Raw genomic sequence first — 243366 nt, 5'->3', positions numbered from 1 at the left:
ACTGCTGCCGCCTGAGAGAACCTGCAGAGCAAACAAAAGGCCAGACATGTTGCATGATGGGAAAGTACTAAAGCTCCCGAGGAGCTGCAACAAAGTCCCTCAAACCACGGATTGTGTTAGCAGGTCTTAAGACGTGAGAATCTTCTGTGGCCTCACCACTCCATCCAGTCAGGAGTCACCTGTCGGCGGGGGCGGGGAGGGGGGAGGGAGGCGCATCCTCAATCGCTTCCTATATGACCGTGCTACATTATCAGGTGCCTTCAGACTGCAGCAGTCAACACAAAAAAAGCTGCTCTACGTGACCCAAATCAGCACATCAACAAAAGGCGAAGGCGGATACTTGTTCAGCGTTGTGTTGACATCCAGAGGAATAAGGTGTTCACAAAGCGGCTCCACCGCGGCGCCCTCCCTGAATGCCTGTGGCATTTTACACCGCATGAATTATCCGAGCAGCCGGAGGCCTTTTCCTCGCTCATGACTCTCATAAGTCACCGCGCCTCCCGACGGAGCCGACGCGCCGTCGTCTGCATTCTTTTCTTTTCTTTTGTGGGCCGACGTCGTCTAAACGGAGCGGAGGAGGAGGAAGGAGCCCTTATGGCAATCTGGAAATAGTCACACCTTCAACCCATACCGGTGTATATACAGAGGCTTGACCTGACTGTCCCCCCCGGTTACCGTTGCTAGGCCTGTACAGCTTGTAAAAAGAGGAAATAATAGTGGTGAACCATCAGAGACATGTAGAAAGAAAGGACATTTGAGGTCTGCATTCACGATATCATTTTGTGACTGAATGACAACAAGGAAAAGACGAACACACACACACACACACACACACACACAGGGACAACGGCGTTGACCAAGTCAATGCACGGTTGCCTTTTTGTCCCTCCTTTTAGCTTTCATTATTCAATATTAAAGTAATTCCATCTTGGTTTATAAAGCAATTAAAAGAGCGTTTAACTTCCCCTCGCACCTGTACACGACAGCTGCTCTGGTTGAAAAAATGATGAAGGCAGTTCCCGTTTAGTCCATGAATTCATACATCAAAAGGAGACGCTCGTCTTTCACGAAATTCAAAACACTGTTCGTAGAAAGTGGTGAACTTATTTAAACACACATTCTATCAGTGGTACAGAGGTGTTTCTTTTTCCAAGTTGATGCCACCCTGAGGCAACGTTCAGGGTAGACGTGTGTGTCTGCATCCATTACACTGCCAGTTGGTGTGATTAGGCCGCTTGGTTTGCTTGCGTGCCCAGTCCGGGCTGCCGACAACACGAGTAGATCTTTTAGTAGATTCCTCGGCTCCGGTTTGTAAAAATCTCCCTGCTCTTAAAACCGTTTGTTTCGTTCCGTCTGTTTGTAAGTCGGAGCCTCATCGCTGCTTCAGGGTGGCTTTTTGTTCCACGGTGGGACACTGGTCGATGTCAAACACATCCTTAATGTGCAGATGAAAATATAAGACATGTTGAATACGTGTTGATTGGCCATACACGGAGCTTAATTAAAAACCACGAGGTTTGATACGATATGTGTCGGGCAGCAGCTGTCGATCGGCGTGTCACCGCCATCTCCCGAACGTGCTCCCCCGGAGCGCTTCTTGTGATCCGAGTTAATCGCGGGCTAGCCGGCGTGTTGGCAGAGCCTGGCGTGCTGCGTCCCACGATCATCATCATCATCATCATCAACTTCCAGCCTCTGTGCAGGCGCAGCGGAAGCATCCTCCTCCTCCTCCTGCTGCTCTGCGGCAGGCGCGCAGGAAATATGCGCCGCCAGCGTGTCGACAGAACGCCAGAACGCCGCCCGGGCCGCCTGATGTGCGCACTGCGGGATGGTTTTTGGAGTCCTAACCACAAACTCGATGAAGCAGCCGTTTTATGAGCCATTGCCGCTGTTCACCTATTATTTGTCATTGTGAGAAAACACAAACATCCATCTATTTGCTCAGAGACAAAGAGAAGAATGCAAATGAAGTTATTTTTTCCAAGCTGTGACATTCGATGAGTCTTCAAAACAACCTAGCGGATGTTCTGTGCACACCGTCGTCAGCGGCGAGCGGTGAAAGAAGCTGCGTCACACGCAGCATCGTGAGAAATCCGGTTTAAACGTTTGCTATTTTTAAAGAATTTGAGATCAGACACATCCGGAGGAGGCAGTCGGAGCGAGGGAAGGAATAGAGGAAGTAATCCTGTCCCTCCCTCAGATATGGTAATTCATGCTAATCTCCATTCACATACTTAATCTCTTAATTGCTTTAATTGACATGAAAGAAGGTTGAAGCTCAGCTGATACGGCGAGTGTCAAGTGCCTGTTGTACTACACATGCATTTGTGCTTGTGTACTTTCACGTACAATGCACAGGACACGTGTACTTTAACATGTGCAACATGTGAAGGTGATTATGTCCTGTCGATATCCAACAAAACGACACAAACACACATTGTGACACGCAAATCCCTTTATATTTCTAAATAAAGACCAGGGAAGAACAAACCACCAAACTGATGCACATCCGCACTTTTGACAGCAAAGCTTTTTCCATTTCGCCTCCTTTTAAATCCGTAACTTCTTATCTTTCCCTTTTTGGGTCAGGTTGTGTTGGTGGTGAAAGAGAGCAAGAGTGAGGTGGTGGATACAGTAGATATAGAATAGATGCAAATTGAGGGTTTTTACATATAATTTGGTGAGACAAAGACTGTTATTGTCCTCCACTATCATTTTGACTTGAGGCTTAGATCTCTTAGTTAAAACTCTTTTAAACGGGCACACACACACACACACACACACGCACCCACGAACACATGCTACAAAAAGCCAGAAATACATCTCGAGGTTTCAGCTCTGAAAAATGGGATTGGATGCAGTGAGATAAAGACATGCACATATACACAAAAGGGAAGATACGCTGCAGCGCTTTACGCTCTGCTCGTCCAGCCGAGTGCCCACGACCGCGAGTCATCTCCTGCTCCATAGATCCCCATCGCAGCCTGCTGCCTGAACACAAGCAGGTCCTCACGCGTCCAGGCTGCGATGAAGCTGCAGCTCAAGCGGTGCAGGCGTGAGTCCGAGTGGACCGGCTTTCTGGGCCGGACTGATGTGGAGCGACATGAGGGCTCTCAGAGTCACAGGGGGGCAGGAGGCAGGAGGACCCACAGCGGCCCCGAGGTCAACGCCACAGCTCTGTCATTTGACCGACCATTTAACCCTATATAAATGACCTGTGTGTGTGTGTGTGTGTGTGTGTGTGAGTGTGTGTGTGTGTGACAGTGATCTATCTGTACGGTGATGAATCCATCCTGCGCGCGTGACCTACAAATTAAATCACCTCTACAAGGAAACTGATTACCCTTTCCAAGCCAAGATGGCTGCAAATATACAGAAAAAACACACACTCACACGTTGAAGCACACGCACTCACAAGCGAGGTTGGGTATTGGTCATTGACCTCTAAACTCCACCATCAGTTACACAGACATGGTAATGATTTACCCCTCGTGTGGATTTGTGTGCGCCTGTGTGTGTTTGTCAGCTGACGGCAGGTCTGTGTCAGAGTCGCCCCCTCCTTTCTCTCTCTCATAAATTACCTGTCAACTGCAGCGCAGATCGAACCAGCGAGAGGGGGGCGGGGGCCGGGAGGGGGGGGGGGGACGCTGCTGTGCCTATTTTCGAACCGTCAGAAAGGATCAGCTCCTGAGAGCGGCCTTTATCAAAAAACGCCGGTCGCTTTGTCAATGATTAACGAACACAACAGGTAAACATCGGAGCTCGGCGAGCGTTGTCGGAGAAATGAGAGTAGAAAGATGTTCGTTCCACAGAAATAACCTGTGAGCGCGGCGGAATGGGATGACCAGCGGGGGCCCGTGGACGCGGCTCACTCCGCAGCAGAACACCACGGACACAGGTGACGGGGGGGGGGGGGGGGGGGGGGGATTAGTGCTTCTGACAGATTAGCAGCAGGCACACACACAGACTCATAAGCGTACCTAAAGCGCACTCACTCACAGGGGAAATATGTAATTGCTCATAGGAAATGGGTAAAAGATAATTAGACGGGACACTGTTGTCATGTCAGTAACACAATAATGGCCAGGGTACCACGCTGAACTGGCAGGGCGCAAGGCACTGTGGGTAAATGTACGGCGAGTTGAATCCACAGAGGGGTAGTACACATGGGGGGGGAGGAAATCCATCACCGAACATATATGCACGATCACCCATCAGCTGTTGACCTGCAGCGCCACTGGTAGAAAATTAATGATAACTTGTAAGAGGCATGTGCCGGAACGATGTGATTTATGGAGCTGTTATTACTGCCCAGTTGAGCTGCTAATGTTTCCTAATGAGCCATGGCCTCCGACTCGGCACAAAGGACTCGTTGGTGTAGCGGATTGGAAGCACCGGACGCCGCGCGGAGACGCGAACAATTAATCGAGCCTAATCCAGAAAAAGAGAAGGAGAGAGACGTAAATAAAAAGACAAATAGAAGGGAAGAATGTACAGAGATAAGCGGACACAGCGGTGCGTTGGCGTCGCTTCGGGGGGAAAATTCCCCCGTGATCTGAATTCAAAGCTCCTCCCATGAGCTAGATAGTTTTTCATGTCCAGCGGTGAAGGGCTCAAATAAATAGGGATTTTCAGGAAATATGTAAATGCCGGTGAAATTAGCTGCCCACCCTGAAAACGTCTGTTTTGTTTTTTCTTATAAGCCAGAGAATTTGAACCTCAACGACAGACTGTGAAGACAGATCCATCAGGCTGATAATAATGAAGCAATAGTCGGGGATGGCTAATTGCTGGGTGGAATAAAGGTGGAGACAGGTGAAGAGAGAGGAGGAGGATTAGAAAGACTGACGCATTAGTAGGAGAAACAGGGAGACTAGAATCACTCAGGCATCAAATGGTCTGTCTGAATTAATCCCGACCATCACGCTTTCCGTGTCACACACACACACACACACGCACACACACATCCTTGTTTCCGCCCTGCGGCAACAGATGCTGGCAGACACAGAGGCTTCCTCCACCTCTTGGTCTTTGAATCGCTCTGGTTCTATTTTTCTGTCTCCTCAAGCTTTGTTGCTCCTCTCGTCTGCAAGATAAAATGCCAGTCATCCTTCGCTCTACTTGTAAACAACAAATGAGGGGGCGCAACAGCGTAAGAGGAGACCAATGGGCAACAGGCTCATACGAGGGGGGGAGAGAGGGAGTGAAAGAGGGAGAAAGGCAGCAGCTATTTGATAGTGTCAGCTGTATAGAGGTAATACAGGCAGGCCATTCATCTCAATGGGTCTGATAGCAGCTCCACTAAGTGTGCGTGCGTACACACACACACACACACACACACACACACACACACACACACACAAAGTCTCTTCCATACACACAAACCAGTCAAGTTTAAAGCTATAAAAAGCCCCCTGGGGCTGAAGTCCTGCACGCAAACTCTACTAAAGAGTTGCGGGAGAGAGATTGAAAAAAGGCAGAAGAGAAGTTTTTTGTCTTTGTGTGCATCAGTGTATAAGTCTGTGTGTGTGTGTGTTGTGTGTGTGGTTATCCCTTTCCATCCTCTCAGCAAGCCTTTGCCAGGGTGTGCCAGAGAGAGAGAGAGCGTCTGGAAGCATTTGCATGAATGCCAGTTTTATATTCCACATCACAGAGGAGAGCCTTCCTGGTCGAGCTCTTTAAAACTCTCCAACATTTAGAGGCGATCTCTGAACCTCCACACACGCGCACACACACACACACGCACACACACAACGAGTCCATTGAAGAACTGTCAGCCGTAACAGCTGCTCTCTCTTGGTGAGTTCATAATGACTATGAAGGACGTCTGGGCGGACTCAAACCGCAGCCGCGTTCAGCCAGCGTCTAATTAGGCTTCGCCTCCCGCAGCATCACTGCTCGGATATTTGTCCCACTTCCTGTAGTACTCAATCCAACGCGGTACAACGCAATTATAAGGCAACAATTAACAGTTATTTATTTCAAATTTCCCAAATTATTTGTCATTCATTTTCGCAGAATTGAAAAAGGGAAAAATGCTGTTGGGTGAAAATTGAGATAACTACACCGTCGCCATAGTTACAGAGGTTGTTAAACGCCACTTTAAAGGTAACTCTGCCCGTTTTACCTCGTGATCAGTGGTAGTGGTACTACTAAATCTGATTTAAATTACTCGTGTGGCTGTGCTAAGAAAGCTTTGTGTAATACTTTCCGATAGGAGGAATACACTCACACGGAACATTTTCGGGCTAGACACACCAGACCAGAGATGGCGTGATGCTGTTCTCTCATTGTCCGTCGTACACGAGCGTGCACGGCTTGCTTTGTGGTGGTGCGCCACAGTGAAGCTGTCGCACGCTCAGACGCACGGCGATCAGGGAGAAGACAGAAAGTACCGTTGGATACAGAACGCCCGCATTGATATTCTGCACGCGTCAAAAACAGCAACCTGGATGTTGGAGGTTTTCAGGAAAAGGGTGAAGGCCGAGAGCAGGTGTTCCCATACTGCGTCCGTGGTGCTTTGTGCTACGGCAGATACTCTGACCCACAATCATCACGCTCACTTTACCTCGTCCGCTTTCTGACCGACAGACGGTGGAAAACACATCACATATAAAGCCAGATGGCGTGTGAGGTCAACACGGAAGTATTTACGCCTTTTCACCAATTACTGTATGTCTAAAGTGCATGTTTTGGACTGTGTGTGTACGTGTGTGTGTGTGTGTTTGTGTTTAGAGCTAGCTAGAAGAGCAACCAGGCTTAGTTGCCCTCATTCCTTCATCCGCACAAATCTCTTCCTACTTCTCTCTGCATCTCGACTCATCTTTTGGTCCCATCTCCCAACCTGACTTATTACCCTAAATCCTTCCCTTAGCTGCTTAAATAAAAGCCTTGGCTCCTACAGCACGACTGCTGCTGCTTTCCACACAGCAGTTTGGGGATTGAGAATGAAATCAGGCGTTTGAAAAGGAAACATTTGCACTAAATAAAGGTTTTCTGAAAGATATAGCACACTCATCCTTATTGATATTCTTTTCATTTTGTGCGTGTTTCAGTAACAATCTTCAGCAGCTTGTGGGCCCATAATGTACGAGAGGAAATTTGTGGAGTGTGTTTAATATAATACTGTTAATACTGCGCAATAGGAAGGGAACATCACACAGCTAGCGTATGCTAATGTCTCACACCAGTTGTTTACGTTTGGCTTTATTTGAAGTCTACAGAAACAGCTTTTAGTGCGTTAGGGTACGCTCTGTGTGGGGGCGGTCCGGGGGTCCAGAGGGGGCCAGGTTCTCTTCTCGGTATGCAGATCATATGTCAATCTCGCTGCGCCCCCTCCCCTTAAATCCCTCCTCTGCATGCCCAAAAGGTGACTGAAGGTTGTCACTGAAGAAACTCATCAAATGCGTAAAATATCAATAGAAACTGTTTTCATGCCGGCGGTATATTTCTATATTTCTCACGGAATGTTTCCTTTTTCAACGGCAAACATGACAGCACGTCTTTACATTTCACACCCCTACACCTGTCCCCGCCGCTATACACATTGGTTAGCAAAAAACCAAAACAAAAACATTCCAAATAAACGCGCTACATAAAGGAAACAGGGGAGGACGGCGTATAGTGTCGACCTCGAGGGTAACGAGATGTGACACTGGGGTACGCACGCCGTGCACACAAACACTGTACGTAGAAAAGTACAACAAATCATCGGAAAAATTCCAACCCACACCGCTACAGCTTTCTGTTTTTATCAGCCCACGGTGTTTGGGGTTGTGTGTGTGACTGTGTGTGTGTGTGTGTGTGTGTGTGTGTGTGAGACGGAGGGAGAGAGAGAGAGAGAGAGAGAGCGAGCCTGTGTTTGAGTGTGGGTGCAGAGCCTCAGTGATCAGGTCTAAAGCTGTGTGTAGGAGATAAAGGAAGTCATTAGTGAATTCTGCCTCTTAAGACCCCATAATACCTTGGATGGGACCCTGGCCAGGGGTTAGGCTGCATGTGTCAGTGTGTGTGTGTGTGTGTGTGTGTCGTAATCCAATTCCTTCGCCGGGTAGAACACAAACAACTGTACACATCAGTAGTTACTGCTGCTCAAACTAACTTCAGCAACTTTTGTGGTCAATCCAGCCTTGTCTGGAATAAATTGAAATGAATGTCCTCTCCGGATGATTGGAAAGCATATTGTGCTGATACCACATTTCAACTGGCGCGCTGCAGTGGTACCAAACACGCTGTGTTAGACGCTCCAGATTCACACTTCAGCCGAGTTCAGAGCAACAGTAACAAGAATGATGGAGACCGTAAAAGGATCGAGGCGGAGGTGTGTGTGTGTGTGTGTGTGTGGGGAGGGAGCGGGGGGTGTATAATGTATCAGAGGACTTTTTGATCAGCATTTAGGAGGCTTAACAGAGCTCTAGATCAATGTAACTGCTAATAGATGCATTGATCCGACCTGCCCAGCACCAACGCATCCCCCCGCTCGCACAAATCCACGTGCTTACCGACACACTGCCGCGAGCCCCCCGCTCATCACACACCCCAACATTCACCGACAACAAGGGGCCGCGTGGACATGGCAGTCAATCGGCTACGTTGGGGGGGCGGTACCCTGAAAATCCCTCCATTTGAAAACACGGCCGTCCACCCGGCAATTAGTGGTGCAATAACAGCGCCCGCCAGCCGGGAGGCACACCGCAAAGCACGCTATCGCTAATGAACTCCACGGCTCGGGTATGCAGATGAAACACACACTGGAGGACACGCACGGTAGGAAGGGGCCTTCCAGCTTTAGATGTAAACAAATCAACTGAGTACACAGTGCGCGAGTGATGTGGAGGAGTCGTCACTACAGTTCAAACAGCCGCTACCCGGTAGGAATAAACAAATTAAAATGGCTGCAGGTTGAACTAAACACAACACTTAGCTCATTAGTCACTCGTTCTTTAGATACAGAAAACCCTGCCTGAGACTTTTTTTTAAACATGTGTGCAAACAGACAAAGGCTCGACAAATAGGCACAAGTCTGCAAACATTACTCTTCATCACAAAGAGAGAAAGGCCGAGCGGGAGCAGCTTAACCCTGGCGCTCGCTTTATAGGAAAAGCTTCATACACACCTGGATTCCTTCTGCTGATGTTTTTTCTTCTTCTAGGTCTAGGGAATTTAAAACAGGCTGAATATAATTCACTTCGGCACCTGACACAAACAACACACGCACGCATGCACACCTCACACACGGCCACAAAATAGTACCCTATCGCACATCTCTCCACTGATTTGATGTGGAGAAAAAGCAATTTATTAAGTTGCCTCTTAGGAGCTGGACTCAAACTAAACTGCTACACTGGCCTACTTACACACACACACACACACACACACACACGAGGAGAGAGAGAGTTCTCTACTTCTTACTAATACACTCATTCACACTTTTCATATTCAGTCTCTAATAACGCTTAAAGACTTCCCAAAAGGAGTATCATCAGTAATCTGCAGAATATTAACTATTGGAATTTGCAGTTCATTATAATTTGATGTGACCGAAACTGACCCAAACCACCAATCCCTGTTCCACACACACACACACACACACACACACACACACACACAGCAGCTGGTCCACGGGTGGCTCTGTTGCTACACCTTTGAGGAGACCAACTGTTCATGACGGGCTGAGAACTTTCCTCTGCGTCGCCGCCGTGCAGCGATATGTTAACCGAGGGATTTGCATCGAGACCCGGAGGAGAGAGAGGGGGGAGGGGGGAGAGAGGGTGTGAGAGGTCCTGATTGGGTCGGGAGCAGTCAAGCAAAGAGGCAGAAAACCCAAATCTGGTCTGATCCCCCTATAGTATACAAGGCTGAAACACAGCACGGCGCACACACACACACACACACACACACACACACACACACGTAAAGAACACAGACGCGTTTTATTAACACTCTTGTACACATGCTGCACTAATATGACGTTGGATTCATTAGCTCGGTCATGCAACCAGCAGCAAACACTGTAGCAATTAACATCTGACACACACAACTTAACCCAAAAATAAGTACATGCACAAGTGCAGGCGTGCATACATGCTGTATTTTCTTTTTTTTTAACTAAACACCAATACGAGCGGAGACACACACACACACACTCTCACAGAGCAGCTCCTAATTTCATTCCACTAATACAGTCTCAGTATTTACAACCTGCTTGAAAAAACATGTTCCTGCTTAATTAGATTAAACAGGAATGCGCGTGGGCTTGTGTGTCTGTGAGTCTGTGTGCGTGCGTGTGTTTGTGTGTCGGTGTGCTCTGTGCGTGAACCAACAGGTGAGGCAGGGAGAGACAGCCAGACAGCATTAAGACAGAGTCGGACAGACGGAGAGAGGGAGGGAGGGACCAGACCTTCATTCTCTATTCAGGGAGGTGGTGTAGATCGTTAGCTAAATAAATTAGAGCCTTGCGGCTGTGGATATCACACTGCCATATGGCAGGGGGAGGGAGGGAGGAAGGGAGGGAGAGAGAGAAGAGAGGGAAAAAAAATCTGTTTGCTACAGTAAGGGTGAATAAATACACACGAAGGGCACCAGAAGCAGATGTGTCGTCAGCTTTGTGGAAGTTTGGTACGGCGGAGAGGAAGGGGAGAGGGTGACGGGAGGAAGGGACAGGAGCTAATCCAGGGGAGACGAACTGAGACCAGAGTTAAGCACATATGAGCTCGTACTCTGCCCAGAACGTGCGCGCACACACACACTCACACAGATAGTGGGTGAGAGAGATTAATAAATCAGCATAAAGCCTGTGGATTAGAATAAGGGTGAGAAAGTGACGGGTGAGGCGTTGTGGACGACCTTGTCATTGACTTGGCTAAGTAGACTACAAACTCTGCTGTTAGGGCTGCAGGACCCTGGACAGCCAACCAGCCTTTAGCAAATTACTGTCACAGAAAAAAACACCGCCTTATCTTTAATGGGGGACACTTTTCTCCTTGAGGTCAATATTGAGTTTTGGGCCGTGCCCCCTCCCCCACTAAGAATAAGTACGGTACCTTTGCACAGTCGGTGGGACGTTGCTGTGTCAATCTTCACATCCACTGCAGCACACAAAAAAAACAAATCCATTGCCTCAAGTAAGAAATAAACACGGCTTAGCAGCTAAAGTCTTTCAGATTACTGAGAGCCACAAACAGGACCACAGCGGGGCTCATGTCAGACGTCAGAGGCTGCTACCATATTGATTTAAATCAGCGCGTACGGATTTAATGGCATGTGGGGGGGGGGGGTTTCAAATGTAAATATACCAATATTTGTGATATGGTTGTTGAAAAACCAACTTGCTCTCTAGTTGCTAACACAATCTCTGAATGCATCTTTAGCATTTCTGTACTGAAAGTCATTGTAACTTATGAGCCAACACCATTACCAATGAACAACATCTATCTAACAGGCGATTTATCAGCGTGGCAATAAGTTACCTACTTGCAGACTATCAATTCCCGCAAAAACATCAGTGCAAACTAAAGATAGACACGTCTGACCCAACGGGATAAGAAGCCTGCGAAAGCTGCTATGGTATCGTAAAATGTGCAGGTGGCATCAAGTAACCTCAACACTTATTGTTGTAGTGAGGTGAGTGTGACTAATGTTAGCGGCCAATGCTATTTCCAGACATATTGCTTTTGAACTCCTTTCGGTTAACGGCAATATTTGAGGCCATAAACTGCTTTAGTAACCATGAAATGTGCTTATGTGTTGGAAATCCCAGACTTGGACAGCACGGATCCAGGAACCCAGGAAAACAGCACACGGGTAGAGTTCCCATGGGAACCATTGACTCCATGCTTGAGACAAAACTTGTGGTGGAAGATGTGATTGGGGTCCCATTATGAACCACTCAAACCTAAAACAGCATATTCCAAAAGGAGGAAAACTAGCATTAAATCCCATTAAATGATACCAAAACGACTTTGAATTGTGGCTCAAACAATCAGATCGGACATATGTGTGGACAAAAACATCGAGGAGGGATAACAACGAACCCCTACCGGAAAAACCTGATGTGTTTTCACAGGACACTTGGTGGCAAATTAATTACTGCTCACCCAAATCCATCCGGCGCGGTTCTCAGTTGATATCACGGCAGTTCCACCCTCTGGCTTTCTCACCTTGATTTCCCTCATTGTCATTCTGCGCCTGCATTAACTACAAGGACGCCACAATCAGGCGGACACGCAGACACAGGCGCTAGCAGACACAAACACAGCGCTGCATCCAGCCGGGATTAAAGAGCTTAGACATTGATTAGACACACCTGAACCCGGGGGGGGGGGGGTCCTCTGGAGAGGAGGGGTGGTGGTGAAGCAGAGAACAGGCGTCGACGGTGAGGGTAGAGTGAATGTGTGTGTGTGGTGAAGGGGGGGGGCGATCACACGAATAGAACTAGGGTGTAAATGTTTCCAAACTTGTGTGAGTGGCAGAGGGGAGAGGAGTGAAAAGGCTCGGCGCAGGTTTTAACGCTCCTGTTTGGGGCCGGAGTGCGAAGAAGCGCACTCACATATATCTATTCCCTTCTCTGTGTATACACACACAGACACACACACACACACAGGCTCTGTACACTCACAAGCAGAGCCTCAGAATAGACCTTTTTACAACAATCAAGCATACGTGCATGGAGAAGAGCAGGATAGCGCCTGGAGCCAATGATGCACATCCGTGACTATTTATAAAGTCCTTCAGCTCACAGTGGATTGCAACACGAAGCTGCATTTCCCCCCTCTGCTTTTAGCGCTCTTGACTTCTCCATCCAAACACTACAGAAAAGTTGGATTTTTTTTTTCCTCTGAATGGTTGTACTCCTCCCTCTTTCCCTTGAAACCCGCTGCGGACGCGGCGGGATGTTCAGGGAGTCACGCGCGGCAACAGAAACCGCAGTTTGAATGTCTGCGCACGGATATCGAGCGGCTCTTTCATATGCAGGTTCATTTCATTCTTCTTTCCGGCAAATGTGGAGTAAAAATACCAAGAAATGATTGCCTCTCCTATTAGGGAATCATTGCCCCCGGAGAGGAGAGGAGAGGGCTCTATCTATTATTCCTTTTCTATCCACACAAACAGCAGAAACTTTTATTTGAGGTTCCTTCCTCGTCTTCTACTTCTCCTTTCTCTTCGCTATTTCCTTCGAGATCTGTTTGAAAAGTGGAGAGAAGACATGATCCATTCTTTGTGTAGACACCCGATGTAACACAACTCGTGCAAACGCCACACGGACGCACACATGCTGGGTGCACATGTCGACACAAACGGCAGCACGATATTGGGGTTAGGTCGCCCGACGTGCATGGGCCTAAATGAATGAATTCATGAGTTATTTGTTTAGTTATGGATTCTCCGACTGGGAGCAGCTGGTAAACACTGTGAAGTCTCTGAGAGCAGATGCACTTAAGAGACAATTGTAAACATTTATTCACTTGAAGCATAATCACACACCACAACACACATGCATGCACACACACACACACACGCCAGCGTGACCCAATTTATATATGCATAAATCTGCGGCTGGTCGGCTGCGAGGCCCCCATTTACTTCTGCGTGCTCCTACCTCTTTATCACACAGAGGACAATGATGGCTAATGTACTTCTAATCAGATTATATGATTATAAAACTACTGCTTCTAATCTAACGGCCTCTCGCTCTCCCTCTCCCCCGTTGCTTTTCTCGAGGATGATCAGTGATTTATGTCTTTAAAGGAAGTATAAACCCAAAATCAACGGGTGAAACGAACTGTGAGATTAAACTAACCCTCCTCCACGACGCTCCCTTTCCCCCTCTCTCTCCTCCTCTCTAAATTATCTGGGCGCTGTAATTAAAAAGTGCACTTTGGTTCTTGCATGGTGCTAATAGGCAGGCCAAAACACACAAACTGATGCACAAAACGCAACCAATAAATTGGACATAGCGGAAGCTCAACTAATCATCCTTCTATCCCTCAGCCAAGTGCTATGGAAAACATTCAAGTGCTTCAATTAATTCAAAGTGTATATATATATTTTACTGTAATGTCTCACAACAGTCTGAGTATGCTGATCCTAAACCGATGAATACAAACATATACAATAATATGAGGAGAGGTTTATAATGTAAACTGGTACCTTTTAGGAAACAGCTTAGAGGTGATTTTGTGTTGTACAATTCAAACGGAAATCCTTTTTAAGTAATCTGTTCAGGTCCAGACAATACTGCTCTTGATAATGTCTGATTAAGCTAGTAGCGTAATCACAATGTGTCCCACATCAAGGAAAACGTTCAGCCCTTTGAGATAACGGCCTCAGTTACTTATCAGCCGATCCAGTCAAAGAAACCCCCTCGACCGCACCAGGGAGGCTCATGTCCTCATGTGCCGTGTCTTCCGTCTCTTAACTAGACGATCATACCTGAAACAACGAGTTCCGCCTCAGTCTCGGTCCTGAAGCATTGGAATCAGACAGGATCCTGTCTCTTCCACTGCGCCTCTGGAGACACATAAGAAACCTCTAATTTGCCAGGCCCATCATTCAAAAATGTATTTGTTGTGGAGTGCTTCAGGAACACACTTTAGGGTTTTCTTAGAAAGTTTTTGCAAAAGCTTCGCTGCACTGGCTTCACGGATGCGAGACGATTGAACCGCAGATCCAATCATAAGCATGAAGAACAAGCGGTGTGATCCTGTGCCCGTCATCCCGTTTGGGACTTTTTTTAATGAAAGGAGCTCTAAAAGTTTGTTCAAGCATTTCATTTAGCTGTGATCACTGAGCTGATGTGCCTCTGTAGATACCAGTGGTCTGTTATGAAATGTAAAGCGGGCTGTTGCACAACAGTAGAACTAAGAAATCCAGGATAAGTGAAAAGGCGCACCGCGGCTTAATCGGTTGCACGTTTGCAGAGCCGGGATGAGAAGGGGGAGCTAAGTCAATCCAGGTGTACCTATCTGGGATAAGTGCGCGTCCACGGCTTTCTTAAATAGACCACGGTATTGATCACAGATTTACTGATGCAGAAATGGAGAAGACGGGTGCGGCATATTTTTCACCCGCTGAGCAGCAACTAATTATAGAAACTTATGAGGAGGTGAAGCATATAATATGCATGCAAAAGGAAAAACGGCAGCTGTAATTAAACAGAGAGAAAACGCCTGGCAGACAATCACGGAACGACTGAATGCGGAAGGATTTAAAAACATCTACTTTTTAGTTTTAATTGCTTTTAATGATTGTTTTATGTGTTGTTTTATTGCTGTATCTGTGTTATGTGCTAAATGTGCTGGTTTTACTGTAAAGTGTCTTTGAGTAGCCTACCATGTAAAGCACTAAAATATAAAGTATTATTATATAGCCTACTTTGCCTTAAAAGTGAGCAGAGGGAATTAATGTTCTGGAAATTTACGCTTAAAGACCCGTATTCACAATGCGAGAATATGTTTTAAAACCATATGCACAAATCTCTATAAGCTGTGTCTGATTCTAAATATCTTTCTACAATTAATGGACAAAAAATATCCTGTCAAGATAAAATATGAAAACATTTTGCAGGCTGGTGCCTTAACAGTTTGCAAATGGTGTATAAATTACTTAAAATATGTGAACAGGCATCTTGTATCTAAACTGATTTTATCAGTTAAGAAGAAAGCTCATTTGTCTGGCACTGGTGGGGGGGGGACTGGGGGGGGGGGGCGCATGCCATGGGTGCAGGAAGAAACACAGCGGGATGGGACTTTACACTCCTCACTGCGCACGGCACTTTCGCCCACCAGCGGACGGAGAGCACGCGACTATGACCCCCCGCCGCGCCTACGATGACCCGTCTGATCAGCCCATGATGTGGACGCACGGAGCACTGCGTCCTGAGGCGCACGCGCGCAAAAGCTAATGAACAAACTCCCACATGGGATTATTAATAAGCGTGTGGACTGATGAAATAGCACACAAGCATTGGAACACTGTGCTCGTGAAGGGGCCGCCCGGTGGGACCAGCCAGGCTTATTCCTGTCGGTGGAACCTGTGATTGCAAACCGGTGTGCCAGGCTCCCCGGCAGCCGGTGATTGGGTGATTCGAGGAGACAAATGAATGACTGCATGAAGAAGCCTGAGACTTATTCTAGTCTGATTAATGTGTTTTCCTCGATGCCAATTAAACACTGATTACACAAATTAACAACTCCGGGCCACTGTAATTACTAAGTGCTCACACAGGGGACGTGGCGTTGATGGAAAGCGCCACGCGCGCACACTAACACACGCGCGCACACAGCTGGAAGGCACCACACCCCATTTATCCTCCTAACCTTGCCTGAAGCCCCGTCCATGGCTGCCAGGCCACACGGTTGTTAGAAGCTAATGCTTTTAGCTTCATGACGTCCAAGATCGAGTTACCGACCACATTCGCCCGGCAGCCTCTGCTCCGACTCGCACTCACCCAGAGCCACGCAAGAGTGCACATGCATCAGGCCTCAGAGAAGACAGCTGGTGCCGAAGGGTGCAGTTAGCGGATCCCCCCTCCGGGACGGGTTAGCTGCCCATTCCCCTTGTATGGCGCCGTGGGGAGAGGGGCACAAGGAGCAGGGAGATTAAAGGGAAGTAGGCACAGGAGGGGGGGGGGGGGGGTGACACAGCAAGACGTGGGAGAAATGAAAAGGGAAAGTTTCTGCAGACTGAATGTAATGTGACACCACGGGCAAGGGGGGTGGAGGAGGGAGGGGGGCTGGTGGGGTGACTGCATGGAAAGACACAGTCAGTCCACGAGACGAGGGAGAGGGCCCGAGAGCGGAGGGAAATCAAAGTCGCAAAACTCCTTGAAATTCTACATTTTCCGAAGCTACTTCCTCCAGTAACGCTCGTCGCCGCGGCTTCCAGCGCGCAGCTTCTCTCCGTGTGTTCTGACAGAAAGATGAAAGATGAATACTGCTACGTTTATGCTAACGAGAAAAATACACCGACCACCTAAACCTGTGTGTTGCTACTCGGCCAGCACATAGATCTGCCTCTGCGTGTTGGGTGTCCGGTAAACCTGTATGTATGTGTATGTGTGTGTGTGGGTGTGTGTGTGTGTGTGTGTGTGCGTGTGTGCGTGCGTCTCTGCCTTCATAAGCGTGTGTTTCATTGTTTCAGCAGAATTGTGCTGCAGAAAATTGAAAAACTGGAGAATGAAAGTTTTTTTCTCCATCCATATAAGTGGATCCATATACAGTCCACATGAAGCCGCATGTGTGTGCACCGTGTTGTGTGCGTGTGTGTTACCGTCTCTGCTCACAGTTCATAAATGGTCCTCATTCTGCGATGCATTGGCTTAATATGTTTCTCATTGGGTTTTGGGGGAAATAAAAGGACGTGTACAAATAAATAGAGCGTGTATTAAAGACGGTATCGTTCCTTCGGCAACACACAAACTAAAAGCACCGCCTGTATCTCCCTCGCTCCATTCAGTGATGACAATATATATATGTGTGTTACGTGTGTGACACATCCATAATGCAAGTTAATTAGATTTAGACCGTGAGGAGGACCGTGAGGTGTCATTTGTGTTGAGCATGTTGACCGTAGGTGGTTTAAAAGCCAATTCACACCCACCCACACCAACGCTTAGATACACACACACACACACACACACATCTTGATGAGCAAGTGACATCCTAATAAGGCACTACGTTCGATAAAGTAACTCTGAAAGAACATAATAAGGTAGATTTTGCCTGAGTACTAGTATACTGAACAGTAAATCCAATTTAATGTCCAAACACACACACACACACAGTCATGGAGGCCATTCTCGTCTAGGCACGAGGAGCGGTTTGGAAATGAAGGGAGCAGTAATCAGGGGAATGTTTGCCTGGAGCCGAGTACTGACATTCAGTCACAGTTAGTTTGTTTAGTTAACAGTGGATGATTGGAGCTGCCTCTCGCTGAGCGCTATTATAATATCACACTGAACGATTAGAGACCTCTGTTAAAACACCCGCGTTATGCAGGCGGCAGGAGGATCGCCGTGCGAGTCAGACTTCGTTTTGTTTACCATGAAGAGATAGCTAGGTGCAAATTGGGTGTCAAAAATCAAAACGGAGCAGGTGGGTGGATGTCCATGCACAGAGAGCAGAAGGAAGGAAAACATTCATCACGACTTCACTAAAAGAAGAAAGTGTTGGCGGACACACTACGTTGTCCTACTGAGAGACGCAGAGCAGCTTTATTGGCTATCCGGGTGCTTAGGGCAAAATGTAGTCTGACATTAAACATATCAATCACAGGCTTTCCTCAGGAGAAATATCAATTACTGGAGCCAATAATCTATCTTGTGCGTCCCCGTGTGCAGTGAATGAATGTTTTAGAGCGTGACTGATTACGTGCGTGGAGGCGCTTCGCTTCTCTCCCGTATCGCCTCGTCTCGAGTGCTGTCCGAAGGAAAAAAAGGAAAACAATGCAGCCTCATCGTGGGTTCCGACGTGATTCGATACTAACCTTTAAGAACAGCTAAGCCCGACTAATTGTGCACCGTCATCTGTTGTAGGCCCGGGGGGAAGGTGAAGCCGCTGCACCCCCTTCAGCGGTTTCTGTGTGAAAACACCTCGCAGTGAATCCATTCCGGCCTATGATACGGTACAAACTAACTCCATCTACGTTCAAACCCTCAGCTTCTTCAATTTCTAGACGGTTTTCAGTTCAAGTCAATATAATATTAAAGTTCCCTTCAAAGCAAACTTTTCAATGTACTGATATAATGTCAAGCTCTTTTATAAATGTAGAACTGCCTCTTTTTGTGAGGCTGTAAACGCAGAACACAGAGGATTTGGGCTAATAATTGTCCTTGTGATGAAATATACTTCTCTATAAAGCTTTGATAGACTACAAGGGGCAGCCGAGTCGATAACATCAACCTGGATCGGCCTACTGGGCAACAGTCCTTCTCACGGGGACACCCGGGATCCTCGTTTAATCAGCTTGGTCCTTTACAGTATTGTTGTCCATTTGATAAATTTCCTGTCCTTTTCCATCAGAAAGGGTAATTAAATGTAAAATTCATTAACGATGTTATTTGCTGTCGAGTGAAAGCAGTACAAGATGCATGGTTTAATCTAATGCGAGTCTGCATGAAAAATTAAATTCTACTCCCCAATTACTACACTGGAAGTCAAGCTGACTTCTGCATTATCACACTAGGACACCGATAAATGGAAGTAGAAGGAAGTAAACAAAGTTTTATAAGGAAGCGCTGATAATTCAAAGTCCATGATATTCGCCAGTTTGTGTTGCGCACACAAACACACAGGCAGAGCCCTCCCGTAGATGGATGGGTGGGTGGGTGGGTGGGTGGGTGGGTGGGTAGGTAGGTAGGTAGGTAGGTAGGTAGGTAGGTAGGTAGGTAGGTAGGTAGGTAGGTAGGTAGGTAGGTGGGTGGGTGGATGGATGGATGGATGGATGGATGGATGGATGGATGGATGGATGGATGGATGGATGGATGGATGGATGGATGGATGGATGGATGGATGGATGGATGGATGGATGGATAGATAGATAGATAGATAGATAGATAGATAGATAGATAGATAGATAGATAGATAGATAGATAGATAGATAGATAGATAGATAGATAGATAGATAGGTAGGTCCAGCGGGGAGATGTGGTGACACCGAGCGGCACTGTTGCCTCTGATGAGCGCTCTGCTGAGTCAAACGCAACCACGGCACTCAAAAAACACAGCTGAGCCACCGGCTTGAAATATAACTCAAGATGACTTGGTATGGGATTGTTTGTATGGTTGAGTGTGTGCACGTGTGTCGGTGCCTGGACTCACAAACTCTACAGCGCCACAGCAGAGGGGGCTACTGAAGGGTTTGCATCAGGATAATTCATTTTTCATCCTTCGCCTGGATGCTTTCATTTTATTTTCATTTGTTTGCCTTTCTCTCTTTCTACTCCCACATTCACGAGATAACGTGCATTCCTGTGAGGCGTGATTCAATCCACACGGACACTCAGGCACACAGTCATTTTACAGCAAGTAGAACAAAATGTCTGTGAGAACCGTGTGTGTGTGTGTGTGTGTGCATCTTAATGAGATGAATGTACGTGCACTGCCCCTTCCCAATTACAGAGAGTGCAGGGGGGGAGGTAAGTGGTAGAAAGGGGAGAAAGATGAAACGTGGGGAGCGGCGTGATTCGAGAGAAAGATCAAGCGAGCAGGAGGGGAATTAGAAGAATGGTAAAGAAGAAAATAGATAAAGTGAGTCCATTAGCCGACAAATTATTTTCTCTTTAAGGAACTCCCTTCATCCGTCCTGAAAAAGATTCTGAGACTGTGTTTGGATTACGTGGTTTCATTTCTGTGCCGTCTCCCGTCATCCATCAGTCTACCCAAGTGACGAGCCGTCCTCTTTAACCCCTTCTTTCTCCTCATACTACGTCTTCTGATCCATATGTGCCCATAACTGTCCCTCATCCATCAGTCGGAAGCACCTTTCTTCTCTCATCCTGATTATTATCTACTCGACCCCACGTCAGTCATCTCAGCACACAGGAGGAATGATTCTCTCCTCACGTCAGACTATTCATTTAAAACTATGCTTGCGAGTCATTATCAAAAACACGGATGAATTACGTTTAACTTTAATTGGTGGCTGATGTACACTAATGTGCTTTGACGATGAACTCATAATTAGTAAAATGCATTTGAGTTGTGAAAATGTAAAATGTAAACCCACTATCCAGTTCCATGAAGCTCCTCCTACTTTCTAAAGGCTGATGGACTGATGCACATATACAAGCCGTGAGGCCGTGTACTTCAATACCGAGTGCATAGATATGTACAACCTTTAGTCTTAAACGTGAAAAGCAGATCGTCCCTTTTGAAGCAAAACAACGGAGACCAAAGGGGGCAGGCGTCGATGCCGATGTCCCGTATAATCCCAGATGCTTTCTCAAAGCTTTGTTCAGTGTAACACAACATATGTCAGATATCAAACATGCAGCTTCAGTTATAGCCTCCATGCACACAGATAAAAGGCAGTGGGCCGCACTTGCACCGTGATCTGTGACTGGCAGACCACTTTAATATATAAATTTAAAAAAACCTTTGCCAGTGTTCAGACAGCGAATCGAGCATCCATCTATTACGACGCTTAATGTGCACTTGTGCTCCATCATGCAAACCGACAGCGTAACCTTTTCGTGTTTCATGCGGTGATATTTACTGGTAACGACATCGGATGTAGTCAGCAGCAAGTAGGTTGTTGCAACAGCAAGTTGGGATATTCAGCTCCCTGCGACCGCCCACCAGCAGGCTGTGTAACCTCACTCACACACACACACACACACAACGTGTACAATGTGGCAGCTGCAACAGTGAAGGTGTGATTTATATAAATATGTTGCACCTGTTTTATGCAGGGAAAGTAAAACCTGTTAGATAAGTTAGGATATATATATATATATATATTTATTTTGTTGTTCAGTAACCTTAAGCACTTTCCTTTGGGGATTTGTTTGAATGACAGGAGGTGCGGTGAAGTTAAATAATGATGCATTTGGTTTCATTATGAACAAAGAATTATATTTTTTTCCAGGAAAGAAAAGTAACCAAGAACTAAGAAATGTACTCAGTCGGCAAAAAAAAAAAGTTAATTAGCCGATCCACAGACGTGATTAGTGCCGGATGGAACGGCATAATCACATTTTGTTTTCTAAAACATCTTCACAACCAAATACCCCGAGAAGATGTTGTTTAACTATTTACTATTACATTGTCTCTTGGCTCTTTGTCTCATATCTGAACAAAGCTGATGGATGTTCCGTTATTTGTTATTTGTGAACTATTACCATTAAGTGGAACAGTGGGTTTTTACAGCGGTAACTTAACACAAGTGCTATACAGCAGAAAGCAAACATGTCAGTAAAATGAAGCAGATATGCAGGGACTTTAACTTTAAGTACTGAGAGCTGACCTCACACACTTTAAAAACCGTCTTCTCTGGTCTCCACAGAAACAGGTCGTGAAACTCTATCCTGGGCACCAGTCTGCACAACTGGACTTCTATCAAACTGGTAATGGAAACAAAAAAGTTTTTGACTGGTTTGACTTGGCGCAGCAAAAACCACCGAAAACATTTCACAGTCTGTATGTGAACAGCCTGTTGCACAAAGCAGAAGACTCCAGCACAGCAGCATAATCCAAGTCCATGTGGCTGGTGTGATGAAGGGAGGAAACCAGCAGCCATAGAGTCCGCGTATCCACCCAGCAGTGACCCAGCACTACACGAGAGCCACTACACCCCCCCCCCCTCCATCATATCTCGACAAGCGGGATTAGGGTTTGTTGAATTGTAATTCCTGATTACACAGACAAAGTCAGGTGGCCGTGCAGCTGACGGCGCTCTGCCAGCACTGTGTAATACTTTGGCAGGAAGCCTCTTATTCCTGCATGAAACTCCAAAGAAGGAATTAACTCACCGGCGTGTACACACAACCGTGCAAAGAAAACCTAAACCACTGATCTGATTTGGATCCTGTGAAGATGGTGATAAAAGAAGGTGTTCAGTTTCTTGAAAATATGCTATTGTGAATTAGAGAACGAGCTATCAGAGAGGCACGTCCAGTTCCTGACAGGATGTCCAGCTGTGTCATGATAGACAAGGAGACATCACATAAGTGTTTTTACAGGAAATGGGAGAAAATTGTATTTTCGCCCGCTTCTATAAGAGCCAAAGAGTGTTTTATCTGTTCCCAGATTGCCTTGTGTCACTATTACATGTATAGAAATACTTTTTAAATAATGTTTTTCTCGAGCCATTTTAAAGGCCGAACAGAAAACAGGGCAGTACGTGTCACACGCACTTCCCATACTGTTACACACATACAGTACAAACACGCGGCCGGTAGGATACAGCGGCCTTCCTCACGCACGGTCGCACACTTCTGTAACGACAAGTTTCCCCGTCGCCGGCTGGCTCCTCACAGAGGAATGCCACCTCGAGCTCGGATCAAAGGGCTGAGCTGAAGACCTGTGACTGCACGCACACGCACACACATACACACATGCACACGCACGCAATACAGAAGTTCATGTCTATCCCTGGATGAGATCAAAAGGGTTCTTTTCTGTTCTGAGCCCATACCATAAATCCCCACACACAAACGTGTGCTAAAACACACACATTTACACACGCACACACACCTGTTGCAGATCAAACGCAGCAAGCTGAGAGCGCACACCTGCAGCAGTATAAAGCCTTTGGACTGAACAAGTAAATCATGCAGCTCTATTACACGCATGCACGCGCACACACACACACACACACAGACACACACACACACAATGATATACACACAACACTTCCATCAAGCCTGGCCTGACCTCCGTAATACTCGGTGACTGGCGATTCACTATGCAAAGATCTTATTCAAATGGCTTGATGGCTCCGGCACAATGAAAACACACACAAACAAATAAAGAACCTCAGCCAGGTGCATTTGGCACGGGGAGCGGGGAGGGGAGGAGGGCCGGGCCGGGCCGGGCATGGAGAGAGGGGGGTGACACACATTTGATGTTTCCTCCGCTGAGCAATCTTCACCCTGTATCGCTTCACGCCCTGCGAATGTCGCACTAAATGACTGAAGCCACGCTGAGAGCGAAGAGGAGGGCCGAGGGAAGAGGAAGGACAGGGAGACAGACACGGAGAAAGTGCAGTGACACAAAGAGAGACAGCCCGGGGTATGATCCACTGGGCGGTTGCCAGTTCGAATCCAAAATCCAAACACCGAATGAAAGAATCCCGACAAGGGGGGGGGGGGGGACTTTCCTCTCCCCGACTGTGAGACGGCTCTGGAGTCTTCAACTCGTCTAGTGCTGCCATTGAATGACTGGCAGTACTCGGCCCGGCTCCATTTCCCAGGTGTTTTGGTGTGGATGTGTGTGTGTGCGTGTGTATTACCGCCAGTTGTAAGTGTAAATAGAAATCTGTTCCCAGATCGCCTTGTTTACGTCACAGGAACCCGACATCTGTGATTTTCCAGCTTTGAGAAAGTGAGCACCTTTTGGGATTCCATCGATCCAAACTTGAAACTGAGTGGGTACGACATATGGATGAACTGCAGCGTGTGGGTAAAACAGAGAGCCTGCCAATGTATCATATTAATTAACTGCTGATAATAGCTACTGTATATCTTTATTGCCATATATACAAATGTCTTTATATAGTACTAAAAACAATTAAGTGGAACACATGGCTCATATGATAAATCAGGGTCAATCAGTGTGCCATATTACATTCTAGATACGCACATGTGCGAAACATAACAATAATAAGTAATAAATAGATTTCCGATTCAGTTTTATTTCAGCACGCGGCTCATGGTATCAGCCCCGCCCCCACGAGCACATTTGTTATGGCGCTCGTTTCTGACTTGATTTGCCTGTTTCGTGCGGAAGATCAACGGTCGTTGCAGGCCAGTTTATGCAAAGAGGAAAAGATGCAGTGATGCCTCCTTAATGAGGTCTGATGAAAAGGATTTATGTTCAGAAGCGCCAAAGTTCAATTATGCTATTGATTAAGAAAATGAAAGCCCAAACTGCTTATTTAAATACAGCTGAATTAGTGTTCCTTCATAAACATCATTTTAAGCAATTGAATAAATACAATTTAATATTGAATTAGCTCTACACCTGCGTGTGTTAAGTAGCGGGCAAAAGGAAGCAAACTGCCTCAGTACTTGGGGGGGGGGGGGGGGGGGGGGGGGGAGTAAGTTTCCATGTTTCCACATGTGGGCCCCATATAAATACGCGTTAATTATTATTATTAATCCTCATGCAGATGGCCGGGGTCCTTATGGATGAACACAACTTTGCACTGCTTATTGCCTTCACGGGGCACAAAGTTCTTAATACCATTAAATCCCATAAAATGTTCCATATGCGATGAAACTGTCACGGCGGCTTTTGGTTTCATTTATTAGTTCTTGTCTCATCTTTCCCTGGCTGCAGCCATTTCCAAACGTCGAAAACACTCGGAAAAAGACATTACTATTCATCGCGTGTGGCTTATCTCAAAAACAAAGAACAAAGCGGCGATGCAAGATAAAAAAACATTCACACCAACAAGAATCTGTTGTGTCAATGTGCAAGTTTTGTGTGACATTTTGAAATATATTAACGCTTATAGCCCTTTCACAGCTGACACGGTATTTTGTGACTGCACTTTATTTTTTTACTTTTGGTTTCCTCGCCTTTCTTATCTTTTTTTGATCAGATAGTATAAGAAGCAAATGCCTAAAGGTCTCGAGGAGGAGCAGTCAGCCCTAAATAGAAATTCACAAAACAAAATGACATGTAATCATATGAGGAAATGATTGAAGGATGGTGGTCATGGCTGTCTCTCTTCTCACAGCATTTACACTTTTGACTAAACGGATCGGCAGTAAGTCAGGCACGTTCCCGGTGGGTGTTGGCCTCCACCTCCCAGCCCTCTATCACCGGTCCAGCTCGTGGCTTTGATGGACAGGAGATCTAGACGCCTCGGGATCCCCCAGAATGAGCCGGGAAATGTTGCGGTTGAGAGGAGTTCGGGTCGACCTGATGGGCCTGCTGCCACGGCGCCCTGACCCCGGATGAGCGGAAGAGAATGGAAGGATGGACTAAATGGATCCATGCACAGTCTATGTTGAGCTTATAATGATCAATCGGTTAATGAGCTGTTGATTGAGATCTATAGTAATATCATGGGTCATAGTTAGCAGGGGTTTATCGTAGGATAGTCTTACATGTGTAAATGGAAAGTTAAAAAGAGGCTGCATCTCTATTCGATCCGCTATATTTGCTCAATTCAACGTTACTCAGCCGCCAATACAACCTTTCAGTAGGACCTGCATCACATTTCATATTGTAGGTGCACCTTAATATGCATAGTGTAGATTCCAACTACACAGACAAGTATCGTCCGTCGAATGAATGCAAAAACCGGGCAGTGGCACCATGAAGCAGGAATTACTCAAAAGGAAAACCCAGGACAAATCATTTACAAGGAAGATGTTCATGCTCAGTTATTGTTTAACACCTCGTGCTGATCTAATTGATGTAAAACAGCTGTCATCTTCACTTTGGTATTTGGAGTGAGTGTGCTCCATGGCTCTGTGCGAGAGCAGCAGATCCTTCTTTAATCCGCCAGACAAGAACACCGTCACTCCTCAACAGCGAAAATAACTCTCCTTCAGACTGCGACTCCCTGCAGACATTCTGCTTTCACAATAGCCAGAGGTTTTATTAAATTAGAGTCTACAGCTAGAAAGTCTCGTTTTGACTCCTCCTGACTCAATACAATCCCTATTTAGCGGATTCATACAACATTACTTTAATACTTTTGGGCACAGCGATGGCCCTCAAGCAAGCTGCACAAAATCTGCATTTGTAGGTCACCATTTTGTTTAATTCCACATTAGTCAGTAAAGTCAGATGAGGGGAGGCAGGTTCCTCTATCACAATGAGATATTTGGTCCGTCTTTGTACTTCAGCTGTTAAAAGAAGCCAAGTAGCACGATGCATTTATATTGTATAAAATACAGAGGAAGGGAGCACATATTCACATTTGTTTGAAAAATGCCTCAACCTATTATTAGAAATAGCTTGTGTTTACCTTTTGATGAACTGCCAAGCGTTTTAGCTCTAAATACAAATCCCAGCATGAACATCATCCATCTAAGGAGGACATCTACAAGACTAAACCCAAAGACCAGCAGCCCCTAACTTCTGTCACGTATCAAAGTGTTCCTTTAATGACCTCCTACGGGGGACCACTGCAAGCCCACATCATGGGTCTCAACTTCCCCTACACTCGAGCTAACGCACAAAAGACACAGCGCACACACACATGCACTCATCCCTCTGTTCGTCTGCCAATCTCGCTGTGTGTCCGTCAGTCTTTGTGTTCTGCAGTTTTGTTAATCAATAGAGTTCATGTTTTTGCAAGCGCTCTGCTTTTATTTGGATGTGTCACTGTGGAACCATCTTAAAAGTACAAGATAAGCTTTTGTGCCATTCCCTCCCCCCCAGCCCCCCCCCCCCCCCCCCTCAGTCGCTCCTCACACACGCATAGACAGCAGATCAATAGCAACCATCTCCCCCGTCTTACATAATAAACACCAAGGCCTGCACAGCAAAACAGCCTCGACTCCACCTGTGTGGCCTGCAGCACTAGATGCTTCAGTCCCTTATGGGGAGACAGGGAGGGTAGAAAGAATGAGAAACCAAAAACAAGAGGAGCAATAGCGAAAGAACAGACGCAACAAAAAGAGCACAACAATTTTAAAAAGGCATGATGGAGTGGGAGGCCGAGGGAGACCAGAGTGCGTCCCACTTGGCTCATATTTCAAAGCTCTGAAGGATGTTTTGGTGAAAAACTCCCATAAAATGTAGCTTATCACAAAGACAGGGAAGCTAGAAACAAAGCCAGGTAGACACACACACACACACACACACACACACACACAAAGCTTTCCAGAATTATACCGTAACCGCATATTTATATTGAATATTCGCCTTGACTGTCAATAGTGACACTGATGGAAGTGGAAAAAAAAGTTTCCCTCTGACTTAACGACCTGATCTAAGAAATATAAACTACTTTGTAGATTGCAGATTGGATGAATGCTCCTTCTGACACGCCAACAGCTGCCAGCAACACATACTGTATGTACTCTGCACACAGACAAGTAGACACATACACCCCCTCCCACAAAAAACCCACGTAGAAAAGTACACTCGCAGCATAAAGTGTCAGGTGGCTGTGGAAGTGTGATTTGTTCTCCCTGACAGACAGGAAATAAGGGAGTCAACCTGGGGACCTCACTTCCTCTTAGACCTGTCACCTGACGAGCCTGACGTCTATCACACGCTCCCACACACACTCACGCCGTCTTATCCTCACTCTCTCTCTGGGTCCTTCTCGCATGCACACACACACAATCCATCAGCAGGAACAGTCTCTCTCGAAGCCTCCAAAATTTAAACTACTTTATGTGAGATTAAATCTGTGTCTGTGGGCCTTAAGTGTAAAGATATATAACTGTGTACACACATACACAATACAAAAGACACACAAATATCCACAGTTTCTCTCCAAAAAGCCAATCATTTCCACAGACAGCTGCTGATGTTGTATTCAACATTCAACGACTCCACACAGCAGCAAAGCGTCTGCAACCCCGAGCCACACGCTGATCTGGACACCTGCCAGCACAACGGGGCAATTTAATTGAATACACAATGTTGTGTCGTGCCACAGACACCACATACGTGTAACTGTTGTGTAAAAAGCTACAAATGCAGAGTTTATAATATATCAACATCCTCAGGTTGCACATGTCAAAGTTCTGCTCTGAGAATATATTATTTTAAAGAGGCACAAGTGTTGACGAATGAGACTTTGGACATTGGAGTAGAAGAGTCTCCAGTGTGAGGGAGGTGTAAAAGTCACTGTAAGGTTGAGCAGCGCGGACGATGCTAATCAGTTCGACAGGGCTCCTCATTGACCCTCTCCTCATTAGAACACGGTTAAGCAAATTACCACGTCTGCTTTAGCTGTTTGACACTGATGTGAGAGAAGGACTTTGCGTGTGCGCGCGTGATTGTGCCACACGCGTGTAAAAGCTCCACGCCAGTCTATTTGATTTGGGTTTTGACATCACGCTGAGAACTCTCCAAGCCCACCGTCCAAATGTCCTATCCGTGACCTCAATTCACTTAAGCGTGGCCAGTGGTCCAATCAGTCTCACGCTCTGGCTTAGTTGAGCCAATGATGTGTGTCATATCAAAGCTAATCACACTGATAGATCCCGCTATCTGGGTCAGAAACTCTTTGATTGGGCTGGTTGGAAAAAAAAACATTTAAATTGGTCGTCAGAACATAACTTTGTAAAAAAAAAAGCACTAAAAAAAATATATTTTTTTAGACACTAAAGAAGTGCAATGGTCTTCCAGCTGGGACGCTCCAGCCACATTTTAATGCAATTACCTTGGGCAAGGTTAGCAATAATGACGACCAGCAGTATTTTTTCATTACATGTTGGCTACTTATCGACCATTATCATTATCCACATTAGCATCTGGGACAAAATAATTTAGCACGTATTATAAACCTAATGGGCCATATCGCTGTTGTGATGTGAACCCCCTCTGACTTTGAACATTTCAATGTTTTTATCTCATTTGAAGTATGACGGGTTCCTCTGTGATTTGGGCTTCTAAAAATGTTTGTAAATTATGTAGATAATATCAAAATCCATGGCTGTAGAAATGACACACTGTTATTTTCAGGGAATTGGCAGTTGACACAGTGTTCTGGACTCTGCCGGTTGGTGATTTCATTTAGAAAACAAACCAGGTTTGATCCATCCTCGACAGAACATAAAGTCTAAAGTGGAGCTCCGTCTGGATCCAAGCTGGAAATGTGAATCAGTCAAACAGCTGGGCAGCCGAGCCCACTCAGTGAGGGGGGGTGGGGGGGAGATAAGTTATGAATAAAGAAGCAAGGGTGGAGAGTTGAGCAGATGAGAGGTGGAGGAGACAGGGGGACGGCGGCGGGGGGGGGGGGGGGGCAGAGACAGTAAAATGCTGCCGTCACTTAAACTCTAAAATGAAAGATCGATGAGCTTATTTAAATGTGCTCCCAGAGACGAGAGTTGGCTCATATAAAGCCTCACATTTATGAGGAAGGGTGTGGGCATCGATTGACTGGGAGAAAGAGAGGAGAGAGAGGGAAAGAGGGACGGAGTGGGTCGAGGGTGGAGGAGGGGGGGGGGGGGGGGCTGAAGGGCAGGGGGAGATCAGGAGGATCAACCTTGGCTCATGAATTTCATCCGTTTCCTTCTGAAATAAAACATTCTAATAAATGCTGGAGACAGAGGGGCCGGAACTTGGAAGATCTACCACCTTCGATCGGCCGCCTGGCACAGCTTATCAAATCAATAAGCCCCCCCCCACCCACCTCCTGTCCCCTCCAGCTTCGCCTGCCCTGTCCCACATCTGTTTTGCTAATTTCAATTAATTTCCCCCTTACCCCAGAACACGTGCACATACAAACACCTCCTGCCAGCCATCCGCCGGTATAGATATGTCACAGTAGCAGCAGCCCCACCCCCCCGGGCCAAGACAGCTGGACGGGGATGGTGGGGGGGATATTGCGGTGGGGTTGTAGTATCTTGGGTGCTGGTTCTGAGACCTTGACATTAGAAGGAGGGCGAGAGGTGCTGACTCTGCAGCCACGCCGTCCGTCCGTCCATCCGTCCGTCCATCCATCCGTCCGTCAACCCACCTCCTTGTTACCCCCCGAGGGAGGGAGGTGGAGGAGGGTGGAGGGTGGAGAGGTTGACTTCACACAGAAGTGTTGTCGCACCGTCATCATCGATAGAACTGCAGACACAGCTTTATGATTGACAAGCACAGTGCACCACATTCAGTCTGTATCAAGCCCCCCATCACCACTTTATTTCATATTCTCACCTGCTTGTCCTTGCCACTCCCCTCTCCCTTCCTCTGCCCTCACAACGCCTCCCTCCTTCTGACTTTCTTTCCCCCTTCATTCCTCCTATATCTTCCTACACATTCCCCATGCGTTCACAAATAGCTATCCACCCCCCCTCCCTCTAACACACACACACACACACAGACATTCCCAAGACCCCTCCTCCACATAAACCCCAAGCCTCAGCCTCACATTCATCCTACCACGCCATCTGTGACCCAGAGAAAACGGTGTCATGACACCAGCGTGACCTTTTCTGTGCTCTGGGTTTGGCACCCCAACATGATCGCACAAGGAGCATTCGCACAAGAAACACACAACATATCCAGTTTCTCACCATCACTGTCGCTACAGCAGGAAAAGGGAGGGAAAAAAAACATGGCAACGCACAATTTCCCCTCACAGGTCCTGATGCTGGATTTCGACAAACGGTCCAAACGCTAAACCTTGTGCATCAACAAATCGCACACTAATCTGGACACCTGCCAGCACAACAGGGCAACTTAGTGTGCGCCTACAGTTGTGTGCCAGATCGGGCGCCGCAGTTAAGCAGGTCATTGACTAAGAGGAGGATTATCAATGCTTGGAAACTGTGACACCCCTCCCATACACATCCTCAATACCTTAATCCTGCAACGATGACCCTCCAATCTATGTATCATAACAATAACAATGATTTACTCATCCAGTCTAGTGCCCCCCCCTCCCACCCCTAACAATAAACCTGCTTTCATTAGCAGTGAGACGTTGTTGTTGCTGGCCCTGTAACCCGTGTCATCCTCCTGCAGGGACACATCCCAAGTCAAGAGGCCAATCCGGTCTAATACATTTACGTTTTTCATTCAGCTGACGCTTTTATCCAAAGCGACTTACAATAAGTGATAAATCAGACCCTTGTTTCCAGGTCAGGAGGCGTCGTGTCACTTTCCCCCCTGATCACCATGCTGTTGCTCTCGGTGAAGTGGCATCCAGGGTAAATCGATCTAAAATATACACATCAACGAACGTATCACCGGTGCACCGTGTGGCGTTTGGAAGCCAGGACTCTCACCTTGTCCGTGCAACATGTGGCAGCAGCTCCCGAGAAGGAGCAGCAGGAGCAGAGGCGGACACTGGCTCCCGCCGCGGGCCGTCCCCGCCGCCGTCCTCCTCGCTCGGCCCATCGCCGCCGACCGCTCCTGGCTCAAAATCCCCGCTTTCATCACGCAGGGGGGAAAGGGGACCGAGAGCGTCCGTGTCCCGCTTGGTGCTTCAAGTATGCTGCTGCAACTCTCTCTCTCTCTCTCTCTCTCTCTCTCCCTCTTTCTCCCCCCTCGCTGTCGCTCTGCTCCTCGCACACGACTGAGAAGAAGTCCGAGGAAACGGGCTCCGGCTCCGCGCCTCCCCGGGGGAGTGAAGCTCAAGAGCTCCGGGAGTTCACCGCTGTCGCTTGCCGCTTCCAAGGGTCCTCGGCTCCGGTGTTTAAAAAATAAAGATTGTAAAAAACATCTGAAGGAAATAGAAAGAAAAAGCAGACGGGGAAAGGGGGGTCTTCGTGGCTTCACGGTGTAACGGAACGGTAATCTCTGAGTCCGGGTGTCTCCTCCGTCCCGCAATACCTCATTTTAATTAGGATTGATCCAAAAGCGCCGGATTAATACACTTGAGTGTATTTTAGATTTATCGGCTTATTCTCCGCTATCGACCCTCAAACGCGCGCTTGTTGTGAGGTCTTCTCTGGGGGATTTGGTCCCGCGGGTCATTTGTAACTATTGGGAGAGTGCTCGTATTAACAGCGCGCGGATTCCGGTAAACCGACTATGTGCACTCCGACTCTATTGTTTAATTAAACGAACCGGAAAGTCCTTTTTTTCCACCCTCCCGCGAAAGCGTAGTGATGGAGAAGCGTGAAGAAATCCAAAATGAAGGTGAACTGTTATCCCAAGTGGTCGCGGGTCGAAACGACCCACCGCCCCTCCCCGGCTGCTGGCTCTCTTTCCCTCCCGGCAGGGGCTCTCCTCTCCTCGGATACCAGAGAGGCTAAGTTGCCGGTCTTATGTTACACGGAACGATGACACAACAGGTTAGCATGAAAAGAAAAACGCATTATAAGTTTTCTCCGTAACTACTCCCGTCGCATTTGCTCTGTTAAAAGGCGAAAGGGAGCCGGTAAAAGTCGAGAGGGGGGGTAACAGTCGGTTTGAACCGCGGGGGGGAAACGTCCGTTAAACCGACGATGACGAGACTCCCGCTGCGACACTGGAGCATTTCGCTCCCTGTTATCCAGCAGTCTCTAACGGTCCTCCACAACAGTCCAGTCGGGGGAAAAGAAAAAGGTTACTTCCCAAAAAAAAAAAAAAAACGTTTTCAGTGTTCTCCCCGCGTACTCACGGTGTTTTTATAGCGTTTCTTCGTCCGGCACCCAGTGGAGGCTCGGGGAGCCGACTGAAGCGACGCGTCTCCCCTTTGGCTGAACACCTGCCACCCTCCTCGACCGCTTAGGAGGGAGGGAGGGAGGGAGGGAGAGGGGGGGAGAGAGAGAGAGAGAGGGCGCTTGTTTAGACGTATTTAACGGTCTTCGGCGAACAGCTCCTATTTACGGGTGTTGTTTTAACTTTTCCCGCTGATGTCCTCGGTTCCCTCGCTCAGCCTCCCCGTTGGTTTCTCCCTCGAGCTTGCTATCCCAAACTCTGAAACTAAACTTCTATTCACTATCATCCCTTCTTGTGCTGATTGGTCGACCCGAGTGCTCCCGCTGTTCCTATTGGTCAGCCCGAACTAAGGGGCGGGAGGTGATGCCAGCACATGAGAGAGCGTGGTGGAAGGCGCCCCCAAATCCCCAAAGCCCCCAAACCCCCACATTAGTAAGAAGGGTAATAACTATTTATCTCCTGTCTAAAATTGCTACGTAGTCGATTGAATTTTAAGTTTTAGGTTTTAATGGACTTCAAATTGTTACAGTATACTATTTAATAGATCATGTGTGTAACTAAGGAGGTAGTAAGACAACAATGAGAAGAACACGTTTTTTTTAAAGGTACTAACTTCAAAGATCTTAAAATTTTACAGAAGTGGGACTCAGGAACACACATGCTCCATAAAAACAAAAACTGCCTGCAGCCTAGCAGCTTATACCGATAACCTAGTTTCTTCCATGGTGAGGGTCATTGAATCACACATTAATATTAAAAACACAGTGACCTTATCCTTTATTGTCTCAATAAATCCTCAGAGGCAGACTTTCCATCCCCTAAGTGGTCAAACAGTCGGCCCAAACGGTCCAGTTGTGCCCAACACATTCTCCTCAAGCACCTTCGCCCCGGTTCTTCCACTTATCTTTCCATCCCGGCTCATTTGGCAACTGGCTCCTTGCTTTCTGTTTCCAGTAATTAAAGAGGCTATGATGCAACTACTTTCCATGTAAGGTTTTTGCCACTCAGTCTGAAGGGGAAAACTCCAGGGATTCGTCTGGATGCCACATAAAAAAAAATCCCCATCTTGTAGATCCGAATAGCAATCAGAACCATGTTATAATGTGTGGAATTAAAAAGGGAAAGAAATCAATAGGAGTAGATGAACTTGAAGCCTCGTGAGAGTCATTTGCTCTGGCTTTCTCAAATCCCCAAAACACATATTTAGTCAACTGCTAAAAGTTTATTGTCAGAGTAAGTAGGAAACATAAGGATAATTAACAGAAACTACTTTCTATTGTACTGCACAGAAATCAGCCATTTGATTGGAACATTTCAGGATACTGTATTTCTTATTTGTAAACATATTATTTACATTTTTTAAATTCATATGGTAGTTGTTGTTGAAAATATTAGGGATCAAAACATTATTTTCAGTGAGGAATTTCGGTTGTGCAGTAGATGCCAGATAAATCCTCACTGATTGGCTATTCCTGCCCTGAGCATCGTGTGATCTTTTGAAAACTGTTCTTCTGAAAGGATGCTGCTCATCCCTAAAGTCCCTTGTGTAAACTATGCCACGGTGCATCAAAGCCGCTCTGACACCTCAATGTAAACACCTTTACATCCCGCTGGTTTGCCACTCATCTCTATTTCACAGATAGAACTCGCTGCAACTCTGTGACTCTCTAAGCAGGCCGTCTTTCTGCCCGGGTCTTCACTGTCCTTAGCCTGATTGCACAATACCCCAAAACGCCGCCGCCAAACCCTGCATTTCCTCTCAGATCATTTTCCTCAAGGTGCACTGCAAACTGTTCAGCAGCAGCACACCTGGCTGACCGATTTTTCATCTCTGTACCCCCCCCTCACCCCCCACTTCCCGTCCCAACGGTGTTGATACCTTTTTGTGTTGGCCTCCCTGTGGGACCTTCAGTTGCCTCCACCTACCTCCACACCAGGCAAGAAGCAACGCGCTCGGAGACGAGCGAACGACCTCTTAAATATTGGACGTGTGCCAGTTGCTATGATACCATCCCCCTTTTTTTCTCCTGCTCACACACAACTGTGGTTTTTCGCTCTTTTCACAGAGCTACTTTGGTTTGTTTGCAATCATTATTCTTTTCTAAAAGCCTTCCGTTGCACTTTTTTTTTTTAAATGAATATATTACCAGGCTTTAAATAGTATAATGATGCCTGGTCACCTCTGACCTTCTTCAAACTTTCTGACTTGTTTCGAATTCTTCTGAGCTCAATATTCTAATAAAGCTATCTCATTTACTTTCCTCCGGTCTCCGTCCTGTTCCCGGCGAGGCAGGTCATGGATATTGCAGCCATGTGCATGAATGTAAGCAGCATTTTAACACATTTAGCTGCGGGGGAAAATATCCTTCAGAACTGACCTGAATCCTAAATTGAAACAAGGCTGGAAATTCATAAAGGAATGTACAGTAATCCCTCGTTTATCGCGGGGGTTACGTTCCGAAAATGACCCGCGATAAGTGAAATCCGCGAAATAGAAAACTTTTTTTTTTTTTACAATCAGCAACTATTACATGTATACAAATACAGTGGCTCGCGTGTAGGCCGTTTCACTGCTCTTCAGACTGGGCCGCTGCATCCTGACTGCGCTCTGCAGTGTTCTCTTCTTCTGAAGCCCGCGGTGCAGGTGTGTTTGTTCGGGAGAAGAACATAGTGATAGGCAGCTGTTGTCGCTCTTTTTTCTTCTTTGCAAAAAGATCCTTGTACACCGACATGCCACCATCGATTACGTTGGAGAACTGTAATGAACGGCTCGGGAGTGAGTTTTTAGCGAATCAGAATGCAGAGCACAATGCACCAAAAAAAAAAAAAATGCAATATGAAAATCCGCGAAATAGCGAATCCGCGATAAGTGAACCGCGAAGTGGCGAGGGATCACTGTATTGCAGGAAATACATTGACTATAATTTACCCCGGGGGCATTGGACAAGATTTAATTTGATAAAAATGTATCAACTTTTGAAGGAAAGCATAATACTCCACATATAAAATAACATTTATCCACAAAAAAGTTAGAGATTATATGCCAGGGATAACCAGAGTGACAATGAATGGGGGTCATAGAGATATACACCGTACAATGTTTTTAACGTGAAGGACGTTTCCTTCTTCAAAATCATCAAAAGCTCTAAAAAACATAGGAAGTGAAGCATTAGTTTAGAATATTCTGTGCATGTTGAGCGGGTCAAAATTAAATCCTTATTATCCATACCCATCATCCTTAACACGAGCAAACACAAACAGTTTACGGTAGATGAGTGCAAATAAATGTCAGATTTAATGAAACAAAATGTCTAAAAATAAATTCTATTTAGCATTACATCGTTAGGTGTGTTTTGTAACGTGTCTAGTTGTTATAAGTCATTCATGGTCGCGCACACATGCACAAACACACAGCTGGATATCTGGTTTCAATACGTGGACTGACTGAGTGCTCACAGGTTTTAACTCTGAAGGCAATTTACCTTCCAATTACCTTTGTATCCAGCACAATTACCACTGCATTTTCTCCCCTCCATCCATCTATTGCCCGCTATCACCAAGGCATCCTGTTATGGCTTCTCACCCAGAGAGACACATATAATTATAAACACAAACACACACACACAATAATGACTTTGCAAGTGCACTTCAGACGGATATCTAACCTGACATGTGCATGGACACCCATCTGAAGGCATGCAGGGACCCGCTTGACCAATCTCTCTCACCTTTCTCTCTCTTTCTCACACACACACACATTCGCACTCTCTCATCAACACTCGCAGTGCAGCAGCGAGATGACCTCAGCAGAGGTCTCTGATCGGGCTGAACGGGGACGCCTCGCTCTGCTATCCTTGCAGGGGCAAACATCGGGGCCGTCCCCTGTCTCTTTGACACCTGTTTGGCTAGGCTAACGACTTCTGTCCCGGGCAATCAACAGGAGGCCGCGTGCACACACACACGCACGCGTAGGCTCATGCAGAGCTAATGAGCGGCTTCCTGCAGCTCGAGCTGTCATCGAGTTGGAGGGAGATAATGTCAATATTAACTGACCTGTCATGGCAGTGCAGTGCGGGGAAGATACGCACAATAGGGAAAGCAAGAGACAGAAGGAGATTTTTGAGCACAGCCGTGGGACATCGACCAACAGCATGAATTGCTTATTCTCGTTGCGTTCCCATCAACACGAGGGCTGTTTTTTGTGTGTAAACTGCTCTTTCACCGTCATGTTTTGCCCGCAGGCTGCTGGATATCAATCAGGCTTCAGCGCAGCGTGTGAGCCCCACCTAGCCGGAGTGCACGGTCGCCATCAACGCAACACACATCCTCTGTTGTGCGCACATATAATGTGATGTCTGTGTGCCGAGGCTCTGGGCTGTTGTGGGGATGCGATGTCAAGGCCATGTGGATACTAGATGTGCTAATTCTTTGAGGAAAGAGCTGTGTGTGAGTGTGGCGCCTGTATGTAGTTATGCACAGGAATTATTCATCATCTCGTTCCCGACCTCAGTAGCTCCCTCCATTTGTTTGTGAGGAAGAATAATTACAGAGAAAGATAAAACACTAAGAGCTACAAAACTGAATACATAGAATTCCCCTTTTCTAATGGATTACCGCTCACTGTTTATGAGTCTCTCTTTGTGTGTGTGTGTGTGTGTGACTCAGTGGTTTATGGTTCGGTTTCATTGTAGCCAAGGGTGGAAACTTGATCCTCCCCAAAAAACCAGAGACTCCACCTGTTATCCAAGCTATCTCCTGGGGCTAGAGGAGAGGGCGAGGGTGCACAAGAAGAAAGAGCCGGAATGAGGGTGAGCCGAGGGCAGCGGGAGGCCTTTCATGTGATAAAAAGGGAAAAAAAATAGGTGAGCGAGGGAGGAAATGAAGTAGGAATTGTAAGGAGTTAGGTCACACCTGTAGCCGGCTCAAAGAGACGGGGAGGGCTGTAAGGATAAGCGTAACGCCAGTGGGAGAAAGGGAGGATCGGCGCGGAGAGGCATCACTTTTTAGTGAGTCAAGCAGAGAGAAAGGGGTGTGAAAATCCCAGCCCCGGCCTTTCAGGACTCTTTTGAGCCGCGGGAATGTAGAAGAGTAAGTGAGAAAGCAAGAAAAAGCGGGGCTACTGAAGTATGAAAAGGGGAAATATAGCCAACGATTTCACGGCCATTGTGTGGAAGGAACCGAGTGGGTGCAGAGAGAAACACCGAACGAAAGGCTCAAGCTGCGCGCTACAGAGGACAAGTCTCTGCCTCCGTGATGGGGTTTTATACCTCGTGTTCATTGTGTGTGTGTGTGTGTGTGTGTGTGTTGGCTCCGGCCCGTCTCACGCTGGTCAGCTCCTCGTGGGCGCACCTGTAATCACACTCGATCATGCAGCACCACGCAGTGGGAAGGGCACCCAGCGCACACCCAGGAACCAGCACTTAAAAGGAAAGCAAACACAGAGGGACTCGAACCGCTGAGATGGAAAAGGAGACGATGCGATAACATAAACAACCCGCATCCCGTGCTCGTTTAGACAGGCCGGTGAGAGCGCGCTCACCCCGACGCACAGTTAAGGGTGGCGGGGTCAGCAGGATATCTTCTCCATCTCTCTCTCTCACCCCCGCTGCCCTTAACTCATCCTCGTCCTTTTTTTCTTACAAACGATTCCCCCTGTCTGAACATGCATTTCATTCCCCCGTTATAGGCCTGTGCCTTCTTTCTTGCTCCTCCCCTATTATCTCTTATCTACTTGTGAGTCATTAGAAAGTATTGACATATGCCACACGTGTGTGTGTGTGTGTGTCTGTGTGTGCGTGTAGAGACAGGCACACACTCAAGTGTGGGAGGTGCGAAAACGAAAGCGTGAAAGACTTCCTTTAGTGGTTTAAAAATACCTTCACCGACTTCATCCTCTCTGTAGGGTGCACGCAGAGGGACATGCATCAAAACCACAAGAGGAAATGTTCTCTGTAGTAATAAATCCTTGCTTCCTGTGGCTCACTATTGCTGAGGAGGAATGGGGAGCACTTTTTCTGAAGTCATCGCAACGCAGTTTGGTTCTTTCCGGTCGTAAAAACAGTGACTTTCAGTTCAGCGCAGAGATAGCAGGGATCAGACGGAGAGTTCCTCAGCGTCCTGACCTTTAATAGCTGATCCAGGCCTCTCCGTTTCCCGGCTATTCATTTGTTCAGTGTTAATTACTGTGTAGGGCACGGTTTCATAAGACTGGATCATTATATTGCTTCAGTTTTGTTTGGCTCGGGTCAATGCTTTGCTGCACAAACTAGAGCTCTGAGACCCTCAAGTATCAAGTTTTACAACTGATCAATATGCATATTTGAATGCCAGCAGAAGCTGATGGAGTCCAGCGAGATTATTATAGTGAGGCAGCAAAAAATAAAAGTTTCACCCTGAACACATCATTATTATCCGATGATCTGATTTGTTTGCTCATAAACTCAAAAGGGGAAGGGGGACAACACAAGCAGCCTGTTAGCTTAGCATCACGCAATACAACAAGCGCGGTTAAAAATCCCCCCACTGCTTCCTCTTAGTTCCTTGTTATTAATACATTATGTGCTATTATGTGTTATGCTCATTATATAAAAACCAAAGCAGGCAAACAGACATTTGCAATTGAAATGAGAAACAGGTGGGGGGGGGGGGGGGTTATGTCCCAGACTACTTCTATGTTTAGAACCGTTGGAGACGAGAAGTTACTGCTAGCATTCAAGAAATAATAAACTCATCGTGAAATATAGCAATTATACTTTGTAGTGTTTATCTAAGAAAGCAAACGAGATGCAGATGTTTAGAGGTGCGTTTAGAGGTGCGTATTCTAGTACAACCGGACAAGGGCTGTGTACAGTGCTTGTGCTAAGCTAAGCTAACCGTAATATTTACAGCACAGACGTGAGAGTGCTATTGATCTTCTTATCGAAATCTCACATTTCCTCAAATATTTAACTATTCTTTGATGTATGTGTATTTGTCTGTGCGGGAATGTCAAAGATAAATGTACGGCCTTTTTCTTCTACCGTCATGCATGACTTCAGTGTTACACACACACACACACACACACACACACACCAACTGGCACACACGTGTACACTGAACATGCGTGCACCTGGCTGAGCTGGTCATTGGTGCATGTGCACCTCTGACGTGCTTTCTACATGCACATCTGTCACAAATGCGCATCACAGCACCTTGTCACCCCGACATCTCCTGTTTCTGCCCTCTACGTGTCTCCACACATGCTGCATTCACTGCAGTTGTCAGAAATAAATCAGCCGGGAGTCGAGCACCCGTCAAAGACCCAATAAAGACCCAACAGTACAGACCACCTAGGAAAGAAGCAGTTTTACATCGCAGCTGCTGATACATGACATGTGCAAGAGGGCACATGGAAAACATCTCAAAAAGCCGGGCTTACGAGGACGTATTTCCCTTCCTTATTACTTATGATATTGTTTAACATTGAATTAGATTCCCTTAAATGTCCTTCTGTCGTTGCTCACTTTTTCAACATTCTAAAATATTCTCAACAAATTTCCTTGAATGCCAAACAAGTTACATTTACCATCTGTCTTATGAGATCTTCCAGGCAGCGACAAACAAAAGAGAAGAAAAAGACGGCAAAGTGACATATAGGTTCTAGTCTGAAGACGCGTAGAGATGTGTGACAATGGGCGGCAAAAGTTGTAAGGTGGGGACATCTTCATCTCTCATCTACCTCGCTGACCACAGAGCCACACTGCCCCCCTCAGGCCAGCCGACCCTCCATCCTTCTGTCTCGAAGAGTGGGGCTGTTTATCTTCTTAAAAAGTTCATCAATTTGAGCTGCATAGGTGAAGAGAAACCAAGTGTGTGTGTATGTTTTGAGGGTACTTTATTTAATCATACCCGTGACGTAAAAAAAAAACCTTTGACATTGTAGGGACTGCCAGGATCCATTAAATGTCAACGCGTGTCTATGTGTGTGTGTGTGTGTGTTGGGTTACCGCCGCACAGGCAGGACACAGGAACCAATCACAGCGCGTGCTCGGAGGACGACGTGACCCCGCAAGATCATCAGGCGTAGGGAGGGACGGAGATTTCCCACGCCACCTGACACGTTATTACTCACTCACAATGGTGAACGCTCGTATGCACACGTGCACAAATGAATCAGCTGCTCACCGCAGCTGAACACCTGCACTCTCACCCAGGAGGACGTTTGATTGGCTTTGGTTTTTTACCAACATTTAGGTTTAACGTGCAGCTGGAAAGTGTGCAGGTCTGTGTGTGTGTGTGTGGTCTCAGCTGCACTTGTGGAGAAGTAATTCAATTGGAAACTCCTCATCTCACTATACCTCATTCGCTCCCTTTTAGCTCCCTTATACTGTTACATTCAGCGTCTCCTCTTACTCATTCTCCTCCTAACAGTTTACAGGCTGACCTCCAAACGTCGGGGATCAAAGGCCCAGCTGGTGTTAACCATAGTCGTCCAACGCGGGGATACATTCACACCACGGATGCAGATCAATTGTTGGGAGAAGAAGAAAAAAAGCGGCGAGGCACTAATGTGTTATACCACGTACGACCCCACAAGTCCCCTCAACGTAAAGCCGATGTGAGTTTGTCCAGATCTAAGCTAAGTTCCAGTGAGCTGCTCGTCAGCCAGGTGAACAGGAAGGCTGTTCTCCCTTCAAGTTAGTCCATATTTTTCATACTTAGGGTCCCCTCGTGTGCCGCAAACGAGCGATTTGTCATCGAGGAGGATGATTGAAATGTTTAATCACAGAATAAAGCGCACTCACTCAGAGTAATTTGGTATTGATTTGCAGCGACCCTTCCACCTGAGACTACAAGTAAAGTCAAACCGCGGTAGTGAAAAATACAAGCGCACCCATTTATCAAAACTTTTCTCTTAATTAGCTGCCAGTCCATAGATCACAGCCCATTAAGAAAATGATCACTTTCTGTGGGCCGCTGTGACGAGAGAATGGAACAGACAATATTTAAAGAAATGAAGTCTTTGATTTAGCCTCCGCATTATTTCATAACTCAGTGACCGTGTCTTTTTTAATTTAACAGAATTGATCATGAGGCCAGTTCCATGGTAGGTGTGTTGTGTTTCTAGCTTTCTCCTCCTTGGGACCATACTTCTCTTCCCTGCACGTGCAATGCAACTGTAATTATTGGAAAGGGCCGAGGCGAAGTGATGAAGGAACATGTGTAGATGAGTAATGAAAAGGGGGCCAGGATTAAGAGCCGCTGACAAAAGGCAAGAAGTGTGAGTTTATGTAACAATGTGAGGCTGCACGGTGGAAGCTGCACTGTTTACTCATGATGAGATGTAGTTGCAGATGTTACATGGAAACAAAAGAGTTACAATGTCAGTGAACATTTTGCAACTTGTTGCCCTCATGGATTATTATCTGGAAAAAACAAACCTTTCATGATGCTTCACCTTTAAATCACATGATGCAGCTGGTGTCTTTTAAAGACCTTACAAATAAATATGCCCGTGCATATAAAGTTAGGCAAAGATCTTTTCTTCAGATATACACAGATATGTGACTGTGTGAACAAATAGAGAATAGTAAACCAAACCCGGTCAATGTATACATTGAAGATAAGACACATCCACAGTAAACTTCATGAAAGTCAGAATGAATGAGGCCCGAGGGTTTCTGAGGACGACTGGAATGGTAAATGGGACGCCGAGGGCCGAATAATGTGACTTCGAAATGGAAATTTACCCACAGAGGTAATAAGGGACGGGATGAATGCTGGAGGCAGTGGGGTATCAAAAAAGAAAAAGAAAACAGCTGGCCATTTTCATGTTTTCTTGGCTTGTCTTTTCATTTTTCCATGCTGGCAAAAGACTGAAAAGAAATAATGCAATTTTCTGGAATACAAATTGATTGCTCTACAGTCACATTATATTTGGACAAAATCCCAGAGCGACTCATGACTCAGGATGAATACCCTAAAATATTCTTGGCCGCTACCAAGAGAGCCATTACACGGGAATGGCTGCAGCCAAATTCTCCATCAACCGACAAATGGACTGCAATTGTCAACAAAATATGATAAATAAGAGAGGAAGTAAAATACTGAGAGTGTACAGTGTGTTGTAATGGCACCACTTTAAAGAGGCTATTTTCCACATTTCTGTTTTTTGCACATTAGTAGACAGCCGTTTAGTATACGTGTACATTGTGTAGCATAAAATGTCTTTGTCTGGATGGGTTGAGATAATGTTATCCTAGTCTTTTGTTCTTTTATGCATATTTAATAAAAGCAATGCAAAAAGAATATTATAGTTGCAATAAAAAATAAAACATAAAAAAATGGAAAATTTTCTAGCAGGCTATTTATTTTTAAGAAGAAAAAGAGAAAGAATGATATGGTTCTTCAACACAACATAATTTTGACCTTTCTTAAGTCTTCAAAATAAACAAGAGATGCTTTCAGCATTTTTAAACAAGTAAATGTGACAATTTGTCTTTGTAGTAGAAATGCAAATCAATGTGAATATCTGAACTGAAACATTTGAGGCTCTTTGTCTCTTGTGTGTGTTATCTACACACGCACGCACAAACACACACACGCACACACACTATTGAGGATCTCTTCTGTTTCAAGGATTGAAAGCTTTTTGTGTGAGGGTGTGTGTGTGCGTGTGCGTGTGTGCGTGTGCATGTTCGTGTTTTCACTTTTTTTCCCCAGTGAGTGTGAAATGATCTCGCCTCGAGGGAGTGATGTCCCTCGAACACAGATTAGTTTTTCATCATTCAATCTTCTGTTTTTGTAGCATTGTCCTCCCAGCTCCAACAAACACACACACACACTCACACACAAGCACACAAACACTGATGAATAGACACACTCTCTAATAGAAAGAGAGAGAGAGTCAGATTAAGTTCACATGTTTGCATTTATATTTTTGTGTCTACTGGAGCAGAGGATGAAGTGTGCAGAGCGGATCACAAGACAACACACCACGCAGCCTTAACCTCGCAGTCTAAAGTGTGTGTGCTCCTTATCTGCGTCTATCTTGTCTGTCTTACCTTTGCTGCGGGCGTCCCGTCATACCCGGTGTGTGTTAATACCTTTTGAAACTTCAACATGTTCTCCTCAAAGAGAAACAGATGGAGTACGTTGAGCTTCCTCTTTGATTTGTGGAGTAGCTGTCAAGAGCTAACGACCTCTGATTGGCTGATTCATCACGCCACTGAGCCACTGAGCCACTGAGCCGAGCCGCCAGCGGCCAAGTGCAGCATCTTCACACACGAAGATACAACGTGGATACACGTTTTATAAAAAATGGGGCATCTAGACAATAGCTGCGCGCTGACAGAGCAGCGCTTTCCCAGCGTGCACACACTCGCATGACGTGAAGACTCTAATGGGGAACAAGAATACGACATTTGAGGGGATACATTATTTATATATTACATAAAGAAGGGTTAGTAATTCATGAGAACAAATGATTAAACAGCTAAGTGAGGAGGCATCGCTGAGGGAAAAGACAAAATAACATTGGAAACATTTCAATTCTGACCTGCTGACCAAAATTCCACAAAATAATGAATGTCTGCATATGCACAGTAGTGCGAACGGCAAACCTTTATAGAGAAGTACAAACTCTGCCTTTAGAGTTTAAACAATACCACATTGGATCAGTGCCGGTACTTTAAGAAGACCACCAAGAGACGAATTGATGGAATAACTTCAGTGTGTGCCAGCAGGACTGTATGTGTGTGTGTGTGTGTGTGTGTGTGTGTGTGTGCACTCTGCTTCCATAGAACAATGGATCTATAGTTGCGTCCGTACAAAGTAGGCCTACTTTTAAAAGTAATAAACAACAAAAAACATGCTGCGTCATCTGAACTAAGGCTGCAAACTATTTAACGCTCCACCTTCAAAAGAAGTTGCAGCTTCTTACCTTCCACAATAAAACAATAGACGGACTCACAGCATCTCTGAGGGCACTTTCATTCACCTCAGAGTAGTTTAGCAAGAGGCAACTCAACATCATCGCTTGAGTACCACTCGTACTCACCTCTGCCAGGGTTGATGAGGTTATAAGTAATATGCAGCAGCGTGAGCTGAGAAGGTGGAGAGATTTGGGATTGTGTGATTTTTAAAAGTTTCACATCAATTACACACTGCTATTGTTTCATGGCTTCATGGCATTGACCAGGTCAAATTGTGTCAGTTTTTGTTTTTTGTAAATGAAAAAAGAAGAATTTTTAAGTTCGTAATTCACTTAGTTGGTTAAATCCGGCCCGCTGGTTAACTTTTCTACCTTTTTTTTTTATTCTTCTTCTTCTTTCTTTTTTTTGTGATATGGACGGTGATGATGTCGTTGGTTTCTGTTGTACAACCTTGACCCGCATCATTTCCGCAATCTTGTTTCAGTTTGTCATCAGAGGAGGTCAAAGTGACACCCTTCATGGAGTAAATTCCTATTTCCCTGCACGTGCGAGTGTTCTGCTCTTTAAAGATCACAAAGAGGAGATGATCAATCCGCCACCAACTCTCTGTCACCTTCATCATCCGCGCTCACCACCACGATCCCCCAAGCTGGCTCCACTACAAAGCCCGGACTCACCTTTGTTCCACGAGGTAGTCTGGACCAGCGCGTCTTTGAACCAAAGTGGATCGTACCGCTGCGCCTCTCAGCTGGCGCCCAAAGCGCCGCGGAGACACAAACGGGCACTTTCACGCGGCAACAGCGTGGCAATGGAACACAGGAGACTCCGTCCCATCTCACAGCGGATCAAAGGCCCTTTCCCCTCTCTTCCCATTTCAAACGCGGCTCCTCCCGCCTGCCTGTTGTTGTTGTGCTTGAAAGGCTTCCTTCCCGTTTCACTCAAAGCCGCCGAATGCATGTTGGTCATCACGCTACGGAAACCACCCGAGGGGTGCGGCGGGCGTCCGAGTGAGTGCCCCCCGTGACCGTGGAAACACCTCTGTGAGCGTGACATTTACTGGTAATCGTACCTTGGATCTGAAGCTACGGAACTGCCTTTGCACCGGAGGTGAATTGTGAAAGAAACGGTAATTTTGTTAAACGGGTTAACCCTAACACCAACGAGTAAAATGTATTTTCATTTAAATAGTTGCTTTGATTAACTGAAAAGGTCAGCATTAGTAGTGCGAGAGATGCGGCACACCCTGGATTGGCAAAATAAAATGAATCGAAAAACATTTCATTGGAAAAAATGAGATCAGGGCAGTAGCAGGAGTTTTGTTTTTGAAGGAGGGGAGCAGGAAGTGGCCGTGATTAACGGGCCGGCGGCCACGGACGTGTGCGCGTGCAGGACGGACTCCATCCCTCCAACGAGTTCTAGCGAGCGTGCACGCTCACCAGCAACGATCCCCACTGTTGCTGTCTGGCTGAATAATTTGGCTTCGTGTGACACAGTGTATTCGTTCATAATTGCCTCCAGCAGACTTCCAACAGGCCACCAGCTGTCCTCCCATCAAAAGGACCGGAGGAGCCGGCGGGGGCCAGGTAGGATTTTGTAAAGTACGAGTCGGCTTTCTTTGGAAGAGCCGAAGGACGGGTTACAAAGTGGAGGACTGTGGTGCCTTTCACGAGCCTGGCAATAACTCAAACCCCCCACCCCCCCACCCCCTTCCTACACACACAGTGGAAATTTGAATGAATATATATATATATATTATATTAGGTATTGGATCTTAGGTATTGGTATTTCTTTGGCTGGATTTTTGTCTTATATCCAATTATGTAAGCTAGCTAATGAATTTACAGAAGCAGCTTGTGTGTGTCTGCGGGGGGGTTCGAGTGTGCGTGAGGACGTTGAATTCCATTTCGTAGCTGAAGGACAACGATCGCACCAGAGAGTAATAATTACATTTTTTAAACAGTCACCCTCACATCACACACACATATATTTTAAACACACATGTCTGCGCTCACCATTTATATTCCAGTTCTCTTTTAAACAAAACTGCTCTTCATTAAATAACTCCTAACCTCTCTACGAGGAGATAAAGGGTAATTACGTAGCTATCGTCAATTCAAACGGGTCTCTTTTTCCGGTGCGGGGACCACAGATAAGGCTTCTTAATTAACTTAAGTGCTTCTGTTCCATCACCTCTCATGCAGGGGCCCTCTAACCACTGGTGGAGATACAGAAAAAGGCTCCATTATACAAGCACATTAAATCATGTGTGCTGTCACATCTGGTCAATTTCACAGTTGAAGTTTAGAGTTCAACTTTGAGACTTTTTTTTCCCTCCGCTGCACGGGAAAAAGAGCGGGGGCCGAAGTTTATAATGTTTAGAACTCAAGTGAAGCTGGTTGTTGAGTTCGGGAGAAATAGAAGCCCTTGAAAGTCAACGAGAGGAGTCTGATTTCCATGTGGACGGAGTGTTCAAGCTGCCCGTTTAACACAGCATGCAAAGGGGAATCACACAAGAGGAAAGTCTATAAAGGTAGCAAGGACCCCTGGTAGCACGTTTCCAGGTTTCTAGACTGTCGCCACCGTGGCTTTTGGCAACCAGAAGTGATACGAGAGGCAGGAGTGAATTAAAAAGCCATTTTCAGGTCAAAGAAGATCTTACGAGCTGAAAACATATTAGAAAGGATTCAATTTGTAGGACGACTTCCAGACCTGTAAATCACAAGGTAGAAACACCCCCGGTGCGTCTCCTGCTTCATCGTGTATTCAACTCTAAACGGGACCATCATTCCCTTATTACTTATTAAGCAGAGTCATTTTTTAGAAAACAGAAATAAAAACAAACTGACGGCTGCATTTGATGATACTCCTACTAGAATTAAATCCCCCACTCTTGAAGCTTCTCAGATTTTTTGTGTTGAGTCTAATTTAAATATTTTCACCCCTCTCCCCCTTTGTGTTATCCTCCCTTTGTATTCCCATAATTTCACATCTCCTTAATATATAATGCATCTTATTTATGGTGTAATCACCGGTCCCACTCACCCCCCCCCCCCCCCCCACCCCCTCCATCCTTCACTTGTTACTTTCAAATTCCGACAAACAAACAGTGGAAGCTCTCGACCCTCCTCTGTCGTCGATCCAGCCATTTCGTTCCTCCTGCCCTCCTAACTCGACTCTCTCGTATTTTTCTCAACGCACTCCGCGGCGCCTCTCCACCCCTGCCCCCCCCCCCCCTCCCCCCAACTTCCCTTTCATGCGTAATGTCTCTACATCCGACCCTGCATCTCTTCCCCTTTCACCAGTGCTCTTCCCATCCACCCACACTCAACCCTTCATTAGACAGTGTGTGTGTGTGTGTGTGTGTGTGTGTGTGTGTGTGTGTGTTTGTATCTGTGCGTTTTCTCTCCAGGGCACGATGTTCATTACTGAGGAGGTTAGAATGATGACGACTGTAGTAAAAGATAAAAAGTCGTCGGAAAGACACAAAAACAAACGTCTCCCACTGCGTGCCTTTCGGGAAAATGTTCCTCCCTAAAGGACAAAATGTAGAAATCGTCCCCTTTTTCAAAATTCCACCACACGTACAGAACAGGGAGGATTGTGGTTTTGTGCTTAGTGACGCCGTCGCTCCAGGCCGTCCTCGGGCTGTTGGCAAAGTGTGTCCTCGAACGTGTAGCCACGTGTTCACCTCTGCTTCGGCAGGGAGGCAAAATTACCCATCGCACAACGCGGCGGCGAAGCTGGGAAGCTTTCCGCAGTGGAAATTAAATTAGGTTGCAGGAATCAAACACATAAAAATTATATTGATAAACAACATTGGCTGCACTGAGAATCAGCAGCATACAGAGTGAGGGGGAGCGGGGGGGGTGGGGGAGGGGTATTAATTAATGTGCGGTTGTACGAGCGTTTCCATGCGCACATGGACTTGCATCAGTAGCTGTGCTGTAAAGACCCCGTGCGCCGGGCCTTTTATTAGCAGCAGGTCAGATCACATCCACTGTCGCTGGAATGGAAACAAAATGTGTGGCTGATGAGAAAAGAAGGTCCACTGAGTGTCCACTGAGTGTCCACCGACAGTCCACTGAGTGTCCACTTTTGTGTTTGTGAAGTTTCATCACCATACTAAGCAACCTCTGTATTGCCTCTTTATCTTCACACACACACACACACACACACACACACGCTGCCTCGACTCACTCACTAGCTTTCCCCCTTTTGCTGCGTTGTTTATCTTGAAGCCCTTTTTTACTCCACTATTATTTATCCTCCCCTGGCTTAATACCCAGTGAATATTACTGTACAGGCCTGCAGAACTTCATTATCTGTCTACAAGGTCTGAAATGAATTAGGATCAAAAAAATAAAAATCCATACACTGCTCCCTTTTCAGTTCCAATTTGCTGCGAGCTGAATCCACCGCTGAGAATTTGGTTATCTTTTTTTGATGAATGAAAATTCAAGCTTCATCAACTCGATTGGATTTAGCTTGTGTTGTGACATTTGGACTTTTGGATACTCATCATCGTGGAGAGAATAAATGCTGTAGTTAGTTCCCACTTAGCATTTATGAACTGCTTGTCTGCGTCGGTCCTCTGTCTTCACTATCTGGGGAAACCGTCGGCCTCAGACAGCTAAAGAGGCAGAACGCAGCACTCACTGTGTTCCCTGCTAGTAATCAGAATAAAATGATTCAAATATCATCCTGCAGCGCGGCAGGCCAGCAAGCTAACGAAGCTCCCGCATGGTTTAGCTGTTAGAAATGTATTCTAACAGCACCTGGTGGAATAAGGAGTCCACGAAGGGACACTGTAGCTTCAAATATCGCTTCATGTCTTTAAAGGTGGATGTTAACGTGTTCCTGGAGGGCGTTTGTATTTCTTAATGTCAGTTTTAGGGGGGGTGGGTCTGCAAAGTACATTGTTTTGGAACAACAACGTGCAGCCACTGCTTATTTTCTGTGGACTTTAGTTCCAACGTGACCCACCAGCAAATAAAACAGCCTTTCTTACAAGTCACCGACGGGCAGTTTGGTTGCAAGTACAAGGATTTCTTCCCAAACCCACGGGGGAAAACACGACTCATAATAGCATAATAGCTGCTCTGATTGTATGATTACCAATCACATTAGCGAGCCCGGCTCCCACCCTGCATGTACACTGTGGGTTGACTAATCAGAAGCGGTGTAATCAACAATAGAGTGCGGCTTAAAGGGTAACTACAACTGCTGACGTTGGTCGTGATTGGACGGGATTACTGATTGCACGCGTAAACGCAGAGGACAGTAGCGGAGACTCATTTGTCTGCCTCTTCTGTTGCATCACGCCGGCATCCCGCTCCGACGCGGATGTCTCCCGGGACGATTATGGTGATTGTAATTTGTGGGAAACGCTGACCCTTGATATAAGCTCTCGCTTTTCTGAAGGACTCAAAGGATCAAAGCCGGATGTTAATGCCCAGGCTTTTAGATTATTGCAGTACGTATACGTGCTATTACTCGCCATTGAGCTGCAGCTGCATCAGGGATATCTTCATATCATGAGACATAGAGTAATTCTACATTTGGCTATTATTTCAATTATTATGATGATAAATCATACGGCCCTGTCCTTGACCCAATTGAGCTCATCCGCGTCACATTAGTTACAATTTGGAAACAACTTGGTTTAGAAAGTAAAACCGACAGCTCGTCACCTCTGGTTTTACCTTCTGAGATCAATGCACTCGGTCATTGCCTCAATCAGTGATACTGGGTCATTATTTGGACTTTAACAAAGTAGGAAAAGCCCATTTGAAGTCTTCTCATATCACAACCAACAAAGCTTTCCAAAGAAAAGAATAAAACTAAACTGACCAACGTTCTCTTTCCATGTTTATTCAGGCCGACTAACTGCACGGATGAATAAAGCAGAATATCCGACTAAAAGGTTAATGCGGCTCATGAGCACAATGGGGCAAGAAACCAAACTTTTAAAGGAATCATTTGCATCCCTCGCCGCAACTTTGGTGGATTCTTTAATTCTGAATTCTTTAAGTCTTATCTTGGGGCGACCTCGAGATTAACATGCGTCCCGTGTGAGCTGCCGTGCACACATCTCCTTGTAATTATCTGGCTCCATTCAGTGCGAAGCGATGATTCACGTCTTTGAAATGTTTGTGCTGCTCTTACTTACTTCTGTTTGGCTCCTGTTTTAAAGTCAAAGGCTCCTCTGAGGAAGCATCAATGTCCGTGCGGAATCCTAAGGATTATTATCTGACCCCATAGAAAAACATAAAAAGTAAAGTTTCACGCATTTGTGGCTGAAGCCGAGCTCACTCCTCCTGGTTGTCAATTACTGCTCAAGGGATTATCTTGATATTTCCTTCCTCCTTCTCTCACACACACACACACACACACAGCTATCCATTATTGGGAGATTTATATGTTGTGTGTCCAAACAACGTTAGTCTTCAGATTAATGATATGAATTAATGATGTAAAAACAATATGCTGTTAAATCAATAACATAAATATTTCCAGACGGAGTGTGTGTTGCACTATTGGCAAACGGATAAATCCCACCAGCGACAGATAATATGGAACGAACTTTGGTTATGTTGCATAACTGTGTGTGTGAGACTGAGATGTGTTGATGAAGCTTTCGGAGGTCCGTCTGCATTGGAGATGCCCCGTATTGATCAGGCTTATGGACGGACGTCTAAGCATCCACCACACCTTTTGATGGTCGCGGGCAGTGGCTGTTGTAAAAGAACAACATGCTAAAAGTTCCCTCCGCCTCAGGCGGTGCATTATAAATCTTTACTGGGCCCTGCAGGACCAGTTGCTCTGCCAGGCAAAGAGCGTATTTCTCCCTTCTACAGGTTGAAGAATGTCACGTAGCGGTTTGCTGGAAAGCAATTTAGAGCTGTAGAGGCAAACCCGACCTGAAACCTTCCACTTCCTTGGAAAGAAAAGTGTGCGAGGGCGGATCGGGCATTGTTCCTGTTTTATTGCTGCACTCGGGGATCTGCTGATTTGGGGGTGATATATCTACGAGGAGAGTCTTTAAAATCTCCACCGCTGTTTTCTGACCACTGTTTCAATCCCAGAGCGATACTGACACACACACACACACACACACACACACAGAAAGGCATACAAGCACACACATTGAACCCAATCCAGAGAAGATTACTTTTCTTTCACTGTGGAAATCAATGAGTGCACTCCATCGCTCAATTTAATGCCCACTTACAAACACACACACACACACACACCTGTGGGTGACAGTACAGGTTAGCTAGGGTTGCTTTTGGTCGCATGTTGGAACTATTCTATTGCGCCCCTCTGGTAAACGCAGACATTGAGAGCATTAATGAATGAATGAACTCGTCTTATTCAAAAGGAATCCCACAGATCTCCTCCAGCACTTCTCCCAACTCCCCAGCTCAACTTTTCTTGATTCCGCTCCGCCGCTTCTCTCGTTCCTTGCACTTTCCATTTGGTCATGTAGTCTGAAGTCACTGCGGGTCACTGTTGAGTCTTGAGTGTGTGTGTGTGTGTGTGTGTGTCAGAAGCACTGAGCCAGAGTAATGGGTTTGTTCAGCCGTCCGTTGCAGTTGTTTTGGTGCTGAATGATCCAGCAAGTGGTCGAAATCACCAATTACACACACATACACGCACGCACACACACACACACACACACACACAGTCAACTTCCCCATCCAACATACAAGAACATAGGTATTTATATTTATAAGTAAAGCGCAAATACCCAGTTAAGGTTTCATACGTCCTGTGCAGATCAGACCGCTTTTCAATATGAAAAACGACAGCAGGAGCCTTAAAAACAGACCGCGGCTCATTCACATTCTCTCCAGCTGTTGAAAAAGATTTAATGCTTCCATCTTCGAGCTGCATACAGAGTCCTCCCTCCACCAATGTGTGACTGCTTTAGGAAGCCGGGTGTGGAAGCAGCCACTTAAGGTCCAATCCCTGCGATAATGACAAGCGGAAATAAAGCCGAGAGGGCGGCCGGCGCCATTTCAAGGGCCAGAGCAGCTGTTGCAGTGTTTACTTCAACCATTAAATAATCTCCCGCAGATATAGGATGTGGCAATATGGGGTGAAAACGTGTCCGTCACTCATCGGCACTCATCACGTGCCCTCCTTCACGTTCAACGCGGTGAGGTGAAGACAACGAAGGCAACGTCGAACCTGGAAACATTTCCTCTCTTTTTTCATATCTCAGCGGATTATCTGTCGTTGTCATAACATTGGGGTGGGTGGGGGGCAATGATAGTGAGGTAGACCGGACGATAAAAGGTGGGATGTACAGCAGGCTTTCTGTTGTCCCGACAACCCGTTTGTTTTATGCCGGTTCGTGGATTTATGTGTTGTTTCTAAATATCCGTGTTTTGTATTCATGGTGTTTGACTCGTATTTGCTGTTTTGTGTTTTTCTCGGCTGCAAGAAAAATCTCCCCTCAAGACATAAAGTTTAGTACCTATACTTTAAACCTTTGTCCCCAGAGTGTCTTCATGCTCGAGTACTTTGACTTATTTCCCCTCCAGATGCTACCCCACTATCCCTGAGACGCAGGAGGCGGCTCAGCTTCGATAAAGTGAAAGAAGAGGTGAGGGGGGGGGAGGGGGGGGGGAGGATGGGGAGGGGGGGCTTTGCTACCTGTTCTTATCGCGGTCACCGTCTCCGCGGCCTTCTCATGGACTCTCCACTGATACTCCGAATGCAGAGTGGCCCTCGGCGGTCCACCACTCAGGAACAAGTACAACGCTGCAGAAATCTAGAAGATCTCCTGATGAGTCCGAGGTGCCAAACGGCATCTGAGAAAATAGGTTTTCCTCTCAAATATTTTCATCGTTGCGGTGCACAGCGACAGTACAAAGCGAATGTTGGGCGGAAGTTAACTGTGCGACGCATTTCTATCTTCTGCGGGTCACGTTGCATGTTCTATGCACATATGCGTCTGAACTGGCTTCACGTCTCTATCTCGGTGAAGATTTGGGACCAGCACGTGCAAACTTTGGGACACTTTATGTTCTCTATGTGTGTGTGTGTGTGTGTGTGTGTGTGTGACACTATGTGAGTCCGTGTCTAAGCCTCTCTGAAGTGGTCCTCAACTTGTTTGTTTCACATGTAGATTTAAAGACGTTCCCCGCTTCACTCACTCTGTCTCTGAGCTCCACTCAAACATGTCACTACAAATTACATCCCTGCATCTGCGTGTGTGTGTGTGTGTGTGTGTGTGTGTGTGTGTGTGTGTGTGTGTGTGTGCATGTGTATGCACGCGCATAAGTGAGACCCCTTTTTTTTGCAGCCGAGCTGTTGTCCATCAGACGCCTGTGAGGAAGCAAGACACGCGCGTTTCAAAAGGAAAAGACAATCCACATTCTACAAACGTCTGCCTGATCACGTTCACGTCAATCACAGCGAAGGGAGAAAAAAAGTGATTATTCCCCCTCAAAACGACAGGCACAAAGTCAGAAACATAAAATCCCCGACGGAGAGGTATTTCACATTTACAGTAGTGCCTTTATGACTTCTCCCTCTTGGAGACACCGGCGGCTTTGTTCCCGGTGATTTATAGAAGCGCTGAGAAAAAAAATATATTTGGTCACCTTAAACCGCGTGCGCTTGGGGAACGATCGATCACACATTTCGAGGCCTGGCTTTTGCAGATTACTGTCGCAGACGAGGAGGCCGCGCTCAGATCACAGTTGTCCGCCGCATCAAACCACCGGGATTACCTCCTCAACTGGCACCGATCTCCCTCCTCAAAACGAGACGTGTTTCAGATCATCTCGACGGCACTGGATCCAAAGGCTGAGATTTGAGCCCTTTCACTGTTGCGCTGAACCCCGAGGTGACCCGTCCTCTTTCCCGCAGGCCGCTGCAGACTCTCCGCAGCGTGGAAAAAGCCCCGTTGTCGCGGTCAGAACCGGGTTATAATTGGGCTCCAAATCGTGTGACGTGCACCGAGCTTCAAACAGGAAATGTGCGCTTGAACAAATCTCTGTGACACATTGGGCTTCATCTGGAGGTACTCGAAGGGAGCAGCTAAGTAGCAGTGACAGACAAACATTGAGAGAGACTGCATCCCGCAGACACATACAGGAGTACCAAATGGATGCATGAGGTGAGGAAAATGTTTACCTTGTGTTTGTTTGATTCATTCGCGGACAGATTTCAGTAACATTTGGTGGAAAGTTGGGGCCAGGGAACAGCTGATTAGTTTCTGGTGAAATCTCTGGATTTCATTACCGCCACAAAGTCCAATTACAAATCACTTTAAGTTGCCACATGAATCCTAAACTCTGACTGGCTGAACAAATGTTGTATTTTTCCCTTTTTTATTCCCCTGGATCGGATTGAAGACACGTCCAGTGTCAGACATTGTTAAATACATTTTTCTTTGCCATTACATTTTTTGGGGGGAATGCAGCATTCTCGCCAAATGCTTTTATGAGTTTTGTCCTCCTTAACATTCAGCACATCCGAGCATTCAACCGAGTAATTCATTAGGGATTTAAAATTAAAAACTACATTACAGTTTTCTCTGTGAATGTAAATTATTCTTGTTTACACAAACTGCCACGACACATCATTAATTTATTCTCCGATTCTCACAAAGCATCCCTGTTAAGAGCATTAATATTCCTGGAATGGATTTGGCCAATCTCCAATAAATCCACGTGTATGTGTTTGTTGTTGAAGCTTGCTGGGGACCGACGCTCAGGACATTAACATCCTGACTGTGAGATTAAATTAAGGAAAACATCAGCCAAGCACACACAGTTACTGAAAGATGGAGGTTGTTACATCCAGTCTGGTCCCGTTAAAAATCGAACCGACATCTTGATCCGTGTCTGAATTATGTTGATCTAAAACCTTATTTTAAGAGCATATTTTCTCTCGCTAACATATTCGCTTTTGCAAATCAGTACAACATGGACACGACTCTCACTGGGCCTGGTTTGATCCGCCTTTTTGATAATATGATGTTTGTTTACATTCGACATATATCAAACTGTTTAATCATCCTCGCTGCAGAATGCGCTACTCCACCCTCAGAAGATAAGAAACCCCTTCCTGGAAATAATCCCAGATGTGAGACCCTGACACCACTCGTCGACCTGCTGTTGGCTGTGGCGGCCCGAGGGCCCTCGCACTGTTTGGTGATGGATGGAAGCGGCTCCGGAAACATTTACATGCAAATAACGCCTTCTGTCTCCTGGTCACTCGCGCATGGGCTGCACGAAAGGCAAATTCTCGCCCGTGTGTGTGTGTCAACATCAGACAGAATGCAGAAACAAATGCGTACGCATGCACACGGCCGAGGTAATGAGATGATGTACGAGAGCTCTTAAGTCCCGATCCCCAGCCTCCTTCACTTCCAACTCCGCTGGTCTTTCTGCACGAGTGTGTGTCTGTGTGCTCGTCAGGTCCCGTCTCTCTCTCTCTCTCTCTGGTTCTCTCAATGTGGGTAAGATGTGATTGGATTACTCAAAGCGGATGCTTTTAGTAATTCCAAATCAGATGAGGCAGGAAGGACAGGTGGAAGCTGCTTGGTCACATTGCCGACAAGAAAAAGGGAATTGAGTTCTATTTTCGGTTGCTTTTCTTCTTGTATCGTTCACCTCACTGAAAACACTGAAAACGTTGCGCCAGTTGTTCCCAATCCTGGGGTCAGGTCACGAGGTGTAGGGAAAAATTAAAGCAAACAAGCCCCCCCCCACCCAGCTCCCCCCAACTATCCAACTACTGTTTACCCTGCTGGCGTCAGGGAAGAGATGCAGAAGAATCAGAAGCACCACCCGACTTCAAAACAGCTTCTCTCCTCCGGCTGTGAGACTCCTAACCCTCCGTACATCATTAAGATATTTTTTGTTTTTCTCGCTTTCTTCATACGTCTACATTTTGTTGTGTCTTGCGACAAGTGAAAAGACCATTTGATGGGTTACGAGGTTTGCAACCCGAGGTCTGATGAAGCGTTGAAGTGCTCTCACGTCCGTGCCATGAGTTGTTGCAAGCATGACACACTTCATGTTTAAAGGGGCCACTTGGCCTGAAAGCTGTGAATCATCGTGTTACATCATCACAGCACGGAGGAGGAGGTCATCGTATAATCTTTGGTTGGATTTTGCAGTTAAAAAGGTTTGAGGTCAGATGAGGCTTGAAGCTGGTCACCAACTTCCCAACACGATGGAATTACATTACTCACATAAGCACTTTTTGATGCCACAGCCGATTTCATGATTCCTGATGACATCAAAAGAGTTTTTGCACATCGCTCTTTTACTCGTGCCCGTCCACAGCAACTAGAAACCACTAGATGGTAGAAGTTATTTCGATAAGCCAGGGTCTTGTTGCATGACCGCTGTACAAGGTCAACCGTTAACACTGCGGCGTGCGCGTATGCAAATACTCCACAGGTGCAAGCATCGCCGTTCCAATAACTCCCGCACGAAAAATCGTAGCGACAGAAAATCACACACTCTTCAGTACCTGCATTCAACCTCATCGCACAAATCCTCCGCCTCCTCCGCCTGCAGGGGAGACGTTGACTACGGAACCCCCTCTCGGGTCTGATGAACAGACGTCTCTGAGCATCGTCTTTACCTCCGGCCTCCGCTAAAGAGCTCCCCCGAGGTCTCGGCCCACTGCTCGGCTCCCTCCCTGTTTACTGTTTTCTTACCGCTCTCTGCTCCACATATAAATCGCTAAGCGCGGTTTCATGACGTCTGTCAAAAAGTGAAGTACTCAGACGCTGGAGACAGAGACGACAGAGCAACGGAGCCTAGAGAGACTAAGGAGAAACACACACACACATGCTTCTGCTGGATGTGTGTGATGCTGCAGCAGAGAATCCTCACTAGGTGCACGGGAAGGAGATCTCCGGGTGGCAGAGATAATTTGTGAGTCAGAGCATGGCAGCAAACAACTGCTTGCTGTGCAGAGATAAAGTGACGTCTACCTGAGCAGAGAGCGAAGGAGATGTTTATTCAGCCAAGTAGAAAAGATAAAGGAGAAGAGATGATGACCTGGTTCACTCCCTCGCTCCGTAGCCTTAAGCAGCTTGTTAAACATGATTCATGCAGAGATTTTCATTTTAATCCAAGCATGTATTTAAATAAAAACAAAATGACCTTTTCAGAGCAAATAGGCACAACAGTTGGCAAAAACAAAGTAAAGGGATAACATTTAGAAATGCTGACTGTGTAGACTGCAGGACCGCTGCAACCATTTTACTGTCCTTTGTAAGAATAATTTTATTCAACTGGCCAACTTTTCTTAGATTTTTCTCAACTCCAAACCTCCATCAGGGTTAGAATCTGAGATTTGTGCTTTAAACGATTAACAAAAAGATTACAGAAATTCAGGATACTTGAGTTGTTATAAGTTATGAAATCCTTTTATTAACAGAGATACCGTAGTCAGGAAGGCAAACGGATCAAAACATCAAAACTCCTTCATGGAGGTTGTATTTCTTGTTGCCGGGGGCCAGATACATAAATAAAAAAATGAAAAATGTTGTAATTTTTGCAGACCACACAGCGATTTGTAAAATGTCACTCAAAGTCCTATTTCTAAACATTACTTGACAGGCCATTTCAATAAATGACTCACTAATTACTTTAATTTATATCATTTCACTCACATTCTCGCCGAGTTAATCAACGGCGAGCAGACTGGTGAATGTTTCATTTTGTCCTGAATGGTGAAGCACTTTGTGAAGTCTCTTTTAATACGAGCCCCATGAAGCACTGACCACCTCTGTGACGAGTAGGAACGAGGGTGTCGACGCCATGGCGGTGCACGGGGACACGTGTTAGCGCCATGGAGGCTACAAATAGCCTCGGGGCGGCGTAACCGTAGCGACGTGTCTCTAATGAGTGCCGCAGCCATGCGAGTGTGATGATGTATGTGGCGATGTATGCCAACGGGTGCTCAAGAGCATTTCTGCCTCTATTTACGTCCATTGGTGGGGGGTGGAAACCAGGGGGCGTGCACGTGAACCGGGTGACTCAGACACAGGTATGCACGTGGGCCTTAGTAAGTATGAAGAAAAGAACGCAAATGCACATTTCTGTCTTTGTGCACACACGGCAGTTGTGAATCCACACTTTTGTGCATCCCCAAAGTGCTTACATTTTTAATTCCCATTGCTGAATTTGGCTTTAATAATTCCATAATTCATTTTTCTCCGGTTTGACTTTGAGATTCTTGTTTGCACTGCGCTCTGTTTCATTGTCAACAGCAGCTTTCACATTCTTGACAGCCGACGACAGTTCATTTTTCACCGTTTAATGCCTCTTTCACAAGTCAAATTACTAGCCAGGAGAAATCAAGTATCGAAAAAAAAAAAAAAAAACACACACACACACACACACACACACAGGCACACAAACATAATTGAGCGTTCACTCCAAAAGGAACCAAATCTTAAGTGCTTCTTCAGCCTGGCTTCACACAGACAGACGCACAGCTTCAATCATGAAGCCGCTGATCACAGAAAGTTAAAAGAACAATTTCTATGCTATTTGCTGTTGACATCATTGTGAACAAAAAAGCCACCCACACACACACGCAGACACACACGCAGACAGACAGAGGGGGGGGGGGAGAGAATATTGTTTTCTTGTTTTGCCTCATTTTCTTGCTGTTTTATTCTGACTCATAAAGAATTCTGTCAGAAGTTGTCTTTGATGAGTTTGGTTTAGTAGCATGCTCTCTTGTCCTCTTTTTGTTGGTATTTTTCCTTCTAAATGTTAATTTGATGCGTATGTGTGTGAGAGTACATCACATAATGGGTGTGTGTGTGTGTGTGTGTGTGTGTGTGTGTGCGTGTGGTTTGCCGAGTCCTCCGGCTGCTGTTTACCAATAAAGCCCAAAGCTGCCTGACGACGGGCGTTGCAACGTTCCAGCACTAATTAACTTATTAAAGACATAAAGAGACACACTAACTGAAGTGTGGGGGGGTGGAGGAGCAGACAGGTGTGTACAGAGCCACACACACACACACACACACACACACACACACACACACACACAGGCGTCTGTAAAAGTAGGAGGTGTGTGTGTTTGTATTTAAGCAGCAATTTAAAATCCAGAGATTGTGGTTGATTGTATTTAAATCACTCTTATGACTAAACTGCAAACACACATTATTTAGTGGGTGGGAGAAGTATTCAGATCATTTACTTTAAGAGCCCACCCGCGTGAAGGATTAAGTGGGGGTTCCATCGGTGTAAGACTGTAATAGAATATTCATTGGGATGTTTTGATTGGTGCATAATGACTTGGAACTAGGAATTGGGTTAACGGTTCTCTGGGAATCCTCAGCATCCAGCCGCCGGGCGCGTTTCCAGTCATCTGCTAAAAACAGGTCGGATGGGTCCAGAGGCCTGAGGGTTCATCGCAAAACGATCAGATGAAAAATCGGAAGGTTAAACGAGCATTTCAGGCAAAGTAAATCGGTGAGATAATCACCGCGAACTATTCCATCATTTCCATCATTGGTACATTCTTCAAACTACATTTCTGTCTCATCTCGTCGGCCATATTTAACGTTTGACATAATGCCGCGTTGCCGTGAGCTTACTGCCATTGTGACTTTCTCGTTTTTCTTACGTCAAAATAATCACAGTTTTTGTCGGTCCAATCAGAACCACAGCAGGGGTCCCCTTCTTCAAATACCACAGTGCTTTTCTTTCATTCTTTGTTTGAACTGGAAGAATAATCTGATTTCTACGTGCAAGTCTGTCATTAAAATGCACCCTGGGAGTTTTAAATTATAATTGCAGTGCTTACATAGAAATAAATGTGAAGGTGCGTCTGATATACACACAGTAATGTCCCAATTTGCAACTTGAGCATGTGGAGGTGGTTAAGAACAACAACGTGTGAATGCAATGTTTACCGTGGATTTACATAAAGTACAAAGGAATGCAAAGCAACGGAACATGGGAAACATTTGTGTGGGCAATCGTCATAATAATATAAATAGCAGTAGAAAGATTTTTTCTTCAGAAAGAACAATATGGAACAATGAGTACAAAGTGAGTAGTTGGGTGAGTTCCGAATGACTAGAAGTGTTTTTAGGCAGAAAATAAAATCATTACATTCACCATCGTAAATGGCAACGTGAAAAAAGTAAAATATAACCAGCTTAGTAAATATTTTATGGAGGAAACAAGTTAAGACAAGGAAACACACTGAGTGTCCTACGAACCCCCCACTGGGAAACACTCAGCCTACTAGCTGTTCAACAGATTGCATTGGACTTGAATTTGGCTTAATCTTAATCCGTAAAATGATCGACGAGCAACTTTTCGCTGACGAGCTCGACGCGCCGGCTGAAAAAGCCGCTGACTTGTTTCAATTGGCTTTAATCTGTTGCTGCAGGTTTAAGTAAACTTGATGGATGTCGACGTGGGTGAAACTTACCACCAAGCGATGGAGCCTCGCTAAACGTTCCTCGTACCGTGTGAACAACAAACCAAATGCTACGTGTTCTCACTACCTAAACATACGTTTCTCCTCCTAATGTGAACTAAAGTCCGGATAACAAGCCAGTGGCTCACAGCACCGGCTGTAAATATTCTACTAATCGTTGGAAATTGAAGTTTTGGATGGTCGTGACAAATCCATGTGTCTCCCAGAGCTGATTATTGGAGAAGACAATCGGCTAAGACCCCCCCCCCCCCGTGCCGGAATTGGGTCGTGTTGAGTTATTATGGCGATGCAAGCGGGGGGCTCCAGACGGGCCCGATGGTCCTGAAGCGCGTGACAGCCGATAAAAGAAGATGCAACGAGTCGCTTTCACCAACACGGCTGCCGCGCCGTTATTCTCATCATCTCTCTCAGCCGTCCGTGGATGGATGAGTGTGTGTAACAGACATGGGGGGGAGGGGGGAGGCGGGGGAGGAGGATGGGGGGTGGGTCAGGGGGGCGGGTGTGTTTTGGTTGTGGCGGTGACTCGGGCGACCCCACCGCGTGCGCTCAGTCATGCAGGAAAGCTTTGGGGTGCAGACAGACGGGGAAAGAGGTCACGCACGTGGCACGCTGTTCCAGCATGGGCGCGCACACACACACACGCACACACACACACACACACACGCACGCACACGCACGCACACACACACTGAGGACGTCAGCTATGGGCACAACGAGCGCTCTTAGAAGTGCTCTTGCAGTGCGATATTAGGCTGTCACAGAGGAAAAGTGAAAACTGATTTGTTCAGCTCTCAAAAAATGAAAATGTCAGAGCTTTTAATGAAAACAAATACTGTCCCGTTGAATCCATAAGAATAGAGCGTGTGTGTGAATAAAACACACACACACACGCATGCAAACTATCAGTCATCTGCGTTAGTTTTTCATTATTCTTTCTCTGTCTAAATTAAAATTTGCATAAAAGTCATCTGGAATAACGCGGCGAGTGTTGTGCCATCGGTGGAGCGTATTTCAGGTGCTGTGGTTGAGAGCTGGTCTGTGTGGAGCTTCTTCGGCCCGGAAAGCGCAACGCAAGATCCAAAGACGTTCTGTCGAAAAGCAACGGGAATAAAAACGCATTCATCAACATCTTGCTATCATTAATTCATAAAAACATCCCAAAAACGATAAACAACCTCAGATGTTAAGATTCAACGTTTGTCTTATTTTGGGGATGTTTTGATCAATAATTGATGGCGTAATCATCTCAGGTGATTTGACTGACTCGTACGATTTAATTGGTTGCTGCAGCCCGGAGCTTTCATGTCTGAGGCCTCTCGCGTGTCTTTTACAGAAACTATTTCAAGGTGCCAAACTTTCTTCCACGTGATTTAACCTTCCAACACACCTGTCTGCCTCTGCAGCAGACAGCACTTAAAAAGAAGCCCCGTGGTTTCACGCCACCGCCTCCGCCTTTTCTTTGCATCACGCGCGTGCAGAGAGGTTTGATTGTGCAGAGAAGGACGCGCCGACAAAAGAGGACGCCGACTGCCGGCGAGTAAAGGAGGCGGAATTAAAGCATTCAATCAACAAGTAGAAACTGTTTTCATACGAGAACCCTCACGACGCTTGTTTGCATTAGTTTCATGAATAGTTTCATGAATAGTTCATGAGTTGGTCATTCAACTACTAATTTCTCCTACTCACAATATCTTTGTGGAAGCTGATGGGGGATCCAATTTATAAAGGTATAAAAACAAGACGCAAACACAAACATATCAGTCACATTTAAATATCAAACACACGATGGCCGAGTTGTAATCCCGGATTAGTCAGATTAAGATCTGTACCTCTCTGCACCAGACGGGCCTGTTTGCTGAGGAGAGAAGATGATCAAACCGAGTGTGGAGGGGAGCCGGTGACGCGTGTTCCCTGATGCAAAACCGGTGTTTGCTCTGGTGAGAGGGGGAGGAGGAGGATGGGGGGAGGATGGGGGAGGGGGGGGCGGCAGTAACCAAAGGGAAATAAAGAAAAGCATGGCAGCGAGGAGGGAGGCGTGTTCTGTGTGCAGACTGATAGAACGTGGATGAATGACAAAGAGTTGTAATTATGAAACTCAAAGGACAATCAGGAGCCGCCGTGCACACACACCCTTGGACACGAAGGCTTTCGCTCGCTCTGTCTCCCACCGTCACGCACACGCACACGCACGCACAATGAGGCGGAGTATATCGCTCCACACATTGTGGCGTGATGGAGGGGCTGAGGAAGCGAGGGAGCGCCTAATGAAGATTTTAAATGAGGAAATTCCTGTGGAAATATGATAACCCTAACCCTCGTCACCCCGCTCGGATGCCAATGCTTCTCCCTCCGCGGGTCCACGCCGCGCCACTTTAATTAGGATTAGAACACTCCAACAACTTTCATTTTTGTCTTCCTTATTTCCCCCAGAAATCTCGTTTTCTTTTTTTTTTTCATTAGTTATCACACCATTCCAGGCCAAACTCATAATTACACCCAGTCCCGGGGGGGAGGGGGGGGGGGGGACGTGTGCAGATGTGCCTGCGTATCTAAACTTATGAGGACTGATGAGGAAACGAAACAGCAGACAAATATATATTTAGTGGTCCTCAAAGAGAAAAGGGCAGATTTTACAGATAAAGACGTGTGGCTTGAGGGCGAAATGTAAGAAGGTTAATGAACAAATGTCAGCTGTGTGTGTGTGTGTGTGTGTGTGTGTGTGTGTGTGTGTGTGTGTGTGTGTGTGTGTGTGTGTGTGTGTGTGTGTGTGTGTGTGATGAGGTTTTTCCTCTTTATAAATTCATTGTTTGGCTAAATCTTAAAGCGAAGGGTTATATTATTTACCTGCGGTAATTGGTTTTCCCAAATGGCAGCCTTCCTCATTATACACACACACACACACACAAAGCGCACACACACAACACGTGGATGCACATGCACACACGCACGCACACACCACCCAGTAATGAAGGGTATGAAAACAAAGATTCCATTTCAGATAGCGGCGGAGGAAAGTCGACACACATACAGAAACACACACCCAGTTAGACAGACCGTGTGTATCTGTGTGTGTGTGTGTGTGTGTGTGTGTGTGTGTGTGTGTGTGTGTGTGCCAGCCCTGTTTAAGCATCGGGGATGATTTCTGCACATAGTGAGAAATAATCAAACCCACAGTGTCACAAACACAAGCATTAAGCCACATCTTTGCCCGACGTGATCTCGCCTGAATGCACCTGATGGAAAAATGTGTATTTTTTGTGCGTCTGAGGAACCAGCTGTTCCGTCTCTCACTCTTTCCGAGGTGAAAATGACGTCCTTCTCACCTCCCTTCTCTGCCTGATGGGCCTCTCCACCGATTTACCTCCTTTTTATTCACCTCTCCTCCTGCCGCTACTTGTGTCTCCCCCGAGTTGCGTCGGCCTGCAGAAATAATATGCTCCATTCCCGCTACGGCCGAGTGCTTCTGAGAGAAACCGGGTGACATGTTGAGTCCGTCCATGACACGTCAAACAGTCCTGAGTGAAACCAATTGTGTTATTTGTCCAATTAGACCGTAGCTGTATGGGATTGTTTCAGACTTGTGCGACGTACGTACATTTCCAATAAACGCAGAGCCTTTACACGGCCTTTATACGTGATGATGATTTTCAAAAGTACTCAACGTGACTTTGTCGAGCAAACCTTATATTATATTATATTCAGGGACACGTTAAATGTAACCACGGTTGGCTGTCAACGCTCAACTCACAAAAGGAAACAGCACACAGCCAAATTACCTCCCGTCCAAGCTGCTGCTTGAGAGCGCCATCATGCATGAGGTCCACCATTAGGGCGCCTTTTAAAACCCTCTCAGAACCGAGCCGTTTCCATTCTAATTAGACCCAGTTGGAAGTTTGATGAATTTAAATAGATCTTTCCGGGGTGACGGACGCGCTCTGCAGAAGCCTTTTGTGATACCAGCGGCACGTACTGAACTTTCTGCCTGTAATCCCACGTTATAAAGCAGAGCGTTTGATCGCCATGGCGACCGCTGCACCGGCGTCCTCGGGGCAGCGTCCTGTCGGGTTCGCCGTAATTAACTCTGAGGACTGATTTAGATTTGAACTGGAAGTCAAAGACGATCCAGTTCATGTTACTGAACGAATCCGTTGACCGATCAGTCGAGCAACGCACACAACGCACACATCTTTGTTGGCGGATGGCGTGGGTCAGAAACCCGAGTCATGTGACACCTCTCCTATGGGTTCCAGCAAATAAAGAGGAGCAGTCTCATTTTAGAGCAAAACATTGCACCAACCATCCATGGAAAGATCAGGAGGGCCAATGAACACTGGTCGGCCTCCTGCTCCGACCTCCGAAAACTCTGCCCTCTGGTGGCGGGATAAGAGAGGCACCCTTCCAAAGTAAAAGTGACCCACACAAAACAGGTGCATATTACGTTCATCCTGGGAATAAATATTTCATTCCCTTATTCATTCATATTTAACGTACGTACTTAAAGTGACGCAATTACTGCAACCAGCTGAAGTTGAATAAGTCAAACTTTGGTAAATATGCTGTAGCCTTGCATTAAATGATCAACGCAGTCCATTCTGCTAGCAACAAAAGATTTGGCAGATATTTTGAGGGCACTCAAAGGTGTGAGTGAGTGTGATTACTGACCGCGACGGGAGAGTGCTTCAAAATCTGCAGGCCGACATTTTAAGCAGCAAAAACGAAGCCATCTACTCGAATAATACGAGCAGGCAGAAAATGAAGGCCACTAACCACGCAGCGAAACCGGGCAACTCACCTCCCAAAACGTCCTCAAAGGAGTGCGGTCAGGCCTCCACTGGAAAACAGTCAAAGTAAGACATAGCAAATTATGCACATTGGGCGCAATGCGTGATGCTGATTTCAAAATAAGAGCCACGATTCAGTATATGTGACATCAGGCATGTCACATTAATTTGATAATTCAGTCAATCATTGTATATAATAGATGATGTATCTATTAATCAAACTAAATTAATTAATTATATATAAATAAGAAAAAAAAGATTAATATAACAAAAATTATAAATAACTCAATAATTGCTCCATGCAAACTGATTTTCATGCAAATTGATTAGTGTAACTCTCATTGTGGGAATACTTGTACAAATATATTAGTAAAGAATACATGTACAAAGACCAGTATGATTTCCAAATGACAATAAAATACATTAAATTCAAAGAAGGTGGCGGCACTGAAGTCCAACCTGCGGCCGCCAAGGAGAGGAGATGAAACAGCTTCCCCCCTCGACGGGAGAGGCAGGTGATCCTCTCTCTGAGAAAGACACACAGTCCAAAGCTGAAATGACCCAGGAGGTCGTGGATTAGATTAGTCCGCAGGGCCACATTACCCCGAAAGACGACGCTTCAGAGGGAGAGAAGAGGCATTTCTAAGACCTGGAGGAAGAAAAATTGGCCGAGACCAATCGAAACCCCCTTTTATGTTTGCAAAAATCAGGTGGCTGCATCTAACAATTTCCCCACATTTTTCCGAAAAACAAAGATGTTCCTCAAAGTCGAGAAGGATTCTTCACCGGCTGAGCTTCAAGAATGCCGTGTCATTGGAATCTTACCAAAGGACTGTTGAAATGTCGTGGATCTTTCGAATTATCTGAAGGACTAAGTGCTACTTTCAGAGGATTTTCAAGAATCCTTCTTTTTATGGTCAAGACTCCTAAACAAATAGCAACACACACAACAAGGAACCAACTCTAGACGTTGCTCAACCTCAGCGATCTGCGATCCGCAACTATTAGTCAAGAAATTGGAAACTCAGTCGTAGAATCTTGACTTATATCAGATTGCGGCAGTTACTCTTCACATTTAACTACAATTAAATGTAATATTCAGACCACACTAACTCTGGTTTAGGAAATGTAATTGTTTTTCTTTTGCATTATGTCTGATCATTTTTAGAAAATTGCTTATCTTACGATTGTACATGAATAATTCATAATCATTACTTTATCAATTATTGTCAAAGGCCTACAAGATTTTAGTTCATTTATATTGTTTTGAGATTTGAATAAATACATATTCCGCTGTCGGAGCGGAAATGGAAGGAACCATCATAACAAGGATTCTGCTCAAAGTACTAGTGTGCTCACCACAGATGCTTTGAATCTGGCTTCACTGGAGTCTTTTTCTCCCACTGCTGTGCCGTCTTAAGCAGCGCGGTCAATTAGACCTTTCTGCTTTCCTGAGGTCCTCTTTGGAGCTCCAGACTGCTTATCAATCCACTCTATCTAGCCCTTTCTTTCCCTAATTGTGGAAGAGCTACATTCTGTCGCCATTCAGATCTGCAAAGTGTCTCTCCGTGTAAAAGGTAGTTCTGAAGAAACACTTGACAGCACCGTCTCTCCGCCAAATCACGTTTTATTTTACAAATCCCCTCCACTGCTTCTCTGAGCACTTTACCCTTTGAACGACTGCTGTGGAGTCCTACAGAAAACGTCATGGCAACAGTGCCCTGCATTTCTGATTTTTAACTTAGCTTATTATTACGGCCCTTGAGGAATTGAAGCCTGGTGGAGCGTTCCGTCCGGGCCGAGTCGCTCTCATGGGAGTGCCGGCTAAAAGGATCGAGTGTCAAATGGAAAGTGCAGCCAGGGGAAAGCTGGTGGGTGTCGAGGTGTTTCTGAAGCAGCTTTCACGTGTGTTAATGAGGGTCCTCGGCACTGTGAGCGATCAATGGACCCGCACCTGGACGAGGTTTGGTCGTTTGGATCACCAGTCATGATTTCAACAAACACACATCAGCGGTGCGGTGATGAAAAGAAAGTTGGAGATTTCGTATTGAATTCCTAAAATGAAACCATACATCCAATAAGCCTCATCGTCAATTGATCCGAAAATGCCAAAACTTCCAATTGCTTCATCTGTCCAACCGGCAGTCTGATAACATAGTGAGAGTAAGCAGAGGAATACAGGAAGTCCTCCAGTCTGAGAACGTGGTATTTGTGCTTGATAATTAACTTTAATAACGTCACATTGAAAAGGTCATGAATGATTCATATAATTAACCGAATCAAACCTCCAATCTCAGCCAAACATTTAACTTAAACGTTTTTCCCACAGGAAATGTTGGACACTTTTGATAAACTTTAACTTCCCTTTTTTTCTTCTCTCACTGTTTATGAACAAATGTAGTGACTAATTCCAGCAGGGAGCCTCTCGGCTGCCTGTTTCTTCCTCGCTTCGGTAAAAAGGTTCCAGGCTCTTTTAACGTTGGCCGGGTTTCCCAACGAAGTCATGCTTTCGTTTTCCATGTGATGATCTTGTACGAGGACTGACTTATCGTCCTCGTTGTGCCTTGTGAGCGTCTCATAATCAGGAGGATCTTGTTCTCGGTGCCACAACAACAATCTTCAGATGATGAAAGCCTTCGCACAATCACGTGTGACGCAGAGACCATCAACGACCCAATTACCCGGCTTTCTGATGGCGCCGACGACTTAATAAATAAAACACATCCTTTTGCTCAAAGGGGAAGCCTCTCTTAAGAAAAGGACCTTCGATGGAGACGGGCCCGGTACCCGTGGGGCCCGTTGCTCCCAAAAGTGGGGATTATCCTGAGAGACGTTTGGTAACTGGGGACGTCGTCGTAGTCGTGGATCAAACGAGACAAGAAAGGACGTGCAGTACAATTAAAGGCCAAAAGAGGGCAGCTGGATCCGCTCATGTCTGAGGGTTGTTTTCTTCAAGAAGCAGTGTGAAGGTCGTGACCTTGCACCTTTGTCACAGGGGGCTGGTGTGTAAGAGTCCGCACTGGAAGCCTATCTCAAGTTGAACACTCGCGGCAGTGAGGATTAGTTTGTTATAACACTTTCTCTTCTGTCTGATGAAGATAAAAATGCTGGGGGGGAAAAAAGAGTGAGAATGATAAGATCCTGACAGTTAAGTCCAGAGAAGAACAGAGAAAAATACCCTACAATATAAATGCATGTTCTTTAACTCGGCGCGTGCACGATCGTGAGACCCAGTTTGCAATGAACCAGACTCGTCCTTTAGCTTTTCCAAGACAAACGCAAACAAAGCCTCCTCGTGCCGCAGACCGAGCGCCGGAGACGCAACGCCTGTCAGTCATCGCTAACAGCCGCATTTTGGCATTTCAGTCAGGTACAAAAGGTGTGTTTGGTGCCAAAGTACCTCAAGTCAGACAGGCATCCAGACGCTGTGTGCCTGAATAACAATATTTCATCAGAGCAAAGCAGGAATACCAGCGGAGTGGATGAGGGGGAGGTTGAACACGGTTCAGTGTGGAGCTCAATCCGCGCGGTTAGGACTTTTAACACAAAGGCGACATGCATGCAACTTCAAGGTTCTCCAGCGCCATCTGTTCTCCATCTGAAGAGACTCCTGCCACCAAAAAGACACCACACCACACAGCCTGAGCGCTCGCTCCCGGCCTCATTAGCATAGAAATGACTCACACAAACACGCAAACACACACGGTGGCATCACACACACACACAAGCCTCTTCCAGTAGTGTGAAGAGGTGAATGTAGAGTATTAGTGGCTGGAAGCACACTCTGCTGGTGTCCATTAGTGTGTGTGTGTGTGTGTGTGTCCGTTGTTACAGGCCTGATGAAAAGGCTTTTAGGCTAATTACATGAGAGGAGTGTGTTTCCATCCAGATGACTTCTAATCTCGCGCTGCATCTCTCTCCCTCGCGTAAATATCATGCATTCAGACCCCACACCGGTTGAATGGACCGCCGCTGCTGTTGGACTTTTTAATTAGGGGTTCATTTCAACAGAACAACTTGTTTGTGTGTGTTTACGAGTGTGTGTGTGTGTGTGTGCGCGCTGTGGGATCAATAAGGAACACGATGTCCTGAGAGGGACTTGCTCGGCCTCCTCGTGGCTAGTTTCTGAGGTCTGTCTTACTGACGTTCATTTTATTCCCCGTCTGTCACCAACTGTTTATGTTTTTAAAAGATGAATTTGTTTTAGCCGAGGCAGCACCAAATGTGATGCAACAGCGCCCTCTGCCCGGGAACCTCAGAACTGCACGGTGGTTTACTGAACTTTTTACATTACAACATTTTTTGACTTCTGAATTTGGTTTTCGGTCTGAATTTTTTATTTTTTAATAGGGAGAAAAGGAAATAAGTTTGATATCATTTATTCAGCCCTGGATAATAACTTATTCTCAGAGGGCTGCACAGTTTTTACAACACTTGGTTTGGACGGGGAGGAACTCATAGAACACACACAAAAAAAATCGCTGAAGGGTAAAGAAGGAGAAGATAATCAGTGAGAAGAAGAGTCTTCGCCCGGACAAATGACGCGCTGCGGAACACTGCAACACTGAGGACTTCAGTGAGATTGTGTTTGAGGTGATGAACGTGAATCAGAGAAGACTTTCAGCCACAAAACCTCATCTCTACCACAAAGGCCGTGAAAGACGACTGTAAAAAACACAAAGAAGAAGAAAAGAAATGCCTTTTAATTATGACATTTAGCTGTTCTGTGTTGATTTATTTTAAAAGAAAAGGTCTGGAAATTAATTCCTCATTAAATTTGATGATTTTGTGCTTCAAGTTTGATGATTCTCCTCAAACTTTCCCTATTTGTTTTCTAAAGAAGATATAAGTTCGTACTTTCCTCAACGTAAAACCAGATATCAGTAATAGCTTTTGCAAAAATGTCATATTTAATTACAGCTTGCTATTAATACAGTTTTCATTTGGGGAATGTCATTTTTTTATACTTTGTCATCAATTTGCTACTTTAATCATTTGCTGGTTTAATAACTTTCAATTCATCCTATTTTTTTAATGCTGCGGACGCATTAGTACAATATCAATTTATGGAAAGAAAACTGTTTAAAAAAGTTAAGGGATAAGAACAAACAATCTTAATAATATTAACTTTTGCTGGTTTTAATAATTGATATTCAGAGATTGGGTTCTTTGAAGACATCTTCGGAGCACATTTGGGGATTTGATTTATTCCTTCTCATCTCAGCAAAAGGATATAGGATTGGAAATTAAATGAGTTGATATTTTGTGGAATCCTTTTTTTATACAGACATATATGCCAATTGAAATTAAAGTTCCTCTGATGTTAGAGGACCTGAAATGCTGATTAGTTAACATAGTTCACCCTCGGCTCGTACAAGCGGATTCTCTTCGGGTCTGCTGCTCCATCCAGCTGGCCGCCTTGCGCTGGGTCCACTTTCCTTTGGCCCACAGTCACCATCTCAGCAGCGGGGACCCAAATGGCAATTTTGCGGGCACATTGTTCTTGCAGGGAAACTGGCCCGGATCCCGCGGCTGATTAGTTGGTGTGGCGGGGAGGAGGGTGTCGGGGGGGGGGGGCGTCTAGAAGAGGGTGTCCTGTGGCACTGGCTGAGTGAGACGCTTATGTTTCCAGGGACACAAATCTCTTGGCTTGTCTGGCTGTTTGACAAAGACAAAGTGTGATCATTCAAAGACATGTTGGTTGCGGAACCAGATTAGAGAACCAAAAAAAAAAGACTTGTGACATCTTTAGTCTGTTTCCAGGTTAAATATGGCTCCTATTCAGGGCATCTATATGCATACTTTTATCAGACAATGTTTTCATTGGTTGGTGGTCATCAGTGCTGTAGTGGTAAAATTAGAGGTGGGTAAACTGTGAATTTGGTGATCATACAGACCTCGGCGCAATGTGAAGCAACGCAACACAAAGCGTTGCGACTCTGTAAGGCTGTCCTGACTATATTGCATTATGTTATCAGTAAAAGTCATATACAATCAATGACAATGAATACATGTGTTGGTAGTTTGTAGTTCATTAAATCTATGAAAACAGTGAAGAAAAGTATGTCAACACAACACAACAACACAATTGCAGATTAAGAACTATCTACCTACAGAGTCTCCTTTTCACAGTAGTGCCCAGAGGGCCTCCTTGTCCTCCACGTCAGGTGCTGCCTTCTCTCTCTCCTCTCTCTATTGGACCTGGTGTTTCTCCTCTCCCTGTGCTCTCTGCATCATTGGCTGTCCTCTCACTGCCTGAACAAATATGTTGAATTTAAGAGTTAACCAGTTAAGCAGCCTGTCAATTACACTGACAACATAAGTTAAAGGAACACTCATCTATGTCATCATAAATAGCCTATACAGCATGTTTTTTTTCACATTGAGAACTGACTTGTTTTCTAATCTACGCGTCACCAGGCGTTTTTCTTTTGCCGTGCACGACCAGCGAACACAGAGCGCGCGACTACTACCCCCCCGTCGGTCGTTCCGCCCGCAACGACTACACGCCCCCCCCGTCGGACCTTCTCGACCGGTCCGCGAAATATTGTCTGACATGAAACCGGTCCGTGAGGTAAGAAAGGTTGGGGACCACTGGGCTGATCCACAGCGTGTGTTTACACACCTCCTGGATCCTGATTGGTGTCGCTGCTGCAGCCGCAAGGCGCTGATTGGATGCTCACAGACCGTAATACAGCGCAGATGAACATGATTCAGACTACGGCGTTTATATGTTCAACAATAGGAAACGTAGTCTTAGCTGTTTTAAAATTACACCAAGTTTATTTCGGATTATTCCAACGGAAGAATACAAGGCGCAGGTAACTTTGAGGTGCGTAAACGCTATTTATAGGTGCGTAAACGCTATTTCCAAAATTCCAGAGGTGCGTAAACGGCGTTTACGTGCGTTTACCCTCCACTACAGCCCTGGTGGTCATCTGAAAATAAGAAGGGTTGAGTTTCCTTGAGCTTAGAATGAGCCGTTTGAATTCAAACAAGGCCGGGAGAAGGTCCTGTTAGTCGCAATCTGCAGCCTCGCCGCTAGATGTCGCCAAATCGTGCATCCTGGACCTTAGCCAGCCTTATTTAAAAATGGATTTGGTCATCTAGATTTGTCAAATTTTCAATCTGGGAAAGGGTTAATAAAAAGGCTGTATAGTTTACTTTGCTGCTAGGAGTTACTAAGTCAAAATATTGAGACATTTTTTGTATTATTTTTGAGGTATTGGATAATTATTCTTGGATGCCACGTCAATATTTCAAGACCCTCAGTCAAAACGTAGAAAACAAGTCATTGTTTTGAGACGCCATGTCACTTTAATGAGATTTTGAGATCAGTGTCAAAAATAATAACTATCACAACATTTTGAACTTATTGTTTTGAGGTAAAAAGTCAAAATGTTGTAAACGCTTGTCATTATTTCAATATTTTTTGTGATGATTGTTTTTAGTTTTTAGTGTTGGTTTTTGCGGGGTGCCCCCCCCCCCCTCCCTCCTCCTCCTCCTCCTCTCCCGGGCGTGTCCCCTGTCGGTGGTCCCCGGGACCGCACCGCCTCCTCCGCCGGCCGGTGGAGCTGCCCTCGCTGCGCCGCCCAAGTTCACAGAGCTGCGGCGGTGCGCACGGAGCGGATGGTCGCTCCCCGCTGTTGTTTGGCCGAGGGTCGTCGGACGGACGAGCGATCCACTTCGTTTCACTCGAAACCCGGACGGACTTAAACATCTGAAACTTTTCTTCAAATTTACTTTTCATCATTTGCCGGTTTTGTTTCCTGTCGCTCCGGATTTTTTTTTTTTCCGGCTTGTTCGATGGCGCGTTCCAACCAACATGGACCCGGATAGTCTGCTGGCCGCAGACTAGATATCAGACCACCCCTTTAATTCTAAATGTAGACTTTATTCTAATAACCCGCTGCAGACGCTTTATTTACCAAGTGGATGTAACCAGACTGGGTCCCCCCCCCCCTCTCCGCCCCCCCCCAGAGGTCACACACTATAATGAACATTTCCCCGCTGGTGTTGCGGTGAACTTTTCCCACGACTCGCCATGTCGGGAGTGGTCCGCACGCTGAGCCGCTGCCTGCTCCCGTCCGACGCCAGCCGGGACCCGGGCAGCAGCAAGGAGGGCGGCCGGGAGAGCAAGGCGGCGAAGGAGCGGGAGGCGCGGCGCAGGAGCCGGGAGATAGACGCGATGCTCGCCCGGGAGAGGAGAGCCGTGCGCCGGCTGGTGAAGATCCTGCTGCTCGGGGCCGGAGAGAGCGGAAAGTCCACATTCCTCAAGCAGATGCGCATCATTAACGGGCAGGAGTTTGATAAAAAGGCGCTTCTGGATTTCCGGGACACTATCTATGAGAATATACTGAAGGTAAGAACAAGGGAACAGCTGGATTCAAATGGGTTTATAAACCACTGCTTTTATCTACTTTACAACGTTTTATAGTCTCTTGAATGTCTAAAAAAACTCACAGAAGAAAGATTAGTGGATTCATTTATAATGTCTTAGATAATGACACACTCCTCGCAAATGTGGAGAATTGATGCGTTTCTTTATCCCCAATGATGAAATACTGAACATATTTGAACTTTGCACCCAGTCAGACGTCAACTGGGAAATTATAATGGCCATTGTTCACGTTGACATTTTATAGACTCAACAAAAGTCTGTCAGTCAAGAAAACAATCCTCAGATGAATCTGTTGTAGAAAATGTTTCTTATCATTCGCTGCCCTAATTGTGACATTTCCACGCCACAGCTGAGCCTCACACACACACACACACACACACAGACAGAGGTTTGTTGACATAGTACATATTTTTATCCCAAAGTGCTGTCCCTTTGTTTGCTATCATGGCTGGGCCTCCTCCACCGGCTAACAATACCACACTATCCCTGAGGGATGAGCACATCCGCCCGAGTGCCACACAGCCCAGACGAGGATGATAAGAGCCGCACTACACAGCCGAGGCTGTACACAACACCCCCCCCCCCCCCCCCCCCCCCCCCCCCTGAAATACCAGCCTACAGCAGCGCCGCTGTCTCGGGCCCAGCCACCGACGGGACGCCCCCCCCCCCAATCATCCCCGTGCACCCGTTTCACCACAACGTAACCTCCTGAAAACCCAACAAAGGCCGACGTGTAGGACAGGCCAACATTCAAACGTGATCACATGATGGGAATGTATGTTTTGAACAATAAGGGGCGTCTTCTCCGACACGCCGGGAACGACGTGTTCACCGGCCCACAGGACTCAGCACTCCTTTATGGTTTGAGTTAAAGATTTTGTTTTCACACGGTGAAAACGGTGTTAATTGCTTGATTTGGAGTATGAAAAAATGAAAATAGTGACACGCAATTCCCTTAGAGGACACTTCATGCACCATCGGCTGAAGTGTTAAACAGCAGTTCCTGGTAAGTAAGTTCAGGTTTGGTCTCGCTGCTTCAACCTCACGCATGAATCTCTGCTCTGATTCTTGTCCAATCGGAATTCTTCATATTTACGCGAATGAAAGTGAACTAAACCAAAGACCCGCTGGTCCCGATCCAACTGCGTCAAACCTCGAACACCAAGCAGACTTTGTCTGATGGTCATTGTTTGTCCATCATTACTGCTTAACCAGGTCTTTTGTCGGACTCTAATCAATCAAGGGAGAACCCGAGCAATTGGTTAATTTTTAACAAGGGGGGGCCGGATGGATTGTTTAGTTCGCCACCTCTGGAGAGGCTCGTGACACTATCACAGACTTCAGGCCGCACATTCTACCTTTTAACAACCAGGATTTAGCATTTTGGTGACTTTAGCTAACAAGGGAGATTCGCTCCTTTCTTCCCCAAAAAACTGACGTGTTAGATGTTTGTGACGGCGTGGGCTCCTGACCGCCACGTCTGGTAGCATCAGGGGGCGGGGCTTAGTTTAGGGTTGGGTGACCGAGATAAGAGATAAAATGCCGCTTGATGGTTGTCGGCCCGCAGCCGTGTTTTGACAGTCCTTGACGTCTACCGTGTCCCAGGAACCGGACTGCGGGGGCGAGAAACGTCAGCGCCGCTGGGGCGGACGTCCTGAAAGCAGGAAGGGAGCTACTTTGCAATGACACAATAGCGATAAATGAAACAAGAGATTTGTTTCAGTCAGCCAGCTGCCTCCTTATCCGCTACTAACACCACCGAGGATGCAGAGATGTGGCAGTCGCTAATATCCATGAGTCACTTTTGATTTAAAACACTTGGTGCTTGGTCAACGCGGCGTGCAAGCCGACTCTTTTTGCGCCCCAGTGTCCCCGGAGAGAAATCAGCATTTGTCTGTTTCTTATCAGCTCATAAGGTCGTCTGCCTCATAAAGTCCTCCTCAACGCAGATGGCAACGTTGAAATAACAGCGGTAAACTTTAATGGCGGTAACAGGATGAAGGTAGAGACGTCTATTGTAGGCCAAGTTGAGGATGCTCCACAGTGAGGGCATCTTAATTGCTCAAAATATTAAAGAGTATTAAGTATTAAGAGTCTAGTATTTCGAGTGACATATTTATTAGTGTCCGATTAACAACCTGTGGCAGGGAGGATCGGTTATTATGCATCAAAACGCTGTATTTTAACCTTCCCATCAATTGTTGCGCTGTTTGATGCGTTTGGTGTCGAAACGCAGACACACACGCGGTCATACAGGAAGCGCGACAGACAGGATTATGCGACGAACACACAAGAGAAGTGAATTGATACGATTAACCACACAACAACCAAGAGGGGTCGTGACTCGAAGCTCACACAATGTGAGCCGCGCGCGCGCGCGCGCGTGTGTGTGTGTGTGTGTGTGTCAGATTTCGGTCGCCTTTGTGTCGACGAACGCCGGGTTCGTCGGTCTCACTCCAACGGGTTCTGAAAAAGGGATCAGATCTAAAAAAAAACAGCGCTTAGTCACACAGTGATCACAGTCTGAGTTCACAGTCAGACAGAACGCAGACGCACACACTGAAAAGCTGCATGGATTTGACGAATGTCTTCCTTACGCCCACGCCTCCTGCTGCACAGCCGACTACCTGAAGAGCTGTTCATTTTTTGGGACTATAAAGCGTCTCTGAATGCAAGATTAAGCTGCACAAATAAACTCAACCACACTGTTGCACAAGATGGACATGATTCATTGACACACACACACACGTGACCTGCTGTGACCTTTGAGACGCTTCGTGGTTCAATAATACGGTTTGCTGCTCCGTCCTCTGCTGATTAAAACAATAAATCAAGGCTTTAATAACACAGCGGGTTCTTTAAGATGCTGTGAAATATGCTGCACATCGGAGTCAATTATCACGCCAAATGTAAGCAAGGAGAAAGATTAAAAAGCTGCGAAATTGACTCCAGAAGAAACGTTATGTTCCAGAAGTAATGAGATATAAATATATAGAGAGCGAGGACGAGAAGCAGACACATTGGGTGTCAGCGTGTGTGTTTGTGTCGGTGGCTTTGATCACTCCGCAGGAGACCTCCCACGCGGAGCGCGAAAACCAACACGCGCACACGTCTGAGCGCGCGCGTCGCACACATGTGCGGATAAAGTGACTCCGTGTTTGCCAGGAACACGAGACCGTGCCGACGTCTCTCCCCCGGGGGGAGCGGCACGTGCAGCAACGAGCTTCTTCTACATTTCAGCCCTTCTTCTGTGGTCGACTGCATATTGCTGACGTTATAAGAAAAGAAGGGGGGGGGGGCAGCCGTTTTGCACCACCTGACCACATGTTTGCGCCCACTGTGTGTCCCTGCAGGGCATGCGCGTGCTGGTGGACGCCCGGGACAAGCTGGGCATCGGCTGGCAGAGCTGCGGGAACGAGAAGCAGGGCATGCTGGTGATGTCGTGGGAGGGACGCGCCGGCGGCTCGGGGGTCGAGCCCAGCGAGTTCCAGCTGTACGTGATGGCGCTGAGCGCGCTGTGGGCCGACGCCGGCGTGCAGGAGGCCTACGCTCGGCGCTCCGAGTTCCAGCTGGTGAGTTTATTATGGGAATCACGCAGCTTTTGAAAGAGATTAAAGGTCCCGCGGCGCGGCTGGCTGAGGCTGCAAACGAACGTCTTCAACTAATGATGGTCAAATATTTCAAAGATAATCTCTCATGACTCGTCTGTACAACAAATCGGCCTCGGGTTCGTTGGTCGCAGAGGAGTCACGATCAGTCATAGATTACTCACTGGCTGAAGCTTCCCATTAAACGTGTCTGAGCGGCCAAAGAAAACTACACGACCGATCAGGACGCCCCCTGTTTCCCAGGCTTTGGTGCCAAAGTAGGGAATAAAAGTGTCTACCTTTTATCTTTAAAGCACATCACATCACACGGGGGAACTGAACGAAGCTCGGGACGTTTGTCATTCGTCTCCATCACCATGAGCTGTAAAATAACCTGTGGGTTCAGCTGTTTAGACCGGCGGATATCTGCACAGCAACCAGCCAAGTTTAAAAAACTGGTGCTCAAAACATCAGAGGAAGTCACTGGATACTTTCAGTAATGTTTTGTTTCACCTGTCAGTGAAGTGGAGCCCGTGAAACAGAACAACAGGTTTGGTTTTACAAGCTCGCACGTTTAAAGTGCCTCCGCGCCGCCGGCGGGCCTCGCCGTGCGTGCAGTTCGTTCGCAGTTATTCCGTGCGTCATTGGAAGTGACCACGGCGGCGGCTCGGCTTTCTGTCCGGAGCTGCTCGTGTGACCTTTCACCCTGTTACATTATCAGGGGCCAAACTATCTGGAGTCAGACGGAAGCCACTTCCGTCTTCCTCTCACTTAAAATACTGTAAGCGCGCGTGTGTGTGTGTGTGTGTGTGTGTGTGTGTGTGTGTGTGTGTGTGCGGTCAGACCTCGGCTTATCAGGTGTGGCTGGATGATAAAGCCGGCGTGTTGCAGCGGTGTAGACTGGCAGACTTCATCCCAGCTTATAGAATGAAGCTGGTCGATTCACTAAAGCAACCATAACCTGAACACGTATTCAGTCTCCGCGTGCACGGAGAGCGAGCGGCGGGCCGTGGCTCAGTAGGAAACCACAGGGGTTGTGTGTCGGTGTCTAAACCCGAAAGTTGCTTTATAATGAGCAAATGTATATGTATGTATATAAAGTTTGAAATGCAGTTTAAGATTTAGGCCTGAAATATCTGACTCCCGTGTGCCAGAGATCTCCATTGTTACTCTATTAAGTATTTGTCCTGTTTGTGAATCCATAACCGGCCCTGGAGCCTCCACTTCCATTAGCTACTAATAACGTGTGATTAGAACGGCTCCTCTTCCGGGTCCAAGCTGCACCCTTTCATCAAGCTCCATGAAAGTGAACGGACAGAAGGGAAATCAAAACCTCTTTGGCGCGACACGCCGCTGCCGACGGGCAGATGACACCTGCCGCTGCGCAACACGCCACAGATCAGATAAGCGCTGGCACGTCGCGCCGCGCTGGTCTTTGTCGCGGACAATGGGCGGAATCTAAAGTATTGAGACTTTGGCTCACGCACCGTTTGGTTTTCGGGGCTTTGATGTGTGAGAGAAACATAGAAGGGACCAAAGAAAGGGGAATAGGAAATGTCTACTGTGGAGTAAAATGTGCTGAGTTGGTGGCTCGGCCCGCGTTCCTCTCCACACTCTGAGAGGTTTTTCCGGGGGGATACCACGGTCAGCTTTTCCCTGACAGGGCTGGAGCTCAGCCACCGGCTGACAGGGAGGAGAGAGGGAGAGAGAGGGAGAGAGGGGGAGAGAGAGGGAGAGAGGAGAGGTACAGATAGTGGGAGGAAAAAAAACAACAATCCCAAAGCAAGGATTTTGTTTACTCATTCCGTGATCGCACCACACCCAGATAACACACGTATGACACGACATGAACGCCCACTGCTGCTGCTCGACGAAAAGAAAGCAGTATATTTACATATATATATATATATATAATCACGCTGCTGTGGTCTTCAGCATCTGCGCCCTGAACAAAGGAGGCCTTAATAGACGCCCTATGGGGGACTTTGAAGCCCCTCAAAGATGTAAAGAGGCTATAAATGCTGACACACACACACACGAGCCCACATGGTGGACTTTATGATCTTTATTCATCCTTGAAGTCTCTGCTGCTCTGCTGCTCTTAACCGTATTTACGGTATGTAACAGTATCAGCGGGCGTTCACAGAGGGGAAAGTCTCCGGGCTGATTCCCTTCTGTGGTTCTTCCTCCTGGGACACATTTTCTGATTTATTTCTATTTGTGTCAGCAAAGTGCTGGTCTGGTCATGAGACTCACGCAGTTTTGCCGTATGATTCCGAAAGAAAACAAACTGGTCTGGTGGGTCAAAGTTGAACCAGGAAGTGGAACGGCAAGCCGATGGATGTCTGTAGTCGCTGTAGTCTGGAGGTTTGTTGGATTGTGCGAGCGGTCCTGCTGCTGCAGCATTCGTAAAACGAACGTAACCCGATGCCTCCACTTTATCAAGGCTGAGGTTTCATTACTGTTGCTGATATTTAGGGCATCAGTGGAAACGATCTTTGTGCGATGGTGTGTGTGTGTCTGTCTGTCTGTCTATGTCGCTTGTCTCTGGGAATTCCCCTCTCCCTGCCCCCCCCCCCCCCCCCCGTTCCAACCAGCCCCTCCTCCGGTCCTCGTCCAGCCGAACCAATCAGGGTCCCTCTGCTTTGTGTTTCCTTCTGCTGTGACACTCGAGGTCAGCGGCGATGGGTCACAGGGTCACGTGACCCATCGCCGCGTTTCCTGGTGGTTTACGCGGCGTGTCAGGGGCCCGACTGAGATCGATCACCGGTTCTGTTCAATCAGCCGGACAAGGACGGAAAAATCTGCCAGGTTTTAAGGTTAAAAGGGGATAACTGATCGACTGTAGTGACGCTCGTGTGTGTGTGTGTGTGTGTGTGTGTGTGTGTGTGTGTGTGTGTGAGAGAGAGATATGCTAAAAAGACTTTGTAACTGGGTTGTGTCTGACTCGCTAATCCCTCCGTCCCCCCGTCTCTCCCCACTGTTTCCACACACGCAGCTGTTTCCTGTTGAATGTGTGTGTGTGTGTGTGTGTGTGTGTTTAACAGAGATGCAGGTTTTTAACTCTTTTCAGAAACCACAAGTATAAATAATAATATATATATATATTTTTTTGTTTCAGCACTATAACTAGAAATGTACAAAACGTTGTGTTCGAGTCGAGTTTCCAGAATCTGCTGATTTGTTCTCAGCACAAATGTTGCCCGAAAAATCGGATTTATTTATAAGTCATTAGGTGATCTGTTGTGTGTTGTTGTGTCCGGACGCGCAGGGTACGGCAGGTTTTGTGAGAGCTTTAAAAAGAGCTTTGCTGATGGAAAAAATAAATAAAAGCGAGATGAGAAGGTCCACAAAAACAAAGTAATGATGTCAAAGCCGGTAAACAAGCCCGATGGATCTGAGGGGAAATACAGAGTCGGGTGCAGGTTCGTGACGACAAGAGACTCCAATCACATCACTCACAGCCTTTTGATCAATAGTTAATGGAGGACTATTGATCAGTGCGGCTCTCATGTCAGATTACAACACACTAACAAAGACTATTGGCACAACCATGAAAGTGGCCTTACGAATAGCAGAATGAGAATTTAAAGCATGATGAGACTGATGTGAATGTGGTGAGTAGGGTTAGTTACATGCACGCCGTCCTTTTTATCTAATTTGACAGGAGCCTCCGATTGATGTATTATTAAAAAGCTAACCAAATTACGACTGTTCCACGAAATGTTAATCAAATAAATAAGAAATACCAGAAATCAATGTTCTAATATTCGGTTTAAGTGCTTTGATTTGACCATTTGGGTCCTTTTAATCTCATTTAAGTCCGATCAAAGGCTCTTATTTTGTTACATTATAGACTACACATGATCTGGTTAATTCTGGTCTGGTTCGCGTCCCGTTACTCGACGTTGATCGATTTGTACCCTTCCTGTAATTAGTCAGACCCATCCAAAATAATGCTTCCCTCTAGGAACAAACCGGGCCGAGGTTCAAGTTCAACTTGTTTTACAAAGATCAAGTTGAAAAGTCTGAAATGAATTTCCTTTTCTTCTTGTCCGCAGAGCGAGTCGGTCAAATACTTCCTGGATAACTTGGATCGCATTGGTCAACTTGTGAGTCACCGCTGAAGTGCACTTTGAATTTCTTAACCTCTCTCTTGACCTTTTGTAACTTTGTAACTTGTAAACATTTTGCCTCCTATTTTCCAGAACTTCATCCCGAGCAAGCAGGACATTTTGTTTGCGAGGAAGGCGACGAAAGCTATCGTGGAGCACGACTTCGTCATAAAGAAGATCCCTTTCAAGATGGTGGACGTGGGAGGGCAGCGGTCCCAGAGGAAGACCTGGTTCCAGTGTTTCGACGGGATCACGTCGATCCTCTTCATGGTTTCCTCGTCGGAGTACGATCAGGTACAAATCAAACGCATCTCAGCGCCTCCATGAGGTTAATCGGACGGTCTGATCGTTACTTTCTTGGCTTCAAGAATTGCAAATTGGACGAGGAGCAACATTTTGAGATTTACACAAAGCTCTCATTGTGGTTGCCTGAGGGAACTTGATTGTTCCAACGGCCACATGATGATGACTGAATCCTTAATTGGTGCTTGCATAAAACCAGAATACATTGTGTGTGTGTGTGTGTGTGTGTGTGTGTGTGTGTGTGTGTGTGTGTGTGTGTGTGTCTACGTGCGATTGCAGGTCCTGATGGAGGATCGGAGGACGAACCGCTTGGTGGAGAGCATGAATATCTTCGAGACCATCGTCAACAACAAGCTCTTCCTCAACGTGTCCATCATCCTCTTCCTCAACAAAACCGACCTGCTGGTGGAAAAGATCCGCACGGTGGACATCCGCAAGAACTTCCCCGAGTTCAGAGGCGAGCCACGCAGGCTGGAGGACGTACAGGTAAATATACACCGTGACAACACCACAAGGAAGTCATTTCTGCTGCTTATCTGGCGTTAAACGATCCAGATATGCGTCCATGCATTCACACGGAAGTGAGCGCGCTTCCTTCCCCGCACAAGCGCAGGCTCTCGGTCATTAGTGTTTACAGGAATACGATAAATCACAATAATCCAAACAAAGACACAGAGTGTGCATTCCAGCTGGGTGCTCAACCGCAAAATTGTCGCTCCCGTCCCCACGCGCCTCAAAGGTAGTCGTGCTTTAAAACCGACGCTGTTGCATTCTTGCATTCACGTGTTGTTTTCCTCAACGGTAAGACGTTATCGGGGAGTAAATATGCGCGTATACTCTGCTTCCTGGCAGGCGTTCCTGGTGCAGTCGTTCAGCCGTAAGAGGAGAAACCGGGGGAAGCCGCTCTTCCACCACTTCACCACGGCGGTGGACACTGAAAACATACGCTTCGTCTTTCACGCCGTCAAGGACACCATCCTGCAGGAGAACCTCAAAGACATCATGCTGCAGTGACCCGCGGAGGGCCGCTAGACGACGGCTTCTCCGACTGTGAACTGTGAAACCAGCCATTAGCCCGGGCCCGCAGGACGCCGCGGCCCTCTGGTGCACATTAACACTGACTTGTGGAGGAGGGCCGGCGCATTTAACTGAAACCTGAACCCGCGGAGCCCCGGAGCGACCCCTGACCTGTGGAAACTATGAGGGTCGTAGAGGACAAGGCCCTTGAATATAACCTGCATTAATGCGTGTGTGTTGGAAAGATAGCCGCCTACTTGTAGCTGTGGTGTTCTCGCCTTCACACACAGGTCAGAAAAAGTTTTAAAAAAAAGAAGAATAGAGAAAAAGCACCAACTACATGAGCACTGAAAGTGTTTTTTCTAAGATGTATATATGTGTGTGTGTGAGTGTATATGTGTATATATATATATATATATGACTATTGACATCCCTGTCACTAAACACAAAAGTCGCCGGGGGACACGTAGGAGGGCCGAGCTGTGTGAGCGGGAGGCAGGAAGGATTTAGGGAAGTCGAGAGCGAGCTGAAGAAGGCCTTGTCCTAAGAGTCCACGTGACGCGGGGGGGGTGGGAGAGGGAGGAGGGTTTGGGCTCCGGTCATATGCTGTGTTGTGTGATACGGTTGCACAAGTGTTCCTGTCAGCGAACTTTTTAACGGAGGAAAAAGACGATCTTTACCTCCTGTGTTCATAACTCCCGCCACCCTGCGCGAGATGAACAGCTGCAGATAAAAAAGTCCTGTCCCGCAACCCTCCTCTGCCGCACAATGGACGGACTGTTCGGCTCCTCGCTCTGTGGCAGAAACGGGAGACGGTCAAATTAGAGACTTGTCTTAGTTCGGAGAAACGCAGAGACACACAGCTCAGGGTCTTTCTTGAATTACGGTCCATCTCCATCCCCGCGGCCTTTCCTTCCATATTCCGCCAGCGTCCCGGCAGAAGCGCCACAACAGCCCGAGATTTAACCTGAACTGAAAGAGGTTCCCTTCACAGGAAGGCTTTGCTGTGCGGCGAGACTAATAGCTTGTGGTTAAACTGTAAACGCGAAGGGAACGGCGGAGAAGGGCGCCGTTGAACTGCAAAGGGCCGAGTCGCCGTGTTGCCGGCGGCCATTTTGGATTTCTGCCGCAGTCGCGAGTCGGAACTCAAATCGAGAAGGATTAGCACGAAACAAACACGCCCGATTGATCAAAACACGTACGCTGATTATACACAATCGGCTACGTTCCTGCACTGTTCCTGAGTCCGGTATTTTCTTCAAACCTTCGAGTTAACATTTTTAGAATGTTTGTTTAGGTCTGGTGCTGCAACAGCTGCTGCAACATTTTTGATGATCAATTGATTTTAATTTACCAAGCAAACAAGTCGGTGACGGCTTTTCGGATGTGTTGTATCATTGGAATTGGAAATTGCCTTTACTATTTTCTGACGTCATAATGCCGTTCAAGTGAATATTTTCACATTAACAACAACAACAACAAAATTACTGTTAAGATGTCGTTGGCTCTGTAGCTCCCGTCAGCTTTAAAGAACGTTTAAGCGTCTTTCAGCTCGTTGGTTGTTGTTGTTTTTTACAACCGGTCACTCAGTTCACTCAAAGCCACATAACACAGTTTCCTCTGTAGATGGTTGAGACCAAACAGGAGCTGAAAGCGGAGTGAAACGTCGCTGTGGCTCTTCCCCCTTTGACTTCGATTAGACACCCAGTGGCCACATTACCAGGCACAATGTCTTCAGCACCACGAGGAATCCATGCCAGTAATTCGGCTGTTCTAGATGTAAAAGTGGGTCCTACCGAGTATTAGAGGAGTGTATCTAACGGAGTGGCCACTGTGCGTTTTGATGTTGTGTGTCCACAGCTTTTGGTCCAAAAATAAAAACCAAAATTAATAACTAATAAAAATAATCACTAGCTGCAGCCACCATGAAGAAAACTGATGTTGCTATGGTTACCTGGGAGTTTGGTTAAACGCCGTCTCTGTGATTTTAAAGGGTAACTGTTGGTTCAGCAGAAAAATGCATCGTGAAACATCATTTAAAACCCTTCCAATCAGTTTGCGTGTTGATAATTTATGAGCAGAACATTTTTGATTCCCAACATTTGCATGATTTGGTACGCAGCAGAAGGACACGGCGGGGCTGCGCCTCCCACCCTGAGTATTCAGTCCACGCGGCCTCGAGGGGAATGAGGCGGCTCATTAGCACTTCCACCGCACGGCTTGTTATTATAATACTGTATTAACTGATTCAATTGTATGTATTTGTGTGTGTTTGCATAGTGACTTAAGGCCCTTTTCTGTGCATGTTCATACATCTTGCACATAGAATACTGCAAGTATTTGACTGTGCGTAGAAGTGGTAACCGGACAGCACACACACCACTCTGTCTAACAGTCTCACTGTAACTGTAACGTCGCTGTAACATTTGTCCTTGACTAACCTACCTTTACCACTCACGCAAGTTGTGCTTTTTTTTTTGTTGTTGTTGTAAGTGTCGTCATTGCACTGGATGCGCGATCCGAGAGAAAACAACCAGAAAGGAAACGTCTGGGGGAAATGAAACAAACAAAATTAGCGGCAGAATGAGAAGAGGGAGGTCTTCTGCCTTTTTCTTTTGTTTTTTTTTGTTTTTTTATGCTTCCCGGTGCCTTGGCTTTGTGCTCTGTGGTGAAATACACTGCCGTTTGCTGACATGCTGTTTCTTTATTTTCTCAGCGTGGGCGTCTGCGGGCGTTTTGAGTGTGTACGGCGAAGCGAGAGGTCGAGAACCTCTGCGTTAGACAGTTGCCGAGGGATTAGAAGCAAGTAGGGGAAAGGCAACGGGTTCTAGAAGAAGAAAAACATGTTTTGATGAGAGGAGAAATGAATTCAAGTGTGTTTTTCTAATGTCCTGGGGCGTGTTTCATGAACACGAGAAGCCCTCCTCTCAAGCCAGAGGGTTGATAAGCACTGATCTGAAGTCTGCAGGCCGACCGTGTAGGCTTTCATTCCACGCAGCGTAACACGACGCTCATCACACCGCCGGGTGAAGGCTGCCAATATCTGCGTGACCCAGCAGGGTCTGACCTTTGCTTTGGCTTTTAATCAGAGGAGCTGTGATACATAACAGACTGCCGGTCTCAAGAGAGAGGGAGGGAGCAGCAACTCCACCGGAGTGTTTTAAAAAAGCGCCGGTTATCGTAGATTTTTCTCGCACAGGAAGCGAGTAGAATGTGATTCAAGGTCTACACGCAAACACCAGCGACAAGAGTGGACCAAAAGAGAAAAAGGGGGCAGAAACGACCCCTTTGAATGGGAAGGCACGGACTGGGGGAGGGACGGACAAAGGGAGGAAGAGAGGGAACACAAGAAAAAGGATAGAGGGAGGGAGGAGGGAGGGAGAGAGGTCATGTTTCCTCTGTTGAGCCCACTTCCTGTCCTGATCCCAAAATGGAGAGACTGTAAGAACGACATCCCTCCGCCTGTTTCAGTCCCCCCCCCCCCCCCGCCTCTAATCCCCCCCTCCACCCACACACACACACACACACACATCAGAGAAACCCAAACCAGCCTCCCGCGGTATCCTACAGAGGAGATGAGAGGAAAAAGCAGGGAGCAGAAAAATATATCCCCAGCGGTCTCTGAAACACGAGGAAGCCTTCGTTTACAGAGGCAGAGACCCGGGACATTGTGTCCTCAAGTTGCACCGTGTGTGTCTGTGTGTGTGTGTGTGTGTGTGTGTGTGTTCAACTGAACACACGGCCCTTAACAACCCAGGATGGTTTTAATTCAGTGTTCTTTCGTGACACACTTTTTCTGTTAAAATATTTCCCTGAAGTGATTTAATTCTTATTTTATAAGTTCTACCGCGCTAATCTCCCCAATAAACCCTCTAAATTAGCCGGAGCGAACTTCATCAACCACCTGACATGTCCCTCCAGCTACCATGACAACCATCTCGGAAAAACTTGGCAAACAGCCGAGCAACTCGTGCAAATTTGAAATACCGAAAAATAAACACATTAACTTATCAAACGCACTTAGTCAGCAAGGACACACACACTCGGATGCAGCGATCGGTAATTGTACTCCGTATTAATAATATAATAGAGGATTAATAGATACTACAAGATATGACAAAGTACATTTGACTAGCTTAGAGTACACTTGAGTACAACCACAAAATACTACACTATGTGTGTGTGTGAATGAGTGTGTACACGCCTGCATGTGAGCGAGTGAATCTGGTCTCATGACTTTGGTTAAGCTGATGTTTCCCTGAGGCTGTTTTGATTGGACCTACGTCTGAACTCTGATATTTAATAATGAGCCAAGTACTTCCTTGGTTTCTGGCCCTGACACACACACACACACACACACACAATGTGTGGGATAAACCAAACGATGGTAAAGTGAAGCATAAACAAGCAGCGCTTGGTTAGCTGATGACTTGGCCGTGACGCATCGGAGGACCTTGACCAGATGTTTAGGTCCACAGTGACGGTGGAAGCGGCGTTGTGACGTTCGGCCTCCAATCGGCAAACAAATCAATTGCGCTTATGTAAACTGTCGCGCTTTACAAGACGAGCACATGTCTCCCTCTGCTGGTAAAATGCCAGCTTTTTTTTTATATACCTGTTTTAGTAAATAGCAAAGGCCTCAGGAGAGCTTGAAATTGTGGTAAACATGACGTGGTGTTAGTGCAGCAGTGTTGGAGTAATTTACTCCTGCAGGTTGAACAAGTTAGTTGGAATTTATACATTATCGACGTCTAAATTCGACACACTTCCCTCAGTGACCTGTTATCACAAGTAAGTCAGACTTGACTTACGATTAAACTGAAAAGCATAAATTCTTCAACATGAATTAGTGGGTTTTGAATGTGTGAATGTATAAAGAAACCCAGCTGGTAAGGCTTTGACATCTGCATGGCAGGAGGGAGAGTTCACTCAATAACACTCACAGCTGTTACTTCATGGCGTTGAGTGTCGAGTCTGGCGTAGCGTAATTAATGTCTCGGGGTGCATCGCTACTAATGCATCATTTCAATTACAGGCAAACAGCATTATTTGTATCACTCAGATCACTGCAAATATCAGTTTAATCAATTCAAGTCAATCCCATCACAGCTCGCCTGTAACACGACTCAAGACACCCGAGGATTCTGAGTGCTGCACTTTATGCATGAAGCAAACTGATGGGGTGAGAAAAGTGATCTTAGTGCGCAAAAACCAGGGTAAGAAGTAAAGATATTTTATCTAATGAGGGGGAAAAAGTCTTGACAATATTTACTTTGGAATTAGTATTGTGATTTCATATATTTATGGTGGTTTGATATGATGATGAATATTTAATCTACCCCAATGTCATCACGCTACATTTCCCCCAAAATAAATGCTTCTTTCATGTAAAATTAACCCATTTGTATGTAAACTAGGAAGAAAAATACTGTCTTACGGTTCATTTTCTTCAGTATGTTCACAAACCATCATAGACACTTTATTGAATAATTCTTTGGCACAAAGCATCAGTTTAATTCACTCACTCACAAAAAAGTACAAAAGTTGTGATTCTTCATCATTCATTCTACTGCAGACCAATGAAAAAAAAAAAAAAACCTTCCTCCTGGAGTTACAGGGAGATACTTCACGAATCTCTGACAGCATTGCGTGTCAGTTTGAAATGCTAAAAAGCTCAAGCAACGTCGACACGCAGGAGTGAAGATATCTTATCAATATAAATTAAATCGGCAAACCGCGAGGTCTCCCTTGTTGCATCAGCGCCTGCGCGCGTTGGTGATCGGTCTCGTTTTGCCCAGAACCCGCCCACGTTTCACAGTGCCAATGACACTCGACTGGTACACTTCAGTACTGCTTCTTTGTGAGGAACAAGGCTCGGGACATTCTGCAGTCAGTGCAGCTTTTAGCCCCAGACGCACACAGCAAACACGCGCAAACAAACAGCGACGCAAACTTTGTGGAGTCTTTGGCGCTCGGAGCAGCTGAGAGAAGCACGGCGGCAGTAAACAGGTTGGAACGGCAACTAAAGCTTCATCCTTTATAAAAACCTGCTCTCCGGTGTGTGTGTGTGTGTGTGTGTGTTGCCTACAGTGCTGTGACAAAGTGTGCGTTGTGTGTGTGTGTGTGTGTGTGTGTGTGTGTGTGTGGTGCTGTTTCATCTGGACTTCAGAGCTCTTAACAGGTGAACATCATCTTCATTTTCATTTATTTCAAATGAATATCATTCTAAAATAAATTACATTTTCCTTTTCCTTTTAGTTTACTGTAATATTAAATAACATTAGTTTAAGATAAACATTTCATTGTTGCGCGTCATAATCTCTCTCTTAGTTATTTTTATTGAATGGCTAATTAATAGAAAGAACAGTGTGTCGTATTTTGGTAGCTCAATTAGCAGAAATGACTGTTATCATTGGTGTGTCACCTGAAACTAAGGATTGTTGTGTTTAGGAAACAGGTTCATGTTTTTACTGTAGTAGAACTTTCAGGGTACTAAATAGAAAAGTTCTGATGGGGTTATATGTTAAAATGTGGTTTAAAAACCTTATTTGTTATTGATATAAACAATAAGTAGTCAGCTTTAGTGGAGGAGAGCTTTCTAATTTAACCTTAGAACAGCTGCAGAAAAATAGAATGCATCTATAAAATAACTCAAGCCACATAAAAACTTTTTCACAGCACTGTACCCGAAAACAGTGCAGGCTTTACAAAAGCAATAAAGGGGCACTTTCTGTCGCTCACATAAAAGTACATCAGTGTGTGTGCACGTAGTCGTGTACTGGTCGGGGTCATGCTATTGCTATTTGCCGTTGGGGGGTAGATAGTACGGGTGGAACAGTCTCTCGTGCGAGCAGATGTGCACAGCGGCGTGTGTGTGCATCAGTAACCGTGGGAACCGGGAGGTGAAGTAGAAGACGAAGCCGTCGGGCAGCTCGCCGAGGGTCTCCTGCATCTCCGGAGGCAACTCGTGGTAGTGGTGCTTCTGCAACGAGTCAACATACGCGCGTCACAGTGAGACCGCTTGTGTGTAATGAATAAAAAGTGCCACAGTGAGCACGCTGACCTTATTCCTCATGGCGCGCAGCAGATCCCTGACCGAGTTCCCTTTGTATGTCCTGAACCGCCTCAGGTCTGCAACGTGCACGGGGGGAGATCACAGGCAATCTCATGGATTCGTCACCCCGGGCAGGACTGAAACTAAGGTGATGCAATGCGCGTACCTGTCTGCAGAGGCACAGAGATGTGCATCCTCCAGTTGGTTCGAACCACCGCTCTCCCCGCGGTCTCCAGTCTGACCACGATGGGACTGTCGGCCGGCTCCTTCTCTATGCGGTCACTCACGTCCTACGCACGCAATCAACTTGTTGAGCGCGCGGGTCGTTTTGCTGCTTTAACTTGTGCATATTAAATGAATTCCACTAAACCAAGAGAGACATCTGGCAAAGCTCGAGTTGTGTTTCCACGGCCCGACGGACCCAACACACCTGGAAAAAGAGCAGCTGCTTCTCGGGGCTCCAGAAGAACGGATGTTTGAGCACGCAGGCGGTGGAGGGCCGCGCCTCCGCCTCCGCGCTGATCATCTGCTCGATCAGGTCCCGCGCTATGACGTCATCTGGTTTGAGGGAGAAACTGGTTTCAGGGTTTCATGTATTCTCACGGTTTGTGACAGGAGCAGATTGTTGCGATCACTTGTGCAATCTGTGCAATGTCTGAAAATTGCAAAGACACCGAATTTGTGCCATTCTGGAGTTCACTGAAGCAGCTTTGTGTGGGTGGTTATGCACCAGGGGACGCTCTCACCGTGCATATCCTCCATAAAATGCGAGAGGCAATATTCCCCTGACAGGATGTTGACCTGCCGTCTTAATGGGTCACCAAAGGGGTGCTGCCCCCTGCTGACCACGAAGTAGAACACACAGCCCGCCGAGAAGACGTCCACCGCGGCCGTCTGAGAAGAGGAGAAACACCGGAGCACAAAGTAAACACTATGTGTCCCTAAAAACACAAACAAAACTTGAAAATAAAACATTTGAATTAGTATTACAACCTGAAAAGCGGGTCCCTCCCATCCGCAGCACTAGCTACATAGAAACCTGTTTAATCATCTATTATTTTCCCTCTCACGATGTTATAAATAAGAATATATGATACATATGTAATATGTAACATGTATGTGTGCGCATGTTACCGGTTTGTTGCCTGGAGTCTCTCGCAGTACTTCGGGAGCGATCCACCCGTCCGTTCCCGGGATTCCGGACCGCAGAGAGAAGCTGCTCCGGCCGTCTGGGATCTTCTTACAGAGTCCAAAGTCGGAGATGAGGGCTCGGACCCGACCCAGCGCACCGGGACCGGAGAGCAGAATGTTTCTTGGCTTCAGGTCACGATGGACTAAAAAAGGGACAGACGATAAAGGGAAGACGAAAAATGGATGGATGGAAACACGGTTATTGAGAAGGGGGAGGGAGGGGGAGGGGGGGGTGTAAATGAATCTATGTGTGGGTGCATCTCAGACCTATGTTGAGTGAGTGGAGGTGTGAGAGGCCACACATGGTCTGTCCCAGCAGAGTTATAGGATTCAGCTCAGGAAAGCAAGACGGATCCTCAACGTACTGCAGAGAATAAACATGTTAGGTTTGGTTACTCAGACTGCTCAGGTTCTTGTACGGTCGAGTGGTCCTCTGCGGCTCACACTAAATACAATCACGAGAGCAGCTCCTCCGCTGCTCTTTAAAACTTTGGCAAAGATGCTCAGCAGCCTGTCGTGGTTTCTAATACCCGTCAGAAAGGCAATCATAGGCGTTAAAGCAGCCTTCTCTGCAGAACAACTTGTACAGACAGGTCTAATGCATAATAATCTAGAAAAGCCCCTGAGGCCCCTCTTCTACTTCCCTGCCAAAAACAAATCAACTCAAAAAGTCATTTAAATAGCCTCCAGTCAGTGGAACTCATTACTTAAACATGTTGAACAAATCAGAAAAGAATATCAATGTTCTTTGGGGGTTTATTTCAGGAGGCTTCACAGCCCCACAGGAGGTCCTTTGGTCAAATTATCTGAAAAAAAGCCTTCCTCCTCAGAGCCTTTGTAAGGAACTCTGTTTGAAAGCGATGGCAAACTGCGTGGCGTCGACGACAGGAAGTGACCGGGTCCTGCGGGGCTGACCTGTTGCAGGGTGGCGGCGCACAGCTCGATGGCGATGTAGGTGAAGAGGCGGTCTCTCTCCGTGCAGTAGTACCGGATGACGTTGGGGTGAGTGTCGGACTCTCGGAGGAGCTGCACCTCACGCTCGGCTACCTCGAAACACTCCGGCAGTATTCGCTTCACCGCTACGCGCCGCCCATCGAAATTACCCCTAAAGTCCCAAAGGACAGAGGGGCCATGGTGTGTAATGCAGAGTACTTTATGCGCATCACAACAGTTTATAGAAGAAATGAAGTGGGTTGCTGGTAAATACGTGCAGGTCTTGTTCATGGTTAAGCCCATTAACTCAATTCTGTGTGCGCCTCGTCTTTCCCCGGCACGCCGTGCCACGTACATTTAGTTTGGTTTCCACAGTAGTATAAAAAACAACTACGTCCTCTTCCCTGGAGACGTGTCGTGAGGTCGCAGTTGGAAAACACATGAAATTTAGTCCCCTTTTTGTTATATTTATATGCTGTATATTACGGAAAGATGATTGAACAGCATTCAATATTCAGCTGCCCTTTAACAAAATGGTAATATGCTTATTCTGCCCAAATGGTGAGGAAACAATATCCATAAATGCGGAGAGTACACCGTTTAGCGCCTACAATAAAACACAAATACTGTACCTGAAGACAAAGGTTCCCGCTGTGCCGTGTCCGAGCACCTGAGACGGCGTGAAGGAGATTTTACCCACCTGCACCTCCTCGCTGTTTCCTTCTGAGAGAGGAAGGAAAGACGAATGAAGCAGCAGGATTATTCATTTCATTTCATTGGTGCAGGACAGAAGGAAATGTTACCTGGGGGTTTGTGTCCAGCTGTGCCGTTTCGATCCACATCTGGGGTGCTGCTGCTTTGAGTGGGAGGAGGAGGTGGCGGGTCGGCAGATGCAGGCGGAGAGTCTGGGTACAAAGAAGTCCAGATCAGCAGGATGATTGGGTCTTTTTTATCAACCCAAATTTAAAAAAATGGGTGTGAATAAAATATTCAAGATTTGGAGGATTTTGAGAGAAAACCAACAGCTTCCACACTTTTTAATAAACCTTATGCAATGAAAAGGAAAGTGTATAATCATTGAACTGGAACCTGTGGTCAATAAATACTGGGAATAAAAGAGGACTTATTTAATTAGTCACTTACCACACGGGGGGTTTGTGTCAGGAGAAACCGACGTGTCTGAAGAGGCCGAGGTCACCGTCTGCATGTTGGTCTGCAGGCGCTGGAGACGAGACTCGAACGCCTCCTCCAGCTGCCGCTGAGCCTTCAGCTGATGAGCAGCACGCTGGAGGAACAGAGGAACGTCACATGAAACTCTGTTAGAAGATACAGTGATGGGAGCTCTTCTTTGAGAGACATTTTATGAAACTCTTTTACAGTCCTGTCAATAAAAAAAACTCTGATTGAACCCAAATTTGAGGGAATAGCCCCATAATTATTTTAGTAAAAAATGATCAACAGATCATCAAAGCATGAATTTACAAACATTGGCATGATTATCTCCATATGAAATAACCACACTGAGTTTTATTCTAAAAGCACAGCACCTCCAAAAAGGTTTTCTTTATACAAATATATCAAATATTATTGCTCAAAATTGGTGCATTGGTGAATTTATTGTGCATTTCACGTTTTTTATTTTTCTCCCCTTAGGTCTGTTATTAATAAGTCACATATATAACACAAGAAACATCCCAAAGAGCTGAATATATTATTGATTATTGCAGTGAGAATTTATTATTTCACCTGTAGTTAAGGTTGGAGATTTCTTTAAAAAAAAAGTTATGTTTACATTTATTGACACACAAGCCGTACAAAATGCATGTCCTTGTTTAAATCAATGACCTCTTTCTTCTTCTGGTGCATTGCTGCATATTTTGTAGTGTTCCCACCACATAATCAACCTGAACAACGTAACGGTGTTACACTATTTACAGGAACGTTCCTCCAAGAGAACTTCAGTGGGTTCCTCTCCCGGTTGCACCATCACCACGCACAAAGAGCTACGCACGCATCTTACCACCGGACGGGCACGAGACACAAACTCACCACGGGGTACGTGAGCGCGAAGGCCAGCCACCCTCCCAGCAGCAGCGTCAGGACCGCCAGAGTCAGGCGGTCCTGGGTCAAATAGCCCGGCAGCACGGCGGCCGGCCTCTGGGTCTGTCCCGCCGCCCTCCCGTCGACCCCTCCTCTGTCAGCGTCGCTATGGCGACCAGCGACTGTCTCGAACTGGGGAGGACACAATATGACAACTCTATCTGTGTAGGTCGTCCCCGCGGTCAGTGGGGGCGTTTACAGGGAAAGCGGACGTTAAAGGGGCATTTCGTGTGGCGGGCGGTAACAACGTGAAAGAGGAGGTGACTCACGTAGCGCTGGTGGTAGTAGGAGGCGGGCGAAGCAGAGGAAGGTCGAGGGGGGATGACTGCCTCACCAGAACGCTGCAGGCCGGCTGGGAAATCCCTGAGCATGGTGGTGTGAGCCACTGGAGGGAGCTCGTGATGACCTAAGAACACACAGATATGAAGCCTGCAGAGACGTTCGAGTATCTGCGTTTCTGATCCCTCGGGCCAAAAGAGAGCAATTAAGTTTTTAGGCAATCTCGTGCTCTTTGTTCTTTGCGTTTTCATGCCAAACGCAAAGTGAGAACGCCTAGAATGATGGCGATATCCATCTGTCTTATCTCAAAAAGTAAAAAGAAGAGCTCGACATTGAAATACGTGAAGATATGTTGCTGCTTGAAAACACAGTCGTCCTCCACGAGTCACCGGCCCGGAGCGACTTGTTTGTTTTTTAAATCATGCTCATGTTATCTGGTCTAAATGCAGACGTTCTGAAAGGATCACCTATAAAACAAATTTAAACCAGAATTCCCCCTGATGATGCATAAAGATGATACCAACCTCCTTAAGATTGTGTTGGCTTAGAAAAGCCAGTAAAACTCTTTGTCAATATTGTTGAACACATTTATCTTCTAGAACAAAGGATCTACTTCTAATTCATGGTTTGTTGTGGATTTAAGACACCAGGGAACAAACTTTTGAACTACATAGGACTTCTTTATTGGACAAAAGTCACCGAGCTGTCAAAGGGTTTTCATTGCTACTGCATAACATCCAGTGTGTGTGTGTGTGTGTGTGTGTGTTCACCTATAAGCAACCAGTGGTTTTTCCGGCTGTTTGTGCTTCCTGCTGGATAGCGCACGTCAGTGACCGGCGTGATCTCGCACTCCCCTTGCTCACTGACCGTCACTCCCGCCGTGACGGGACCCTCGATTCGAGCCAAGGTCAGTCCCCGGGGCTGCCATGGCAACAAGGACAAAACAGCAAATGTGGATTCCTCCGTGCCCGACACACCTGATCTGGTCATAACTAATCGTGTTACGCCGATGCATAACTGGGCTTCATACGGGAAACCAAATGTGTGTGAATACAGTTATTTGATAACATGTCTAAACTCACCACCAACGAGACTCCGTGGTGGACGAGGGAGGTGGAGGCGTAGAGGTGGGAGTCCAATTTTCCTACATAGAGAGTGGGTCTTAAAGAGGAAACAAAGTCGGACAATTATTGATTCATCAGGATACCTAAATAAAAATGTATAGATGATAATGTAGTTTTAATGAAAGGAACCGCTTGGTCTCAGGACAAAAAAAAGAAGAGATTGAAATCGGGTTCGCCACGTTAATAATTCACCACGAAGCCGAAGCGCTTTCTTTTATCCATGCAGTGACACTTTGTCTTACACGAGCTGTGCTTGTGCGCTGGCTTGCTCCTTCACAAACTGATAGCTCCACTTCAAGGTCGAGTGCGCGTCTTCCTGCTCGTTGGCAGAGGAGAAGGTGAGGAATCGCAGCGTTTCCATGGCGAGGGACAGGTGAGGGGCGTGTCTCAGCGAGTCGCCAGAGTACAGGTAGACCCCTACGACGGGCGAGCCGTAGTTCTGACTCCACAAGACGTCACCTGGGCGACAAAAAGCATCGCGCGCTCAAGAGCCTCACCAGGACAAGTAAGCGCCTCCACCTAAAAGGAGGCCGAATGCTCAGTGAAGCACAAACCACACACCTCCACCTACCTGTCTCTCTGTCAACGGTCACAACGAGACCGTCCCCACTGGACACGAGGTGGGCCATCTCTGGAAGGACAGGGACAACGGGACAATTTGGAATCAAACATCTTCGAGTTCTTTCAGCAGATTTCACACGTTCTCGTAGGTTTCAAATTAATAGTCTGGTTGTTTTAAATAGAAATATGAATCTGGAAAGTACTCACATTCCACACTCCACCGAGGTCTAAGCACACACACACACACACACTAACACACTAAATCTGCCATTTAAATACATATTCATGCATCTTAAATCTACTTATCACAGTAATTATGTATGAAAACACACTCACAGACAATTATGAAATGCATGTTCCAGATGTTGGTTTCTTTTTACACTTTTGAGAAATCTTAAGAGGAAATCCAGATGTGTGACAGACTATTAACTCCATAATATGTTTGACAGAAGCCTTTTGACCGATTTTGGAAATATTTTGCCAAAGAAGGAAAACAGGACTGAAAACTTCTGGGTGGACATGTAAAGTTAAATTAGAAAACACTAAAAATGCTCACGTGCACTAAAGTTCGTGCACGGCCGGCCTGGGTATGTAGACAAAGAACAGAGCAGCTCGGATAACAACTCAAACCGACGGAGAGTAACTTGGTTCTCTGCTCAGGTAGACAAATCTCCGCTGTGACTTTAATTAGAAAATTCTTTGCAGCATTATTGATTCTCTGAATTACGTCGAGAGAAAAGTCCAAAAGACGGGACATTAAAGCAATACGTATTCATTGAAGTGACGACAAGTCGCTGCTGTAGGTCCCCCTGAACACACCGATACCTAAATATTGGTTTTGTTCCAGATGCTTTTTACAAAGTAGGTCCTGTAAGTGTGTCATCAGCTCCTATTGACATTGAAGTAGTAAATCTACACAAGCCTCCATAACTGAATGTGTGCGCAGGTGGTGTGTGCAGGCGTGTGTGCGTGGGAGACGTACTGTAGTCCTGTTTGTCATCGTAAGGTGGAGCAGAGTAATCATTGTACGTGGCGTTCCATCGCAGCTCTTGGGTCTTGGTGTCAAACATGGTGACCATGTATTCTAGAAGGAAACAAAAAACAGGCTCAAAGTTCACGGACAGAAATCCAGAACGAATGAGAACACTGTTCACGTGTTGATCAACCTTCAACAAAGACCAGCAGGTCCGTCCTCCCTCACGTGAAACTTCCTCCACCACCTTCAACTGGAGGAGCTTTCAAAGCAATGTGTTGCCATCATCGGCGTCGCCTTGACAACCGAGTACCACATATATCTACTACGGTGAAGTCTACGACTTTGAATTGTCCTTTCATATCTGTGTGCTTGTCTCCTCCTTCTCCATGTGGAAATAAATGCTTTAATGTTGGTGGGCGCGACGCACCTGTGCGTCCGATGTAGAGCAGAGGAGCGTTGGGGCAGATGGATTCGGAGGAGGAGGTGGTTAAACTGGTTTGCTTCTCGCCCGTCTCAGGATCCACCACAAACCAAACATCCTGCTTTTTACCTTCACGCGCACACAAACGCAGACACGTAAATGTTAACAATCAGCACCAAAGCGTAAATGACATACATGTCTCATTTCAGTCACCTCTGTCTCAAAAACAGGACGCGAAACACCCACACGCTGTCTCACCTGTATAGAGGATACCATCAGAGCTCCTGCAGGGAGCCGACTGAACCAGGTCTGGGATGGTGAAGGGCAGTTTCTGCAGGTACATCCGAACAACGGTCACATGGTGGAAACTGACACACGAAAACAGACACACACACACACGCTGCATTGTTTACCATCAGGCCCTCCTTGTGTTTGCCGCCCAGGACGTACAAACTGCCATCATTGGGGTCCGGGAGGAAACCGGGCCTGTAAAAACAACAACAACAATACTTTTACCTCTTCTAGCACCAATGCTTTATGAAATACGTCACCAATGCTTTCGTAAGGGTCAAACTATCTAATGCAGGAATAAGTACAAAAGACCAGAAATTCTTTTTTTACATGAATGAATTCAATACTTTTGCTTTTTAGACCAAAAACCCGTCCAACATGTGCACGAGGACTTGCATGAGTTACTCACTCTGTGAGGTACACAGGTACTTGAATAATGGGGTCTGAAAGAAACATAAAAGAAGCATATTTCAGAAGACGATTCTAAAATGAGACAGTACATGACGTGTGTGCGCGTGAACCTTCTCTTAGGGTCCACTTGATTTCTCCTGACTGTTTGGAGACGGCGTGCAGACTGCCGTCCAGGGTGGAGACGAACAGGAGGGATTCTGGGAGGGTGACGGGTCGGACCCCTCCGACCTGACGGGCAAGAGAGGGGGAGAAACTTTGAGGCACAGCTGGATGTGTGGATGTGTCAGGGTCAGGTCAGGGGTCAACAGTTGAGCAGGTTCCTCATCGAGCAGGATGTCCCACCTCACCCTCACCCCCTCACCCCCACCCATCACCTCCTCCCAACACATATACCCAACTCTAAGGAACTTGTGTGTTCACCACTCCCATATTTACCCACCGGCTGTGTGGTACGAGCACACACACACACACACACACACACACACACAGTATTAACTTTCTTCAGGCGATTTGAACTAAACGTCATATCATCATATCATGGCAACTTTACTCGAGCCTGAAATAGACACACAAGGCGCAGCTCCCCGATCAGTTTGACCAACAACAACATCCACAGCGTAAAGTCGCGCGCGCCGTACCTGGAACAGCTGGCCTTCCCAGGAGGACAGCAGGAGGAGAGACAGCAGCAGACGGGCCACAGACCCCGTGACCCCCAGAACTCTTTGTTTCATGGCTCTGAGCGAGCGGAGCAGCGAAGGCTATTCAACTAACAACAGAGGTCGAACTCTCTCTCCATTTCCAGCGTCCATCCGTCAGAAAGTCGCTTCCCAGCGGCCGTTCAACATTGCAAAAAGCCGCGCGCGCAGTTCCTCCCCCAAAAAATACGGTGTAAGTTAAGTTAAGCAGTGGCGCTTTAAGTCCATAATAACAGCAACGCGGCCACTCGACACGTTTCCGTGTTGGGACGGAACCGGTGACGTCAGGAGGGAACTGTCAAGCAGCGAGGGGGGCGGAGTCCAAACCCTTCCCCTCTGGCCGGTGACGGGCGGCTCGGCCAATGAGAGGAGAGTTGTGGGACAAAAGGGGAGGGGCCGTGGAAGCGGCTGGAACACGTGGAAACAGACAGCAGCACAGTTAACAACGCACCAACAGCGGCTTTTTGTGCAACAGAAAGTAGTGGAGGGCGTGATTGTTCCTGGTTTACTCTCACTATACGCTCCCTACTGCAATGGTGCAATTAAGCTAAGTACGGGTACTACAAATACTGTGTTGAAGTACACATTTTAGGTACTTGAGCAATTCAATTTTTTTTAACTAAACTATTCTATATTTATGAAATTTACGCAACTCTTTAGTCCACGAGAATTTAGAGGGGATTTGTACATTTGTTGCTTCATTTACTTTGCTAGTATATTTGATAATCATTTTGCACTCTGTAAGGGGACATTTAGCATAATAAGTATCTTCAATGTTGAAACTTATGGTAAATACTTCTTTGACCTTCTTTTACTGCACTACTTTCATTAAGTTGGAAGACCTACCAATAAAAAGAACTTTGGTGATAAAAATGAAAGCAGAAGAGGGTATCGTGATATTGTGTCTCAATTATGGGTCATGCTCCTAAAATGCTGCATCCTTACACCTACAGAAGGAGTTATTTTCATTAGACCCTCAATTCCTCTTTAACACCCATGTTTTTTAAACCAAAAGTTGGTTTAACCTTTACGGAAAAACCCTCAAAGCATTCAGTTACTTAATAAGGTCCGTCACACCTTCCGGAGTCTATTAAACACACTTTGCTACAAATTAACTGTTTGACATTGTGCTATTGTGAATTAAGTAAAAGATCCAAATGTTGAATGAACAAGAAGACTTTATTTCTCTGCAACATATTTCCCTTCACAGTCCACGGTTAGCCTCAGTCCTTTTCCCAATGACTTACCAAAATACTAATAACAAAATACTATCCAAAGTGCCTTTAAATGGGGACAACAGACTGGGATACCGCAGCGTGTAAGCAGCTGTGCTTCAGATATGAAATTATGCCAAAAGTGCAACTACGCTGGCAGGCACTTCTGTCTTTCGAGGTGTGCACAAAGCCAGATAGACAAACAGCAACACGGACTGGTCTTCAGAGGCATTTGAGGCGTGGGCCCTGCACACGGTGCAGGCCTCCAGGTCGGCGTGGTCTACTGGTGGAGCGTGCTGTCGGGTTTGGGGTAGCCAAACATCTCAAAGTCCGGTTCGTACAGCTCGTACAGTTCTCTCCTCATGGTCACGGGGATCTGGGCAAACCAGTCTCTCTCCCAGCTGGTCGAAGTGCGGTTTCGCGGCCCCGATGGGAAGCGCAGCAGGCGATCCACCTCCAGGAGCTTCAGCAGGCGCTCCGCGTCCGTTTCCAGGGTCTCTAGTCGTCCAATGAAGTCATACTTCACCTGGCACGGATGGCACAGACGGTAGACCTGAAACACACAGAGTGTGTCTTTCATTATTCACAGGATGTAATGAGGTCGGTGAAGTGTGCGTGGAGTGACCTCACAACACTCCGGGTCATCTCGGAAACGACGGAGCGTTTCCCGGCTGCGTGAGACAAATACCTGCCGCCAGTGTTCGTTGAAGACAGTCTCGCTCTCGGTCTCCGGATCCAGCAGGTACGTGATGAACTGCTGGAATGTCGGCTTGATCCCCGCCGCAAACGCCTCGGCCGCCGTCTCTGGCACGCCGCCCGACGCGTTGCCGAACCGCCGCAGCATGACGGAGCCGAACTGCTTGTAGAAGTCCTCGTTGGGCCTTGAAAGCAAACACGAGCGCACACAATTCAAGAACGACGGGGGTGGAATCGAGAGCGAAGCCCTCGACTCAAAGGCTTTGACTCTTATCCAACCGTTCACCCTCTCACACACACACTCACACACACACACGCACACCTTCCAAACTTGTTCCTGAAGGCCGAGATGAGACGCACAAACGGGTCTCGCACAAACAGAAACTTGGTGTAGTGCTGGAGCTTGAGTGCCATCAGGTGGCGGGACAGAGAACCGTAATGGCGCCAAAACCTGGCAAGAGACACAAACGGCACACAAACGCCATGAGAGCAGACCTTCAGTTTGTGGAGAATGAAGTGCTGTTTGAGCACTTTGAGCAGTTTTAAATGAGGACATTTGGCCATAAAACGACATGAAAAACAATGAAGGGGAAAGAATGTCTTGTATATCAGTGGCGATGGAATAAACACGTGTTCAGATATATATATCCGTACGCAGACAGCTCCCGAGGGGCGAAGAAAGGTCTATCTGTGCTGCAGCATCGAACCCCCCCCCCCCCCCCCCACCCGTCTTTTCCACCCTCCTCTTCCAAGTGACAACTCGGTAAATAGACTTCTTCAGTTCTCAAACTGAATAACAGCATAACTGAATATTTAAGTGTTTTTGTAGAGGCGTCTAAAAGAAGGAACGCCTTGTGCCTTTTTATTAATTACCGCCTCTGCAAAAAGGAGACCGACTTGCTAAAGAGAAAAATCGTACAGCGCTTTGCAAGCCGAGTTCTGGATGGACAGCTTGATTTATTTCCCTTTGTTGTCTTTGTGAGCGCGAGGAGTGCGTGGTTTCTTTGGTATTACAGCCTCGTTTGGATACATTTCTCAGTCTTTCTGTTTTCCATGTGGAACTTTTACTGAGTCGTTAAAATAAATGATAGTGGGCGCTTTGCTTTCTAAGCACAGACGTATGGAATGTGGAGGCTACCTGTCATCGTTTTTACAGTCAATGCTTTTTCCTGCAAAATCCATCAAAACGCCGCTGCAGAGACATATTTCTCTTGACATATAGCGCAGATATACTAAATACAACATGGAGTGCACTTATCCTTTAAAATGGAAGATCTTTATGGTACACAGAATATTGATTGTACCCTTGATGCCTCTTGATTACTAATTAATCATCAACTGAGTAATTTGCTTGAATGCTGATGAAAGCTGAGAACGTATCTGTCTTGTCAATGTGCTGCTAATTAATAAAAAAATGATATATTTTTATATTAGCGTGATAACATTGCAATAACACCCAATATTCCTTTTTTCTGAATATAGCTTGAACTTGAGCTTGATATATATATATATATATATATATATACATATATATATGTAAGTATGTTCATATATTTGTGTGTGTGTGGGAGGGGTTCATACTTGGCGAAGGTGAGGTGCAGAGAGGAGTTGTGCACGAGGTCAGGAGGCACAGCCAAGGGGTCAGTGTACGGTTTCCCCGAGGACGGCGAGATCAGAGACTGAGACAGGACCACCATCACCCGCTTCCAGTTGGTGCACGCCACCTGGACGGAGGACGGCGATGGAGGGAAAGACAACGGGAAAGAGAAGGTGTTGCAGAAAAGAAAAGAGGGCACGTGAACGCGTGTTCGGGATGTTGACACACACACACACACACAGACGCAAAGGGTACCTTGGGGACGTAGCAGTAGATGATCTGGTGAGTATCGTCCACTATCAGGTGATCCAGTTCCCTGTTTGGGATCTGCTCAAATGCCCGAGTCCTTCCGGGGAATTCAACAGCGTCCTTTCCTGAACACACGTCCATTACCCTCTGCTTCCTCGCCTCCTGTTCCCTATCGTCCTCAGCATCTCCCCTTGTTTCCTCCTTCCTCTGTACTTGTTTTTCCTTCCGCTCCTCCACTGCGTGCGCCTCGGCCGCTCCTCCTCTCCCCTCGGGCGCCAGTGTCGTACTCGGAGCGGCGGTGGGGTTGGCGGAGGAGGAGGAGCCGATCTGGGCCGCGGTGGTCGGCCGAGGGCGGGGCGACCCGCGTTTGGGCTCCTGCAGCGGGTGGAGGTTGAAGCCCCCGACGTCGTCCCAGTAGACGATGATCAGCAGGATCATCAACAGAGACCCCAGGACGAACGCCACTCGCAGACCACGCCACGTTCCCATGGTTATGTACTCGATCCAGAGCCGTGATTGGTGGGGAAACGAGGAAGCGGTTATCTCAGCTCCATGGTGGCCTTCTACCGCGTAAAGGCACACTTCATGCTTGCCAGTTGCAACTGAAAGAAACAGGAAATGAAACTCAGTTTGAGTTCCTCATTACGAGCAAAATCATGGTTGCAACTGCACAGTGATCATGAGACGCAAGAAGTGAGAGGAAAAAAGAGATTAGATGGGAGTTGTGTGATATCAGATAAATTATTCAGTAGTTATTCACAAAACCCATACTGGGGATTGACTGACATTGGTGGAAAATAACAAACTACATCCACTAAAGTACTTAATCGGCACTATGCTACTTTCTACTTTGCATTGCATTGCATTTTAGTGAGGAATGTGATTCTTTTTGCACATTAAACAAACCGTTTATGAATAATGTAACATGACATTTGGAGGGCTGTCTGGGGTTTTAACTGGCCCCTTCCCCACTTCCTAATCCCCTACTTCCTGCCCCCTTGCTTAGACCACAATCTTCATTTCATTTTGATGGCAACTACACAGCTAAAAGGTTTCCTGATTGCCTCTTGCACCGACTGTGATGCTGCAGGGACTAATTCCGTCCAGTCACACAAAACACGTATTAAGAGCTCCTTAAAAAATTATTAATATTGTAAATACCCATTAAAAATGATATTTCATTAATGAAGGGTTTGTACACAAGTCCTAACAGCTAAAAAGTTTCCCGCTCAATCAGTCAAACTTTTTAAACAAATGCAAGCAATAACATAAACGAATGATGTTGAGCGTAGAACATTCTCATCAATTGAATAACTCATAATGATCAACAGTAACATGTTGAGCAGACAAAATTAAATATTTAATTAAAATGAATGATGAAGAAGACATGAGAAAAGGGAATACATTTTTAAAACACGTTAAAAGCCAGACTAAATGTGGTTACCAAGGCAACCGCAAGTAGCACTTCTGATTAAGTTGGGTTCACTGGTTCGGTTAAAACCAATAACAATCACAATGGAACAAATTACATCACACTAACAAAGATTATATCCAGCAAATATGCTCTCCAGGGGACTGCGTCAGACAAGACGAACACAGTCGGGTGAATGTGACAAAACAACCATTCAGGCGCTGCATCTTCGGAGGCTTCTAATCTGCAGGCGGTGCAGAACGCTGACGAGACGAACCAGAAACATGATGAACAATATTGTCTGGAGTTATCATGCGAAAGGTGCTAAATTCACTCACAGTGAAAATGATCATATAGTAATAAATAATATTAATAAAGCTAAATTAATTGAGGTTCTTTGTAGAAATTAAATCCATGTACTGTGGGTCTATGGGGGAACTTAACACATGAGCGTTGACACAAAGACTTTCTGCATCAATCATAGTAATTAGGTAATAAACTTTAAATAATAAAGTTATTGCATTCTTTTTTAAATTGTAATGCAATATGAATACAATTACTTTGCTTTACATATTTAAAGGACAAGTGACAATTAATCAAATAAAATCTTTAGGAAGAGTATCTTAAAAAACTTATGTAGAAGTTGGCCTTGAAATACATGTTTTTCTTCTTAAAACGTCCGTGTATAATACGCAGGAGTATTCTTACATTGGGGTGGACGATTTACTCAAGTATCTCATTACGATGTAGGAAGGAAAAGCAATGCATTCCTAATTGTTTTTTCCATGTTCAGGTCCAAATCTCAAAGGGAGCATTTTTATATAAAGCATACGTGCTATAAACGGCCCTGACCGAGGGGGGGGGGGGGGGGGGGGCGTGGGGACCGGGGGGGCCGTGGGAACCTGCGGCTCCTCCCGCGGGGCGCTCAGCTGCCACCGAGATGTGAACAAGCGGGGCCGCGGGGGAGGAGGCTGCTCCGGATCAACGCCCCCCCCCCCCCCCCCCCCCCTTTATTGTCTGTCCCCGTAAAAACATCTGCTGCTGGGGGGGGCGACAGTGGAAAAATGAGCCTCCTGTAAGGGGGGATGAAGGGGGGGGCAGACAGTGGGAGAGCAGAGCTGAAAGTCCTAAGGCTCATATTTTGTGGGGTGGATTGTTTTTTTCTGTGGTCTGTCCTTCCACTTGGTTTTAAACATCTGAGCTCCACGTTGGCTGCGGGGGCCTATTCTGAGGAACCAAAACACCACGCACGCGCGCACACGTGCGCAGAAAAACACACATGAAAAATTCCAACGTGAAACCTGAAAGTGTCCGTGAAGTTTAGTCACACGTTGGTAGTTTAGGTTTTAGGTTGCTTGTTGTTGTTTTTTTACTCTAATAAAATGTCGGCTCGTCGCGGCTGCTTCTATTTCAGCTCGTGTCTGTTCTATTTCTCTCAATCCAGAACACCAGCTTCATTTACGCAGCGGGTCACAATGCGCCCTTTCACCGGCCGATGCGGACAGGCTCCCGCTGCCGCGCTTTCCCTTTACCCCGCACGCAGCAGCAGCAGACGACATGCACATGCCCCCCCCCCCCCCCCCCCTCAAAAGAAAAGAGCCCCCCATCGAGCTCCCTTTGAGGTCCCGTTCGCTTTAAGCCCTTTCACATACTGGGAGCATCACGGCAACAATTGAGCCGGTCTGAACATGTCGGTCTGAGGGGGGAAAAAGAAGAGTAAAAACACGCACAAATGACCGGAACCCTGGTTTATTCTTACCCGGCAGATGAGCTCCATGGTGCCGGTCGGTCGGCCGCCCCGTGCGCCACCTCTCTCCGTCCGTCCGTCAGCCCGGTGATGAGACCGGGTGGGCACGACGGGACTGTGGCTGTCCACGCGCTTGACATACTCAAGCGACATCTCGCGATACTTGCTCTTCTCCCCCCCCACACGCACACACACTCCCGTTTTACACGCATCACCACTACACGTGCCGACCGGATTTGGACTGTGAAACCGTAAACCTGCACACGCCCCCGGTAAAACGATCCAGCAGATGGAAAGTTATGCTTAGTACAAATGTAAATATTCAGTTAGATACAAAACATCCAACATTTGGAATATATAATCTAAATTACGAGATTGTACATTTAAGATGATACTAAATCAATATTACATGGTATTTAGTTGTTTTGAGAAAGTAAGTTCAAATAAACCAACACCATTATGTTTCTTTTTGGGAATAAATTGATTCCTGCACGGTTATGTAAACAACATTTGTATTTAGTAATTAGTTATTGGAATGTAGCAACACATTCTTTAACACACTAACTAAATACTAAATAATGAGTAACAGAGGATGGATACGGCTGCATGCATTAAGGTGTTTAGTTTATTTTGCTCGTGGTAAATGTGGTGTACAGAATATTGAAAATAATGTACACTTTAAAACTGTCCAACAAACCACCATAAAGTACATTCTTAGTAAAGTGTATTTTATTGGTTATATAAGATATATATAACAGGACAGGTGTTCCCATTCTTCTGGCACCTCAGTGTACGTCTGTTTTAACGCCCCTATTGTGTCGGTTCGGAAGCCTAAACATGGTGTCATCCGTTTTTGAAGGCAGAGCTGTCTCTTAATGAGTATTTATAGCATCACAATAACCGGCTGCTGCCTCCACATTAAAAGGACCGAGCGGCGCTGCAGCTGAGCGTTAAGACCACGAGCATCCTGTTACTCACCAATGAAAATACAGCAGGACATTTCAGTGAATACGGCTTGTTTGACCCTCCTCACCGAGGAGCATGTGGCTCGATGTTTGTATGATACATGATACTGCAAGAGACAGCTGTGATTAAATATGATTAAGACGCACTTTCATGATAGGCCTATTCAATTCTATTTTACTGGGAAATATTGTACTTGGTAATCTAGTTGTTCAATGCTTATAGCTTTATAAAAATTACATAATATGCTTATGATGATTTACAAGGCCACAAAACATTAAAGAAAAACAAGAAGCTATTGTCAACATTAAATACTTGAATGCACTTATTGTAAATGCAAATAGTAACGGTAAATTTTACTTGTAATAAGTATCTTTTGGCCCACAGCATTTCTACTTGGTCACGGCTCAGATGGCGTGTGACGTTTTAAACACATCGTCTGTACAGATGCTGGTCGACAGGCGCGTTCCTCGCGTCCAATGTAACAGAGCATCTGTGCACACATCGGGCGTTTAGGTTAATGAGGTAAAAAATCTCTGCCGCATAAAGAGTCAACACAAAGAGCGCAGCGACACTGGCTCATCGCAACGAAGGATCCACTGATGAAGCTAAACGGTGCCGGACACATAAAGAACAGACTGTTCTCTGTGCCGCAGAACCGGTTTGTGCTGAAAACTGAGAGGCAAAATGTGGGATATAAAACCCACGACGGCACTGTAATTATGGACGTTGGTCAAAGTGAGCCGCTGGAAAACTTCCCAACAAGTCTTTGCAGGTTATTTATTCCACGCAAATGAAATCGCACTGCGTGACCTTACTTTCACACAAGCAGATTTGAACCACCGGTGATTTGCAGTGGGGACGGCTCGATGAATGCATGAGGACTGCTCGATGACAGAAGGACAAAGAGAAACTTGTGATGCGAGGAGCGAGACACCCTCACTGTATCGTGGTTAGTTACTCATTACGCTACTGACATGTTTACATACAAACATTTCACTGCTTATGAAGATAAATGTGGTTAAGAGATGCAATAAGTCTTAAGATGTTTACCCTCCTGTCAATGTGTCAGATGCATTGAATCCTCACTAGATCATGGGTCCTCGGAACGGTACAGCTAAGAAATCAGTTCATTTGATTTCTATCAAATTAAAATTGTTTCGTACAAACGTCAATCCAAAAGGAAATTGATCAGTAAAGCACTGCATTTTTTTGGGTTGACACAATTTCAAACTTATCAAAACGTGTTTGTGTGTCACTGAAGGGACCGAAGGAACCGAAGATACTCTCTCCAATAAAAAGGAACCAAACACAGAGACACAGTCAGGTAGCATTGTGTTTGAAGGTTTATTTAAAGTCATTCCCACTGCGCACGCACTCCCTGTGTGAAAGGCTAATCTGAAAGGAGGAGGATACAGGCCACTATAGCGCCACATCAGCACATCTCTAACAAAGGCCCCTCGTTTAGTCACATCCCCGCCCCCCCCCGCTGGCATGGCACCCTGTGCTAACCTGTGATAACACACTCGCACAGTGAGGCTAGTTCAGAACACAGACCCCTGGAAAAAAGAAGGTCCGATAAGAGGCGGGGCTGAGATTAGTGAGCGAGTTACTCCGGTTGGTGAATATAAAAAAAAAGGAGGCAGTATTACTAAATACCAAGTTCCACAAAAAAAATAAAAAAAATGATGCTCTGAGACAAAGAGAAAATATTAAATACAAAGTATCCTCTCTTGTCTCTGGATGTGGCTGCTGATCCGCAAGGCGTGCTCTGATGATGTCGCTAAATATGAATATTAAGGTTCTTGAACCCTAAAATTCACAGCGTGGTCGTCGTCCTCCAATCAATGACGCAGTTCCTCTCTCCTCCTTCCACACAAAAACGGATTGACTGAGAGAATGAGAGTGAAAGAATAAACTTTGTTAACTACAGGAACCGGAACAGAGGGGAAAAAAAAAATACAGCGAATTCACCAACTATAAATGAAAAAATGAAATTAATGAACAAATGTTGACCAACATTTTAGAAGAATCTCTAAAAGAATCTAAAAAACTGTAGGCCTATAAGAATGAAAATATCTCTAATTGTTGACAAGTTTCTTTTACGGGATTCAAACCAGGTGAACACATTCTTCATTTCACTGGGTCGTGTTGGACACACTTGTTACCTGCGAAGGGGACTACAGATCTCCAAGGGGAATGATTTCTTCGTTGATAAAAAACTCAATGGTCTCCTCCTCCCAGTCTTCCACATTGCTGTCCAGCTCATCAGAGTCCACTCCTGGATGACACACACACACACACACACACACACACACACACACACGTCAGTGATATACTCATGGTAAAACAAATACTATGGGGCGGTGGGGGGGGGGGGGAACAGGATAAATATCTCACCTCCTCTGAGCTCGAGGCGCAAGCTCTTCTGTTCCAGATAGGTCTGCTGTGCAGTCTCCCTGTAGCTACGGTAATCATCCATCATGGACCTGCGCTTGTCCACCAGCTCCTACTCACACACACAAAGCATTCAGTATCATTGTTGGTCTCTGGTAGGGAAGCTGTAAGTATGCATTTAGATCTATTCATGAGGGACAGAGATGGAAGAACCACAACTTTATGTTCTTGACATCGCGCCAAACTACGACATAGAAAGGTTCAGCTTGTGTGAACAGTGAACAGCCTGTTAGAGAAATGGACGCCACAAACCTTAGAAGCCTTCGACTGGCTCAGACGATCCTTCTGCTCAAAGATCTTGGAGTACTTCTTGAGATCCTTCTTGATCGTCTGCAGGAGGAAGATGGATATTTACTGTGAAAAGGACGGCTCCACAGCCCCAAAACAACAGAGCGGCGGCGTTGCACCAACACACGGGAGGTTGTAGGAGTGAGCCTCAGATCAGCGTTAGAATCAGGAGCCGCAGTGCAGCTCTCATACGAGGTGTCAGAAAAGTTTGTTTGTCATCACTGGCTTCACAGCCCCCGTGTGCATATGGTCTATAATTAAGACGTAATGGTACCTTGATATCTTCTATGTTGAGCAGGGTAGGAGGTCTGGGTCTCCAGAGCAGCTGACAGAAGCGGTCCTTGTTGTTCTTCTGGAGCAGACGGCCCTGGAACGTCCACAGCCAGTATGCATTGTCCACCTTTAACCCACAAACAAAAAAAAAGTGGAGGAATGTTAATGCAAGGTTAGTGCTTTGTTACAATGTTGGCCCAGACAAGTGGGAATCGCTCTGCCAGCAGTGTGGCGCCGCTTTGCGGAACGCACCTTGTGGCTCCACCAGGAGACGGAGGTGACGAGGTAGCGGCCGGTCGGGTCCCACTCGACATCAGAGGCCATGTAGTGTTCCGCTATGTTCATCAAGGTGCAGTCCGACGTGTCCACGAAGGCCAGAGCTCCATTCATACTGAACACGCACAGGAGAACAGCCGATTACAGAACCGCACGCGCCGCCACCGTCAAAACGGACAGATATACGATAGCGTGAGCCTCAGATCGGAGTTAGAATCATAGGAGCTTAGCTCCTTGTTGCGGTCACTAAAGACACAGCGCACACACACACACACACACATATTTAACTGACCTCCTGAGTCCAGCCAGCACCAAAAACTGTCCCTGGGGGCTCCAGAAGATGCTGTTGGCCTGCTGCTTGTCAAACGTCTCTGGAGGAAAAGAGGTTTGCCCGTTAGTGGAGGTTCAGCCTGCGCGCTGGTCCACGGAACCGAGAGCCGGTAAGAAAGTTTGCACATCAGTCTGATCCACTCACTTGTGAGCTCTATCTTGCCGTTGTTTTTGACGTGGTAGAAGGAGACGTTGATTCGGGGAGACTCTCCGTGGAGGACAGCGAACTTGCTGCCGTTGGGTTCCCATGCGAACGCAATGATGCCTTCTGCAGAGACAAGACGCACAAACGCATCAGGGTTGGCATTTCTTTTGGGAAAGAATGTAAAAAGGTTACCTTTAAAGAAATAGTTCTTACCCTTCATCTCCACCACATCGACAGGAACCTGCTTCTCTCTCATGCGGAAGATTTCAAAGTTGGTGACGACGCCCTATTTTTTTTTATTTTTTTAAAAGAGGTTGAAAGTGAGCATTTTCTTCTATTTCTTCGTCAGGTCTAAGCTGTATTTGCCTCTTCCTCTTTACCTGTGTTCCTTTGGGAGTCCGGTCCACTTTTACACACAGGTAGTCTCCATTTCTCTGCCAGTGCAGTTTGCAGTCGACCACATTGAAGAGGTTTCGGACGCGGATCTCCTGTCGGGTAGGCATCTGCATCAGAGTCACTCTGGCGGGGATGTCTTTGTCCTCGGGTACCCAGAATGCTATGATGTTGTCACCGGGGGACCATGAGAAGTCTCTGTAGATTAACAAAAGGCACAGATTATTGTTTATATGTCACAATTTTAAGCACCCTATTACAAGAAAAATAATAATAAAAAGCATCATCTTCATTACTTGATCCCGGAAATCTTGAGACTCTTCTTGTCAAGCAGACCCATTGACTAAAAAGGAGAGAATAAAAGTGGTGAAAAGGGTGAGCTGCCCTCTAAACAAATACAACAAAATGTTGTTTTCTTAGTACTTACTGGTGCCTCATAGATGCTCAGCGTGTCCATAGTCATCCTGGCAAAGAACTTTCCATCGTGGCTCCACCTGGGAACCAATATCCTCCATTAAAATAAATTCAAATCACAGCAGGCGAAACTGATGAAGTCACAATAAGAGGGGATCACTGACTTGAATATGGGCCAGTGTGCAGAGCTCTCGCAGTGGAAACCTCTCTTCTTGTGTCCGGTCAGAATGTCCCAGATGATAATGGCCTGTGGGTCCTCCTTTGTGTCCATCAGTGGACTGAAGGTCACCACGTACCTGGAAGGCAGCACAACACTCATGAGCATAATAGTTTGGAACCAGGAATTCCAGTTTTGGAATAAAGGGAAGTACCCTCTGTTCTTTAGATTTGGGAAAAAAAAAACTTGATTGGGAAATGCCTAATTTACTGAGAAAGCATATTAGTTCACATTGGCACTCAAAGCCTAATCCTAAAATAGTGTCAATTACTTGTGCTTAAGAGCAATAATGATTACCTCTCACATGGTGAGAAGTCAATGAGGGACACGCCTTGATGGCTGAACCTCTGAATCTGCTTGAACTTCTCACCGCCCCACAATGCAATGCCCCGTTGGTGGAAGGTGGCCAGGTAGGTGCCTTTAGGAGACCAGCGCACGTACGTCTCCGTCCAGCGCTGCATAAGTATATATAATAAAAAAAACGTTATTAGTGTGCAAGTTGTCCAAGAATGGGATATTCAATTCATTACAAACACTACTTACGGCTCTCTCCTCTGATACGATTGGCTCCTTAGCATCGTTGTCATATATGGCGGTCCTCTCTCCAGCTTCGTAGATCACACTGTACTGGTCACGACAGTCCGTGTCCTCAATCCAATGGCGCATATTTCCCTAAACAGACAAAGGATTATACCAGTGCAAAAACTCCTATTTCTGCTAAATTTAAGAAAAGCAAAAGGCCACTTAATAAACTACTTATGAATCGTAAATATTTATTATTTAAAAAAAAGAAAATACTCACAAAGTCTTTAAACGGCTGCTTCTCTGGAGTTTCCCACTCATCACTGATGTTCATGTACCTGGCGGAATAAGAAAACAGAATGAATGCACGTTGCATGTATCCGTCGGCCCATTTGGTGCGTCTCTTATCCGACACTGAACACTCACTTGTCAAAGTCGGTGAAGAGGTTCACCCGAAACGTATGCTGTTTGTCGAGTTTGTATCCATCCGCGTTCTTTACCGCCTCCAGGGCCTGGCTGGGGCCGCCATACTCCAAGAAGATGTACCTGCAGGAGACGTGGGTTTGTTTAACCGGTTACGTCCCACAACTAAGCAAGTAACGCAGCGTATGGAGCAGATCCCGTACCCTTTGGTCAGGCCGTCAGCCTCTGGGTAGAACTCGGTGTTGATCTTGCCAAACTTGGAGAAAATCTTGTGTATGACGTTCTTGAGTTTCTCCAGACGCTCCGGCCCCACCTGAGGGACATTGTCCACCACCACCACCGAGTCTATGCCGTCAGCCTCCTGGGGCTTCTCCCTCAGGATGTCATCGAGGAGTTCTGAATCGCAGGGGGAGGGAAAAAAAGGGGGTGGGGGAAGATTGGGGAGGGCACACTAACGTTAGTCGCTTATCTGATCTGGAGGTGTTAAACCATTTCCAACACACGCCGCTCTCAAACCAAAACAGTTGTCTTAATTTTCTCAGATCGTTCAAATGATTATCAGCCCTTTTATGCTTTAGGCTGTAGAATGGGAAGGTAAATTAGAAAATACATGCAAATAAAAAATGTTTTAAAAGTATAATATCAGCCTCAACCACCTGGTCAACAGGATGCACAAGAGTAAAACATTTCTACAGCAGATGAAAGATGGTTCACTATGAAAATAAAACCAAAATGATGCACTTTATGCAAAAAGTGCTCTGTACCGTGCTGTCAATTAAACAGGTGCACCTGTCATAAACTAATGAATATAATAATTTAGATATGTATTGTACTGTATTGTTAATTTAGGGGGTTTTAGTGCCGTGAATCGTTTCTAATGTTTAGCGTTCACTATTTAATATAAATGCGGTGGGCATTATATCGAAAAGCCATTCAACAAAACCACGAACATAATATAATGGAACCAACACCTCCAAGAACGGAAATTGAACATGTTATACTTCAACCGGGAATATGCCTTGATTTCAGCAAACTACTCGATTTGCTGATGTGTCATTTGTTCACGTTCTTCTGCGCAGACATGAGCGGCGTTGTGCGCCCATCTGCCCTCCACCCGGCGCTAGCATGAAGGTTCATCCGGGGTGAAAGCTAGCGTCGTTCACCAGCTGCTTCAAGCCAAACACAGACCAACGGCTTCCCAGTAACGACCGTGGTCTTACATATTAATTCAGACAGTTATTGTAAAAATGCTTTTTATTAGCCGCCGATGCCCCTGTTTGAAGTGATAATGTGACAGCGACAAGGCCACAGTCTGGGTGAGGCTTTAATAGCCGGGAAATTAAACCCGAGGGTCGTTTGAAAAGGAAAATGAGGATGTAACGTTAACGTTATCCGCCGTATACCCGCTAATACATTTCCACGGATTAAACATTAGAATTCGGCAGACACGGTGACAACGTAATTAACTTAACTAGCTTTGTAGCGTTCGTACGACATGTAATAGAGCTAGCACGGCTCGTAGCTAGCGGTTAGCAAAGGGCCAGAAAGCCGGGCTGTTTCCTGCTGCCGCTCACCCTCATCCTCGATGTCGTCCTCGAAGTCCTCCGGGTCGCTGAAGGAGGGCTCCTCCTCGTCGTAATCGGGATCGTCCACCATATCCACCGTATCTTGCATTTATCAGGTACCACGAGACGGGTTGCTCGCTACTACGGAGCAAGAATCCCAAAAATAAAGAGGCTGACGGTCCTCAACCGGTGTGGCACCATGTGCGATTTTGTGAAAATGGACGATTCGACGGAAACGTGACACCGGAACCAGTTCGACGCGGAAGGCCTCGCTGCGAGGTGGAACAGTAGAGTTGTAAACCACATGGAACGATTTTGCACTGGGCCGCCGTCACGTTAATTCTCTCTCCGTGTGTTTACAGATCAGTAAAAAAGCGCAGGTGTCTTTATTTATTTTTTAAACTGGAAGCCAGAGATCTGAAACGGTTTCCCGCGTGACGGACGTTTAGCTAAACTACATGGAAAAAAACCTCCTAAGTTTAGTTATCCCCGTTACTCGGTCCCCTTCCGCTCCCCGCTACCCCAAACACCCCCCGGGCGGTACTTTCAGACAAGTTACTCGCCGTGAACGCGTCACCGTGACACCAAGCGTGTCCTCGCTATGGACGCGGACTGTGCGTCGCTGCTGCCCGGCGTGTGCGCGGTGCTGGCGGCCTCGGGGAGGTCTCTGCCCGACGACACCAGCCTGGAGAAGCTGTTGGACTGGTTCACGGGGCTCACCGAGGCCGGTTAGTACCAAAGAAACACTCGCTGTCCGCGTCTCCTTCAGTCTGTGAAGCTCTGAAGTTGCTGCCTTTAGGTGCTTTAATGTTGGTTAATGTCAGGTGAACTATGAACACTGATCATTTTTAATTATTTCATCAGTAATATTTATAACTATAAGAGCTGAAGCTGCTTTTTGCAGATAGATGGCTGTTGGATCTGTGTCACTCATCACATTCTCTCCCCCCCCTGAAGGGGGATCCCTGCTGGAGGCCTGCCCGTGTCTGCTTGAGTTCATCTCCACCGTGGTTCTGAACACGGCTGTGGACCCCGGTGTCCTCTCCTTCGCCCTCAGACTCACCGGCCTGATGGCTGCAACGGAGGACGGCTACGAAAAGCTCCAGGTGGAGTTAACCTCCACCGACTGTACTTTCACCAAACTTTGAGAAAAAAGAATTCTGACCCCCCTCCCTCCTCCGGTGATGTTGCCGCCTGCAGGAACGCTCGGTTCTGGACCAGGTCTTCCAGCTTCAGCGCTGGCGAGAAGCCGGTCTGTGGGAGGATCCCTGTTTACGGATCGGCTGGATCCTGGGCTTACGGAGCATGCTGCAGCACCCGAAGGCGCTCTGTTTCTTTGTGCAATCAGGTGACTTTTCATGCAGGAAATGAGCCCCCACCTCTCCAGATGTCGTGTGCAGTACATCATAAAAGACTATTCAATCAGAGGGTTCGGGCAATATTTAATTTGTAAAATGTATCTTCCTCACAGATTTTATCGACCCGCTCCTTCAGCTCCAGACAGACGCCAGTCTGTTCGTCGCCTCGGCGGCCAATCAAATGCTCGCCCACATCCTGCTCTTCTTTCAGCCGGTCCCGTCTCTGGGATGTAACGGCGTAGATAAGAAGGAAGAAGATGACGACGACGGGACGAAGCGCGCCAGCGCGGCGTACGCCGCCGCTCTCGCGGCGATCTCGGCGTACCTCAAGGAGTCACTGGTTCCCAAAAAATACACAGCGCTCCGTCAGAGTCTGCAGATCCTCAAGCTGCTGGCCCTGCTGCTGGCCGCGGCCGGGCCTCCCCTCTGCGACGGGCTGCTCCAGACAGCCGGGGACCCTCTGGAGGACCTGGTGGCGGCAGGCTGCAGTCAGCTCACGCTGCCTCTGATGGACGTCCTCCTGGCTGCGTGCAGGTGGGCCGCCTCTCTCGGATGAGTTCAGATTGACATTTGTGGCTATGGAACAATCTTCCAGAGTAGGATCAAGGCAGTTAACATAAAGGTTCATATATTCCTTTAAAGATGCAAATACTTCATGACAAATGCTTGAAAATGCATGAAAAACAGAATATAAAACCACACTTTTTCCTGTTTTATCAGTAAGTTAAACGTTGTTCGTATTTGTCTGCAGCAGCTCCGGCTTTAACCAACGCGTCCCGGACCAACGCGTCGGCCGCCTTCTGTCGTCCATGTTGGACGTCAACGAACCCGCCGACCTCCTTCACGCTGCAGCCGCTTTTCTCCGCCGAGGTCACCAGTAAGCGGCTGTTCACCACTTCACACTCGCATAGAGAATGTCTCTTCCCCGCCTCCGGGATGACCTGAACTTTTCTTTTCTTTTCTTTTTTTCCCTCTCCCGTGTTTCTCAGCAGTGACGTCGTGAACACAACCCGGGCCGTGAGAATCCTGCTGCTGCCCCTCCACATCGTAACGGGTCAAACTCTACTGGGCACAAACGCCACCGGTAAAACACACAGAAATACCCAGTGATGGATCATCGTCAAGCACGTCGAGTGTCTTTATGACAGGACGTGACTTTTGTTCCTGCAGCAGACGGGCGTCGGTCTTCAGCGGTAGAGCAGCTGAAGTGTAAAACCTCCTGCATCTCGATGACGTGCGTCACTCTGACCAACGCGCCCCGGATCGCCCTCTTGGTGAGCCCGTGAAGACGACCCGGAAGAAGATGGGACGTGTTCTTTATGTGAAGCAGACCAACATACTTGCCCCCCCCTCTCTCTCTCTCTCTCTCTCCCCCTTTTCCAGCCCCCCGGCGTCCTGCCCTGTGCGCCGGATTTAATCGTCACTGCAGTCCTGTCGCTGTTGAGGATCTGCAGCGGCGTCTCTTCCTCCTCGCCCCCCGGGTGCGGCGAGGTTTGCAGGAACGTCATCGGCAGTGGCAAAGTTCAGAAATGTGCCCTTGAGGCGCTGACGGCTCTGGACGGCAGCCCAGGTAACGCCGCGTGCTCGCGTGAGATGATTCCAGGCAGAAAAGGGGTTTTCTTTAACTAACCACGTTTGCATCATCCTCAAGGGAACGACAGCCAGAGTGGTAACAGAATTTCTCTGATATAATTATATAACGTGCGGCAGGACGTCACATTAGAACTGACATTGCTGCAAATAATTATTAGGAATCATGCGGCAGATTAATAAAGAAGATCTTAAGTCATTCACTGTGAGAAAGTGTGTAGCATGTGTCCTCCATCTTGTGTGTTTCAGGAGCGACAGAGAAGACCAGTGAAGTGTTCACAGTTCTGATGCAATATCTGGAAAACCCTGATTCTGATCCCACTGTAAGTTGTGCAACTCATTTCATTTCGTTTTGATTCTTTATATCGTAATCTTAGAGCTTTTCAAAACGTCTCCACAAAGTGGTTAGATGTATCTTTTCCACACAATTTGTGTTCCTTCTGTCATGTACAGAAGCAATATATGCGTGTGGCATTCTCATGTGTGATTTTGAGACGAGTAGTTGACGTCTCTGTGAAGGACGAGTAGCTTTGTCTTTTTGTTTGTGCGCTTCCACGTTGACTCTTCACAATGAGTCTTCCTGTTTGTCCTTGTGTTTTTCAAGGTGCTCCACAAGTCCTACCAGGCCTTCGTGAAGTGGACGGGCGTGTGCACGGACCTGTCCTTTGTCACAGACCAGCTCAGACTGGGTAAAGTCCACCAGCAGCCTCCAAACACTCGTGGCTACGACACACCGTGACGTGCCCCTGAATGTGTGTGTGTGTGTGTGTGTGTGTGTGTGTGTGTGTGTGTGTGTTTGTAGATCTCGTGGAGCTGGTGAGGAGGCGCGCGTGCGACATGCGCTGGGAGGTGAGGGACTCCACGGTGGAGTTCCTGGGACAACTGGCGGGTTTGCACGCCTCCGCGGCGACAACCGAGGGTACGGCGTCCGACGCGCTGCTGGGCGCCCGCTGCACTACGCCCCTCCTGAAGGAGGCCCTGCAGGACGCGGAGAGCTACGTGAGAGCCAGCGCCGTCTCCGCGCTGGCAAAGAGTCTGACACACGGCTGGCAGCAGGGGGCGGCGCCCGACGAGGACGAGGTGGGCAGACGTCTTTCTAATTTACTAACGACGTGTTCGGATGTGAACGTCCGTTGATGGAACTCTGTTTGCTTCCAGAAGGAAATAGTGAGCCGGCTGCTTGAGATCCTCTCCCAGGACACGGAGGGATTCCCCAGGAGGGCCGTCGTGCAGTACTTCGCCTCCTGGTTCTCCTCGTCGCCGTCGCCCTCCTCCGCCCCGCTCCTGATGCGCTGCGCGCGCTCCGTCCTCTCGCAAGGCAGCGCCGATCTGGACTGGGAGGTCAAAGTTCACACGCTGGAGCTGGCCCAGCTGCTGCTCGACGAGGCCTTTTCGGGTCACCGGGGTTACCGGAAGGTTTCGGACGCGCCGCACCCTCGCGCCGCGGTCTCCGAGCAGACCCGCGCTCCTCGCGCGTCCCCCGAGGGCGCCGAGTCGGACCTGGCCGCCGCGGTGGAGCTGGGGGTCGTGGCGGCGCTGCTGAGCGGGCTGGTCGACTGCGACAGACCCGTGGGCCTGAGGGCCTGTCGGCTGCTGATGGCGCTCCGAGACGCGGTCTGCCCTCCGGGGCCGCCGGACGCCACTGCTGCCGTGGCGACGGTGTCCTGCGAACTGCCCGGCGGCGGCGGCTGGGGGGAGGAGATCAGAAAGACACTGGGCGTGGAGAGCGGCGAGGGAGGGGCCCGCGTGAGCGTGTGCGAGGCGCTGCGGTTGCTGGGTTTGGACGAGAGGCTGGACGTCCTCACTCGAAGCAGCGACCACGTCCACAACTCGCCGCTCTCTCTGCTGCAGGACATACTGACCGCCAGCGCCGCGCACACTCGCGCAGACACACAGCCGGGGGAGGAGGTCATAGTGGACTGCTACTGACACACACACACACACACACACACACACACACACACACACACACGTGATATTTGAGGTCAGTAGAAGAGGAGTTTCTGTGATTTTGCTGATGTCGACATGTTGCCATAGAGACCTGAGACTTTTGTGAATTGCTATGGATTATTTTCCGCTGTTGATGAAATAAATCAACTGGTGACACAGATTATTTTTAATCACATTTATTACTTCATTAAATACCAAGCATGGAGTTGTTGATCTTTGTTGGATGTCTTTATGGCTTTTTATAATACTTTGATTAAATGCAGTTGCACTCGTCTTTCGCTCCAGCAGAAATGAGTCACAACTCACCAGCAGCCGTTCTGCACAGTCCTAAAACTCACAACGTGTCTCATATTGCCAAAATCATGAGCCAATTCTTTATTTCATCTATTAGTCTCCCTTAGTGGACTCATTCTTCACTTGCCAAACACTTCAGATGTTTTTAATTTAATAGATGTATTTGACGACTTTAGTCACTAGTTGGCACATTCTGATTAGTCCTTATTTTTCCCAGTGAATGCTTTTTGGGGAGTAAGCACGTTTAAGAAAAGGGATTCGTGATTTGGTCACCGGTTTTATATTATTTATACAATATATAACAGAGACATTATGACGTAAATGCATTTATAGAATATATGTACTTTTAAAAAAATGAGCTCCCACTTTAATCGCCAAAGCCGTTGCAGCATAAGTAATTCAAAAATGATTATAATCCAGTACACATTATTTTGAAATGGAACATTTTGCATAATACGTTTGGTACTTTACAAATGTATATATTGATATATGAAGGACTTTACATCCAGCAGTTAATCTCTACACTACCAAAATCCTTTTTTTTTACCTCTTCCTGCACTGCTTGGCTTTCAAATGAAAAATACAAGCTACACATTCAATCTTTATTCTGTCCACAAAGGAATTGTTGTACCACATTTCGCGTCGTCTGTGACAGTAATATATCTTTGGTCCAACATCTTACTTACACTGACTTACTCACTACACCCTCTAAATTGCTTTTGACATATCTTGAAATATTCACACCTGCTCCCTTTCCCCCTCGAAACCAAATCCATTACTCTTATGTTGAACCTTTAACCCTTTGCATAATGGAGGATTACAGTTGCTACGTGGTAACTAATGTGGGACGCAGCCGGGAGCCCTCGGTTAACCTTCGCAGAGACTCGTTATATTCATAAACACCTCAGGTCATCGCTCCGTACGCATCTTTCACCCCCCCCCCCCCCCCCCGTAACTCAGTCACATGGAGGAACAGTAGGACACACGCGCCCAGAAAACTCTCCTCATTAACTAATGAGCAGGATGTCAGCGGCTGCCCACACACACACACACACACACTGATCATCTCATCCCGTGGCTGAGTGTCATCGCCCTGCAGGGCTCTCATCACATCACAGCTGTATCCAGTCTCCTCATTCATGAAGTGAAACTGTTCTTCGCGGGATGGAGGCGCTGGCTCTCTTCTCCTTCGCAGCATCAGAAGCAGACGAGATCAGTTTTCAGAAGGGGGAAATTCTCAAGGTAAGTGTGTGTGCGTTTGTTTGTTTGTCACAGCTCCTCACTCAGTGAGAAAACAGATCACTGTGTGTGTCTGTGTCGATCAACGAGATTCATGGCCTGGGAGGAAACCTCTGGTGGTGCACAGGTCTCCTTTCCCACGCTGACGTAGGTATGCACATCACCGTGAATTCCTCACTGGAGAAACGGTCGAGGAATGAAGAACAACACGAGTCTCCTCTAAAGGAACGTGCATACCTGCTTTCCGTCTCCTTTTAGCTTTCTCACCCCTCTTACGTTGCAGCTACGGCGAGAGGGTGGAGCACTTCCGGGTGCTGGAGGGCGGAGGTCAGTACTGCATCTGGGACGAGTCCTTCCGCTCCCTCAACCGCTTGGTGGATTTCTACAGAACTCACAGTATCGCCGTGGAGAAAGCGGTCTATCTCAGGGACCCCCCCGCATCGCAGCCTGAACGCAACCCGTACCCCAACCCTTACAAAAGCAGCTCCCAGGAGTCCCTCCCCTCAGCCCGCCTCCAGGCCCGCCCCCCTCGCCCAGAGAGAGAGGCCTCGCACCGCCTCCCCCCCCCCCGTAACTCAGTCACATGGAGGAACAGTAGGACACACGCGCCCAGAAAACTCTCCTCATTAACTAATGAGCAGGATGTCAGCGGCTGCCCACACACACACACACACACACACACACACTGATCATCTCATCCCGTGGCTGAGTGTCATCGCCCTGCAGGGCTCTCATCACATCACAGCTGTATCCAGTCTCCTCATTCATGAAGTGAAACTGTTCTTCGCGGGATGGAGGCGCTGGCTCTCTTCTCCTTCGCAGCATCAGAAGCAGACGAGATCAGTTTTCAGAAGGGGGAAATTCTCAAGGTAAGTGTGTGTGCGTTTAAATGTTCGGGTTGACACATTTAGAGGTGTTTGTAAAGTTAACAAAAGGATAATACTGTGTGTGTTTGTAGGTGACGGAAATGGAGGAGGATTCTTGCTGGGTCACAGCAGAGATCCAGGGGAAACGTGGCTACGTGCCTCAGAACTACATTTCCCTGCTTCCTTATCCGTAAAAACAAACATTTTTTACACAAATTAAGTTACGATAGAAAATGTTGGACGTGTTAACCGCCATCAGCGGCTCCAAACTTTAAGTCCACTTGTCAATCATTTCTTGCAGTGTTTTATTTGGAGGAGTTTTGAAAGCCCGAAGAGGCGAAAGTATTTAGTAATTCAAAAACACTCTGAAAAAAAAAGCCTTTACAAGACCCTTTTTAGGCCCCTGACCCTTATGTAGGGAACCACTGAGACGATTGTACCAACTGATGAGTTCAAACGTGAATGCACAGTTGTGTGCGTGTACATTGGTGTGCGTTTGTAGGTGGTTTGCAGGACGCGTGTCCAGACTCGAAGCCGAGAAGCGCCTCCAGCGGCACGACGCCGGAGTGTTCCTGGTGAGGGAGAGCGAATCAGCTCCTGGAGAGTTTTCTGTCTCCGTGAGGTCAGTGAACACACCACACACACACACACACACGCACACACACACACACACACACAAGTTCCCACATTGTGGTGTTAAAATGTTCGTGTGCTACTGCAGTTATATTTGCATGTGTTGAATCTGCTGCACTGCTGTGATTCCCCTTGTGTGTCTTTAATGACCTCTGACCCCAACTTCTGATCTCACAAGGACGTTTAATGACGGCCTTAACTGAGCAAGTCCGACATCAAAGTGTGTGTGTGTGTGTGTGAGTGTCAGGGCCGGTGGAGTCAAACTATTTAAAAATGCTGTACGAAAACTCGTTGCATCAAAAATAGAACAGCTGCACAGACCGTGTGTGTGCGTGTGTGTGTGCGTGTGTGTGTGCGTGTGCGCGCAGAGATGTAATTTGGGTCACCAAGTGACGTGGGACACATTTAATCATTGAGGGAAAATTAAATGTGTTCAATAACCAGGGCGTTGCGTAACACCACCCAGTCTTGAATTAAGAACAGGTACATTATGCAATGGACACGTGTCCCGGACGTGCATCTACACACCGCAGACATATCATTGATCGTATGATTTAAGGGCACAACATCTGTCTGCCTGCAAGGGATGGGAGATGAGGGGTTTGATTTAAAGGTTTGGAAATAATACTCATGCACAGTGTAATCCTCCCAACGATCAACAGAGGGTAATAATGTTCAAGACGAGTGTTTTTATAGATGTAAACCGCAGCCGATTCCTTTCAATCCTCAACACGTCTGCAGTTCACTACAATGACATCATGACAAACACAGAAATATATCATGGGAATACAAAGCATGTGAACTTCCTCTCAATCATCCATCCTTTGTGACTCTCACTATGTTTTGGGTGTATTTCTGTAGCTTGCTAGAACAGGGAAATGGAGTTGACCTAAAGCACCCTAACCCACTTTATCAGCACTTATGACACTTTCCTGAAGAAATGGTACTTTCTTGATTCTTGTTGATCCGGTTCTGGTCCTTCATGGATGAATGCACTTCTTGTAAGTCGCTTTAGATAAAGGAAAAGATGATGTAATGTGATTTAGGTATGTGCTTTTTGACATTATTACTTAATTATTATAAAAACGCTTAACGCTTAAAATAGTGGAGCCGCGGTTTTCTTATCGTGAGTGAAAAAGGGCCAGAAGGTCACTGCTTTTATCTTTGTTGGCAAAAACCGTTACTATTTCTGTCGCTAGTGCAATAGAAATATACAAATAGTTCCATTACAGATTCAGGTAGTAGTAGTAGTAAATAAATGCAAATATAATATAAATAAATGGGTACAATAGATCTGAAACATTTTTCTTTTTTTATAAGTGGGGATTGTTTCCATCCTCTGTAACTGGAATAACTTTGGCTTTTGGGAACTGGAATTGATAGTTTGATTTTTTTTATTTTATTTGAGAAAATAAAAAGCCTCAGCCTCAGTTCGGTTTATTTGGAGTGAATTTCATAATGTAGTCAACAAAAGAAGTGAGGTGGCTTTAATATTGACTATTTTTTTGTCTGTAACTTAAAGACATTCCGTTTTCTCTTTTATAAAAAAGATGGACGTGGAAAGATCCGATTTGAGAATTGTTTGTTTGTCACAGCTCCTCACTCAGTGAGAAAACAGATCACTGTGTGTGTCTGTGTCGATCAACGAGATTCATGGCCTGGGAGGAAACCTCTGGTGGTGCACAGGTCTCCTTTCCCACGCTGACGTAGGTATGCACATCACCGTGAATTCCTCACTGGAGAAACGGTCGAGGAATGAAGAACAACACGAGTCTCCTCTAAAGGAACGTGCATACCTGCTTTCCGTCTCCTTTTAGCTTTCTCACCCCTCTTACGTTGCAGCTACGGCGAGAGGGTGGAGCACTTCCGGGTGCTGGAGGGCGGAGGTCAGTACTGCATCTGGGACGAGTCCTTCCGCTCCCTCAACCGCTTGGTGGATTTCTACAGAACTCACAGTATCGCCGTGGAGAAAGCGGTCTATCTCAGGGACCCCCCCGCATCGCAGCCTGAACGCAACCCGTACCCCAACCCTTACAAAAGCAGCTCCCAGGAGTCCCTCCCCTCAGCCCGCCTCCAGGCCCGCCCCCCTCGCCCAGAGAGGGAGGCCTCGCACCGCCTCCCTGACCCGGCCGCGGCGGTAAGATCGGTCGCACCGGACAGCTGCAACACACACACACACACACACACACACACACACACACACACACACACACACACACACACACACACACCTGTCGGTCTGATGTCTTTGCTGCGTCTTGTGTGCAGAATCCCCGTGTGGCCCACGCGCTCTGCGACTACACCCCCCCCCAGACCGCCCACCTCCACTTCCTCCGGGGCGACATCATCGACCTGCTGGACTGCTCCAGCACACTGGCCTGGAGGGGGCGCTGTCGAGGCCGAGTCGGAATATTTCCGCCGGATTACGTCCAGCCGCTGCACCACTGACGACACGGCGGACTGGAGGGACTCGACCTCCTGATCCAACGATCCGGCTATTAGTGAATTAGTGAAACAATTAGTACAGCGGCTGATCGATGCACTGACAGAAAATGAATTCAGCGCCATTTTAAAATATTTATTTGAAGGCCTCGAAAGGGTATTTTCTCAATCAGCCTTTTGTTTTCTCACATGAGCAATTCTGTGTGAAACAACAAGGATCATAAAGACTTAAAGGGGAGGTTTTGGGAATAACTACTGCATATCTTACTCGGATAAGAGTTGTAGAAGGCTTTTCGCGGTGCCAGAGAGAGCTGCCAAATGTCCTCATGTGATATTACTCGAGTCTGTTTGTTAGGCCAAAGAATACATGTTTTGAAATTAGAAAAATCCCACTGGACGTCTGTGGCTCGCGGCTCCAGGCCATATTAGCACAGCCCGAGTGTCGATGGATGAGTTGCATTGTGGGAAATGTAGGCACCAGGATTTGACAAAGAGGAATGAAAAGAAGACCATGAATCTTATTCTGCTGCACTGGTTTAGATTCTAGTGCAACGCTGAATTTGTGCCCCACTGCTTTTAAATTTGAAACCAATGTTAATTATTTATGTGGTATGAAGAAAAATTGCCACGTATTTGTGTGTTTCTACCATTGAAATTTGAGGACTTGTTTCTTTTCTCTTTCCTTTATTATTAATAACTGAGTAACGTAATGACGAAAGTAATGAAGAGGATAAAAGATTTGGCCCTCAGTGAACCTTTACAAATCCTTGATCCCAATAACCTCCTTCCACCAAACGCTTGTATTCAAAATATGAATATGAAAATGCAATTGAACTTCATATTTGCTTTGTCTGACCGCTTTGTCTAACCGCATCCTGAGTGAATGTAAATAAACTGTGAACAAGACCAATAAAGAGCGATATATCTGGTCGTAAATACTGGACCAACACTTGTAGCTTTGATGCATGAATCTTCAAATTTATTTGAGAAATCACAAGAATAAACATTTGATAGAAAAATTGTCGGGATAAGAACAACAGGATCTGTTGTTAAGACCATTTTCAGTTCTGATAAATCATAATTGTAATTATTTCCTCTTCATTTATGTGCTCCAAAAGTGTGTATATTAAAACTCAACAAATTATAAAGGTTGACACATTTCTAAACTACATAAACAAGCTAAATAAGAAAAACACAAGAACAATAACTGAGGTTTCACAAAACCCTGAAAAACATAACAAATATATAATTACTATTAGGTAATTAGGTATGAAGACTAAATGGAAGTATACAATCTGAACCACAAACGTATTCTTACTATATATTATGTAAGCTTTCAATTTAAGATGAAACGCCCTTTTATTTCATTAACTGCACCTTCATGTTAGCTTGTTACAAGCCACAAGCTTCATTGTGATTTGCACAATAGCCTTCTCAAACTTTTAAAACCAGGTTACTTTTTGAACGTTTTTTGAGCCTCCTAAACTTCTCCCATGTCATTATCTGTCATTATGGACACTTCCATACGGATGTGGATACAGATTACTCTCAAAATTGTCTCCGTTTAGTGGTTTGTGGTAAGAGGTTTGTCCTCTCTGTTATCTAGGTTCTTTAAGTTAAAAGGTTTTTTTCTTTTCTTTTCAATGCCTGACGGATGATCTGCAGGATTTCTGTAAAGTCAGTACAAAAAAAAGGGTTCTTTCACCACGTCTGTGGCGATATTGGCCAGAGTTGCAAAGGAGGTTGAAACAGGATGTTGAATCCTCAGGCAAAGTACGCGTAGAGAAAAATGTTAATGCTGACCACCATTATGGCATTGACACAGCAGAACCTGGACCAGAACACGCTCTCTCGGACGTTCTGGACTCTGGGAGTTGGAGTCTCCTCTGAGCGCCGCGCCGCTGAGATACACAGTCCTGTCCCCCGACCACATGTCCCCCGACCACAAGCCCCCCGCTGGGTGGGCTCGGAGCCTGCAACACACACACACACACAGCAGACTCAGGAAGTCACTCAAACAATAACTACAGCAGCGCATGTGTGTGTGTGTGTGTGTGTGTTGATGAGTCTTTATCACATGATGAGTAGTTTTGCTGTGAATATGCACACGCTTACCCTGGGAGCTACGGTGGCTGACAGAGGACACTTTCTGGAGAGGGATTTCTCTCGGTGGCTCTTCAGTCAAAGTCCACCAGGTCAGGTTACACAACTGAAAATTGAAATAAAAAGACATTTATTGTCTAAGAATTACAGTTGGACATAATTAAAACCTACACTACATGTAGAGACGATCCAGAGCTGCTGCCTTAGTTATGAAGACGGGAAACATGGACAATCTGCCTCCGCCCACCTCTAAATCTAGATACCAATACTAACATACAAACAAGAATCCCCATGTTAATTGCTGGGCTTTGGATGTGCTGGTAGGTGGATTTATTCCACATATGGTGGAGCCACGCTAGCCCTTCCTTCTGCTTTAAGCCTTTTATGCTAAGCTAAGCTAACCAGCTGATGGCTGTAGCTTCACGTTAAACAGACAAAAATATGAGATGTTGTCGTCTCGACTTCTAACCTTAAAGCATGAAAGCATATTTCCCAAATAAACATTTCACACCTTTTTGGGCGAGACGGGCCAATCTGACGTGCCGACTTTCCGTGCGTGATTAACGGTTACTCATGACGTCATTCCTTAATGTCAATTCTACATCTTAGAAAACACAGGGGCGTCCCAGTTAGCATGGATACTATTGTGTATGAAAATTAATTGACCTAAGCCACCTACACTGATCTTTTATCTATGTAACAAAGCATTGTGATTAATTGTCCGTGGGAGGCTAAATAAATCTTTCTGTGACTTTCAAACGAATCTTTATGAAATACAAGATGAGATCAGAGCGGCTGCTGTTTGCATTTGGAGGTCACAGTTCAGTAGTCAAACCTGACAAATGATTCACTGGCTTCAAATACTTGTGATTTAGTAACTTTCTTTTGTCTGCAACAAAAGCTGTACTTTACTGTGAGATGTAGCTCTTTGCTTGACTGTAGACCCGTGCGATACAGATAGGTTTAAACCTCTTTCATTGACCATGAAACACGGCCACCTTCCAGATAACACGGCTCCTTAACCACAGATTCAACCGTTTTTATGTTTAGCAGATAAGGTGTACCAACAGCAACATGCCCACAGAAGCCTTGCTTCCCCCGGTGTATCTTTTGTCTTCTCTATCTGTGTGTACACACCTGTTCGTGGCTGGGCGGCGGTGTGAGCAGTGACACTATTGTGACAACGATGGCGGTGAGTCCACAGAGCAGAATGGCAAAATGGAGGTAGTGGACGCTGCGCAGGACCGCGGGCGCCGAGTCCACGATTCCACACCTGGGAGGCGGGAAGGCAAACTCCAGCACCATCCTGCACACGCCCACCACCAAACCCACCATCAGGCCCCAGAACGCACCCTGGATGCAAACAAACAAACAAACAAACAAACGCATTCACTCAGATTTCATTACACTTAATGTGCTCGACTCAGAAGCTTCAGTATTTCCGGAGCGTTTGTTCTCGTAACGCTCTCACTTTCCCACCACGATCATTTGTCACCAGCGTGTCACTTCTTACTGAAGCGCGCGCACACACGCACGTGTAACGACACAAATAACTCCCTGTCTCCGTCTTTGTTCAGCCATCAACGAGGAATGTGATCCATGTGGTTCGGTTTACCAAACATGAAAATAATCTCCATGTCACGGCTCACAAAGCAGTCGCCTGTCCTTCTGCTTAGCACATTATTACTCCAAACAATTCATCTCTTTGATTTAGTTCTTTTTGCTTTTAACGTGACCACGTTTGGAAAGAAATAAGGCAACAGCTATGTTTGTTGTTAAGTTTCCAACTCTTGCAGAATGGTTTGTTTTTCAGTTCATATTAAGATTTAAAAAATCATCTTCAGATGAAAACGTACATTTCTAGGATAAATGGATAAAGAGACAAACGCATACATACAGACACAACATTTGTCTAATTGTAACGACACCAATTACAGGGTTGATTAGTATTTTTACAAGTTACATTAGGCGCTGAGGTTCAAAGAATACGCAGGTTGTGTAGTCACGATACACGTGAATGTTCCCATTAAAAAAGGTCGGCATTGTTTTCTCTCCACGGTTCGCAGACTAGTCAGTGCGAGTCACATCCTGCATGGTGGGGCGTGCCCTTTGACCTCATGAGTCAACGCCGTTGAGCCTCGTACAGCAGTGTGCTCACTGTGTTCATATGAACAAAAAACAGTGCTGCCTTTATAATAATGAAATGGAAACATTCAAAACAAACGACTAAGGCATTTTCAACTTCCTTTGAGTAAGCATGCATTTGTACCAGGTCACATAAACATTAATGTTATTGCCAAATTTAATTGCTCAAATAGTTGTTGACACATTTTTCATGTTTATTTAAATGGAAACTCTCAAACTGGTTGTTGTTTTCAACCCATGTTGTAACCAAAGTCCAGAGTAAACTAAATACACGTTTTGAAGCTTAATTCAGAGCTAGATGTAATATATATATATATATATATATATATATATATGTAAGGGGGAAAAACGTTTTATTTTAACTATAAGTTGAAAAGTCCTTAATATCTTATTTTAGTAGTTAAAAGCGTGTTCACGGAGAACAGACACACCCCGGACGTGCTCCTTTAAAACAGGGATTCAGTGTTGAAGCTAGAGGACTGGTCTCTACTCGCAGCGGAAAACTAATTCCAACACGTGGAATCAGGCTGAAAGACACTTTTACTGCAGCCGTGTTGCTCTTTCAGTTCCCTTTGTTAGTCGTCTAACTTGTAATAATTGCACTTTCCCTCACTTGCACTCTGTTATCAGCTGGAAAACCCTTTCATCTATTGTAGTAAGTGTAGGAGCGGTGCACTGATGCCGCTTTTCTCCTGAGGAAATAATAAACAATGCGCACTTCATAAAACCAGGGAGGGACACACAAAGACACACATGTGCGCGCACACGCGTGGTCTCTGCACACCGAGCAGCGAGAGACGTCGGCAGCTGGATCCCATGTGAGACTAATAAATCCCAACACCGGTGCAGAGTGGGAGGGAGGACAAACAGGCGACGTCTTTCACACTGTGATGAGTTGTGATGTCTATGGTTTGGCTTCCAGACTGCAGTGACCTTCGAACCGTTTGCTTGTTTGTGTGAAAATGTGTCTGGCGAAAAGAAACCTTGTGTGTTGTCCCCATGAAATTTAATTATGCTTTTTTTCATTAATACTGTGTGTACTTAAATGTTTCTGACAGTAATTACTGCTTAATGATCAGTTAACTAATATATCCACAATGTTGTTTTATTCATGGATGTAAGAAAATAGGTGTTTTCACCTATAAAAAAAGAGTTTCGATTGAATATATTGGCGTTTTGGACTGTTGATTCAGACAAAACTACCAATCTAAAGACATCCCATTGGAGTATTAGTGCGCACTTTACACAAATGTATAGACAAAACTACGAATAAAAGAAAAGAGCTTGTTTGTGTGTCACCTGCTCATTGGTCCTCGTCCAGAAGATGGCCAGGGTGAAGACGGCGGTGACGGGCGGAGCGAGGTAGCTCGTCACCGACTGGATGTAAACGTACAGCTGGCCGCTGTTGGCCGACTGCAGGATGGGGATCCACACCACGCTCACCACCACCAAGATAACGGTCACGATCCTGGAACAAAACCCACGTCTCTTCCGCGTTAAAGCTTCTCTTTTCTTCATCGCATGGTGCATACGTCGGCTGCCGCCGTCCAGGGTTCGGGGACGGATGACCTCTGACCCCTGACCCTCCGTCCTCGGAGCAGACGTACCTGCCGACCAGTAGCAGCTCTTTCTCCGAGGCCCGTTGGCGGTGCTTCTTCCAGATGTCCATGGTGAAGAGCGTGGAGCTGCTGTTGAAGATGGAGGTCAGCGATGACATCAGAGCGGCCATCATCACCGCTATCATAAGTCCGCGCAGACCTGTAGAAACGGCACGCGGGTGAGCGGCGCGCGCGCTTGGAAATTGAAAACTTCGGTGGAGGCGCTTTGAAACAACAGCGTTCTCACCGCTTGGCATGAGTTCAATGACCAGTTTGGGAAAGGCGATGTTGGAGCATCCCACCTCAGCTCCACACACTCGCACACACTCCTCTGGATCCACACACCCCACAGTGTCTGAAATATGAACACACACGTAATTCACTCAAAGGGGCGGAAGACGTTACAACATTCATGTTGGGTCTAGGGATACTAAATTAATTGAAATGAAGATTATTTACTACGTTTGGCTCCATTTGGTAGATCACGTGCAACAGATGTTGCACAACTCGTTTTTTAACAATCATAATGTAGGAAACCGCGATATTCCGTTAAAAAGGAGCGTTTTCTTTTTTCTTAATCCTGAATTATATAGCCTGCGAACCCAGACATGCACGAGTAATTATCGGTGAGTAAGGTTTATCTCCAATAAGCAGATTTAAGAGTCACACGTCTGGTATCTGCACTGCATTGCCTAAAAAGGAAACATTCTGCTTGTTGTTTTCCTATCGATTCTTTCTTTATTAAACTATATAGTACTAAAGTAATTAGTAATTAACCTCCTTCAACTGTGGGAAGAGAACAACAATATTTTATTATATTATAAAAACAAGATGGAGCCGTGCTTATTTGTGACACTGTCCGTCTTAACGGTTCTGTTTTTGGGATGAAAAACGGGTTTTTTTCTCCCTCCCCGCTGCCCCGGCAGAAGAAGGGTGGAGTCAACAGCCCGCATTTCCTCCCCAACTACCGGACATTCCGCCTCGCTAACCCCGGTGACACCGCCTCGCTAACCCCGGTGACGGGGGCTTCCGTTGCCGAAACCCTCGAGGCAGACACACGCTACGGGGAGTTCACAGCGCACTCCGGAGAACCGGAGCACCGGACCTCCGTGAACCTTCTGTCTGGAGGAACTTTTTCGAGGGGGGGAGGTTCGGGAACCGAGTCGAGACACGTACGCGCCACGTTACTGACTTTGTCTGTTTTTGTCCGTTTTTTTCGGGGTTCTTTGAACCGGCAAAAAAACAACAAAAAAAAGAGGGGAAAGTTCCCACAGTTCATTTAAGGAGGATTTATTTCTCCATCTCAACGTCGGGTTTGACTCACAGGCAGCAGACACGCACTCATCCACCCGGGACAGCTGCCTTCCGTGCCCCGCGGTGCCGCCGAGCCGGGCCCCCGCCGCCGGGCTCCTCCCGGCCCCGCCGTCAGGTGAGAGGCGTGGCGCCCGGGACGTGGGAGCGCCGGTCGACCAACACCTGAGAGGCTGCGCGTGCTCCTTCCAGAACACCTGAGACCGCGAGAGTCCGCGCTCGGGGGGGGGGGAACCATGCAGCGGAATGACCCGCTCAAAGTTTGACCCTTCTGGAAACCGGCGACTGGAAACTGGGTCAGATTGGTTTTGTTACTTAACGGCTCATCGATCGCGGCCATGGCTTTGTCTCAGGTCCAATGTCTGGACAACCACCACGTCAACTCGCGCGTGAGCGAGGGGAAGCCGGAGTTCTTCTACTGCGAGGACCAGCGGCTGGCGCTCGAGGTGCTGGTCGCCGACGGCCGCGATGCGTTCGCGGACCACGTCCGCGAGAAGGGCGTGCGGGACTTCCTCTCGGAACCGGAGCTGGAGCGGATCGCGCGCACGGCGGAGGCCTACCGGCCCGGCGGCGAGCATCACCACAAGCTGGAGAACCCCGGGCCCGGGAACCTCACGCCGGGCTCCGGGGAATTCGGAGGGGACGGCGAGGTGTCGCTGCAGTATTGGCCGGACCGCTCGGAGGGCTCGGTGGGGGAGCTGGACCTCGGCTGGCCCGATTCCATCTCGTACCGAGGGGTCACGCGCGTGACCGTGCACACGCAACCGCCGAGCGAGGGGCACACGCACATCAAGGAGGTGGTGCGCAAAAGCATTGCGTCAGCGCAGAGGGTAGGCAGCACGCGCCTGGTGGTGCGTTCATAACGCGGTGATTAATCACGTTTTTAGGAAGCTGCAGCCACATCGAGCAGAAAACAAAGTCCTCAGGGAACAAAGAAAATACTTAACTCTCCTTGTGTGAGCTTATGATTTGTATGCGTGGCAAAGCTCTTGTGTCGTTGTATTGTAATATATAATAATAATAATACAATCAAGTATAAAATGCACTAATTGTAGGTTATCACGGTCAACACGCAAATAACCGCAGTAAAAGGGCGATTGAGGACACAACCGAGAACTGCATATCTTTGGGTTTTAATCTGTTTATGGACTAACAGAGGAAGATGAATAAGTTATGAAAATAATTGTTAGTTGCATTACATTAGTGTTTGTTTTTGTTTTACATGCTTTATGTTCAATCCCTGACTTTAGAATGATTGTTTTTATCAGTTTTTTTGGCCACAAACCCTGCTGACATCATCGCATTGCATCAGGCTGAATAACATCTACCAAAATAACCTGGCAGGGCCGTGAATTTGGACTAAATTTAATCCAGCGCCTCGCTCCACCTCGTCTTCGGCCTCCGTCTTGTTTTACACGCGAAGCCCGGTTCCCTTTTTCTCCAACATGTGACTCAAATGAAATGTGCAGACAACAAAGGTCTGATAAAACAAGTCCGATCTCGCCAATGGAAAGAACCAGTGATCGGGTCACATGGCGGCGGTCCATACGCAACCTTTACTTTACAAGTTTGTCATGTGTCCCTCAGGGCAAAAAAGACTTCTAATGAATTGGTTCATTATTTGTTAACTTTTTTCTCTGCACACACAACACTTTTTTTTGCCAAAGCTGCTGTTGAATTTAACTCTCCTAACAAACTGCTCCCATTGTGCAGCTTGTTTGTGTCGTATTTAAATAATTCTGCTTTTTAGTACCTACTATCTTCTCTACGTTGTAGTTTTTATAGCTTCCTCTGAGATTCGTTGTACAAAAGCAAATGTATTATACATTTTAAGGTAAAGCTTTACAAACTAGCCGTTTTCTAGATTTCTGCAGTTTTAAACGTCGTACTGGGACAAGCGTGCCATGCTCGCACTAGGGTCGTATTGTTAAACCCACATAACGCACACTGTCCAGACACTTGACACTCTATCGCCAGTCTGCACAGCGCTGTTTGTGTCTAGCAGGCTGCTTTTGGGACGTCCGTGTCGCACCTATTCTTTGTCTTTCAGGGGTTTTTGATTCACTTTTAAGAGGCTGTTCTCATAAGTGCACAGCTTCCTTTGTGCATTTAATAGGGGGTAATATTGTTAAATCAAACCCGCCTTCACCGACCAGGAAAGACTAACGCCTTGTGTGGTTTCCTCCCTCTATTTTGTGTGTGTGTGTGTGTGTGTGTAGGTGATTGCCGTGGTGATGGATGTATTTACAGACGTGGATATCTTTCGAGACCTGCTGGATGCGTCCTACAAACGCAAAGTTCCTGTGTACATTATCATTGACGTGGCTTCGGTCCCCTGCTTTCTTTCCATGTGTGGCAGAGCTGATATGCACAGTGGACACCTAAAGGTATGCATGCACACACACGCACACACACACACACACACACACACACACACACACACACACACACACACACACACAGATGTTTTGATAAACCTGCTGATGAGCTCTTTGGACAGATGGCTGCTCCGGATAAGCATATAATAATAGAAAACTTACCCGCAAAAAGCTGCAGTTCCAACGTTTCAAATAAAATATGTCTCATTAGTTTGTGATTAAGATCATCTATTTCCAAAAATAAGTAAATTTCAATACAAAATGAATACATGAAAGACGGGAACTCGCTTGATAAACAGGTTTTTGCCTGCAGGCAGAGAAGATCATGCAGCAGCCGGATGTTTGGCTGAATACTTTCTCCTGTGGGATCCATCTGTCTGTGCAGGGACAGAACACACTTAATGTTTTTAAACGTTTCTGTTTCATATCTCGTTCTTCCGTCACCCCGCCAGGCCTCGCCTCTCGCTTAACATCTTTTCTCGTCTGCCTCCTCCGCTGTTGTTACGACCTTATACGACTCTTGTGCCTCCCGTCCCTTGTGGGATTTCACACGAAACATTTATGTAGGAGGTAACGCTCAGCTAGCAACCACACCCTTATCACTTGGCCAAAGACCAACACTGCAGGGTGTGTCACACAAGCATGCACATGCATGCGGTCCATGCTCCAAGCTGCAGAGTCAGCCAACACAACTCAATGGCGCCATTAATGGAGAAGAACTATTTCCTGTTTTTTTTCCTGGTCTTGTAGGTCACCTTCATTTCCCTTTTTTTCTTCACCAATATTCTTCCTCCCATCAAATGTAAATCCAAGAGCCGTCTCCCCACTTCTCCATTAATCCTGCGTGTGTGTTTTTGTGGTTGTCTAGAATCTGCGCGTTCGCAGCTGTGGCGGCGTGGAGTTCTTCACACGGACGGCACAGAAGGTGCGTGGATCACTGAGCCAGAAGTTCCTCCTGATAGACGGAGACAGAGCCATCTCCGGCTCCTACAGGTCAGCAGTTTGTGTCCCTAATCCTTACTCTTGTATTGACATGTATGTGTATGACTGATATGTGAAAGGGCCGTGCACAAAGAGACAAACCCCACACAGCTTTAAGGAGCATTTGTGCATCTTTCAGCTCACTGTTTTCATTTTTCGTGGCTCGCAACTTTACTGACTTTTTTTTTTTCCTCCAGTTTTTATCTTAAAAATATTAAAAGTTAAACTTTGCATTAAACTGCAGAGAAACATTTAGCATCCAAAGGAATGCTTGCCGGGGAGTCAAAAACACAGCATTGATTTAATGCGCGTGTTGATCCACGTCTGCTGGAAGCGTAAATAAGCAACTGCTGGCCGCATAGTTTCATAACGTCTGGAACACTGAGATCAAATTGGCTTAAAGCCACGTTTTTCACCAATATTGCCCAATGTCCTTAAAAACAAAAACATTTGTAAATGAATTAAACTTATGTTATAATCACATGAGAATAACTCAACTCCAGTTTGGGTTACCCAATGTCTTTTCCTTGGGCATGTTGCAACTATGGCATTGTTGTGGTATGCAGCAGCAGCATTTTGTACAACAATACGCAAACCGTTGGTTTGTCTTCTTTGTCTACATTTACTCTGTGCTCTCGTAACCTTAAAGATTAGACAGAGAGGCGTGAAGAGATCATGCACAGAGCATAACACTATACGTGACCTTGGGGTACAAATATTTGGTGTGACGATAAAACTAGTTTTGACTGCACAAGTTGTGACCAAAAAGAAAGAATGTAGCTGCTAAAAACAGGAACCAGGACAAATTTAGTCAGATAATCCCGTAAATAATGGAGTCACCGCTGTGAATCGCTGTGAATGTTTCCATGTCTTTGTTCCTCCAGCTTCACTTGGTCCTCATCTCGTTTGGACCGGAACCTCATCACCGTGATCACGGGACAGGCGGTGGAGACATTCGACCTGGAGTTCTGTAACCTTTACCTCGTGTCCAGAGGCGTGTCTCTGAACAAGGTCCCCATGGTCGATGAGCCGACCCCCGAACTGGTCCTCTACTCGGCTCCTGCTCCGGTGTCAGCCGCTGTTGCTAGGAAGCTCGTCAATCCAAAATACGCCCTTGTTGCCACGGGAAACTACACAAGTCCCACCTCTTCCGACCAAAACTCCAGCAACAGGAACTCGCAGAATCCCAATGGGCTTAAGGTTATGAAAAAACGCCTCAGACATGTCGTTGAGGAGCAACCTTTACATCCGGGATTAGCCCACCTGGAGAAAGTGTACCTGATCCCTTACCTGCCCACTTGGCCGGAGCCGGACCCGCCAAGCGACGTGATTGGCTTCATCAACATTAGGGATGAAAAGCGAGCCAATCAGGTTCACTTACAGAGGTCGGAGCGGTTTGAGACCAGCCAGGCAATACGCTTCAGTGCACCACTTTTTCTACCAGCCAAGACTGAGGAACCGTCTTCATCTGGAGATGCAAAGGCTGCCGGAGGAGCAGAAGATCCCCCCGGCGACACGAGTGCAGACGCCTCTGCTGCTGTGAGTCCCACAGGCAAACAACCCAAGGAGAAAACGCACACCGCTCCGAATGAAGATCAAACTGATGCAACAGGTTCCAGTGAGCCCCCCCGGCAGCCCAGCGCGCCTTCAACACCGGTCACACGCACACCGACCGCACCATCACCGCCCCAAGTCCCTCCTGATGCAAAGCCTACAAACGATGATCAGCAAACTCCAGCGACTGAGCCCGTAGCGCCTCCTATTCCTAAACGCCGCACGCTGCAGTTAGTCATACACCCCGCCCCCTCAGAGCAGCCGGACCAACCACAGGTCTCCTTGATGAAAATGGACCAGTTGGATGGTTCGGAGGGTTTCGCCGAAAAGGGGGCCCACGAGGAGCCGGCGCCCGCCCGGGGCCGGATGGCGCCGAAGGACGACGGCAGGGACTCTGGCAGCACGGGCGAGGGCAGCCTGGACAGCGTAAAGGTCATGTGCGACCGGGCGGCCAACGAGGCTCCTTCAAGCAACTCCACGGCCTCGGAGGAGGAGTTCTATGAATGTACCCAGTCGGAGCTGAGCGACCCGATGGTCAACGGGGCGACCACGGGGTCCGGGCGCGGGCATCGCCTCGGTGACGGGGTCAACGTGATGGCCCGCCTCTCCCAGAGCATGCTGGATCTGCGGCAGACCAGCCAGTCAGAGGAGGGCAGTGCCCTCATCCGCCAATCACAGCAGCTCCGCCAACAAGGACACCGGTCCCCTCGTAGGCACATTGGGCAGGTATTATAGTATACAATGATAAAAACTTCCCCATATAGCACAATATATAACTCACTTATTCAGTGGAAAGATAATTCATGGCCATAAATCACCATTTTTATGTCATTTAAAAATACCACTAAATCCAGGTTGTCGAATGCAGTTTTTGCATTTTGATAACGTACTATGTAAATATTTTGATTTCCTTTTTTAGACTGTTGATCCCAAACCCGGGTCTTGAATTGTTCACCGTTCTCTTTTATTTTGAAGACTAAACCATTTTTATCAGGAACTGAAAAGTGAAAGTGAGTCATCACTAACATGGCAGAGGTTCCTAGGAATGATGTTTCTTACGAACGTTTAAATGAATCCCACTAGAGAGGGTGCGTTTCAGAAACAGTTCAAAAGCAAGCCACTACCTGCTCACGGTTAACGGCATTCCTTGTGTTCAAATGTCAAATTGTCAGCCCACATGTGTTTGCACGCACCTGGATAGAGAGCTCGGCTGATCATGCCAGGGAGGATGATGAAGATGAAGGGCAGCATCTTCAGATAAGCAGCCAGGATCGATGCTCCTTTCACATGACTAATGTTCTTAGCAGACAGGGAACGTTGTACAATCACCTACACACAGAGCGACACATACGTATAACAACAATAATAGCACTAACCTCTCAAAAGAGGTAAAAAAGAAATGAATAGTTTGATGAAATATACATAGATTCAAATACAATGCAATTCAACATTTCCAATTAAAATAACAAGCACAGTTAGCGCACTCAATGAAAACAATTGCAGTTTTAAAATAATGTGTTTTAGGAGCGTGATTATCGTCAGTATTAAGGGTTCTTAGGTGCAGTAAAAATCCTCACAATATTAAAAATCCAGTTTAAAACACTGTGAAGGCGCTAAACAGGATTTTATGAATAATCTGTATTGTGATCTATTTGAAGCTTAAACAGTTTTGGGCAAAAACAATGATCTAGAATGGCTTTATTTTTGATTGCTAACTGAAAAGGAAGCTCAGTCTCATGGCATCATAGGAAGCAGGCGAGAAGTCGATCTAAGCATTGAAGGCATTAAAATTTGATCAAAAAGTAACGGGCAGAGGATTGAGCCCTGAGGTACTTCATGGAGGATTTCCAGCAACACCTCCTGGGCTCCTCATCACTCTCTGCTTCTCTTCTCCGTCTAGTTGTTCCACACCTCCAAATCGCCAGGTCGAGGACCTAAAGTCATCATCGCCAAACCGGGACGTTTTTATCGCCCCAACCGACCGGATGTCCAGGTGATCGGAGGACATCGGTACTGGCAGGGTCAGGGCATCCAGCGCGACCACGGCCAGCAGCGTACAGAGATGCGATCCAGCCGGTCGCCGCGGCGACACAGCCCGGGTTACAGGAAGACGGATAGCGCCTCGGCACAGCCGGTAGGCGAGCCGTCAGGGTTGCTAGGAGTATCTCTTTCAAAACTGAGCAATTTGAGACACTTGAGGGCGCGAGGGGGCTCATCGCAGAAGACAGCGTTTGAAAGTAACAAGGCTGACAGGTAGAACTGTTGTGACTACACACGAGGATGGTTATTGATCCTCCTGAAGGAGTGGCGACTCTTCAGTGTGGAATCTCCTCCGTCTCTGGCATATGTTGCCACATACAACTACTATTTAATAAGGATATTTTGACAACGTCGAAAAGAGGAGGCAGTTTGATTTAATATGGGTCGAGAGTTTTGTCATTTAAGCGCGGATCGATCATGACATATTTTGTAGTTTGCCCACCCAGATTAAAAAAGAAAATGTTTTAATTACCTCAACTACTTTTCTGTTTCAGAAGTGTTTACTGTAAATATTATTTTTCACATATCCAACCTGTACAGATGCGACATGCATTGACGACGATGTCCACCGATATTAGAGTCACTGGGATTGGTTACTAGTGGTGTTCGGGTAGGGCTACTGTGTTGATAACTGGTATGTATGCAATTTTCAAACAGTGATGTTGGACAAAACCTGTATGCCGTAAATAAAAAGAGCTCTTGTTGCTGACTCGGCTCTGTTGTTTCCTCAATCAGTTCAGGTAAATTAAAAGTTATCCGTTAACATCCAAATGTTTTGGGAACGTTTGTCATACTGAAAGGAACTTTGACCTTCCCCATTTACTGTGGCTGAGTGGACACAGTTCATCCGGCCAACTTTCAAATTTCAAACTGAACTCTGAATTCAAGTAAATTCAGTCAGGCAAGGCAGTAGTAACACCTGTGCGTCGTGAAAATGTTTAAAATCACTCAACTTATTTTGAGAAACCTCAGCCAAGGGAAACCTTTGGTGCGCATCAGAGGACCTGCAGCATAAGACGCTGCTGCGGTGGTGTTTTCCTGCTTGTTGTTAGTGTAAATGTACCTGGTCAGTGCACCAGTACCAGGTGGCCAGTATGGTGAGCCCCAGCGTCATGCCGGGCCAGGGCAGGTCCCCGGTGACGGCGTCTCTGAACAGGTGCATGGCGTCCTCGCGCGGCAGGTGGCAGGTGCTGTTGGGGATGATCTTACTCGGAATCGCCATGCTGTACACGCGCTCCAGGTTGCCGTAGCCGCCGATCTTGTTGAAGGCTGTGGGCAGAGGGTCGGGAAACACAGGACTCCAGCTACACCTTCCTCAGAAAAACTGCCCGTCTTTAAGGAATCAGGGTAACTGTACATACCAGTGATCGTGAGGATGATCGCCCCAATGATCATGATGAATGTCTGCAGGGTGTCGGTGTAGATGACAGCGGCGAGGCCACCTGCGAGGAAGCCAGCGTGTGTTGTAGGGAATCTTTTCCCCAACGTAACGGTTTTACCAGATGAAATTGCGTGAGTGTGTGTGTGTGTGTGTGTGTGTGGTTGGACCTGCTATGGTGTAGAGCGCAGTGACCACCAGCATGAGGACAGTGGACAGGTAGAGGTTCCATCCCAGACACACCTGGACAAACAAGGCTCCAGAGTACAGGTCAGTCTGCAGACGGAAACACAACAGAGAGTCATTCTCACAGCAGGTGAAGTTACATTTTGGGAAAAGCAAACAAAAACCAAGTAGTGTGCGCGACTTTGTCGTACTGATATCTTTGTGAAGACGGACAGCAGCAGTGAGAGGACAGCCAGGTAGGTCCTGATCCTCTCTCCTCCGAATCGACGGCCCAGGTACTCTGGCATTGTCACGATCTGAACACACACACATTTCAACTCTTTCAACACACCGCAGCTACACACAATCTGCCAATTAGCAGATAGTAACTCTGGACGTGAAGTACCAGCATGAGGTAATTCACGCTCTTTGTCAAACAGTGTGTGTGGTGTGGTGGAACACCCTTTTGGGGAATTTTCAAGGTGGAGTAATGATGTGTCTTGGCACCCAGATGTACCTGCTGGACAAGCCTGAACAAGTAGACATAGATCTGTTAACATCAGCGTGTGTGTGTGTAAACTAACCCCCGAGGAGATGTAGACAGGCACAAATACCCAGGCCAGAGCCAGCAGCACATAGGTGGCCTGAGAAGAAGACAGACAGAGGACAGAAGATGCTTTGACCAGATTGTGCAGGCAGGCGACCATTCATCGATCAACTTTGATCTCTGTAGCTCTTCATGTGCAAGCCTTTGCAAAGTTGCCTGACTTGTGCGTCATATTCTATACTTAATAAAGTTGTGGAGCATTAAAAACCTTCTGCTGCCGCCCTCTGCAGCCTATTGAAGGAAGTTAAAACCCAAAGCACCATGCAGAATAAATACCCATTGGTACGGACAGACAGGAAAGAGGTTATTAGGTAAAAGGGCTTTTACAAATGCTTATGTCAACTTCTTTTTTGTGGGCTGCAAAGGAGAAATTAGTCATTGCAGCTGTATGTAGTTTTTTGTTACAGAATGTTATTTAATCAGCCACATTACGGTAATGCTTTAAAGTTCAGAAGAAATTGAATTGGATTGGCAGGCCTGCTTCATTCCATAACGTGTTTACTATTAACAGATAGAGCAGCATCACTAGATGTTTTGCTGAATGGGCAGATGTGCGTGTGCGTGTGTGTGTGTGTGTGTGTTTGTCTACTCACGTTCCATTCAAAACCAGTGACGGCGATGCCCCCTGCAGCTCCGGTACCGGCCAAACCAATAAACAGACCTGAGCCTTCTGAACTGGCAAAGAGAGACGCTCCAATCTGAGCACATGAGGGAGACATTTTAGGTAAAAGCAGCAACACAGCGATTAAAAAAATGCTTTTTTACAAGTTAAAATATATGCATATATAAGCTTACTTAAAAGTAGCAAAAGTTTACATATCAAAAGTAAAATACATTTTTCACATTTGTAAAACGTTTTCACCAGCATCGCCTCTTTTTTCTTCTTTATCACAAACAAAAAGGCTGATTTAATCTTCAGTGCTATTATTTATATTTCTCAGTATCATAAAGAGATTTACACACTTACACACGATTAATATGTATTTTGTCTAAATCTTGTCACCCAAGAAATCACATCAAAGCTATTATAAGCGATCAGCTTTTTTTTATCAGAAAAGGTGAGAATTTACAGAGCAGAACACCTGACACACACACACACACACACACACACACACACACACACTCACCGGCCACCACGCCATGTCCCGTCCAGCCAAGAAATATCCGCTCAGAGTGTTCCTGCTCACCCTGCATGATGACTGACAGAGAACACGGTTACACGGGGGCATCCAGAACACGTCAGACACACACAAACACACACATATATGCATGTGTGTGTGCTTTTGTGTATATGTGCACATCCATGTATGTATGGAGCTCTGACTCTCACCCAGATGCCGACAGCGATGTTGAGGAGAAAGTAGGTCACTATGACAATAATGTCCGGGGAGCTGAAGGACCGAGCCAGGGCGTAGAAGTTGACGGTGGAGTTTGACATCCTCGCCGTCCACGGCAACGCTCACCCGCGCGCACACTTAAAAAAACACACACACCAAAAACCGCAATTCCTGCGCAGCCGTGTCCCCGCGGCCGCACGTGCGCACACCTGTCGAATCACACCTGTGCAGTCGCTCTCACCGGCCTCCTCTCATAGCGTGGACCTGCTCTGCAGACACCAAGGTGAACACCTCGCATTCCCTTCTCACCTCCCCATCCAGCACGCACACACACACACACACACACACACACACACACACACACACGCGCATGCATGCACGCACGCACACACTCTCTGGTGGAGGCCTCCGTACGAGCTGTTACAGAAAGCGAGTGCGTGGCGTTTCTTGTATACGCGTGAAGACCTTCAGTCCTTCGGCCGAACCGATGATTAAACACATCAGCCTTAATGTGGACACGCGCGCCGTGCGTGGGGATAATGGAGTGCGCGGGGTGGCCGAGCGGCCACAGATGCTCTTGTGGACCAGAGTCCACGCTGATGCACACAAAACACACACGCACACGCGGATGGTCAATCATTGCCGATGACAAGTTTATAATCATTAGTGTTTTTAACACGCAAACACCTGCTGGTTAGTGCTAAGTAGTGTGCGTGAGAGTGCGTGTGCATGCATTGTGTGTGTGTGTGTGTGTGTGTGTGTGAGAGAGAAACTCTGTATGTGTCTTAACTGGTTTCATTCAGTAACTTTTAGGAAGGCATCAATTACTCAGTGAAGGTTTTTACTAAAGTAAGACAGTAAACACATGATAAGACAACCAATCTCATAAAAACTATGATTCAGTGTATTTTTCCAAGGCATTTCTTCACATGATTACATGGTATATTTATTGTGCATCCAAATTATTTTTCAGAAATCTATCTATCTATAATACTTTCAAGATTCTAGGGTGTTTATGCATCAGCGCATAAGCAGTTTCTAATTTAGAAACTAAACCAAATGAATCTATTTAAATACATGTAATCAGAGTTATTAACAGCCTCACAGAGAAATGGTGTGTGGGATTTAACCTTGTGAAACATTTGGAAATATTTGTAAGTGCCATGTGGTCAAACCTCCTGAGATCGAGAGTTTATATTATTAAATATTAAATTTTAGTTTTAGTAATTTTACATCCTTAATAGTCTTGCGTCTTCCACGTCACTTATGAATCACCATGAACACGAATGAGTCAAAATGTGTTTTTATTTTCAAAATAAAGTATATGTGATTAGTAGCAGCAGACTATGCAAGTCATTGTATATATAGTTTAAATTTGATATATCAAATATCACGAATACTAAATATTTTTTATAACTATTAATAGATTAAACATAAGGAGAAGAAACATTTATAACTATACATGATATAATATCACAATCAGCTTTTCAAAATGTTTTAGTGCAAATTAAGTTCTGATAAAAATTTAAAATCTTTATTAATTAACTGAATTCCTCCTTTGATCCCACCACGGTGACGGATAAATAGCTGAAAACGTTTTCAAATGTGACTTCTTTGATTTGAAGAAAAAAAAATTTTTCACTCAACACGACATTTTTCACAGAGTGACATTACGAGAGGAAGAGACAGAAGCTGTTTAGCTGACTTTGCTTTCGTGCCTCCGGATGTGAAATTAACAACCTGCTGGCCAGTGTGTGTTTGCTGTGAGGAGCAGATGGTGGCGATGGAGTCTTCCTGACGTCACACACGTCATCATCAATCTCTCTCTTTCTTAAGATAGACAAAGACAAACCTTTATGGATAAAAGAAAGTGAGGAAAAGTACATGCACAACGGTACATAATGTGAGCGTGTGCAGCAGCTCTCAAAATATAAAGTGAAAGCAGGTGGTAGCATCAATGCGAAACCTGACATGTACACAGTATGGAGACTAAATATGTATGCGAAGAGCGTGTAAGGCCGATGTACAGTTATGTGGCATGAGTGACTCATTTAGTAGAATTTAATTAGAGAATCTCTTACCAAAATCTTACGTTACACAAATTCAAATTGCAATTCCAAAATAACAAGATAATCAACAGGCCAATGCATTAAGACTCTGCAGTGGTGCTTTTAAAAGCGTCCATTTGGCTAGTGATGTGGGAGAAATGCCTCTTTGCTTGAGTATTAAGTTGGGGCTGTATTGGAAAAAAGCTATGTAGGCTGATCAAACCCTCCCAGCTAGAAGTCTCTTGCAAGGGTCATTGGATACTAGGAGCAAAATGAGAAACACACTGTTTTAGGGCTGGTAACTTGAGAATGGAGGAGGCAAATAGTCAACCACATTGCATGGTTATCTGAACCCTTTTGATGGATGCTAGAGTTGATTCTATTGCAAAATTCACACTAACGAGAAATTGGATATATATAGTATTAATTGTTTATCAACCCAAATGTGAGGAGAGTTGAGCTGAGATGTATAACCAAGGAAGGAATGCAAGGAGAAAGGGATGAATGATGGGGGAAAAGAAGCCAACTGAGGATGTATTTCTCTGTGAATCCCCAGTTTTGAAAGATCAGCTACTGCGCTGGCATCCTGTCCGTCCAAGCCATTCAACTACGGGAAACGGTTGGACATGATTTCCATGGAATGTAGGAAATTTTACTGGACCGACACACATTTTTATCAGAGATAATCCGATAACATGACATATTTTTCTTTGTCGTCTAAATAATGAAAGGGGAGTTGAAACGTCACTTTGTATCCTGCAGAGGTCAGTATCCCGCTCAGCAGCGTCTACACTGCCCGAAAACACACGAAGAAGAATATTAGATTAACCCGGAAGTGATGCCAAACAACAAAAAAAGTTGCCGGGAAAACTGCAGCTCCGTCAAATCGGCCGCTGCGGTCGTGACGGGAATGCGAAAAAAAAGAAGAATATAGTATAGTTTTTATCTGTGCAGATTAAACGCACTGACGTGTCGCCGGTTGTCTCGGGTACTCGTCCCCAGCCGATATGGACGAATATGACGAACTGTTCGAGATAGAGGACGACTTCGAGGACCAGTTCGCCGACGAGTTGGACGCGTTGGCTCAGCTGGAAGGTGAGGGGCGCGGTTTAAAACCCGGTTAAATGTAGAATTAACTAACAATTTCCATCAGTTTTCCATCATTCAGTTTAAAGTGTTCAATTAAGCTTCACAACCTGCAAAGCTGCCATGTGAACTTCATCATAAACCTATAGTACAACTCGAGGTAGCGTACTTTTATTATGAAATGACTTTACATAACGTTAAGTAACTTAAACCATTTCCAAACCCATTTTACTTTTCATATTTCCAGCTAACCTTGCATTTCAGGGGGAAATCTTGTACTTACTGCGTTTCTTTTACATTTTATTTACAGACTCATTATACAAAAAGTAAATATCCCGAAGCTTGATGTAATAATGATGCATCAATGATTATAATCCAGTAATATATGTATGATTCGCAAATGGTCCATGCATCTTCTTTAGTAAGATTTCTACTACACTGCAAAGCACATCTCTATTTGATTTGTTGTTGTAGGTACCGTCTAGTATCTAACGTCTGTCATGAAGGTAACAGATGCCTTACAATAACCCCCGTAACACCCAGTTTGCTTTAAGTTAATATATAATTACTTTTAGTAACCACTAGAATCACTATTCTCTCGGCTGTCTATTTTATTTTAAAAGTCTGTTAAGTCAAGTCTAACTAATGTTTAAATCTAGTGAAACCAGCCCATAGTTAATAATAATTAAATTACTCACGTGTCTGTCTTTTCTCGAATGGTTCAGGCGAATCGTCCGATCAGGGGAAACGTCAGAAGCCGGTTCCAAAAAGCGACAATCCTGACGTCGAGCACCTGCTGGCAGATCCGTCCACCAGTGAGTTCACCCTGAGACCCCTCTGGCTCTTTTGTCCTTCTTGTGTTTGAGGTGTGTCCCTTCAGTCTGACTTTGCACCCGCAGCCCCGAAGGCGAAGCGGTCAAAGCAGGAAGCAAGAGTGTCCAAGCGACTTTTCAACTCAATTCAGACTCAAGAGAGCAAAACCCCGTATCAGAGTGATGACATCACACCGCCGTCCTCTCCGGAGCAGTATGAAACACCTGGCAACCACAGGTAGGAGGGGCGCGTGGGCCAGTGGTGAACACAGTGTGAGACATCAGTGGAAGGCAGATGTTTTGTGGATTAGATGTTTTTACACGGACTACTTACACGGGAATACATTTTATGCAAAAGGAAGATACTCGATCAAAAACAAATAAGAGGCACTTCAAAGCAATGCATCAGTATGAAACATTTCATAGTTTTTGTAACCTGTCGAATCTGAGGGATTTCTGTTTTTCTAACTTAAACTCTAATACATAAAAAAAAAAAACATGCACATATGTTTGTGTGTTTTAGGTCGATCGCAGCCATGTTGGATATTAGCGGCTTTGCATCAATCCCAGAGACGCCCCGGCGACCTCCGACGACGGCGCCTGCATCGCTGCGTGTGCTGAAGCGGCCTCCTTTGGAGGGAGAGTACGTCAGTGTGACCGACTCCTCGGGGAGTCGCGTCTACCTCAGACAAACGGAAGACACGGGGACAAAGGTTAAACTCCTCAGCATGCTTTTGCCATCATCTCGTCCTGCAGATTGATTTTCAGCAGCAGATATCAGGCCTCTATTTCATACGTGTATTTCTTTGCATTTGTGTGTCGGTGTGTGTGTGTCTGTCTCTCTCTCTATTTATTTAGGTAGTAGACTGCAGATTGGTACCAAACTCCCAGGGTGCACTGGGGCTGCTGGTGATGCCCATAGGTGTGTTGAGAGAGCAGGAGGCAGAGAAGGTGAGTGACCAGGTTGCTGTCGTTTGTGAATAATAAGTATTAGTAATAAGTAAGTGGTCTGCATAAGAACTATTGATTCTCATTAATTACACAGCAAAGCCTAGTTTACCTAAATCCAAGCATTCGATCATGATTAGACAAATATGTAGAAAAGATCAACCGTTTTCATGTTGATCTACATTAAAAAACTATATTTTTTAATTTCCCAGGCTAATTAGCATACTTTTTAGTGTTTTTTTTAATTCATTCATTGATTTGGAAAAATTATGATTACATTTGATAATTTAAGCAGCAAAATAAAATAAACCAATGAGCCCTTTTGTGTATAAATACTGTGTTTGACGTTATGTGTTGATGTACCTTCAGGTTGAATTTCAGATCAACAAATGCAGGTATTTTGTGAACCCCACGAGGGAACTTGAAGACTGTTGAAATGGTGTCAATTTTCTTCTCTTACCCTTGAAAATCTGCAGCGCCACCAGCGAATTATGGAAGAATCTCAGCGTGTCACGAATCTCCTGGCCAGGTAACGCATCGCATGTCTCTGTCACACGTGCAGCGACAGGAGAGGTTTTCTTTTTTTTTTTTTTACTTGTGTGACGTTCCAGCAGTGTGGACGACGTTCAGCCCGACGAAGAGGACCACGATGCCGAAGACACGGAGGGACGAACCTCTCGACTGTGGGTGGACAGATTCTCTCCCCAACAGTACACCGAGCTTCTCAGTGATGAGGTAAGTCATGTTTTTATACATGACTCTACACACGCTCCGGGTGAATGCAACCTATTTAAAGCTTTCTTCCAAAGTGCCTCATAATGCTGCAACACTCGTCCTTCGTTTTTGAAGGATTCTTTTATTCAGCAGCTCTGTTTTTTATTTGTTATTGAATCATTTTCCCCGTTTCTTTCTAGTTCACCAACCGCTGTCTGCTCAAGTGGTTGAAACTTTGGGACACCGTTGTGTTTGGAAGAGAGAGGAAGTCCCGCCCTGCCCGCTCTGACAGACAGGCTCCCAACCAGGACTCATTCAAACCCAATCAAGCCAATCAGAATGCTAATCGCTTCAAGAGCAAGATGGAGGTGACCGAGGAGCTGCTGGAGGCCGAACTGGACCAGTTCAAACGACCCAGGTTCAAGGTGAACGCACTTAGTCCTGCCGGAGCAATTTCATTTTAATGACCGTTCACTATTTAAGATATCAATTAATTTGTTCCTTCTCCAGGTGGCGTTGTTGTCTGGTCCTCCAGGTTTGGGAAAGACCACCTTGGCTCATGTGATAGCAAAGCACGCTGGCTACAACGTGGTGGAAATGAATGCCAGGTTAGACAAACGGAAATGGCACAAGTAACAGTCGCGACTCATGAACCGGCTCTCCGTTGTGAACTCAGTGGCACCGTCTGTGTTTTTGTAGCGACGATCGCAGCGCAGAGGTGTTCCAGAAACGCATCGACACAGCCACGCAGATGAAGTCCGTTTTGGGATCCGATGAGCGGCCCAACTGCCTCATCATCGACGAGATTGACGGAGCGCCTGCAGTACGTTTCAGACACTTAGAACCAGAACCACCCCCCCCCCCCCCCCCCTCACCCGTCTCGAAGCACTCGGGCCTCCGTTATAAGTGTTTTCATTCGCCATCTGTGGTGTTCGGCAGGCTGCCATCAACATCCTGTTAGCAACGCTGAACAGAAAAGACGCGCCCGGCAGGGAAGCTGGTGCAGAGACTTCAAAGAAGAAAAAGAAGAAGGAGACCATCCTGCTGCGACCGATCATCTGCATCTGTAACGACCTGTAAGAGCGGCCGTGTTCGCACCACACCGGTTATGTTATTTCATGGAGCAGTACGGTCTTAGTACTTAAATATGTGTCGATTTAGTGGGATCTCTGCAGCCATGATCTGATTCCATTTTTAGATACGTTCCAGCTCTCCGACTGCTCAGGCAGCAGGCCTTCCTCCTGGTTTTCCCTCAGACTCAGCCTTTGCGGCTCACACAGAGATTGGGAGAGGTCCGCACACACACACACACACACACACACACACACACACACACACACACACACACACAAGCACACCCCCCGATATAGAACGAGTACACAAGCATTTGCAAACACACCAGCAGTCCAGGTTTTCATTTTTAAGTTTTTGTTTCCTAGATTTCCCTCCAGCAGGGGATGAAGGTGGACACAGGCACTCTGATGTCGCTGTGCGAGAAGACCGACAACGACATCCGGTCCTGCATCAACACACTGCAGGTAGAAGGAAAGCCCGGTTTGTGTTGCATGAGCGAGGGATGTATGCGGGTATATGAATGGTTTCACTTGTTCTGCACAGTTCCTCCACGGTCGCGGCCACAAGCTGGTGAACTCGAAGACCATCCAGTGTGTCTCTGTGGGGCAGAAGGACCAGAACAAAGGCTTGTTCCATCTGTGGCAGGGAATCTTCCAGTTGCAACGTCCAAAACGGTACAGTACCGTCTACTAAGCTCAAGTTTAGTCAGACATTGTGTGATCTCAAATCTGCAGTTTATTGTTACCATTATTATTGTTCTAGTATACAGATCTTTAATTTAATACTTAATTTAATATAATTTGTCTACTCATTATATGCTGCTTATCTAGGAAATGGACCTTCTAAATAACCCAAGGCTATTCTATACCATCTTGCCAGTATGATCTTCAGTCTGGTTTTTATTTCCATTCTACTTGGAATTGATGTTCCAAAGTGTTAAATTTAGCTTGTTTAACTCTCACCTGTAACCTCTTTGTCTCTTTGTTTATTGGACCCTTACTAAGCGTTTGAATTTGTCCTTTCAGGAAGCGTATTGGTGAAGGCTTTGACGAGGCGCCGGGGTCAGGAGGCGGAGCTCAGAGGTTCCAGCACATTTTACATCTCGCTTCATCTAGTGGAGAGTACGAGAAGGTCTCCCAGGTGACGAACACACCCCTTTTAAGATATTTGTCTTTAATCTTGGTGCACAGGGAAGAAGACGTGTAACAGAACCGTGCTTTACACACACACACACACACACACCAGTTAAGCCGCACACTCATACTTTATATAAAACTCTACTCCATGATATCTTCTCCTCAGGGTCTCTATGAAAACTACCTGTCCATGCGTGTGAGGGACCCCAACCTGCACGGCGTGTGTGAGGCTCTGGACTGGCTGTCCTTCTCCGACCGGTTGAACCATGTGATCATGCACGGGCAGAACTTCACTCTGATGAGATACCTGCCCTTCCTGTCCGTCACCTTCCACTTCCTGTTTGCCCACACGCACGTGCCCCGCATCGTTTATCCACACAGCCAGTACGAGGTAGGAATCGCCTACACGCACCTGATGATGATCAAATAATCTTAAACCATCAATGTTTCACACGGAAAGACGGCAAATTATATATAACTGGCAGATGGAAACAGAATGAATAATATGTGAATGACAAACAAATCGTCTGAGATTATTCTGTCCTCTCCAGGCCTCCTCCCGGCTCCTCAGCAGCAGGAACGCTTTGTCCACCATGTTGGCCGACATCCCAGCATGCATCAGGGCGAGGATCAGCCAGCTCAACCTGTCCCTCGATATTCTCACGCTTCTCCTCGACATCATCTGTCCCAAACTACGGCCCGTATGAGAAACCCTGTTCAGTAAATCTGTGTGTGTGTGTGTTAATGTGGGAGAAGCAGCGACAATAACACCATAGTTTTGTAGAGCTGTGCAGAATCATTCACATCCTGTTTACTTAAAGAGGTGAAAGACCTCGCTGCCCCCCCAATTTGCACTTCCCAGGCCTGACTTTATTAGGACAATGTGATCACAATCTCGACAAAAGCTAAAAATTATATTTTTCTTTGTGACAAAATAATGATGATTGATTGATGATAAAAATCAGGGGTAGAAAGTAAGAAGTAATTGTAAGCAGATTTTTTTATTTGGGAATAAAATGCAGTGTGAAGTTATCAAAACTATGATTTGAATCACAATCTTTTTCTCTCTCCAGGTGAATCCACAGCTGTTCAGCAGCAGAGAGAAGGAGCAGATGCACGAGCTGATCAACACCATGTTGGCATACAACCTCTCATACAGGCAGGACCGCACGCCTGAGGGGCAGTACACGTACATCCTGGAGCCGTGAGTACACACACACACACACACACACAGCTTGCTTATTGCGAGTGGACACATGCAGGGCAGGTGTGTGTTCTTGGGGCGGCTGAAGGTCATTGCTCTTGTCCACCCTGTGGAGCTCTGCATGCAGGCTTAGAGAGTAATCCCCTTAACACCTGGCGTGTGTGGGTGTGTGTGTTTTGAAGGTAGTTGTGTGGGAACAGAGTAGCAAGCTGGTGAAAACCATTCGTCCGTGAGGTTCGACACATTGCAGCCGTGAAACTGGGAAAGTCGTTTTTAGAGAAGCGGTTAGACGATATGAAGTATCGAGGTATGTCAAAGTAAAAGAAAGGAAAGCTGGACGGAGCACAACTCGGGTTTTCGCGTTAAACTCGTGAGGCCGCGGTTCACCTCGGACCTTCTTCCTCGAGGACGTCGGGGACTCCGGCAGGACGACGTGACTCTCGGTACATCTCGGTCATGCCGCCCCGGGTGGAGGCGGGACCCCAGAGGGCCTCCTTCCTGCAGGCTCGCTGCGACAACGTGCTGGTCACCAACGACTGGGGCCTGCCTCTCGTTTTGGCGCTGCTGCTGCTCCTGCTGCTCTACACCTTCCTGTACCTCCCGTCTCTGGCGCACCACAACGCCTCCCTCTGAAAGTCTCCCGGATAAAAGCTCGGAGCACCGTTGTGGGGATGTAAACATTTTACACGAGGCCCGACGGGGTTATTTGATTGGACAGCTCTTTTTTTTTTCTTTTTTTTGGAAGCGTCTGTTGATTGGTCGGATCGAGGCGGAATTGTTGAGGTGGGCTGGTTTTTGGAGGCTGTCAGTGGGGCGGGACATGCAGAGAAAAAGAGCAGTAGACCTGATTCATTACAAATCAATCTTTTAGCCATCATGCGCTTTAATGTGGGACTTCTATCTCTGAGATTACATCTTAATGTAATTAGATGAAACACTCACAGAGATAAAGTAGATGGACTTACTGGATTTACTGAAGTTAGATTGACAATAATTCAACACAATTACCAAATTGTTCTGATATGTGATTGTGATTTAACAATTACTTGAAATTGATAACAAACACAGCGCTAACACGGTTAAATTGAACTGATGTCTGGATTGTATTACTCTGTATTTGTGTGCATGCATGTAGACATAGTCTACAGCTGGATGCATTTATTTTGTTTAGCTGTTTAATTTGACCTTCAAAGTTCATTTCCTATATCAAGCATGTAATTCATACAGGAGCATACAAAAAATACTTTTTATAAATATATATATATATATAAAAATTAGTGCATATGGTTGCCTGTGCCAGCCAAAAGTGAAACTACTTAACATTAGTTGCATTACTGTAATTATGTTGAACCATCCAATCCGCTCTTTCATTGTAGAGTTTGTGTGCTGATAACATCCCTTCATTGTGTAGTGATGACGTGTCATGAATAGCTCACAGTCTCCTTGTTGATTAGAATGTTGAGTGTGTGTGTGTGTGTGTGTGTGTGTGTGTGTGTGTGTGTTGGAGAGAGATCAGCAGTAAGAGGATTATGGTTTTAGAGATTCAGGGTTTTGTGGAAAACATAAATTGTGGCACCAATAGAGGAACCTAAAGTTGTGCTTCAACCATGTGTTTGTGCACAGCCATTTACGCCCTGTGTGTCTCCGTGTGTGTTTGTGCAGGCGTGTCGAGGAGGTGGTGAGGTTCCCGGGGCTTCCGCCGCGCCGCCAGCTGACGTATCAGGCCAAACAAACCATCAGCAGAGAGATGGAGCAGGAGAAGATGAGGAGGGCCGAGCAACTGATGCTGCAGCGAAACCCCCCGACGGCGAGAGCGGTTCCATGTTCTTTGCGCTCGGCGCCGCCCGTCGGACCGCCGGTCAACAATCTAACGTGTTCACTCACCCGCTGTGTTTAGGTCAAGCAGAGAGCGCTCGAGAAGAAGAGCGCCGGCCCCACGTCCACCAGGAACCATCAGCAGAGGCTGGAGAACATCGTCAAACAGACCAGCGTGGAGATCAGGGTGAGACACATGTCCACTGACCTGGATCCCGTCCCCCTCGAGCACTGACCATCAACCAAATATTAACGGCCCTTTGCTGGATCCGCTGTATGAGACCTTCAGACCCTCCGTGGCTGCGGCCTTAATGGTTCAGGAATAGAATGAACCTCTAGGGGGCAGAAAGGAGGATGCTGAGGAGCCACCGCGGGGAAATCGGGTCTAATTAGAGATGGTGTGCGTTCGTCGTCAATGACCTCCTTCCTGATTGAGGACGGGGGTCTGAAACCCCCCCCCGATTGACCTCATCGCCGCTCGTGTGTGTTTTTTTTTTCGTCTCTTGCAGCCGGAGGTAGACTTCTTCGGTCGAGCCGTCGTCCCCAAACCCCAGAAACCGCCGCCCACCTCAGAGACAGGTACAGTACGCGCTGTGCACCACGTGACACTCGCGTTCCCGAAGGCGCTGCATTACTGAAATGGGGGGCGGAAAATAAGCTTTTGTGGGTCAAAGGAGGATCCGCGGCCCGAGGGGGGAGCAGCCCTGCTGTTCGTTTTGACCCGCTTCATTGATCAAAGCGAGGGCTCCGCGTGCGCGAGAATCAATCCACGACCTCCTGCGGAATGCGGCCAGTTGAGTCAAACCGTAATCGTGCTGCACTCATTATTGATTATCTTAGTCTGGAAGAGATGGGAAAAAGTTCTAAAAGCCAAAGCTGATAAAAAGGTGAAATTGTTAAACAACAACAGAAATTAAGGTTATTTAATCATCAAAGAGCTCTAAATCCTCAGGGTTTTTTTCTCTTCTTTAGAGGATTAGATTAGAGCCAAATCGATTTGGTTGATCAAAATAATCTTTTTTTGACAATCATTTAATGGTTTAAGTAATGCTGGAGGCAAAACTGACAAACACTCGCTCCAGATGCTCATATTTGTCTTCTTTCTAACAGAATATTAGTCGAGGTGATGACATGTTTTAGCTTGATGTCTGTCTGGTCTTTTAATTATAATTTGGTCTTTTGTTGTGAAACACTTAATGAAGTTGTATTATAATACATATTGATGAGTGTATTAGCAAACATATCGACATGTTAATTGATTTGTGCTTTCAGATTTTACATAATATTTTATGTAGATTACACTTATTTCACCAAAATGTCAGTTTTTGTATTTGCAATTCATGACCTCCAGTGCTTGTTTTTTTTCCTCAGCACCAAAAAACGTCGAGGATCTATTTTACAAAACCGACTCGACAACAAACCCGATTCACTGTGTACAATCTCTTTCCTTCGGTCCTCAGGTGAGAAGAGCGTCGTCTTTTCTATGGGGAAGGCGGTGGGCAACAGTGACGTGTGGTTCCGCTTCAACGAGGGCATGTCCAACGCTGTGAGGCGCAATGTCTACATCCGGGAGCTACTGTAACACACACACACACACACACACACGTACGCGACCGCCTGCTTGTTCCATGTAAGCGCGTCAGTGAATAAAGAAATCCAGCTGTTTAAATTCAAAACCGTCTTTATTTTGATCGACAGTGTAAAGAGCCAATAAAAACGTGTTGTTGGAACATTTCTCAGCAGTCCATGAAAACAAACCTCTAGAAAGCTACTCAGTGCTGCACGCTCACACACACACACACACACACACACAAGTCTCTACACCAATTAGAAGCATTTAGGAGTCTCCCAATAAATAAACATCATGATAGCAATAATATGTGCATGTGTGAGAGAGGGAGGGGGGCTAGTGCAGCGTGGGGGTGCATGGGTCTTTAGTTTATATGTGTGTGTGTGTGTGTGTGTGTGTGCGCACGTGTATACATGTGTGTGCGACCCCATTAGAGGATCACACACTTGCCCTTCTCCACCCAGGGGTTCGCTCTCATCAGCTCAGGGTTCAGAAATGGATCTTCACAAACACAACCCTCGATCCACTTCACCAGCCTGGGGGGGGGAAAGAGGCTGTGAGCACGGATCTGATAATCAATACTTTTGTGTGCGTGTGTGTGTGTGTGTGTGTGTGTGTGTGTAGCACTCACTCGGTAACAGTGATGGAGGATTTCTCTCTGTTGATTGCCAGCTGATACTGAAGGCTTTCCACTTCTCTCCTCATCTGTGGAACGTCTAACTCCTCCATGATGCTGCTGCTGCTCACACTTACCCACAAAAAAAAAGAAATGTACATAAAACAAGTTTAAATAAATGAAGAATTCACACTTTCCACCAAATTTGCAGTTGAAATCAAGATGTATCAAATGTTTTGTTGGGGGAAAACCAGTGTTTGATTTCTACAGTTTAACACATCATTTGTCATTTTGACGCCACGGGGGTTTTGTAACCTGGTGATGCAGCGCGGCATCATGGGAGTTCCCAGCCCCCGCCGCCATTGTAGTTTTTTTTCTTCCAAGTTAGAATTACTTACAGAGGTCTCTTCCTCCCAGAACTACATAACCCAGGGAAAAAAAACACAAACAAGCAGTGTTGCTTTATAAATCGGCGTTCTTCTGACGCGGTCAGCTGACGTTTGATCGGCTTGTCCCAGTTAAAAAACAAACAAGATCCAAGACGATGTCTTGTAAAAAAAAAAGTGGTCTGAACTGTGACAAACACAACATGGACGTTATCCCCTAGGCGACCAGTTGATACACTTATATAACATAATATATTCATTGTTTGTGTCATATTTATGACTATAACAGAGAAAATCTGTTCCGATAGCAGACCGAAGAGGTTAATCATATTTTGATAACTGCTGTCTAAAAGCCCTGACCACATAAAAAGACCGTAAATGTTATTTTTCATCTCCAAATATTTTCCACTTCTAAATCCGTGATATCAAAGTTAAAAATGTTTCATTTTGTACATGTCAAATACACAAATAACCCTATTAAATAAACTGTTCATACTGTGGGATTAATGCACATGAAACGGAACATTGTAACCTGCTTTAGTGATTCGTTCACTTCATATTTTTTGTAGTGTAGTGAACCTACATTCAGCTGGCAGCAAGTACACTTACTGTACAAATAGCTGGAGGAAACGCGCAGTTGCTGTAGCGTCACATTGATGGAGCATCACAACCATTTGAAGGAATGTAGTCAGCGAGAGTACAGTGTGTGCCGGAATGTCCTTTTTTTGGATTACTCTTAAGGTTTTCGTTAAAGCAAGTACACTGGTGGTGTATTTGCACTTATTGTAAAGTGTGCCCCACCCTGCCACCGGCCACATTAGCGAGGGAGGGGGGGAGAGAGAGGGAGCCGAGATGAGAGCTCCGGCCGACCGGGGATCAGTTAAGTCTTTTCGATTGGCAACTGTCTCCTCCGGCGTTTTTTTGAATGGCTCCGAGTAAGTCTGACTGTCTCCTCCACCAGCATCCACCCTCCCGTCTCACCACCAGCCAGCTGTTCCATTTAAGAAAAATAAAAATGGCCATCATCATTTAATTCTAACATCCTCTCAAATGTGTCACAGTGACATCAGCCTCCGCCGCGCTGCGACATTATGCGGCTGCCGATCGCGGATGTGCGTGTAAGCGCCGGCGTGTTTGATTCCTATTGGAAACGCTCGACAAACAAACCCCTCATCGCGCACGCACACAAACACACAACCGGGCCTACCGGAGAGGAGCGCGGGTCGATTTCTGCGCGCGGCCGGCTGATGGAGGACGCAGACGGGGCTTCGAAGGCGACAACGGCGGGCGGGCGGGCGAGCTGGAAGGAGTTCGGAGGAGTCCTGATCGGTGCAGCAGGAGGAAGAGGAGGAGGAGGAGGAGGCTGTGCGTGCGTGTGTGTGTGCGCGCGCGCTCCTCTGTGGCAGCGACTGGATGAGCGATGCGGAGGAGGAAGAGGAGGAGGACGCGGCTTTGGTTTGACAGTCAAACGAAGAGGCTCCCGAGTGGAAAGCCGGACACACGCGAACGAGGCGGAGCGACACGCAAACCAGGACACGCAAATGAGCGCACGCTCCCGATTTTTTTTTTTAAGTCAGATGACCGGATATGCTGATAATAGGCTGGAACAGTTTCCCCAGAGAACTGTGCTAAATTTAGAAATGAGGTTTATGAACAAAGTGGGAAGGAAAAATACAGAGTACGTCAAATTCTTTCCCCAAGTCTATTCAGTCATTCGGGGCTCCGCTGCTCTGGGATTTAAATGCAACCCCGCCATAAAGCTGATTTATGAGTTGTCCCATTAAACAGCCCCTCCCCATGAGGATAAACAAAGCTAAGGGATGGGCTAAACAAATAGAGCTCTAAACACATGCAAATTGGGGTACTTGAATGCATCCGGCAGACATCCATGTCAAGTATCTGGAAGAGGGTTAAAAAGCAGAAAGTACTGCAGCCACATGGACCAGAATCCTCCCATTCAGTTTAACCACTTCCACGGTCAGGCCACAAGTACTAGTTTCGTATTCAATACATTTTTATATAATTACCGCCATGCAATATATGCTGCTGTATCCTATAAAGTTCCGCACTGCAGGACGAATTTTTTATAAAAAATATTTCCCAGTTTCACAAAAACCCAAAGGGAAAACCGTGGATAGATGCCAATAATTCCACCAAAAGATCAAATGCTGAAGCGATTATGGTGGGCGACAAAAATCAGTCCTGTTGCACTAGTCACATGGTGCGACCTATGACCTATAGCTGGTTGATATACAGCACTATAAAAAAAGGGACATCGACACATGATTGATTGACTTCTCCATATTTATTTGTACAAAAATGCTCCTGGGTGGCTTCCATCTGACGTGGAAGCGCCTGATAACACTAGGTAACCAGTCTTAGGCAGGATCGTGTAGGTTCTTGCCTCCTTTCTTCACCAGGAACGCATCTGCCTGTAAAACAAATTCAGTTATAAGGCAAGTTCCCGAATGACATGCGCACACACACATCTGCAGCAGGAGCCTCAGAATAAAGTTAGAATCAAGGGCTGATGATCAGCGCTCATAGTAGATGTCAGAAAAGTAATTAATTGGTCATCACAGGCTAAACATGTTCGAAATGCCAATCATTTGAACTTACCAGATGTGTCCATAAGAACCGTGGACTATCTGAAACACAGCGGCCTCTGACTTCATTCTGACCTGTAGCAATTGGAAGTAAAAAAATAGGTTAGAAAGTGAAATCTAAGGCAAAGACTACAGATATACTATTAAGAGCCTCAGAATAAAGTTAGAATCAAAGGCTGATGATCAGCTCTCATAGTAGATGTCAGAAAAGTAATTAATTGGTCATCACAGGCTAAACATGTTCGAAATGCCAATCATTTGAACTTACCAGATGTGTCCATAAGAACCGTGGACTATCTGAAACACAGCGGCCTCCTACACTTCATTCTGACCTGTAGCAATTGGGAATAGGTTAGAAAGTGAAACCGAAGCCAAAGACTACAGATATACTAATAAGAGCTTCAGAATAAAGTTAGAATCAAAGGCTGATGATCAGCTCTCATTGGAGATGTCAGAAAAGTAATTAGTTGTTCATCACAGGCTAAACATGTTCGAAATGCCAATCATTTGGACTTACCAGATGTGTCCATAAGAACCGTGGACTATCTGAAACACAGCGGCCTCTGACTTCATTCTGACCTGTAGCAATTGGGAATAGGTTAGAAAGTGAAACCGAAGCCAAAGACTACAGATATACTAATAAGAGCCTCAGAATAAAGTTAGAATCAAAGGCTGATGATCAGCTCTCATTGGAGATGTCAGAAAAGTAATTAGTTGTTCATCACAGGCTAAACATGTTCGAAATGCCAATCATTTGGACTTACCAGATGTGTCCATAAGAACCGTGGACTATCTGAAACACAGCGGCCTCTGACTTCATTCTGACCTGTAGCAATTGGGAGTCGAAAAATAGGTTAGAAAGTGAAACCGGAGCCAAAGACTACAGATATACTAATAAGAGCCTCAGAATAAAGTTAGAATCAAAGGCTGATGATCAGCTCTCATTGGAGATGTCAGAAAAGTAATTAGTTGTTCATCACAGGCTAAACATGTTCGAAATGCCAACACAATAAAACTCACCAGCTCTCAGTCCAGCGAGTGGTCCGCCTGCTCAAACAAAGCAGGAACAGCCTCCCAACTCTCTGCTGAACCGACTTCATCTGCAAAGCAAACGAGAAGGACGCTAAAGTACAAAAGATACCAGGTTTGAATACCAATAGAACGTCAGATGTTATCGGCCATTCCGCCGATGGTTGTGGCAATACGGTTAAACCTTCGTATGGAAGGACATCCCACGGTTGTACGGATAGCTGCATATTGTATTTGAATAGTCTGCGATTGGGAAATGTCTACATTGTAACAAGCATGTCGACGAAGAGCCACGTGTTCACAAAGTCGTTTGAGAACACCACATTCTTTGAAATGAACACACGATAGTAACCAAAACGTTTTAACAAGTTGGATTACTTACTTTACTTTATATCAATACGGTTCAATAGGTCACATGTTTCAGAGGTTGAAGCACCACGTGGCAGCCCTGGCCCGCCACGTGGTGCTGTTGAAACCAACGTTAAAAGGTTAGCATACGTGGTGAGCACGTTAGCAACACGATACTCACTTTCTTCACCGGTCTGGTTTCTTCACAGCAAACTGGCCCCGCGCTGGTTCTCTTTGCTGCCGGGGGATCAAGTTCGCAAGACGCCGCATGTCGCGGCTGCAGGCGCGGGTCTCTCTTGCCGTGTGTGGTGAAGGAAATGCACGTTCTATCCAGATGCGCCAGAGGAAATGTACTTATACGGCTTCCGTCTAACGGAAGTCCCGCCCCTCTCTGGGATGGCTAGGGAGCTACAAGGCGGGTTAGCTTCCTCGCTAACCGCTAGCTTCCTATATTTATGGATATTGTGATGGGCTTTTGTGGCCATGTTCGAGCATGTCGAAGCCTCATTCAGGTAGTGGGGAATGCATATTAATTTAAACAAAGAGAAACTACGGGGTTGTTCTAGCATTGAACAACAACAGAAGAAGCTACGCCCTAGCCCACACGGGTAATGGTTGAAGCTAACGTTAGGCCTCTTTATTCAGATGTAGAAATACAATTATAATTCAGAGAAATATGAGAGCAATGGGTTTGCTGCATTGATTTGATACACATACATTTGATTAATACCATTGTTAGTTGCTTTTTTACTAAAACTGGCAACATTTCAGATATTAAGTCTACATAATATTGGAAATTCCTTTAACATTCCAATATATTTGTTATTTATAGAATGTACTCTCCTAATGTATTTTAAAATGTAATCTATCGTCCACCTAACCATACATAAGTGGGCTGTCATATTGGGGTTGCTAAAGAGAAAAAATCAAAAAATAGTTCCTGCCAGTTCATTGGGTTCTAAAATAACACTAAGAGTCATGTGAGGTTTAGTTTATACATTTATTCAGATCACAGCTGTACAGGAATGCATCTTCACAGCAGAAACACAACCTAAACCCAACCATCGCACAACAGCCGTCACAACACATCCAGAACTCAACCATAAATGTACAGGCTCAATCACCTCACCTCATTTCAATGTTTATAATTATCATCATTATTAATTATTATTCACATAGAACCATCTGTCTCTCAAATATATCTTTGTTTTTAAAGAGCATAAAAATACAAGTGGACTTTTCATCGGGATGAACACTGGTGGTTGTTCCACTGTCTGGCCTACGTGGGCGACCAAGGAAAACTGGGGTGCCGATGAGCAGCAGAGCCAATTTCTTACAGCTTACAGAGGGGACTTCTACGGGCTCGTACAAAGCTTCTCAATGGTTACAGGAGGACCGCAGACAGGGTGATTGATTTTGGGGGGGGGGGTCACTTTGGACTCTCAACGTTACAACTCAACGTTATGCTACATAACAGACACACAAGGAGCGAGGTTTCATAAGGGGACCATGAAAAAAAAGAACATTAAATATGTTTCAATGGAAAAGAAAAGACAAGAAATCAAAAAACGCTTTGAATATATGAAGAAACACTACCAAGGCACGGAGAGATGCAGAGATAACAAAACGGACACGGGAGGAGATCAAAAGGAGGGGAGACAAGATAGAAGGTGGGCCGATTAGAGGCAGTTTCACTAACCAACACTAGAGGGAGCTCTAACAGCTGAAATACCCAGGTATATTATAAACTCTATGTATACTGGATGTACTATATAAAGCATTGAAATATAGGAGTATCTTTTAAAAACACTGTTCACTGCAGCAGGACAAAAGGATACACCGCATGAGTGTGCTTGTATATATGTGTCTTTGCATGTAAATGTGTGTATGTGAACGTGGAGATTCATTTCCAAGCAAACCTCCATAGATGGAGCTAAACACCAACAAAGCAGAACACCAGCAAGATTAAAACCAATGTAGTGTGGGTGCACGTTTGTGTGCGTGTGTGAGTGTGTGTTTGCAAGTGTCTCAAAATCCATGGACACACATCTATATTATTGTTCTGATCATTAGAATAACTACTGTACGAGTGGGAGGACATTGACATGAGCATCAGCAGGGACTACACACACTCGTAACGACAACAACGGCAACGGTAACAACAACGGCAACAACAACAACAACAACAACATGGAGAGAGACGACACACAGGTCAGGAAGTCCGGCTAACCACAACCTCATACAGAAGAGAAGTAGAGGCTTCGATTCATCCGTTTGACATCGCAGGGAGGGGGACAGACTCAGAAAGCGGCCTGTCTTTCAATGTGCTTTTAAAAACTCTCTCCGGCATCTCATCTGTTTGCATCTCGTCTTATCGATCTATCCATCCATCAATCTGCCTGTCACGTCTGTCAGTCACTTTGTGTGCTTATTTTTTTATTTTATTTTTATTTTTCTTTGCAAGCAATATGCTTATCTGTTTGCCTCCCTGTCTGACCGAGATAGCTTCTGCATCGGTCTCCAGAGGTGGAGGGATTGTGCTTCTGGGTCCACGCGACTCGCTGGGCTGCAGAGGTCAGAGGTTGTGTGAGAGCGGCCGCCTCGCATCGGAAGGAGCGCCAGAGCTACTGCACCTGGACGAAGAGGACTCCCCCCCCCCTCCCTCCCCTCGGGTATCACCGCACAAGGCTACATGAGAAGCGCTCACGCACGAGTGACATGCGCACAAACACACACACACACACACACACACTTAGAGCGCCAGCGTCGAGCCTTGGGAGTGTTGTCTTGATACGCCTACGGATGGCGGGGGGGGCGGTGGGGGGGGAGAAGGCTCGTTGCAGATGAAACCTGGGCACGGATCAGTCGAGCATCGCATCCAGTTGGTCTGCCAAGTCGTCAAACATGCTGCCGATGTCGTCCAAGATGGAGACTGCAGCCTTTTTGCTGGAGAGGGAGACGGGGATGTGAATGAGGCAAACGCACCACAGTCAAAGAGGAATGGAGGAGAGTGTAAGCTGCTTTCTTGGTTTGCATTTTAAAGATGTCTTTATGATTAACGGCATCGATTTTCTTTGTCGGGGCAATTGATATAAATACACCAACCTAGTATTCTTCTGTTTGTTTTGACATGAGGCTTTAAATACTACAGCGTGCATCAGCTCTTAGCAACCGTTTCTAAGGCACAGAGTCTAGCCAGAGGGATAAATTGGGGAGAAAACATGATTCATCAGGTTTCCATGAAGTCTGAACTTTGTCGTCACCTTCAAACTCTGATTGTATGTTTCCAGGGAGTTTTTTTTTTTCTCAGAAAATTGTTACCACATTGTCCATTATCACCAGACCACAGCTGAACCCCCCCCCCCCCCAAAAAAAAACAGTTCCAGTAAGAGACTCTCTTGAAACCACACGTATTCAAAAACGTCTGTTTTTAGTTTTCATGCGTCACACAAACAACATGTGGCACACTCATTAAGGCTCTTTGGGGAAACCCCGGCTATGTTACCCTATCTTCAGTCGTTATGCTACGCTAGGCTAACCTCAGATATTATCTTCTAATCTACTTCGTGTGAAGAAAGATGAGAAGCATATTTGCAAAAATGTTAAACTATTTCTTTTAGATCTCATCGTTGTCTGATGAGCAGGACTTTAACTTGGAATAACTATAAACACTTAAATAGTCCTTTTCCTCTACATCATGGGAGGAAAAAAATCAACTCATTTTGGGAATTTGGAAGCGAAATAATGTTTGATCCAGAGAGATCATAGTTGGATGTGCATGGTTCCTCCTGTGTCAAAATCAGATGATTAACTTGGTGAACACTCACTCATTTTGCGTGTCGTCCTCTTTGATTTTATGTTCAACAGCCTGCACAGCTGCAGCCAAGGAGGCGCTGGTCTCCTCCAAGCGATGCTGCACCTCCTCCCCCTGCTCGCCTTCCTCTACGCGACGCTCCCTCAGATTCTCCTCCTCCGCTTTCTTCCTCTCCTCCTCCTGCTCCGTCTGCCTCCTGTGCTCCCTCTCTCGCCTCCTCTCCTCCTCTTTCCTCCTCTCCTCCTCCTGCTCCGTCTGCCTCCTGTGCTCCCTCTCTCGCCTCCTCTCCTCCTCCTCTTTCCTCCTCTCCTCCTCCTGCTCCGTCTGCCTCCTGTGCTCCCTCTCTCGCCTCCTCTCCTCCTCCTCTTTCCTCCTCTCCTCCTCCTCCTCCTCCTCCTCCGGCTCCCGTCCGCCCAGCAGGTCGATGGAGAGGCCGGCGATGGACGAGCGGGGGGGCTTGACCGGGTGCGGGGAGGGCGTGGAGGGACTCTGGGCCGGAGAGGGAGAAGCGAGGGGGAGTCCTGCAGAGAGTGAGGGAGCGGACGGGGCGTCGGGCGCTGGAAGAGGAGCGGCAGAGAGCGGAGAGGAGGGTTTCGGGGGCGCGGTGGGGCTGGCTGCAGCGGGGCTGGTGGCAGCGGGACTCATTGCAGCCGGAGCTGCTGCGGCTTTGCCCGGTTTAGGTGCTGTTGGCGGCCCGCGGGGTTTCGGGGACACGGGAGGAGGGACGCGCTTCGGCTCTGGTCCGAGAGGAGCAGAGAGAAAGATTTTCAGTTTTCTTATAGAGAAATAAGCAGTCAATCACGTGCATAAGAACTATAGGAGAGATTTCTATATGAAATATAAATGTATATATGATCAGATTTTTGCATTGCGTCCAACAGCGCCAACACCGCTCTTGCTGCCAAGTCCAGTTAATTCTGTCACCCTCCTTGTTGTTTGTTTTCCTATTTCTTTTATCCCGTGCCTAAGGATCATCTGCCTGTGACCTCGGCCAGTTGACGCCACTCACCGGCTTGTCTTCACCTTTCCCTCCATCCGACTTCCCTTCACTTTACCTGTTCGTATTATATCTCACACAAGGTTACTCCTTTTTTGAGGAGGGCGACGTGCGTTTTCCTACCAAAGCCTTCGAAATGTGTCAATGTCTGTTTGTTACATGAATGAATGAATCACGGCACATTATTTAGCATGAGAACAGACAGAAGCTAAAGTGTGTGTATCTCACCAGGGCTCTGCGCGGTTTCGGTACTATCAGGCCCCGGTATGGGGACCCTGCGCGTTGGGGTTGGGGGGTCACCCTGGGCCTTCCTCGGGGCGGTGGACGGTTTAGGTGACACCGGCGGCCTCAGGGACTTCCGTGCCTCCATCCACTCACAGATGTCTCTGTTGGCCTCCGTCCTATCGGGGACCTCAGACACTGGCCTGCGCCTCAGGACAACACCGCCGTTCTGCTGCGGGTCGCCGGCGTTTTTCCGGCTACTGTCCGTTTGGCTGCTGGGGGAGCCCGACTGGTTATTGCTTTGAATGACACCTTCTGTATGGTCACTGGTGCGCTGCCTCCTGCGTGTGGTGTCAGAGCCCGTTGTCGGGGTTGTTGCATTGGCATCCACGGATGGAGGCGCCTCGGAGTCCGGCGGCTGAGGGCGCGTCCTCCGCCGGAGGGTCGTTGTGCCGTCGGTGACCTCTGAGGAGACCACGGTGGAGCGGGGTCGAGGCTCTGGACGTTGCTGGGCTGGTGGCTGGGCTGGTTGCCGGGGTAACAGGTCGGTCTGATCACCAGGGAGGCCCTCTGGCCCACTGATGGTCCTGCGCCGGCTCAAGACATCATCATCCTCGGATCCAAGACCGCCGGCGCCCGGCTGCCGGCGGAGGACAGGCGGACTCACCTGGAGGTCACATGATTGTTACGCATATGAATGAACGTTTTGACACCGACCGATCCAAAAGACACACGCATACGCACCTGCAGGTAGTTGGTGCTGCCTCCAAGATTCTTGGACAAGGTTTTGGCTCCAACCACCATGGAGGTTTCCAGCATAGCAGCGAGGCTGCGAACACTCCCGGACGCCCCCTCTGATCTCTCCAGGCCCGCCGAGTCCTGAGATCTTAAAGCCGACCCCAGGGCGCCGCAGTCGCTGGCCCGCCGCTCCCGATAGGTTGGCAGCCCGAGCAGGCCCTCCACCTGTCCCTCTCCCTCCCCGTCTCCCCCGGTAATGGAGGAACAGGACCGCTTGGGTGGTGTCGGGGGCCGACCTTTCCGGCGGGGACGGAGGGTGACAGACGATTGGCTGCGGTTGACGGTGACATCATTGGGGGCGGGGTGCGTGGAGCTGCTGCGGCACACCGTGGCGTATCTAGAGTCCGACTCCGAGCCAATCAGACTGTGGGTTCTCCGTCGCTCTTCCTCCACGCTGGGCAGGCGGAGCATCGGCACCGAGGAGTCCGCTGCCGCCGTCTGGGTGGAGGGCCGCGGGCGAGCCCTGGGGGAGGCCTGGTGGGGCCGGCCGTGCGGGGGGGTCCGTGGCGGGGTTTGCGTCGGTGTGTGGGGAGGAGTCTGTGAATGCACGGCACCCGGGCGAGGTTTGGCCAGCGGGCTGGGGGCTCCGTCCCTCTGCTTCTTCGCCTCCCTCCGGGGCTCCGAGCTGGTGCTGCCACCTGGGCTGGGCGGAGGTGTGGACGGGCTCTGAGGAGGCTCCGAGCTTCTTTCTCCCCTTTGCAGCTCCTTCAGTCTCTTGACTCCCAGCATCAGCTTCTTCTGATGGCCTGAGGCGGAGAAGAGACAAAAATGAAAGCATGAACAATAAGAAAACGTCTCTTCGGAGAGACTAGAAGAGACCATTTGTTATTGGTTCTCTTATTACCATCAAATGGACACAAACAAACGGTGGTCCTTTCGGCACTAGTAGCTATGATGAGGTTTAAATTCCCCGGGACAAGTCGACTCATACTTGTCATTTATATTTAGAGAGCCAATCAAAGGCTCTGTATTTCCACATGCATTTTAATATTATATTCCCCATTTTAATAACGTAGTGGTTTCTTACCAAGTTTAGTAATTCCGATCTCTTGCAGATCTTCAAGACTGATGTCGGAGACAAAGTCAATGTTTTCATACCCGTTCTGCACCAGAACCTGGTAGTACTGACTGAGACCGAGGTGAGACAGCCAGTCTGCCAGATTGGCCTAAAACACACACAAGGACACTCGAAAATAGGCACCATGTAGAAAGCTTGTGCTCAAGATAACAAGATACAGGGAAGAATTCCACTGCATTTTCATTTAGAATAACTAGTTTGTGGAAGAGCTGCATATATGTATTTATACACATCTCCCCCTTGTTGTACATTACATAATACTCCAAGAGCCTTACAGGCTTGTGGTCTGGCAGCCAGTCCGTGGAGGGCAGCTTGCTGATCTCTGATGTTAACTTCTTTCGATGTCCAGGCTTCATGACCCCGATTCCCGTTAGGTCCTTCAACGCAGAGCACACTTAGTCACAAAAGGAAATCACCACAGCTACTGAGGGTGTGTTTTTTCTTGTCTCTTGAATGTAAACAATGAAATGCGCACGTTGGACATTTGTACAGGAGCTGTGTGGGACATGCCCGCAGGATTATTTTGCTTTTGATAATCTCTGATGAGTGTCTCCTGCCCTCAGGGGGTTTATGTCATACCACTGTGTTCGCTTCAATGCACAAATGCAAACACACACACACACACACACACACGGGCACTGAAAACACACTCAAGGACAAACACAGGGCAGCGTTTACAGCAGAGGCACAGAGCACAGGTATGTAAATGAAGCGGACAGAGCATGAGAGGCGACTGGTTGAGGCTCGGGACTCACACCGGGAGAGGGGAGGGTTGGGGGGACGGAGGGGGGACGGGGGCAGGTGACAGAGACAGGAGGGCGATGATGACATCATCCACGTCAGTGGGGAGCTGATTTGAGGCCTGAGCTGGGCGCAGCCTTGACAGACAAGGGGCGGGGCGGGGCGGGGCGTGAGGGGGTCAGGGGTCATGACCTTACCTCAGGGGTCATGCGGCTAATGGTGTCTAGATCATATCCCGCGGTGAGGAAGTGGGTGGTGTAGAACTGCAGCTGAAACTCACCCAGCCACGCCACTACTGCCTGCTTCTAGAACACAGAACACAGAACGCTACTGGCCTGCTTCCAGAGTCCACTGAGCACGCAGCCGTTCTGGAGCACAGCATGGCAGCCGGCTCTAGAGACACGTGAGAGGAGACCACCGCAGACCCCAACCAAGCAGCCTGCTCCGAAACACAGTTAAGAAGATTCCTCAAGAAACCAGAGCGTGAACCTCCATGATAATCCCAAAAATGTAACCTTGCTCTACAGGGAAGCCACCAGCAACGAATGGAAACCTGTTACACGTAACAGCAGAGCTGCGCGTCAGCTGGTCTTCAGCCTACAGATCCAAGTGGCACAAAGCCGGCAGAAATGTTCTATATTTATGCTCCAAAGCGGTTTCTCACATAGTGCCACTGCTACATGCAGTGAGATCACTTCGGGGGGCTTACATAGTACACTCCGCGGGCCCCATTTAAATGTCAAAGTATATTTGTTTTTTACTGTCCACCCGGCATGCCCGCTATATTTAGCAAATACATTTAGTATTAAAGAATGGTCGATTAAATCCACCAATCAGGATACACTACTGCTTTCTCTCCTCTGAAGGAACACTGCTGTCGCCTGGCAACCGGTGGACGTGTGTTTCTACAACACACACACACACAGAGACTTTAACCCCCCGCCTCATGCAACACACTACGCTGGTGCTAGAACACAGAGCGGCAGCGTGTGGGGCCGTGTTTTTTTCAGTGTGGTGTGAGGACAGGGGGTGGGTGGAGGAGACAGAAGGCGAGACAGAGAATGAATGTGTCTGTCCCCCTGGCTGTCTCCATGGTGACACACTCGCATGCCCATCTTCAGGTTGTCGCCTGTTCAGGTGCCGCGCGGACGCCCCGCTGTGCGCGCTGAACGCGCCCCTGAAGATGTCCGTCTCTCAAACCAAAGCACCGGTTTAGAGAGAACGGGAGCAACAGAGAGAGAGAGAGGCGACGCTCCAGAGTGAAGCAAATCTGCCACCCCGAGAACTCACTTTCCCATCATCCTCTTCTGCCTTCCGCTCAAAGGACCGCTGCTCGAGAGACGTGCCGCTGCAGGAGCCTGAGGTCGGAGGTGGAAAGGTGCGGCAAAGGGAGGGAACCAAGAGAAATATGTTACTGTTGTTTCCCTCATTTGTGGTTTTGTTAATTACATTTTTAAATGAATAATTACCTATTAGTCCGTATGTAGTATCTAAATTAAAACGTGTTGAAGCTGGATGTAGCACGGTACGGCTACATTGAAGCTAGATAATATTACACACAAAACCTATCTTCACTTCTGCAGACAGTCCACAGGAACAAACTATTTAAATGCCTTACTAACTTATAATACTAATAATGAGACTTTTAGCACCGTTAGTGCCGTTTGCACTTGTCTGCATTCTTAGTATTCTTAGTTTCTACCCGCCATTTCCTAGTAGACGCCCATGAGAGGAGGCAATCAACACATTATGAATATGATTATCGCTTATAGCTGATTGAAATTCAAATTCAAAGTGAAGAGAGGTGTAGGTTGGCAGCCCATATTAATAATGAATAGGACATTTACTTAACATCTTTTCAAGATGAGGCGTTCAATTGTATGTCAATGTCAATTTTATTTATATAGCACCTTTAAAGGCCAGCGGCCAGCCAAAGTGCTTTACAGGATAAAAACAATCAACAAAAAAATACAAGCAAACGTAAAACAAACAAACAAGCAAAAAACAGTAAAACAGTAAAAGGCAAACAAATAAAAGATCCAATGCAGGTGACTTAACTCAGCCAAAGGCCAATGTGAACGAGGGGGGTCTTAAGGCGTGTTTTTAAAGTGGAAAGGCTCGTTGCAGACCGCACAGGAAACGGCAAAGCATTCCACATTTGTATTGAAGAACCATGCTGGATAGTTTAATAAATACCATTAAGTGCTTTTGGGGCCTTTTAATAGTAACGAGCAGTTGAGGATTGAAATGAAGCCTGGCTGAGACTCTGAAGACTCTGGCAGTGGAGCGGCTTGGCGCGACACTTCCCACGTACCACTTAAACCAGTAGAATGACAGCAGACTCAAATATGCTAATTTATCAGCTTCCGTCAAAGCGATATTGTTAAATTCAAAAGAATGGGCGAAACAGAAATTGTTTCTGATATGAACACACAGGTGCTCTTTAGAGGGCCGCGTTGACTAAAGGAGAAATGATTCATGAAGGCAAATATCAAATCAGTCCCACAGGCACCTGTTGCTACTTTGATCAATGTGCTCACTTTACTGCAGACTACAGGGCGCTGTTTGAAAAATCCCCGCTGGTATATTCAATTGTATTAACAACAGACTTTTTCAAATCTGTTTTATAAGCTTTTATGTGGCATTTGGGTGATGAAGTGCTTACCCGCTGACTGCTCAACGGACTGCGACTGCTCCAGGAGATGCTCCTTGGCCTTGACCGACTGGGCAAGCACGGTGGCCAGGAGCTAGAACACACACACACACACACACACACACACACAATGAAACATTTACTCAAGCATAATAATTCACGTCGAAAGGCGTCCCCAGTGACTCAGCTCAGAGGACTAGATGCACACGTAGATTCTGGCTTCTGAACCTCTTCCGTTTGCATTTCCTGCAGTTTAGCAACAGCAGATGCAGCTAAAACCTAGAATGAATACTCCTTAAAATAGATGATGTGCTCACACGGCAATACGGGAACACCTTACAATTTGGCTAATTGCTGATTTACTTTTATTTTAAGGTAGTACATTAAAGAGTAGTACATTAAAGAGACGTGCAGGGTTACATCACAGTCATTTGTGATTTGTGTTCACACATCCATCTCAAATTATATTAAAATGAAATAAAACAGTATAAAAATACTAAAATTAAATTGTATGTACAATTTGTATATGTATATGGACTCACTACCGGAAGAACAAACTGAGCAGGAAGCAGAATTGTGGTTAACCTGGTGTTGTCAGAAATGTTTTTTTTTCTTCTGTTTCCCAGAATTGCGCTTGTTGTTTTGTGACGGGAACACGCAAAGACTCTTCTCACCTTCACCCCTTCGGCCTGCGCGTGCAGCCCCGGGGCGTTGAGCCCGTGCGTGTTCACCCCGGGCGTGGATGCCGGGTGCGGACTGGGCGCAGGCGTGGTCAGCACGTGTGTGTTTCCAGAACTCTGCAAGCTGCTGGTCGACCGAACACTGCCGATGCTGCCCACACTGCCGCTGCGCTCGGCAACTACCACACACGCGCACACACACACACACACGCACATTTCAGTGTGCAGTATTGATTACACAGAGAGCACAAAACACACTTGTCAGTTTACCTGCCAGCGGTTTGCGTAGCACCCAGATGTCCTCACTGGTGCCACTCGGGTGGCCCAGCGTCGGAGACCCTTGAGGACTCAGCTCAGCGGCCCTCGAACCTGTCACACACACACACACACATGCACACACACACACACACACATGCACGCACACGCATTTGTTACTGATGCCTTTTTACTCTTTCTTTTTTTAAAGAAAGCTCTTAGTCAAAAATGCAACAGCTAATCAGCGGCTTCACAGCCCTTTTGTTTTTTTCGGGTAGTTTCATTCATATGAATGTAAAATATATAAATGTATAAAAATGTGTTTAGCTGTTGGATGAAGACCAGCAAACAGTCACACAGAAGCGCACGCACACTTCCACATTCATAAATACGTAATTATTCATAGCGCTTGCACTGCCTCTAAGTGTTAATGATGTTGAGTCTCGTAAAGCTCCACAATTCCACTCAGGCGTGTCCATCATAAGATGGTCTGCACAATATAAGTACTGTGCAAAACACACCGGCTTTATTCTAAACTAAATCAAATGATTCAAGCTTAGCTTGAACACTTGAAGCTTTGCAAATAAATCTCTAAATGACGCCTCTCAGATTTGATATAATATACAAGAATGTGAAGATATATAAATGGTGCAATAAATGCATAATTTCAGGGTCAGTCCACTCAAATGACAAAGGCGCTATTCCAGTGCAGTGAAAATAAAAACTGATGCCACATGGAATAAAATATGTCCTGGTCAATTAGTATTGAAGGTTTATTTTAATTTAAAAAGTGACTCCAGAACTTTATCGTCAAAGCTGGACAGCACGAGGAGTGAAGTGGGAAAGCATGTTCAATAGTTTTGTCATTAGGGTGAACTGATCCTTTGATATATACTTATTATATATACTTATATTTTACTTATTTACATACAATTCACTTAATAAATATAACAAGCAACTAGATGATAAGCGTGAAAAGGATGCTTATCTGTGATTTAAAGTGATCCTACAGTATGTACCTGTCTGACTCTGCTGCTCCTGAGAGGTGGAGAGAGGAGGAGGAGGAGGAGGAGGAGGAGGAGGAGTGGACAGAGCAGGAGTAGACAGCGAAGGAGGAGAGATGGGAAAAGGAACGTACCCAAACGAGGAGAACCGAGGGAGGGACAGTGTGTCGGGGTGATGGGGAGGAGGGGGAGGCAGATGCAGATGCAGGGGGAGGACTTTGGAGGGGGGGTATGAGTGTCCGTTGGCGGTGGTTATGGGGCAGGGGTTGGGCCTGCGGAGCAGGAGGGTGTGGCACTGCTGGGACGGGGAGTGACCTGGACATGAGCCAGCAGGGGGGAGGTGCAAAACGACAACACAACAACAACAACAACTGATCAGTCAACTTGAAAGAAAACAAATCTAATAAGACCCGAAAACGTACCAAAGTAACAACTGATTAAAATCAAAATATGAGAAAAGAATACATCCATATATCCACAGGGAATATATCTCTTTAAATTATAATACAATATTTCTGGGGTAACAAAGCAAACAAACAAAATGAACAAAACCATCACAATCTAGCGGAGCGGGTTGGACGGGGTTGATAATTAGGAGGTTTAGAGGAAGGTTGACAGCCAATAGGGGACAGTATTGATCGATGGAGATGATTGACGGGTTGGGGAAACAGACTAAAGAGACCGATGACGCTGCATCTAGCTACGACTAATGATCAGCTGCAGCTGCAGAACAGCCGCCGAACTCACACACATGCGAAGACACACACATCCTCCCACCCATACCCCCGCGCACACATACAGCTGTGATGTGGGTGGTCACCTGCCCTCTTGATGACTTCCACCATGTTGGATGGGAAGTAGCCAACGCGGTCATTTCCTGTGCGGTTGTCATGAATACAGCCTTTCCATCGGCCATCAGAGTGCTGCTCCAGAACCTGTCAACACACACACACACACACACACAGACACATTCAGTTTACAAAAATAAGACGATATGCTGCACCTAATTAATAGCACAACTTTGTGCCAAAGTAGATTTCTACAAAATTGGGGGAGCAATAAAACATACAATATATTTCTCAGCTAGTGAACACCTTGGTATTATCCATGTGGGTTGCTAGGCAACACAGCCGCACCACCCACTCAAAAGAAATTAACTATCTTAAGAGGGAATCACTGTACAATCATGAACTGTGATTACTATACAAGTAGAAAAAAGAGAGGCCGGCTTTAAGGGGGGGGGGGGTTCTTAGTTTCTTTCTGCAATAGAGGGATATCAGTGTTTCAGAGTGCAGTTAAAGTTTTAATCTCGAAGGTCTCTGATTCGGTCTCAGTTGCGTCAGCAATGGCCTCCAAGCAGAGTCAAGAATTTCTTTTTTCATTTGAATGGGAAAAAAACTCATGATTAACATCACGTAGGCCTACCAACAGAAATATACGTGTGACAAAATGTATTATATTCTCCTTATTTCAAAATGCGTAATAAATATCCATTTAAGCTCACCTAACGCCATTAACACGTCTAAATGGGTCACGTTAGCTTTATCGGCTAGCGCTGGCTTGCTAATATGCGATAGACACACAAAGCTATTACCGGTGTTCACAGTACACTAAATCTATGAAGACCGAGTTGAGTAAGATACAGCATGTTGTTCAATTATCAGATCTACGTACTGTGATAATGTCTCCAGCTTTGATGTTGAGGCTGGTAAGGTCGTAGTTGTTACAGTAATCCTTCAAAGCGCGCACCTGCATCGCGGCCGAGGCGTCTACAGCAAAAGAGAACAGAGTACAGAGAGAAACGTCACAGCAGTGGAGTCCAGTAGAGGACCAGGAGACCATCAGGGGGTCTCGGGTAGTTGGAGAGTGAGAGGGACTTGAATACATTGTACATTGTACTCTTTCTTCTGTGATTAATGTCCTGCAATTTTAGGAAATAACACAACCGTTGAAAAAATGATTTTTAATGCACGACTACTTGGTGATTCCTCGGCGTTGGACTGTGGCACCTAATTGAGCGGCGGTTTGCTGTCACACACTCTCACCTCTCAGCAGCTGTTTGATCTCTCGGCTGGCCTGTGTGGTGGTGAACTGGTTAACGATGTCCAGGGCCGTTTGACTCAGAGTATTTCTCACCCCTGCACTGATGCCGCTCTGGGTGGAGGTGGAGAAGATGTGCAATTCACAATGGGGACACAGTGGGCATTCCGTGCATGCTAACATGGAGAGCAGAACTGAAATGCTTTGTATGTCTGCACTCATGGAACATTCAAATGCATCCCGCTGCAGAGTTGGACAATGCAATACAGTGCTGAGGTTTGAAACTTGATCAGCTGAGGAGAGCGAGGCCGCTTTGACAACAGTTGCTTTTGTAAACAGGCGGACAGCGAGGCGGGTGACGGAGGGGGCGGGGGACTCACATCCAGCAGCAGACGCACTACCTCTGTCTTCCCACAGAGGGCTGCCTGATGCAGCGCTGTGCCGGACTCAGACTGTCTGTTTATATCAATACCGGCCTGAATCAGCAACCTGCAGCACAGAATAATGACACAGTTAACCTTTATTTGCATGGCAGCTTTCATGACGTTATTTCATCAAAGTGCTTGTATAGAATAAGAGATTTAGACTCAGCCTATGCAAAGAAACCCTATCAGGTGAATTGACAACAGATCTCTAGAGAAGGATTGTCACTCTGGAGGATAAATTAGATTAGATGAGTCAGACCCATTGACATCTAAAGACACACACACACACACACACAGAGACTCAAGGTTTTTCGGACCGTATGACATCTATGTGTCCGTTCTTGGCGGCGAGGTGGAGAGGTGACACTCCGTTGGGGTCGGAGGGTTTCGGTTCCAGCATGGCTGCACACATGTTACTGCTGAGCAGGAGCTGCACCACCTAAAAATACACAAAACATTACGGGAATTATACATCTGATTCCATTTCAATTAACAGCATGAACCTTTGGCAAAATTCCATTTAATGAAATCAAGCCACTGCAGCAGAAACCGTGCGCCCTCTCTTCTGACTGCCGATGTTTTTGAATATATCAGCATCTCAATGTAAATGGGTCCCACTGATTGCTACGTGTTCCTACGTGTTTTTCTCGATTACAATGCGTGATAGGATTTATAGCAGATATTTGTTAATTATCTTACATGTGCGTTCTTGTTTTAAGACATATTTTATGTTGACTGTCTTAAGTTGTATGTCTGAAAGTCATCGTTGCAGCACGTCTGTATTGGACAAATCTTCTGTATCTTCAGCGTGTTGTATCTCAATTAGCAATGTTTTTTTTCTAAATGCTGCACACAATCTGATAAAGACGCTGGTGTTTTGTCTCTTTTCGTTTGTTTTATTACTGGAGTGCGTCTCAAGGTCAAAGTAAGAGAGGCTTTCCCTGGCTAGTAAAGGCGAAAAAGGTGTTTTTCAGTTCAATGTACTCACTCCGACACGACCAAATTCACAGGCGAGGTCCAGCGGCGTTTTCCCCGCTGAGTCTGAGATGCACGGGTTGGACTGGTGTTGCAGCAACATCTCCGACTATAAAAACACACCCGCACACACACACACTAATCTTACTGGCACTTGTGATTTTCCTCGCTTGGACCAACCACAAATCATGCATGCATCCTCAGGCACACATGATGCACATCATAGAACACACACACGCACACACACAGCCACCATACGCACTGAAGAACACAAACACACGATACCCCGTCATAGTGTCCGTGCTGAGCTGATAGGTGCAGAGGAATCTGTCCTTCATCTGACTGTCCGTTGACTGATGAGCCCGACTTCAGGAGCATTTTCATCGGTTCCGTCTTCCCCTGCCATGCAGCGTAATGCAGAGGACGCATCCCTGCACACGCACAAATACACAAACGCATACAGAAACACACGCAAAGTTGACAGCGCGATAAAACCCGGAGCCCACAAGGACATGCACAGGTACATACGCGAACACCAGGATATAAAGACACATGAATATGCACACATGCAGTTATTGTTGTTTCTACAGACAGACCAACACCATGATTGTGTGTGCCGTTGCCATTGCGACAGTTGTGGCCCGTTAACTTCCCTTTAAACTAAACCGCCTTATTGCAAGTTGCGTATTCACTGAGGCGAAGTGTTGTGGTTACCACTAACACATCACCACTACGAAGCTCAGAGATCCGGTAAACTGAATGTCTTTTGGTTTGACAAAACAAGACATCTCTGGGACCTTGGGTTGAACCTTGTTATTATCTTCTGACAATCTATGATGGATGGAATAATCCAAAAACAACCAGAAGGCCAACAAACAATGACCAACGTTAATATCAGGCCTAATGTGAGTGCAATTTTGGCAAACATTTCTGTAATATCGTTTTTTCGCTGTAGAAACGGATTGAGGCACATTCTCTCAGTGTCCCTCCTGGAATTGCAATCATACTGCTGTTGACATGCTCGTGACCTTTTGCGACCGTTGGAGAATTGTTGGTGCGAGCGCGTACTCAGCACAGACGACGCAGACAAACTGCTTCCAGACAAAAGGGCAGAAGAGGAAATGCCCTTTAAGTGGCTGAACCGGACCTTAAAGGACCAACGCCAGGTAACTGGATATTGCGAGACGTGCAGGAAACGCGAGGTGATCCAAAGTTAAGCCGAGCACAGCACAAAAATCCACCATGGAATCACAACCAGTGCCTCTAACCAGAAGACATCAAAGACCACTCTGCGTTATCGGCTGCAAGGACCAGTGAGTGTGTTTATCATGGCAGGGACCCAAGACCCTCAGCCTCGACACCAGCGATGAGCCACATCGTCAAGCTGAAGGAAGAAGCCCCCCCGGGCTGGCTGGCATGAGGGAGCCCTGACTCAGGAGAGAGGTGCTAGCAGGATGAGGAGACACTGTGTGTTTTTGAGGAGTTACAGAAGCCAAGCCTCTATGAAGAGCCTAAGAAGAAAAAATGACTCAGCCTCAAAGATATTTCAGATGTGTGTGTGCAGGAAAGGATTTCACTTAGACTTTGCGGAGAAATAGAGGCGCTGGACTCGTTTGAAGATGTGGGGAACTCAGCCATAGTCTCGATTCGAGAGGTTCTTGTGGGGGATTTCTAGAAGAGATACGACTATTTCTTTCCAGTGGTGGATGGGGGATTTAATTATGAACGCTCACTTGTTGAGATATTGGAATTCATTTGTCCCGTGTGAATCTCAGGAATACTGCTTCATTTTGTCAGACGCTCGTGTGCGAATCGTGAGAGGATTCTAAAACAAGATCACCATAAATGCTCCACAGAAACGTGACACTCGCAGCAAAATGGGGGTTTCTGAAGCTGGAAATACCCGGAACCGTCTTCCTAGAATTGTCCTGGCAGAGTTTATCAACACAGAGTTGCTTTCCCTTTTTTGTGCATAGGATCTATTTTCGGACTGGAAATCAAGCCCAGAGGCTCAGGCCTGCCGGATGTGCAGGTCAGTGACCTTAAGTTGGCATCTTTTTGCAAAACAACATTTGGTAGTCGCACATGATGTGGTCTGAACTTCTAACACTTCCCCTTGTCCCATCTGAGTGAGGGACACAACAACATGTATCAACATGTAATAACATGTAATAACATGACACAGTTCCCTGCTCTGTGGTCTAAACGTTATCGAAAAAAATGCACCATCATGCGGCATTGAAGAAGTCTTGTAACACAAATTCACATTTGCAACGTTCACTGAGGTTATGTATCGAGAGAGACTTCTACCCAGTCGGACCTGCAAGCGGAGGAAACGCCGGTCGGGACCACCTGGCGAGGATGCCTGCCAGTTATCTCTATTGAGAGCCATACTGGGGATGACTGAGCTGACTGGGTGTGTGGAGGCAGGAGGCCTACATCCTGGAGGGATTATATCTCCCATCTGCCCTGAGATTTCTTCGTCTCTTTTTTTTTTTTTTTTTTGGAATCTGCCAGTACAAGACGGATAAATTTGCAGCTCTGCTTCCGCTTGGCTCCCGGTCCTGCAGCCATGAAGCTCCTCTATTGTCCATTGTTTGCTGTGCACACAAATCTGTCACCTCGTGTAAATACCGTATGCTGCACGGAGAGAAGGTTTATATTGCCTTTCAAACGAGCTCACATTTTATTACACACGAGACGGTGTCATCAGTTACACGGGGCAAGCCTGAAATATTCTTAATTTCCTGCTTCTTTTCCCCGTGATTGTTGTCTGGCCATCTGTGTGTGCTTTGTACTTGTTTCATGTTAACACAGTGACTCGTGAGGACACTTAAATCTGTGTGTGTTCTTACCTTTATTGTCTTTAATATCCACTGCTGCCTGGGCCTCAAGCAGCAGAGCGATCAGCTCCTTGTTACCACTCAGAGCGGCATGGTGCAGCGGCGCCAACCTTCACGCAGACACGGATAATGTTTAAAAATACACATATTCACATACGGAGTGTGAAACCAGAGCACAACTGAAATAATCTTCAGCGTAGTGCAGCTCCGCCCATCAGCTCGGCCTGAGCGACGGGAGGGGGGCAAATGACCTACTTCCATTAATAAGCAATCTCTCTACCCCGGAGCAAAGCGTGCACACAACGCCTCACTGTGTGTGTGTGTGTCTAATGGATCCCTGGTGAATATAAGGGCTGGGCCCCGGAGCCAAATCAACCAATCATCAGTCATTACACGAGGAGTTTGATCCAATTATCCGATTCCAATCAACATAATGAAAAGATCTCCGTTATCGGATGGAGCCGAATGGAACACAATCACAAATCAAGCATGTGCACATAAAAAGCCTCAACACTCCGAGGTCTAAATATAACATCCATAGCTGTACATTCAGAGTTGAATGGAGAACATTTTGGAGGAAATTTAGAGCCGAGAAATTAAGGGTAATTACACCCGTCAGCCGGATATGTGTTTTCAAAGAGAGATTTAAGATCGCGTAGCGTGGCCGATAAGACTTTATTGATCTCGGAGGGCGATTCTCTCCTTTTTGTCCAAGTTCATCAGATCAAACCACGTGTCCGCTGCAGAAGTCTAAGGGGGTGTTTTGAAGGCGCGGCACATCGGGGAGGGTAAAAGCGGAAGCGCTGCTGGTCGGCACAAACTAGATTATGAAGTAGCGGTGAGAAGTAGGCTACTACAACACACACGTCGGTAACGGGATCCTTTGTAGATACGAAGGGCTCGTTCTGAGCTAATGAAAACACTATTGATTCTTTGTTTCAGGGGATCAACAGTTCTTCCCAGTACCTTCATATGTCCTCCGGTTGTCCTTGTGCTAAGAGCTTATTTATTTGTCTACTTCTCTGTACATTTTCGGGGACACGTGTGTACTTGGCCAATAATGCTGATTCGGATTAAACGCTAGAGAAAACATATAATGAATGCTGAATTTCATCCTGCAAATAAAAAGTATAACTTTCACTCTTTTATCTAGCTTTTGTCTGCACTGACTCCTGAGGGAAACATCTAGCTGCCGGCTAGCTGCTAACTTTGTCTTGCTTTTGTCTTTTTTTTAAAAGCCGCCAGCTGGTTTGAGATCTGTGAGTTGCAGACTGACGGCTAAACAATAAGCTGAAAGTCAGTATGAAGCTCCGTAAAGAGCCGGCGGGTTTTCTGTGATTATTGTCATCAATACGAGTCTACAAGCCTTTCACATACTCTTCACATTTTTATTGAGTTAATAGTATCAAAATATTGATCACAAGCTCTTTTTGTAAAGCCAGAAATGACTTTTTTTGAGCATTTTTTAATTGTATTAAATACGGTGGTTAAATTAGAATAAAATATAATAATGTCTGTGTAAGTATGAAAAACATTTTGAGTTTTTTTTACTGAAATAGTCAAGAATCCATCGAACATATTTTTTATATCTTGAACCTTAAACCAGAATCAGAGCAAACCAAATGTGATACCTATTAAACTCCCGTAGCAACGACCCTATGCAACAAATAACAAGCTAATAATACATTTAAAGACATGATATTATGTCCTGAGGATGGAAAGAAAGCAAAATTAACTGAGAAAGGATGAAGGAGAGAAGGTAAAACGAATAGAATCAGGGAAAAACAGAAGAATGAGTGAAATGAACCTTAGAAAAAGTTGATGGCAATGTGGAACAATAGGAAGGGGAACATGAATCAGAGGAGCTGGAGTCCCTCACCCGTCGGCATCCTGGATGTTGACGTTCACCCGCTTTGCTGCTCCGAGGAGCTCTGAAACCCAGAAGAGACACGCAGAGGCTGAGAGAGCAAAAGAAAAGGAGAAACTAACTCACGACAGAAACAGTTACTATTTAAATCGAACGAGAATCCGCTGATTAATGTTTTCTCTCTCCGTGTGCACGTTGTGATAATTCACTCCCTGCTGAGCGAGCAGCTACGCTTCTGTACCTGTGACGGTTTCTTCACTGCAACAACAGCAGCAGACGTCGAGGAGAAGAGATGAGGAGGATAACGTTTTAAAAAGTCACTTTTAGCACAGATTGGAGGTTTTGACATTTTGAAAATATGCAGTTAGGAATAGAATAGAATGAATTCCCCACAGATGTTACTAATGTAAACAAACTTATTACATCACCAAAAATAAATAATGTGGATTTATTTAAAAGGCCACGGTGATGCATTTCAGTATAAAAGGTTTATTTAGCAAACCAGTGTTGTATTTTGGGAAACACGATTGAGATTTAGATGATTGCTTGATTCCACCCGTTCACTACGTTTTTAGTATGTCTGGATTTGTGTACATCCTTTGTGTAGAAGCGTAAATGTGTGTCTGTGTTTGCATTACGTACATATGAATCAGATAGATGAAGGAATCAGACAGCGGGGCCGAAAACTCACAAAAAACAGCGCAACAACCCTCAGAAAAGGACGCAGAAAGAACGGTTTGTTCGTTTCAACTTCTTTTTTTTTTTTTTTGGTCAAACCCTCATAATCCACAGGCTGTAATCTGTAGCTGTTCTGTAATCTGGGGGAAAAGCTTCTCCTTCTCTCTGCAGCTCTATCTGCACTTTATCCCCTCATCCTGCTCTCACACTCTAATTTTTGCTGTAATTTGCTAAAGAGCGCGTGCTGATGATCGGTGGCTGTGCGGTTTTCTGTTTACACTCTGCAGCCGGCATCATTCTGCTGCATGTGCTTGTGTGTGTTTGTGCACGTGAAGGTCCACCCCCCCCCGTCCAGCTATCTTGGATTAAAACTACAAATCACCCCCCACCTCCCCCCCCCCACGCAGCAGATGAATCAATGAGTGCAGATATCTGTGTCGCCATCAGGGAGTCACATGACCCCGCCTCCAAACCACAAACGCACGGCAGCGCCGCGGCGTCCACACCCCCGCAATCACCACCTCCGGGCCGTTTGTCACGCCTGACTACAGAATAACTGAAGCCGTAGCATTTACGGAACGGATACACGGATAATTTAATCTCGCCATTCACAGCGTGGGCTTAGCGGAGCTCTGCGCTCCCTGAGTGTCCTTCTGGTTCTACTGGGATTTCCTCTATGATGAAATATCCTTCTGTCACAACACGGAGTCACCTAACATCACTTAATACCACCCCGCCCTCCCCCTTCTGACCCCAAAACAGACTGTATATTAATCAAATACGCAGACTAGGTATCCCGCTCCAAACTGGAGCAGGGTTCATCATTTTTCTCATTCTTCTAATGATTGAATTCTAGGCCTCGCACCACAACAAAGCCCCCTGTTACCACGGTAACCCCTCAATGTGTCGATCCTCACAGGCCTGTCAATCACGTGGAAGGGATTACTATGATACTATTCCATCGCATCGCCCACAATTTGCAACTGTTTACTTTGAAATCATGATCATCTGGGTTTTTTCATTTCAAACCCTTCGGTTTTGACGACGTGCAAAAGGGGACGAGCTGGTAGCCGCCGGTACGAGAGGGCGCATTCTTCCCAAAACCTCGGGAGAGGTGAAGTTGGAGGGTTCCTCGAGGGTTCTCATTACCAGAAATGTTCTGAGGTCCAGTTTCTCCCCCCCTCCGTGACTCCCCCACGCTTGTCATCGTGCATCTTCAGTTTGAGCGTTACACGTCGCCTAAAACAAACTCCGCCGCTCTGCTGCCGGACGATTTCCACGCATATGTTCCGGCGAGCGCACTCGGGGTCACAACATGCTGACGGTGCAGGAAGGACACCACACTTTGATCAAAAGCACACGGAGCACTATGTTATCATTCTGCAATGTAAATATGTATCGCTTCATGAACTATTAATATGAACTACTGGCCGGAGCACGTCGTTGATCTTCAACGGGACGGACACGTAATTACACATAATCACTTCCAGTTCAGTCGTGTACAACGCGAGTTACAAATAGGATACGGATGTTCTCTCTGAGACAAAAAGAAACCAAGGACAAAGACACCGTTACCAATTGGTTCATCAATTATTTGTCCGAGCACATTTAAGGTCCTGAACTTCAAAGTGAAGCAGAAGCTCTGACTCATTGAGACTTGGTTTCGGTCTCTTCTGTTTACAGCCAGAAGAATAACGCCGGCATTTAAATCTCTAAAAGCGTGTGAATAACGCACACTTTCTGAATGACCAGAATATTGGTTATCAATAGATCACTATGTCTAAATAGGAATGTATGTATAGATATAAATAAGGGTGTGTGATATATGTCATACTTTCCCTCTCACCTGCTGCTCTGAACATCAGCACTGTTAATAAAGAAGATCCATGACCGTCACCTGATGTGTCGGGTGTGTCTCCTGTAATTGTGTGCGTTGGAGGTGTTTGTGTGTGTGTGATTCTCCAGCAGAGAAACCAAGAGTTCCTGTTTAATTATTCAAACATAAACCTGGAGTCACACAGTCACACACACACACACACACACACACACCCACACACACACAGTGCTGCACACACACCGTCCACCACTCGCCCTTTAACCTCTCTCCTTCACTTCCTGTCTCTTTATCTCGCTGCTTCTGTCCTGCTCTCATCCTCTCCCATTCTGGTCCTCCTCCTCACCCCTCGTGTCCCTCACCCTCCAACCACCTCCCCCTTTCCCTTTGTCAGTGTGCAGTGGACTGAGCACTCAGAGCTGATCCGTTCTGGCATTTGAGGAGAAGCATTTTTCATGGCACTGCTGGAATGTCCAGAGACCGACACACCAGAGGAGACAAGCAGAGGAGGGAGGAGAGAGGAGGAGGGGACGAGGTTGGAGGGGAGGGAAGGATATGAGGCAAGGATAGAGGAGAGAAAAGGATAGAAGGATTGAGCAGCGGGCGGCGGAGGGTTGAGGAGAGAGGTGACAAGAAGGGAAGAGAGGAGGAGACAAGGGAAGAGGTGAGAAGTGGAGAAAGGAAAAAAAGTGAAGGGGAGAGTGGAGGAGAGGAAAGGAGACAAGGACAAAGGAGATAAGACGTAACAAGGGGAGAGGGAAGTAGACGAGGATAGAGGAGAGGAGGCGAAGAGATGTTAAACCGGGGAAGGTGTGAAACTGAATTAGGGGAAAGACGAGGAGAGGAAAAGAGGAAGCAGGACAGAAACGCTGTGAGAAGAGGAGGCAGCAGAAGGTGAGAGGAGAGGAAACAGGAGAATTTAAAGGGTCCCGGTGATGAAATGGGAGAGGAGGAGAGCAGTTCCAAGGCTGTAATTGAAATCTAATTATCACCTCAAGTCCCAGCTGACTCCACGTCAAACACCCTGCACAGACACACAAACGCACGCACACAAACACACACATATTTGTGCACACGTCCGCACGTGTACTCGTACCATCATCAAATTATTACCACTAACATCTGGCATCTTCACACACCAGTAATCCCCCCGTCCCGGGAGCAGTGTAGGACCTTTGTGTACTTCCACCTCCCTCTCTCTCACACACACACACACACACACACGCGAATACACGCATCCTTCTCAGTGTACACACGTACACACATTTTTGTGCATTCATGCAGAAACACACACAGTCAAGGGTGGAAGATGGGGAACAAGCATCCTCCTAATTTCTCATTTCCCTCTGATCACTGTTCTCACACATGTGCAACGTCATCACTATCACGCACTTAACGTCATAGCACACACACACACACAGACGCACATACGCACACACACAAACACACCTATGCAGGAAAAAAAGAGACACGCGTACGCACACACAACCATTAAACAGCATTTAGGCTAAATGGCAACACGTCAGATTTAGCCTGCACTGTCCTGACCTCCTAATGACAAGCGCGCGTGCGCGTGCGTGTGCGTGCGTGTGACAGGAGGATGGAGGGATACTGACTGGCTTTCCCTGGCCGAGGTCTCTGTAGAAGCCGCTGAGCGGTCAGCAGGTCCTCGGTCTTCGCGGCCTGGAGCAGCTCCTGGTCCTTCCCCATGTCCCCTCCGTCCCTCCCGCTCCCTCCGCCGCGCGACCCTCCCTCCGCCGCGCTCTCTTCCGCTGAGCGACCCTCTCTCCGCCGCTAATCCGCCGCTACATCCTGCCGCCGCTCCGGGCCTCCCCCTGGAGCCGAGGCGCGGAGGGGTTGCTGCCCGCCCCGGGGAGTGGGATGCGCCGGTTTGGGCCAGGGGTCCGGCGCTCGTCTCCTCCCTTGCACGGCACCTTCAACCCTCCTCCACCCACCACCACCACACACACACACACACACACACACACACACACACACACACACACACTCCCTCCCGAGCGACCGGAACGACCGGACCCCGCGCGCGCTCTCTCCGCCCCCACCCCCTTACGAAAAAAGACGCGACAAATTCCACCGATTCGACCCCCGCGTGACGGTTTCCGCGCGGTCTACGTGCGTGCGGTGGAGCTGATGTTCAGCGTGTGACCGCTGCGACGCATGCCGGACCAGCTCGCGCCAGCCCCAGCGTGCACACGCACACGCGCACACACACGCACACGCGCGCACGCAGTCACTGTCACGTATGGCATTACATAAACACGAGCTACTTGTGCGCGCGACGCTCCAGCTGTTGTAATCCCGGTGCGCGGGTTTCCACGCGCGTGCGTGCGGACGAGCCCGGGGAGGTGGGTTGACATAGAACGTGCTCAGTCGCGAGCACGCGGGGCAATGGTGGGGGGGGGGGGGGGGGGGGTCCCACAATGAATCTGTCACTTATCTCTCTCATATAGCAGATTGTAATTTCCCGTTTACATATTTTATACGTGTGTATTTCACTTCTAATAAATGTTCTTTTAGTCAATCCGCATCTAATGCAAAGCACTATTAATTGTATTTTTTTTTAAGGTGCAACACAAATAAACTGACCTGCCTCAATGTGTGTCGTCGTGGTGATGGTTCTACATCAAAGTTGTTTAAGGTTAATGAGGCAGGGATAATGTGAGGACAGGAAAAGTGTGTGTGTGTGTGTCCCTGATGCACGGCTAATTTAGACTAAAGGGGCCACTGGCAGTCAGATTTAGGACAGGAAGTGGAACGAATGACAGAAGACTTGTACTCAATCAAACTGTGTGTGTGTGTGTGTGTGCGAGCTTTGAATTTGTGTACTGACACATATCTGATTGGCAGATCGTTTTCCAGTTAGACAGCTTGAGACACGCCCCTCTTCGCACACTCATTCACTTTGGTGTAAATGAAGAATTGTATTCGAGACCACGAAAATGAGCTGCGTCCCAATGCCGTGCAGCTTCTGAGTGTAGCGTTGCGCTGTAAAATTAGAACCACCAAAAAGAGGCGTCATTTCATGCTGAAATAGAGCAGCTGCAAAAAGAAAAGACAGCTGCAGAACCCAAATATTTGTTTCTCTTCATGAGGTATAATTGGAATGCGCCAATCTTTCCTCAAGTCACACTTTGATTAACGTCCGCTGGAACACTTGCTAGTTTCAAAATAAAGAATGCAGGTTTCTTGTGCACCACTTTCAAAAACAGTTTATTATAAAGCTAGTGAAAGGAATATATTGGACATACTTTTGGAGTTGTAGCTGCTCTCTGGAGGTTGTAGCGTTAGCATGCTGACATTAGCATTGAGAAGCTAACGGGGGGACAACATTACCGTGGGTTCACATGCATTATACGATCTTATGTATTCAACATGAACAAAACTTTGCAAAGCATCAAACTTGTATGTAATCATCTGCTGCTCCATAGGACTGAAGACTCTTACACACGTTATCCGATTTCAATTGGATTATATTCTTTTTTTTGTGCTGAGGAGTTAGATTAATTAAATGCGGGATCCATCCATAAAAAAACAAAAAAAACCCTGTTGCTTTCTGATGAAAATGAGGTATTTTTCCCAATCATCCAGAGAAAAGGACTTTCCCAAGATAACGAGATCATTAACCCTTTTGTCCAGAGATAATGAGATAATTCATTCATGATCTGGAGATAACAGGATTAAAAAAACATAATTGCAATCGCCGGGTTTCAAGGTTTCCATTCAAAACAGAACAAACGACAATAAAATATCAGTGGTCAGAAACAAATAACTCCAATAAATCACTGTAAGATGATGAGCTGCTGATACCTCTATTGGCCAACGTTAAATAAATGTTAAATATTCACGAATGTTGCAACCGATACACATCATACGTAAAGTGATGCAGCAGTTTGACAGGATATGCTTGTGGTGCTTTACCAAAAAATGAACAGCGTACCGTGGTTGATCTGTAAAACATAGTGTGTGCAAATGGACCTGGAGGGGAACTTGCAGCTCAAACACTCAAGCTGTGTTATTAAAAAAAAAAAAGAGCATTTCTTTAACTTAATAACATCTTCACACACAGGCGTCTATACACAACAAGGGTACGCACGGACATAGTCTTTGACTTGAGTGCTGATTCCAGGTAAGGTGCTTATGTTTTCCGCCCCGTACGCGACCATGAGAGCCCTCCTGCACATCTGCTTGAGGCGCTCCGGGCGCTGCCTGCGATATGGCGCCGTCAGCTTGCAGGACGAGCCGGTGTAATAAGTGAGCAGGTCGAAAAGCGACGCAAAAGTCTTGTGGCTGCCCGACAGAGTGAAGAGCAGGTCGTTGAGCTGCACGCGAACGCTGGTCGGTCCGTCGTCGCTCTGGTAACTCAGGGTGAAGAAAACGTCCGTCTGGCCGCTGTCTCTATAGCAACATAGCAACGAGCATTTGCATGTCACTTTGAGCAGCCTTAATGGGGATTATTATCCTGCGTGGTGCTTCTTATCGGGAGAAGGGTGCCGGGTGACTGTATCTACATGTTAATGACCAATTCTGATCGTTAATGATCCATTTGCTCAATAGATATTTGTGTTTCCAGATGAATCTCTAGGCCTACCTGATGAGGAAGGTGCCCGGCTGTGTCCGTGCGAGTATTGCGTGCGCTTCCTCCATGGTCATCGACGCCCAGTAGTAGCCGCTGTGTTGCAGCTGGCGGTGGGTGTGTTTCACCAGTTCGTACTCCGCCGCGCTGCTGAACGGACGGAAGTGGGTGGGAAAACTCTCCGCATCAGCACCAAGCTGCAGCAGAGAATTTAATCAGAAATAAACGATGTGAGTAGAGATAAAAGTTATTGGCCGCAACAGTACAGCAGAGTTAAACAAAAGCTATCCTACCAATGTATATATATGCATACATACATATAGTATGTATCCTAAATGCTATACTGTATGAGAAAAAATAATACCAATAGCAATAACAACAATAATGCTCGGTGGGGGCGTTAGACTAAACTTGCAGATTACGTGTCTGTCACATTTGTCAGTGGAAAGAGAGGCTGAAAAGTTTCCATGGCAACAGTCAAAGTGCAACCGTGAACTCAGATATTTGACCTTTCCAAAAATTAAACTTCATAACGATGACACAACAACTAATGCAGAGGGGAACTAATGCAGAATCTCCATTCACTTCATAATGCAAACGCTTACTATTATGTGTTATCATGTAATGTTTGCACCAAACAAAAACCTACAGCCGCTCTGCCCAAACATGCTAAATCCATTTTTAGTCACTGAAAAAATGATGACCGTGTTACAGTTTTTAAAATTGTGTTGAATAAGTACGAAGGGGTTAATATCAGCTCCACCTTTATCTGCGGCCACATCAAAGTGATGCTTACACATCACTAATCCCAGCCGACCGAATGTAGTTTCACTTCAGTAAAATCGCAGAGTACTGAAAGCACCGCTGCTGGGTGCTCCCTCCACCAGGGGATGTCAAGTTAAAGAAAGAAATCCTGGTGTTTGATTTCGGAACGTTTTAACAAACCAACCACCCGAAGCAGCAGGATCCACAAACAGAGCAAACGCCGAGGACCAACCTGGAACCAGCGGTCCGGATCTTCGTGGCAGTTCAGTTCTTTCCAGCGCAGCAAGTCCAGCAGACTCTGTGTGGGCTCTCGGCTCTCTGGCTGAACTCTCTCCGGGCCCTCGACTCGTTCCGGTGCTGCAGGTTCCTGCGGGGGTTGACTTTGGTTCTGCGTCTCTGCTGCGCCGTCGGGTTCTCTGCTCTGTACAACTGTCCTCTCGAGATCGTCTCTGACCATCCTAGAAAGGAAAGTCCTCCCCTTGTCCAACTGCTGCACCACTTCCACCGCTTTTCACGGGCAGATCCTCCATCGCTGACCCCTTTCTGGCCGGTCATCTGCTGCTCAGTCCTCCCTCGGACTTCATGTCGTTTTAAGCGAGAACGGAATCAGAGTTCATCAACGTCCTCACAAACATCTGGACGGGAGCAGAGGACGGATCTGTTCAGCCATCGATGGATTGTCACTAAGAAATGTGATGAGCTGAAATACAAAAAAAAAGGTGAAGAATCAGTGAAAAAATGTTTTTTCCACTGAACTGCATTTTACCATTTCTGGCCACAAGGGGGCGGCAGAAACTAGTTGTGAACACAAGCTTGTGCAACAGCTGCATTTACATATTGTGCAGTTAGGGAGCATCACTATCAGTATCATCAGTTGTTTGGTCTATAAAATGTCACAAAATTATCACTTCCTGAATCACAAGGTGACTTCCTCAAATGTCTTATTTTGTCCAAAACTAAAACCAAAGAAACCTGGATATACTCACACTCAAAAATCTGTTGATTAAGAACTTCTGTTCTCAGAGTTTTGAAGTCGAGAAACATATCTAAGATGTAATTGTGATGTAATTGTGTGACTATCACAATGTTGTGATAGATTTCATACTAACGTTTAGTTTAAGGTTTGGTGCTGAGACGGTGCTTGTTTTTAAAGTTGTGGACCGGACAGCTTAACAATGACTTTACTAAGCCGAAGGGAGCTGCAGATAAAGTCGATTACTCTCTAGAAGGTTCATCAAAATGAGCGACCTCTTTCACATCGTTCCACTTTGTTTAATGCAATCCAGCCCGGGTGTGTACATTAATCAGGTCATGTGACTGACAGTAAATCACAAGTTTTTGTGGTGATTACTGGGAACGGCGGCGGTATCATAGCTCATCATAACAAAACACTTTCACTTTTGCTGTAAAGCAAGAAAAGAAACGGCTGTCGCTCTATGAACACGGTTTTCATCAAAGGTAACCAAAGTTAACTTACAAAGCTTATTTCAGTGTAAAGTGACAAAATGCCTCCAATTGAAAGACACATAAATTAAAAAAAGTACAAAATTTAACGACAATGAAAATTAAATACACACACACACACACATTGTTTGAGAAGATGGCCTGGTTCCAACACATTTCTGGTGCTTTCTTCCTCGACATTATTCCATGTTTCTCATGATACCTAACATGCTTTCACTTCACACCTTTGCTCGAACGATGAAAAAAAGCATGTAAATATCCCGCCGAGTTGTAATCCTGCGGCTTCACAAAACATTTCAACATCTGCTAAAAGTTTTCTCTCTTTCAACTTGATTGATGGTCTGTTTGTGAGGAGGAAGTCTGCGTTGAACTGAATGAGTTTGCAGCAAATCTTGTAACTAACATGTTCAAGTTTCTGCTCGACACACAAACAGTATTAATATTAAGTGTCAGTATTAAAGCAGCGCACTTTTTAGTACTTTTCTCCTCCACAATGATGGTGTGGACATTGAAGGCTCACGTTTGGGACAAACAGTGTACTTACAGCACAGTGCATGAACAAAGTGGACGTTTAGAACCCAGAAAGTCAAACCTGCACATTGACTTTAAAGGGTGTGTGTTTCACATGGCACCACATTCAGTTTAGAAACCCACAATGCGTCGGAATGTGTCACCAATACAAGACTTTAGAACAAAACGTTGGCAAACACAAGTCCAGTATTATTTAAAAAAATAATATTAAAAAAAAAAATGTCTTCAACCTTTTGTCTACAACCCTGCAAGAGACAACATGTGAAACAGCTACGCACAAGAGGAGCGCCCACGGGCGCCTAGTTCAGTTCAGATGGCTGAAGGAGGGACATTTGTCCCTCGGGTTGGATAGGAATATGAATGAGGTGTCTCACCTGAAGCCGCCGCGGAGAGACTGCCGGTCCGCGCAGCGCGTCTTCAGCCGAACTACCGTCCTTCTGTCTGCGGGGCGGAGGGTGCTGCTGGGGGTGGTGGTGGTGGTGTGCTGGTGGGGGGGGCTGAGGCGGGTTCTCCGTCTCCGGGACACCGTGTGCGTTTGTCAATCGGTCTCCAGCGGGGGGATTGATTGACGGGTGTGCACGCACGCACACGAGCGCGTACTCACACAGCACGCACACATTGACTCGGGTGCCGCCACTTTTGCTTTCATTTTGGACCTGTGGATTCTCTTAAATCACGTGATATGCCGGCAGCGCGCGCACATTTCGAGTGCGCACACTTGTGTGCGTGTCCATGCAAAACGCCCTGTAAGGGCTTTTCATTGGATTAATACAAAACGTCGTTGTGTGTCTAGAACAATACAAACTGCTCCTTTTCGTAATTTAAAATGCCTTAAAAACTAAAAAAAATACATTCAATGAGCAAGTTTAAAGGATTTTTATCCCTAAGGCTTTTCTTGCAGTGGTGCTCAGACATTTAGAATGTTCTAAATGTAAAAACAGCTTTTACACTCGTAGATGGTCTCAGCAGGGAGAGCGTAGATACGTCCTTGGTTCATTCGTGGACACATTTCAAATATGGACAGTAAAATCGTACATGGAAATAGATTAAACTCAGAAGTTTGGGTATTATGAGAGGAAGATGGGCACCTTGTGGGGAAACAATCCAACTGCACACGCACATTAGTACGCAAAGACACTCGGATGCGATGGGAACCAGATATGATCAGTCAGCTTCTAGTTATAGAGCATTTATTAAGAAAGCAGACTGAAACTCTTAAAACGTCACACGTTCCTTCCGTTTCTTCACATCTTTGTTTAGCATTGTGGCGTATAAACACCACTGGAGGAGGCCGGCGTTTCAGACGGCGGGGACGGACGCCTGGTTTTCCTTTTTGTTTCGTCGGTGCATCCAGTAAGCAGCTGCTCCCACAGCAAAGATCCCATAAGTGGCCAGGACACACTGAAAGGAGAGCGGAGACAGACGCATAGCTCTCAATGACCCGACGGCCTTAAATGAAGGTTCACGACGAATGCAGCTCGTGTGCACATGCGTGTGTACGTATTTGCGTTACATTTCTGCGACCCTGGAGAGTGTAGCTATTGAAGTATTTCCTCAAACCAGTCAGTTCCACAGAAGCCGGGGCCTCGATGCCAAACAACTGCCTCTGAAGACCACAAAAAAAAAACACAGTAAGAAGAAGCAATGCAAACATGATACATGAAGCTTATAGCAGAAGGGATGTTTGAGGAGATGTAGTTTCACTGCAAGGAAACCCAATGTGCATTAAATTAAAGTAACCAATAATCAAAATGAAAGCAAAAACTGTTGTCCTCCAACCCCCGAGTGGCTCCCTCCCACTGCTCCATCATTAGCGTGTAAACAGACGTGTGGTTGTGCATCATAAAAAGACAACAAACTCACTGCCCATACAGGATGGCCTGCATGGTCAAAATGAATGTGAAAGGGATTATTGAGGCTTGTTATGACAGGTGAGGACCTGGTCTTCAGTGACCCGGATTATAAAACTACAGGACGAACAATGCGACAGTTGCAAAAAAAACACAAAAAAAACTTTTCGTGTTCACTTTTTTTTTTAGGTGGCGTGACGAGGCAGAGTCGAGGTGACCGATCACATTCAACACACGATTAGAACGCATGGAAGGAAACAGAATTATTCATCAGCCGGAGCTCCAGCTAATCATCTGGGCTTGCCGGCAGCACACGGCCGATTCCCTGCAGACTCCGCACAGCCTTTACTCTTTTTAACTGTGTGATTAAAGCCTAATGCTGCAATTCCCTCTGGATGATGAGTTTGGAGGGTTTTTTTTAATGCATATGCTGAGATTTATTATAGGAATACATGAAACAGAGGCTTTGCTCTTTTCACAGGAAAACTTACTTTTTATGACGAAAACATTTATCTAAATCACGTCACAAAAAGAAGTATGAATATGTTTAAAGCTTTTTTCAAACCTTTCTTTGGACATTTTGAGAAATGTAATTGTGCATTACCTGAGTATAAATGATAAACTTTTACTACAAATAGAAAGCTCATATTTTGCTTTTACCAATACAATTAAACATATAAATTGGGACATATTGTTTAAATTGTCATAAAACTTACCCTACCACCTACCCACATACAGCACATTTAGTTTTATGGTTACATTTTTTGCTTTTTACTTGAGCAAAAATGGAATGACTGAACAGTTATTTATTTATATTTTTCTAACGTTTCTTTATAAACAAGGCCTATGTTAATGAAACTTCGCAAACGTCTCCCTCTGGGATTCATACACGTAGTACTTTACGTAAATACCATATCGACTTCCACCACTGGCTTGTAAAATAAACAGAAAACCGCTCTTTGGCCTCTGGAGGAAGTAGTGAGCTGACATAAATAAGACACACAATTATATTACATGTCATTTAGCTGACGCTTTTATCCTAAGCGACTTACAATAAGTGCATTCAACCTTACAAACACTGAATATACGACTTATATTGCTCAGGTGGACACAAAAACAACTAAAATAACTATTTTGCTCTATTACAAATCCCACAAAGCTTTACACGTCAATGTGTCAACTGAGGTGTTCAAAATGATCAGTAAATAAACAGTTATTTTGTTATTTGTATTCATAAGTTATCAAGAAAACAGCCTAAATGAAAACCAATCTCCATATTTATTGTTCTGACCTAAGGCTCTAATGTTGTCTAATGCATCATTTGCAACATTTAGTTGCAGTTTTAAGCTTGTATGTTTTTTTTAATATGCCTTAAACCAGTAATTCTCAACTGGTGGCTCGCGACCCACTAGGGCCTTTGCCTGGGAAAATAAAAATTAGAATTAACAGCTGTCTGTTTTGTTTTTTCATTAAACTTGTTTTTGTGTTGGCATACGTATTCTGTCTCCATACTATCTCAGGTTCAAACTGCACCATATTTTCATTAAATAAATTTGAGAAGTTGAGAATGTTCCTCGATTTGTCATTAAGGGGTGATGGTGGGTCCCGGAGCCGGACCAGTTGAGAACCACTGGATTAAACTATGACAGATGCCTGAATTTACCATTGAACAAATCTATCCATAACACATGTCATGTCTTTTTAAATACTCGTCATTTGCATTCCTATTTCTTCCCAGGCTATCCTATTTTACACATGTTATTCACCTACACGTTTCCTACCATAAGATACATTCTTGTAATGCTGTTAATCATGAGCTCAATGACCGTTGTATCTCTTATCCTATCATCTTATCTTATTTTCAAAGTTTATATCTATCTATCTTATTTTAAATGCAATACACATGGCACTCCATGCAATATAAAAGCTTCTCCACCTCATGAGTAAAGTTCGAATAGGAAAATAAAAGTTAAGAGGAGAGAGAAAGTGATATGTTAAAATGGACTTTGTTAGATGCAAAAAATCCCTTGCTTGCTTAATACTGTTAATTATTATAGTAATCTGTCTATCAAAACAGGTGCACTGTCATTGCATCAATCCACTAATCCTTATTTAATTCACCTCCAACACTGCAGACTGTGCATGCACGAGTCATCCCCTGTTCTTACCTTCACCTCTGTTATGAGATGACCGAAACTGGTGAGGGGGATCTGCGTTTTAACGGGGGACGTCGGCATGACTGGAGACAGTTTGGATGCAAATGTTACGTTAATCGTGCCCACAATTTAAATAATCATTTATAGGGTAAAGACTGGTACTTACTGTTGTATTGTATGGAGGTAGGACGCTTACACAATGTTTTCGTCGGACTATTTTACTTCCGGGGTGTGTGGCTGAGCATTCTGTCCAATCAGGTGCTTCTATTCAAAGCACGGACCAATGGGAGGCCGGCGGTTGGGCGGGGCTTAGCCGATGGTTACGCAAACGGGAGTTTTAAAATGCTGCCTGTTATTCTTCTATTTAACCACAAGACGGCGACAGATTCAAGTTCATAACTAGGTGTGAACCCCTGAACACAGGTGGACTCAAATACAAGTGAACTGCTCTTTACATGTCAACAGTTTGTGATATTGATATATTTTATTCATCTGTTTCACAGTCAGTGGAATGACATCCTGTGATTTAGAACACTGGAAACGATTTAGTTTTGTGTTTTATAGTCGGAACATTTTTAAATGCGTTATTTTTAAATTACTGTTGCTACAGAGGAAGTAACAATCACTAATACCCTTCCAGTCAAATGTTGAGGTACCTGTTTCTGCTTTACTCATTTTAAGAGGGAAATATATTGCATGTTTTAATCCACTACATTAATGTCACACCTGCAATTACTACTAACGTTAACTATGCACAAATAAGTTTGAATTACAAAGACTTTCTTGTAATGAAGTAGAACTATTAAGAACGACATAGTGGAAATACTAAAGTAAAGTACAAGTACCTCAAATTGTCCCATATAGAGTTGACTTATTGATTAAATGTCCTTTTACTTACTGTAGGCTCTTTTGAAACGTGGAAATGGCAAAAATACTAAGGTACATTTAGATTAGTTGGCTTATAGTTATACTAAAATGAAAAACTACCGTTGTTTTTCTTCCTCTGATACTTGTATTGTGGTATTGCTACTTTCACTTCCATCACTGATCAACAGAACAGCAGGGAGATCTAAAAATAGAGGAGCGCTTTTACTTCTAAAATAAGAATTCTGACTAGATAGTTGAAAGTGCATTTTGTTGATCTCAAAACGTCAAAACGTAAGTCGTAAATCATTTGAGAAAACAATTTATTAATATATACTGGATTGAAAACGGGATAAATTTGTATGAGGCAAACATTTCTGTTCCCTGTACATTACCAAATATATACAGTATATACATTTTCTTTTTGCAAGTTGAGGTTAATCTTTTGATCTTCTATAATTTGTGTTTTGAAAAGAGTAATATTTACTTGGGGAGGTGAAAGGGTTAGGGTAGAGAACCACACCTCCTCAACCCTCATCCTGAACACCGGCGTACCACAGGGCTGTGTGCTAAGTCCTCTCCTCTACTCCCTCTTCACCTACGACTGCACACCTGAACACGGTTCTAATACCGTTGTCAAGTTTGCAGACGACACAACGGTGATTGGCCTCATCAGTGACAACGATGAGTCGGCCTACAGAGAGGAGGTCCAGCACCTGGCGGCGTGGTGCGCCGACAACAACCTCCCCCTCAACACCAAGAAGACCAAAGAGCTAATTGTGGACTTCCGGCGGAAAACTGGCACACACATCCCCATCCATATCAACGGGACGGAGGTTGAGCGTGTCGCCAGCCTCAAGTTCCTGGGTGTCCACATCTCTGAGGACCTCTCTTGGACCCTCAACACCTCATCCCTGGTCAAGAAAGCACACCAGCGTCTCTCCTTCCTGAGGAGACTGAAGAAAGAAAATGTGGAAAATGTGGAAGTTCACAACAACAACAACCCCGACAGATCCGCTCCGAGTTTCCCCCCAACACCACCCGTGAACTCCACCTGCCCCCCGACCTCTGTGGCCTATTTATTGATCAACCGATGGCTGCTGTTTAGGTTATTTATTCAGTGCTTCTAATGAGCAAAGAGCTTTTAAGACCCCCGGAATCGTTTCATCTTCTCCAATAAGTCTTTCCTCTCAACAGCCTGAATATTCCGCATGGGAACCTTTTTTAATCATATACAGGTAAGAATATTACTTTCCTCTACACACACACACACACACACACACACACACACACACACACACACACACACACTGTGTAAATGGGGCAGATGATTTGTGCAAGAAAGGAAATGCAAAAGGTTGAGCTGTTCTGTAAGTTCTGTAAGAGGAGTGTGTCTTTTACTTTGGCTTGAAATAAGTTGAGGACACACATTAGAGGACAAAAACCAGAGAACTCCCTTAGAGCAAAAAATGGCATTCTACAGTTTATTTTAAGTTGATGTGAGGCTTCAATAACAAACCCATACACCTCAGATTTAATATTATATCTTCTATGTGAAGTGGGAACTGAGGGTTCTGTGCAGGAAATCTAAGAAAAGAGAAAAGAGCTTCATTCCGAACATTTGAAATGAATCAAACTGATTAACAAACGTAACCAAAAACATAAAGAAACCAATTATTAACAAAAAGGATTAGGTTAGGTTAGTGATTCACCTTTGTACTTGTTTCAGTCCAGTATGAAATCTGTGGTGTAACTCGTGTTGACATGGACCGAGAGAGAGACATAGAAACAGAGAAACAGAGAGAGAGAGAGAGAGAGAGAGAGAGTTTTGGGCTGAGGACTGATCGCTGAGAACAGGGAAGCAGACACGGGGACCTACCGGAAGAAGCAGCGCGAGCAAAACACCGGCTGCGCGAGCGAAACGGAGGCGGTCCGCGGGGAGGAGGAGCAGGAGGAGCAGGAGGAGCAGGTGGAGCAGCAGGAGGAGGAGGAGGAGCAGGAGGACCGGTCCCGTCGCTCCTCGGTAAGATGGCTGATTCCGGCAGCGACGGAGAGGCGCCGGAGAGCGCGCGCGGCTTCGCGCGGCAGGGAGCCCTCCGACAGAAGAACGTGCACGAGATCAAGAACCACAAGTTCATCGCGCGCTTCTTCAAGCAGCCCACCTTCTGCAGCCACTGCACGGACTTCATCTGGTGGGTGTGGGTGTGTGTGTGTCTGTGTGTGCGCGCGCGTATGGTGCGTGTGAGCGTGCGTGCGTGCGTGCGCGGGGGGGAAAGGACACAGGTGATTTACTTGCTGCGGCTCCTTCCGCCCCGCAGTGTTTCATTCATTGTTAAAAAAACACTGCGATGCGCCATTCCCCCCCCCCCGTCCTCCACAATGCGACAGAACCGCGGGCCGACGGGGGGGTTGTGTGTGTGTGTGTGTGTGTGCGTGCGTGTCAATATGTGTGTGTGCGGAGAGGGGGGCGTGCGTTGTCGTAAGCCGCAGAGCGGGCGATTACCGCATCGACCCGACACTCCGAAACTGGAGGTCTGGGTTGAGGAATGCAGCTGGAGACACAGAGGGCCCCTGTGTGTGTGTGTGTGTGTGTGTGTGAGATGCATATCTGTGCGTGCATGCATGCAATCCTCATTGTCAGTGCATCTCTATTGAATCCTCCACCGACCCCCCCCTCACCAAAAATTTCACATCCCTGTCTTCTGTCCACAGGGGCTTTGGGAAGCAGGGATTCCAGTGCCAAGGTAAGAGCAGCGAGGCTCATTCACAAATCCCTCCGCTGCAGATGGCTGTGAGTGAGTGGACAGATGTTCACTGTCTGAAGAGTGCTGCTGTGTGTGTGTGTGTGTGTGTGTGTTTTGTTGTGCTCAGGGTCTGCAGGTCCGCTCGCTGTTAAAGAGTGACCTGTTGGCCTCCTCGCTGCCGCCGTGTCGGCGTGGGCGGCCAGGTGTCACACTTGCTTGCCAACAGAGATAAATGGAGAGACGGCGTGTGCGAAACGTAAGCGTAGAAGAGTGTTGAAAAGCCAAGACGTCTTGGTTTGGCCGCACAAGGATGTTTGACCCCCACCACCACCACAAACCCGATTTCCCCCCCCCCCCCCCCCCCCCTGACATCGAGCCCGGCGTCTGATTGGAATTGTAAAATGGTGGGTTTGTGTGTGGGCGGGCGGCAATGTGTGTCCGTGGGTGGGCTGCTGGTCGCGGTGACGGGTGGGTGTCTAGACACGGACCTCTGCACAAAATGGTTCCATAAACCGGCTGCAATGATGTGACAACCCTCCGTCACATGCACGCTGCAGCTAATCAGCGGGTGTGCTCGCGGTATCGCTTCCTCTTCAACCCCCCCCACCTCTGGGTCCATCTCAGGAAACCCTCTCCACAAGGCCACTGGCCGCATTCACGTGACTATTAAAAAAAACCCGACCATCTGTTTTCAACACCGCGCTCTTACGTAAGACTTCGTTGACTGGAAAGGGTCGGGCAAAGAAAGTTGCGTAATTGTATTTTATCTGCAGCTGAAAAAGAGAGAAGGAAAGTCCCCTGATCTCCTCGAGCAGCAGGGGGGGGGGCTCGCTGCAGCTCTGGTGGTTCTACAGGAAATGCATCAGGGGGAGAGAAAGAAGGAACACGTTTGTGTGCTCGAGTGAGTGCGCGCGGCCTCCTGCACCAGTGAGCTCCCGTGGTGAATTAACCTGAGCTGATAACACACTTTTAGAGAGCACGGACCAATCGGGGCCTTCCACAGGTAGAGCAGCGGGGGGAGGGGAGATTGGGGGGGGGTTGCGGGTGACTCTGCACCCGTTGAGTGATAACCCTTCGGTGTACGATAAGTCGTACGGCAAAGTGAGAAAAAGAGCTCCCTGGTATTTCTACATGATAAAAGTGAAGGGTGCACGCAGCCGGACGTCTCCACGGGAATGAGACATAGCGGGAGAATATGACTGAGAGTCCAGTCTGCTTTCCTCTTGCGTGTGCAGTTAGTGTGCACATTTATTTCACGTGCAAGCTCAGACTTTTAGTCAATAATTGTTGATTGGAATGAAACCAATTGGCAGATTCTTTTGATGATTGTCAATATCATTCTGGGCAATATTCCCAAAATGTGTCATATAATGAATTTAGCATGTTCGCATAGCGTTGCAGAAAAGAAGGTATGTGATAAAGTCACCATCACCTGTTGTGTTGGTCATTTTCCACAGTTTTCTAATGTTTAAAAACCAAAACAATTCAGCAATTTCAATAAATCCCATTTGTCAATTATGACAATGCCTTGCAATTTGATTTATTATTCCAATCAATTCGGTTGAAAGGAGAGTTTGTATAGAGATCTCATTGCGTTGCTATGACCCTTTTTGACCCGTAGATCAATACTGACTGGCCTTAAGCGAGTGTGAAGAGCTGCTTTACAGTAATGTTCAGTCACATTATTTTCTTGTCCTGAATTTGTATCCAAAGAGGAGAGTTGGAGCTGAAACGCATCAAAGGGTTCTTGATGATGTTTTAAATTAGTGATCAATGGTCCCATTGAAGCTTCACTATGAACCGGCAGAAAACGATGACTTTTGATTTTATTGCGTTTTCTCCTTCATTTACCTTTTATGATAAGAGTCTGTTGGACTTGGTGGTTAAAACGATGTCAACTAATCATCCATACGCAGCCGTTTCGAAGCTGAACAATATAATGGTGAGATTCACTTGAATGTGTTGCGACAGAAGCTTTGGCAACTTTCAGGTCACGACATGAAAAGGCACAGTAGATTTGATGACTATGTTTCGACTCGCCGACCCACTTTACAGTGAAATACAGTCATCTAACACCACGAATCAACAACGAGTCCCTCCGTCTTCCTTTCCATTTGTGAAAGCCCAACCTTTATTCAGTGTGATTTTCTCTTAAGAGGGAAGACAGCTGCAGGAGTGAGGATCCACTCCAGTCCTCACTGGAGTGGATCCTCAAACAACGCACTTCCTGGTCATGAGGAATGTCAGGAACGTGCTGCCGACCGGTTCTGACAGGTTGCAGACACTAGTTTGAACTTATCTTAGTGGGACGTTAGAGGGACGGGTGGAGGGAGGCGGGTGGGGTTCTGGGTGTGTGTTTTTTTCTTCTTTTTTTTCTTTCCTGGGAACACACCTGTGTGCAAAAAGGGGAAGTCGCCCCTCAGGTGATCGTGCTGCTTCGCACACATCCGGATGTCTGCTCACAGTTCAGAAAACTGTCTTCTCAGCTGTCGCATCTTTTCAGTGGAGTTCAGTTCAGTTTCTGATTTGAACAATCAAAAGAAACTTTTTTTACTCAAAATGAAATTAAACACATTTTAAATGCGGTAAATGTTTATAAAATTATAGTTATTATTGTTTGTTTATTTCACACTAATAGAAACCACCTAATCGTATCAGTTGGGATTATTAGGTTTCTACAAAGGCCTTTTTTTATCGCAGGTATTTCATCTTTTCACTGCATGTCACTGATAATATTGATGATCTAAAGGCTGTGTTACTTTTTAAGTGTCGTAAGAAGACACGGTGCCCAGAGTGCCAAATGCCGGGACCCCAACACTTTAAATGAAAATCAGACATCCATCCTTTTTATTATCGACCCTGTGATCTCCCTGCTGTGACAGATCAAAATGTATCAGTTTTATCTTTGCAACAGGACAGAAATCCCTCAATCCTCCAATATCTTTGAAAGACAGAAGCTCAGAACATGAGAACAAAACTCCGGCTGCTTCATACGCTAAAAACAACAAAGACTGCAGTGACCTAAATGCTGACATGCGTAAGTAGGTATGTTTCCACGGTAACCATCATTTGCAAAAGTACTGCACGAATGGAAGTTCTGATTCGCTGATGATTCTAGAAAGAGGATCACCAAAGTCTGTATGATTCATCCTCTGGAGACCACGAATGTCCGTACATCGATCCAGTACTTTCGATGACAAAAGTGATCTAAATCCATCTTGTGATCCCGATTGTTTGCTGATTGGTGATTGAAGTATTGATCCGACCAGAGTCCAGCCGGCGTAAAGCTATTGATTACAAGATACGTCTGTGACACCGTGGAGGGGGAAGCAAGCGCATATTTCGGAGCTCGCCTGTCCACAACACCGCGCCTGCTTGTCAGCGAACTCCTTCACGATGAATTTTAAAGTCGAGCGATCTTTCCAGCGCCGGCGCTGTGAGGCTGTCAGATGTCAGGATGGCATACGGACGCTGATACGACTGGAGACCTACACAGAGCGCTTTGATGCGTCATCAAACAACGATCCGCTGTAAATAAAGCAGATTTATTTCATTTTTCTCCTTAATTTGTCTCTCCTATAGTTAAAACCACCAATGTATTTAATTTAATTTACAAAGATACCGTAAAACACAGAAAGCCTGAACTGTCGTATTTCTCACCTGAAATAAGTGATCTGTTATCCAAACTGTCATTGCTCTCAATTACCTGATTAGTCAGTTGACTGAGGTTGAACACTGTGCATGTGATGAAGCATGCATTTCATAAGAACATCTGGGTCAAAGGTCAAGGAGAGTATAAACTGATGTCTGAAATTCCATCAGCTCTGTCTCAAATGTGCACTTAAATTCAAGGATTTGCTTATTAGATTTAGGTAATTACGTCTCACTGACTTTACAACGTTTTTAGCCTAATTCTTTTGGAAAAAATGACAATTTCACATAGATGCTGAAGGATAAAATGGTGAAGAGAAAATATTTTGAACAGATGGTGGATGTAAACGGGACTGATTTGAAGAGGCACACAACAACGAGCCAATAATTTGTGATTTTGCATTTCCTAACCTCTTTTATTTTGAAACTCTTCTCTTAAATTCACCTCATCGATGAGACGAAAACACTTTTTTTTCTGTTCAATAGCTGAGTTTCATTCAGGCAAACCAAGGCCCTGAATGATGATTTCAAGTGTCTCCGCTCGAGGGCCTGTGGGCTCGTACTCAAGATGGAGGACCCTCCCGATGCTCACGCTGATGTGAAGCGCCGTCGTCCTGGCGGGCCGCGGCGGGAGTCTTTTTTTGGAGCGGCTCTGATTCGCCGTCGTCGCTGGCGGTCACATAAAACGGGGCTGCGTGTGTGTGTGTGTGTGTGTGTGTAGACTCGACTGTAAGGCTCAGCCTGGTTGCTAGGCAACAGCGCGTAGACCTCCGTCGGCAGGTCACTAGGCCTGTCTTTCAGCTGTGTGTGTGTGTGTGTGTGCGTGCGCGCACAGGTCCGTTTTGTGGGTTGAAGTGACGGAGCAGATTTATGAACAAAAGGCCGTCTGACCGAAATCCTTCGCTGTGTTTTCTGTCGCTCCACTTCTCTTTTTCTGCCTTCCTGGCACGCTGCGAACACACGCGTGTCCTCCACCCCCTCAAACCCAGCTGTGCCCCCCATCCCTTCCTGCCCACACACACACACACACACACACACACACACACACACGCCTCTCTGATTGTCTTCATTTCTTCTTTCCTCTCGACGTTTTCTCCGCGTTCTCCCTGCGTCGCCCGGTATTGTCAGATGGAAACGAGGTTCAATGTCACCCTCACAGCTACTGTCGTAGTTAAAAATGCATCAAACCCAAACGGGCCGCAGGTCCTGGTGTCGTCGGCCGGTGTGACCCACACTCCGTCCTGCACAGACACACGGACGCACCGGCGAGCACGAGCGCTCCGTTGCTTAAACTGCTGGAAACCCGTGGAAAGTGTCGCCAGTTGCCACACGGTGCCTCATGAAAACATAATGACAATGTGAATAATTAAGATCAAACCAGAGCTTAATGTCACCCTTTGGGGTGTGTGTGTGTGTGTGTGTGTGTGTGTGTGTGTGAGATTCGCTGTGGCTGAAGTTGCAACATGTGTTTATGTATCGTATTGTTTCATGATGAATGTTGAAGCATCTTCACTATTCTTTAAGTGGATCCCGCATGTCACAGTAAAGTGTTTTTATTTTAATCAGCACTCTGCAGGATGGGAAAGTAAAGCAGTGACATGAGGCCCAACAACTAAGTCAGAAGTTCGGCCCTATTTCTCTGAACGGACCTCTGCTGTTGGTCTCGCTTTAAAATTTAAAGGGGGTGTTTGTAGTTTATGTGCGTGCAACCTGCTGTTTGCCGTTTGGATGTTTACTGACTCGTGGGCTGATTTAAGAAAGTCCGATGGATCGGCAGCAGCTCCGTTCAAACAAACCCTCCGAGGGCTTGATACACATTAGTTACGCTCCGCAGCCACAATTGTTTTTCGTCAGCTATTGATCTGCAGTTTATAGTCTCAATTCATCCTTTTCTCTTTAAAATGTCAGAATGTATTGAAAAGCGCCCAAAGATATTCCTTTTTAAATAGCTTGTTTGGTCCAACTAACACTCCCAAACCCCAAAATATTCAATAAAAAAAACATAGAAAAAAGAGAGGAACAATATTTTTGATAAATGATTTAAGGAATTCTGAAAATTGTTGCAAAAATGATTTGACTTATACACAAACTAAAGTATCTCATATAGAGTTTGGAACCATCTCTGCTGTGGTCGTTTGTAAACGTAAACTGATATCATGTGATCTGCTGTAATTTAATCTTTGAGGCGTTTTTATCTTGACATTGTACCTGTAATTATGAGTAAAGGCTCCCAACAGTTTACACAACTCTCAGGGGTCAAGAAGTCGCTGATGAATCCTCGGCGACGCGGACGCGATGGATCAGACTCGCTCGTCTCTCCTACTCGACTCCTGCCAACATTCAGACACCTCGCTGCTGTTTGGATCTCTTTCGTCTGCAGTTTCTCCTCACGCAGGAGACATTTATTCAGGACACTCGAGAGCCACAGAACTCACCTGATAATCAAGGACGGCGCTCGAGTAAACGCACCAGGATACGACCCCCCCGCGGTGCTTCGCTCAGAGCGGCCTCCTTTTTTTTTTTTTGTCGGCGGGGAACACGTGGGGAACACCCGGTGCGCGCGGCCTTCTGCCTCCGCTTCCTGTCGGGGGGGGGCGGCGGTTCGGAGAGAGACGTCCCACCGGGCAGCGGTTCATTTTTTCATAAAAAAAACGCCCAAACTGCAGAAAATAAACTAAACGTAGACGCAGACAGCACGGACGAAACAAATGGGGACTGCTGAAATATAAGTAGCCTATTGTGCAGCGAATAATGCCTCGTAATTGACGCATTGATTCGTCTCTCTGTTGCTGTTGTGTCGCCTTATTTGGCGTTGTAAGGAAGCTTTTGTTTGACATTTGCTCCCCTCCTCCCCCTCCCCTTCCTCCCCCCTTCTCCTTTTCTCTCCACCAGTGTGCTGTTTCGTGGTCCATAAGCGCTGTCATGAATTTGTCACCTTTTCCTGTCCGGGGGCCGACAAGGGACCCGACTCCGATGTAAGTAAGAGGGAGTCGGCGAGTTAGATGTTAAACACACGGTTAGTGATTGCTTTGCTGGTAAGTGATGTGGATTAATAACATTAGCAAGGTCAGCACTGGCTGTTGGTGTGTGTGTGTGTGCATCCATGTAGTTCCTGTATTTGCTGCTGGATGAACACACACACACACACACACACACACGTACGGACCCCTTCGTCCTCGAGCTGAGCTGTCAGCCCCAAATCACACTGAGAAATGCCAGTAAAGAGGGAATGTGCTGCCTGGCTGCCTCAGGTTAATGGGCCAACATCACTCATTCACTCACGCACACGCATGACTGTGAGTCAGCACGGGTTCTGAAGTGGTAGAAACGATGTTTAATAATCTCTCACTCCTCTCTTCTTTCTTTGTTTTCGTTATAGCTGTTGTGTCGCTACCTGTTTTTCAAGCATCCTCAAAACTCACTCAATCAGGACTGCTTTGCTTCTCTGTCATGTTTCACAGTTCTCATAATGCAGGCGACATTTCAAGGGAACGGTTTACCACAGAAGCACTAAATGCCCGATTGTCTACACGTTTTGTCCTTTTTGATGCAAAGTATTTTATCTCGGACAATTGGGACGTTTTTGTTCCAGCGTGGTAACACTTGTGTGCAGGAGTCGTTTTAAAGTGAGGTTGGCGAAAAGTCTTCGTAGTAGTAGAGTGGTTAAATTACCGTCGTCATGGTTACGGAGTCAGCTGCTCACACACTTGCTTTACAAGTGTTTCTCAGAAAATGCCAATAAAACCCAAACCATCACCTGAGTTAAGTGAGGGCAATCTGGGTGAACCGACTCTTTGAATGCCGCCTAACGGGGCTCCCGGGGATAACTGAATAGGTTAAAATCATTTAATGGCGTCTGAGCACAGCGCAGATCCAGAAACCCGACTGATGCGACCCGGATTACTTTAAATATTTAATCCGAGGGACTCTCTGTTCTCTCTCCACTCTGCAGGATCCTCGTAGTAAACACAAATTTAAGGTCCACACTTACTCCAGCCCGACCTTCTGCGACCACTGCGGCTCCCTCCTCTACGGGCTGATTCACCAGGGCATGAAATGTGACCGTACGTACACCAACAGTCTTTTGTTTCTTCGCTTTTGTGTTTGGTCTAAAGAACTTCCGGTTTAAATACGTATGGGAATAAAATGAAATATGTTCATTTGGCCAGAAATGTGAAAATAGATATATAAGTGAGACAATATAGTTATAGAGCCAGCTCTATTTATTTCAGGGCACTTTAACTTCCTGAGGCCACAATTGTTTCGCAGCTGTTTTCTTTCTCCATCTGTTGGCTTCGTATGAGTGAGGCGAGGTCATCTCACAGATTTCACACGGAAGCAGCACAAGAAGGAGGTGCATATTAGTCAGCAGAGGGACTACGAAGTGCACTAATTAATTTACCACCTTTTATTACTGCAGGATTTCATTTTACTGTCATATTTATTCATTTTTTTAAGAGTATTTATTTATGAAGTCAATGTTTATTTCAGTAAGTGATGCAGCATATTGAGCACATTTCAAACAACATGACATTGAGCTCACTCGTGTATATCGACTTTCCACTTTTACAGATTGAGAACACTCAATCCGCACATGAAGGGTTCTGGGTTCATCTTTGACCTTTTCTCTGTGGGTTTTGCGTGTACTAAAGTGCAGAGACGGAGACTAAATCCCAGCTGGGTTCGGTTCCATCTCTTCATTCTGCAGCATCGGGGCCGTGTTGGTGGAAATTAAAAAGTGCTGCTTGAAACGTTACATTTCTGTCGTTCCAATTAATATTGTTTCTACTTTCACTGATTGCTTTATGTGGCTTGTGGATGAAAGTTTAAAAACACAATATCTAAATTTACATCGTTTACTATATTTGACCTGTTATGAGTCACAATGACTCAATACTAAACACATTACATCATCGGCTTAATGACTATTATCCGATTATCACTTTAGTGAGTGAAACGTTGTTTTACGTTCTTGCTGTGGTGTTTAAATTTATTTCTATGCTTTGTTGTTGGCAACAAAGACACAAACAGGAAGTAGGCTACATCTCTGCAATGCAGTCTGCAACCATCAGCAATAGTATATATTAAGTTCAGACAGTTCCTCGTTGTTTCTCTGAGCGTTGCACAGCGTTTGATGGACTTTGAAGCCGTTTTTATACATTCAAATTGGGTCAAGAGATCAGCGTGAAAAGGGAGAACGTTGATGTTAAAGTGCTGGTGCTGAGAAGACGGTAGCCGCTAGTGCGGCACAATTCAAAGAGAGGTTATACATTAATCCACGGCAATACACATTTGACTAGGAGCTCTGTGTTTCCTGCAAATGGTATTTATCTTAACAAATTTGATTTTAAATTAGTCGATGATTATCCTTCAGTAATCTTTGGGTCTTTGTTGAACATTTCGGTACGTAAGTCGCTGATGATAACAGTTTGGTTGTTATCTCGAGTCAAGCTGCTGAGGAAAGTTGTCCTCCTTCCTCTGTGAAGTATCGATATTTCACAGGTCTCTGAGGTGTAGGAGTCTCCTCACGTGTCCCTCAAAACTGAAGTCTGTTGGTCTGACTCAGAACAAAACCCTCCCAAATTTCTGCCTGCTCGCTTTGAACTCAGAGGAGCTAAAAAAGTGTCTCAGAGCTTTTAATGAACAGGGAAGGGATTTGTGTACTTTGATTCGGAATTATTATTATTTTTTTACATTATTACATTACAGGTCATTTAGCAGACGCTTTTATCCAAAGCGACTTACATTACACTTTAAACCCATGGCTTTTTCACATTTTTGCCTGGGGAGCAATTAGGGGTTAGGTGTCTTGCTCAGGGACACTTCGACATGGAACATGGGGCAGCCTGGACTCGAACCACCAACCGTGTGCTTCCCAGCACACCTTCTCTAACCCCTGCGCCCCGACGACCCCCAATGGACGTTGTAGCTGATTGGAGTCAATAACGTGAAGGTTAAATCACTGCCTCGTGCAGATTAAAGAAGCAACTCATCTAGAAAAAAAAAAGATCATGTGATTGAAAACATGCAAAATATTCCGTTCTGCATCGCCTCCCGTGAGTGGAGTAAAATGTGGAGCTTTGCACATCGGAGTAGGCTGACATCTAGTGGACAGTGTGGGGAATTACAGAGGTGTTAAAAACCAGTGCTCACTATTAAGAGGCAAACTATCATCTGTTTGTTTATCTATTGTTTAGCTTTATTCAAAACTATCGCATATGTTACCTTTGACCAATTCTCTGTCTCGTCCATATGACGCTATATTGTCTCACTAATTATTTAAATATACTTCACACTTAAAATGACATTGAAACACGAATTAAGAAGGTTTGTGATACTGATTTTGAATGTGTAAGGAGGCTTTTGGGCCAAACGGAAATAACTAACCTCTGTGTTCAGACTGTATGATGAACATCCACAAGCGATGTGTGGCCAACGTCCCGAGCCTGTGTGGGACGGATCACACCGAGAGGAGAGGACGCCTGCAGATCTCCGCCCAGATCGCGGACAACATTCTCACCGTCACCAGTGAGTGCACTCGTCTCTTCATCCTCCCACAAACGCACTCACCGAGGGCCTCTCAAAGCTCTGGAAAGTCCATTAGTTGGTCAATGACCCAACGATTGGCCCATATCGCCGCTGGAACATGCGCCCACGTGGCGGCCCGCATCCCTCAGACGGCCGTGGATTGATTATGGAAGAGAAACTAAACTGTTGTTGAGTGTTGCAAATGTAGCTGGAGTTTTCTAGAGCAGGACGACGGGTTCACGCCCCGCTGTCCTCTGGAGAGGGCAAAATCTAGATTAAACTGTTTTTTAGTGTGTCTGTAGTTCTTTTTGTAACCATGTCCTCCTCCAACACCTCGCAGTCAAAGAGGCCAGGAACCTGGTTCCCATGGACCCCAACGGCCTGTCAGACCCCTACGTCAAGCTCAAGCTGATCCCAGATCCCAAAAGTGAGAGCAAGCAGAAGACCAAGACCATCAAATGTTGCCTCAACCCCACCTGGAATGAGACCTTCACTTTGTGAGTCTTGGTTTTGGGGCTTTTTTGGCGAGGTTACAATACGCACTTTGGTTTTAGTCGCTGGAGCTCAACTCTCTCTGAAATTGTGATCACTGGTTTTAATTTGACATATTCTAAGAAACACTTGAACCTTAAACCTCTGCCATTGCCTTAGCAAACTAAAAGAAAGCGACAAGGACCGCCGCCTCTCGGTGGAGATCTGGGACTGGGACTTGACCAGCAGGAACGACTTCATGGGAGCGCTGTCCTTTGGGATCTCAGAGCTCCAGAAACAAGGAGTGGACGGATGGTAAGAGTTCAGGATACGGTGAATAATTGGGAAAATGACACCCAAATGGCGGCGGCAGCGGTGACATGGGCGTGGCGGTTTGAGGGCCGTGTTGTCTTCGTGTAGTGATAATGCTGGGCTTGTTTTGTTTAGGTTCAAGATGCTTTCTCAGGAGGAAGGGGAGTACTTCAATGTCCCTGTCCAGCCGGATGGAGAAGACGGCAACGAGGAGCTACGACAAAAGTTTGAGGTGACAGAGGCCGACGCGAAATGGCCACCGGTTTAATTTGCGACGTCCTGGCTTGTTTTTAAAATGAGACTCTTAATCTTCTTCCCTCCCACATTGTCGTCTGTCCCCAGAGGGCGAGGGTGGGGCCGGGGAAGCCCGCCGACTCCTCTTCCTCCTCCTCGGTGTGCAAGTACGACAGCAACGGCAATCAGGACCGGGTCAAGCTCTCCGACTTCAACTTCATCATGGTCTTGGGCAAGGGCAGCTTTGGCAAGGTGATGCACGTCAGAAGTGGCAGCCGGCGGCTGGAACAACAACAACAACAACAACGACAACAACCACGGCGACGACGTCAAATCCCCCCCGCCAAGCTGATTTTGTTGACCGCCTCCAGGTGATGCTGGCTGAGAGGAAGGGCACCGATGAGCTGTACGCCGTCAAGATCCTTAAGAAGGACGTGGTGATCCAGGACGACGACGTGGAGTGCACCATGGTGGAGAAGAGGGTCCTCGCCCTGGCCGGCAAACCGCCTTTCCTCACTCAGCTGCACTCGTGTTTCCAAACCATGGTACACGGACGAGAGGAGCACACGCAGGGAACGCGGCAGAACACCCGTGACGCGGCTCACCGCGTGCCTCAACCGCTCTCCTCCTCTGCTTTGTCTTCCAGGACCGGTTGTATTTTGTTATGGAGTACATCAACGGAGGAGATCTCATGTACCAGATCCAACAGGTCGGCAAGTTCAAGGAGCCTCATGCCGTGTGAGTGTTCATGTGTTCTTCTGCTCCTGCTTTTTGCTGCTTACTTAAAATGATGTTCCCTTCAATGTACTCTTCTCTTCTTTATCAGTTGATGTCTGAACCCTTTCAACCGTCGGGGTGATCCTAAAATATCAAAGGCGTACTAATTAATCAATTAATAAATGAGTCTAAAGCAATTTGGCAATTGAAAATGACATAAAAGTAATAAAAATGACAGTACAGCTGGAGGTAAGACATGAATACACACCAGAGATCTCATATTTATACTAAGTGTTATGAATAAACATACTGCAGTTATTCTGGCGTCTAGACTTTCACCTCATGACTCATCATGCAGATTTGATGGCATTAGATGATTACATATATTAGTTAGCCAGAGCCTGCAGGTGGATGCTGGTGTGTTGGTAAAAGCAATTGAGGCAGAGATGGGAATACTTAATGCTTCCTGAATAGTCTGGAGGACGTGTTTAGTAGATCTCATGGAGATTGAGACACACAAAGTGAATGTGTGTGCAGCTGGAGTTGCCTGCCTGAACTAGCTCCGTTCATGAAAACGGCAAAATTAAAAGTGAAAAGGTTGCTTTTTTTTTATTCATTTGATCACACGACGTACCGTTTATCCGTGTCAATACAGACACACAAACATGCTTAGAAACTGATGTTCGTCTGTGTCTTAGGTTCTATGCTGCAGAGATTGCCATTGGACTCTTCTTCCTTCACTCCAAAGGCATCGTGTACCGGTGAGTCAGTTTGTAAATCAGCTCACAGCCCTTTAAATTCATATGAGAATTCATGCGTGAGTAATACCTGTGCGTGTGTGTGTGTCTCAGGGATCTGAAGCTGGACAACGTGATGCTGGACGCTGAAGGCCACATCAAGATAGCCGACTTTGGCATGTGCAAAGAGAACATGTCCGATGGAATTACCACAAAAACCTTCTGTGGCACACCGGACTACATCGCTCCGGAGGTGTGTTCACGTGCTGTGACACAGTGGATGCTGCTCTTCCTTTTTGGGGCTTTTTTTAAAATCTCCCAACTACGCCTTTGTGTGTCATAGATCATCGCCTATCAGCCCTATGGGAAGTCTGTGGACTGGTGGGCCTTTGGGGTTCTGCTCTATGAAATGCTCGCTGGACAGGTGTGTATCCAAATCACCGTAGTTACTCAATCGATCGAGGCAACAAACAAACAATGATGACGCACATTTGTGCCCACGCAGCCGCCTTTCGACGGGGAAGACGAAGACGAGCTGTTCCAGTCGATCATGGAGCATCACGTCTCTTACCCTAAATCCATGTCCAAAGAAGCTGTTGCTATCTGCAAGGGGGTGAGGCCGCACGCTCACATGCACGCTCACGTCGAGACATGCAGATTGCTTTGGAAAGACTATACGTTTACAGATAAACGGATCATAATGTTGTGGTGTCCTTGCGGTTGAGGGCTTTCAAATCGCTGGTTTACCCTTTCGATTACACTCCGTCTGTTAAGGGAAAAGAATACAGGCAAAGATGCTTTAGAAGAATTGTACATGATATTCAGTAACTAAACAGCTGAGCGAGGCGTCTGTCGGTATCCATGGTGATGGCTGTTTGAGCTTGACGATACGACCGCGGGTTAATATATAATTATGTGCATGTTCTAATAGAGTTGTACTGTTTAACTGCAGTAGCACCAGTTAGGAGTTTTTCATTGATTTAGCATCAGATTCTCGTGAAGGCCGGCCTGCAGAGGTCTGGCACGGTTACTTCTTCTCACTCTATTATTATTATTATCATTTATTTGAGCTATTTTAATCTTTTTATAGAAAAATAATTATTTGTGTGTCTTCTCACGAACGTGTGTGTGTGTGTGTGATTTCAGCTGATGACCAAGCATCCAGGTAAGCGTCTGGGCTGCGGTCCGGAGGGGGAGAGAGACATCAAGGAGCACGCCTTCTTCCGCTACATAGACTGGGAAAAGCTGGAGAGCAAAGAGGTCCAGCCGCCTTTCAAACCCAAAGCTGTGAGTACGGTAACGCATACTTTCTGTTTTCACCTGCTGCGATTATCCTCTGTCACCCGAAAGCTTAGAAATCAGTCTCAGTAAGGAAGGGAATGACATACTTAGTGAAGGTAAGTTTTGTTTTTACTACAAAGATATTATATATCGCATCGCCCATCCTCCTGCACCCACCCATCACCTGCCATTGGTCACTGCTCTGACAAATGCTGAGGTGAGATTTGTAAGCGTAATCACCAATGACGAAGCTGAGATTTCACCGGCTCGCACGCGGACCAATGGAATTCCACAGTTTCGGCTGTGAGTGATTTGATTGGTTGATGCCATATTTTAGTTGGACTTCTCTTTTTTCTCCTTGTCGTTTGTTGTCGTCTTTGTTTTCTTCACATCCTTCATCAAACTCACTTCACTCCCCCCCCTCCCCCCTCTCCCTCCCTCCCATCTCTCTCTCCTCTCCTCTCCACGGCAGTGTGGGCGTGATGCAGAGAACTTTGATCGCTTTTTCACACGCCACCCCCCCGAGCTGACCCCCCCAGATCAGGAGCTTATATCCAACCTGGACCAGGAAGAGTTCCAAGGCTTCTCATTTGTTAACCCTGAGTACCCTCACACACCTCACTGACCACACACCATCGCCGGGCTGCACTAGTGATCCCCGACGCCTCGGAAAACGCACCAAATCACAAAACCACACAGATCCGCCATCCGGCAGGGTGACGCGTCAAAGGAATAGTTCAACATTTTTTTGGGGGGAAATACTTGGATGACAGGATTGGTATCGGTCTCATGTCTGCGTGTCGGGTAAGAAGCTGGAGCCAGGCGGCGATTGGCGTTAACCGCTCACCTGGCTCTGTCTAAAGTTCTAGCCGTCACCGTAAAGCACATATTGTCGTATCACACGGTTTGTCTTAATTAGTAAACTTTAGTTTTTTTTTTTTTTTGCCGTTTCTCCTCCGGCTTCTAGTTTTTATTCCAAGCCGAGATGACACAGTTCCTTCCTGCACTCACATGTTGTTATCAATCCTCTCATCGATCTCAAACTGACAAATAAGCGTATTCCCCAGAAAAAAAACCCCATTCTCTAAATAACGCAGGAATGCAAGTGCGTGCAGGCGCTCAAACGGTAACAATCAGGAGAAATAGTCTGACGTCCACGTGTCAAGTTGCCGGTGGGGAGCCACTACTTCCAGTTTACTGTGGTTTAGCACACCGCCGCTACCGGCCGTACCTCCATCCTCCAGCTCCTGGATGCCGCCCGACTGCGCACGCCAGCAGGTTCAGGTCGGGGTCCGGACCCGGGGGGGGGGGCGACCTGAGCCTGCTCTGTTTCCACGTCGCCAACCCCCTGTGATTGCAGATCAGTAGTATTGATGCGTGTGTGTGTGTGTGTGTGTGTGTGTGCTATACATACAATGCCAGAGAAAACTGACCTGTTGCTTTGCTATGATTGTTTGAGCGCCGATGTTTACTTTATATTGTCTCTAGGACCAAATAGCTTTACACTTTCTATTCCATGTTGTGATTAGCTTGAATATTTTGCCGATTTCTTGATGAGCCACAGGGGAGAGGATATACGTCTTTATACGCGCAGCCAGGAAAAAATGACTTTTGGCTGAAATTTGATTACTTTTCTCGCGACTCTAATGAAAACATTCCCCTCATTACACTGTGTTTCAATGACATCGCTTTGCTTGTAAAAAGAAAAAGAAAAAAACATGTATTGGGAGATTCTTGTGAAGCTGTTAGTTTTTTAGGACGTCCAAAAGTGCCAAAAAAAAAAAAACTAGATTCAGAATCACGAGGATGTGGAAAAATAGTGTCCTCAACAACTGTGATGACGGGCGGCCGTCCCGTGCCATTTTCCAGTACGTGTAATTATTAGAAAATGCGTCATAGCTGGTCTCTTCTTCAACAATAAGATCTCATTGTGAGGAAGGTTGTGTGATCTTTTTGTAACCGTGTAACGATGCAGGGTTGTAACAACGTGTCAGACTTTGTTCTTTGAGCTCGTATCAAAAAGGGAGGCGCGCTGACGTCGCAGATGCTCGCCGGTTAACCCGATCGATTAAGTCAGGTGGAAAAAGTGAGCGTTTATTGTGATGATTGCAATGGTGTCTATTCGATGGTGACATAACGAGAGAGAGAGAGAGAGAGAGGGTGAGGAAAATTATATAGATATATATATTGATATTATATAAGAGGTATTTGGACAAATTGTTCTGGATGAGAGCGATGCTTCTGTGGATTGTGTAATTGTCCTGTGTGACTGGAAACTGATAATATACTCACTGGTGCCTACCAGAATACTTCTGCTGTGTCTGCCTTGTTACTGCTGCCGCCTCCAAGACGGTTACCTTCAAAGAGCACGTACGTCTCATTTGGTGACGCGGTGAGAAGATCAGTTCACCTCTCGTCACACCTGGAAGTTGAATTTGTAAAATAAAATCCTAAAAAAAAGTTTAGCCGCGTGGATATTTGTAAAATAACTATCTATACAAGTAAAGTCCTTGGCTTTACCGTTCAGTCAGCTATAAATAACGAAAAAACTTGTCGAGACGGGATGTGGTTTGGGGCTTCAGGGGAAAAAACGTACAGCTCTTCTCTAAACGTAGTTTGACTGCTTACACAAAATTATTTTCCTAATCAGTGGAGATCCGAGTGAGAGACGTTTTTAAAAATAAATAATTTATTAATAATGTAATAAAACACTAATCAAAAAGTCAAATTACGTTTTATTACGTACATTAGCGTTTTATCAACAATTCATTTATTGCTTATAAAAGCTACCGATGATGTCATCCACAAAACAAAACATTGCGGTGATAAAATACGCAGCGTCCCTCCGGCCTCATTCACAAAAAGCAGAGGAATTAATGGCGAGTTCGTGGACCAGCGGTAAAGGTGGGAAAGTTTCCTTCCGGCTGGGAGCCCTGAGATGAGACAAAACGGAAGAGGTAGGAAACTCTGTGTGATGTGTGTGTGTGTGTGATACATGTGTCTTGCACATGTCTGCGTCAGCTCCCTGTGTGAAATCCTTTCCGGTTGTGGTCTGTTTTCTGCAGCCGGTCTGTTTTATCGATCCATGTCTGTTTTGTACTTTAACGTTTCCTCTCTGCGACTGTGGACGTTTTTCCTGGATCTTTGTGCTGTTGAGATGTTTCGGTGGGCCTTTTTTCCATCTTTCTGGGTTTTGTCCGCTGGGTGTGTCTCCTCTTGTAAATCTTCCGTCCCCTCCTTTTTTTCATCCTCCATCTTTGTGCCTCTATGGGGAAGTCGTTCTTTGTGCTTCTTGTCAACCTTCTTCTTTTTAGCCCTTTTGAACGCCGTACAAATCCACTCCAACTTTTTTTTTTTTTTTCTGACACTCTGTCTCTTCCTCCTCCTCTTCTCTCTCCTTCACAGAAATCTCGCCGCGACGTCGGCAACTTTGACAAGGAGTTCACCAAGATGGCGGTGGAGCTGACCCCCACAGACAAGCTCTTCATCATGAACCTGGACCAGAACGAGTTTCAAGGCTTCTCTTACACCAACCCCGAATTCATCATACAAGTCTGAAGAGCGCCCCGGTCTGGTTAGACGCCGTCCGACCGCGACTTTGCTCCGAAACCCGTCCGGCCAAGTTCCACGCAGCCCCCCGAGGACTCGTCGAGCATCCTCTCGACGCGCGCCGCTGCGGCTTAAGCCGCCACGTAACCGCACGTCCCCCCCCCCACACACACACATGCCGGCATCTGAACCGGACAATAAACGCAACCGCCGCCGCCACTGCGGTGGCTTCATCTGCTGGATGGTCACACCGGGACTTGAGTTTTTGCAAATCAACCACGTGGTCAAGCAGGCCGGTGTCCAGAGAAGTTCAGGCCCCTGTAGTATTCACGGGTCCTCGTGGCGAGCAGGTCAATACGTCGTCATGGGTGACTGTGTGTGTGTGTGTGTGTGTGTGTGTGTGTGTGTGTGTGTGTGTGTGTGTGTGTGTGTGCGTGTGCTCTTATGGATCGACAGTGTGCGTTTGTTTACTTGGTTCTCTTGAGCTTGTAAAAGTTGCGTCATGAACATTCCGTGATCAATATGCCCGCGCGCACACACACACACACACACACACGGGCACACACATGCGGCGTCATCTGTGTTGGCTGCGGTTTGGAGGGAAGGAAGGTTTTTGAAAGTCTTGATTTATGACCTCATGTCTAAGCTAGTCCTGAACTTAGTCCTATAAGCACGTCTCGTCTTCCAAATTGATGCAAAAAAAAAAGAAAAGAAAAGAAGAAAACTTCCCCCGAATGCCTGTTTTGGCAGCGCTGTGTAAAGATCTCTGTCTTTCTCTTTTCGGGCACTGTGTGCGCAGTGGTGTAGTGCTGTGTAGGCCTATACAGTCTTTGTGGTGCAGCTCCTCTATGCATGCCATATTTGTTGGTACAGTAGTCGTCCTAAGATTTGCGTTTGACATCATGGAGGAGGGGGAAAAAAAACCCTCTGGTGTCTTCAACTTATCGATGGAAGTCACTTTTTTGAAATATCCATCCTCATATTTTGTTTCCACTTTGAATGCTGTGTCTCTAATAATGTCGAAATATGCTAAAGAGTTTGCTTCATAAAGCGTGGAGCAAACACGGTTTCATTGTCCTTGACGAGAAAATATGAGATTCTGTGAAATTATTACTATAAAATAGGTGTAATAGTTCTGTATGACTTGTGTTTCAGTGTATGTGTAAATAAGAGTGATATCTAGAAGTGTTTGCCATGTTATAATACACTTCTATGCTGTTCTTCACAGCCCCGTCTCACTTCCTCTCTGCCCTTTAACACTCCGCTGTCACTTTTTTCTTTCTTTTCCCATTTTTGTACCTCCCTCTTCCTCCCCCGTTCCCAACTCCTATTCACTTCTTCAGACGGAAGAGGAAAATAAATGTAAAATGATGTATGTAATATAGGGGGGGGGGCAATGGAAGTGAGAATAAACTGTTTACTATGCAAAAGGCCGTGAAAGAATGAACAGGTTGATGGGAAGAGTGCAATTTTCTTAAAGCAACCTGAAGATATTGTGTATCAGTACATGTTGAATGCGCCAAATTTACTTGCGCTTGAGGAACACTTAAAGTATGATACCTTCATTAAAGTGAATTATCGTTATACCATTTCAGTACTCACGGCTCTTCTGTTTTACCCAGATGTGCACAACAGATCACGCACCAAGACAGCGTCCAACGGTTCCACCGGTCTTCATCAAAGCTGCTACGAGGAACTCTGAGAGTCTTGCACTGCATTTTCCAATAGTTATTTCTCTCCAACCATCTTTTGAGTTGATGCTGTTCGCGTTGGCCTCTTCACAGAAGCCCACGTCGTATTCAAAGCCTAAAAGATTCATATTGTAATTAACTGCTTGATTCATTCACATGGAGGCGCTTGGACAGCTCCTCTCCCATCTACCGCTGGATGTGACCTTGATGATGATATAAAGACTATGTACGGACTAGACTATGTAAGATATCAATCAAAAGGTCCTGCGAAAATAATCTTCATTTTACGAACATGAAAGCTCGATTCAACCTTAGTTTGCGTATTAAACCAAGAAGAATTAAGTTTTCTGTCGCCCTCGCTTGTGTAAACTCACATTTTAACACTCGCTGCTGTCCACGGTGCTGAACTGAATTTATTCAGGCCACAGGTTCGTCCAGTGATAGGAACAAACACACACACACAGGGGGCGGGGTTACCCTAACCACACACAGTCAAGCTACAACAAACTAGATGTTGTCAGAGGACCGGTGCTGCTGGTGCTACTGGTGCTGTTTTCTCCCAGCAACCTTTTGTTTCATGGCGGCTTTGTTCTGTTTTTGCACTCCTCACCCCCTCGGCCGGCGTCTCCTCACTGGTTCTTCAACTGGCAATACTTCCCATTTCAGGGACTCTTAATCTAGGCGAAAACCTGCACAAGTCTCCAGCTGCGCGAGCGGGCCTACAGCTTAGGTGAGCAGAAGATGTGGACACAATCTGAGCGTCCTTCTGCCGAATGGATCCACACGAGGACCAGACACCGGGGGAAAGTTTTTAACAGTTTCTAAACCCTCGTTGTGGAGGAGGAGGAGTCTGGGCCGACATGAGGCTGTGTAACCGCGGGGTGATGATGCTGTTGACCACGGCGGGGGCTTTCTGCGCCTTCAGCCTCATGACCATCGCCGTGGGAACGGACTACTGGCTGTACTCCCGCGGGGTGTGCCGCTCCAAGAACCAGAACGACAACGAGACCGTGCGCAAGAACGAGGAGGTCCTGACCCACTCGGGTCTGTGGAGGACCTGCTGCACCGAGGGTGAGACGCACACAAGTGGCACCTGTAACTTTTTAAGATAAAGCAACATTAGTGTCATATAGTGATACATCGTGAAATGAAAATGTGTCAAAGAGCTTTGAGCTGCAATATTTGTCTGTACTTCATATGAAGAATCAAAGACACTGGGAGTCCTTAGGGTGCGATATGCATGTTACTTCCACATGTGAGAGGATGTGTATTAGCACTGTATGGTGTATTAAAGGCTCTGTCAAATATAGTATTATCCTTAAAATGATATGGTGCTAATAATTGTTATTTTCATCCTTCCCTGTGTCATATCTCCCAAAGTTTGTAAAATGAAAGCTTGCAGGGGTAAAATCATGAGATGACCAAACATGATTGAGCAGCATATTTAAGTAAAATAACAAATACCACGATGTGAAAACAACTTTTAAACGTTTTACAATAAAGTGCATCTAAAATAAGTAGGCTGCAAGTACTTATATACTGCTGTTAAAATGCACTTAAAGTATCCAAAGTAAAATCATGAATGCAGAAAAATGTAAACACAGCAATAGAAGCCGGGACACGGAGGAGGAGACTGTGCCACCATGTTAGAGCCATAAAACAGACATTAACTCTCTTTTATGAACCAGTCTTTGGAGTCAGTTAAAAAAGGGATTGGAGTCTTGTTTTTATCTCGCTCTGTCTGATGCAAACCTCCAACTCTTTTGTGAGGCGCTGATAGTCTTTAGAGCAAATGTGCTCAGCTCCAACACATCACACACTGCAGCTCAGATGGATTCATGGATGGATTTAGATTGATCTCCAAGAGGGACGGGGAAGGAGTTCATCTCTTGGATATGAGATGGATGGAAATTACATTTTCAATTATTCATTGCTTTTTAACAGCTCATTTATTCTATCCTATATCCTCTGGTTGCACTTGCTCTGCTAATTCTGTGAATGAAATGGAAAACTCTTTCCCTCCGTCTGCCCCCGCTGCTGCTGACCCACTATCGCTAAGCTCCAAAATGGTTTGATGGGAAGGTAACAAAGCATGCAGAGGACATCAATGCTTCAACGGTCCTGTGTGTGTGTGTGTGTGTGTGTCCATCAGTTTGTGTCACAGTAACCCAAAAGCAGGCAGACAGAAAGACAGGAAGCTGAAGGCTCTCTGTGTACTATAACTAATTATAGGCGGAGGCTGTTGTGCAGAGGCTGCAGTGCATAAATAGTGACACGAAAGGCATTACAAAGACAATTATACTAAATAAATGCACACACAGCACCACAGACTATGGGACCCCGGTGAGAAACTGTCATGTCAAGCTGCAACAAATCTGTCCTCTAAAGTAACTGTTTGAATAAAGACTGATGGAAGTTCTCAGAACATCTAAATACGTAAAAATGTTAAAGACAACAAGTCACCTCATCGCTATTTGAATCCTGACTAGCATTTGAATAAATGCTCTCTCGGGAGATTTTTCTCTCCGACCTCACCGCGGCCGATTTTTAGCTCACTGAATGGGTTTTATTTTGGTAACCATGGCGACCGAGTCACATCATCAATACTGGTCAATCGGTGCAGCATGTAGGGCCCCGATTATCAATACTTCCCCGAGTGAGCAAGTGCTGAAAGGCACTGCTGGGTCAGAGGTCACTGGGAAGAGGCTCCATGCGTGCAGCTGATTTTGGACTCTTCAGAGGAATGTTGTATGTTGCGCTGCACCACAGCCATCGCTGGTGCTTTCAACGTTTCCTATGGAACCCTGTGTGTGTATTTGATTAAAGAAAACTTGGAACACAAAGGTTTTTTTTTTAGGTTTCTAACAGGAACCAAAAGGGGGTCTGTGACGAGGATAACACGAATCACCCCATGTTTCTACAGCTTGCATCTTGATTTCTATGAGTGTATTCTGTCTGTTTGGAAGATGGACAGTTGGTCAACATATTGAGTAGTTCTGTATTGGGGTTTGGTTTCATGCCAGCACATATGTTCACTGTACCATAGGATGTTTTCATGTGATTGATATCGGCACCAATAAGGAAGAAATAAAAAACAACAACACAAAAACCCGCAATCCAAAACGCTTGGAGTGGCAGCTAGTTTGGGCCCTCACAGGGCTGGCCGTGACCCCTTGACCCCTCATTCTCCTTCCAGGTCCCTCAGGTTAGCTGACTTGGGGGCTCCTGAAATGGACACTGCTGTGGAACAGCCCCTCCCGCACAGATCGGCCCCCTTTATTGACTCTTTGTGTGCTGAAGAAGTGTCTGAATCCTCTTGATGTGGCTGATTGTTAAGCTGCCTGTTATTTGCATCAGTGTTATGCAGTGTTTCTTACCATTTGTGATTTTAGGTACCTGATCCGTAAGGCACTTTGTTTGCACAGGATGTTTTTTTAAATTATTTTCTCACTTTTCTTCATTTCTTCGACTCGTTTCTTTGCTCTGTGAAGATTATCATCACACAGAGAAATGTAATAATTTTTAAATAAATAACTTGAGTAATTTCACTCCAGTGGCCAAAGGAGAATATCTGCTCTTGGAAAGTCGCACAAATCACATCATGTCGACTCCCTCAGTTCTACCTGGGTCTGAAACCATAGTTCAACATTAGGTTTGTTGTCTTTACAAGGCCGATAATGAAATAAGTGCACTATCAACCCTGGTGCGGCCCCTTTCCGTCTGCTCTCTGAAACGGAAAGATTAAGGTTGGTAAATTCAAGAGGCCCCCCAACAGTTTTAATCAACATCTTTAGCATCACGTTCAGCAGCATGCAATTTCTCATTTAGAAAAAGTCAACAATATTTTGTATGTAGGTCATGTTTTAAAATGATACAGAGAGTCTTACTTTTTTTGCAGGGACTTTTCGGGGCGTTTGCAAAGACATTGATCACTTTGCTGAAGATGCCGACTACGAGCAGGACGCCGCAGAGTACTTACTGCGTGGGTAACACGTGTGCACGTGGAACCGCGAGTGATCTTACAACCATAAGGCAAGGCCTGCATGACCCCCCCCACCGCCCCCCACCCTCCTTCTCCTCTCTCCGCAGGCGCGGTGCGGGCCTCCAGCCTCTTTCCCATCCTCAGCGTGGGCTTGTTATTTCTCGGAGGTATGTGCGTGGCTGCCAGCGAGTTCTACAAGTCCCGCTACAACGTCATCCTCACCGCGGGTATTCTCTTTGTCTCCGCAGGTCAGAAACACACACACACACACGTCTAATGTGCACGCAGGTGTTTCCAGCATTGATCGCGCACCTGACCCTCCTCGTCTCTTCCAGGTCTCAGTAACATTATTGGCATCATCGTGTACATATCAGCCAACTCGGGCGACCCCAGCCAGAGCGACAACAAGAAGAGCTACTCCTACGGCTGGTCCTTCTATTTCGGCGCTCTGTCCTTCGTGCTGGCCGAGATGGTGGGCGTCCTCGCCGTGCACGTGTTCATAGAGAAACACAGGCAGCTGCGCACCAACGGGCGGCCGTCCCTCATTAAGACGCCCATCTCCCGCAGCTCATCTTACTACCGCAACCGCTACAACCACAGCCGCTCCTGTCGATACAGCTGCAGGAGCAACCAAAGCGCGGGGGACTCCTTTCGAGCGTCCTTGATGCGAGACGGAGAGCCGTCCATCTCGGCGGAATCCAAGGCCATGGCGGGCTTTCCGACGGCGGCGGCGGCGGACCCAGAGTTCGTGCTCTACACTTTGACCTCGCCGCTCAAAGAGCCTAAAGTTGACACGGCCATGGATGATTTGACCGCTGCGGCGACGGCTCACAACAGCACAGAGATGCTGCCCGGAAACGGTGCCGCCAACAGGAGGACCACGCCTGTCTGAGGATGTAGAAAAAGCAAGAAAGGAGAACAATAAATGAACCAACGTTTTTTTTTTTTTTTGGTACAAAAAGAGGAAGGACCTGAATGGGCCTCCACACACTGATACGTCTGAAAATAAATGATAAAAAGAAGAAATCAAAACCTGCGTTTCCCAGTGCCGAGTTTGATGTCTCCAGCGTGGTGGTTTTGGCCGACAAACAATCCAAAACTCCCAAATATTACATTTACAATGATGCAAAACCAAGAAATGAAGTCAACTTTGTGTGTGTAAAGCTGGAATCCGAGAAAAAATGCATGTCATGTTGCTATGTGCTACTGCTACGCGAATGAGTGTGTGTATAATTAAAGGAATGTGTGTTTGAGAGAGACAGTCGTGCATAGAGAGACAGGAAGGAGGAGCGTTTCATGAACCTGGAACTATTACATAGAAATACGATACACACAAATCTGGGAATGACACAACTAACTATGTCCATTTCCTGTCCTCGTTTTTGGAACTAAGCTCAAAATCGAAACCCCATTAAGTCCATTAGATCCCTCCCAATCTGTCTGTCGCTGTGTCTCTGTGAGTGCGTATTGCATAAGTGTAACAAAGGGAACCATTATTTCTTTGTCCCTGAGTCTCTGTTTACATAATAAAGTGCAAATAAAGTGCATGAATTAACACAAAACATGCTTTGGGTAGAACGGAGCAGTGCTTTTGTTCTGTTCAGTGCACATTACAGGTTTATGTGAGGGAGAACGTTTGAATATCTATCCCTGCATAAAGCAAAGTATGACTATAAAAATAATAAAATCGCCCCCCTCCCTGTGGTGAAGGACAGGAAGATTGTTTTGTGTGAATGTGCATGAGTAAACTGTGTTAGAGGTTATGACGGTATAAACGGCTTCAGCTGCATAACAGCAGGGTCATGATGCGTTACCATGGCAGCAGCATCATGCAGGCGAACATCCAAGGCAGTTTTGATATCCACGCTCAAGACGCCATCACGTCCTGACCACTCAATATGATTTATCACCAGACACCATGTCGCCTCACGCAACAAACCACCTCAGACGTGTTCAAATTCATTCCCTATTTGACTGTGTATATTTTCCACAAGACAAAGCAATCTTTTACATCTTTTTTGTTTTGTATGTAAGTTCTACATCGGTCAATATTATTACTTTATCGGCAACGGCAGGATTTCAACCCAAACCCCCGTAGAGACTGGAGCCGTATGCAGATGCCTGAGACGCCTCGGTCTTCCTCTGAAAACCAACAAACATCAAGTCTGTCTATATGGAGAAATAACAGAAAGATCACTGTTATGTTTATTACCTAGTCAATCACTCTCACATTGTTGATTAGTGTAGCATTGATGGCATTTTAATAAAAACCTCACTCCTGATTATTTGCTTGCTGTCTAATAAGTGTGGACGTATTAATTACTCTTGCCAACATGCCGCAAAACAATCACTAGCATGGAGCATTTTCAGTTTGAATGAGAACATTCATTAAAGATTCACAATGGATTGACATCATAGGAGTAATTATCGTGTTGGAGAGTGACGGTTTGCTTTATAAACAGGATGATAAAATATTGGCAGCGGTGGGATTTGAACCCACGCCTCCTGAGAGACTGGAGCCTTAATCCAGCGCCTTAGACCGCTCGGCCACGCTACCCATGCTGAAACGACGCCGCAGAGGTAGAATATGTAGCTAATAGAGGGTCAATAAGTACGATTATCATGAATATATTCATTCTCCCCGCGCGCGGACAACGCAATTAAACAGCCAAAGAACACCAGGAGCGCAAGATGGTTCGTATCTATTTGTAAACCATTGCCCTGCTTGCGCCAATACAGATGCAAGCACATGGTTTGCTGGTACAACAAGACATGTGCGTCTGCGGTGCTGGTGCCGCTGGAACTGACTGCGCTCGTGTGGAACACATTTCAAAATAAAATACACCTCCAGTCAGAGAAATGATCGACCCCCGCTGGAAATAAAATTTATAATTTGAGAAAAGTGACTTTTGAAACAAAACTCAACTGCAGTTACCCATGTATATGTCTTAATAACTGTATATCACACCTCTTCAGACGCTACCTGGACTAAAAGACACAAAAACAAATTGTAGCACTTAAATTGTACTTGTAATGCCACTTATCTATAGCAAATTGTAAATTGGATTATTTGATGAAATTGCACTTTCTTGTCTCTTGCTCTTCTGAGTTTGTATCCCTATTGTTGAAAGCACTTATTGTACGTCGCGTTGGATAAAAGCGTGAGACAAATGACATGTAATGTAAAATATCGTGCAAATCATTTAATCCCGTAAATCAATGTATAGGGTATTTATTCATTTCATATTATGGAAATTGCTGTAACTAACGGCCAGTCTCGTCAGCCCTCTGACGGAAGTGCGCTTCCATTTTGCCGTCTTGTGTCGTCTTCGGAAGAACCCTAGCTACTTCCGGTTCCGATCTGCGCCATTTTGATCAAACGGCGAGGAAGAGAAGCAGTTTGGATCAGCGAAATGGATTTTATGGATTTAAATTGAAGTTTAACGTGGATACACAGCTTTCAACTCGACGTGATGGAAAATGGCGCTCTAGGGAAGAGGAATCTTTGCGCCCCGACGACCTAACTGTTGCATCGGTTTGGTCATTCGACGGCGAATTTAGGCATCATTGTTAGCATAGCGCCGTGAGGCAGTAACGTTAGCCGTTAGCTCTGATAGGCAAGTGGTGGTTTCATGTTGTGTTGAGTGGCGAGGTAACGTTAGCTAATTTCGGGGTATAGCATGCTAGCCTTGACATTAGCTAACTAGTTAATTTAGCATTTAAACGGTATTACGATTCCAGAACCAGTTCGTCGGGGTCTATTTGCGGCGACGTGACATTTGTGGACTCCTTGCGGAAGATTTCATACCGTTTTCTGGACTCTTCGTGGAGCTTACTGGGGATTTGTCTCGACGAGTAAGAACTGTGCGAACGAGGCTAACGCTCAAAGACTCATGCTCTGGAAACCCCAGGCCCGCTGTTAGCTACACCGACGAATTGTAGCGCAGAGGCCCGGGCTTTTCCACCAAAGACTTTCCACAAAGGACATGGCCTCATTCACACCCCCGTGATAGATTTATCTTGTGCTGAATGGACTCTCTTGCTTAATCGGACTTTAAAGAACTGGCGAGGCACAAGACGCCGCTCAATGGCGCTCTGGCCTCACGTCTCGATTTTTTTTTATTGGCAATAACAAGGACTGTTTCGCCATTCTACGAGCTGAACCCTTCCCCTACACCCACCTCCTCTTGTCTACAGTGTGTCGGCGAATATAAGGAACGTTTTCACATTAAAGTCACCAGATTTAGCTGTGTTCAGTGTTGACGCTGTTTTTATTTTGTTATACCACGCCTGTGTTTTTTTTTCTTGTGCTTGATTGACTTAAGTGCTTAGACTTGTTAAAATGTCGTGTGTTCACTATAAGTTCTCTTCCAAACTGGACTACAACACTGTCACTTTCGATGGGCTGCATATCACCCTCAACGAGCTTAAAAAGCAGATAATGGGCCGAGAGCGGCTCAAGGCCACAGACTGCGACCTGCAGATCACCAATGCGCAGACTCGAGAAGGTATGTGGTCAGCTGACACGGTGGAAACCGCTCAGCAGCATGTCATCCATTATAATGGTGCTACTTGGAGTTAACTCGTGGACATTTTCGTGTGTTTTAACATTAGGAGTGGTATGTCGTTTCATGCAATAGGTTCAGGCCATATATTGTTGTGCACCCATCCAGGGCAGAAACTAAGGACTCTATAAATCTGCTGTTTTGTCATTCAAGCACCTGTTACATATTTATAAGACATTCGTCAGAAAATATGGAAGCGTATTTGAACACATAATGACATTCCCTATGAGTTTCCACAAAGGACTGCAAAGTACAGAGTCCCCCAAAAATCATCTTTCTACCAATCTGTTATATTAGTCTTTTGCCTCTTAGGCAAAGATAGATCTACATTATGCTTTTCCTTTGCCAGGTTCCTTTTCAAATGACAAGCCACTAATATTGTAATTATTTACAATGTATCAACTACCCAATGTACCACGTCACTATGAAAAAATATGTACTAAAAATTATTTTTATCCATTTATGAGCTTTTTGTTGTTTTTATTGAAATTGTGAGGCTGCAAGCCAAAGTAAACTCTTCCACCCTCTTTTGAGGCTGTCATTTAATTACTTTTTTTTTTTTACTGTGCAGTGTATTTAAGACTATCTATAGAACTGAACTTTACCATTTTCTTTATCTGGGCTTGAGTGACTTTTACATATTCTAGTGAGCAATGTTTTATGCCTTAACTATGATTTGTGTCTCACGTTTTGTAGAATACACCGATGATGAAGTCCACATCCCGAAACACTCGTCTGTGATCGTCCGTCGCACTCCGCTTGGTGGAGTAAAACCTCCTGGCAGGACGTTCATTGTGTAAGTATACCTAAAAGTTATTGCTAGAATCACATTTGAGTGGTGCCGTTGCTATTGCTTTAGAAATCAAGTACCCGTATAGATTTACACTAGATTCCCTGTTTTGTTTTTCAGTAGGGATCAGTCTTTCTATTAATAGTTAGGCTGCAGCAGATCCGGTGTGAATGCAGCCAACTTTACCCGTGATGTGTTTTTGCTCTTGAGTGTTGTCAACAACTGATGGTTTCTTTCTGCTCTTGTTGTTTCCTCAGAGATCGTTCTGACACAGCTGTGGTGGGATCTTCTAGACCCGTATGTAAAACAAACCCAAAATCAACACTCACTCCTCCTCCTCCTCTCACCTCTCTCCCGCTCCCCCTCTTTCTGGCTTTAGTCACCTTTCTTGAGAACATTGTGTCAGTATTGATTGAGTTGTGTGTATCCTCTGTTCACTGTGTGTTGGCTACATTTGTGTTGAGATCTCAACCTGTGTTATTTGATGTCTTTTTGGGAGGGTTTCCTGGAGTCACCACAGTTGAAAATAGTTTTTTGTTCCTCTAAAACACTGGGTTTCTGTTTTGAAATGAGCAGATTAAAGTTTACAATTGCAGAATGAGATGAGGTTAAAATGAGACAGACTAGCCAACTTTGTTTTTTTAATGATCTGAACATGTTGAACTGTTGCCACTTTACAATGAATTGAGAAATCCCGTGATTGTATTTCATATTGAAATGGTATTGTTACCTGCTTCAGGTCAGGAAAATGTATTTTAAAGGGGTTTGTAAAAAAAAATGGTATTTTGTAATGATAATCCATTGTCATTTTATTTTCTGTGAAAATATTCAATTTCTATCTGGTTTAAAAACCCAATGAAGTAAAGTATGGCTTGGACTGATTGTAATTAACTTTGATTACAATTACAAGACTAAAAGCTGTGAGTGGGAGAGACTCGCCATTGTTTTCTGATTGCTTTTGAAAGCTCACCCTGCTAATCTTTAATATACGTAAACTTGTTCAGTAATATTTGCCGATGTCAATTTTTTTTTGTCCTGTTCAATTTCACCATGAAGATGTTCTATTCTACATTGAGTATGGACTGCACATAACCTTCAAACCCCAACGGCTCACAGATTTCATCCTGCTGAGTTAAAAGCTTTGAGTTTATTCAGATTCCTCAGTGTCTTGTCTCACAAAGACGCGGGAACTAGTTCAAATTACATTTTTTACAAGTGTGGTTCGGGTTATTGGTAAGACGCTAGTTTTGATTCTTGAGATGCTGCCCCATGGCCCCTGACTTACATTGCTGTGACATGATCACAAAGTACTTTGACACACTATCCGTAAAGTAAATATCTTGTCATTCTCTGGAGGCCTTCCATGGCTGCTGCAGACACGTATGCTGGTGTAGTGTGTCCTGTAAGCTGTAAGCTGCAGAACCTGTCAATAAAGTTGTCCAGTGGTTCAGTGTCAGAACCACTCGCACCAGATCCCTGTGTGTTCCCTCCACAGAATCCTGCAAAACCCGGCTTTCCTCTGAGCCGTTATCATGAGGGACAACCCAACCTGCCCACTTCTTTATTTACCTGAAGAAAATAGGCAGAGTAGCCATTTTGTTTGTTGCCGTAAAGTAGGATTTATTTTGCTGTCCGTCTGAGATCTATTTCTCTTTTAGTTTATTGGCCCTCGACATCACCCAACTTGCTTTTGCCGTTCACGTTAGATGTGTCTGGGTTTTTTTTTTTTTTGTAGGGAGCACTTTGAAGGAACACTTGACAACTCTTGGTAGTTTCTTCATCAGGCACTTTAAGGAAACATTTTCTACATGCGTCTGATCAGCTCTTTGACACGTTACAGTGTTTGCATTTGTCATTGAAACAGTTTGGCACTTTCCCTGCAAGGTCAACAGTTCACAGAACGCAGGCTTGAACTGGTTTTGATGAAAGCTTCAAACATGTTAGTGCAAATACCTAAATCACTGTGGCCTGGTGAAGGGAAAGCCGCATGCTATAATTGGATGTCAAGTATTTCTTTTGACAAAATTCCCGCAGCAGAAGCTTTAGGCTCTTGACTGACAGATGTGATGGAAGTGTACTTCTAATTGCTGATGGTGCCCAAATAATACCGGTTTAAGCAGATGCTCTTGGACGTGACCCCAGTAATGACTAAAGAACTCAGAAGACACACCAGTCAACGCTTATGTAGTAGGAGTTAAAGCTGTTGTTCTTTGCAAAGTTGTTGAAGTTCTCGGTGGTTTCCCTTCAGTGATTACAGATATCGTCCTTTAGGTTTTGGAAATACTAAATCTTCTAAACTAAACTCACAAGTTTTTATTTTTATATGGGCTGTAATTCCTGGCCATTAAATAGACTTCTTTTTCTACGATAAAAAATTGTTATCTTACCTGATTAGATTCCTATGATTTGGAGAGAGAATATTCTGCGTTATATCATTTAGGTATATAATATTTTTTAACTGTAGGAATGACTTTAGTGTTTTTTAGTTGTGACTCGAAGCGGTCTGTGGAGGGACGAGCGTTGCGTACAAACATAATGACCTATTGATTTACATATTCCTGCATTATTTTATACACTCTGCCCTAAACAAAGACGTCAGTCTCGACGTAGGTGGAGACTGTAAGGGACTGGACACAGATGTGGTGGGGGACTATCTGTGCTCTAATCTTCCACTGTGTGTTTACTAGCTACCATGTTAAAACATTAAATGTCTGTACTCTGATTCTCCTGCAGACGGATTCTTCTCCATCCATGTCGCTCGCCCAACTTGCCAAGGTACTGTTTCTGTCCAGGCTGGCTGCTTCATCAAGATATTGCTGAATTTGAATGAACGTTTCCCTTTACCCTGTGGTGTTGACATCCTCCTTTTTATGTTTTTCTTTCCATTATGTGTTTTAGACTGCTAACCTGGTTGACGCTAATGCATCGGAGGAGGACAAGATTAAAGCCATGATATCTCAGTCCAATCATGAATATGACCCAATGCAGTTAGTACACACACACACTTTGTGTCCTTGTACTTGATTAAAGTCAGACTTTGTTTAGATTCACGAAGCAGTGTATTGGGAAAACCTTTCTCTAGCTGTATATAGGTTAAAGAAATGTGTTGAACTCTCCTAGTTACTCCAAGAAAGCGGTTGGACCTCCACCTGCTCACTATACCTGCTTTCGTTGTGGAAAAGCTGGTCACTACATCCGGCAGTGCCCCTTGCTGATGGTAATTGTTACCCATCATTTGATCTTGAATGTCTGCAATGTTTTTTTTTTTTTTTTTACTACGTTCCATTGTTTTTCAATGTATTTATTAGTTTTCTTTTAACTTTTTAGATCCAGGATAAGAGCGTGGAGGGCACCAAGCCGGTGAGGATCAGTAAGGGCATTCCTCAGAGCTTCATGGTGAAGGCAGAGCCGGGCACCAAAGGAGCCATGTTGACCAGCACTGGAGAATATGCTATACCTGCGATAGATGCGTATGTTTCATCCAACAAATACTAAATGCTCATAGCACATGTTTGTGCGGTATTTGTCTTTTGTGTCCCGAGGTTAACTGCTGTTGCTCTGTTAATACAGTGAGGCATACGCACAAGGAAAGAAGGAGCGCCCTCCGTTTGTTCCACATGACCAGTCATCATCTGAGGACGATACCGACCCGATCCCCGATGAACTCCTGTGTCCCATTTGCAATGACCTGATGACTGATGCCGTGGTTATACCGTGCTGTGGAAACAGTTACTGCGATGATTGTGAGTACTTGTTATCAAGTATTACAAACTGGTAAAAGTACAAAAACAATCAAGGCGTTGCCGATTAAACATGATCTCCTATATGACTGAATGTTTTGGTCCCTGTCACGGTTGAGGGAGGGAAGTTATTGTCATAAGAATTTACATCATCATGAATAAAAGCTTGTTGTTTCTCAAATGAGCTTTTGTGTAATTGAGGGCTGTTTGTTTTCAGGTATTAGGACGGCCTTGTTGGACTCGGAGGAGCACACCTGCTTCACATGCAAACAGTCCGATGTTTCACCCGATAATCTCATCGCCAACAAGTTTCTTCGACAGGTAAACCCCTTCAAATCTATCCGTTTTGTGTCCCTTGTGTCTGAATTTTCTTAAACCAGTATCTCCTCATGCAGGCGGTGAACAACTTTAAGAATGAGACGGGATACACAAAACACGTTCGCAAGCAGCTGCAGAATGCCGCCCCGCCACCGCCTCGCCCTCAGTTGGTCAGGCATTCAAGACAGCAGGACCCCCTGATGGCTCATATCGCTCCCCCTCCCTCCACAAGCGCACCTGCCGCCGCCCCTCAAGTACAGGCCCCGCCCCCAGCTCCTGCAACGGCCCCTACGTCAGTTCTTGCACCTGCACGAGCCCCTTCTCCTGCCCCTGCTGCTACTTCTGCTCCGACCCCTCCTCATGCTGCTGCTGCTGAAGAAGAAGAAGATGATGATTCGCCAGTCGCTGCACCTGCTGCCGACCACCCTTCTCCTATGCACTCCACCAGTCATGGGGAGCCGCCCCCACCGGAGTAAGTTGACTCTGAGAAGAAGTGGTCTTTTGAAACGAAAGGCAGTTTTTAATTGTACGTGTTTGTCTTTTATGTTTTCAGTGAGACAAATCCAGAACCTACTGTGAGACCGGAATCTTCAGGAACCTCAGTAAGTGGATCACACATGAGGTCGCCTTGAACATCTGAGATGAGGCGTTTTCACATTATGATCACACATGCCTGTGTACAATATCTGTGACGTTTGTTTTTCTTGCTGCTTAAATTACAGATTGGTGCTGTAGAAAAAAATGCTTTTTTTCCCTTTTTCTAACAGAACTACCATTTAAATGTCATGGGCCACCCGCCACCTATTAGGCCGCCTCATCCACCAGGTAACAGGCTCAATTTGCACAATATAAAAACATAAGTGAGCTTGAAGCAACGTCATGCTTCAACAAACTCCCTTCCCTGTTAGGTCACCAGTCCCGACCGCACCAGCCTCTCAGGGGGGGAGGCGGCAGACCGTGGGAGAGGTAAGGCCTCTCCGTGGGATCTGATCAATTAAAAGTTTGCTTTCTTAGATGTGAGTCCAACAACGCTCCATGTCCCTCCCTCCCTTGTATCAGGTTTTACAGAGGAAGAGGAGACCACCCCTCCACTCACCTTCACACGGCTCCACCACCTGCACCCCAACCTCCAGTGTACCCGGCTCCGTCCATGTACCCGCCCCCGCCCCAGTCCTATCCCCCCCCGTACACCTCTGGCCTTCTCCCTCCTGTCATGGGTTACCAACCGCAGCCTATGTATGCCACCGGACCACCAGGGCTCAACCCACCCTGGGTTCCCCCTGGTACCCAGCCCCCTCTTATGCCTTTACCCCCCCTCGGTCAGCCCCCCCTCTCTAAGGAAGATTTCTACAGACAGCGGCACCTCCGACAGGACAAGTGAGTTGCCTCCTTTTCATTTAGTTTTTTTGCTGCTCAGCTACTAATTTCTAAAGGGGAAATAAATGCATAAATAATAACTGTGAATTTAATGATATAAGAACAAGTAATCTAAGTGTTTTTGTATCTTCAGTGTCACATCCAAACTGGATGAATTTACTAAAGACTTCCACAAAGAGCTTATGAAGTACAGAAATGCACCAAAGAGACGGAGACCATCGTATTCAAGGTAACGTCATTCAGATTTTATATCCACATTTGATTAAATACGCATAACCCTTAAAGCAACTTGCATAATCGAATCTTTCCTTATGGTCGTGTTTTTATTTCTCTAGATCCCGCTCATTCAGTCGCTCCCCATTCAGCCGCTCCCCTTACTCCCGCTCCAGATCCAGGTCAAGATCCCGTTCTTACTCTTATTCTCCCAGTCGATCCCGCTCACGCTCCCATGGTCGGTCGTATCCCCGCTCCCCTTACTCAAGACGCAATGGCCGCAGCTACGGACGATCGCGCTCCCGCTCCCGTTCCAGGTCTTACGGGTATCGTCGCTCTGGTTCACCACGGTCCCCTCCCCCCTACCGACCAGGGGCCTGGGAGGGACCGGAAGGGGCGGGGCCATACAGGTCGCGGTCTCGCTCGCCTGGCCCCGGTGGCTTCCGGACCCGCAGCCCCGGTGGACGAAAGCCGCCTCCTCGAGAGCTCCCACCGTATGAGCTGAAAGGTCCGAGTCCCGGGGGCAATGAGCGCTGGGAACGAGAACGCTATCGGCAGTGGGAGAAGGAGTATGCAGATTGGTACAACCAGTACTACAAAGACTACGACAACCCGCATACCTCAATGCATCACAGAGGTCGCGCCAGCAGAGACAGGGAGAGGGACAGAATGTCCCCGTTATCAAGAAACTACTCCCCCCAGGGGAGAGGAAGACGAGGAAGAGAAGAGCGAGGGCCTCCCCCTAACCATCCACCATCCTCTTCCTCATCAGCGGCTAAGTCCAGCGCTAAAGTCCTCAAGCCAAAGAAAGTAAAAAAGAGAAGAACTGGGGACGAATCAGAGGGATCGCATCAGTCCGTTGACCGAGGAGATGCGACTCCCGTCAGAGACGAACCGATGGACGAAATCCCATCACTCGTCATAACGTCTCCCATGTCCTCAAAGGCTTCAGCTGGAGCCGCAACCTCTAAAGCTCCAGCTTCTAAAAGCACCGCTACGCCTGTTAAACCCTCCACCAAGTCGACATCAAAGACTCCGTCCGATCGGACAAAGAAAGACAAAGGCCAGAAGGTAAAAGCTAAAGTGAAGCCGGAGAGCGTGAAGGGAAAGAGTGAAAAGGGGAAGAAAAGGCCCGGAGAAGATGTGGTGGCCAAAAAAGACTCCTCCTCCCCCTCCTCTGGCACAAAACCGCTAAAGACCATTAAAACCAAACCAGAAGACCCTCCCAACTCCATCCCTAAAAAGGAAAAGGCTAAAAGCGCTGCAGTGAGGCCGGGCCTGCTTAAGACCCCTCCTCTGTCCTGCCAGAGCCTGCCGCTGCATCACTCCTCTCTTCACGACGGCCCTCGATCCGGCCACGACATGCGGGGGAGAAGAGACCTTCCTCAGGGTGGTGGGCTCCTCCCTACCCCTCATCAACACGGGCTGCAGCTCCTCCACAGGCCTCCCTCCCCCGACAGTCGGAGGAGGATGGGAGAGGAGGGCCGCTCTTTACTCGGACCCCCTCCCGGCAAGCTGAGGAGAATAGACGGTCTGGTGGTTGGATGTGACGTCCTCTCCCACTCTCACATGTCTCATCAGCCCCCGCTGCACAGACTGCCACCCTCCTCTGACAGGCCGGGTCTCCTTCCCATTCCCGGGAGCCGTGATATGGGCCGAGGAGACCCGGACCGAGGATCCATCAGACCTCTAATGGACCTTCAGGTGGGTCTGATGCTTGTGTAGTCCTCAAACACTGGGATAAAATACTCATCTGTGGAGTTACAGAAGATACTTACAGATGTAATTAGTCATTACAAGTCAGTCAGTATTTCAGTCAGTCAGTATTCTTGTATTTACATATAATAAAGCTGCAGAAAATCCTCATTAGAGCTAAAACAATGAGTCAATCAAATCAATGATTGGTTTTAATATTTGCTGATTGTTTTAGTTTAATGTGGAATGTTTGGGCTCCTGCTCAGACAAAAACATGTTTTTGTTTTTTTATTTGTGAACAAGTTAATTGATTAAGAAAATGGTTACTTGTAGCCCTAATTAATGTTTGTACTTATTTTACCAACTAATTGCATAACGTTGTATAAAATGGAAATCAGAAATGTCCTTTACATCAATTTCTAAATAGCTTTTTCTTGTGCATAACCCCAAAACTTGCTGCTGTTGATAATCATAAAAATGCTCATGAATGTGTTGAGTCGCTCCAAATGAACCCTTTGTGACCGTTATGTGCTTTTGTCCACATTCAGGTGAAGCCACTGACCCAGAGGAGGATCAAGTTGAACAGAGACTTGGGCAGGAAGAGCAGCACAGAGACTCCTGCAGACAGGGCGCCCTCTGCTTCCGAGAAGACGACCTCCACCTCAGACCGATCGGCCTCTGCTACCCTCTCCGAAGGGGACCGGCCCGTCAGCACGGCGGACGGGGCTCTCAGAAAGGAGCGGTCGGCATCTGCAGAGAGGGGAGTCGGGAGAGACCGACCAGGAAGTGCTGGAGAGAGGCCGCAGGGTTCAGACCGGGAGCAGAGTAGAAGCTCGGGACTGGACAGAGAGCGGGACCGAGCCTCAGGGTCAGACCGAGGCTTGATGTCTGACCGGGACAGAGACAGGGAACGGGACAGGGACAGGGATCGGGAACGAGACCGGGACCGGGACAGGGACAGGGTCTCCAGCTCCCAGAAAATAGCAGTTACAGTAGAGAGGGACCTCGAAGGAGAGAGGTCGACGAGGGCCGAGCGAAAGAGCTCCAGCGCGGGAGGGAGGTCCGTCTCTCTGGATAAAATGACCATCGCCGAGAAGTCGTCGGCCTGTAAGAGCTCGACGGACGCTCCGGAGAAGCCAAGCGCCTCGTCTAAGGAGAGGGGCGACGGGTCCGAGCGATCGGCTAAATCCGACAGGTGTGTTACATGCGCCTTGCCGTTGGTTTAAACCACCGTCCATGTCCCCGCGTGATGTGTCCTGTAAACACATTTGTTAATACGTGTAATTATATCCTCTTCCCTTTTCCCAGGAGTGCGTCCAAGGACAAAACCGAGCGGAGTGTCCCCTCAGGAGAGAAGCCAGCTGCCGCCCACAGAGAAGGTAATTTGAATTGCGGTCTGTGTGCACGCGCGTGTGAAGAGATGATGACTGAGATTGTGTCTTGTGCCAGCTAATTAAGGGTTGAATAAAAGCAGCTTTCTTTCCTTCTCCTCCAGCAGTGAAAGATGCGGAGGAGCCTAATGTGAAGAGCAAACCCAGGATCAGCAGAAAGGCCCCGACGAGCTCCTCTAGGTGAGTCTCTTGTGCCTCTTTTACGTAGTCAATTACTTATATTCATTCTAATGTGTTGTGCGTTTTGTTCATATTGGGATTTTCTCCAATGAATGTGAAAAAGCTAGTTGGCTCATTTAATAGCATTAAAGGATCAAAAGGATGCGTAAATAACTACATATTAATGGCAAGTTTCTGTGTCTTTGCAATGAAAGCCAATGAATGACACACGTCAGTCTTGAGCTCTTGAAAAAAGTTTTGTCTGTTGACTTATAATGAATCCGCAACGATAACGCTTTTCTGTTGAATATCTTTGTAGTCGCTTAAATAGCTTTTGTTCACAAGCACTTTAGAGACCGTACCTGGGATTTAAGTGATGTTTTGACATTTATATTGACCAAATCATCACTCAAATTGATCATTGTATAATGAAAAAACTCATTACTTGTATCCCTGTGAAGTGTTTTTGTCTACTCAGCCGGGACCTAATTGATTACTGTTTAAAGGATTGCTTTTACGTCTTCAGGTCACGTTCCTCAATTACCCTTAAGGGGAACTCATCCGTTTTTACACATCAAATGTATGTAAAAAGCCGTTTCTAAAGCTATTTGTGGCTCCAAAGGGAGTCGCACAGAGCCAAATACATTACCTCAGGGGTTGTTACGTGAGCCTGCGTCAATTGGAGACCAAGTTTGGAAATGGATATAAATCTGGGTTTAGCTAAGATGTGAGCGTACCAGACTCCTATAGCCCTGTTCTCCACTGGAGGCGAGTGCCTCGAGGCTGCAGGAGCCTGCTAGCAGAACACCAACATGTCTGACGCAGGCAGCGTGTGGAGAATGCATTGAATGAAAGAAGCTGATCTTTCTGGTTCTGCTGCATCAACACTGATGATTATCTGCATCCGTTGCATCAGAATTATGAACGTTTTCTCCTCCCACACTAGGTCCACTCAAGAAACAAAGCGAGACTCTGATAAGGATCCGAAGAGCGCTTCCTCCAAACCTGCAGAGCAGCCTCCTTCCAGCCCTGTGAAGAGCCGTGGCCGCAGCCCGAGCATCAGCCCGGTGCCCGTCGCCCACAGCGAGGAGCCGCTCATTCAGCCTCCTCCTCGCTCCAAGTGGGAAAGGGAGGACGATGAAGAAGGCCTGGAAAACGGCCCCAGTGCCCCCAAGGAGCCCTCCCCCGTGCCACAGAGGAGCCGAGGCAGAGAAGGGCAGGCCGAGGCACCTAAACCGGTTAGGAGTGAAGGCCGGGAGGCATCGCGGGAGGAGAGACGAGCGCCGGCGAGAGAAGAGAGGAAAGGGAGAGCGCCGAGGGAGGAGAGCCGAGGCGCCAGGACGGCACAGACGAGTTCCGACAAACCAACCAAAACAAAACTTGTTAGGGAAGAGGGGAGGGGAGGGCGAGAGGAAGGGAGAGCTGCAGCCAGAGAGGAGGGCCGAGGTGGAGGGAGAGACGAGGTGCGAGGGGGCCCAGGGAAGGAGGAGAGAGCTGCAGAAGGCCGAGGAGGAGGACGAGAGGAGAGCCGCGGCCTGGAGCCCCGGAGGCAGCGATTGTGCTCCGACCTCGGCCTCGCGACGGACGAAGCGGCCTTTGTGCCCGACTACAGCGAGGGCGAAGGCTCGGAGACGGAGAGAGGGAGGAGCGGCAGCGCCAGTCTGTCCGCCAGCCAACCCTCCAGCCCCACCCAGAGCAACCACAGCAGCTCGGCAGCCGCCGCCACCGCCGGCGGCGTGGTGGACAAGAAGAAGAAGAAACATAAGAAACATAAGAAACACAAAAAGCACAAGAAGCACGGCGTGCATGCCAAGGAGGCAGACCACAAGGAGAACAAGCACAAACACAAGAAGAAGAAACACAAAAAGAGTAAAGACAAAGATGTGGAGGAAGAGGAGAGGCTGGAGAAAGCCGAGGAAGGGGCTCCGCACTAACGCTGAGGGTGGGCGGGCGTCGGCCTGTTGTTAATAAAGAGATAATGATGTATTCTAGAAATATGGACTAACACTGGCGCGCTGCTCCGGACGAAAACGAGTCGCCGGACGGCTGTTCACTTCACGTCATCGCGAGCCAGACTTAGTTGTGCCTGGATTGGCATTATGGCCGCTGCTGAGGCTTCTTTAATGTTCAATGTGAGCCTTTCCTCTTGAGACTTTGGGTCAGAGAAAGCTCTGAATCGGCGGGGATCGACCTCTCGCTCCGGGCTGAAAGGACTTAACAATGATAAGGGATCCGCAGCAGTGGGTCTAAATGAACACTGTACTCAGGGATGTGATTGCTTCTTTGTAGAGGAGGAATTGCTGTTTCTGTCTGATTCATTTGTAAATAGAAATTAGCCGTTGCTTCACATAATAATTTTCCCTCTTTGTTTTGCTCACATCCCTGTGTGCTGTTCAAGGCTTAGATGCAGAATAACCTTCATTGCAGGGTTGTTCTTTTTTTTTTTTTTTTTTAAGGACAGAGTTGGTGGGTTTGCATGTTTTAGTACATTAAGTAGAAATCAGTAGTGCTTTCTGCTATTTCCAACATTGATCATTACTGGGTAGCAATTGGTTTCAGTCACGTCATTAGTTGTTATGATGAAATATGAAATAACGGTAACAAATTATTCTCTGCCATTTTTCCAAGGTGATTTACTCATCAAACTAAATTTGAAATACAGTAGTTGTCCTTGGAAACTGTTCGTTCTATTGTTGATCAATGTGATAAAGCCGACACAATCACCAGTTTTGTGTTTATTTTTCAGTTAAATTAAATCCGTATGTATCCATTCTACACTGGATTGTATAAATCTAGGCTGTGTTGATTAATGTCAAATCAGTCGGCATGTTTTTGTTCCAGCGGTGCAGTAGGTGTCAGCACGTCGTCGGAGTGAGTAAATGTGTGTATGTGTGCGTTTGTGTGCGAGAGAGGGAAATGTAACAGAATTGGAGAACTGGTGTTCTTACAAATATGTTGAGTTTTTTTTTTTTTTAATTAAATGCTTTGACCTCATGAAAATGTCTTGAGTTATATTTTCTCAACAATTGCACTCCAGAGAAAATGACCTGCAAATGAGGGTTGATGGCCCTTAGTTATATTAAATCGACAAAGCGTGGACTGTTAAGAGCAACACATGAACATTAGAAATGTTGACGCTAACACACACACACACACACCACATTGATTTTTATAACCAAATATGTAAAAGGGGTATTTAATATGTTGAGAAATCCCCTCGCTACGCCGTCACAGGAGGATCCCTCCCCGGGATGGACAGACGACGATGGATGTGTGTGCAGAATGAACAATGTAAAAGATGTACAATACATTAAATTCCTACAACCGAAATGATTCAAATAATTGGGAGTAGTAAGCCGGGTGTACGGCAGGACCACTGCAGGGACGACCGCCATCAGATAGAACCGCCGTCCACAGAAGCCTTTTAGCTTGTTTACTTAGAAAACAATACTTGTGCTCCTTGACACGTGTTATTTAATTGGTTATGCCGTCGATGGTGTGTAAATTAATGATATTTCTCATTCTCTCAAGTGTTTTTGTTCCCACCATCGAATGTGTAAGCACATGTTTACTGACACACATACTTTCTAATGAACTATAATACTGTATAGATGATGCTTATAGTGGTCAAATGTCTCTTGGACGCTTGGGACTAATGAACCAGAGCGATGGGGCTCTTGACACATCTTGATTATTCATACACTCGACTGTAGTGAAGAAGTCATACTTTGCTACAATAGATAATGTATCATAAGTTAGTTTGTCTGCTCACTTAAGTGAAATGTCTTCATGAAGCATTCTAAATGTATTATTAACTGGTTTTCCCCCCATGGAAGGGATTTTCTTTTTTGGGGGAGTTTTTCCTGTGCCGATGTGAGGGTTTCGGGACAGGATGTTGCATGTGTCGACTGTAAAGCCCTCTGAGGCAGATTTTGTCATTTGCGATTTTGGGCTATACAAAATAAAATGAGTTGAATTTAATAAGTGGCCTCATGATGAACTATGTGTGTGTGGTCTTTGTGGAAAGTGTTCTCGATAGCAGCAACATTAACTTAAAATCCCACACACCCTTTCTTTTTACTAGTGATATTTGTGAAAATAAAATAGCGCACATAAAGGTGGTAAAAGAACATATATACGATACAAACATATTCAGAAGGAACTGGATTACTCACAGAGGATAAAATGTCCTCAAAAGCGGATCCTCAGACCCACCGGTGAGTCTCGGGCTCTTTGGCAGCTCATTCGTTTACCGACATGAATAATTAAATCAAAAAGCTCCCACGGGGAAACGAGTGCGGTGAGGCGCACTGACCACCGTGTGGCGCAGTGAGTCCTGAGACTTTAATCACGGGAGGGGAACGGATTAGTAGTAAAAGGTCTCCTCTCATATACCTCAGCTGCAAAATATAACCCCACATGTGCACACAGCCACACGCTTCATTGTGCTCGTATGTATGTGTGTGCATGTTGCAAGTGCATGTACCTAGAGAGCAGCGTTGATATGTTCCCCTAAACAGCAGCTCGTACACGCATGCTCTGCTTCATGCATGCATTTTGTGTGTTTGTGTGGATGTACTGCGTATATATATATATGTGTAGGGTCAGCCTTAATGGATTCAGAGTTCAGTGAGACCATTACAGAAGATTAGTATACTTTGTGTTTTAACAGATTATCATCATCACAACACTTTATTCCTGTAATCTACTTTCTAGCACGGTTGACTATGCATCTGTGTACGTCCACACACACACACACACACACACACACACACACACACACACACACACACACACACACACGCACAGAGGTGTGTGTGCTTGTGTGCACCCATTCTCCGCCTGTCTGTCTGTCTGCTTATGTTTTGCCTTACAAGCGGGACATCATTTCCTGTCGTTGGGGCCAAAGGTTGCTAAGCAACTTCACTCCTGCCGAATGTCAGAAAAGGTGCTCCTCCGCGTCACAACAAAACTCTCTTGGCTTTCTTATCCTGTCATAGATGTGTGTGCATGATCGCCCATGCATTTGTGTGGACCACGATGCATTTATGCTTTGCAAACACGACACAGAGGAGGCGCGCGAGAGAGAGAGAGAGACAGCGAGAGGAGATTGTGTCCTGTGATTTCCATAAATGATGTTAAAAAAAAAAAAAGAACGCGAGTGAAATCCAGTTGTTCTTTCTAAAATACAGTAAAACATCTGAAGACCTAAATAATTCAACTGTGTAGATGAACATTCAGGTGTGTGTGTGTGTGTGTGACACCAGGTCAAACAGAGAAGTAGTCTCATGAGTTTCTGCACGTGTGTACAGTGTTCCAGCCTGGCAGCGTGACGTGCCCTCGAGTGGTTGCCATGGCAATTTCAATGATTGATCGGGATTATTGATCTGTGATTTAATTTGTGTCCCCGTGAATTCGGTCGGGACGATGCCCGGGAATAAAACACGTCCCTGCATACGATGTTATGCGATGGTCACCATGGAAACACACCCAAGGGGCGCCTACCACACGGCGATAATAATGTTTGGCCTAGATACCCATCCTCAGCCGATAACAGAGGGAAGGTATCCCTGCCCGTGTGCGTAAGTGCGAGTGCATTTCAGGGACTAATGTGAACCATCATGTGGACACACAACACCGCGATGAAGGAGTGAAAAATGCATGAAAGGATTCTGCGGAGCAGAAAGAGTCTTGCATGAGTTACAGGAGACAGTAAGTGGGAGAAGGATGAGGCGAGCTGGAAGGAGAAGGGAAAGCCAACACACAGCCGTGAGACCCAGTAACAACCGATTACTGCCAGCACACACACACACACACACACACACACACACACACACACACACAGAGGCATCCAGCAATGCTCATCAGACGTTAGCCGTAGAGGTCTTGTGTGTGTTTTTTTGTGGCTCAATGTGTCCTAGATTCTTTAACTCTGTTGTTGAGACACGCTAAATGTTTGACGCGCGCCGCTGCTCCGACAGATCTGAGAGCTGCGAGGAGCCTTGTCGGGGGTGGGCGTTAATTGGGTATTGCCTGGTGTTTCCCTGCTCTGAGTGAAAATCTCATGCTGTTTTCCAGCCACGCGAGTTGGTGGATCCAGACAGCCTGCGAGCGCACCGCTTTGCGTCAGTCAGAGCGGGATATCTCCACGGCTTGGCGTTCGACGTGCAGGTGAATTCAGGCCATCATCTGACTTTATGTCTGGAGACAAGATGATGATGTTCATTTCGAAAAACAAAAAAACAAACACATGTTGAAGTTTCATCTTGTCTCAGCCACCGCAGACGACACACATTACACCTTTGACCGTTGTTCCCAGGATACGGCCTAAAAACCTTGAGCCACCTGCCACGTGGCAGCAGCTGGAATGATGTGTGAAGAGTTGGGGTGGTGTCATAATCCTCCTGGGTTGCCTTTTTGGTCTGATTCTTTTCCGATGGACTAGCCGGTCCTGGTTCAACTCGTCCCTGGAGACAAAGACATGAGGCGGGAGAGCGTAATGTGTTCGCTGCCATTGAGGCTCCGCAGCATCCCGAGGAGAGAGGAAGAAACTTTTATCCAGCCGGCTCAAAGGTGACTTGTCACTGTCAATAATTGTCGACAGGTATTTAAAGTAATTTACCTGCTGAAATTCTTGCCTTTTTATAAAAACAAAGGCTGTGCTTCCCACTCCCGTCCCTCACCTGCCAACGTTCGTATACGGCCTAAAAATAGCAAAGTAGTTTGTCTATTTTTAATGCCTCCGCATTTGTTCAATGAGCGTTATAGCCCCTCAGAGCTGCTGCCTTGGGACCCCCGATGAGTGTAAGCATCGAACGGAACGCCACCAGAAAGTGATGTGGAAGCCGTGTGTAGATATTAAACAATCGGCAGGAGGACATTTACGACTTTGCTCCCTGGAAGCTGTTTGCTTAGACCTACTGGACTGCAGCTCTAATATCAGAACCCAAAGTGGGATCCGGGGACCGCCAGCGGGCCTTCATGGAATCGGACTGAGCTCCCAGGAAAATGAGAAGGTAGAATATTCTACCTTTTTCACCCTCCTCACTCTCATCTAGAATGTAACAGCCTCGTCTTTGATGGGGGGGGGGGGGGGGGGTAATGCGAAAAACTTTGATTTAAAATGTTCTTTGACAGGTGGATGCACATTTTGTACTTGAGTGAAGCAGCCGCCTTACCTACTCTTCACAGAGGGGTCATTGGGGTCAATTTATTATACCTGAAATATCATACAGTGTTATAGATTAAACAATATATAACATTTAAAGTATTGATACCTGAGGATCTTGATATCATTTCCACTATTATTACATGAATGCTAATGTAGAGTGAAGTTATTCATCGTTCTCCTGATGTTGTGGCTGTGTCGTAGCTCTGCTCCACCTTTGGGTGTAGTGAATCCTCCTCCCTGCTGAGTGACCAGCACCATCGTGGCTGGTGAGACAACCGGCGTGCAGAGACAGACACTCGGAGGGATATTGGATGCGGGGGGGGGGGGGGGGGGGGGGGGGGGGGGACTTTGAGGCGGAGGAGAGCGGACAAGTCACATGCTGTGACTCGCTCCGTCAGTGTCAAGTTATCTAGGATTGAGAATAAAGCTCTTCGGCCAGAACCTTCAAAATAAAACGGTTATCGTTTTCAGTCATTATTTGTATAATTCACTCAGACATGAGCACAACAAGTCAGCATGACAATTAATTCATGTCAAGTCCCTGACGCGTAGAAGGTGAACATTTGCCGTTTTCATTAATGCACGTTACATCTCACCAATATTCACTTTAGCACAGTCGAGCAGCTGCTTATTCAAAGATTTTTGTTGTCAATTACACACGCCCTGTGTATTTAAATTCTTGTGCTTGCCTTTTCTGGAAAGCCGACCAATTTTAAAATTAAAATAAAAAATACCAACATTAATTTACATAAATGTACATGAAATAAAAATAAAAATGAGGTAAGGCTAAGGCAGAAATGAGGTAAGGGGAAAAGTGCAAAACTGAGCAGGTTGTAAAAGA

General features: G+C 46.2%; 15 protein-coding genes, 4 long non-coding RNA genes and 7 other non-coding genes across 42 annotated transcripts; 8 read left to right on the top strand and 18 right to left on the bottom strand.

Annotated features, from left to right (window-relative positions):
* Window positions 1-71268: 71268 nt before the first annotated feature.
* On the bottom strand, window positions 71269-72292 carry LOC120825777 (uncharacterized). Its single transcript, XR_005713150.2, has 2 exons — window positions 72196-72292; window positions 71269-71739 (listed from the first exon to the last, which is right to left on the bottom strand). It is a non-coding gene; the product is annotated as an uncharacterized LOC120825777 (long non-coding RNA).
* Window positions 72293-72605: 313 nt separating this feature from the next.
* On the top strand, window positions 72606-86196 carry gna12a (guanine nucleotide binding protein (G protein) alpha 12a). Its single transcript, XM_040186442.2, has 6 exons — window positions 72606-74443; window positions 77836-78054; window positions 82131-82181; window positions 82278-82478; window positions 82767-82973; window positions 83340-86196. The coding sequence occupies exons 1-6, from the start codon at window positions 74126-74128 to the stop codon at window positions 83499-83501; spliced, it is 1158 nt and encodes a 385-aa protein (XP_040042376.2). The 5' UTR covers window positions 72606-74125; the 3' UTR covers window positions 83502-86196.
* A 2751-nt stretch (window positions 86197-88947) lies between these two features.
* On the bottom strand, window positions 88948-99949 carry ern2 (endoplasmic reticulum to nucleus signaling 2). Its single transcript, XM_040186441.2, has 24 exons — window positions 99484-99949; window positions 98956-99073; window positions 98844-98877; window positions 98557-98629; window positions 98402-98474; window positions 98150-98272; window positions 97729-97830; window positions 96757-96816; window positions 96428-96644; window positions 96144-96222; window positions 95832-95982; window positions 95052-95188; window positions 94732-94914; window positions 93826-93967; window positions 93486-93587; window positions 93315-93405; window positions 92665-92854; window positions 92017-92113; window positions 91693-91892; window positions 91305-91452; window positions 90989-91116; window positions 90725-90848; window positions 90568-90635; window positions 88948-90486 (listed from the first exon to the last, which is right to left on the bottom strand). The coding sequence occupies exons 1-24, from the start codon at window positions 99574-99576 to the stop codon at window positions 90304-90306; spliced, it is 2916 nt and encodes a 971-aa protein (XP_040042375.2). The 5' UTR covers window positions 99577-99949; the 3' UTR covers window positions 88948-90303.
* A 751-nt stretch (window positions 99950-100700) lies between these two features.
* On the bottom strand, window positions 100701-106636 carry LOC120825736 (carbohydrate sulfotransferase 12-like). The gene is made up of 6 exons (XM_078109318.1): window positions 106467-106636; window positions 103303-103898; window positions 103032-103174; window positions 101773-101901; window positions 101443-101635; window positions 100701-101307 (listed from the first exon to the last, which is right to left on the bottom strand). The coding sequence occupies exons 2-6, from the start codon at window positions 103783-103785 to the stop codon at window positions 101035-101037; spliced, it is 1221 nt and encodes a 406-aa protein (XP_077965444.1). The 5' UTR covers window positions 103786-103898; window positions 106467-106636; the 3' UTR covers window positions 100701-101034.
* Window positions 106637-108750: 2114 nt separating this feature from the next.
* eif3ba (eukaryotic translation initiation factor 3, subunit Ba) lies at window positions 108751-115393 on the bottom strand. Its single transcript, XM_040186102.2, has 19 exons — window positions 114730-115393; window positions 113359-113551; window positions 113159-113278; window positions 113013-113070; window positions 112754-112882; window positions 112508-112665; window positions 112158-112289; window positions 112007-112073; window positions 111876-111922; window positions 111567-111777; window positions 111400-111472; window positions 111187-111309; window positions 111004-111082; window positions 110688-110826; window positions 110437-110562; window positions 110127-110204; window positions 109818-109926; window positions 109586-109698; window positions 108751-109308 (listed from the first exon to the last, which is right to left on the bottom strand). The coding sequence occupies exons 1-18, from the start codon at window positions 114827-114829 to the stop codon at window positions 109598-109600; spliced, it is 2043 nt and encodes a 680-aa protein (XP_040042036.2). The 5' UTR covers window positions 114830-115393; the 3' UTR covers window positions 108751-109308; window positions 109586-109597.
* LOC120825895 (small nucleolar RNA SNORD60) lies at window positions 110306-110389 on the bottom strand. Its single transcript, XR_005713171.1, has one exon. It is a non-coding gene; the product is annotated as a small nucleolar RNA SNORD60 (small nucleolar RNA).
* Window positions 115103-119778, top strand: brat1 (BRCA1-associated ATM activator 1). 4 transcript variants are annotated; one of them, XM_078109317.1, is made up of 12 exons: window positions 115103-115448; window positions 115678-115826; window positions 115921-116068; window positions 116192-116612; window positions 116833-116955; window positions 117068-117162; window positions 117252-117352; window positions 117462-117648; window positions 117918-117991; window positions 118273-118357; window positions 118471-118748; window positions 118827-119778. In XM_078109317.1, the coding sequence occupies exons 1-12, from the start codon at window positions 115322-115324 to the stop codon at window positions 119595-119597; spliced, it is 2559 nt and encodes an 852-aa protein (XP_077965443.1). In that variant the 5' UTR covers window positions 115103-115321; the 3' UTR covers window positions 119598-119778. The 4 variants fall into 4 exon arrangements, with proteins under 4 accessions (XP_077965443.1, XP_040042033.2, XP_077965442.1 ...); XM_040186099.2 differs by having other exon boundaries at window positions 117249-117352; XM_078109316.1 differs by having other exon boundaries at window positions 116830-116955.
* A 1656-nt stretch (window positions 119779-121434) lies between these two features.
* LOC120824930 (GRB2-related adapter protein) lies at window positions 121435-125584 on the top strand. The gene is made up of 5 exons (XM_040186097.2): window positions 121435-122020; window positions 122110-122207; window positions 122520-122639; window positions 124493-124787; window positions 124919-125584. The coding sequence occupies exons 1-5, from the start codon at window positions 121943-121945 to the stop codon at window positions 125096-125098; spliced, it is 771 nt and encodes a 256-aa protein (XP_040042031.1). The 5' UTR covers window positions 121435-121942; the 3' UTR covers window positions 125099-125584.
* A 465-nt stretch (window positions 125585-126049) lies between these two features.
* slc5a10 (solute carrier family 5 member 10) lies at window positions 126050-143239 on the bottom strand. Its single transcript, XM_040186096.2, has 15 exons — window positions 142683-143239; window positions 142480-142551; window positions 141946-142050; window positions 141330-141389; window positions 140958-141062; window positions 140751-140856; window positions 140564-140644; window positions 140266-140471; window positions 138356-138491; window positions 131186-131293; window positions 130948-131098; window positions 130640-130808; window positions 128333-128548; window positions 127208-127301; window positions 126050-127065 (listed from the first exon to the last, which is right to left on the bottom strand). Exons 1-15 carry the CDS (start codon window positions 142788-142790, stop codon window positions 126857-126859), a joined length of 1926 nt encoding a protein of 641 aa, XP_040042030.1. The 5' UTR covers window positions 142791-143239; the 3' UTR covers window positions 126050-126856.
* On the top strand, window positions 131891-139911 carry fam83gb (family with sequence similarity 83 member Gb). Of its 2 annotated transcripts, none has more exons than XM_040186095.2 (5): window positions 131891-133079; window positions 134469-134636; window positions 135496-135620; window positions 136493-137884; window positions 139063-139911. In XM_040186095.2, exons 1-5 carry the CDS (start codon window positions 132588-132590, stop codon window positions 139157-139159), a joined length of 2274 nt encoding a protein of 757 aa, XP_040042029.2. In that variant the 5' UTR covers window positions 131891-132587; the 3' UTR covers window positions 139160-139911. The 2 variants fall into 2 exon arrangements, with proteins under 2 accessions (XP_040042029.2, XP_040042028.2); XM_040186094.2 differs by having other exon boundaries at window positions 136493-137888.
* A 2309-nt stretch (window positions 143240-145548) lies between the features above and the next one.
* On the top strand, window positions 145549-155202 carry chtf18 (CTF18, chromosome transmission fidelity factor 18 homolog (S. cerevisiae)). 2 transcript variants are annotated; one of them, XM_040185966.2, is made up of 22 exons: window positions 145549-145832; window positions 146549-146638; window positions 146723-146873; window positions 147159-147348; window positions 147494-147586; window positions 148060-148112; window positions 148198-148318; window positions 148498-148722; window positions 148808-148905; window positions 148997-149120; window positions 149237-149373; window positions 149496-149589; window positions 149737-149835; window positions 149915-150045; window positions 150397-150511; window positions 150674-150898; window positions 151059-151208; window positions 151581-151711; window positions 153374-153518; window positions 153609-153713; window positions 154036-154105; window positions 154987-155202. In XM_040185966.2, exons 1-22 carry the CDS (start codon window positions 145745-145747, stop codon window positions 155106-155108), a joined length of 2757 nt encoding a protein of 918 aa, XP_040041900.2. In that variant the 5' UTR covers window positions 145549-145744; the 3' UTR covers window positions 155109-155202. The 2 variants fall into 2 exon arrangements, with proteins under 2 accessions (XP_040041900.2, XP_040041899.2); XM_040185965.2 differs by having other exon boundaries at window positions 145554-145832; window positions 148195-148318.
* On the bottom strand, window positions 155190-157838 carry gng13a (guanine nucleotide binding protein (G protein), gamma 13a). The gene is made up of 3 exons (XM_040185967.2): window positions 157306-157838; window positions 155728-155844; window positions 155190-155632 (listed from the first exon to the last, which is right to left on the bottom strand). Exons 2-3 carry the CDS (start codon window positions 155823-155825, stop codon window positions 155527-155529), a joined length of 204 nt encoding a protein of 67 aa, XP_040041901.1. The 5' UTR covers window positions 155826-155844; window positions 157306-157838; the 3' UTR covers window positions 155190-155526.
* A 546-nt stretch (window positions 157839-158384) lies between these two features.
* On the bottom strand, window positions 158385-160435 carry LOC144411612 (uncharacterized). The gene is made up of 7 exons (XR_013468855.1): window positions 160263-160435; window positions 159725-159804; window positions 159469-159530; window positions 159222-159283; window positions 158973-159036; window positions 158718-158779; window positions 158385-158530 (listed from the first exon to the last, which is right to left on the bottom strand). It is a non-coding gene; the product is annotated as an uncharacterized LOC144411612 (long non-coding RNA).
* On the bottom strand, window positions 158597-158683 carry LOC120825899 (small nucleolar RNA SNORD60). Its single transcript, XR_005713175.1, has one exon. It is a non-coding gene; the product is annotated as a small nucleolar RNA SNORD60 (small nucleolar RNA).
* On the bottom strand, window positions 158852-158938 carry LOC120825898 (small nucleolar RNA SNORD60). The gene has a single exon (XR_005713174.2). It is a non-coding gene; the product is annotated as a small nucleolar RNA SNORD60 (small nucleolar RNA).
* Window positions 159101-159187, bottom strand: LOC144383416 (small nucleolar RNA SNORD60). The gene has a single exon (XR_013450778.1). It is a non-coding gene; the product is annotated as a small nucleolar RNA SNORD60 (small nucleolar RNA).
* Window positions 159348-159434, bottom strand: LOC120825897 (small nucleolar RNA SNORD60). Its single transcript, XR_005713173.1, has one exon. It is a non-coding gene; the product is annotated as a small nucleolar RNA SNORD60 (small nucleolar RNA).
* Window positions 159603-159689, bottom strand: LOC120825896 (small nucleolar RNA SNORD60). The gene has a single exon (XR_005713172.1). It is a non-coding gene; the product is annotated as a small nucleolar RNA SNORD60 (small nucleolar RNA).
* Window positions 160436-161067: 632 nt separating the features above from the next.
* LOC120824861 (uncharacterized) lies at window positions 161068-184973 on the bottom strand. Of its 10 annotated transcripts, none has more exons than XM_078109309.1 (22): window positions 184602-184961; window positions 180414-180537; window positions 178619-178716; window positions 176049-176194; window positions 175777-175872; window positions 175106-175227; window positions 174744-174852; window positions 174369-174477; window positions 173998-174092; window positions 173123-173258; window positions 172339-172638; window positions 171335-171433; window positions 171059-171243; window positions 170397-170478; window positions 169022-169089; window positions 167929-168036; window positions 167266-167367; window positions 166940-167078; window positions 165859-166658; window positions 165121-165781; window positions 163909-164632; window positions 161068-163027 (listed from the first exon to the last, which is right to left on the bottom strand). In XM_078109309.1, exons 4-22 carry the CDS (start codon window positions 176190-176192, stop codon window positions 162943-162945), a joined length of 4164 nt encoding a protein of 1387 aa, XP_077965435.1. In that variant the 5' UTR covers window positions 176193-176194; window positions 178619-178716; window positions 180414-180537; window positions 184602-184961; the 3' UTR covers window positions 161068-162942. The 10 variants fall into 10 exon arrangements, with proteins under 10 accessions (XP_077965435.1, XP_077965431.1, XP_077965432.1 ...); XM_078109305.1 differs by having other exon boundaries at window positions 180486-180537; window positions 184602-184939; XM_078109306.1 differs by having other exon boundaries at window positions 167929-168033; window positions 180486-180537; window positions 184602-184939.
* Window positions 184974-186188: 1215 nt separating this feature from the next.
* Window positions 186189-191740, bottom strand: socs1b (suppressor of cytokine signaling 1b). Its single transcript, XM_040187739.2, has 4 exons — window positions 190714-191740; window positions 188577-189044; window positions 187595-187776; window positions 186189-187401 (listed from the first exon to the last, which is right to left on the bottom strand). The coding sequence occupies exons 2-4, from the start codon at window positions 188799-188801 to the stop codon at window positions 187077-187079; spliced, it is 732 nt and encodes a 243-aa protein (XP_040043673.2). The 5' UTR covers window positions 188802-189044; window positions 190714-191740; the 3' UTR covers window positions 186189-187076.
* Window positions 191513-194642, bottom strand: LOC144411610 (uncharacterized). Its single transcript, XR_013468853.1, has 4 exons — window positions 194512-194642; window positions 194358-194428; window positions 191853-191945; window positions 191513-191740 (listed from the first exon to the last, which is right to left on the bottom strand). It is a non-coding gene; the product is annotated as an uncharacterized LOC144411610 (long non-coding RNA).
* An 873-nt stretch (window positions 194643-195515) lies between these two features.
* On the bottom strand, window positions 195516-197223 carry LOC144411611 (uncharacterized). The gene is made up of 2 exons (XR_013468854.1): window positions 197089-197223; window positions 195516-196165 (listed from the first exon to the last, which is right to left on the bottom strand). It is a non-coding gene; the product is annotated as an uncharacterized LOC144411611 (long non-coding RNA).
* Window positions 196161-217022, top strand: LOC120825887 (protein kinase C beta type). Of its 2 annotated transcripts, none has more exons than XM_040187738.2 (17): window positions 196161-197401; window positions 197922-197953; window positions 204497-204579; window positions 205557-205668; window positions 208004-208132; window positions 208473-208629; window positions 208784-208918; window positions 209051-209147; window positions 209258-209401; window positions 209521-209694; window positions 209796-209887; window positions 210565-210627; window positions 210718-210856; window positions 210947-211027; window positions 211109-211216; window positions 211750-211890; window positions 215290-217022. In XM_040187738.2, the coding sequence occupies exons 1-17, from the start codon at window positions 197238-197240 to the stop codon at window positions 215440-215442; spliced, it is 2004 nt and encodes a 667-aa protein (XP_040043672.1). In that variant the 5' UTR covers window positions 196161-197237; the 3' UTR covers window positions 215443-217022. The 2 variants fall into 2 exon arrangements, with proteins under 2 accessions (XP_040043672.1, XP_040043671.1); XM_040187737.2 differs by lacking the exon at window positions 215290-217022 and adding an exon at window positions 212357-214193.
* Window positions 217023-223391, top strand: cacng3a (calcium channel, voltage-dependent, gamma subunit 3a). Its single transcript, XM_040187736.2, has 4 exons — window positions 217023-218195; window positions 221023-221106; window positions 221214-221354; window positions 221442-223391. Exons 1-4 carry the CDS (start codon window positions 217985-217987, stop codon window positions 221996-221998), a joined length of 993 nt encoding a protein of 330 aa, XP_040043670.2. The 5' UTR covers window positions 217023-217984; the 3' UTR covers window positions 221999-223391.
* Window positions 223392-223581: 190 nt separating this feature from the next.
* Window positions 223582-223663, bottom strand: trnal-aag (transfer RNA leucine (anticodon AAG)). The gene has a single exon. It is a non-coding gene; the product is annotated as a tRNA-Leu (tRNA).
* A 734-nt stretch (window positions 223664-224397) lies between these two features.
* On the top strand, window positions 224398-238354 carry LOC120825735 (uncharacterized). 2 transcript variants are annotated; one of them, XM_040187533.2, is made up of 20 exons: window positions 224398-225614; window positions 226368-226467; window positions 226719-226758; window positions 229195-229236; window positions 229360-229448; window positions 229582-229678; window positions 229789-229931; window positions 230032-230204; window positions 230419-230522; window positions 230597-230991; window positions 231073-231121; window positions 231287-231344; window positions 231428-231485; window positions 231579-231896; window positions 232030-232125; window positions 232232-233813; window positions 234353-234999; window positions 235113-235183; window positions 235300-235375; window positions 236301-238354. In XM_040187533.2, exons 1-20 carry the CDS (start codon window positions 225449-225451, stop codon window positions 237286-237288), a joined length of 5292 nt encoding a protein of 1763 aa, XP_040043467.2. In that variant the 5' UTR covers window positions 224398-225448; the 3' UTR covers window positions 237289-238354. The 2 variants fall into 2 exon arrangements, with proteins under 2 accessions (XP_040043467.2, XP_040043468.2); XM_040187534.2 differs by having other exon boundaries at window positions 224448-225614; window positions 235303-235375.
* The last annotated feature ends 5012 nt before the right edge of the window (window positions 238355-243366 follow it).

This window comes from Gasterosteus aculeatus, chromosome 9 (genome assembly GCF_964276395.1).
Source record: "Gasterosteus aculeatus chromosome 9, fGasAcu3.hap1.1, whole genome shotgun sequence".
Taxonomy (NCBI): Eukaryota; Metazoa; Chordata; class Actinopteri; order Perciformes; family Gasterosteidae; genus Gasterosteus; species Gasterosteus aculeatus.
Note: the sequence above shows the minus strand (reverse complement) of the source record. Positions and strands in the feature narration are given on the sequence as shown.

Coding starts and splice junctions, on each gene's coding strand:
- gna12a (XM_040186442.2), top strand. CDS start 74,126: ATGTCGGGAGTGGTCCGCACGCTGAGCCGCTGCCTGCTCCCGTCCGAC. Junction 82,479..82,766: donor CCTCGTCGGAGTACGATCAG/GTACAAATCAAA, acceptor GTGCGATTGCAG/GTCCTGATGGAGGATCGGAG. Junction 82,974..83,339: donor GCAGGCTGGAGGACGTACAG/GTAAATATACAC, acceptor GCTTCCTGGCAG/GCGTTCCTGGTGCAGTCGTT.
- ern2 (XM_040186441.2), bottom strand. CDS start 99,576: ATGAAACAAAGAGTTCTGGGGGTCACGGGGTCTGTGGCCCGTCTGCTG. Junction 94,915..95,051: donor CCTACTACCACCAGCGCTAC/GTGAGTCACCTC, acceptor TGTCCTCCCCAG/TTCGAGACAGTCGCTGGTCG. Junction 92,114..92,664: donor GCGCCGCCACCCTGCAACAG/GTCAGCCCCGCA, acceptor TATTCTCTGCAG/TACGTTGAGGATCCGTCTTG.
- LOC120825736 (XM_078109318.1), bottom strand. CDS start 103,785: ATGGGAACGTGGCGTGGTCTGCGAGTGGCGTTCGTCCTGGGGTCTCTG. Junction 103,175..103,302: donor TCTACTGCTACGTCCCCAAG/GTACCCTTTGCG, acceptor TCCTCCGTCCAG/GTGGCGTGCACCAACTGGAA. Junction 101,902..103,031: donor CTGCACCTCACCTTCGCCAA/GTATGAACCCCT, acceptor GTCTCTTGCCAG/GTTTTGGCGCCATTACGGTT.
- eif3ba (XM_040186102.2), bottom strand. CDS start 114,829: ATGCAAGATACGGTGGATATGGTGGACGATCCCGATTACGACGAGGAG. Junction 113,552..114,729: donor GGACGACATCGAGGATGAGG/GTGAGCGGCAGC, acceptor CCTGCGATTCAG/AACTCCTCGATGACATCCTG. Junction 112,883..113,012: donor AGCAGCCGTTTAAAGACTTT/GTGAGTATTTTC, acceptor TTGTCTGTTTAG/GGAAATATGCGCCATTGGAT.
- brat1 (XM_040186098.2), top strand. CDS start 115,322: ATGGACGCGGACTGTGCGTCGCTGCTGCCCGGCGTGTGCGCGGTGCTG. Junction 117,353..117,461: donor CGCCCCGGATCGCCCTCTTG/GTGAGCCCGTGA, acceptor CCCCTTTTCCAG/CCCCCCGGCGTCCTGCCCTG. Junction 118,749..118,826: donor CGGCGCCCGACGAGGACGAG/GTGGGCAGACGT, acceptor GTTTGCTTCCAG/AAGGAAATAGTGAGCCGGCT.
- LOC120824930 (XM_040186097.2), top strand. CDS start 121,943: ATGGAGGCGCTGGCTCTCTTCTCCTTCGCAGCATCAGAAGCAGACGAG. Junction 122,208..122,519: donor ATTTCCCTGCTTCCTTATCC/GTAAAAACAAAC, acceptor GTGCGTTTGTAG/GTGGTTTGCAGGACGCGTGT. Junction 122,640..124,492: donor GAGTTTTCTGTCTCCGTGAG/GTCAGTGAACAC, acceptor CTTACGTTGCAG/CTACGGCGAGAGGGTGGAGC.
- fam83gb (XM_040186094.2), top strand. CDS start 132,588: ATGGCTTTGTCTCAGGTCCAATGTCTGGACAACCACCACGTCAACTCG. Junction 134,637..135,495: donor TGCACAGTGGACACCTAAAG/GTATGCATGCAC, acceptor GTGGTTGTCTAG/AATCTGCGCGTTCGCAGCTG. Junction 135,621..136,492: donor GCCATCTCCGGCTCCTACAG/GTCAGCAGTTTG, acceptor TTGTTCCTCCAG/CTTCACTTGGTCCTCATCTC.
- slc5a10 (XM_040186096.2), bottom strand. CDS start 142,790: ATGTCAAACTCCACCGTCAACTTCTACGCCCTGGCTCGGTCCTTCAGC. Junction 142,051..142,479: donor GGGACATGGCGTGGTGGCCG/GTGAGTGTGTGT, acceptor TCATGTGCTCAG/ATTGGAGCGTCTCTCTTTGC. Junction 128,549..130,639: donor GGACGAGGACCAATGAGCAG/GTGACACACAAA, acceptor GTTTGCATCCAG/GGTGCGTTCTGGGGCCTGAT.
- chtf18 (XM_040185965.2), top strand. CDS start 145,745: ATGGACGAATATGACGAACTGTTCGAGATAGAGGACGACTTCGAGGAC. Junction 148,906..148,996: donor GTGGTGGAAATGAATGCCAG/GTTAGACAAACG, acceptor GTGTTTTTGTAG/CGACGATCGCAGCGCAGAGG. Junction 154,106..154,986: donor GCCGCCCACCTCAGAGACAG/GTACAGTACGCG, acceptor TTCGGTCCTCAG/GTGAGAAGAGCGTCGTCTTT.
- gng13a (XM_040185967.2), bottom strand. CDS start 155,825: ATGGAGGAGTTAGACGTTCCACAGATGAGGAGAGAAGTGGAAAGCCTT. Junction 155,633..155,727: donor TCCTCCATCACTGTTACCGA/GTGAGTGCTACA, acceptor TCCCCCCCCCAG/GCTGGTGAAGTGGATCGAGG.
- LOC120824861 (XM_078109305.1), bottom strand. CDS start 184,695: ATGGGGAAGGACCAGGAGCTGCTCCAGGCCGCGAAGACCGAGGACCTG. Junction 173,259..173,997: donor AAGCTGGAGACATTATCACA/GTACGTAGATCT, acceptor GTGTGTTGACAG/GTTCTGGAGCAGCACTCTGA. Junction 170,479..171,058: donor CGCAGGCCGAAGGGGTGAAG/GTGAGAAGAGTC, acceptor TGTGTGTTCTAG/CTCCTGGCCACCGTGCTTGC.
- socs1b (XM_040187739.2), bottom strand. CDS start 188,801: ATGGTCAGAGACGATCTCGAGAGGACAGTTGTACAGAGCAGAGAACCC. Junction 187,777..188,576: donor ATCCGGACCGCTGGTTCCAG/GTTGGTCCTCGG, acceptor TCTCTGCTGCAG/CTTGGTGCTGATGCGGAGAG. Junction 187,402..187,594: donor CCGGGCACCTTCCTCATCAG/GTAGGCCTAGAG, acceptor ATGTTGCTATAG/AGACAGCGGCCAGACGGACG.
- LOC120825887 (XM_040187738.2), top strand. CDS start 197,238: ATGGCTGATTCCGGCAGCGACGGAGAGGCGCCGGAGAGCGCGCGCGGC. Junction 204,580..205,556: donor ACAAGGGACCCGACTCCGAT/GTAAGTAAGAGG, acceptor TCCACTCTGCAG/GATCCTCGTAGTAAACACAA. Junction 208,133..208,472: donor CAACATTCTCACCGTCACCA/GTGAGTGCACTC, acceptor AACACCTCGCAG/TCAAAGAGGCCAGGAACCTG.
- cacng3a (XM_040187736.2), top strand. CDS start 217,985: ATGAGGCTGTGTAACCGCGGGGTGATGATGCTGTTGACCACGGCGGGG. Junction 218,196..221,022: donor GAGGACCTGCTGCACCGAGG/GTGAGACGCACA, acceptor CTTTTTTTGCAG/GGACTTTTCGGGGCGTTTGC. Junction 221,355..221,441: donor TATTCTCTTTGTCTCCGCAG/GTCAGAAACACA, acceptor CGTCTCTTCCAG/GTCTCAGTAACATTATTGGC.
- LOC120825735 (XM_040187533.2), top strand. CDS start 225,449: ATGTCGTGTGTTCACTATAAGTTCTCTTCCAAACTGGACTACAACACT. Junction 230,992..231,072: donor GGGGAGCCGCCCCCACCGGA/GTAAGTTGACTC, acceptor TTATGTTTTCAG/TGAGACAAATCCAGAACCTA. Junction 231,897..232,029: donor CGGCACCTCCGACAGGACAA/GTGAGTTGCCTC, acceptor TTGTATCTTCAG/TGTCACATCCAAACTGGATG.